This window comes from Pseudophryne corroboree, chromosome 12 (genome assembly GCF_028390025.1).
Source record: "Pseudophryne corroboree isolate aPseCor3 chromosome 12, aPseCor3.hap2, whole genome shotgun sequence".
Lineage (NCBI taxonomy): Eukaryota > Metazoa > Chordata > Amphibia > Anura > Myobatrachidae > Pseudophryne > Pseudophryne corroboree.
This window is the reverse complement of record NC_086455.1, coordinates 28,142,526-28,430,883: the sequence shown is the minus strand read 5'-3', so window position 1 is coordinate 28,430,883 and position 288,358 is coordinate 28,142,526. Positions and strand designations below refer to the sequence as shown.

At 45.4% G+C, this 288,358-nt stretch overlaps 1 protein-coding gene and 1 long non-coding RNA gene across 10 annotated transcripts in view; one reads left to right on the top strand and one right to left on the bottom strand.

Moving 5' to 3' along the window:
* The first annotated feature begins 100,207 nt into the window (after positions 1 to 100,207).
* LOC134981333 (uncharacterized) lies at positions 100,208 to 207,619 on the top strand. Of its 2 annotated transcripts, none has more exons than XR_010190539.1 (3): positions 100,208 to 100,296; positions 191,209 to 191,274; positions 207,260 to 207,619. It is a non-coding gene; the product is annotated as an uncharacterized LOC134981333 (long non-coding RNA). The 2 variants fall into 2 exon arrangements; XR_010190540.1 differs by lacking the exon at positions 207,260 to 207,619 and adding an exon at positions 192,120 to 192,533.
* A 15,578-nt stretch (positions 207,620 to 223,197) lies between these two features.
* KCNH5 (potassium voltage-gated channel subfamily H member 5) overlaps positions 223,198 to 288,358 on the bottom strand; it is a 544,426-nt gene continuing 479,265 nt past the window's right edge. For 4 of the 8 annotated variants that reach the window (XM_063947262.1, XM_063947264.1, XM_063947263.1 and 1 more), the window contains exons 11-12: positions 260,956 to 261,152; positions 223,198 to 231,360 (exon numbers count right to left, since the gene is read on the bottom strand). In XM_063947262.1, coding sequence (XP_063803332.1) covers positions 230,425 to 231,360; positions 260,956 to 261,152 — 1,133 coding nt within the window. In that variant the 3' untranslated portion in view covers positions 223,198 to 230,424. The remainder of the gene's footprint in view (positions 231,361 to 260,955; positions 261,153 to 288,358) is intronic. The other 4 variants (XM_063947258.1, XM_063947259.1, XM_063947260.1 and 1 more) reach the window with 1 other exon arrangement.

Genomic DNA, 288,358 nt, shown 5'->3' with positions numbered 1-288,358 from the left:
GGAAGCACACATCATCTCTGCATAGGTCTACTGCTTGCATACTCATAATCAAGGGATCATTCATTCTAAACAGCCACTCACCTGTGCGGGGAAATGTTACGTTATTATTCTTCAGCATTGCAACGTTATTATAATTTGTTTCAGTCAAAGTATGAAGCGAGTCAGAATCACTGCTGCAGAGCTGAAAGCGAAAGAAGCTATTATTGTGTTAGCAGTGAGGCATTATTTTAATAATGTATGGAAAGAGAGGTCTTGCCCAGACACATTTCTCATACTGTGCAAGTACTTTGGCGCCTCTAAATAACAATTTAAAGTTTAAAAATAACTGGAAACTTCCCAAATGAGTCCCAGCTGACGAATGACCGTGAAAACTGCCAGAAGGAATTTTGAGGGTTAGCTATCTCCCCCCAACAAATCTACTACCCTCGTTTTGTGCCTGTTGGGTTTGTGGACAATTGAGTTTAGGAGACAGATAAAAAGAATACAACAGAGTTAGGCAATTTTGGCATACAAGCTAAGCATGATAAATACACTGGTGGACCATACTTTCCTACCTGACCCTCTCCATGAGGGAGAAAATGCTCTGTTCCTGTACTTTCCTGGTAATGTATGATTGCCATCACCTGTGGTGAGCTAGTTAATTGATAAGAAAGGTGTTTCACCACAGGTGATGGCAATCATACATTACCAGAAAAGTCCAGAAACAGAGCATTTTATCCCTCATGGAGAGGGTCAGGTAGGCAAGTATGTGGTAGATTAACATTGCCATGGGCTCTGGGTGGTTATATGGGCTATACCTCTCTCAACTCAGTGTTAGTCATCCAATATACAGTAGTATAAAGCAGCTTTTTTTAGAAAGAAAAAAAAAAGCATGTGTCTTGTTATTCCGAAAGACTATAAGAACTATAATAGCATACCTCCCAACATGACCCATTACAGGAGGGACAAAATGCTCTTCTTTCTGGACTTTTCTCTTAATATATATAATTCATACCCTCCAACATGACCCGCCCCACTAGGTACAAAATGCTCTGTTTCTGGACTTCCCTCTTAATTTATTATTGCCATCACCTGTGTAGAAACCGCTTTCTTATCATTTAACTAGTTCAACACAGGTGATGGAAATCATAAATTAAGAGGGAAGTCCAGAAACAGAGCATTTTGTACCTAGTGGGGCGGGTCATGTTGGAGAGTCTGTATGATTGCCGGCACCTGTATTGAACAGGTTAATGGATAAGAAAGGTGTTTCAGAACAGGTGATTGCAATTATACCTTCAGAGGGACGTCCAGGAGCAGAGCATTCTGTCCCTCCTGGAGAGGGTCATGTTGGGTATTATGTAGTAGCTGGCCGAAGAAGGTGGCGGCCTTCTGAATAAAAATATATAAACCACTTGCATCAATCTCTCTGTACCTCAGGACAGTGCCGTAACTAGGCATTTTAGCGCTGTGTGCAATAAATGGCATTGATGTAAAATAAGGGCAGTGTGCACCATAGGCGCTTACAAAAAATATAGGGGCGTGGCTTCATGAGGAAGGGGTGTGGCCACAAAATAATACCAATTCATACTACGGTGCACAGTAGTCTCCATTATTCAAATTACACCGCACAGTAGCAGGTAGAGCCCCTTTTACACATTACGGCAGACAGTCCCCCTTTTTACACATTACGGCAGATAGAATAGATAAATAGATAGATAGATAGATAGATAGATAGATAGATAGATAGATAGATAGACAGACAGATAGATACTTACCATCTCTCCCCGTTGGCTCAGGCAGTCAGGCTCCTCGGTGCATGCAGCCAGACAGATCCCGGGCAGGGGAGAAGAAGGAGGAGGGAGGGGGACTCGGGAGCTGCAGCAGCGCAGTGTAATTGGTGGCGGCGCCGCTGCAGCAGTCCCTCTCCTTCCGCATTGGCTGGCCGCCGCCGCTATGAATGTTGGGATGAGGGAAGCACATCCCAGCATTCACAGCAGTGCCGGCCAGCCAATACGGAAAGGAGAGGGACAGCTGCAGCGGCGCCGCTACCAATTACATAGCGCTGCTGCGGCTCCGGGTCCTCCCCTGACACCGGAGCTGCTCCTCTCCTCTTCTCCTCCGGCGCACACCGCACAGGCAGCTTGTAATGAGTCAATTTAACTCATTACAAGCCGCTGGCATGGAATGCTGGCCGTTGCGCCCTCATGGTGACTGTGCTGTGTGCCAGGTGTAGTTACGGCTCTGATCGGACCTATCGGCATGGGGCAAACAGTTTATCTCGTGGTTCGGGCGCTCTGCAGCGGTCAAAATGAACGTTCTCCCACATTTATTGTACCTCTGGCAAATACTCTCTATTTGCAACGTGAGATTTCAAATTTTCTATGGGCGGGTAAGAAACCAAGAGTTAAAATGCGAATATTAAAGAAACACCAACACTCTGGATGTGTGGGCTTTCCTGATCTGCTTAAATATTTTTGGGCCATTCAATTATCCTCCTGTGTGCATTGGCATGCCCCTCCGAATCAGAAAGTTTGGATGTACATTGAAGCCCACACTCTCTCAGCTTATTCTCCCTCTGTCCTCTTATGGTGCTCCCCCTCTAACCGACTGATCTCTATCTCCCTCCTCCCTACAGTACAGTTCTCATTATCCATCTGGGATTTTTGTACACGTTTCCATAAACTTTGTTCGTTCCACCCACTCCTGGTCCCCCTCTGGAACAACACTGCCTTCATTCCAGGTATGGTCACCATCAGTTCCAGTTATGGACTAACCATAACCTCTTATTTCCTTTGAACATTGCCCCTCTACACACCTTCCCGGATTTTACTAGTCCACAATCCCGTTTTAATCTCCCCACAGGGTCTTTCACCAATTTTTACAAATTCGGCATTTCTATTACTCCCTCGAGCGTCCTACTTTGACTATGTCCACATCAACCATAGAATCTCTTTGTCATCACCACCAGTCATCTAAGGGGCTCATTTCATCTCCATATCAATTCCTATTATCCCACAATCAACCCCCCAAAGACCCTCATAAATTGGCCTGAGAAAAGGATGTAGGCGAGGAGCTAACTCCTGCAGAATGGTCCCAAATTAAACAGGCAATATCGAAATGCTCGATCTCCATGCGAATAAAAGAAAATTCATATAAGCACTATGCTCGCTGGCACCTAGTACATACCCGCCTCCACACTATTTATCCCACCTCGTCTGATCTTTGCTGGCATCACTGTGGCTAAAGAGGGACTTTTTTCCACATTTGGTGGACATGCCTTTCTATAAGTCAGTATTGGAAGGTAATACATAAGTTGATTAAAAATATTACTGATTTTATTATGCCTTCTTCACCCTTATTTACACTTTTGGCTCGACCGATTTCCCACCTCCCATAACCCACGCATAAATTGATCACCCACATTCTCAATACAGCTAAGTGCCAAATTGCAGCAAATTGGAAGTCGATTATCCCTCCCCCCTTACCTGCGACCATCAATGCAATCTGGTCGGCCTATAGACTGGAAGAATATCCTCAGTTATTCATGATACTCAAACTCAATTTGTTCGCGTTTGGTCTCCCTGGACCACTTACTATGTGGCCAAACCCCCTCTGGCAACCATTTAATTTAATTTCACCTAGCACTGAAGATGCGCGAACACTTCGGCTGGCTATCATTCTATCTTTCCACCCTCCTATTCTTCTATTCTTCCATTCTTCTCTTCTCCTGTTCCACTATTCCTCTTTTCCTCTTATCCCCTATTTCTTTATTTCTTTATTCCTCTCTCCCTTTCTTCCTATTTTCCTCTGCTCCTCTATTTATCTTTTCTTCTCGTCTCCTCCCTTTTTATACACTTTTCTGGTCATTGATTTGATTGCTCTCCCCCAATAAGAATAAAAAAAAATAATTGTTAAGTTCTATTTCAGTATTTCGGTATGTTACGCCTTTACTGATCTCTCTGATTGCCTTAAGAATTGAACTCCAACTTCTTGTTGTCTACACTGTTGTGTCTATTGTTTTGCTTGTGGAGATGTTAGATCTAATTGGTGTAACTTTTTCTTATTATGCTCAATAAAATGTATTTAAAAAAAAAAAAAAAATCTTGTGCCTCAAACCAAATTTTTTTTTTGCAATTGCGTATAAAATTGACAACAATCCACCTAGCCAACTTTTCTTACAGAACACCACAATCTGCTCATGTTCCTCCATACAGCGCCAACATTTACTCATCCAACAATTGTTTCCATCTTTCCATAGTGCACTTGTTTTTGACTCTAACATTTAGGGGGACATTTACTAAGCAGTGATAAGAACAGAGAAGTGAGCCAGTGGAGAAATTTCCCCATCAACCAATCAGCAGCTCTGTATCATTTTATAGTATGCAAATTATAGCTGTTACTTCAGTACTGATTGGTTGCCATGGGCAACTTCTCCACTGGCTCACTTCTCCGCTCTTATCACTGCTTAGTAAATGTACCCCTAAGCATCAGGAAAGGGGCATCACATAATAAATGAGAGAACTTTGGCTATTGTGCTGCCAGTCATCTTAACTTCTGTAAATGATCTCCAGTCTATTGCCCTTTACCATTTCCCTTCCTCCAGTTTGATGTATAAATAGCCAAGCAATGTACTTATCAACGCTGTACAATTAAATTACATTGCTAATCACATACAAAACACCAGATCATATAATACCATTGTGACTTAAAAGCAAAGCAGATTGGCAGTTTCGCAATTATCCACTAGGAAATAAATAAGATGTTGAAATTGTTGACCTAGAAAAATCTAGAACATAAAAATTAGATATTCAAAATGAACATATGTACGTTTTTTTTCCCTCAGGTTGACGTATTATGGTAATAACGAATGTTCTACTTTCTCTGCTCCTGAAGTTTATATTGCTGGTAGAACAAAGGACTTGTTGCTAGGCAACAATTAAAAAAAAAAGAATCCCGTACTTTTAAAAGAAGCTGTAATAATGCGTAATTTCATACAGATGCGCTTGCAACCGAATTGAAGTCAGCACAAAATTATTCTAAATTTTTCAGAGATTATGTAGAACAACGGCAGTAACGTAATGTAAAATTAAGTTAATATCGAGAACATCAATCACATCCAGAACACAACACACATCATAAAAGAACAAGCAGTAAGGTTTGTTTAATGCTGCCAAACTGTTTGGCAGAAACTTCTTTAAAAAGAATATTGTTGGTGTTTATGCCATTTCCCATATTGTTTCGCTTGGTCCTAAAATTTTCAGACCACTATGCCAAATTGGGTTTATTAAAGAAAAAAAGGGTTGTCTGCTTTAGGGCAGGATTGGCAGTGTTTACCCTGGGAGTTGGCATAGACCATTCATACTCATAAGGCAGGGTGAGGATTTCATCTCAGGTTACAGAAACAGAGTGGAGGTGAGCTGGTGGTTGCTAGTAAGAGGTACTGGGTGAAAAGTACATGCGGTTGATGTATGAAGCCAGGGGCAGATTGGGATAAAAAACCAGCCCGGGAAATTTATGGAAGTAGCCCTAATAGGGGTGGGGTCCGTTGAGGGGGTGGAGTCTGTCAAGTGGGCGGTATTACTGCTCAGAAGGCCTGATCCGGAGTTGTACGCAGTTTTATATAGCGAGTGCATAACAAGTACACATAAATGATATGCGTATATTATATATGTATTAAATATCAGTGATCGCGCTGAGCCGTAAAAAATAGTGGGTCCCATGGACCCCTCACCTTTGAAAATTGTGGTCCTACCTGTCCTTTTCTGGGTCCCATTAGAATGAAGGCTCTTATTAATCTTATTAATGTTTCAAATATAAAAACACAGACTTGATTTGGACATTACAAAAGTGTTGCAAGAGGGAGGAGGGGGGGGGGGGGGGGTAGGGTGACAGTGCTGCTGGCCTGTGTAGTATACAGGACACTGCACCAGAGCTGTCACTAGACATTTTGGCGCAGTTTGTCAGAAAGTGAATTGGTGCTTCCCCTCCCATAGTGCAAAGTACAGAAAGTGCGCGCCGTAGACGCGCTGCAATATTTTTAGGGCCGTGGCTTCGTGGGGAATGGGCGTGGCCACATAACAGTGCCAATTCACATTACACCACACAGTAGTGCCGCTTACACACACTGCACCAGGTAGAACCTCCTATACACACTGCGCCAGGTAGAGCACGTTATACACATTGCGCCAGATAGCGCACGTTCTACACTTTGCGCCAGGTAGAGTACTTATACACATTGCACCAGGCAGAGCACATTATACACTTTGTGCCAGGTAGAGCACGTTATATACTTTGCACCAGGTAGAGCACGTTATATACTTTGCACCAGGTAGAGCACGTTATACACATTGCGCAAGATAGCGCACGTTCTACACTTTGCGCCAGGTAAAGTACTTATACACATTGCACAAGGCAGAGCACATTATACACTTTGTGCCAGGTAGAGCACGTTATATACTTTGCACCAGGTAGAGCACGTTATACACTTTGCGCCAGGTAGAGCGGCTGGGGCTGGAGGAAGACAAGGCTGGAGGCAGTCCCGTCAGTGGTGACTGAGAGCCTGGCCCTACAAAGGCATGTGCAGCAGCTCCATCGGCGGCCATCTTTTATTTTGCTTTGAAGTTAATGCTGCCATGATCGGAGCAGCAGGCCAGCATGGGGGTTGAGGGCGGTCACTGAGGGGACAGCCAGACCAGCCAATTGGAATCTGGTCCGGCGTCCCAATCTGCCACTGCACCCCCCCCCCCCTTCCCCTTGAAGTGCCTGTTTACTCAGCTCCGGGACCCGCCGCACGGACGTAGCGCCCTCTTCTGTATGGACTCTGGCGCTCTACACATCCGCGGCTTCTGGCCAGCACAGCGTATGAGCTGGCCCAGCCAGAGTGTAAAACAGCCAAGCTGAGGGGGTTATGGGACCGGCGGCACTGGCCAACTGGAATGTGTCATGGTGCCCCGGTGGGCCAATCCGCCGCTGGCACACTCCCACCCGGTTTGGGAGCTTTGGTACTACCCCACGGTACTAAATGGATCCCCACTATCCACTAGGACGTAAGAGAAAATAGGATTTTGATTACCTACCGGTAAATCCTTTTCTCGTAGTCCGTAGAGGATACTGGGTGCTCGCCCGGTGCTTCGTTCTTCCTGCACTGTTACTTGGTTAAGTATTCTGGTTTGTTCAGCTGTTGCTGTTCCTGATTCAAGTTTGGTAAGCATCGCTTTCGTCTTGTTTGTGTGTGCTGGTTTGGAATCTCACCACTATCCTTTTATCCTTCTCTCAAAGTATGTCCGTCTCCTCGGGCACAGTTTCCTAGACTGAGTCTGGTAGGAGGGGCATAGAGGGAGGAGCCAGCCCACACTATCAAATTCTTAAAGTGCCCACCCGTCTATACCCCATGGTACTAAATGGATCCCCACTACCCTCTACGGACTACGAGAAAAGGATTTACCGTTAGGTAATTAAAACCCTATTTTTACGCATTCATCATTTTATATTTACATTAGGCAAATAATGGAAAAAGAAAAAAAATATAGGGACAACTTAGCAGTTGTTTATGCAGCACTGCCAACACTGTTTAGCTTTGCCATTAGTGTTATTTAAACAGATATTTCTAGAGAAAGCACAGGAAAGTCATTATCTGAGAACCTTTACAAATCTTATTTATACCATAAATAGCAATATATTCTGGGAGCTCGGTAGATACAGAGCTTTCTGCTGTGTTTGCACAGGAGCCATAGCATGCAAATTGACTCTGAGAAATTACTAAAAATAGGAGAACCTGAGAGAGATTGTGAAGAGTTACAGGAAGCAAAAGTCTTGTAAAAAATGTTGTAATTTTTTTAAAAGGAATTATACAAAATATATCATTCACATCGTCCAGTGTGTATTCACTATATCATTAATAACACACACTCCCGTGGGTCATTATCGATGTACAATGGGGGTCATTCCGAGTTGATCGCTCGCTAGCAGTTTTTAGCAGCCGTGCAAACGCTATGCCGCCACCCACTGGGGAGTGTATTTTAGCTTAGCAGAAGTGCGAACGCATGTGCAGCCGAGCTCTGCAAAAACAGTTTGTGCAGTTTCTGAGTAGCTCTGAACCTACTCAGCGCTTGCGATCACTTCAGCCTATTCGTGTCCGGATTTGACGTCATACAACCGCCCAGCGAACGCCCAGCCACGCCTGCGTTTTTGCAGACACTCCCTGAAAACGGTCAGTTGATACCCAGAAACGCCCCCTTCCTGTCAATCTTCTTGCGGCCGTCAGTGCGAAGAAAAACTTCGCTAGAACCTGAGCACAACCACAAAAAGCTTTGTACCCATACACGTCGCGCGTGCGCATTGCGGGCCATACGCATGTGCAGAAATGCCATTTTTTCACCTGATCGTTGCGCTGCGAAAATCGTCAGCGAGCGATCAAGTCGGAATGACCCCCAATATCTTAAGTTTTTACCTTGAAATCTAAAGATATTGTACAAGACGGCATGCACCTGGATGTGTATGAACGAAATCGTGTGTACCCAGCCTAAGAGGGTTATTCAGGTTGGATTTCAGATACTGCTAAAAACGAGAGTCTGCAATCCTTTCTTCTGCATGCTGGGGTCTGCCCATCGCAGTGCAAGGCCACCCAGGATGTTGCATGTCCTGCCCAGCGTCTGCGACCGGAATTTAATTGCGGTCGCAGCAACCTTGGACGACCCCCTGCAGGCAGGCACACCACCGCCATGTTTTTCTTCAGAGCAGCTGCGTGTGACATCACGCAGCCGCCCCGAAAACGGTACTGACTCACCCTCGTTCAAAGTGTCCCGCAATGCCACATCACTGCCCTGCGAATGCCTGTCAACCAGGCAGAGGCATTCACCGCCAATGTGGTCCAATCGCATTGGCCGAGTGCACACACAGGGGGTCATTCCGAGTTGTTCGCTCGCAAGCGGATTTTAGCAGATTTGCTCATGCTAAGCCGCCGCCTACTGGGAGTGAATCTTAGCTTCTTAAAATTGCGAACGATGTATTCGCAATATTGCGATTACACACCTCGTAGCAGTTTCTGAGTAGCTCCAGACTTACTCGGCATCTGCGATCAGTTCAGTGCTTGTCGTTCCTGGTTTGACGTCACAAACACACCCAGCGTTCGCCCAGACACTCCCCCGTTTCTCCGGCCACTCCTGCGTTTTTTCCGGAAACGGTAGCGTTTTTTCCCACACGCCCATAAAACGGCCTGTTTCCGCCCAGTAACACCCATTTCCTGTCAATCACATTACGATCGCCAGAACGATGAAAATGCCGTGAGTAAAATTCCAAAGTGCATAGCAAATTTACTTGGCGCAGTCGCAGTGCGGACATTGCGCATGCGCATTAAGCGGAAAATCGCTGCGATGCGAAGATTTTTACCGAGCGAACAACTCGGAATGACCCCCATAGAACGGGACCTGCGCGTGTGCATTAGTGCCGTGAAAGGGGAAATTGTCGTAGCATTGCAATGTGACCTGAATAATCCCCTAAATCTTTAACCTTGTGCACAAAGGCGGTTATTCAGGTTTCTTAGCAAATTAAAAAAGTTAGCAATTGGGAAAACCATGCTGCACTGCAGGGGAGGCAGATATAACATGTGCAGAGAGAGTTAGATTTGGGTGGGTTATTTTGTTTCTGTGCAGGGTAAATACTGACTGTTTAATTTCTACACTGCAATTTAGATTTCAGTTTGAATATACCCCACCCAAATCTAAATCTTTCTGCATATGTTACATTTGCCCCACCTGCAGTGCACATGGGGGGTCATTCCGAGTTGATCGCTCGCTAGCTACTTTTAGCAGCTGTGCAAACGCATAGTCGCCGCCCACGGGGGAGTGTATTGTCGCTTTGTAAGTGTGCGAACGCTTGTGCAGCCGAGCTGGACGAAAAAGTTTTTGCAGTTTCTGAGTAGCTCTGGAATTACTCAGCCCTTGCGATCACTTCAGTCTTTTTGATCCAGAAATTGACGTCAGACACCCTCCCTGCAAACGCCTGGACACACCTGCGTTTTTCCAAACACTCCCTGAAACCGGTCTGTTGACACCCACTGCAGTTTATATTTCAGATTGAACACATTCCACGCAAATCTAACTTTCTCTGCACGTTATATCTGCCACCCCTGCAGTGCACATGGTTTTGCCCAACTGCTAACAAATTTGCTGCTGCGATCAGATCTGAATTAGGCCCATGGTACCAATTCAGATTACTCTGCACAGTAGTGTCCCTTATTCCAATGACACCACAAAGTAAGAGGACCTTAGTACATGTTACGCCGCACAGTAAGAGCCCCTTATACACATTACACCACAGTAAGAGCCCCTTAGTACATGTTACACCGCACAATTAGAGCCCTTTATACACGTCACACAACAGTAAGAGCCCCTTATACACGTTACACCACATAGTAAGTGCCCCTTATACACGTTACACCACATAGTAAGTGCCCCTTAGTACGTTACACCACACAGTAAGAGCACCTTATACACATTACACCACAGTAAGAGCCCCATATACACATTACACTGCACAGTAAGAGCCCCCTTAGTACGTGTTACACTGCACAGTTAGAACCCCTTATACACATTAAACTGCACAGTAAGAGCCCCTTATACATGTTACACCGCACAGTAAGAGCCCCATAGTACATGTTACACCGCACAGTAAAAGACCCTTATACACATTACACTACAGTAAGAGCCCTTTATAGATGTTACACCACGCAGTAAGAGTCCCTAATACACGTTACACCACAGTAAGAGCCCCTTATACATGTTACACCTTAGTAACAGCCCCTTATACATGTTACACCATAGTAAGAGCCCCTTATACAAGTTACACTTCACAGTAAGAGCCCCTTAGTACATGTTACACTGCACAGCTATAGCCCCTTATACACGTTAAACCGCACAGTAAGAGCCCCTTCGTACATGTTGCACGCACAGTAAGAGCCCCTTATGCACATTACACCACAGTAAGAGCCCCTTATACACATTACACCACACAGTAAAGAGTCCCTTATACACATTACACCGCACAGTAAGAGACCCTTATACATGGTACACCGCACAATAAAAGCCCCTTATACACATTGCACCACAGTAAGAGCCCTTTATATATGTTACACCACACAGTAAGAGCCCCTTATAAACGTTACACCACAGTAAGAGCCTCTTATGCACGTTACGCCATAGTAAGGCTTCCTTATACATTATGTCAGGTAGAGCCCCCTACACAATGAGAGAGAGTATGAGTGAGTGAGTGTGTGTGTGTGTGTGTGTGTGTGTGTGTGTGTGTGTGTGAGCAAGGTATAGTTTATGTGAGCAAGGTGTAGTGTGTGTGTATGTGTGAGGAAGGTGTGGTGAGTGTGAGCAAGGTGTGTGTGTGTGTGTGTGTGTGTGTGTGAGTACCCCCCCCCCCCCCCAGATGCCATAATCAGCCAGCATTCATGGCTCCTAATGCCGACAATACTCACCCACTGGATCTCAGCTGCTACCAACTGCATCTCCCAGCAGTGTCCCGATTCCCGACTGACCCCGCAGACATGTGTCCCCACCCACCAGTGGAACAGTAACACTTCTCCTGCTCTCTACCACATTGCAGAGCAGCGCAGCAGGGGACTGGCCATCGTCAGCGCTGTCTGCTCTCATCTCCATAGCAGACAGCTATGGAACTGTTACACAGGGTGGCCAATCAAGGACACAGCACATGATGTGTTCCCATCACAAATGCGCTTTGTGCAAAGCACACTCTGCACACAACTAGTAACGGCCCTAAGACCGAGTTTCTCTGAAGGTGCTATGTTTCTGATGTTACAATGCCTTTAAAAGTGACCCTATTTTAAAGGTAGCTAATAATTTTTTTTTATTGGACCAAATATGAGACCATAATATTTTAAGTGGAAAGATAATATTACTCTAGATATTGTGCTGCATTTTACAGTAGAGTAAAGGGGGCAATTAGCCACATGTTACGCCTGGCGTACTCTTCTTGTGGATAAAATGCCCCAAGCTATTCTCTTACAGACCTGCATTATCATCCCGCCAGCAGTTCAACAGCAGAAGATATTGCTTATTTCTGCTTACACCTCTGGGGGGTCAGAGCAGCAGAACTACGAGGAAGTCTTAGCATTCCAGCCTTTCAAATGAAACTAGAGAAAGCTCATTTACAGATAGCTGAGTTTCTTGTTTGTCTCGCAAAAAGGGAAGCGCCATCTGATTGTGGTACAGACAGCAGAACATCTAAGATCGCCAGGACCCTCTCAATTTAGAAACAGAGGGTCTAATTCAGACCTGGACGCTGCAGCGACAGCGATCGCAGGCTGAAGCCCAGTGAGGTGTGTGGACTGGTGCGATCACCTCAGCCTGATTGACAGACGGGAGGGGGCATGCCGGTGGCGATCAGACAGCGTTGATGGGGGGGGGGGGGGCTCGGTCTGGACAATGCATGGGGTGTCCGGACCGTTTGTGGAGCAGGACATGGCAGCTGTGTGACATCACACGCAGCCGCTGTGACCAAAATTATGGCGGGAAGCCACCTGCTTTTGCACCTCTACAGGTGGGAAATGGGGGGGATGAGGGCCTGGCATGCGGGATGGACTAGCCCTGTCAGGTGTCCCACACGCATGTCAGAGATTTTGATCGTAGAGGTGTGTTTTTTCACACATTTACAATCAGCTCTGAATTAGCCCCCGAGTTTCCACAAGAAAGATCCTGTGAAGTAAAGAAGCCATTGCCCTGTTTAGCCTCTTTAGCTCATACAGTCTAGCCTTAAGCTCTTAATATTGGCCCTCATTCCGAGTTGATCGGTCGCAAGGCGAATTTAGCAGAGTTACACACGCTAAGCCGCCGCCTACTGGGAGTGAATCTTAGCTTCTTAAAATTGCGACCGATGTATTCGCAATATTGCGATTACTAACTACTTAGCAGTTTTAGAGTAGCTCCAGACTTACTCTGCCTGTGCGATCAGTTCAGTGCTTGTCGTTCCTGGTTGACGTCACAAACACACCCAGCGTTCGCCCAGGCACTCCCACCGTTTCCCCGGCCACTCCTGCGTTTTTTCCGGAAACGGTAGCGTTTTCAGCCACACGCCCCTGAAACGCCGTGTTTCCGCCCAGTAACACCCATTTCCTGTCAATCACATTACGATCGCCGGAGCGAAGAAAAAGCCGTGAGTAAAATTACTTTCTTCATAGTAAAGTTACTTGGCGCAGTCGCAGTGCGAACATTGCGCATGCGTACTAAGCGGATTTTCACTGCGATGCAATGAAAAATACAGAGCGAACAACTCGGAATGAGGGCCATTGTATTATAAAAGTAGGCTACAGCTAAGGCAATCTCTCTTGTGTATAATGTGTTTGGCCCACTGAATTGGATTAGATAAATTAGTATCCTGCAGCACGATACTGTCAGTCTACTCCCACTCAGATGCAATGCAGTTAGTATTGAAGTTATGGGAAAATATCACCTACTTGGCTACGGAAGATGAGGACCGTGAAAATATCTAAGTGTGGAGATAATGAGGAGGCCAGTGGGTACTTGTAAGATTAACTCCGCTTGTTCGGAACTTTGCTCTGGAATCTTAAGAGTAATATTTTTGAGATCCAGATTTTCGTTATATATAAAAAAAAAAAAAGAAGCATAGTCTGGTGTATAAGATTGTTATGACTCCATCCCGCAGGTGAGTTAAAATTAGCCTTCTGAGAGTCATGTATGATTATCTCCTTTTGTTATACAAGCTCCTGTTCAGCACACCAGCAAACAGGACTGTCAGGTAGCGACGGCTTTCCCAAAAATAGGCAGCGAAGTAGGCTTAGACTGTGCAGTCTGTGTCCCTGGTCTTCTCCAGTATGAGGGTCTCCAGCAGGGAAACAGTCCCATCTTAATTTGTCCGAACTGTGGGGAGACAAAAAGGTACATTCTTGTAACAAGTTGCACTAGTATATGTCCATTCCATTGTTGCTCCAAGATACAGTTTGCTCCCCAGAATGGAACAGTTGTATTAGAAAATCATTCAGAAGTTTGTCAATGTAGACTACTAAGGCTGGTACACATCAGGCGATATATTGGACGATATATCGTTTCAATGTATATCGATAAATGGGTGGAATTCAATTGTTTGAAAAGTCGGTTGGGTGTCTGTTTTTTCCTGTCTATTAGACAGACTTTTCAAACAATTGAATACCCCTTAAAGTGTTCCCACAATTGCATACTCCCAGGCATTGGGGGTCATTCCGAGTTGATCGCTAGCTGCCGATGTCCGCTGTGTAGCGATCATTTAAAAAAACGGCAAAACTACGCATGCATATGGGGCGCAATGTGCACGTGCGGCGTATGGGTTCAAAGAGCATTGTTGTTTTGCACTGCTTATAGTGACGATTCTATTCGCACAGCCGATCGCAAGGAGATTGACAGTAAGTGGGAGTTTATGGGTGTCAACTGACCGTTTTCAGGGAGTGTTTGGAAAAAAGCAGGCGTGTCCAGGCGTTTGCAGGGCGGGTGTCTGACGTAAATTCTGGGACCTTTGTCGCTGCAATCATCGCACAGAATAAGTAACTACAGGGCTGTCTAGTTCTGCACAAAATGTGTTTGTACCGCTCAGCTGCACAGGCGTTCGCACTCTTGCAAAGCGAAAATACACTCCCCCGTGGGCGGCGACTATGCATTTGCACAGCTGCTAAAAGTAGCTAGCGAGCGATCAACTCGGAATGAGGGCCATTGTCAGTTGAGTTGTCTCATCTGATGCCAACCCCGCTGATGAGGACATGTAGGTGAATGTGGCGGGTAACTGAATATTGTGCGACTGTACACTACATCTTGGAGTGTGAATAGCCACACAATGGGTGAGATTCAAATGATATATCACGCCCAATTTCCTTTCTAAAATGATCTCCGTTATCGCACATATAGTAATCAGGTTTAGCTGTGTAAAGGGTTGGGTGCATCGCTACTCCGGGGGTAGTGAGCTGAAATAATGATACAACGTCCCTGAGGGCAGAAAAAGAACAGGTGTGGAAAGGGGTGAAAAGAATTGAATCCCGCCCAATATATCATACCATCAATGGAAAACACATTGTCCTGATGTGTACCCAGGCTAAATATTCACACCAGCTTTCTACCAAGTCACTGACTTGGATCAATAAATATACAGCACAGTTCATTGGCCCTCATTCCGAGTTGATCGCTGGCTGCCGTTTTTCGCAGCGCAGTGATCAAGTGAAAAAGCGGCAATTGTGCGCATGCGCATGGTACGCAGCGCGCATGCACTAAGTACTTTCACACAAAACTTTGTAGTTTTACCCAAGCTCGAGCAACGTTTTTCAGTCGCTCGAGTGTTCGTAGTATGATTTACAGGAAGTGGGTGTTTCTGGGCGGCAACTCTGCGTTTTCAGGGAGTGTGCTAAAAAACGCAGGCGTGTCAGGCAAAAACGCAGGAGTGGCTGGAGAAACGGGGGAGTGGCTGGCCGAACGCAGGGCGTGTTTGTGACGTCAAACCAGGAACTAAACAGACTGCATTCATCGCAAGATAGGAGTAGGTCTGGAGCTACTCAGAAACGGCATAAAAAATTTTCACGCGCAGTTCTGCTAATCTTTCGTTTGCAATTCTGCTAACCTAAGATACACTCCCAGAGGGCAGCGGCATAGCGTGTTTACTGCTGCTAAAAGCTGCTGGCGAGCAATCAACTCGGAATGAGGGCCATTGTTTATTACACATGATCCATATGATAAATTAATTGAAGCACAATATCTGTAACCATGATTACTGTCACTGTTGTCCATGGTCATTAAAAAAACAGTGTTATTTATTCACACAATGTCTGCCAAATGTCAGGAACCATGTCCTCGTCTTCAGTTGCCCTTTTTATTAGTGTCAGAAGTCATTCCAGTAAATTGTATAATAGTAAGTGTGATGAAGCACTGGTAAGGTTGTATATGGAAGATATACAGTATTTGTCCCAGGTTTCTGACCTATATAATTTTAAATCCCAGAAACATGTCAGTGATTGCATAACAGACTGGACAGGTGTTTTGGACTTTAGTAAAATCCGAATAAGGGGTCCAGGGGGTATGGATGGAGAGAGAGGGTGGGCTCCATCCATTAGGCTCATTTCGGGGTTTCAGGTTTTCAGCCTGAAAACAGGCTTAATAGTAATTCCACCTGTAAGAGGCTAATAAAGGTATCTCTGAATTTTGACTTTAGTGTCTCACTACCTGAGGGAACAGGTAGCAGGCTTGTTATGAGACACTGTGATTTACTGACTGTGAGCACTGTGCTTATGCCTATGTTTGTGGTAGGGACATTAGATCCTACCATCATTTGAAAGAGGGAACCTGTTTGCTTAGTTAGTGCCTAGACAGGCTAGGATTTTTATTTTATTTATTTTTTTAGTTTTTTGTGTACTTCACAATAAAATTATCTATGGATAGTTTGGGCAAAAACCCTGGATTGGTGTGCTGTTTCCTGGCTGCTGTGTGTTTGGAAGTGCCCATCTACCCCAGGAGAGGGCACACCTACCTCGATCTCCTCACATTAGGCAAAAGCTTGTACTTTTTTCATCATGTTTGGTTAGGGTTAGCATGTAATATATTGTTATTACCAGTCACCAGACTCTCAATCGAATTGATTATTTCATGGATGAGATCTGATAAAATAACCCCCTCCATCTAATCATCACTTTGGAGCCAACATGATACAGTGTTCCTGTTCTGTCATTTTTTGATGCCTTGAGTCGGATTCGGTATGTGTGACTGGCGGATGGGATACCGATGCTAAAATCCCTACAGGAGTGAGGTAAGTATGCTATCCCCTCCCCCCTAACCCTCTGACCTGCATCTTAACCCTAACCTCCCCCTTAGTGCCTAATGCTAACCTCCCCCAGTGATGCCTAAACCCAAACCCCCCTCCTCGCAGCCTAACCCTAGCCCTCCCCCCTTAGTGCCTAAACCTAACCTCCCCCAGTGATGCCTAACCCTGACCCCCCCCCCACCTCACAGCCTAACCCTAACCCCCCAGGTGGCACCTAAGCCTAACCACCCCCCAACCCTATCCCGCCCTCTATACTTATGGTAAGGATTTTGGCTGTCGGGATTCCAGTGGTGGTCTCCTGACCCTGTTGGGATTCTGGCGTCGGCATTCTAGCGGGTGTCGGGATTACAGTGTCGTATTCCGACTGCCAGTATCCCGAAACCTGGAAACTTAACCGCATACCCTTGAGTCCACACCCTGATAAATTCAGGCCGATACGATGTATGAATCTACAGAACTGGCATATTTACAATGAGCTGAAGTTCAGCATTCTGCTTTCCAGAAAACAATTATGGTACACATGGGATCAAGCTTTCCACGCTGTGTGCCTTTGTATTTATTTAATGTAAGAACAATTCATTTATCACTGATGTCCTAGAAAACAGCAACTCGTAAAGTATGGAGTATTTATTATGCATCTCCTGGCTTGGGACAAAATATAAACACATTTCTTCCAGCCTTGAAATTAACTAATATCACTTGACATTTGTTGAGCTTTAGTCATCAAGCTTTTGAGAAATAAAGCATCAAAAATGTGGAGTCATCTGTAGCCAGAGGTTGTTTATCATGTTTTCCTGGAATGACACAATTAGTAGCTACAAAGTGATTCTCTTACAGTTTTCATAATGGAAAATCAATTACGTTGGCTAATATAACCCTTACCCTGCCCTAGTCATGTAACTTTGAAAGCAAAAATGTTTTATTGACATCCAAAGATTAATTAACACATAATCTTCTAGCAAGAGAGCCGCACAGCAAGTCTGATCTTTGACAATGAAAAGGTTAACTCAGCTCTAACAATAAAATGAAATTACATCCCAGCAGAGTGAGATTTGTAAACTGTGGCTGCAAACTAAATGTATATAATACTGTTTCATCTGAAGTATAGTAATATAACTAATGTTCTTTGACTATCAAATAATTAATAATAGAGTGTTTATTTTGAACACTGGTGTTTAGGTAACTTACAGTGGTCTCTTCTGTATCAGTGAAAGTTTGTTAGCCCTCTTTTCTTAGTTAGTTGTAATTTTCTCATTTTTAATGTCACAGCGGAGGTTGTTTGTGAATCCGGAGTTTGAGCTGCTGGATTTTGGCTTGAGATCTTAGGACGGAATCGAGCAGGTTTAATAAAGTGTCTACTCATTCATAGATGTGGTAATTTGGCTATTCAGGAACACCAGGATGGATGCTGTATCAGGTAAGTAGAGTTGGTGATATGGTACCAGCTATATGGGGAACTGGAGCACTGGGGTATTGGATTACCAGTGTAATAGGATAGCTGGAATGTTCATAACACCTAGAGTTCACTATCACTGGAATGAGATTAACCAGCGAATCAGGAGATGCTGCAATGAAGTTGCAGGAGCAGCTTTTCAGGAACGCTGGGATAGGCTGTAGCAGCGAATTAGGAGATGCTGCAATGGAGTTGCAAGAACAGCTTTTCAGTAACGCTGGGATAGGCTGTAATAGCGAATTAGGAGATGCTGCAAGGAAGTTGCAAGAACAGCTTTTCAGGAACGCAGGGATAGGCTGTACCGGTGAAGTAGGATATGCTTTGATTAGGATGGTTTGGATTTACCCGTATCTCAAAATGGCATCTTATTGTTGTCTCTTGTTCTACTTGGAGTGCTGATAGATACTGTTAGGTTGCCACTCCCAGGATCGGGATCAGCGGGATCCTGGGATTTTGGCCTAACATTAGCGGGATTTTAATCCTGGGATTGGCGCTTCCAATCCTGGTATTTCAGGATCAGAGCGTGCCGCGTTCTTTTTATGTCAGGCAGCCCTGAGCACCTGCAGCACTTGCTCAGATGCTGTCAGGCTGTCCTGGCTGTGCGCAGCGTGACGTCAGAGGTCATGCAGTGCAGCCCCACACAAGCCGGCCCTTCAACTGCAATTATGTCTAGCTGTGCCCGGCTGCTTAAGTGGAGGAGGACGCTGCTGCAGTACAGCGTCTCACCTCACAGCCCAGGCAGCCGCGGAGAGGAGCATAGAAGTGGAGGAGAGGGAGTCAGACTCCTGGCCTGTACTCGGGGCAGGGGAGTGTGAGAGAGATACAGTATAAGGGCTGAGAGACAGAGGGGGGAGAGAGATAAAGACTGAGGGATGGGGGGAGGGTGGATTGCAGCCACTGAGTCCTGCTGCTGCCTGCCAGTGCCACCACCAACTCAATCCCAGGATTGAGCATTTTTCAATTCCGAATCCTGGGATTGAAAAAACGACCTGGTATTGGCTTCCCTAGATACTGTTATAAGTGGGGGTCGAATCTTCATGAGACATGGACATGCATCTACCAACAAAGTAGGAGCTGGAGATACTAATGGAACTCTTGGCTGCTTTCTTGGCATGGTAAATAAACTTGCTTCATTGCTTTGACAAGACAGAAATAATTTACATAGCAGATCACCAGGTACATATACAGGTGCAGGTATCCCGGAATCTTGGCAAGGCAAAACCATGAAACATGAAGATAGGGAAACATCAGTGAACATCAATGACCCAGCAATGAGTACTGGGCTCAAGCAGAGTAAATAGGCAGGAGTCAGGTGTAGATCATGCTGGTAATTGAGTTATTACCTGACACCTGGGTGCAGAACAGAGTCCAGAGAGCAGCACCTCTGGGAAGGATCAGTACTGTCGCTTCACATAACAGGGGCCCTAGTGACCTCTGATGGCAGGGAAACATATTCCCAGAACCCACAGCAAAAAGGCAGAGTTCATTTGGATGCGATTCCTTCATACAGTACATCATTGCTTATAGTTTCTCCTGAAGTGGTCTCATACAGAAGGACACACTGCCTTCAAACCAATGTGAGCAAAGTGATACTGGGGTCACCTACCTCAGAGGGATCTATGAAAGCAAGTATACTGTAGCCAAAGTCATGCTCCTTTATGTGGACAAGTCTATTGTCTTGCACTGAGTCTCTCCAGACATCATGGAGACAAACGCTCCAGGGGAGGCTACTGCCTAGGTGAGAAACAAGGTGGGACAGTGCCAACCCCTCCAATAAATATGCACTATTCTGGCCCACACTTCAACAGAAACCACTGCAAGAAACTGTCCAACTATAAAAGGAGGCCTCTCCCTGGTCACTGAAGACTTTACTCCGCCAGTATTATCGTGGAGTTATAACTGCTAATGTGCTGGTCAGGATCAATAACAAGGAGAACTGAATTTGCATTTGTATTTGCGTTTAAAAACCTGGATAATATTGACATTGATCACTGCTTTGCTGGCTTATAGGCCCTACACACTGGCCGACATCAGCCAAAGATATGAACGATCTCGTTCATAAATGAACGAGATACCGTTCATATCTTTGAGTGTGGAGGCACCAGCGATGAACGATGCGCGGCCCCGCGCTTGTTCATCGCTGGTGCCCCGTCGGCTGTACATGCAGGCCAACATGGACGATCTCGTCCATATTTGCCTGCACTTCAATGCAGCCGGGTGACGGGGGGAGTGAAGAAACTTCACTCCCCCCGTCACTGCCCTCCCGCCGACGGGTCGCCCGTCGGCCGTATCCGCCGTCGGGCAGCTCGGCGGCGGACCAGCCAATGTGTTGGGCTCTTTAGAGAAAGACCATAAGAACAGCACTCCAATCTGGTTACTGTAGCTTTTACTAATATTAGGCTGTTGGTGTTGGGATAGTGCAATGACCGCCTTGGTACTAGGTGATTTGAAGGCATATTTACCACAATTCACATTTTTAATTATAAATATTTTTTGTGCAAATCTTCAAAATGAAAATTATTAATTTCACATGAATTTACTGAAAAGCTCTTGCCAGGAAACTACCCACTATAGGGGTATTGAGTGTGCTTAGCTAGTGTATGAGGATATCTTTGGGCACTGCTTACCAGTTGGCACGGCAAAACAGTTACACATACATTCCAAAAGCATACTGGTAGGTTAATTGGCTACTGATAAAAAATGACCCCCTATGTACATGTGATAGGAAGTATAGTTTCTAAGCTCCACTGGGGGCAGGGACTGATGTGAATGGACAAAATAGTCTCTGTAAAGCTCTGCGGAATATGCATACCTCCCAACTTTTGAATTCTTTAATGCGGGATCTGCCACAACGGAGGTGCGGCCAGAAGGGGGCGGGACTTCAGTAGAAGGGGCAGGCCTTGTCAGAAGGGGAATGGCCCCGCCACACGACCCCCGTTTTTGTCATTTTGGAGGCGTGCCCAGCACTCCCTGAGCAGCTAGGCAGTCCCTGCTTTACTCCCTGCACTGTTTATATAACGTGTGCATGCGCACAGCATCTAATTTAGTGATCACCGGAGCAGAGCTGAGGTGATCACTGGCTCTCCCAACCGCCCCTCCCGTGCCCGTGGAACACTGCGACCCGTAGGTGGGACAGTGGAACAGTGTCCAAACAGCGGGACCGTCCCACTAGAAGTGGGACAGTTGGGAGGTATGACAATATGTGTGTGCTATATGATTAACTTGTATTAAGTAAATAAATAATAAACCCGATGACCTTACACTCACTTCCTGGAAAAGCATTTGCCATTTAACAAATTGCCATGTATTCCTCAAATTACCCCCAACGTTAAATTAATGGATTCACATTTAATAAATCTGCCAATTTCTCTGTAATTATCACCAACATTAAATTAATTGTATTCACATTAAGGGGTACATTTACTAAGCAGTGATAAGAGCGGAGAAGTGAGCCAGTGGAGAAATTTCCCCATCAACCAATCAGCAGCTCTGTATCATTTTACAGTATGCAAATTATAGATGTTACTTCAGTGCTGATTGGTTGCCATGGGCAACTTCTCCACTGGCTCACTTCTCCGCTCTTATCACTGCTTAGTAAATGTACCCCAGTTTATCAAAGCTTGGGGAGAGATAAAGTGGAGAGAGACAAACTGCCAACCAATCAGCTCCTGTCATTTTTCTAACACAGCCTGTAAAATTAAAGTTAGGAGCTGATTGGCTGGTACTTTGGGGTCTATTTACTAAGCCTTGGATGGAGATAAAGTGGCCCTAGATAAAGTACCAGCCAACCAGCTCCTAACTGCCATGTCACAGGCTGGGTTTGAAAAATGACAGTTAGGAGATGGTTGGTTGGTACTTTATCTCCGGCCACTTTATCTCCACCTGAGGCTTAGTAAATAGACCCCTCAATCTCTAAACGCTTGATCTGTCTCCAACCTTTGCTAAATCGGGGCCTCAATACTTCTATTTGTTGAGAGCTGTGCTCGCTTCCCGCTGTTCTTTGTGCAGAGAGAGTTGCACAGCTGGCGTCATCAGCTGTCTCCTAGCCTGATATGCACAATCTTGCATGTGCAGCTGCTTCATGCCGTATGTGTCAGTAACAGTTACCACTAAGATGCTGTACCACTGGTGTATTTATAATGGGTGCAGTGTGTGAGTGTACACGGGCCCCTGGGGTCCAGGGGCAGGGCCGGCAACAGAAATCTTGGGGCCCCGTATAGTGATATCTCTGGGGCCCCCTCAATTTATATATATATATTAAAGCGCAATGAATTTGCTGCGCTATATAAGAAACTGTTAAAAAAAATTATATATATATTTATTTATTAGCTGCGCTGCACTCCCCAGTATCCAGACATGAACATCACACGGAAGGAGCCATGCGTCCCTCACATTCCACCAGAAGAGACTGGTGCAGGACACAGGAATCCTGGCCAACGAAGCTGCTACTGCCTGCAACAGAGCCGGACCCGGAAGAGCAGGTGCACACTGTGGGTGCCGCACAGTTACTGTGTGTGAGAGGCTACTGTCACTCTGTGGCTGCACCCAGGGCCGGTTCAAGCCCACTCGGCGCCCCGGGCAGGAAACGGGGCGTGGCCTAATACAGGGGGCGTGGTCAGTTACGCCCCCTGTACATTACTAGCGCCGCTTGACTGCTGAGCGGTGCGCGATGACGTCATCGCGCACCGCTCAGCAAAGGTACACTCCACGAAGGGAAACTAGACGCTACGCGTCTAGTTCCCTTCACAGGAGGCGGGGACGCAGCGGAGGCGGACAGGGGACACAGCGGGCAGCAGTGGCGGATCTTGCCACGGTGCGGCGCCCTCCGGATGGCGCCAGCGCCCTCCGGAAGGCGGCGCCCCGGGCAAAAGTCCTGCTTGCCCGTGGCAAGATCCGCTACTGGCTGCACCCACACTGCCTACAGCTCGCTGCCCTATTTGTATAAGACGGCTCACATCCCCGCCGGCTATTAAGTGGTATATCCTTGGGGCCCCCTGATCCTCGGGGCCCGGTACAGCTGTCCCCTTTGTACCCCCCCTGTCACCGGCCCTGACCAGGGGGGCCCACACCGCACACCCTGCACCCATTATTTTTAATACTTACCCTCCGGAGTACCGCGGTGCAGAAGCTTTGCTGCAGGAATCACTGGGGAAAATGGTCCGGCGCCATTTCCCCAATGTTTTGCACATGTGCAATAGGAAGATCACTGGGAAAATGGCCACCGCGCCATTTACCTGGAGATCTGCGGTTTAGGGTCTGGGACAGCGCTAGGGTTCCCTAGTGCCCAGAGTCACTGCTCCGCTGGCTTGAGAGGAGGGGGCCCAGTCGGAGCCTGCACACTGGCCTCCCCCTCTCTGTAGGTATCCTAATTTATACTACAATAAATTTATTTTTTTGTTTAATGAAGCCAATGCTTTGATGCTGTTGATGTTACAAGAAATGTGTGATGTAATTGATGTAGAATGTAATTGAGCACATATCACACTGACAGTTTTATTTTTCTATTTAATCCTGATAATAAAGAGTGATTGAGAATGTCAATGTGCAGAAACATGTCGCAGTAAAGCTCAGTACCCACGGGCCGATTTGGGAGAGATGTGTGCTGAGCAAACCGCTCAGCACACATCTCTCCTGCCGCTCAGCACAGCGCGATCTGTGCTGAGCGTGCGGGGGGAGACGGGAGGGGGGGGGGGGCGCTCACTTCACCCAGCGGGTGAAGTGAGCGACCCGCTAGATTGGCCTGCATGCAGGCCAATCTAGCAGCAGCAATAGCGATGTGCGGGGCCGCGCATCGCTATCGCTGAGGGGGGTACACACGGAGCAATCATGCTGATATTCTAAGCAATCTAGTCAGATTGCTTAGAATATCGCTCCGTGAGTACCCCCCTTTAGAGGTATACAGATAAAGCTGGAAAGTTAACCCCCAAAATTCCTGCACGTCTGGACGGGCTTGGTATGATGGGATGCCGGCTGTCAGTATACCAACAGCGGCATCCCATCTGCCGGAATCCTGGCAGCGAGCCCCACGTGGGCTTGCTGCACTTGCCATGGTCTGGGCCTGGTGTCTCGCTTAAATCGCCACAGGTTCTATTCCCACTCGGTTGGTGACGTGGATCCACCAACCAAGTGGATATACCCCGGGCTGCCATCAGAAATGATAGGGCCTGGGACTGGCAAAGTAGACAGGGCCCCTCCCACCCATGACAAAGTAGATAGGGGCCCTCCCACCCATGACAAAGTAGACAGGGCCCCTCCCACCCATGACAAAGTAGACAGGCCCCCTCCCACCCAAAAAAAAAGAGATTCTGCCGCACTGCTCCACCCCTATGTGATGTAATACATTGTAACGTTACATATACAGGTAGGTGGAGTGTTGCGGACCTACAGGAACGGTTTACAGAAAGCTGATGTGCAGATAATGCTTGTTTTAAGAAGTCCTCCTTGCGCACCAGACTGCTGTTAATTCACAGACTGGTGCAGCTCTGTAGATATTGGCGGTAGGAACCAGACGTGGGCCTCCCTCTCTGTAAGGGCCCGGAACGCCAGTCCCCACAGTCCCCCCCTAGTGGCTGCCCTGGATATACCAGGCGGCGGTCAGGATTTTGTTTTTCGGCATTTCCCCAGACGTCAGGATTCCGGTGTCGGTCTCCTGAACCCTGGGATCTCGACAGCCGGCATTTTAACTGCATCCCGTCTGGACTTAACACAAAAGAAAAACAGAAAACCATTTGTGAAAAAATATTCTGGGTCACATCCCAGAATACAAATGCATCATAAATATGAAAATACTTACGGCTACATCACAATATGAAGATACTTACAGTATAAAATACAGAATTGACCACGGATAGCTATAATAATAATATTTTTTGTTTGTTTTTTGCAGATTCACCAATGTTTTATTTTTTTATCATTTATTTTACGGCATCATAGAAGGTAATAGGTTTCCTGTGGTTACAACCTGTTTCTTCTACCATATCTTCTAATGGGCAGCACCTCTTGCTGATAACAAGACTAACTTACGACGCACAGCTTATAATATTTTAGTCACTGATTTCTTGCTATTTCTTACATCTACTTCAACAGCCAATTTCATGATACAGATTTCAACTGCGTTATAGCAAGTTATTGCCAGACACTTAACTAAATTGCAGAAATTTATGCTGACTTCAGAATAGGAAAGTACCTTATCTATGGTAAGAGAGAGCAGTTATAATTTATACTGGCAGGATAATTTAAGCGTGGAACACTTGTACAATGCAAAACGCTGGATTGTGTTTGTATTATTAATTGAAATATTTAGAAAGTTGTATGAAAATAATCATGAACTTGAGACACAGCAGCTTGTCGGACAATGTTGATATTAGCCCCTGGATAATGTATATAACTGTCAAAAGAAATGTAAAAAAATAATATACAGTATACAGGCAACTTTTCTTGGACTGCATCGACAGTGGCCCATATAAACCGGCTAGGGCTGATGATCAGGCAGGTAGTGGCTTCCCCACAGGAAGCATGGTCTTTGCTAATTGCAGCCCGGTCTGGCAGTCCCAAAGGAAAGAAACACCTCCCCTGGGGCTGCCTGCAGTGTCTGTGACTGACAGGTTGAACTTCCAATGGGAATTCACTACCATTCACAGTGAAGCCAGTGCAGTCAGAAGCAGCTACAGGTATATAAAATGTTTATTAGACAACAGCACACGTGAAGTTTTGCAGAGCCCTTCCAGGTTGGAGAATACAAAAACAATGGGAACTCTTTAGTAAGCAGACAGAATAATCCAGAAATTATATACAATCTTGAGTCTGCAGTAGGTGTTACGACTGGGGAATCATCTTGCTGAGGAGACTTCGGAGATCTTCTGGGCAGTGAGCCCTGTACACCCCAGGTTAAGACTCATAGAACTCATCAGCAGGTCTTCTAGCTTATAATAGTCACTTTTCCCTTAAGACGTGACGTGCGTACTGGTACTGGGATGCCACCAGGACTTACGCAACTGGTGGTAAACCCTGAGTGACCTGCGTCAATGCCGGAAGGAAGGAAGACCCAAAAGAAGAGAGGAGTAGCAAAAAGATAAAGATAAGAGATTGCAAACAACACTACAGTGCCAGGGAGAAATTGGAAGAGATGAAAGTATAAAGACAGGAGAGACCCAGACAGAGACAAGGCTGGGGAAATAAAGAGTGTTTGGGGAGAAAGAGAGCACATTAAACACTGAGGACTCTGAACCTACAGGAAGAGCTACATATAGTAGGGGTACGGAAGAAATGCAGGAGGGTTTGAGCACAGAGGAGACATGTAACAACATACAAACAGACAAGGTATAACCACGACAGAATTAACAGATAATACACATGACAGATTATGTTTTTTGCAAGCGTTTTGTGTAAGCCATAGGCAAATGCGGGGGGGGGGGGGGTGTTCTGGTTGCCCGGAAACCCCCTTCTCTTGGCAAGTGGCTCAAATTTTGACAATAACAATGGTATATAATACGATTACTAGAGCTGCTGCCACATCATGCAAGTTAATAGACAGGGCAGAGCTGCTACATATGCCCAGTTGTAGCAGCTTCTTCTGTCAAGTTTGTTGTGTGTGTGGATCTGAGCACTCAATCAGTGCACTGGACCAGAGAGTAGCTACCAGGAAGAAGAGACAGGAGCCTTATCATGAGGTGGAAGAATGTGTGCTTAGAAAGGGCAGTACTGGTTCCATTGTGTTTGCATATTTATTATAGTATGTTTAACCTTTTCATGACCACTTATCTTATTTATATTATTTAAATGTTTGATTCAGTCTATACTATAGACCGTCTATAGTGTTACATATTAATACTGTATTCTATGTTCTGCAGAGTGGTAGACTGTGGATTACATTTGGAAACCCCCCTCTAGAAATCCTGCGTTTGCCACTGTAAGCGGCACTACTAGGGGCATTTTGTGTAAGCAGCACTACTACAGGGGGGATTTTGTGTAAGCGGCACTACAACAGGGGGGATTTTGTGTAATCGGCACTACTACGGGGGGATTTTGTGTAAGCGGCACTACTACGGGGGGATTTTGTGTAAGCGGCACTACTACAGGGGGGATTTTGTGTAATCGGCTCTACTACAGGGGGGATTTTGTGGAAGCAGCACTACTACAAGGTGGCTTTTGTGGAAGCAGCACTACTACAAGGTGGATTTTGTGGAAGCGGCACTACTACAGGGGGCATTTTGTGTAAGCGGCTCTACTACAGGGGGGATTTTGTGGAAGCAGCACTACTACAAGGTGGATTTTGTGGAAGCGGCACTACTACGGGGGATTTTGTGGAAGCGGCACTACTACAAGGGGCATTTTGTGTAATCGGCTCTACTACAGGGTGGATTTTGTGAAAACAGCACTACTACAAGGTGGATTTTGTGGAAGCGGCACTACAACAGGGGGCATTTTGTGGAAGCGGCACTACTACAGGGGGGATTTTGTGGAAGCAGCACTACTACAAGGTGGATTTTGTGGAAGCGGCACTACTACAGGGGGCATTTTGTGTAAGCGGCACTACTACAGGGGGGATTTTGTGGAAGCAGCACTACTACAAGGTGGATTTTGTGGAAGCGGCACTACTACAGGGGGCATTTTGTGTAAGCGGCACTACTACAGGGGGGATTTTGTCTAAGTGGCACTACTATGGGGGGATTTTGTGTAAGCAGCACTACTACAGGGGGATTTTGTGTAAGTGGCACTACTATGGGGGGATTTTGTGTAGGCGGCACTACTACAGGGTGGGATTTTGTGTAAGCGGCACTACTATGGGAGGATTTTGTGTAAGTGGCACTACTAAGGGGGGATTTTGTGTAAGCGGCACTACGACAGGGTGGGATTTTGTATAAGCGGCACTACTACAGGGGGAATTTTGTGTATAAGAAGCACTACTAGGTGCGGTGTTCAGAGGCGTAACTAGGGTTTTTGGATCCCAGGGCAATATAATGGCTCCCCCCCTTGATTTCTAGTCATCTTTTTGCTGACACATGACACGCACAATCTCTCCCTTCACAACAAACTCTGTACTGATGCAAATGCTCTTCACCATCTCTTGGCTCTTTCATACAGTTACACATGCCTACAAATAATTGGAAACCACCTTAAATGTGATTGTTCTTAATAATGGTTGCAATGGGGAAATAGAAGTGATTGTATGGTAATACTCCTGCCACAAGTTGAGATTATGGGGCAGATTTATTAAGCTTGGTAAAGTGATAAAGTGGAAGGTGATAATAGACCAGCCAGTCAGCTCCTGTACTTTTTCAAACCCAGCCTGTGACATGGCAGTAAGGATCTGATTGGCTGGTCCTTTATCACCTTCCACTTTATCACTTCACTGAGCTTAATAAATCTGCCCCTAAGTCACTTAGTAAAAAAAAAAAATCTATTATTATTATTATCAATTATTTTTGAGTTGCTTAAATTGAAAAGGGAAATTGTTGGGGATAATGGGTATACGTGGTATAAACACGTAGATTCTCCAATAATTAGACTGTGTTACATGCTTCTCTGGTGGATATGAACTCAATACAGTCTAATCCCTCCTCACAAATGTCATATTTCTTATAAAATATACATTTTGATGTCTTAATATTGGCAGGTATATTTTACATAGGTAGAATTAAGACACTTTCTACATATCTTACACAATTTAAAGTTTGGACAGGAAAAAACCTTCTTATACATCAACTGCCATAAAATGTAGAAGATGTTTAGGACTAGGCTCAGCTGCACAATTGTGACATCACAGTCACTGCTGACATCATGCAGCTACTTCTACAGCTGCTGAAGCCCCTGAGTACCAATCTTCAGACGCTCTAGACTGAAGACACATCTTGCGTTATATTCTCTAAGGGCCCTGTTCCTGTCGGATGACAAAACATGGGAACGAATAGGAGAAAGAAAACACGAGAAAAAGCATGGAGATCCAGAGACAAGAGACAGAAAAGAAAGAAGTGCAGAGGAAAACAGAACTGCAGAGGAAAGCAGGCAGGCCGGACCAACTCAGCAGCCAGAAAGGTGAGGAGATTTGTTGCACGATTACAGAGAGGATGGAACACGTTGGCAGCATTTCTGGAAAAGAAACAGGATCAATTCATAAAAGCATGTAACCGATGTCTCAGATTTTGGCACGTGAGAGACAGGAGAAATGCTGACATTACTGAAGATCCAGGGGAAGGGTGCAGCCATTGGGCAGGCCCGAATACCCATTCAGCAAAAAAGATCACTAGGAAGGGATCACGAAGAAACTGGGACAGAATTGCAGCATTTCTAAAAATTAAAATAAATAAATTCATAACAGCATTTCGAAGAGGCCGACCAGGCGCTACGCCCACCAGCCATCAAAACACCGACACTGCCCCCTTAACAGTGGACAAATTCACTTTCCACTCAATACTTGGAGAGGGAGGCTACGGAAAAGTGCTGCTGGCAACAGACGCTCTTCTCAGGGAAAGAGTGGCAATTAAGATCTTAAAGAAGACAGCCCTAATAGAGAACGAGGGCAGCTTGGTGGAGTTTCGGGTCCTTCAGCTGGCACATCAGAGCAATTTCCTTACTCATGGATATGCAGCCTTCCAAACACATCGTTATCTATACTGTGTAATGGAACTGGCTAGTGGAGGAAATCTGTTCGATTATTTTGAGACATCAGAGATGGACCTTCCCACAATAACATTTATAGCGGCGGAATTGGTTTGTGGATTACAGTTCATGCATTCTAAAGGAATAATTCACAGAGACATCAAACTGGAAAATGTTCTGCTGACCGCAGACGGCCATTTGAAGATCACAGACTTTGGTCTAGCCCTTATGAATGTGTATGGAGTAACTGATAATGCAGGCTGTTGCGGGACACCTGGCTATACTGCTCCAGAAATGATAACCGGCCAGCCATACAGTGCAGCTGTGGACTGGTTCGCATTTGGGGTTTTATTATATATGCTCGCTACAGGATCGGAGCCTTTCCCTGGAGAATCCGTGTCAGAGATAGCAGCAATGATCATTACAGAGGAACCATCATACGAAGGCCTTACTGGTGTAACAAAGGACTTTTTATCCAACCTCCTGTGTAAGGACCAGTTCCTCCGGCTTGGGGTAAATGGCGACGTGCGAGAACACCCCTTCTTCTCTTCTATTAACTGGGAAGAGGTAGAGAGTGGAAAAACAGCATCCCCACTCACAGTGCTCAAGAACGCCATGGATCTAGATAAAAAGAAGATTCCTGTGCCCCACAGTGAAATTTTCAGACAACCAATTCCTGCCGTGGACCAGGGGCTATTTGACAACATTCAATTTGTATGCCCTGTATGGAGAGAAACATACCATAATGTGCCAATGCAATCAGATATTATACCCTAGACATGCACTAGTGTGAAATAGAAACATCTGCAATCCTTAAAACATCTTGTTCCTGTTGCATCAGCTGCCTGTTCCAACCTCCAGTGCATCCCTCACTATACACTGTCTGCCGCCTGCCCTGACCTCGGCTATGTCTCTGGAAATGCACGGTTTACCACCTGACCCACCCCGGCTACGTCCCCGGAGATCTGCCTACTGCAATATAGTGGTAGGCTGGACATATAAGCTAGGGTAGGGCCTTGCAGAAAATTGGGGTCCCTTGATGATGGGCTGCAAGCTTAAATGTTTTGATCAAAATCTAACAAAATACCCTCTGTTTTATTTGCTACATGCACCCAGATTTGCAGTATATTATTGTTAGCACCGACAGCAAAACTATTTTTGTATACAGATGTGCCCTGCTATCCTTGGGACAGCGCAGTATAGCGGGGCGCATGTGATCACATGCTTCCACTGTGCTACAGACTTGAATAGGAGCCGGCACGCGCCCGTCTCCCATTTACTTCAAAGGGACCCGGCTGCGATGCGAACACTTGCGTCATACGGCAATGCGTTTGCATCACGATTCAGCTACAGTGTGTTGCTATAGTCAGCAGCACCACAGCGGGACACATATATGGCATTAATACTGCCATGCAGCTGGTACCATGCACACAATTGGTATAACCAAACACAGGCCTTGTGCTATCATGGCAGCTTTCAGTCACGGCTATAAAAGGCCTAGTTGGGTGCGGCTCACTAGCCAGCCCTGTAAAGATGCTCCCCTCTGTATCTGGGAGGGGAGTACATGTGACTACAATGTAACGGTGTGCTGGGCATATATACGCTGGTGTAAAACAGAAACTTGCAGGACATTGGTCTCCCTTGATGATGGGCGCACCATGACAAGATCCGCTGCTGCTGTGCCCCCCGCTGCCCGCTCTGTCCCACTGCCGCTGCCCCCCGCTGAGAAGGGAACTAGACGCATAGCGTCTAGTTTCCCTTCGTGGAGAGTCCCTTTACTGTGCAGTGCGCGATGACGTCATCGCGTACCGCACATCATTTCAGCGGCGCTACTACTGTACAGGGGGCGTAACTGACCACGCCCCTTTATGAAGCCACGCCCGTATTGCCCGCCCGGGGCGCTGCAAACGCTAGAACCGGCCCTGCTAGCACCCTGTACATAACTCGTGCTGCTGACAGCAGTGGTACGGGCATCTATCAGGGTGGGAGGTTCTCTGCGTAGTAAGCAAAAAAAAGCCAATCTTAAGAGACTAAGCACCCCCAGAAACACCTCAAAAAGACTGCGTGCCTTATGTTACTGCTACAGCAATCCTTGCTAAAACAAATTATATTTGGATATACACAAACACACATACACACTATTGTTTGCCTGTGACTTTGGAAAAATGGATATCTGTTATTGCTCAGCGGAACTAATTCTACAAGGACATTAGTGCAATGTAATATTGTGATTATATGTACACACTGGGCATGGTTCAATTCGATGACAGTTGAATAGCGGCGGGAATTAGCTCCCGGGGCTATTCAATACAGCACAGTGGAAAGTCGGAGAATGTCCGTTCTCCCGGACTAAACACCAAACAGGGTGTTTTGTCGGGAGAATCGGCATTCTCCAACTTAAGTACCCTGTGCAACGCTGTTTCCAGAGGTGCGAGAAGAAATCCCTTTGTTGGGGCGCTGTATTGAATAGCCCCGGGAGCTAATTCCTGGAGCTATTCAACTGTCATCAAATTGAATCGTGCCCATTGATCACAAAATTTCTTTGTAAACAATATATGCAGGGTATGCCGTGGCCTGTATTCTGACCGCCGCCATCCCGGCCGCCGTAATATTCTACCCAACCCGTGTAGGGTCTGCACATTCCAGAGGGAAGGAGGGGGACAATGTCACAGTTGGCAAGTGTACCGCATATAAGTGGCAGTACATATCTGAAAGTGTACCGCATATAAGTGGCAGTACATATCTGAAAGTGTACCGCATATAAGTGGCAGTACATATCTGAAAGTGTACCGCATATAAGTGGCAGTACATATCTGAAAGTGTACCGCATATAAGTGGCAGTACATATCTGAAAGTGTACCGCATATAAGTGGCAGTACATATCTGAAAGTGTACCGCATATAGGTGGCAGTACATATCTGAAAGTGTACCGCATATAAGTGGCAGTACATATCTGAAAGTGTACCACATATAAGTGGCAGTACATATCTGAAAGTGTACCGCATATAAGTGGCAGTACATATCTGAGAGTGTACCGCATATAAGTGGCAGCACATATCTGAAAGTGTACCGCATATAGGTGGCAGTACATATCTGAAAGTGTACCGCATATAAGTGGCAGTACATATCTGAATAGCAGGAGGGTACAGACTCGCCTCTGTGGCTAAACATGCAGGGTTACCTATTTTATGGTGTGTAGATGCGGCATTTACAGATAACAGACAGCATATGTTCCAATAATATGCCTCAACAAGCTGGTATAAGCAGACGTCATGTAATAACAAATGAGAACCTCCGTTTATGGAACCTGTGTTGTATGATGTCATAGCTAACACTGGCACACAGTCCTGTGCTTAGATATAATGTTACACTAATGGAAATTGATACCCGAGTAATCTAGTGCTACATTTGTATCATATCACGCTGTTCCTGAGATTACATTTATATCTTACTCTCTATAATCAGTATTCTCATATAAGTTCTAAGAAATAAATGAGAAATATCTACTTGACACTGGATGTTTAATAAGAGAGATATAATAAATGTATCAATTATTCTAGTTGTGTTACATTATACTGCTCTTAAATCTATACCTGTACCCAACTGAAATTCCTTTTATAACCAGTACTACAACAACTAAATGGGGTTTCAGTATTAAGTTACCAGCTACTGCAGAGTAGGTCTGCATATGTTATATATTACTATTAGGAGACACATGAAATCATAAACCTATTGTGGCCACAGATGACTGGTTGGTACTATTTGGTCTAACATTATATTTTAGTGAGAGTGTAAAATTGGTGCAACAGGCCATTAGTGACCGGAATCACAATACCTATAACCTGTGCTGTCACCAGTTCTGCAATATACTACATATAGGGTGATTATTGCTAGTGGCAGAGATGGTTTCATTTCATTTTGACCATACATATGTGACATCAATCTGATATAACATGGCACAGAATGCCTCTGTTAGTAGGTGGATAATACCTTACTCAACTATTAACAGAACATATCAGGAAACTCAGAGTATTCCAAGCCACCGTCAGCAGACTTTTTCACAGGACTGTACCAATGGATACAAAGTGATATATACCATCTATACTCTATGGGGGGGATTCAGATCTGATCGCTGGGCTGCTCACTTTCCTGTCCTGCGTTCAGATAGTCGCCGCCTCAAGGGGGAGTGTAAATTCGCCGTGCAAGTGTGCGATCCCATGTGTACGCCGATCTGCAAAAATCCACTGTGTGCAGTCTCTGCGCAGCCCAGGACTTACTCCTCCAGTACGATGAGAAGAGGCTGATCGGGGCCGGAGCTGATGCCAGACACCCTCCCTGAAAACGCTTGGGCACGCCTGTGTTTTTCTGGACACTCCCAATAAACGCTCAGTTATCACCAACAAACGGCCTCTTCCTGTCAATCACCTTGTGAACTGCTGTGTGATCGGATTTTTCGCACCATCCTGACGCTGACCGGCGATGCCCTTTGTTGTTCTCCGATGCGCGTGCGCATTGTAGTGCATAGAATGCGCAGTTAAGACCTGATCGCCCGCCGTGCAAAAACACACAGCATGGATCAGGTATGACTTAGGCCCTTTAGCTAATCAGTCTGCAGAAAAGACGAGGCAAAGGGCAGCACAGTTACTAGATGTATTATGGCTATGTGGATACCAGAGAACTTTTTAACATAAGCAGTAATGGGCCCTACACACACCGCAATGTGCCGCCGGCTGATACGGCCAACGGGCGACTCGGCAGCGGGGGGTGAGTGATGGGGGGAGTGAAGTTTCTTCACTCCCCTGTCACCCGGCTCCATAGCCCTGCATACTAATATGGATAAAACTGTCCATATTGGCTTGCAGTTATAAGCGACCCAGCACCAACGAAGAATGAGCGCGGGGACGCACATCATTCATCTTGGTGCCTACACACTGAAAGATATGAACCAGTTCTTGTTCATTAATGAATTAGAACGTTCATATTGTTCAGTTAGATCTTTAAGTGTGTAGGCCCTTTACTCTTATTGAGTGTACGCTTACAGGTGCAATATACATATCACCTATCTCTGCTAAAAGCAGGTACGTCATTGCCCAATCTGACTGTCTAACACAAATGTATTTCTAAGTTGATGAGACTTACAATTACAAATGATTAGATTTGAGTATAATTAATTGACACACAAAATTGATATCAAGTAGATTGTAATAACACGATTGATAAACACGATATAAACCTCACAAATATCTCAGGATCACTTGGCATGTTAATTTATGAGCCAGTATAGATACTCCTCTATTCAACTTTATTTTTAAAATATTTGGATACAACGGGCCGTGTGTAATGACGCCCGAGATGCGGGATACCGGGCCGATCTCCAGAGGCATAACTAGGGTTTTTGGAGCCCAGGGCAAGATCAATAATGACTCCTCCTCCCCCCCAAAAAAACCCTACAAAGGGAAGTATGTCCATACGCCACTGGCGTGCACTGAAAATACTTGCCATGGTCACATATCAGAAGGGGCGTGGAGTCGTGGACACTGAAAATGGGATGTGCCAACATGACACGCCAGCTGTTTCATGTCTTACTGGGAACATTCTTTTCAATTTCACATGCACCTCACCATCATCATCTCCTGCACAAATAGGTGTGACTGTATATAAAGAGGTCAGGGTGTGTATGTATAGATGTAGGTGCAGTGGCCAAAGTGGAATTTTTGAAGTGGTGGTATGGAAAAGTGAAGGGTAGAAGTATGCGCGTGCTCTAGAAAAGGGGGTGTGGCCACTCAAAAGGGGGCGTATCCTTCAGTGTAGTAGGACCCCTTATACTATCTAGTAATGGTGCCCCTTTCACATTATAGCACACTGTATGAGACAAAATTCACATTATAGCACACGGTATGAGACAAAATTCACATTATAGCACACGGTATGAGACAAAATTCACATTATAGCACACGGTATGAGACAAAATTCACATTATGCCACATGGAATGATAAAAAATGCAGGGAAAGTGACAGCAGGGACATAGGGACAGGGAGAGTGACAGATGTACAGGGAAAGTGACAGCAGGGACATAGGGACAGGGAGAGTGACAGATGGACAGGGAGAGTGACAGCAGAGACATAGGGACAGGGAGAGTGACAGATGGACAGGGAAAGTGACAGCAGGGACATAGGGACAGGGAGAATGACAGATGGACAGGGAAAGTGACAGCAGGGTCATAGGGACAGGGAGAGTAACAGAGGGACAGGGAAAGTGACAGCAGGGACATAGGGACAGGGAGAGTGACAGATGGACAGGGAAAGTGACAGCAGGGACATAGGGACAGGGAGAGTGACAGATGGACAGGGAAAGTGACAGCAGGGACATATTAGGGACAGGGAGAGTGACAGATGGACAGGAAAAGTGACAGAAGGGACATAGGGACAGGGAGAATGACAGATGGACAGGGAAAGTGACAGCAGGGACATAGGGACAGGGAGAGTGACAGATGGACAGGGAAAGTGACAGCAGGGACATAGGGAAAGGGAGAGTGACAGATGGACAGGAATAGTGACAGCAGGGACATAGGGACAGGGAGAGTGACAGATGGACAGGAAAAGTGACAGCAGGGACATAGGGACAGGGAGAATGACAGATGGACAGGGAAAGTGACAGCAGGGACATAGGGACAGGGAGAGTGACAGATGGACAGGGAAAGTGACAGCAGGGACATAGGGACAGGGAGAATGACAGATGGACAGGGAAAGTGACAGCAGGGACATAGGGACAGGGAGAGTGACAGATGGACAGGGAAAGTGACAGCAGGGACATAGGGACAGGGAGAGTGACAGATGGACAGGGAAAGTGACAGCAGGGACATAGGGACAGGGAGAGTGACAGATGGACAGGGAAAGTGACAGCAGGGACATAGGGACAGGGAGAGTGACAGATGGACAGGAAAAGTGACAGCAGGGACATAGGGACAGGGAGAATGACAGATGGACAGGGAAAGTGACAGCAGGGACATAGGGACAGGGAGAGTGACAGATGGACAGGGAAAGTGACAGCAGGGACATAGGGACAGGGAGAGTGACAGATGGACAGGAAAAGTGACAGCAGGGACATAGGGACAGGGAGAATGACAGATGGACAGGGAAAGCGACAGCAGGGACATAGGGACAGGGAGAGTGACAGATGGACAGGGAAAGTGACAGCAGGGACATAGGGACAGGGAGAATGACAGATGGACAGGGAAAGTGACAGCAGGGACATAGGGACAGGGAGAGTGACAGATGGACAGGAAAAGTGACAGCAGGGACATAGGGACAGGGAGAATGACAGATGGACAGGGAAAGTGACAGCAGGGACATAGGGACAGGGAGAGTGACAGATGGACAGGGAAAGTGACAGCAGGGACATAGGGACAGGGAGAGTGACAGATGGACAGGAAAAGTGACAGCAGGGACATAGGGACAGGGAGAGTGACAGATGGACAGGAAAAGTGACAGCAGGGACATAGGGACAGGGAGAATGACAGATGGACAGGGAAAGTGACAGCAGGGACATAGGGACAGGGAGAGTGACAGATGGACAGGGAAAGTGACAGCAGGGACATAGGGACAGGGAGAATGACAGATGGACAGGGAAAGTGACAGCAGGGACATAGGGACAGGGAGAGTGACAGAAGGACAGGGAAAGTGACAGCAGGGACATAGGGACAGGGAGAGTGACAGATGGACAGGGAAAGTGACAGCAGGGACATAGGGACAGGGAGAATGACAGATGGACAGGGAAAGTGACAGCAGGGACATAGGGATAGGGAGAGTGACAGATGGACAGGGAAAGTGACAGCAGGGACATAGGGACAGGGAGAGTGACAGATGGACAGGGAAAGTGACAGCAGGGACATAGGGACAGGGAGAATGACAGATGGACAGGGAAAGTGACAGCAGGGACATAGGGACAGGGAGAGTGACAGATGGACAGGGAAAGTGACAGCAGGGACATAGGGACAGGGAGAGTGACAGAAGGACAGGGAAAGTGACAGCAGGGACATAGGGATAGGGAGAGTGACAGATGGACAGGGAAAGTGACAGCAGGGACATAGGGATAGGGAGAGTGACAGATGGACAGGGAAAGTGACAGCAGGGACATAGGGACAGGGAGAGTGACAGAAGGACAGGGAAAGTGACAGCAGGGACATAGGGATAGGGAGAGTGACAGATGGACAGGGAAAGTGACAGCAGGGACATAGGGACAGGGAGAGTGACAGATGGACAGGAAAAGTGACAGCAGGGACATAGGGACAGGGAGAATGACAGATGGACAGGGAAAGTGACAGCAGGGACATAGGGACAGGGAGAGTGACAGATGGACAGGGAAAGTGACAGCAGGGACATAGGGACAGGGAGAGTGACAGATGGACAGGAAAAGTGACAGCAGGGACATAGGGACAGGGAGAGTGACAGATGGACAGGAAAAGTGACAGCAGGGACATAGGGACAGGGAGAATGACAGATGGACAGGGAAAGTGACAGCAGGGACATAGGGACAGGGAGAGTGACAGATGGACAGGGAAAGTGACAGCAGGGACATAGGGACAGGGAGAATGACAGATGGACAGGGAAAGTGACAGCAGGGACATAGGGACAGGGAGAGTGACAGAAGGACAGGGAAAGTGACAGCAGGGACATAGGGACAGGGAGAGTGACAGATGGACAGGGAAAGTGACAGCAGGGACATAGGGACAGGGAGAATGACAGATGGACAGGGAAAGTGACAGCAGGGACATAGGGATAGGGAGAGTGACAGATGGACAGGGAAAGTGACAGCAGGGACATAGGGACAGGGAGAGTGACAGATGGACAGGGAAAGTGACAGCAGGGACATAGGGACAGGGAGAATGACAGATGGACAGGGAAAGTGACAGCAGGGACATAGGGACAGGGAGAGTGACAGATGGACAGGGAAAGTGACAGCAGGGACATAGGGACAGGGAGAGTGACAGAAGGACAGGGAAAGTGACAGCAGGGACATAGGGATAGGGAGAGTGACAGATGGACAGGGAAAGTGACAGCAGGGACATAGGGATAGGGAGAGTGACAGATGGACAGGGAAAGTGACAGCAGGGACATAGGGATAGGGAGAGTGACAGAGAGAAACAGCAAGTACATACTGTAGGGGCTAGGGAGAGAGAAAGGCAGCAGGGTAAGATTACCTATTTAGCAGCGGTGGTGCTGAGGATGCTGTGGTCTGTGGTGGATGAGGAGGCTGTGGTCTGTGGTGGATGAGGAGGCTGTGGTCTGTGGTGGATGAGGAGGCTGTGGTCTGTGGTGGATGAGGAGGCTGTGGTCTGAGGGCAGCAGTGGTGTAGCAGAGGAGGAGGTAGAGGGTGGTAGCGGTGCGAGGAGGAGGAGGCAGAGGTTGGCGGCATTGTGGCTCCTATGACCGTGGCACTACTATTTCAAATCTGCTGTGGACCGGCAGCCAATCAGAAGCAGCCACTCCTGATTGGCTGCCGGTCTGTGGCAGATTTGAAATAGTAGGGCTGCGATCATAGGAGCGAGATCTCAATGCGCCGACGGCAGTGTGTTTCTAATTTAACCTGATCACTGCACTGACGGCAGTGACAGTCAGTGTGCAGTGCCATCAGCGTCGCCATCCCTGCTTCCCGAATTGCACAGGGGACTGGGAGGTGAACGCAGACTCTGCCGGGTGAATGCCAGCGGAGTCCAAGGAGGCGGTAGTTAAAGCTGCTTAGCCAATAGCACTGGGATTGGGCGACGTTTCCTCCAAGGTAGCGTCATTGGGTGTGCGGGGTGTTGGGAGGCCATCATAGGTTACCTATAGGCTATAGGAAGCCTATGATGACCTCCCAACACCCCGTCCACCTAATGACGCTGCCTTGGAGGAAACGCCGCCCAATCCCTTGGAAGAAGCTGGCATTTCCCCGGCGGAGTCTGCGTTCCCCTCCCAGTCCCAGTCCCCTGTGCAGTTCAGGCAACAGGGATGGCATACCACGCCGCCGATACAGTTCTAGTATGTACAATGTAAAAAACACACTGCCACCGGCGCCTGGTAATACTGCGCATACACTACCTGGATGGGGTGGGGGCCTCTGACGGGTCTCCACAGCGCCCAGGGCACATGCCCCGCTCGCCCTGCCTTAGTTATGCCTCTGGCGGTGTTACGTGAATAAGATTGTGCTACTGTGGCGTAATTTGAAATGGGGGTACTATTGTGTGGCCATGCCCCTTCTGTGTAAGACCACACCCCTTTTCCGGTGTACACCAAAGACGTGTACTGTTCCTTTGCAAAGTATGGGAGGGCGCAAATTTATAGTTTGCAGGGGGGCGCCGAACACCTAGCACTGGCCCTGGCTACATAGTAAGATGTAATAAAATCACGTCGGCTTTTGGATCCCTTTCTTGAAATTTGGCAATTTGGATTAAATACATTTTTGTTGTGTTAAAAGTATAGGGCCCAATTCAGCATGGAACGCATCTATGAAGTCCCTCTGCAGTATGCGCACGCGCAGAAGCTGCACTACGCGTGCATGTACAGTGAGATGCGAAGGCATCTCACATATGTGAACGCCTCTGCCTGACTGACAGGCAGAGGCATTCGCGGGGTTGGAGGTACATCATTGCAAAGTCCTATTCTAACAAGGAGATAACGTCGTAATAATTGGTGTGAAGGTTTTTCAGCTTCTGGGGTATATTGCTTATGGTAAATATTTTTTATTATATATTATTACATTTATGAACCTTTTGTTAACTCATCAGTTGTCCATATAGCATATTATTCTACTGAATTGGATATTTTATATTATGTTACCAAGGTAAAAATTTGGCGCTTGAAGGAGTTGTTTACACACAGAGCAGCTGTGAAAGGGCTAGTTAGTCCCACACAAGGAATATATAAGTTGAAATAGAACTAACAGAGCTTGAAAGCCGGATACGGTATTAATAAAAATTGCATTTATTTTGATGCTATATAATTAAGAAAATTTACCATTGTAATGGAACAAACATGAAAAGACAATGGAGCATCTAACTATGGGGCATCTAGGCACTATGGATTACCACTTTGAAAAAGCTGTGTTGCACAGCGAAACGCGTCAGTGGATTTACTGGGTATGCTACATTTGGACATTAATAGGAGAGCAATCTACACCTTTGCAAACTGGGGACAACATTGCTACTGCTATCCTTAACAGAGAAAAGGACATTTGCTTCAATTAGGACCAGGATATTTGCTTCAATCAGGACCGTGCTGTGGGTCTTGTAACAAGGTACCAAAGGCATCCTTCTCTGGTCATTTGAGTGGCAGAAAATCTATGCAATGGACTGCGTTCCCTAATATGGTGGTAATTCTCTGTGAACTTTATATGCATCCTAGTTAAAGAACTTTTTTTATATACAGTTTATATTTTAAAAAAAAATATTGTTAATGTGCTCTTAAAATTTCTTCTGTATATATGCAGGCATATTGTCTTTTCATGTTCCGTTGAAATGGTATATTTTCTTAATTATATAGCATCAAAATAAATGCAATTTTTATTAATACCATATCCGGCTTTCAAGCTCTGTTAGTTCTATTTCAACTTGGATATTTTATATGTTTAGCAGCGATGCTATTTCATTAATTTGTGCTTTGTGGGCGAGATTCAATTGTTTTTCTCGCCGGCAGCCACTAGATGGGGGTGGTGAACTGAAATGCACAAAAAGTGACTTGTTTGAGCGCACAAATGGGAACTTTAGCGTCGCGCCCATTTAGTTTGGTTGGGTTTAGCCGCTTTACGCAGCTAAACCTGACCTCTATCAGCGAGATAAAAAAAGATCAATTGTATGTCTCCCTACAATCTCCCGTCACTTTCGACACTAGTACTGAGACATACTACATTTGTTATGCAACTGTAAGGTGTTCTACACTAGTAGGAGGTAAACAAGTTAGTAGCAGGCATTATAAAATACATTTGTAATGCTGAATAATGTATGTTAATAAATAATGTATACGTTTCTCTACTTTAATAGGTACTGCAAGATTGCATAACGGCCTGTACCAAAGTAACAACCTCTGCATTACCGGCAGTTAAAAGTTTTGTCTCTCAAATGGGTCGTGAACACTTTGTTACATGTGAATTGCATGAATCCACTTTGCTCTGCATGTTTTCCTTCACAGACTTCTAGGGTGACATACTGTATATGAAAAATATGTCAATGGATACATTCTGATAGTTTACAGGTCTCTCGAACTGAACTTAATGAAAATATAATTCTAGCTCAGGCCAATGGCCCTCATTCCGACCTGGTCGCACGCAGGCCGTTTTTTGCACTGCTGCGACCAGGCAGGGGCGTGGGGAGGGTGGAACAAGTGGAGCTTGAGCTCCAGGCGCCGCTGGGGACAGAAGGCGCCGGCCAGTGGTGCAAGTAGAAATATTTTCTTAGCGGCAAAAAATGGGCGTGGTCATGTGTTGTGAGGGGGCGTGGCACTGCTAGTGGGAGTGGCTAAATGATACTAGCGGCGTGGTCACACGAAAGCCCCCTTTTTTCTTTATTCTGGAGGCAAAGCTAAAATATACAGTAATGCCTCCAGTATAATAGAAATATATAGTGATACCTCCAGTATAATAGAAATATATAGTGATACCTCCAGTATAATAGAAATATATAGTGATACCACCAGTATAATAGAAATATATAGTGATACCTCCAGTATAATAGAAATATATAGTGATACCTCCAGTATAATAACAATATATAGTAATGCCTCCAATATAACAGGAAAGTACAGCCACTGTCGCACCCCCAGTAACCCTGACAATGTGGGAGGAGCCGTCATGCTGCCAAGCACCATGGTCTTGTTTCTTTGTGGCACATTATAATTGCGGTAATGGCAAAGTGTGTGACAGGTGATACTGAGTACCCGCTGCCAAATTCTTATGGATACTCCGTACCCGAGCGTACCCGCATACTTGCACCGCTGGCGCCGGCTCACTGCACAGCTGAGAGCCGGGATCTCGGGCAGGGGTAGGAGCAGCTGACTAGAAGAGAGGGAAGGGGTGGCCGCCACACTGCCTGCATGCTGCATATCACTGATTGCACAGTGCAGAGAGTCCAGTGCAGTGCAGTGCAGTGTGGTGTGTTGTTAGGGAAGAAGGGAGGTTTGGAGGCTTGTCAGCAGAACTTTCCTGGCTGTCAGGGATCTGCATTCAGTGATCTGGAACATGCAGGCAGTGTGGTGGCCACCCCTTCCCTTTCCTCAGTCCTTTCCTTCTACCCACGAGGCCCAGCCTGTCAATCACATAGAAGCTCCGCCCCTCCAGGCTGTAATGAGGAGGTGCTCTGCTGCTGCCCTCTTGGTGAGAATTACTGTGTGTATACTGTGTGTTATGTCTGTGTATACTGTGTGTGTGTGTGTGTGTGTGTGTGTGTGTGTGTGTGTGTGTGTGTACATGTATGTATGTGTTTATGTGTATATATATCTTTGTTTACAGTATGTGAGTATATGTGTGTGTTTATGTATGTCTGTGTGTATATGTGTGTGTGTATATATATATGTGTGTGTGTGTGTGTGTGTGTGTGTGTGTGTGTGTATAGCTGTGTATATTTGTGTGTTTATGTATGTCTGTGCCTAAATGTATGTGAATCTATGTATGTATGTATGTATGTATGTATGTATGTGTGGTGGTGGGTGGGGGTGCCATGACATGACCCTGCTCCGGGTGTCATGTCTCCACGCTACGCCTCTGCGACCAGGTAATCGCCGCCTACAGGGGAGGAGGTTAGGGCTGTGCAGGGGAGCGATCGCTTGTGCAAAGAGCTGCATAAACAAAAAGTTTGTGCAGTCTCTGCACAGCTCATGACTTACTCAGCAGCTGCGAAGAATCTTCTTAAAGCTGACGTCAGGATCCCTCCCTACAAACGGCCGGCCACGCCTGTGTTTTCTTCGTCACTCCCAGAAAACGGTGAATTGACCCCCCCGGCCGGCCTCTCCCTGTCAATCTTCTTACGTTCGCCACTGCAAACGCTTTCTTCATTCTTCTTGTCGCTGCTCGCCAGGCCTGCACATTGCGGTCCGCACGCATGTGCTGTTGTGACCCCATCGCACGGCTGCAAAAAAACTGCAGCGTGCGATCGGGTCGGAATGACCCCCAATGTGTGTAGGTGATGTGATCACATCTATGAGGGCATTATTAATCACATACCTTAGTAGTTGATATAGTTAAGAAATCTGAGGGAGTGGAGAGTCAGAATTCCAATGTGCCCTATAGCCGGAAGGTCTTCCCAGTAAGCAAACCTGCAAGCAGTATCTCCTATTCAGTCGGGATCCGGTCTGAAGATCGACAGTTTAGGTCGACCACTATAGGTCGACAGTCACTAGGTCGACATGGATGGAAGGTCGACAGGGTTTCTAGGTCGACATGTGCTAGGTCGACAGGTCTAAAGGTCGACATGAGTTTTTCAATTTTTTATTTTTTTTCATACTTAACGATCCACGTGGACTATGATTGGAACGGTAAAGTGTGCCGAGCAAAGCGGTAGCGGAGCGAAGGCACCATGCCCGAAGCATGGCGAGCGAAGCGAGCCATGCGAGGGGACGCGGTGCACTAATTTGGGATCCCGGTCACTTTACGAAGGAAACGACACAAAAAAAAATAAAAAATCCTCATGTCGACCTTTAGACCTGTCGACCTAGCACATGTCGACCTAGAAACCCTGTCGACCTTCCATCCATGTCGACCTAGTGACTGTCGACCTATAGTGGTCGACCTAAACATTGTCGACCTAGATACTGTCGATAAAACGAACCACACCCATTCAGTCTACTTAATTATTACAATACATGTTGCATCTGATGTCGGTGCAGGCTTATGCAGACCCTCATCCCAAGGATCCAGTGTTCTTCCTGTTTTTCATGGGTGCCCCATGCAAGTGAACATAGTTGTCTACATGGTATATTTGAAGGCACACATCATGTGGTCCCACTGGTTACCTTATTGCTGTGCCCCTGAGTAGGCACTGGACATAACGAAAGGGCAGTAGATACTGTAACGTCCGCCCTTACAGCACCTAAATATTTTGGGGCAGATGTATTAACCTGGAGGCGGCATAAGGAAGAGATAAACCAGTGATATGTGCAAGGTAATAAACGCACCAGCCAATCGGCTCCAATATGTAAATTGACAGTTAGGAGCTGATTGGCTGATGTGTTTATCACCTTGCACTTATCACTGCTTTAACACTTCCTTATGCCATCTCCAGGCTTAATACTGTACATCTGCCCCTTTATCCATTCTCCATTGGTTTGAGGTTATTTCGTTTTATCCATGCACCGCTGGACCCTTGCGGGCTCGCTTCACTCGCCACAGGTTACTACTCCAATAGTTTGTGACATAGACCCAGGTGCTTATGGGAAAGGTCCTCTCCACGAAGGCAAACTAGATGCTACCCATTTGCATTGTGTGATTGCCCACTTGCACTTTCATAATTGCGTATTAGTGAACGTGATATTACAGCAAGCACCACTTACCGTTCAATGCTTAACATCAGCTTTTTGCATAATATTCAAGGTCATTTGACATAGACTTTAAAATAGAGCGTGGTGGCACCATATTGGGGGTCTGGCTGCATCACTTCATGGGGATGTAGTGTTCTCCCCTGAAAAAATGTCCTGCCATGTGACATTAGGCACAGGGCCGGTTCTAGCCCTTGTGGTGCCCCGGGCGAAAATAGGGGCGTGGCTTCATAAAGGGGTGTGGTCAACGTGCCCCCAGTAGTATTGCCCCCATTTGTGCCCCCAATAGTATTGCCCCCGTTTGTGCCGCTTTTAAAAAAAGAAATAAAAAAAATTAATACTTACCATCCCCGCTCCTGATTCCCGACTGCTGCTGCCCTCCGTCTCCGGCCGCTGGCGCCGCTCCTCTGATCTATGGGAGAGACGTCATGACGTCTCTCCCATAGAACCGCATAGACACTAGAGGTTAATCATGACCCCAAGTGTCTAAGTGCCGCTCCCGCAATGCAGTGCGGTGCACGATGACTTCATCACGCACTGCAACACAGTACCGGCACCGGAGGGTGGGGGGGGGGGGGGCACCACCACACCACCAGTAGCTTATCTACTGCAAAGGTACCGTGTGCCCGTAGCAAGATCCGCTGATTAGGCAGTAGCCCGGTGGGTGCAGACTGAACACACTTACATTAATTACAAAGACTCTGGAGGTTATTGCCAGCAATGTGTAAGAGCACAATATTTGTATGCAGCTGCACATGGATTAGGTGCCATTTTATTCTCCCTGCTTGAACTCATTGTCAGCAAAACTTCAGGTTTGTCCCTAAATAATTTGAATAGTGAATCACAAAGTATATATTGGAAAAATATATACAGTAAAAGTTCATAGAGGACAGAGTAATAGCAGGGCGCTGCTGATCTAATCTGTGTTGAAGCATTAAAAAGTAAGTAACAATATAAGGTGTGGAGTGCCTGGAGAGTGTAGGGGGAGATGTACTAAGCAGTGAAAAGAGTGGAGAAGTGAGCCAGTGGAGAAGATGCCCATGACAGCCAATCAGCACTGAAGTAACATTTATAATTTGCATACTATGAAATTATACAGAGCAGCTGATTGGTTGCCATGGGCAACTTCTCCACTGGCTCATCGCCACTTTTTTCACTGCTTAGTACATCTCCTCCTACATCTGCATTCTCTGTTTGGACAGAAGTGCTACCGCCGCTCTACTGTTATGTTACACTGAGTGGAATGGATGGTTTGCGTGAGGGATTTAACGAGGAGTGGCATGGATGGTGAGTGGGAGGGATCTAATGAGAAGTGAGATGGACGGTGAATGGGAAGAATCAAATGAGGAGTGACCTACACAACATAGGCAGGTAGTTTTAGGGTGTGTACACACGGTGAGATATTTTCTTTCGATTTTGACTATAAAGTCAAAATCTCAAGAAAAGTTAGTGCAGATCGCAAGGTGAAAATCACCTTGCGATCCCAATTCGATACCGATGTGCGGTCCCGCCAGGTCGGCATCGCAAGAAAAGATAGACTGTGCAGGCAAGTCAATCCTTGCTAGATCGGTGTACTATCTAATTCATCTCACATGTCAATGACATCTCACATAAGCCAAAATCTCACATAAGCCAAAATCGTAAGCGCACATAGTCCATAGCTCAAGAAAAGTTAGTCAAAATCGGTGGTGCTGGGCTCCGGGGAGTTCAAGGGAAATCGCAAGTAAAAATCGGGCATAGCAAGGATCTCACCGTGTGTACACACTCTTTGTGGTATGGCTGATCTGTGTATATAGTATGTTACCACAGCTGCAAGGGAAAGTCAGGGTAAGACTGAGTGTATTTCACTTTCATAGTTTGGTATATCACGGCCAATCTCCTTTCTAAAGTGATCCCCGTTATTGCACATATCGCGCCCATAGTAATCAGGTTTAGCTGCATAAAGGGTTGGGAACCTCGCTAACCCGGGGGTAGCGAGCTCAAATGATGATACCACGCCTGTAAGCAGAAACAGAATGGCTGTGGAAGGGGGTAAAAGAATTGAATACAGCCCTTAATCTATGAAATTGTACTTTTTTGAATTTACCTGTAATTGAGCCATAATTAGAGAACTGTTCACTCTCTGACGTTATGTACTGCAAAATTAACTTAATATGTAACCTAGATTTCAAAATAAAACCAACAGGTAAATTATTGCTGACATTAGGAACGTATAAGATCAAATTGCCATTTACGACAAATGTAATTCATTGTTTCATAATGAAGCAGCACGCTGTTGATCCTGCTAAGTCCATTTTTTTTCTGTTTTTTTAATATAGACGTGAAATGTTATCACATCACGTACAGTGGCCATTATCCTGCCCATAAATTGCAGTAACTACATGTTTCGCAGATCTGATTTTACCTTGAAATCCCATAATGTACCATGGCTGCCTTGTTTCTAAACACTCTGCTAGTTGTAATTAAACTTTGGAAATAAAAGCAATTTATGTAGCAACAAACTCTACTGCCTTGCTGAGCACTATCAACTTTAATGTAATTGACTAAGGCCCTCATTCCGAGTTGTTCGCTCGGTATTTTTCATCGCATCGCAGTGAAAATCCGCTTAGTACGCATGCGCAATGTTCGCACTGCGACTGCGCCAAGTAACTTTACTATGAAGAAAGTATTTTTACTCACGGCTTTTTCTTCGCTCCGGCGAACGTAATGTGATTGACAGGAAATGGGTGTTACTGGGCGGAAACACGGCGTTTCAGGGGCGTGTGGCTGAAAACGCTACCGTTTCCGGAAAAAACGCAGGAGTGGCCGGAGAAACGGTGGGAGTGCCTGGACGAACGCTGGGTGTGTTTGTGACGTCAACCAGGAACGACAAGCACTGAACTGATCGCACAGGCAGAGTAAGTCTGGAGCTACTCTGAAACTGCTAAGTAGTTAGTAATCGCAATATTGCGAGTACATCGGTCGCAATTTTAAGAAGCTAAGATTCACTCCCAGTAGGCGGCGGCTTAGCGTGTGTAACTCTGCTAAATTCGCCTTGCGACCGATCAACTCGGAATGAGGGCCTAAGTACCACTAAAACATATTGATTGTTAGGCAGTGTTGTTACTATTTAATAAATACTTAATAAGATATATATTTTTTCTGTATACCACAATAATATACACAGTACATTGTGTTAATGAATTTCTGATTGTTTCGGGTGTCAATAAATTAAGCATCTAAAGATGGTCTCTAGTATAGGCTGTATCAAACATTTAAATAATATAAATAAGTGGTCAGGAAAAGTTTAAACATACCATAATACATTAATATAAAAACATAATAGAACCAGTACTGCACTATCTAAGCACACATTCTCCCACCTCATGATAAGGCTCCTGTCTCTTTTTCCTAGTAGCTACTCTTTGGTCCAGTGCACTGATTAAGGACTCAGATCCACACACACAGCAAACTTGGTAGAAGAAGCTGGTACTATTGGGCATGTGCAGCAGCTCTGCTCTGTCCCTTAAACCATACCTCCCAACTGTCCCAATTTCAGTGGGACAGTCCTGCTATTCGGACACTGTCCCGCTGACCCTCCCGCGGGTCGCAGTGTCCCGAGGGCGTGGGGGACAGTTGGGAGAACCGGTGATCACCGCTGCTCTGCTCTGCAAAGTAGCCGGTGATCACTGAATAGATGCCGTGCGCATGAGCACGGCATCTGAACAGTGCGGGGAGAGCTGGGCACGCCCCCAAAACAGCAAAAACTGGGGATCGGAGCACGAGGCCCCACCCCTTCTCCCAATGCCCTGCCCCTTTTCCAGGCGCTGCATGTCCGGCATTGTTAATTACAAAAGTTGGGAGGTATGCTTAAACTGCATAATGTGGCTGCAGCTTCTGTAACCGTATTAAATACTATTGCTATTTTTGTCATAATTTGAGGCACTTGCCAAAAGAAGGGGGGTTTCTGGGCAACCGGAAACCCCCCTGCGTTTGCCTATGCATGCGTAGTAGCAGTAAATCGCTCTACTGTGTCCAGCAGTGTGTCTATTTCTGATCAGCCCTTCAGTGTTAATAAAAACCCATATTCTGAAAAATCAAATCGATTTCCTGATAGGCCGTGACCTTTTTGTTATGAGAAGATAAGGTCAGTTAGGGGGCATGGGTGGGAGGTTTAGTACATTACAATTTGTTTATTTTCAGTCTGCATTAATGCTTAACACATATTAGGCTTCATACTGATAAATATGCCACATTTGCTACCAAGTTGTGAAAGATCCATAATAATTCTGAGCTGATTAATTTAGTCCATGATACATTTTCCACAAATTGAACAGACATAAATCTATGACTATGGCCCTAAGTGCATGTTGCACTGCAGGTGCAGCAGATGTAACAGGTGCAGAGAGAGTTAAGACCATGGTGCACTGCAGGTGGAGCAGATGTAACATGTGCAGAGAGAGTTATATTTGGGTGGGGCGTGTTCAAAATAAAATCTTAATTGCAGTGTGAAAATAAGGCCGTCTAACATTTGTGGGCTCCATGTAAAAGCAGCCAGTATTTCTCTGACGTCCTAGTGGATGCTGGGAACTCCGTAAGGACCATGGGGAATAGCGGCTCCACAGGAGACTGGGCACAAAAGTAAAGCTTTAGGACTACCTGGTGTGCACTGGCTCCTCCCCCTATGACCCTCCTCCAAGCCTCAGTTAGATTTTTGTGCCCGGCCGAGAAGGGTGCACACTAGGGGCTCTCCTGAGCTTCTTAGTGAAAGTTTAGTTTTAGGTTTTTTATTTTCAGTGAGACCTGCTGGCAACAGGCTCACTGCATCGAGGGACTAAGGGGAGAAGAAGCGAACTCACCTGCGTGCAGAGTGGATTGGGCTTCTTAGGCTACTGGACACCATTAGCTCCAGAGGGACCGAACACAGGCCCAGCCTCGGAGCTCGGTCCCAGAGCCGCGCCGCCGGCCCCCTTACAGAGCCAGAAGCAAGAAAAGGTCCGGAAAAAGCGGCGGCAGAAGACATCTGTCTTCAACAAGGTAGCGCACAGCACTGCAGCTGTGCGCCATTGTTACTCAGGCACACTTCACACTCCGGTCACTGAGGGTGCAGGGCGCTAGGGGGGGGCGCCCTGAGCAGCAATGTAAAACACCTTGGCTGGCGAAAATACATCACATATAGCCCCCAGGGCTATATGGATGAATTTTAACCCCTGCCAGATTCCACAGAAAAACGGGAGAAAAGGCCGCCGAGAAGGGGGCGGAGCCTATCTCCTCAGCACACTGGCGCCATTTTCTCTCACAGCTCCGTTGGAGGGAAGCTCCCTGGCTCTCCCCTGCAGTTACTACACTACAGAAAGGGGTTAAAAAAGAGAGGGGGGCACTAATTAGGCGCAGTATAACAATACAGCAGCTATAAGGGGAAAAACACTTATATAAGGTTATCCCTGTATATATATATAGCGCTCTGGTGTGTGCTGGCATACTCTCCCTCTGTCTCCCCAAAGGGCTAGTGGGGTCCTGTCCTCTATCAGAGCATTCCCTGTGTGTGTGCTGTGTGTCGGTACGTTGTGTCGACATGCATGAGGAGGAAAATGATGTGGAAGCGGAGAAATTGCCTGTAACAGAGATGTCACCCCATAGGGAGTCGACACCTGAGTGGATGAGCTTATGGAAGGAATATGTGACAGTGTCAGCTCTTTACAAAAGATTGATGACATGAGACAGCCGGTGACTCAGCCTGTGCCTGTCCAGGGGTCTCAAAAGCCATCAGGGGCTCTAAAACGCCCGTTACCGCAGATGGCAGATACAGACGCCGACACGGATACTGACTCCAGTGTCGACGATTAAGAGACGAATGTTACTTCCAGTAGGGCCACACGTTACATGATTGAGGCTATGGAAAATGTTTTTACACATTTCTGATAATACCAGTACCACTAAAAAGGGTATTATGTTGGGTGAGAAAAAACTGCCTGTAGTTTTTCCTGCATCTGAGGAATTAAATGAAGTGTGTGATGATGCGTGGGTTTCCCCCGATAAAAACTGTTAATTCCTAAAAAGTTATTAGCATCATACCCCTTCCCGCCAGAGGATAGGGCACGTTGGGAAACACCCCCTAGGGTGAATAAAGCGCTCATACGCTTGTCTAAACAGGTGGCACTACCGTCCCCGGCTACGGCCGCCCTTAAGGAACCTGCTGACAGAAAGCAGTAAAATGTATATACAGTCACACGGGTGTGATACTGCGACCAGCAATCGCCTCAGCCTGGATGTGCAGTGCTGGGGTGGCTTGGTCGGATTCCCTGACTGACAATATTGATACCCTAGATAGGGACAGTATATTACTGACTATAGAGCATTTAAAAGATGCATTTCTATATATGCGTGATGCACAGAGGGATATTTGCCGACTGGCATCAAGAGTAAGTGCGCTGTCCATTTCTGCCAGAAGAGGGTTATGGACAAGACAGTGGTCAGGTGATGCTGATTCCAAAAGGCATATGGAAGTATCGCCTTATAAAATGGAGGAGTTATTTGGGGTAGGTCTAACAGACCTGGTGGCCACGGCAACGGCTGGGAAATCCACATTTTTACCCCAGGTAGCCTCTCAACATAAGAAGACGCCGTATTATCAGGCGCAGTCCTTTGGGCCCCATAAGGGCAAGCGGGCAAAAGGCTCCTCATTTCTGCCCCGTGGCAGAGGGAGAGGAAAAAGGCTGCAGCAAACAGCCAGTTCCCAGGAACAGAAGCCCTCTCCCGTTTTCTGCCAAGTCCTCAGCATGACGCTGGGGCTTTACAAGCGAACTCAGGCACGGTGGGGGCCCGTCTCAAAAATTTCAGCGTGCAGTGGGCTCACTCACAGGTGGACCCCTGGATCCTTCACAAGCTGTATTCCCAGCAGGTGATAATCAAGGTACCCCTCCTACAACAGGGAAAGGGGTATTATTCCACGCTGTTTGTGGTACCGAAGCCGGACGGCTCGGTGAGACCTAATTTAAATCTGAAATCCTTGAACACTTACAAAGGTTCAAATTCAAGATGGAGTCACTCAGAGCGGTGATTGCAAACCTGGAAGAAGGGGATTATATGGTGTCTCTGGACATCAAGGATGCTTATCTCCATGTCCCAATTTACCCTTCTCACCAAGGGTACCTCAGGTTTGTGGTACAGAACTGTCACTATCAGTTTCAGACGCTGCCGTTTGGTTTGTCCACGGCACCCCGGGTCTTTACCAAAGTAATGGCCGAAATGATGATACTCCTTCGAAGGAAGGGAGTTTTAATTATCCCTTACTTGGACGATCTCCGGATAAGGGCAAGATCCAGGGAACAGTTGGTAGTCGGGGTAGCACTATCTCAAGTAGTGTGCGGCAGCACGGTTGGATTCTTAATATTCCAAAATCGCAGCTGATCCCGACGACACGTCTTCTATTCCTAAGGATGATCCTGGACACAGTCCAGAAAAAGGTGTTTCTCCAGGAGGAGAAAGCCAGGGAGTTATCCGAACTAGTCAGAAACCTCCTAAAACCAGGCCAAGTGTCAGTGCATCAGTGCACAAGGGTCCTGGGAAATAATGGTGGCTTCCTACGAAGCAATTCCATTCGGCAGATTCCACGCAAGAACTTTCCAGTGGGACCTGCTGAAAAAATGGTCCGGATCGCATCTTCAGATGCATCAGCGGATAACCCTGTCACCAAAGACAAGGGTGTCTCTTCTGTGGTGGTTGCAGAGTGCTCATCTTCTAGAGGGCGCAGATTCGGCATTCAGGACTGGGTCCTGGTGACCACGGATGCCAGCCTGCGAGGCTGGGGAGCAGTCACACAGGGAAGAAATTTCCAGGGCTTGTGGTCAAGCCTGGAGACATCACTTCACAGAAATATCTTGGAGCTAAGGGCCATTTACAATGCCCTAAGCCAAGCAAGACCTCTGCTTTAAGGTCAGCCGGTGCTGATCCAGTCGAACAACATCACGGCAGTCACCCACGTAGACAGACAGGGCGGCACAAGAAGCAGGAGGGCAATGGCAGAAGCTGCAAGGATTTTTCGCTGGGGGGAAAATCATGTGATAGCATTGTCAGCAGTGTTCATTCCGGGAGTGAACAACTGGGAAACAGACTTCCTCAGCAGAAGTCTTCCACATGATTGTAAACCGTTGGGAAAAACCAAAGGTGGACATGATGGCGTCCCGCCTAAACAAAAAATTGGACAGGTATTGCGCCAGGTCAAGGGACCCTCAGGCAATAGCTGTGGACGCTCTGGTAACACTGTGGGTGTACCAGTCAGTGTATGTGTCCCCTCCTCTTCCTCTCTTACCAAAAGTACTGAGAATTATAAGACGGAGGGGAGTAAGAACTATACTCGTGGCTCCGGATTGGCCAAGAAGGACTTGGTACCCGGAACTTCAAGAGATGCTCACGGAGGACCCGTGGCCTCTACCTCTAAGAAGGGACCTGCTCCATCAAGGACCCTGTCTATTCCAAGACTTACCGCGGCTGCGTTTGACGGCAGGGCGGTTGAACGCCGGATCCTGAAGGAAAAAGGCATTCCGGATGAAGTCATCCCTACCCTGATCAAAGCCAGGAAGGATGTAACCGCAAAGCATTATCACCGTATTTGGCGAAAATATGTTGCGTGGTGCGAGGCCAGTAAGGCCCCGATGGAGGAATTTCAACTAGGTCGATTCCTGCATTTCCTGCAAACAGGAGTGTCTATGGGCCTAAAATTGGGGTCCATTAAGGTTCAAATTTCGGCCCTGTCAATTTTCTTCCAGAAAGAACTAGCTTCAGTTCCTGAAGTTCAGACGTTTGTAAAAGGGGTACTGCATATACAGCCTCCTTTTTGTGCCTCCAGTGGCACCTTGGGATCTCAATGTAGTTTTGGGGTTCCTAAAGTCACAATGGTTTGAACCACTTGAATCTGTGGAGTTAAAATATCTCACATGGAAAGTGGTCATGCTGTTGGCCCTGGCCTCGGCCAGGCGCGTGTCAGAATGGGCGGCTTTATCCTGTAAAAGCCCTTATTTGATCTTCCATTCAGACAGGGCGGAATTGAGGACTCGTCCTCATTTTCTCCCTAAGGTGGTTTCAGCGTTTCATCTGAATCAACCTATTGTGGTACCTGCGGCTACTAGTGACTTGGAGGACTCCAAGTTGTTGGACATAGTCAGGGCCCTGAAAATATATGTTTCCAGGACGGCTGGAGTCAGAAAATCTGACTCGCTGTTTATCCTGTATGCACCCAACAAGTTGGGTGCTCCTGCTTTTAAGCAGACTATTGCTCGTTGGATTTGTAATACAATTCAGCTTGCACATTCTGTGGCAGGCCTGCCACAGCCAAAATCTGTAAAAGCCCATTCCACAAGGAAGGTGGGCTCATCTTGGGCGGCTGCCCGAGGGGTCTCGGCTTTACAACTTTGCCGAGCAGCTACTTGGTCAGGGGCAAACACGTTTGCAAAATTCTACAAATTTGATACCCTGGCTGAGGAGGACCTGGAGTTCTCTCATTCGGTGCTGCAGAGTCATCCGCACTCTCCCGCCCGTTTGGGAGCTTTGGTATAATCCCCATGGTCCTTACGGAGTTCCCAGCATCCACTAGGACATCAGAGAAAATAAGAATTTACTTACCGATAATTCTATTTCTCATAGTCCGTAGTGGATGCTGGGCGCCCATCCCAAGTGCGGATTGTCTGCAATACTTGTACATAGTTATTGTTAACTAAATCGGGTTATTGTTGTGAGCCATCTATCCAGAGGCTCCTCTGTTATCATGCTGTTAACTGGGTTCAGATCACAGGTTGTACGGTGTGATTGGTGTGGCTGGTATGAGTCTTACCCGGGATTCATAAATCCTTCCTTATTGTGTACGCTCGTCCGGGCACAGTATCCTAACTGAGGCTTGGAGGAGGGTCATAGGGGGAGGAGCCAGTGCACACCAGGTAGTCCTAAAGCTTTACTTTTGTGCCCAGTCTCCTGCGGAGCCGCTATTCCCCATGGTCCTTACGGAGTTCCCAGCATCCACTACGGACTACGAGAAATAGAATTATCGGTAAGTAAATTCTTATTTTGTTCCAGACGCAAATTTACTTGCTTTACTTACAAACATGAATCTGGCCTTTACAGCAGCCCGAACTTGCACAAAAGCAAGCCCCATTGGGCAAATTTTGAGCGAATTGAGCAAATTTGGGCAGAAATCATGCCATAAGGGGTTCGAGTTTGGGTGTCGTTGCTGGCGTGAGTTGTTGTTGCTGTGGCAACAACAACTCACGCCTTTTGCTGGAAACACGGCAACAACAACTCACACCTTTTGCTGGAAATTGGACTGACCCTTTGATGTGCCTAAGGGGGTGATTCAGACTTGATCGCTGGGCTGCTAACTTTGCTGTCCTGCGTTCAAATAGTCGCCACCCCCAGGGGGAGTGTAAATTCGCTGTGCAAGTGTGCAATGCTATGTGTATGCCGAGCTGCAAACATCCACTGGGTGCAGTCTCCGCACAGCCCAGAACTTACTCCTCCAGTGCGATGACATCACACACCCTACCTGAAAACGCTTGGGTACGCCTGCGTATTTCCGGACACTCCCAGTAAACGGTCAGTTACCAGCCACAAACGGCTTCCTCCTCTCAACAACCTTCCAAACGCCTGTGCGATTGGATTCTTCACACCATCCTGTCGCTTACCCACGATGCCCTCTGTTGTTGTCCGACACACGTGCGCATTGCGCTGCATACGCATGCGCAGTTATGACCTGATCGCCCGCTGTGCGAAAACACACAGCAGTGATCAGATCTGAAAACCCCCCTAAGCCCCACTGTGATAAGGTCATTAAACATAGTTATAATGTAATATTGAGTATTTTAAATATTCATTTCCACATAATTAAAGTTCAGGTATTAAACTATGATAATTGCTGCTTATTTATAGAAGACTGTAATTATAGAAGACTGTAATCCTGCCCAGTAGTACCAAATCTCAGTACACTTCCACCTGCCAGTGTATTGGAAGTGCAGAAGTAAGGGCAGGAATACAATAATTTCCTCCACTCTGCAACTACCAATTCTAAGAAAATATGTATGTGAACTTGTACTGCTCTAAGGTGGAAAATGTGAAGCAGTCTGCAAGTCACCCTTTGTAAAAAGGATCCACTGAAGCATGGGTCTTCAATCTGTGGCCCTCCAACTGCTGTGGAACTACACATCCCAGCATGCCCTGCCTCAGTTTTAGCGTGCCTTAATAGCAAAACTGTGGCAGGGCATGCTAGGATGCGTAGTTTCACAGCAGCTGGAGGGCCGCAGGTTGAAGACCCATGCACTAAAGCAAGCCTTGCCAACCTGTGACTCTCCAGCTGTTGTGAAACTACAAGTCCCAGCATGCATTGCTACAGTTTGGCTGTTAGGGAATGCTAAAACTCTGAGGGCATGCTGGGATGTGTAGTTTCACAACAGCTGGAGAGCCACAGGTTGGCCAGGCATGCACTAAATCCATTTTGATACCATATGGATCTTTTTCAAGGTCAAGACCTTGAAAAAGATCCATATAGGATTGAAACGGCATTGGTGCTGAGACCAGTGGGCTCTATGAATACTGGCACACCTGGTAACATTCTACTGGGACTTTGGACTCTCTTGTATGGATTCCCATAGGATCTGTAACTACTATTTTTTTTTATTTTATTTTTTTTGGAATAAATCTATTTGAACTACGTAAAATCTGTGTGGATTGGAAATTGAAAGAAACTGCTATATGAGGATCCCAACCTTTATACACGTGTATTGGGTGTGCCATATTTTACTGATTGGTTCCTGCTGTCTTGGTCTGATTGCTTGTTGAACTTTGGATAAAAAGAAACCTCTCTCTCTCTCTCTCTCTCTATATATATATACAGAGGCGGATTGGCCATAGGGCTTACAGGCAGGGCCGGCGCCACCATTAGGCAGCTTTAGGCAGCTGCCTATGGGCGCCGGCCACTAGAGGGCGGCGACTCCCGCTCGCGGAAAAAAAAATTATTACTTTATAATTAGTGTAGCAGTAGCTGAGCTCCTTAAGAGATGAGGAGCGAGCAGGGACGGCCGCCCAACTGTTTATCAGCCAGCCGCCAGCACAGCCACAGACAGTGTGTGTAACCAATCGGCTCTTATGTGCGCTGTCTGCAGCTGCTCCCTCCCTCCCTCCTCCGCAATCCTCGTCCTCACCTCCCCTTCTGCGCGCCCATAGCACCCGGCCGGCACACACCCTCGTATATGCAGAGTGCAGTGTCCCGCATGTTACCCCGCGCTGGCAGCCGCCGGCGCGCGCCCCCCCCCCCCCCCCCCGAGATTATGCCTCCCACCCCACGATCGCATACCTGCATATATTCTCCCCCCCCCCCACCTCCCTACCCTTCATGATCCATTCCAAACATGCTACGTGCCTATTTTGTTCAAGAGGCACATGGGGTCTGGGAGTCTAGCACAGGGATTAAAGAAAAGGGGGCAGCAGTGGCTCTGGGGGTATGTAACAGATAGGGTACCCCTTTCTGTTACCAATGAAATGTATGTATATTTTTGGCTATATACTGAATATATATATATATATATATATATATATAGGAAGTAGTTGGCGGCACTCTCAGGCAATAATGGAATCCAAAACTGTATGACTTGAAGTCATACTGTTTTGGATTCCATTATTGCCTGTGCGCCACAAACTACTTCCAATATATACAAACAGTGGTAGCTGCCACTTCGTACAGTTTTTGTGCTTCTTAGCTGGCTGGCTGTGGGAGGCAGGTAGAGAGGGATGTAGTTCGTATGCCGGCGCTCGGGATCCCGGGGGTCAGCATGCCGACACCGGAATCCTGAATGCTAAAAATGCCACCCCCTGTCGGCATTCTGTATGCCGGGATCTCGGTGTCGGTATACTGAGCGCCGGGAACCCAGCAGCCGGCATACCATACCCAACACCCCTAAGCTCCTCTGGCTGAGACTCAGGTGTAATGTGCACGCACGTCAGGCTGCTGTGCGGTGTGTGTGACACTGCTGGGGAGCTGAGCAAGCTGTCATTGGGCAGGAACAGCTGAGCAGCCACGGAAGAACAGGACGCTAGGCCAAAGTACAGCTGGTAAGTTTTCTTATGCTACTGTGGGAGGTGATGTGGTGTTATTATTGTAGGGGCTGTATCTGTCAGTGTGGTCAGTCCTGTATGTATACGTATCAGTGTGGCCAGTCCTCTCTGTATGTGTATCAGTGTTCCTGGTCTGGATGTATGTGTGTCAGTGTGGCCTTTCCTGTCTGTATATGTGTCAGTGTGGCTGGTCCTTTCTGTGTGCATTTCAGTGTGCCCGGTCCTGTGTGTGTATGTGGCCGGTCCTGTGTGTGTATGTGTCAGTGTGACTGGTCCTGTGTGTATATGTATTAGTGTGGCCATCCTGTCTCTGTATATCTGTCAGTGTAGCCATCCCACTTCTGTATATCTGTCAGTGTAGCCGTCCCACTTCTGTATATCTGTCAGTGTAGCCGTCCCACTTCTGTATATCTGTCTGTGTGGCCAGTTCCGTCTCTGTATATGTGTCAGTGTGGCCAGTACCATGTCTGTAAATCTTCGTGTGGCCAGTCCTGTGTCTGTGTGGCCGATCCTGTATTTAAATCTGAAAAGCCAGGGCCACTTATTTGCGTTTGCCCCGCTGGCTGAAAGTTGCCACCCTGCCCCTGGTAATCACCATGTTATATATTTTCACTAATGGCATATAGAGCATTACCCCTCCTGTCACAATCCACGGATGTTTTTCAGATTACATCTCACTCTGGGAATGGAAAAATGTGATAAAACCCTGTTTCCAGGGTTTTACAGCATTTACCGTATGTACTAAGACCTGGCCTCCAGGCTTCCGATAGCGAGGTTAAAGCCAGCTAAACCTGACATCACCCTATAGAAGCGTACGGGATTCTTTCCTCATTAGTGCTCTCAGAGGGATCCATCAAAGAAGTGCAGTCCCAATAGATATTGGTATTTTATATAGCTGGCTTATTGGCAGGAATAATACAAGTTGATGGTCCCATATCCAAATATTCCGAAATACAGAATTTTTTCCTTTGTTTTCTGATGGCTCATTGTACACAAATTTTGTTTAATACACAAAGTTATAAAAAATATTGTATTAAATGACCTTCAGGCTGTGTGTATAAGGAGTATATGAAACATAAATGTATTCTGTGCTTAGACTTAGGTCCCATCACCATGATATCTCATTATGGTATCTAATTATTCCAAAATACGGAAAAATCCCATATCCAAAATACTTCTGGTCCCAAGCATTTTGGATATGGGATACTCAACCTGTATTTGTTATATTTTTCTCCTAGTCTTCAAAGTGTTGGTGTAATCTTGATGTTATGAATTTATTTTTTTTACGGTAGTTGGTATCCAAATTAATATTTTATGAGCTGTCCTATAGTGGTTCTTGTTGTGCAGTGGTGTGAACATGTATGATACCAAAAAGCAGTGTTGCTATATTATGAATGTATATTGGACTTTTCTGGACCCTGAATGCTGTGTGGAGAGATTAGGAGCCATCCCGGTGCGCACTTTGGGAGCTGTTTACCCCGGTGCCACAAATCGTTGGTGCTCCACCCCTGATACGTCACACGTCGATGTGCCGATGTGCAGGGAAGACTTCCCTGCACATCGGCCGCGATTGAGGCAGGGGCAAGCCACCATCTCTGTCCAGGTCTCCACTCCCAGCAGTCCTAACCTGATGGCGGCCTTGTATATGTGTGTGTGTGTGTGTGTGTGTGTGTGTGTGTGTATATATGTGTGTGTGTATAGATATATATATATATATATATATATATAGATATATATATAGAGAGAGTGTTAATCGGCTAAGCAAATTTTTGGTGAGAGTAGCAACTCCTGCATGACAACCCTGATTTTGATGGTTTGTGTGTTGTTTGATAGTGTGTTATGTAGATTTGCAATAAATTCAGCGAATGTTAACAAATGGTCAGGTTGTTGAGAAATAATGCATGCTCAATTATGAGCAACTGTTGACTAGTGTGTCTATCTATCTATCTATCTATCTATCTGTCTGTGTGTATATATATATATATATATATACACACACACACACACACACACACACACACACACACACACACGGCCAAGTCACAGTATTATGACTAATAGCCAGAGTAACTGCTGTGCGCAGCATCATGGAGGGCAGCTAGATGGAGCTGAGCTGTTGTTTTAGCCCCAGATTCACTGTGTCGGTGAGCTGCTCCACTGTAGTGTGTCGGTCGGCCCTCGTGCATCTTCGCAGCCAACATTCACCTCTCACACCAGTGGCACGTAGTGCTCCGCAGTTTCCAGTTTCCACGTCAATTATTTGCAATGTTGCCATTTGTCCAGTCACAGTACACCTGCAGCAGCACATGGACAGTTCACACACTCCGCTGTTTCAGAAATACTGCCGCCCTTGGCCCAAAAGCTAATAATCATCCCTTTTTGCAACTCTGATGAACCGCCTCTTTTACCTTATATACCCACCAAGCCAGCGCACAACACGTGGCATACTTCATGGTCTACATGCTGCCAACATCACATGTAGGAGGGGGTCATAATAATGTGACTCCACCGTGTATAATTATTTCAAAGGTAAGTGCGCGCTTGCCTTTGGGGTAATTCAAGCTGTTTAACTGACATATGCTGAAGGGTTTTTTTACTTTAAAAAATGTATAAATTGTTCCAAGGTTATTGCTGTTACTGTTACAGTGTTATTTATTGTTGTTATAATTTATGTTGTAAATCTAAAAATAAATCTAATACTAATTTAAAAAGTCAAGTGTGTACAGTATGTGAGCAGCTGGGGGGAGGGTATAGGTGAAGGCAGGGGCACTATTGTGCAGCTTTGCCTAGGGCGCCTAGAAACCTTGCACCGGCCCTGCTTACAGGGAAGATCCCGGTGGGCCGACGCCCCCCGTGGGGCCTGTTTTGTTTGAGGACATGTGGTCCGTTTTATAGACATAATGATAAGATGAAAAATAATTAGCATATATGAAAATGACTTTGCCACTTAGCCTGTGATTGCAGATGATCTAGTGTATGCTCTGTCTGCCTGCTTGGCTGACATATAAGATTGAGTGAATAGTGATTGGGATACGGTTGGTGTAATAAGCAAGAAAATATATCTTTCTAAAGAATGATATAGTTTCCTAAATTCTGAAGGTGTATCATATAATGTGCTCATAATATTTAATTTTATTTCTTTTTAACTTCCCCCTTGTTGCTGGACATGCCCACTATCTGGAAAGTCTTGTGGGGAGGGTGCTGCTGCCATGGCCCATGGCTAGACCTTACACCTCTGGTGCTGCCCATGTGGTGCTACTAGCACAAATTTTTCCAGGGCCGCTTTTTGTTCCCAATCCGCCCCTGTATATATATATATATATATATATATATATATATATATATATACTGTATATATAATTTTTTTTTTTATTATTTTCGCCGCACACTCCAAGTGAGTTTTTGCTATGCTTATCTTTCCAAAGAGTGGTGGCAAGTTACTATCCTGCAGATAGACACCAAAAAACTATTATCATATCAGGTAAAGGAACTTTCATACATCATATCATCAAATAACGTGATCTACTTGTGATGTTTGATTCCCCTTTCACATTTTATATTCATACTATTTACCAAAATGATGGAACAACATAACAGTAATGTCAACGCCAGTGGCCGCATGTGCCCAAACGGAGCATCACTTGAATTGCTCCGTCAGGCAAACCACCCGAATTCCCCCCATAGAGGTGAGGAGCAGCGTTAGCCTTTTATTATATAGGATTTTATTTTTCTCATTATTACATGGCTTATCTTACCCTTAACACCCATTGGGGGTCATTCCGAGTTGATCGTAGCTGTGCTAAATTTAGCACAGCTACAATCATGAACTCAGACATGCGGGGGTACACCCAGCACAGGGCTATCCCGCCCCGCATGTCAGTGCCGCCGCCCCCTCCCCCCTCGCAGAAGTGCAAAGGCAGCTTTAGCATGCTGGCTGTGAGCTACTCATCGCTCCCCGGCCCGCAGCGGCTGCGTGTGACGTTATGCAGCCGCTGCGGGCCACTCCCTGCACGGTCCAGCCATGCCTGCATTAGCCGGACCATGCCCACAAAACGGCGGCCAAACGCTGCCGTTTCGCCCCCTCCCGCCCATCGACCACCATCGACCGGCGATCGTAGCGCAGCGACGGGTGGCCATGCGCCGGCGCACTGGGGCGCCGGCGCATGCACGGTTCTGACCCGATCGCTACACTGCGAAAAACTGCAGCGTGCAATCGGGTCAGAATGACCCCCATTGTCTGATCTGCTCCTCATTGGGAGGTCCTATTGGAATCTCTAATAATTCCTAAAGACCATACCTGTTTGAAAAGCAGAGTTTGGAAAAAAAACTATAAAAAAGTAAAACAACAAACATTTCCTATAGCTATACTTTGGAGAAGTATATAGAAACCGAAGAAACCTCCTCCACTGGGGAACACTGGTTTATGGGAGGCAGGGTTGTTGTTTTTTTTTTATATAACTAATGGATTTATAATATGAAATTATCTATTTTTAATATGTTAGCAAAATAAGCCCTATACTGTATATCCTGAAAGAAAGCATTGAAGAATTCTAAATTAAAAACTGTATTGCTGGCTGTAGTGATGCGGAGCTAAACTGCACAATGTGTCATGTCAGGGGTGGAAGCTGTTAATAATGCATCCTCATAAAAAATATTTCCCGGCTCTATTACAGACCCCAAGGGTCAACAGGAGAAGCTGAACTCTCTACACAGCAACTCCACCTTTATGTTCTTAGCTTTTGGTGGCTAATACTTCCTCTCTTTGTATTATAAGATCAACATTCAAAATTCCTCGGCAGTGTAAACAAGATTCACATTGCACAGCGCTAGTGTCATGAATGATATAAGGGCTCAATATCCAACTACAGTATTGAATCATATATATAATTAGCTGCTCCAAATCACTATATTATAGTAAATTATACCTTATATTATGTTCTACGGGATTCTATCAGGCTGAAGCCAAATGAGGCAACCCAATTACTTTCAGGCAGATGAGAAATACATTCTTTGTTCAGCTAATTATTCATAAACAATATTGCACTCTGGTGCATATTTACCAATGCTCAATTTTCTTTTTAGATTTAAAAGAGCAGTTAATAAATTACATATTACTAGGGCCTCTACTACTACTAGGGTAAGTAATTATGCAATCATTGATGTTATTATTTTCTTTTCTATTATAATTCCTATGCCTAGAATTTCTACGCATAGCATATAGGTAGTTGTGTTTCATATTCCTAGGATAACAAAAAAGGATACCACTGGCAAATTCTCTGCAAATTACAAAAATAAGGGGCAGAATGAGAGAGGGTAGGTGGGGACAGTAGCGGATCTTGCTACGGGCACACAGGATTTTTGCCCGGGGCGGCGCCATCTGGAGGGCGCCGCGCCATGGCAAGATCCGCTACTGTTGGTCAGTGCCCCCCGGTGCTGTGCGGCACTGTGAAGAAAACTAGACGGGTAGACGATACCCGTCTAGTTTCCCCTCGTGTAGAGGACTTTTGCTGTGCAGTGTGCGATGACGTCATCGTGCACCGCACAGCATTGTGGGACTGGCACATAGACGCTAGGGGTCATAATTGACCTCTAGTGTCCATGCTGTGCTATGGGAGAGACGTCATGACGTCTCTCCCATAGATCCGAGGAGCGGCGTGGCGGAGGTCAGCAGTAGATGGGAATCAGGAGCGGGGATAGTATTAATTTTTTTTTTTGTTTTTGTTTTTTAAGAGGCGCTACTCTACAGGGTGCACAAATGGGGACACAACTCTACAGGGGGCACAAAGGGGGGCACAACTCTACAGGGGGCATAACTGACCATGCCCCTGTATGAAGCCACGGCCCTATTTTTGCCAGTGGCACCACAAGGGCTAGAACCGGCCCTGGGTGGGGAGTGGGTGGGGTGGCAGAGATAGGCATCATGGCATTTGCTAATAAGGCTTGTGTGATGGGTTCTTACCATCCATGGCATTCCTGGCACAGATTTTTTTTTTTTTTAACACCACAGTAAAAATAAATGTTACCATATTTTAAATAAAAAAGAGCTTAAGAGACACAAGTCAACAATTTAACTATTTATGAAACATTAGGAGGCCTGACCTTTAGGCAACAGAGGAAATTCCATGGGCCAGTTCATTGGGATTGATCTAGATGTAGATAATAATAAAATAAAATAGATAATGACAAGAAGACTCAACATAAGGGGTCTAGAAAGAAGAAACATCTGCTTGCTTTTTGTATTTTCATTTGAAGAGTGGGGGATGGGAGTAATGTGAATGGATAAAAGAAAACACAGTCGGGGGGGTGAATAGAAAAGAGGAGGCAGGAGAAATGGTAAAAAGGGTGCGGCAGAATCTTTGGAGGAAGAATACTAGTCAGCGTCATTCTAAAGGCTGGATGACCACCACTGTGCCATCCCATACCTGTTTCCTGCGGTGCCACCTGCAAGCCAATGTCTTTGGAAAGATGGTGATTGCGCAGAAGCTAGCACTTGAAAGGAGGCGGTGCCAGCAGCAAGAATAGGGATGGGGGGGGGGGTTTCGATGTACTGGATGCAGAGTGTTCAGCTTGGACACCCATTAACCACGTGCAGCATGCCCACATCCTGCACCCCTTATAGATATACCATTGGCACTAGTATAGAAGGAGACATACATGAAAAGTTGTAGCTGGCAGTGTGAGGGTATTAAATGGAACCTGGAGTAGGTGATTTATAAAGAAAAAAAAGGTACCGTGGGACCCCCATTTCCTGTAATGTTGAAACTGTGTCATGCAGCAAACCGGAAATATAATCCATCAAAGTCACGTGGGTCTGCTTTAATAGTTTCAGACCACAGCTTGCTGTACTCCCTGCAATTGCTTCCACTACTTTATTGGGGTGGTCTTCAGTATGCCGGCTGTCGGGATCCCGGTGCACAGTATACCGGCGCCGGAATCCCGACAGCCGGCATACCGACACTTATTCTCCCTCATGGGGGTCCACGACCCCTCTGGAGGGAGAATAAAATAGCGTGGCCGCAGCGTGGCGAGCCCGCAAGGGGCTCATTTGCGCTCGCCACACTGTCGGTAAGCCGGCGGTCGGGCTCCCGGCGCCGGTATGCTGGTCGCCGGGAGCCCGACCCCCGGCAGACCGTACTACACCCCTTTATTGGATTGCTTTGGGTGCCAACCGATTGTCACAGTTGCATTAACTCCCAACATTGGAGGTTTCAAAAGCAGAACAAGGGGCAATGCTGCGACAATAGGATGGGAACTTTTTTTTAAAAATGCCTTCTTTTGTGCCACATGCTACAGAGAGTCATGCCTACACAACGCGTGCAGTACAACATATCCCATAACCCTCCAGTATGCACAAATCCGGACAATCATCCCTTGCCTTTTACTACCACACCAGCTCTGTTTAGAGGCAATTTACAGTCTACAGCTGTGTAGCACATACACTACTTGGTGCAGCTTCATCATGAAGCTAGCCTGTTGGATTTGAACTTGTATGCCACGAAACAGCATGGTTATGATATAATATAGTCAGAGCCGGCCCTAACCAATATGATGCCCTAAGCAAGATTTTGGCTGGTGCCCCCTAGCACAACCGCTGGTTCCGCCTCTGACCTTGCACCTCTTTCCCATCACCCCTCACCCATAGCAGTCCTTATTTTGGTGTTTGTACCCCTTTTATTTTAAATAGGAACAGTTCGCACATTTGGTGCTCAGCCCAAAAAGGGGTGTTTTTGCTGGCAAGGGGCATGGCCACACAATAGTAACCCCAATTCCAATTACACCACACAGTACTGCAACTTTATTCACATTTGATCATGCGATAGTGTCCCTTATTCATGTTAGATCACACAGTAGTACCACTTTACCTTATAAACGTTACTCCTCACAGTAGAGCCCCTTATTCACATTACATCACACTGAATTGCTCCTTATTCACATTACACCACACCCTATTGCTCTTTATTCACATTAGACGACACAGTAGTGCCCTTTCTATATGTAACACCACACAGTAGAGCACCTTATAAACATAATGCCACACATTATTAATGCATTTATACACATTATTCCACACAGTAATGCCCCTTACACATATGAGACAGATTATTAATGTCCTTATAAACATAATGTGCCTTACACATTATGACAACCTTTATTAATGCCCTTTTACACATAATGTCCCTTACACATATGCCACATATTATTAATACCCTTATACATGTAATGACACACACAGTGCCCTCTACACATTTGCTGCACATAATGACACATATACAGTAGTACCCTGTTACACATATGCCGCACATTATTAATGCCCTTATACACATAATGACACACATAGTGCCCCTTACACATATGTTGCACATTATTAATGCATTTTTACATGACACACATAATGCTCCTTACACATATTCCGAACACTACTATACAACCAACCCACTCACATGCACACAGCACTATCGCTGCCACTAACACTGTGACCTCTGCCTCTGCTTGGATACAGATGTGTCCTCATAAATCTTGCTTCAATGCTAACGTCGGGCATGTTTTTTATGAAAATGCATCTTATTTGCATTGCTATGTGGCTAGGATGCACATGCAGCTTCTGCTGATTAAAATGATATGTAGCATGCCTATATACTGTGTGAGACTGTGGCTGTATCTGCATATGAAATGCTACACACATAATATAGGCATGCTGCATATCATTTTAATCAGCAGAAGCTGCTGATGCCCCTTGGCATATCAAATGCCCTAGGCAATTGCCTAGTTTGCCTATGCCTATGGTCGGCTCTGAATATTGGCCCTCATTCCGAGTTGTTCGCTCGCAAGCTGCTTTTAGCAGCTTTGCACACGCTAAGCAGCCGCCTACTGGGAGTGAATCTTAGCTTATCAAAATTGCGAACGAAAGATTAGCAGAATTGCGAATAGACACTTCTTAGCAGTTTCTGAGTAGCTCCAGACTTACTCGGCATCTGCGATCAGTTCAGTGCTTGTCGTTCCTGGTTTGACGTCACAAACACACCCAGCGTTCGCCCAGACACTCTTCCGTTTCTTCAGCCACTCCCGCGTTTTTCCCAGAAACGGTTGCGTTTTTTCGCTCACACCCATAAAACGGCCTGTTTCCGCCCAGAAACACCCACTTCCTGTCAATCACATTACAATCACCAGAACGAAGAAAAAACCTCGTAATGCCGTGAGTAAAATACCTAACTGCATAGCAAATTTACTTGGCGCAGTCGCACTGCGGACATTGCGCATGCGCACTAGCGACTAATCGCTCCGTTGCGAGAAAAAAAATACAGAGCGATCAACTCGGAATGACCCCCATAGTTCAGTAAACCTACAGCAGTGGTGCGTATTGCTAAGGCATTGTGTGACTATAACCAGGCGGTGTAATGTAGAAGTGTATACTGTGTAATCTCATCATGGCAGGAATTATTTGACTAATCTTTTGCCACAGTTCACAAAAATGAAAGCCTGCTACATATGTTACTGTATATTTCTCTAAACGTCCTAGTGGATGCTGGGGACTCCGTCAGGACCATGGGGATTAGCGGCTCCGCAGGAGACAGGGCACAAAAATAAAGCTTTAGGATCAGGTGGTGTGCACTGGCTCCTCCCCCTATGACCCTCCTCCAAGCCTCAGTTAGGTTTTTGTGCCCGTCCGAGCAGGGTGCAATCTAGGTGGCTCTCTTAAGGAGCTGCTTAGAAAAAGTTTTAGGTTTTTTATTTTCAGTGAGTCCTGCTGGCAACAGGCTCACTGCATCGAGGGACTTAGGGGAGAGAAGTTCAACTCACCTGCGTGCAGGATGGATTGGCTTCTTAGGCTACTGGACACCATTAGCTCCAGAGGGAGTCGGAACACAGGTCTCACCCTGGGGTTCGTCCCGGAGCCGCGCCGCCGACCCCCCTTGCAGATGCTGAAGATTGAAGGTCCAGAAACCGGCGGCAGAAGGCTTTTCAGTCTTCATGAAGGTAGCGCACAGCACTGCAGCTGTGCGCCATTGTTGTCACACACTTCACACCATTAGGTCACGGAGGGTGCAGGGCGCTGCTGGGGGCGCCCTGGGCAGCAATGTATAATACTTTTTATGGCTAAAAAAATACATCACATATAGCCCTTGAGGCTATATGGATGTATTTAACCCCTGCCAGATATCTCAAAATCCGGGAGAAAAGCCCGCCGGAATAGGGGGCGGGGCTTATTCTCCTCAGCACACAGCGCCATTTTCCTGCTCAGCTCCGCTGTGAGGAAGGCTCCCAGGACTCTCCCCTGCACTGCACTACAGAAACAGGGTAAAACAGAGAGGGGGGGCACTTTTTTTGGCGATATTTTATATATTTAAGCTGCTATAAGGATACAACACTTATATAAGGTTGTTCCCATATATATTATAGCGCTTGGGTGTGTGCTGGCAAACTCTCCCTCTGTCTCCCCAAAGGGCTAGTGGGGTCCTGTCTTCAATAGAGCATTCCCTGTGTGTCTGCTGTGTGTCGGTACGTGTGTGTCGACATGTATGAGGACGATGTTGGTGTGGAGGCAGAGCAATTGCCGATAATGGTGATGTCACCCCCCAGGGAGTCGACACCGGAATGGATGGCTTTGTTTATGGAATTACGTGATAATGTCAGCACATTACAAAAATCAGTTGACGACATGAGACGGCCGGAAAACCAGTTGGTACCTGCCCAGGCGTCTCAGACACCGTCAGGGGCTGTAAAACGCCCTTTACCTCAGTCGGTCGACACAGACCCAGACACGGACACTGAATCTAGTGTCGACGGTGAAGAAACAAACGTATTTTCAAGTAGGGCCACACGTTATATGATCACGGCAATGAAGGAGGCTTTGCATATCTCTGATACTGCAAGTACCACAAAAAGGGGTATTATGTGGGGGGTGAAAAAACTACCTGTAGTTTTTCCTGAATCAGAGGAATTAAATGATGTATGTGATGAAGCGTGGGTTAACCCAGATAGAAAAGTGCTAATTTCAAAAAAGTTATTGGCATTATACCCTTTCCCGCCAGAGGTTAGGGCGCGCTGGGAAACACCCCCTAAGGTGGATAAGGCGCTCACACGCTTATCAAAACAAGTGGCGTTACCGTCTCCTGATACGGCCGCCCTCAAGGATCCAGCTGATAGGAGGCTGGAAACTACCCTAAAAAGTATATACACACATACTGGTGTTATACTGCGACCAGCCATCGCCTCAGCCTGGATGTGCAGTGCTGGGGTGATCTGGTCGGATTCCCTGACTGAAAATATTGATACCCTGGATAGGGACAGTATTTTACAGACTTTAGAGCAATTAAAGGATGCTTTTCTTTATATGCGAGATGCTCAGAGGGATATTTGCACTCTGGCATCGAGAGTAAGTGCGATGTCCATATCTGCCAGAAGAAGTTTATGGACACGACAGTGGTCAGGTGATGCGGATTCCAAACGGCATATGGAAGTATTGCCGTATAAAGGGGAGGAATTATTTGGCGTCGGTCTATCGGATCTGGTGGCCACGGCAACGGCCGGGAAATCCACCTTTTTACCTCAGACCCCCTCCCAACAGAAAAAGACACCGTCTTTTCAGCCGCAGTCCTTTCGGTCCTATAAGAACAAGCGGGCAAAAGGACAGTCATATCTGCCCCGAGGCAGAGGAAAGGGTAAGAGAGGGCAGCAAGCAGCTCCTTCCCAGGAACAGAAGCCCTCCGCGGGTTCTGCAAAGCCCTCAGCATGACGCTGGGGCTTTACAAGCGGACTCAGAAACGGTGGGGGGTCGACTCAAGAATTTCAGCGTGCAGTGGGCTTGCTCACAGGTGGACCCCTGGATCCTGCAGATAATATCTCAGGGTTACAGGTTGGAATTCGAGAAGTCTCCCCCTCGCTGGTTCCTAAAGTCTGCTCTGCCAACGTCTCCCTCAGACAGGGCGACGGTATTGGAAGCCATTCACAAGCTGTATTCTCAGCAGGTGATAGTCAAGGTACCCCTCCTACAACAGGGAAAGGGGTATTATTCCACACTATTTGTGGTACCGAAGCCGGACGGCTCGGTAAGACCTATTCTAAATCTGAAATCTTTGAACCTGTACATACAAAAATTCAAGTTCAAGATGGAGTCACTCAGAGCAGTGATAGCGAATCTGGAAGAAGGGGACTTTATGGTGTCCCTGGACATCAAGGATGCTTACCTGCATGTCCCAATTTGCCCTTCACATCAAGGGTACCTCAGGTTCGTGGTGCAAAACTGTCATTATCAGTTTCAGACGCTGCCGTTTGGATTGTCCACGGCACCTCGGGTCTTTACCAAGGTAATGGCCGAAATTATGTTTCTTCTACGAAGAAAAGGCGTATTAATTATCCCTTACTTGGACGATCTCCTGCTAAGGGCAAGGTCCAGAGAATAGGGTGTCTCTTCTGTGGTGGTTACAGAGTGCTCATCTGTTACAAGGCCGCAGATTCGGCATACAGGACTGGGTCCTGGTGACCACAGATGCCAGTCTGAGAGGCTGGGGAGCGGTCACACAGGGAAGAAACTTCCAGGGAGTATGGTCAAGCCTGGAGATGTCTCTTCACATAAATATACTGGAGCTAAGAGCGATTTACAATGCTCTAAGCCTGGCAAAACCCCTGCTTCAGGGTCGGCCGGTGTTGATCCAGTCGGACAACATCACGGCAGTCGCCCACGTAAACAGACAGGGCGGCACAAGAAGCAGGAGAGCAATGGCAGAAGCTGCAAGGATTCTTCGCTGGGCGGAAGATCATGTGATAGCACTGTCAGCAGTGTTCATTCCGGGACACGATCTACACCCGGGAGAGTGGGGACTTCATCCAGAAGTCTTCCACATGATTGTGAACCGTTGGGAAAAACCAAAGGTGGATATGATGGCGTCTCGCCTCAACAAAAAACTGGACAGGTATTGCGCCAGGTCAAGAGACCCTCAGGCAATAGCTGTGGACGCTCTGGTAACACCGTGGGTGTTCCAGTCAGTGTATGTGTTTCCTCCTCTGCCTCTCATACCCAAAGTACTGAGAATTATACGGCAAAGGGGAGTAAGAACGATACTCGTGGCTCCGGATTGGCCAAGAAGAACTTGGTACCCGGAACTTCAGGAGATGCTCACGGAAAATCCGTGGCCTCTACCTCTAAGACGGGACCTGATTCAGCAGGGACCGTGTCTATTCCAAGACTTACCGCGGCTGCGTTTGACGGCGTGGCGGTTGAACGCCGAATTCTAAGGGAAAAAGGCATTCCGGAAGAGGTCATCCCTACACTGGTTAAAGCCAGGAAGGAGGTGACTGCACAACATTATCACCGCATTTGGAGAAAATATGTTGCGTGGTGCGAGGCCAGGAAGGCCCCCACGGAGGAATTTCAATTGGGTCGATTCCTACATTTCCTGCAAACAGGATTGTCTATGGGCCTCAAGTTGGGGTCCATTAAGGTTCAAATTTCGGCCCTGTCGATTTTCTTCCAGAAAGAATTGGCTTCAGTTCCTGAAGTCCAGACTTTTGTAAAAGGAGTACTACATATACAGCCCCCGATTGTGCCCCCAGTGGCTCCGTGGGACCTTAATGTAGTTTTGGATTTTCTCAAATCCCATTGGTTTGAGCCACTCAAATCGGCGGATTTGAAATATCTTACATGGAAAGTAACCATGCTACTGGCCCTGGCTTCAGCCAGGAGAGTGTCAGAATTGGCGGCTTTATCGTATAAAAGCCCATATCTGATTTTCCATTCGGACAGGGCAGAACTGCGGACGCGTCCTCATTTTCTGCCTAAGGTGGTGTCAGCGTTTCACCTGAACCAGCCTATTGTGGTGCCTGCGGCTACTAGCGATTTGGAGGATTCCAAGTTGCTGGACGTTGTCAGGGCATTGAAAATATATATTTCAAGGACGGCTGGAGTCAGAAAATCTGACTCGCTGTTTATACTGTATGCACCCAACAAGCTGGGTGCTCCTGCTTCTAAGCAGACGATTGCTCGTTGGATTTGTAGCACAATTCAACTTGCACATTCTGTGGCAGGCCTGCCACAGCCTAAATCTGTCAAGGCCCATTCCACAAGGAAGGTGGGCTCATCCTGGGCGGCTGCCCGAGGGGTCTCGGCATTACAACTCTGCCGAGCAGCTACGTGGTCGGGGGAGAACACGTTTGTAAAATTCTACAAATTTGATACCCTGGCTAAAGAGGACCTGGAGTTCTCTCATTCGGTGCTGCAGAGTCATCCGCACTCTCCCGCCCGTTTGGGAGCTTTGGTATAATCCCCATGGTCCTGACGGAGTCCCCAGCATCCACTAGGACGTTTAGAGAAAATAAGATTTTACTTACCGATAAATCTATTTCTCGTAGTCCGTAGTGGATGCTGGGCGTCCATCCCAAGTGCGGATTGTCTGCATTACTTGTACATAGTTATTGTTACAAAAAAATCGGGTTGTTCTTGTTGTGAGCCGTCTGTTCAGAGGCTCCTACGTTGTCATACTGTTAACTGGGTTCAGATCACAAGTTGTACGGTGTGATTGGTGTGGCTGGTATGAGTCTTACCCGGGATTCAATATCCTTCCTTATTGTGTACGCTCGTCCGGGCACAGTATCCTAACTGAGGCTTGGAGGAGGGTCATAGGGGGAGGAGCCAGTGCACACCACCTGATCCTAAAGCTGTATTTTTGTGCCCTGTCTCCTGCGGAGCCGCTAATCCCCATGGTCCTGACGGAGTCCCCAGCATCCACTACGGACTACGAGAAATAGATTTATCGGTAAGTAAAATCTTATTTTATTTTTGTTGTGTTTTAGTTTGTTTTGACTTTTCTTCTGTGCATAGTCTGTGTCTGTCTGCTTATACTCTTCTGGAGCATTGGGGCAGATGTATTAACCTGGAGACTGCATAAGGAAGTGATAAACCAGTGATAAATGCAAGGTGATAAACGCCAATCATCTCTAATATGCAGCGGTGCAAGTATGCGGGTACGGGTGGGTACGGCGTACCCTTAAGAATTTTGCCGTGGGTACGCCATACCCACACCGATGGGCCGCCGCTCGCTACCGCTGATGTGAGGGGTGGAGAGCACAGCCTGCGCCTCTCCTGCCCCTCAATGTCTTCTTTCAAATCAGCGCCGCCCGTGAGCCAATCAGAGCTTGCGGAGCTTTGATTGGCTCACAAATCGGCGCTGAATTGAACTCACCCGCCGGAGACTGAGGGGAAGGAGAGGCGCTGGCTGCGCTCTCCTCCCCTCACACACGGGAGACAGAACAGCAGCAGAGGTGAGTAGGGGAAGGGGAGGGGGGGCTGCTGCTTCATGAATACCTGGCACTGTGGGGGGCAATGTATATCTGGCACTGTAGGGGGCAATGTATATCTGGCACTGTGGGGGGCAATGTATACCTGGCACTGTGGGGGGCAATGTATATCTGGCACTGTGGAGGGCAATGTATCATATATCTGGCACTGTGGGGGGCAATGTATATCTGGCACTGTGGGGGCAATGTATATCTGGCACTGTGAGGGCAATGTATATCTGGCACTGTGGGGCATTCGTGTATCTGGCACTGTGGGGCAATGTGTATCTGGCACTGTGGGGCATTCGTTTATCTGGCACTGTGGGGCAACGTGTATTTGGCACTGTGGGGCAACCTGTATCTGGCACTGTGGGGCATTCGTGTATCTGGCACTGTAGGGGGCAATGTATATCTGGCACTGTGGGGGGCAATGTATACCTGGCACTGTGGGGGGCAATGTATATCTGGCACTGTGGAGGGCAATGTACCGTATATCTGGCACTGTGGGGGGCAATGTATATCTGGCACTGTGGGGGCAATGTATATCTGGCACTGTGGGGGCAATGTATATCTGGCACTGTGGGGCATTCGTGTATCTGGCACTGTGGGGCAATGTGTATCTGGCACTGTGGGGCATTCGTTTATCTGGCACTGTGGGGCAACGTGTATTTGGCACTGTGGGGCAACCTGTATCTGGCACTGTGGGGCATTCGTGTATCTGGCACTGTGGGACAATGTGTATCTGGCACTGTGGGGCATTCGTGTGGGGGTCATATGTGTATCTGCCCCTCCCCCATATGTGTATCACGCCCACATTTTCATTGGCCACGCCCCATATGGCATTTGGCCAGACCCATTTTTTGGAGCGCGCACACAGTACCTGTAAGACATTTTTTCTACTTGTACCACTGCTAATATGTAAATTAACAGTTAGGAGCTGATTGGCTGGTACGTTTATCACCTTGCACTTATCACTGGTTTAGCACTTCCTTATGCCTTCTCCAGGTTAATACATCTGCCTCATTTTTAGGAGTTTATGTGTAGGTCTGGTGAAGTCTTCAGTTAGAATTTAATTAACAAAGCATGAACCAGTGCCCACTTACACAGCCAGCCAATCAAATTACATATGCCACAAACAGCATTACGTTTTTCTTTTGATAAATGCAATGTGTAAATGACACAGAAATATCATTCATCAAATTCCAGGCATGGCTACAAGCTATCCCTTTATCATCTATTTTTAATAACCAATGAGAAAATAACAGTTTAGATTATTTAGATTTTCTTTTCTTTTTTTGGGGGGGGGGGGGGGGGGGAATAAATGATTCTAAAGGCACTTTCAATGTCTCTGATGCACAGGCTCCATTACAAGAAAAACATTTGGTGGTTTATGGGTAATTGTTCATTTTGGTTCCTTTATAAACATAACCGCAAACAACTACAGCACCTACCAAGTTCCCAACACGTTTTACCGAGAGGAATTGCTGGGACAAAACATAAATATGCTTTTAATGTAGAAAGAAGCAACAAAGCTCAGAAATCAGTGACTTATAAGGGTAACTAGGGAGGCAGTGGAGTACTAGACTCAACTGGACTGAATTGAACCTTATATGAGTTCTGACATAATATGCATGGCACAACTTAGCTGTTTGGCAAGACCTGAGAATAGGTGTATGTAGGTATTTTAGTAGATGAGGGAAAAACAAATGCAGGTGCACTATCTCACACTAGCTCAACCTGTAATAACCAGAGGCATTTAGCATAATCCTGGCCAGGGCTATGATCTTACCCTCCGCACCAAGGTAGCCTTCGTGTCTGCCAAAGTGGGGGAGAAACCTGATCCCCGCCCGAGCACACATCGCATCTACTTAGGGCTGATGAGCACACAACGCTACTGTCATAAATGGGGTGGAGCACCGGTCTCAGCGCCTCCCCCATAACTCACTTTCATACATCTACCCTAGTGAGCCTAGTGTATGCCTAGAGACAGTGCTGTAACTAGACATTTTAGCGCTGTGTGCTAGAAACAGCATCGGCGCCCTTCCTTACATACAAATCAGGGCTAATGCATGCCTTAGGCACGCACAACAAAAATATAGGGGCATGGCTTCATGTGAAAGGGGCATGGCCACAGAGCTCCCTTTTACACAGTACGGCAGGTGGATTCTCCTTTTACACATTACGGCAGGCAGAGCTCCCTTTCTCACATTACGGCAGCAGAGTCCCCTTTTTACACATTACAGCAGCAGAGTCCCCTTTTTACACATTATGGCTGCAGAGTCTTCCTTTTCACACTTTACAGCAGGTAGAGTCCCCTTTTTTACACATTAGGCCGGCAGTCCCCCTTTTTTACACATTACGGAAGCAGAGTCCCCCTTTTTACACATTAGGCAGGCAGAGTCCCCCTTTTTACACATTTGACAGGGCTAGAGCAGGGGAGAGGAAAGTGGGGGGAAGAGCTAGGGTTAGAGCAGGTGAGGGCCACGCGGGGGAGGGCTAGGGTTAGAGCAGGTGAGAGGAATGCGGGGGGGGAGCAAGGGTTAGAGCAAGTGAGGGGCACACAGGGCAAGGACTAGGGTTAGAGCAGGTGAGAGGAACGCGGGGGGAGGCCTAGGGAGAGAGTAGGTGAGAGGAATGCGGGGGGAGGGCTAGGGTGAGAGCAGGTGAGGGGCACGCGGGGTGAAGGGCTAGAGAGAGAGCAGGTGAGTGGAACGCGGGGGGAAGAGCTAGGGTTAGAGCAGGTGAGTGCCACGCGGGGGAGGGCTAGGGTTAGAGCAGGTGAGAGGAATGCGGGGGGGGGGAGCAAGGGTTAGAGCAAGTGAGGGGCACACAGGGCAAGGACTAGGGTTAGAGCAGGTGAGAGGAACGCGGGGGGAGGCCTAGGGAGAGAGTAGGTGAGAGGAATGCGTGGGGAGGGCTGGGGAGAGAGTAGGTGAGAGGAATGCGGGGGGAGGGCTAGGGTGAGAGCAGGTGAGGGGCACGCGGGGTGAAGGGCTAGAGAGAGAGCAGGTGAGTGGAACGCGGGGGGAAGAGCTAGGGTTAGAGCAGGTGAGAGGAACGCGGGAGGGAGAGCTAGGGTTAGAGCAGGTGAGACGAATGTGGGGGAGGGCTGGGGAGAGAGCAGGTGAGAGGAATGCGGGGGGAGGGCTAGGGTGAGAGCAGGTGAGAGGAACGCGGGAGGGAGAGCTAGGGTTAGAGCAGGTGAGACGAATGTGGGGGAGGGCTGGGAAGAGAGTAGGTGAGAGGAATGCGGGGGGAGGGCTAGGGTGAGAGCAGGTGAGGGGCACGCGGGGTGAAGGGCTAGAGAGAGAGCAGGTGAGTGGAACGCGGGGGGAAGAGCTAGGGTTAGAGCAGGTGAGAGGAACGCGGGAGGGAGAGCTAGGGTTAGAGCAGGTGAGGGACATGCGGGGGGAGGACTAGGGTTAGAGCAGGTGAGACGAATGCGGGGGAGGGCTGGGGAGAGAGCAGGTGAGAGGAAGGTGGGGGGAAGGCTAGGGAGAAAGCAGGTGAGAGGAACACTGGGGTAGGGCTAGGGTGAGAGAAGATGAGAGAAACGCGGGGAGAGGGCTAAGGTAAGAGCAGGTGAGCGGAACGCAGGGGGAGGGCTAGGGAGAAAGCAGGTGAGAGGAACACGGGGGAGGTTTAGGGAGAGAATGGGTGAGAGGAACACGGGGGAAGGTTTAGATAGAGAGCAAGTGAGAGGAACACGGGGGGGTTAGGTAGAGAGCGAGTGTGAGGAACATAGGGGGGTTAGGTAGAGAGCGAGTGAGAGGAACACGGGGGGGTTAGGTAGAGCGTGGGTGAGAGGAACACGGGGGAGGATTAGGGAGAGAGCGAGTGAGAGGAACACGGGGGAAGGTTTAGATAGAGAGCAGGTGAGAGGAACACGGGGGAAGGTTTAGGAAGAAAGTGAGTGAGAAGAATGCAGGGGGAGGTTTAGGGAGAGACCAGGTGAGAGGAACGCGGGGGGAGGTTTAGGAAGAGAGCAGGTGAGAGGAACACGGGGGGGGGGCTAGGGAGAGAGCAGGTGAGAGTAAAGCAGGGGGGAGGGCTTGGGATAGAGGTGAGCGGCATATAGAGGGGAGAACTATGGAGAGAGCAGGTGAGAGGCCCACCAGGGGGGGGGGGGGGGAGGAGAGGGGTCAGTAATAAGTCCCTATCTGTCCCCAACATTACTCCTGTAAGTCCAACTCCTGGGTGGATGAGTGCAGCGCTGACAGGTGCTGGTGTACGGATCCCTGCTCCATCCTTGCTCAATGCCTTCGCCGGCTCTTCCGCAGCTGCAGCTCCCCATGTTAGGCGCTGAACGCTGGCTGGTTAAGAAGACATGCATCCCAATATGTACACATGCATCCCAACATGACTTTCTCCAGTAGGGACAGACTGCTCTGTTCCTGGGCTTCCCCCTTAATTTATGATTGCCATCGCATGTGCTGAAACACCTTTCTTATCCATTACCCTGTTCAACACAGATGGCAGTAATCATAAATTAAGAGAATAGTCCTGAAGCAGAGCATTGTGTCCCTCCTGGAGAGGGTCATGTTGGGAGGTATGTGTATATAAGATTGTGCATACCTCCCAACATGACCCATTCTAGGAGGGTCAAAATGCTCTTTACATGGACTTCCCTCTTAGTATATGATTGTAGTCACCTGTGTTGAACTATTTAATTGATAAGAAAGGAACACAGGCGATTGCAATCATAACTTAAGAAGGAAGTCTAGGTAGAGAGCATTTTGTCCCTCCTGGAATGGGTCATGCTGGGATGTATGGATTGTGTATATTAAATTTAGCCCAATGGTTTATATTAGATTTAAACTAAACACCTAATTGAAAGACAACTATTTTATAAAATGTTCTTGTAGTGGAGCAAAGACAACTTAAACAACCTTAAAATACACATAGAAAAATAAAATGTATAATTTATCTTGTCACATGCATTAATAGCAGTAGTCTCTGTACTACTTACACACTGGGACAGAGCTCAGGAGGACTGTGTGTGTGTGTGTGTGTGTGTGTGTGTGTGTGTGTGTGTGTGTGTGTGTGTGTTGCTCTCTAGACCCTCAGATAACAAGTTACACAGGATTCAGACACCCAGGTGTGGAGAGAGCTGTAAGTGACAGTGATCCCACCCTGTGTCACTTACAGCTCTCTCCACCCTCCTATCTCTCCTCTGGTTGGGAAGCTCCATAGATAGCTCATGAAATCTGATACTCTTGTGTCTCCGCCTGCACTGCATACTGTCCTGCTTGCATTCTGGATGTCTGGTTCTGCTGCTGCATAAGAAGGAAAGATAGTGATGTCAGTGTGCTCTGGCCGGGGGGGGCCCTAACAGAGGGGGGCCCCGGGGTACAGTATGGCCTGCATCCCCCCCTAAATCTGGCTATGGGTGGGGGGTGATGGATGGGAAGGATCCAGAGGAAAGGTCAGGAGGAGGAGCCATCAGAGCAGATGGTGGTGGAGCAGCTAGAAAGGGGGAGGGGCTGGACAGAGCGGGCAAAGGGGGGGGGGAATGAAAATAGAAGAAATAGGAATGACTCTTAAAATGCGCAATGACAGCTGCCATTGAGCTGAGTGGAAAAAGTGTGGTGCTTCCCACAACCCGTAGTTCACTAGTATTAAAAAATTCGGCATTAAGTGCAAATGGCGCCCACCTCTATTGATAGCTATTTATATAAAACGCTCAAAAAAGCACCAATAAAAGGGTATCATGCGTCCCTGTATTGAGTGATGTCCACTGTATGGGATCGACCAGTAGATATCAAGCTGTACATCTCCTCTTAAATCCACTCTGGTGTAAATTGTTCTCCCAATGCACATATGTAAAATACAAATAAAAAATATCTAGTGCAGTACACTTATTATAAAAACACAAAGTGCTCTGCAAAAATGCAGTGACATGGCATCATCTAAAAACAACATATAGCATTCACATAAAACAAATCACATACAAAAATCACATAAAAAAGCACAAGGGAGAAAAAAGGGGCTCTTTGGCATTAAGACCCGTATTGCAGTTGCAATATGCTAGCAGCACACATCCGACAGGTATTGTCCCACAAATGCCCGAAGTTGGTAATTACCGGCTCGCTTGAGAACTGACAATGGACAGTTCTCAGACAGATGTTAGTGAAGGGGTGCGGGATAGCCTCCTGGGAAAGCGTCCTGTATCCAGGGCCGGATTAAGCCTTGGGGGGCCTGGCGCACTAAGGACAGGAGGGGGGGGGGGCCCAGGTGGAGGTGTATATTAGGTTCTGCATACCTCTCAACATGACCCATTCCAGGAGGGATAAAATGCTCTCTACCTGGACTTCCCTGTTAATATATGATTGGCATCACATGTGTTGAACTATTTCATTGATAAAAAAGGAATTTCAACAAAAATTATTACAATTATAAGTTAAGAGGGTAGTTCAGGTAGAGAGCATTTCGGCCCTCTTGGAATGAGTCATGTTGGGAAGTATGGATTGTGTATATTAAATATAAACCAATGGTGTATATTAGATTTAAACTAATAGTTTAATAAGGCCTGGGTACTGTATATATCTCCACCTAATAGAGAGACTACTATTTTATAATGTTTTCCTGCAGTGAAACAAAAACAACTTAAGCTTAAAATACACATAGAAAAAAAAAATCTATAATTTATCTTGCAATAATGCAATAGCAGCAGCCTCTGTACTACTAACACACCGGGACAAGACTCAGGAGGATGCTCTGTGTGTGTCTCTCTCTAGACCCAAATGCTCTCATTAGATAACAGGTTACACAGGACCCTGACACCCAGGCGGGAGAACAAGCTGGAATCCCTGGGTCACTTACAGCTCTCTCTCCCCTGCTATCTCTCCTCTGGTCAGGAAGCTCCGTCGATATCTCTTGAAACCTGATACTACTGTGTCTATGCCTGCAAAGCATAGTGTCCTGCTCACATTCTGGCAGCCTGGTTCTGCTGCTGCTGCACAAGAGGGAGAGCTAGTAATGTCATTATGCTCTGGCTGGGGGGCCCCTTGACAGAGGGGGGCCTGGGGTACAGTATGCCCTGTTATCCCCCCCATAATCTGGCTATGCCTTTACCTCCTATTCAGCAAACGGTACTTCACCCTCAATGGCAAAGTGCGGACCTCCTGTCTCACGCCAATGAGAGACAATCGGAACCTTATTGGTCTTAAGCTATTTTACCCTACTTTCCTTCTTCATGACTTTCCCTCTACTTTCTCCTCTGTCATACTACTGTATCTCCCAGTTTCGTCCTTTGATTACACAGATACCTCTGTGGATGGATCGGCAACCCAGGCTGTCTGACAGGTAATATATATATTTTTTTAAATTTTTGTTTTTTTATTGTGTCTACATCTGGAGAGATTGGTGAAATATTTCAATGCAGGTGGAGAAATGATACTTGATTTTCTTAGTTTGTGTCCTTTGACCGGTCTATCACTATTCCACCTGCTAATGTTACACACGTTTGTTTACTGATATCTTCAGAAATATTGAAAATGCATCAGGGTCTCTCATACTTTTATCTCTGTCATTGGCTTTTCATACAGTGCCAATATAGGAATTTTCTTTATGTGATTTGCTATACCTAGCTGTCAGGGCCGGTTCTTAGTCTTCTGGCGCCCTGGGCAAAATATGGGGGCGTGGCTTCAAATGGGGGCGTGGTCACGACGCTGAAAGAAAAAATAAATAAATAAAAAGTATACTTACCATCCCCATTCCTGATCCAGACCGCTGCAGACTCCCATCCGCCGGCGGCGCCGCTCTTCTCCTCTCTTCGATCTATGGGAGAGACATTATTACGTCTCTCCCATAGAACAGCATAGACACTAGAGGTCAATTATGACCCCTAGTGTCTGTGCCACTATGCTGTGCGGTGCGCGATGACGTCATCGCGCATCGCACAGCAAAGGTCCTCTACATGAAGGGAAACTAGACCGTAGCGTCTAGTTTCCCTTCATGGAGAGGACATTTGCTATGCGGTGCGCGATGACGTCATCGCGCACCGCACAACTAAGGTCTTCTCAATGAAGGGAAACTAGACGCTACGCGTCTGGTTCCCTTCAAAGCAGGGGGGCACAGCAGGGCACTGCGGGGGGCACAGTGGCGGATCTTGCCCTGGTGCGGCGTCCTCCAGATGGCGCCGGCGCCCTCCGGAAGGCGGCGCCCCGGGCAAAAGTACCGCTTGCCCGTGGCAAGAACCGCCACTGCTAGCTGTATGTTACTTAACAGTATTGACGGATTCTTATCTCAACTATTTTAATTCTTTATTTTGTACTGTGAGAGATCTTAATAAGGAAATTTTGGAAATTTTTTTTTCAAAATGAGTAAAATAGTAATTTACTTACTTGGATGAAGCTGAAAATGTTGCTTTTTTTAATAGATTTTATATAAAAAAAAATTCCCAAGACAAAATGATAGTACTAGTTAAACATAGGCTAAGGACAACCAGTTACAGGCAAATGTTCTCAACCTCTCTGCTTCTTCCTTGTATGAGCCTTTTACTCACTGCAAATTCACCTGTAACTTTCTTAGGTTAAGGTTTAGCTAGGTTTAAATAGACTTGTGTTAGTGCTGCCTTGCACAGGATCTGTTCAGGATACCGGCATGCGGCATCTTAGCTGTCGGAATCCCGATGCCAGAATCCCGACATGGGACAAAATGCCGCCACCGGGATCTTGAAAGCCGGAATCCCAAATGACCTCCTCTGGTAGTCCACACTGGTAAGCCGTGGAGGGTAGGGGGTTAGGTTGAGGCTGTGGGGGGATGGGGGGGTTGGGTAGGCTGCAGGGAAGGGAGGGTTAGGCTACAGGATGGGGGTGTTAGGTTTACGTAACCCAGGGGAGGGTTAGGCTGCGGGGAAGGGACAGTTAGGTTTAGGCTGTGTGGAGGGGGTGGTTAGGTTTAGGCACCACCAGGGAGGATTAGAGTTAGGCTGGGAAGGGGGGGGGGGGGGGAGGAGGTTAGGGTTAGGCTGTGGAAAGGGAGGGCTGGGGTTAGAGGGTATGGGGGGAGGGTAAACATACTTACCTGAAGCGTGTTGTGATTCTCTGTTTCGGGATGCCGTTCATATGACTGCTGGCATCTCATTCGCTGGGATATCGTATGTATTCAACTTGGACAATTGACTGTTTATACTGTTTATTAACTGGCATGGTCAGATTTCATGCAACTGCGCCGTCCCCCCCCTGCCCCCCCCCCCCCCCGTTTTTGACGAGGAGATCCGTTCTGCAGATGTGCATAATATAATGTTTAAATATTTTAAAAAATACTTTTTCAACTTTATTAAATAAAATACATTTTAGAAAACAATGTTGTTAACGCTTTTGAAGGGAAAAAAGTGGTTAATAATACTAATATAAAAGTTTAAGTGTTGTAGTGTAGCCCCATGTGTTTTTATGCAGGGGCAAAGGGGAAAGAGCCCTGTAACTGGCAGTGTGGACTACAGCCTTTCCTGGAGGAACCTCATCGCAGGGATGTACGGTGAGGTAAATGGATCAGGAGGCACAGGCTAGCACCACAGCCAGATTTACACGCATTATATGAGCCAAAGTGTACATCTGGGCATTTTACACAGGTGTAGCAGTATATACATCTGGGCATTATACACAGGTGCAGCAGTATAGACATCTAGGCATTATACACAGGTGCAGCAGTATATACATCTGGGCATTATACACAGGTGCAGCAGTATAGACATGTAGGCATTATACACAGGTGCAGCAGTGTAGACATTTAGGCATTATACACAGGTGCAGCAGTATAGACTTCTAGGCATAATACACAGGTGCAGCAGAATATACATCTGGGCATTATACACAGGTGTAGCAGTATATACATCTGGGCATTATACACAGGTGCAGCCGTATAAACTCCCTGTAATTTGGTGAGTTTTGATCAGAGATGTGCGGAAAAGATAGGCGGGGGGCACTGTCTCACCTGTCATAGACTTTGTACTCCAAAGTTTTGGCTATACAAATGATTAGAATAATGTAAAGCAGATATTTCAAACATTTTCTTTGTATTTTTCATATATTTTATAAAGTCAAAACTCTGGCACAAACGTTAGCATGACAGGAAAGGCTCTGCCTCACCCCACCGCACGTCACTTACTGCTGCACTCTCTCTGAGAGCAAGGGAAGACTTTCCCAGAATGTCTGCGCACTCACTAGGGGGAGCTGCGGTGGAGGAGGAGCAGACGGGAAGCTGGAATAAGGCTATATATAGGTGTGAGTGAGCCCTGGCGCATGTAGGCAGTGTGTGACCAGCTTACCAGAGAGAAGGTCTGTGCTGGACGGGAAACAGTGTCATTCAGAGAGGCTGGGAGGGAATTCCACAGCACAGAGAGGAGAGGCTGGCTTGGTGTTGGCTCTTGTTAGCTGAGGAAGCTGCCAGACTTGCCCCTTGCAGGAAAGAAGAGGCTGATCTGGTGACTGCCACCTCCAGGGGAGAGCCCAGACCTGTCTCTACATCCCCAGCTTGAGTGAGGGTTTTCACAGAGGGAATACAGCCATGCAGACGCAGGTCAGGTTGTGAGGGTGCTGTCCACTACCCATAGTGCTGAACTGGCTGAAAGTTATTATGAAGCTCAGCAGAAAATACATTATATATTTAAATCATACTAATATGGATTAAAACATTCTGAGAGACCCAGTACCAACTGTTTAGCAGCCTGTCATAACTGTCCAACTATCAGCTCTGCTTAGACTTGACAGCTTGTCACAGTTACTCACCAGGAATCCAGCATACAGTACTGTGCATTAAGTGTACAGCCAGTCACATCCTCTCACACAATTAACAGACAGAAATTCTAGTGTTTGCCAGTGAGGGAAGCAGAAAGAAAATACTAACGGAAGAAGTTTTCTTCCTCCTGGAGGAGATATATGAAGCAGTGAAAAGAGTAGAGAGAGCCAGTGAAGAAGTTGCCCATGGCAACCAATCAACTTTGAAGTAACATTTATGAAGCACATTCTATAAAATGATACATAGCAACTGAATGGTCGCCCTGAACAACTTCTTCACTGGCTCACTTCACTCTTTTCACTGCTGCATACATCTCCCTCTGTGTCACCTGACATCTTACCGCAAGCTCTGTCAACACTAGTAGTAACTCACAAGTACCTAACTCTAGAGTTACATGAGTGAAGTCTACGGGTCATTAAGACTCTACTAGTTGCATAATTTGTCTGTCAGATATAGAATAAACAGGAGCCCTTAGTTAAAACTTCATTAGTATATCAGCAAACAATACAACAAAAAATCAAAGTGCGCCAATGACTGTGGCCAAGGACCATAGTGTTATATATAGATTTATATATATATATATATATATATATATATATATATATATGTTTGATGGTCATCACTTGAGATAAAACACCGGTACCACATATTCAGCCACGTCAGGCATGATAGAGATATACAAGTGAGTGTGTGAGATAGCGTAGGAGTGGTGGTGGTGGGGGGGGGGGTTATTTGCCCGACAGAATAAGATGAGAGTTATGGGATTGACACAAACCAAACTCTGGATGCTACAAAGAAAGCCCGTTAGAGGGGAATTTTGTCTTATGAACCTTATAATTGATTTTTTTAATGTATATTTTTCTGGATTTAACATTTTCATTGTTCCTGGATTTAGAGAAGACAAAATTAAGGTGCAATAATTTATTTTTTTGTCATGGTGTCAAATGATATCACTCGGAGTATAACCATTGTTTTATATCCTGTATAAGGGTTCCCCTTGATGTTTATTGTTATCAAAATAAAACTTGGGTTGACACGCAAATTGGCAGTAGAGCAAAAATGTGATTGGGATCAGGGAACAGAGGTTACACGTCTCTCTTCTTTGCACGTCTTTTCATTTATACATTGATCGGACAACTTTTTTATTCTTCTGTAGCTTCGCTGGGAGAACTGCAGCTTCCTCTTTGTTTTTCTGAACCTTATGTGGGATAGTTTATCTGTCTGGAGGTCTAGGGTACCCTTTGGTAAGTTGTGCTCTCAATTCAAAATATACAATGTACATATGTCACCCAATGTATATGCTAGAAAATATACAGTATATGATTATGGTTCTTTGTGCAAAATTATATTGATGTATAAAAATAATAATGTAATAAGGCTGTCTCCTTAGTGATATGCCTGTTACCAGGGCCGAATGTAGGATTTTCATCACCTGGGGCAAAACAGGTCTATCCCAGGTCCACGTCTCACAGCCGCATAGCTCCAAGTTCTGTCTACTGCAGCTGCTGCCCGGAGGTGCCTCCAATTCTCTTGCTTTCTCTGCACCCCCCAAAATCCTGGACCCAGGTCACAAAGTTCTAAAACAAGACTTCCAGTGGACTAGAACACAAAGAATATCATAGTCCAATTGCATCATTATAAGGTTATACTCCTCCCAGTGCCATTTTAATAACTCATCACTGATCCAAATCACCTTTAATACATTTCTGGACAGTATTAGACCTCTAAGCTTCACTTTCAGGTTACAAAATAAATGCAGAGGAAACTGGTGTACCAGACCTTTGCAACCCAAGGGACCTTGAAACCTCTTTAGAGCAAATCCAGGTGCATCATGTACGTTCCACATAGTCTTATTATTTGCCAATGGGAACCTAAACTGTTGGACTAAGGGAGCATTACCACATCAGGATCTGCGTACACTAAAGGATGATTTGGATAGCCACTTTTCACTTCTTATGTACCCTGTGATGGTAAGTACTGATGAAAGACAAAACAAAAAACCCCAAAGAAAAATACATGAATTCAAATACAGAGAAGAAAATGGATAGCATAGATAAAGTAGTACTGAAGTCAACTAGACTGGACTGACTTAGCAGACCATGACATTACTTGAAGAGGTACAGTATATTGGAAGCAAGATAATTTTATAATGTGGATATTTGTCCATACTTTAGGGTATCAACTGTGATTTATGGGTGAGATTATTACTATCCGACTCAGCAGCAGAATTATGGGCAAATTACATACATTACATAATTTGCATGATCTTTGTGCACCATGCTAACTGGTCTCCCTTGCAAATCACCACAGGACTCTGGGGAACTACGAAAGTGTGACTTTACTACCTGCAAGTCATACTGTACAATGGCTGCAGCAGCACTTCCTGTAATAACAGAAGCTTCCTGTGTAACAAAACACTTCCTGCGGGGCCAGACTGCCCATCTGGCACCTCTGGCATATGCCAGAAGGGCTGCTGGTCTGGTAGGCCAAAAGATTTGTCTGTAGAAAAATGGGGGGGGGGGTTCCGTGAGTCCACACCCTCCTGACTCATGGCACACCCCCATGCACTGTGTCTGTGTGCACCTGCCCCCATTCCCATTGTGCCCCTGCTCCCATGCCCGTAGTGTGTGTTTTACCAAAAATGGAGGTGTGCCGCGAGTGCAAGCCTCCTGGCTCGCAGCACACCCACTTGTGCCTTGACCATGCCCCCCCTCTGCAGTGCGTGCACCCCCTGTGCGGTGCCAGGGCCGAATAGTGGCCCCAGTCCATTCCTGACTTCCTGTATGACAAGTAGATAGCAGAGATGCAATCAGTGTCGGACTGGGGCATGTAGGGCCCACCGGGGGAATGCAGTGGTAGGGGCCCATACTTAGGGGTGTGGCCAGCCTCCACAGAGGCTTGAAATACTCAATAGTTTAGTGCAGTGTAATGCAACATATCTACCATGTACAATACAAGTGCACAGTCTGGAACCTGATCCCTAGAGGAAGGAGTGGGCCTTCAGGCAGTTGGGCCTACTGGTGGTTTCCCTGGTACCCCTGTGGACCAGGCCGACCCTGGATGCAATCCACATACAGTGTACACCTACACTAACACTTTTAAGAATCTATAAACTTTAGTCAGCAACAAAGGCATTTCTGGGAAATTGAGGCTGATTCACAGTTGGGATTAAAGCGAAAAAAGGAGCAAATTTGCACATTCCTAAAACCATGTTGCACTGCAGGTGAGGCAAATTTAACAAAAGCAGAGAGATTTAGAGTTGGGAGGTGTGTGTCCTAGCTGAATTCTAAATTGCAGTGTAAGAAAAAGTTGTCCAGTATTTGTGTGCTACATGCAAAAGCAGCCTGTATTTACCCTGCATGCAAAATAAATACAAATATTTGCACCCCTTGCTATGCAAGGTGTTTTTCTCATTTTTAGCCTCCATTCTCTGTTATTTTTATGACTTAGGGGGTCATTCCGACCTGATCGTAGCTGTGCTAAATTTAGCACAGCTACGATCATTCACACTGACATGCGGGGGGATGCCCAGCACAGGACTGTCCCGCACCGCAGGTCTGTGCCGCCACACTGCAGAAGTGCAAAGGCATCGCACAGTGGCGATGCCTCTGCACTTCAAGAGTAGCTCCCAGCCAGCGCAGCTTTAGCGTGCTGGCCCGGGAGCTACTCATCGCTCCCCGGCCCGCAGTGGCTGCGTGTGACTTCATGCAGCCGCTGCGGCCCGCCCCCCCGTTCGGTCCGGCCACGCCCATGAAACGGCGGCCAAATGCTGCCGTTCCGCCCGCCTCCACCCAGCAACTGCCTCTGCCTTCGGCCATCTGGCATGCACTGGCGAACTGCGGAGCCGGCGCATGCGCACTTCTGACCCGATCGCACCGCTGCGATAAACTGCAGCGTGCGATGGGGTCAGAATAACCCCCTTAATCAGCCCTTTTACCTAGTCTGGTAGCGATTTTCAGGTCAATGTTGCTTGTCAGGTTGCTATTTATACAGTGTGTTTTCAATGTTCAGTACATACAGGAAAGTATAAAGAACATGATATTTTATTTTGGATTGACGACTTAATTTGGAAATGTATAATGACTTGTTTGACAGTTATCTGTTGTCTGAGAAACAAGACTTTATAAATAGTTTCCTACCGACGATCTCATCATTCATTTGAACCACATGCTGCGAAACACAATTTATCTAGTCAAGAAAATTTCAATTGTTGAACAGAATACATTTAGCAATTAATAGGAACTATAAAGACGACAGGCGTTGCTTCCAGTATGGTTTTAAAATGGCCCACATTTCACAGGCAAAGTAACATAACCATGCGGGAAGTTAAAATAGCTTTCCATATTTGAAACGTTCACCATTTTTCTCCCCAGGGTTCAGATTTATCACTTTCTATATTAAAACGGTTATAAAATAAAGCGATTAATTAAAGAATACTTTATTTACAAAATAAATTAAACAATCACAGAAAACATAACTGTAAAAGATTCCGGTTGCTAGTTCCAACTTTCCTTACCCCTTGGGTAATGGTCTGTTCACCAGTGATTAGTACCAGGATTATATGAGTTTGAATGAATTCAAAGAGTGTAGAGCAAATACATTGTAAACACATTCTTAGTACATCTGTACTGCTTGCTGTTATCATTCAACGTTTTTCAGTACGACAGTCCCTAGAGAACTGACCATGAGTGCTGCCATGCCGCTACAGGGTCACGTGCCGCCTAATACATTTCAGCTATGTGGTCAACCAAGCAGAGAATAGAGGCTCTCCGAAAGGTAAGTGCTGCCGCTTACTACTAAACATTGGTGTTATGTAGCGAGACCTCTGATTACAGTAACCCATGATCTGAAATAACACTGACGCGTTTCGCTGCAGAACCTGCAGCTTTTTCAAAGGGCCTTTGAAAAAGCTGCAGGATCTGCAGCGAAACATGTCAGTTGTTATTTCAGATCACCCTCTTTTCATTGGATGCTGCTCTAGATGTGCCTGGACCTTTATTGGACTCTTACCACGACTGTGCAGAAAAAACAACTGGTGAACGGATTTGCCACTGGTGCCTTCTCACATCGGCCTTGCACCAAGGACACCGCACTCTAGTGTGGACTTAGGACCTCGCAACCTTCACCCTTTCTAGGGACCTAATTCAGGGTACCTTCACCTCCAGCGGACACTCCTGTGGTAATGTTACATCTGGACTGTGCTATCAGCCCTATAATATTTCTATTCCTTCACCCATCTGCAGTCCATGCTAATTAAGGAACGGACACTAGTGTTTAAACAGCCTCTATTGGTGATTCTGAATATTTTTATGTGCAATTTAAATACATTTTATGTGTTTTTTAAATAATTAAATGTTTTATCATTACCTTTCAATCCATCCATCTCTATGTGTCATAATTCTCTATTTTTAATCATATCGTGATTGGTTATATATGCTAAGCACTGCTATCTTGCATCTTTTGTTTGTTTTAATAAATACTTACTTGATTGATACTCTCACAGACAGCGCTTCCCCCTCTGTTCTTCTTTATATTATTTTATATGATTAAAGTTTTGATGTTCAGCTCCTCAAAGTGTGGAGCAGCAGTCTGTGATAAGTATCCCTTCCGTTTATGGTACTGAGGGGCAGATGTAATAAGCCTGGAGAAGTGATAAAGCAGTGATAAGTGCAAGGTGATAATGCACCAACCAATCAGCTCCAATATGTAAACTGACAGTTAGGAGTTGGTTGGTTAGGGGTAGGGAGGCCAATCCCGGGATCGGGATCGGCGGGATCCCGGGATTTGGGCCCAAAAATGCCGGGATTTGAATCCCGGGATTCGAGCATCCAATCCCGGGATTCACGGGATTACACTGCGCATGTGCGGGAGGGTGGGTGTGTAAGTATTACTACTTACAATTAGGCGGGCGGCAGCCATAGACAAACGCTGAACGCGGCGGCACTTCAAATGTGGCGCCGGCCGCCAGCCAATCAGAGCTGGCGCACCGGCAGCCAATCAGGGAAGCTGCTGCAGGAGCGGCAGCCAATCAGGAGCGACTGCTGCAGCCACTTCCCTGATTGGCTGCCTGTCCACCAGCTCTGATTGGCTGGCGGCCGGCAGCACTTCAAATGTGTTCAGCGTTTGTCTATGGCTGCCGCCCGCCTAATTGTAAGTAGTATTACTTACATCCACCCTCCCTCCGTGCAGTGCTAACAGTCTCCCTCCCGCACCACTACCAACCCTCCCCGCTACCTACATCCTCCCGCACTGCTAACTACACCCTCCCGCACCGTTACCTACACCCTCCCGCACCGTTACCTACACCCTCCCGCACCACTACCTACATCCTCCCGCACCGCTACCTACACCCTCCCGCACCGCTACCTACACCCTCCCGTACCGCTACCTACACCCTCCCGCCCAGCTACCTACACCCTCCTGCACCACTACCTACACCCTCCCTCCCTTCTGCACCGCTACCTACCCTCCAGCGCTGCTCCCTACACCCTTCTTCACTGATCCCTACTGCAATCCCGGGATCCTGGGAATCCCGGGATTGAGCGTTTTTCAATCCCGAATCCCGGGATTGAAAAAACGGCCCGGGATTGGCCTCCCTAGTTAGGGGTCTATTCATGAAGCAGTGAAAAGAGTGGAGAAGTGAGCCCGTGGAGAAGTTGCCCATGGCGACGAAAATGGGGACTGGTTATACAATAGGTTGCCTTGTGACGTAATATGTGGCCGCTGCGACCCAGAAAAGGCCCACCCTGCATCTGCGCTACCAGCCAGTCTGCGGAGGCAGGGGGGCTTCAACAAATCAGCAATGCGATCACAATACAATACAAGATTGCAAAACTGCTAATGAAGCTGAATGAGGGCCTATATTATTAGTACATAGGGGGGTATTTATCAAAGCTTGGATAGAGATAAAATTGTGATTTATTTAAGTACCATCCAATCAGCTCCTAACTGTCATTTTTCAAACTCAGCCTGTAAAATGTAAGTCAGAAGCTGATTGGCTGGTACTTTATCTTTCACAATTTTATCTCTTTCTGAGCTTTACTAAATCCCCAATAGCCACAAACCATAAAATGATACAGAAACTACAATTTCTGTGAAATCTCCTGAGTTAAGGGGGGTACTCACGGAGCGATCGCTGCTTAAAATCTAAGCAATCTGACTAGATTGCTTAGATTTTAAGCACGATCGCTCCGTGTGTACCCCCTCAGCGATAGCGATGCGCAGCCCCGCGCATCGCTATCGCTGCTGCTAGATTGGCCTGCATGCAGGCCAATCTAGCGGGTCGCTCACTTCACCCGCTGGGTGAAGTGAGCAGCCCCCCCGTCTCCCCCCGCACGCTCAGCACAGATCGCGCTGTGCTGAGCGCTGGGAGAGATGTGTGCTGAACGGTTCGCTCAGCACACATCTCTCTGACATCGGCTGGTGAGTACTGGCCTTTAGATTGTTAGCACATTGCAACAATCATAAAAGTATGTAGAAAATGTTTTTTCTATGTCATTTTCTGGAGAAAAAACAAACAAACAAACAAACAAACAAACAAACAAACAGGAAGACATTGTTTCAGAAATGAATTCAATAAGAGTCTGTAAACTATTATAAATAAATTCACCCATATATGTGATGAAGACGAACACCTATCAGACTCATGAGGATTAACAAATCCACTGCTGCAATAATCTGGGTTATTGCTGGGTCGTGGTTCAGTTTAAAAGGGTCCTTGAAAAATAATCCGGGTCGAGTGTCTGTTATGCTCAACAGCTGATGATTGGCTGTGTATGCTGAGGCCCACCTCAAGGCAGTGGCGTTACAAGGGAGGTGCAGGCCCCATGCGAGTGTCACACGCCAAGGGGTGACACCAAAATGCTGGCTCCTGCTCAGTGACAAGGGCCGTGTACTACGTTGTAACATTACGTGCAGCACCTGGCTCCTGTCACCGTGTAGGAGCTGGCACTGAAGACACCGCACTCCCCTGGGGCAGATCGCATCTCCTGGACCCCCAACGTGAAAAAGTGGTATCACATGACCCCTTCCACCAGATACATGAAATGCTCTGTTCCAGGGCCTCCGATTTTATTTAAGAGGGAAGTCCGAGAGCAGAGAATGTTGTAGCTTTTGGATGGGAGTCATGTTGGAAGATATGGATTTAGCACTTTTCTCACATATGCAACATCTTCACCCTGCCACACTGACCCAAAAACAGGTCGCCTTGAAGGTCAGTCCAAGTGCAGCCAACAGCATTGCCCTCTGATTTGGTCATACAAGTGTGTGGCCAAATTGGAATAGTTTATCTGTTTGGTGGTATTGCTGATTGGCTGTAGTACATTAAGCCAGAGATCAGATGACTGTAGGCACGGAGAAGCGCCCAGGAACACCAATCACCGAGGGGCTCGTAGGTAAAAACTTTTTCTTTTCATTTTGATTTCTTTTTTGAATGGTGATCAGCCTGTGATCTTAATAGACACACCTGGCTGATCACAGGTGCAGGCTCCCAACTCTGCTCTGCCTGTCAGAGCAGAAAATGGAGAAGGGAACCAGAGGGAACCTGTGGATGACGCTATCTGAAGATTGCATTATTATCACAGGGCTGCCCCAGTATTTTTTTCACATTTATGTTTTAGTAATTTTGGCCAGGTCACATTTATGGGAAATATTATTGCTAAAAAAAAGTGAATTAAAGGCTTTGGAGTACATCCCTTTCACATATTTGGTGATAAACTAATATTAATAAATATGCCCATATGGGATTAACAATGCTGCCATAGGATATCATCAAAACAGATCTAATTATTTTCCGAACTAATAAACAGCAGAAGGAATTGTATCCAGGTAACACTCTATCAACTCACAAAGCAAGTGGTCTGCAGAGAATTGTTCCATTTTCTCACAGCTGTCATCTTTTAACCTTATTTTTTTTATATCAGATCTGTGAAACCACCTGCTTTTTCAGCTGGCTCGTGCCAGTGAGCTGCAGCCTAAGCCAGTGAGTGCATCTGCCTGGGCACTGGCATTTAGTGCAATTTAACAACTGGTTGCATCGTGGGAAGTTACAGCTCTTGGGGGACCTTTTCTTCATAAACAGCTTTCATATCTAATTTCTGCTGAAAATTTATCAGAGAAAAAAAAATGTTGCTGGTACTGTAGACATGCAGAAAACAAGATTTATCTTGGATATGTTGGTCTTAAGGGTATATTTACTAAGCGATGGATTTTTAAAACCCCCGATTTTCGCAATTTTTCCTGCCATATATAAAAGGGTAATAACAGTAAATGCAAATCCAAGCTTCTTTTTCATCAAACATAATTGCCTTTTCCCATACATAAATATATATACAATATTATATATATATATATATATATATATATATATATATATATATAGACAGGACATAAAGCAAGCGGCACTCTAAGTCTGATGGAAAGTCAAATGTATTTCACACACATAGTGATCCGACGTTTCGGGGTCCAAGCGCCCCTTTGTCAAGGTTCACCTTGCCAAAGGGGCGCTTGGACCCCGAAACGTCGGATCACTATGTGTGTGAAATACATTTGACTTTCCATCAGACTTAGAGTGCCGCTTGCTTTATGTCCTATCTACTCATCTACTCCTGAGATGGCACCTAAGCAGTGAAGTGTGGAGGGGGAGTGCCGGTCCGCACAGATTCTATATATATATATATATATATATATATATAATCGTTCATTTGTAATATATGTGCAGTATAACTACTAAACCGATTTGGGGTTTTCACTGAAACGTTCCATAAGATCCAATGAGTAACATAGGCTATGAATTATCTCACTATCATGTTGATTGGCCACACACACACACACACACACACACACACACACACACACACACACACACACACACACACACACACACACACACCAATCCTTTCTCCTCATCATGAAGCCATTACAGAGATGATTTACTGGGTTTCTGCCAGCAGCAGCTCCTCGTGTGATCTTGGGGGCGGAGCTTGTACTATTAATATAATTGATCATTTGTATGTATGTTCACATTGAACTTGAGAACTACAGAACTGATTTTAATCAGGTTTTGCACATATAGTGGCAAGCTGCTCAATCAGATTGTGATGTCGCTCAGGTGCTAAAAGGGTGGGGTAATTCTGTGTAAGAAAAAACAATTTGTGTTCCCTAATGCACACTGAGTGAAAAATAATACTACATAATAATCAGATAATACGGAGATCTTAGTTGTGTGTATCTGCAGATATAGGGTTAAGCCCCCAGGCCAATCGGCAAAGCGTCTCCATCACTGGGGGTCCCTAATACTAAGTATGGGTCTGGGGTGCAGGACCCCATCACGTCTGCACAGGTCGGCCACCCCAGGTCAGCACACAGGTGAAAATTAGGGGTTCATAAGAAGCACATAAGTGCTATGTAAGTGAAGTGTGATTAAAATAATACAAACATATATACAAAGTGATAGGGAAAATAATAAGTGTTAATAAAGTGTTAGGGTGTGCCGACCTGAAGCCATCCAGCTATACCGACATAGGGGCCACCGCACCCCACACCCACCCAATAAATAATTACACATATGTCTGGGTCTGAATGCCCAGTGTAAGGCCACATGGTAATGGCTCCTACAGCATCTGAGAGCCAGCTTACCTGGAGACACCCCTAACTTCTCCAATGGCAGTCTGGAGTCAGCAATCCCTCCTAATGCTGACCCATCCATGCCTCTCTAAATACAATGCACATATATTGGTAAGCTGCTCAATCAGATTGTGATGTCACTCAGGTGCTAAAAGGGGAGGGGTAATTCTGTGTAAGAAAAAACAATTTGTGTTCCCTAATGCACACTGAGTGAAAAATAATACTACATAATAATAAGATACCCATACCTAGTATTAGGGACCCCCGGTGACTGAGACACCTTGCCGATCGGCCTGGGGGCTTAACCCCATATCTGCAGAAACACGCAACTAAGATCTCCGTATTATCTAATTATTATGTAGTATTATTTTTCACTCAGTGTGCATTAGCGGACACAAATTGTTTTTTCTTACATTTAATCAGGTTTTCACAAATAAATTCCTTGAGATCCTTTGAGTAACACAGGCTATGAATCATGAGTCAGCAGCACTGCAGCCAGGAACATACGGGTAATAGCCAAATGGTATTAGTTCCCACAATGCACTGCAACACACAGCCCTTACTGGCACCCTCCCCCTTCCCCTGTACTAGTGGCCCCTTGCACACTGTGTTTTAAACAAAATTAAAAAAATCCTAAATGAGAGGGGAGGCATGTGCCTTGGTGTTCCACCCCCTGAATCTGCCTACGCATGTGTACGTTGTTGCCGCGTCACTATCACCACACACCTGATAAAGATGAAACTTGTGCAAGTGAGACAAATTCAAGTCTGTGTCTATAGCGCTCCCGGTTCCACAGGCAGTGTGCGAGTGGGCTCCTTATGCATAGGACGGGTCCATGAAATCTTTAAGAATATTCATATTACAATTACAACATCATTGAATAAAATTAATATTAAGAAATCAAGATTCATCAGGCAACGTGAAATGTTTCCAATCATCAACTGCTCTGTTTCCTGCTCATTGCTGACCGCAGTGAAACTCACTATAGTATTCTGCTGCTGTAGCCCATGAAGTTCAGTGGGGCAGATGTATTAACCTGGAGAAGGCATAAGGAAGTGATAAACCAGTGATATGTGCAAGGTGATAAACACACCAGCCAATCAGATCCTAACTGTTAATTTACATATTGGAGCAGATTGGCTGGTGCCTTTATCACCTTGCACATATCACTGGTTTATCACTTCCTTATGCCTTCTCCAGGTTAATACATCTGCCCCTATGTTTGATGTGTTGTGCCTTCACTGCATACAGTATGTAGTAATACTGTCCAGTAAGGCCATTCTCCACTTGCTACTCTCATTAACAAAGCATTTTTGGCCACAGCACTGTTGCTCATTAGATGTTTTTGTTTTGCGCACGAATTCATGTAAATTCTGTCTACTGCTACGCGTGAAAACCCCAAGAGATCCGCAGTTGCAAAGATACTCAAACCAGTCCTTCTGGTACCAACAATCATTGCAAGGTCAGTCACTTAGGTTACATTTTCTACAAATTCTGATGTTTGGTCAGGACAACAACTGAACCTCTTAACAAAGGTGGTCATTCCGAGTTGTTCGCTCGTTGCCGTTTTTCGCAACGCAGTGATTAGGTAGAAAATGCGCATGCACATGGTACGCAGCGCACATGCGCTTAGTAATTTAACACATAACTTTGGAGATTTACACAAGCTCGAGCAACGTTTTTTCAACGCTCGAGTGTTCGTAGTGTGATTGACAGGAAGTGGGTGTTTCTGGGTGGCAACATGGCGTTTTCAGGGAGTGTGCTAAAAAACGTAGGCGTGCCAGGTAAAAATGCAGGAGTGGCTGGAGAAACGGGGGAGTGGCTGGCCGAACGCATGGCGTGTTTGTGACGTCAAACCAGGAACTAAACGTAGTGAGCTGATCGCAATCTAAGAGTAGGTCTGGAGCTACTCAGAAACTGCTAGGAATTATTTAGTAGCAGTTCTGCTAATCTTTCGTTCGCTATTCTGCTAAACTAGGATACACTCCCAGAGGGCAGCGGCCTAGCGTGTGCAATGCTGTTAAAAGCAGCTAGCGAGCGAACAACTCGGAATGAGGGCCAATGTCTGCATGAGTTGCTGTCACACAATGGCCTGATTAGATATTTGCATTAACCAGTTAGTGTACAGATTAACTAGAGATGTGTCCTCACACATCTTTGTCTAAAAATGCTGCATGGCGTGGTGTTTGCTGCTTGACAGGTAGAGGCATTCGGGAGGAGAGACGGGGACGGCCGGCGTTGCCAGAAATGGAGGCGTGCCATTTTCCAGGAGTGGCGAGACCAAGGACTGCGTCACAAGATGCAGTTTCCTTGGCCTCGCAAGCCGCCCTACAATGGCCACCCTGAGTAAGCTGAGGCTTAGTCATCTGCTGGCCTGCGGGGGCCATCGGTTTGCGTTGTTGGATCGTATACTTTTCTTCATTGTTTATTAAGTTGCAAGTGTAGCCTTCCAAATATATGGTGAATCACTGGTGAATTGGATTGATGCAAGGTGGGTTTAATAGGTTCTTTTCATTTACTTGAAATGTTCATAGAAATTTTCAGTTGACTTATTTAACCACTTCATGGCTTCCTACCTTATACTGTATGCAAACTCAGGCAAAGCATAGGAAGATGGTGCCACTAGAACGCTAGGCTGATCCAGCATTATGCTAGAGACCCTTTTAAATCTGCTTTGGTTTTGCAACAGAAACTTGACAATATCGTAATGACTTCATAAAAACTTTGACCTACTGTGCACATTAACTTGTGAAAGTGTACCTAGATTTCTGCCAAACAGAATGGGTCTATGGAGCAGGAAGGTGGCATTTGCAGAGGAGCAGATGCGGAGTGAAGGAATTTCTTGCAGAGTGCAGAATAAGTCCACCACTCACCTATCTTTATGGGGCACTGTAGAAATGAGATTTCCTTTTGTGACTGATGAATATTCGAGACTGGAGAGTGCACATTTGTGGAACCATAAGTCTCAGCTAGGCTGGGTAGCCATCAGGGGCGTAGCAAGAACTTTGTGGGCCCCATAGCAGCTGCTCTACCTTCACCTATGGTAGCTATGCCCTTGTATATAACACATGTAACTGACAGGGAAGGTGGCCCCTCTCAGCTCTGGGCCCCATAGCAGCTGCACTCCCTGCACCTATGGTAGCTACACCCTGTATATAACACATGTTACTGTGATAGGGAAGGTGGCCCCTCTCAGCTCTGGTCCCATAGCAGCTGCACTCCCTGCACCTATGGTAGCTACACCCTTGTATATAACACATGTAACTGTGACAGGGAAGGTGGCCTCTCTCAGCTCTGGGCCCCATAGCAGCTGCACTCCCTGCACCTATGGTAGCTACACCCTGTATATAACACGTGTAACTGTGACAGGGAAGGTGACTCCTCTCAGCTCTGGGCCCCATAGCAGCTGCACTCCCTGCACCTATGGTAGCTACACCCCTGTATATAATGGGTGTGGGTTGATAGACAGTGTCTAGTTAGACAGTCAATTGATAGACACCACATGTTAGACAAACAGGTCGACAGGGTCAAAAGGTTGACATGAAAAAAGGTAGACAGTACAAAAGGTCAACAGAGTCAAAAGGTCGACATGAAAATGGTCGACACAAAAAAAGGTAGACACCTTTTTTGTGCATTTTTGTGGTTTGTGTGGATAGGTTTGTCATCTGGGACTCCCAATTGTAGAAAGGCATACCCTCGTGGGGCTCGCCATGCTTCGGGCTCGGTGGCTCGCGCAAGGTTTATATCCTACTTTATGCTGACATGGATAGAGAAGGTACGAAATACTCCAAAAACATGTCACATTTTTTTTAAAACAACTGTGTCTACCTTTTTTATGTCGACCATTTTTTATGGCGATCTTTTGACCCTATCAACCTAATGTCTGTCTAACATATGGTGTCTATCTATTGACTGTCTAACTAGACACTGTCTATCTATCATCCGGATACCATATATAACACATGTAACTGTGACAGGGAAGGTGGCTGGAACATGTAGAACCACAATATTAGCTAACAGAGAAAATATACAGACATCACTGAAAAATAATTGTTTTAATTAAGATTAAAGTCATTTGGGTTCATTTATACTATCCTCATTATCAGTATGTATCTTTACATCTGCCTTCCATTGTCTCCTGTATTTACGTCCCTGTATCTTTATGTCAGCCCTTAACCACTTAACTTACATGGTCAGAGCACACCATGCTGCCCCATTGTGTCCCCCAGTGTTTGGCGAGGAGATCCGTTCTGCAGATGTGCATAATATAATATTTAAATATTATTATATTAAGTAAAAATACTTTATAAACTACATAAAAAAACTGTAAAAACTTTTTAGGAATGGTTTTGTAGGGAATATTGGTCAGTCAACTGGTTGAAAACAGCTGAAAGATAAGCCTACTGTACGGCATACTGTATATTGTGTTTCACTCAAATCTACGTACAAGCCCTATATCCAGGGTGGGTAGAGGGGGAGGGGGGCATGCTCATGATCTGCCTCTCTGGGCACAGACGGCTGCAAGTAGAAATTATTTTCCACTATATGGGGGTCATTCCGAGTTGATCTCTCGCTAGCTGTTTTTAGCAGCCATGCAAACGCTATGCCTCCTCCCACTGGGAGTGTATTTTAGCTCAGCAGAAGTACGAACGAAAGGATCGCAGAGCGGCGGCTAAAAATGTTTGTGCAGTTTTAGAGTAGCTCAAAACCTACTCAGCGCTTGCGATCACTTCAGACTGTTCAGTTCATGTTTTGACGCCACAAACACTCCCTGCGTTCGGCCAGCCACGCCTGCGTTTTTCCTGGCACGCCTGCGTTTTTTCGAACACGGTCAGTTGACAACCAGAAACACCCTCTTCCTGTCAATCACTCTGCGGCCACCAGTGCGACTCAAAAGCTTTGCTAGACCTTGTGTGAAACTACATAGTTCGTTGTAATAGTACGCCGCACGAGCGCATTGCGCCACATATGCATGCGCAGAAGTGCCATTTTTCCCTCATCGCTGCGCAGCGAACGAAAGCAGCTAGCCATCAACTCGAAATGACCCCCTAAATCCAGCAAGAACAATGTGTACATGTGAGGCAAAAGTAATTGGACTATTCACCTTTAAACCAGCCCCTCATTGTGTCTAGAGACTAATGTACAGGTGTATCACACCTGGCCACTAATACAGTGTAGAGGTCACCCAGCTTGGAAAGTGCTGCAGACCTGGTTCTGTCATCCGGAGACTAATCGTGCAGTGTGAAAGGTATAGTAAAAACATTTGTGTGACAGCAGCATTGCTATAAGGTACCTTTAGTAGGTGATACAGTATATACTACTATTTTAATTGTATTTATAAAGCAGCGTGGGCAAACTTTGATTCCCTTGTATAAGAAACTACAAGTCCTAGATTACTTGTAGTTTCACAACACATGAAAAGCCCACGGGTTATTTGTGCATGGTATAAAGTAATATTACAATGTATATCAGTTACATTATCAGTTTTCTTTCACTGTAGTGTTCTTAAATGATGCAACTTTCTTATTAGGAATCTTAAGTGAGAGTCTAAAGTATTGGTAAAATGAGTTCATAGAAATGACTTTAATGTGTTATATATGGATATGATATATGGTCATAAACGTGGATTGGTATATATTCCTGTTTGTGTTCAAATAAGCAAGGAGTGATTTTACTGAGTAGTAATATGGATCATACAATACTATATATTCTTCCAAATAGTTACCATGAATGACTTAATAATATTGTTTACATTTGTGCATTGTAACATTTGAACAAAACATTTTTTTTTTGTTATTTAATGCTGTTTTGTGAGAGTTGTGTTTTAGCAATGTAGCAAATTATCGTATAGTGATTTGTGGAACATTTTGCAAGATGTTGTTCGTAATATAGACTGCTTTTTATAAATCTTAATATTATGGCAAATATATATTGCTGTTCCTTTTGCAGATACAATCTCTGTGATATGTACATATAACAAGATAATGCATTAAATTAACACTGTGAAAGGGTTAATTGTTAATTAAGCTGACTTTGTAATGATGTGCATGGTATCACGTGTTAATAACTGGCACCTGAAGCAGCTTCTTGAATAGTTTTCACTTTGTGTGGTTGAGCCAACTTGTACAGTATAGTATACAGAGCCGGCCTTAGGCAAAATAGGCAAATGCCTAGGGCATTTGGTATGCTTAGGGGCGCCAGCAGCTTCTGCTGATTAAAATGATGGGGGGTAATTCCAAGTTGATCGCAGCAGGAATCCTGTTAGCAATTGGGCAAAACCATGGGGGTCATTCCGAGTTGTTCGCTCGCAAGTGAATTTTAGCAGATTTGCTCATGCTAAGCCGCCGCCTACTGGGAGTGAATCTTAGCATCTTAAAATTGCGAACGATGTATTCGCAATATTGCGATTACACACCTCGTAGCAGTTTCTGAGTTGCTTCAGACTTACTCGGCATCTGCGATCATTTCACTGCTTGTCGTTCCTGGTTTGACGTCACAAACACACCCAGCGTTCGCCCAGACACTCCCCCGTTTCTCCAGCCACTCCTGCGTTTTTTCCGGAAACGGTAGCGTTTTTTCCCACACGCCCATAAAACGGCCTGTTTCCGCCCAGTAACACCCATTTCCTGTCAATCACATTACGATCGCCAGAACGATGAAAATGCCGTGAGTAAAATTCCTAAGTGCATAGCAAATTTACTTGGCGCAGTCGCAGTGCGGACATTGCGCATGCGCATTAAGCGGAAAATCGCTGCGATGCGAAGATTTTTACCGAGCGAACAACTCGGAATGACCCCCCATGTGCACTGCAGGGGAGGCAGATATAACATGTGCAGAGAGAGTTAGATTTGGGTGTGGTGTGTTCAATCTGCAATCTAATTTGCAGTTTAAAAATAATGCCAGGCATCTCCTGCAGAACTAGCGGCGGTGCTAGGGGGCACCAGCCAAAATCTTGCCTAGGGCATCATATTGGTTAGGGCCGGCTCTGATAGTATATGTTCACATGAGCTAGTTTATATGTTGTTGTGTGGTATGTACAGTAGCTTTACACAGAAAAGAATGCGGGGCCTATTTAACAAGCATTTGGTTTTATCATAAAATGATGTAGAAACTGCAGTTTCTTAGTCTTAGGAATTGTTGCTATGTACCAACAGCCTAATGCAGGAAATCACCTGTAGAAGACTAGTTAGCACTCCTAGATCATAGTCCCTATTATCAGAGGCGTCATTCACCTCTGTAACACCCGGTGCGGCAGCAAGGTAAAAGGGGGCGGGGCTTAAATAGAGGGCGGGACTTTGTGGGCGGCACCCGTTTTTAGCCCATTGAAGGCTCAAAAAGGGGCAGGGTTTCGTGTCCAGACATCCGTTGTTTTTTTTTGTCACTGGGGGTGTGTGGGAGGGGAGGGCTGACTCCCAGGGGTGCTGTCCCTGCAGTGCTGGCTCCTACACAGTGACAGGAGCCGAGTGCTGCACATAAAATAGCAGTGCAGCACTCGGCTCCTGTCACTGTGCAGGAGCCGGCATTTTGGTGTCACCTGGGAGCGGGCCGCACCCCCCTTGTGACGCCACTGCCTATTATTATCAATGGGGACTAGGATCTGATCTCTATGTACTGAAGTTTTTCGGCGTTTGGCCCAGTTAGATTATGCTGTCTTCTGCTTGTGTAAATTGCTTTAAGCCTCCATCTGGCAGGGGTGTGGATCATTGGGTTGACGGTCATTATGTTGACCACTGTTGGTTGATAGTGACTAGGTCGACACCTGAAATAGGTTGACATAGAAAAGGGTCGACATAAGGTTGTTGTTGTTGTTGTTGTTGTTGTTTCGTTTTCTTCATAAGTGACCGTGAAACCCAGGACGCAGCAGGCAGGTGTCCCCATTTTACACAGTGCGGCAGGCAGGTGTCAAGTGGGGGGGGGGGAAGGGAGAGAGACTACTTACATAGAAGATCTTCCCGCTCTTCAGGTCGGGCCGCCTCACCTCCCTCGCGCCAGTCGCCTCCTCCTTCTACTGGCTTGTCTGCTCCTCCTCCCTCTTGAGTACTCCTGCTCGGGGGGCCGGGTTTCATGGAACGACGCGATTGCGTCGTGATGTCACGACGCAAACGCGTCATTCCACGAGTGCTCGGGAAGAGGGAGGAGGGGTAGCTAAACACGCAAAGTGCCGCGGCTCGCCCGCCATTAGAAAAGGCACTGGCTTCAGGCTTCAGTGAAGTACCCCCTAACCTGCAATTCCCATCACCAGCAACTCTCAGAGGGGAGATGCAGTTGACCACTAGGTGGGCTGGGGTGAATTGCATCATTATTCATATACAGAGAAATGGGACAACACTCAGGGACTTTTAAAGTAAAAAAGTATATTGTAAATAAAATCATACAATTTTGTGACTTTGCTCACAATATACTTTCTCCTTCAAATCCTTGCGTGATGACCATTCTCTCTGCCTATGGGGTCGATTCTATTCGGCAACTTAAGATTAGCGCCAGGAATTAGCTCCCGACGCTATTCAATTCAGCTGCTAGTGACCCGCAATTGTCGGGAATTCTTCTCTCATCCCCGGGGGATGAGAGAAGAAACCCGACAAAAGTGCTGCCTCGCGGCCGGCGCGAGGCTGATTCTGTCGGGAATCCGCATCGCCGCGGGTAGTTAAGTCGGAGAATGCCCGTTCTCCCGACAAAACTACCTGTTAAGTCGGCGAGAACGGGACATCGCCGACTTAACTGGAGCTGAATTGAATAGCGTCGGGAGCTAACTCCCGGCGCTATTCTTAAGTTGCCGAATAGAATCGACCCCTATGTACAGTATGCATGCTAGCTGGCATGTTAGGAATTGTATAGGATACTTAGGCTAATTTCACTGGACCTTGAGAGAGTCACACCAATTCTAGTGTCGCTGCTTCCATTGTCTGTTTCTATGCAGAAGGTTTTGTGTTATCTAGCAAAAAGTGCTCGGTGGCTGCAGCCCAGGGTGTGAGCTGACAGGTAATGGGAGTGAACGGGCAAGCGGCAGACCCGGACCCCTCCATCAGGCCGGGTAATTTGTACCCGCCCCTCCCCATCTCTTGGCGCCACTGAATGTGCTCCGTTATACAGTATCCTATCTGATCCAATAGTCTGGTGAAGAATTCAAATCCTTGAACCTACAGTTAACACAGAGCAGACCTGGCCAACCTGTGGCTCTCCAGCTTTTGTGAAACTACACATCCCAGCATGCCCTGCCACAGTTTTTGCATTCCCTAATGGCAAAACTGTGACAGGGCATGCTGGGACTTGTAGTTTCACAACAGCTGGAGAGCCACAGATTGGCCAGGCCTGCCCCAGAGAGTGGTTTCTCATAGGATGTCTGTTTGACCATGCGCTTGTTTAGCTACAGTCTAAACCAGGATTGGCCAACCTGTGGCTCATCATCTGTTGTGAAACTAGAAATCCCAGCATGACCTGCCTCAGTTTTAGCATGCCTTAATAGCAAAACTGTGGCAGAGCATGCTGGGATGTGTAGTTCCACAGCAGCTGGAGGGCCGCAGCTTGAAGACCCATGGACTACACACTAAGGGGCGTGCAAAGTGGCTGTACTTATGGTTTAAAGTTGTTGTTCTACAGTGCCCAATCGCTGCAATATAAAAAAAAATGTGACAAATAGCCTTTAACCTAGATACGTTTTTTTTTTTAGTACATACCCACCCACCATTAGTGCATACATACCCTCATTTGCTTAATTACCCCTTTACCGCAGCCAAACTTGATAATCGCTATATGCATCCGTTTTCTGTAGTTGTTAATAATCTCTGTTCACTCAACTTGGCCGAAGTAAAGTACTGCAGTTCTGCGGTGTGCCGCATAATAATTATGCCAAACAAATATGTCCGAATGCCAGCTGCGTGAGTGGGAGGTGGAGTGGAACATCCCTAGGGAACAAAGAGTAAACAAATAGAATATTGTTTAGATTAAATGTCAGCGGCGAATATAAAGCGAAAACTATGCATTAGATAGCTCAAAATAGCTAAATCTGCACAATGCTCATTCAAACGCTAGACATAAAGACAACTATTTTATACTCGTTGTGTGCAGAATTCAGCAGTCTGTTTTTTTCTAGAGTGGTTAGCAGTGCCTCCTTTTTCATTGTGTCTATAAATTGTTCCTTGTGCATGGTGGACACAATATAAAGCTGTAATTACTATAAGTGTTTTGGTCCCCTTTTAAAGTATAAATGCAGACATCGCTCCTTCTGGGTAAATATAGTTTATTCCCAAATAAAGTTTCAAGTTAATTGGAAAACACCACTACAGTATTTGTTTTGTTTAGGATTGCAATGCCTGTAGCTTTTCCCATACGGCAGCTCCTATACAGTGTGTTTTTCTGGGATTAAATTCCTAAAGATTTATTTATCGTGGAACTGAATGGTAAAAGCGAGTTTCTTTCCCTGTATTTGTGTAATATAAATAGGAGATACGTTTATTGTAATTTTTGCATAATTGTGTGGCTTTTTAAATTGTTACAGTAATACAGTCTATTCTGCGGTGTCATTGTTTGATTCTATTCACCATCTTCCTGTCTGCTCTGAAAGCCAGCATGTACATATTATTCATGCATGAAATGCCTTCATGATACACTGGGGTCGATTCAATTCACTGACAGTTGAATTCAGTTATTCAGCTATTCAATTCAGCTGCCGTTAAGTCGGCGAAGGCCCGTTCTCGCCGACTTAACAGGTTGAATTGACGGGAGAACGGGCATTCTCCGACTTAACTTCCTGGCGCGATGCTGATTCCCGACAGAATCAGCCTCGCGCCAGCCGCGCGGCAGCACCTTTTGTCAGGTTTCTTCTCTCGTCCCCTGGGGGTGAGAGAAGAATTCCCGACAATTGAGGGTCACTTGTCACTGTATTGGATAGCGGTGGCTGCTGTCAGTGAATTGAATCGACCCCAATGACTGTTTGTATGTGGTCTGATGGATACTGAACTAGGGGCCTAATTCAGATCTGACTGCAGTAGCAAATTTGTTAGCTAATGGGCAAAACCATGTGTGCTGCAGGAGCTAGTAGGGGCAGATATAACATGTGCAGAGAGCATTGGCGTTTCTATAGTGGGTGCAGTGTGCGCGGTGCACACGGGCCCCTGAATCCAGGGCGGGGGGGCCACACCACACACACTGCACCCATTTCTCCTATACTTACCTTTCCGGAGTCCATCGCTGACCGTGTGTAGGCCCCCTCCTCTCCCGTAGCCGTCGCGCCGCTGCAAGCGCACTGACCACTAGAGACTCTGGCACAGTGCCAGAGTATACAGCGCATGCACAGGTCTCCGAAAAAATGGTGCGGCGGCCATTTTTCGGAGTCCTGCGCATGCGTTGTAGACTCTGGCTCAGAGCGCTAGCAGCGGCTCGACGGCTACGGGAGAGGAGGGGGCCCACACACGGAGTCTGCACACGGGTCCACTCCTCTCTAGAGACGCCCCTGGCAGAGAAAGTTAGATTTGGGTGGGTTATATTGTTTCTGTGCAGGGTAAATACTGGCTGCTTTATTTTTACACTGCAGTTTAGATTTCAGTTTGAACACACTCCACCCAAATCTAAATCTCTCTGCACATGTTACATCTGCCCCTCTCCTGCAGTGCACATGGTTTTTCCCAGTAGCTAATAAAGTTGCTGCTGTGATCAGATCTGAATTAGGCCCTTGGACCAGCCCATCTAAGTTGAATATTTTGGGGGGTTTTGCTTCCGCAATCCATATCCCCCAGTCTGTGAAGCACTGGAGCAAATTTGTTGGGCCAATTCAGTGTTTGTTTTTTTTTGGGGGGGGGGTGCCCAAATTAAAGTGTGCACGTTGGAGCAATTCAGTTGTTGATCCGAAAAGCACTGGCAAAGCGTATGAACCCAACTAAAATAATGCCCGCAACATAAAATGTCCCATTTGGGAGCACACATGATACACATCTGGCACATTTCTGCTCGTAACCCATGGAGGCTGCGTGCAGAAATGTTGGCGCCGGTGGTGATTGCACCCAAACTGCGTAACAGGTGGCGCCCAAAGATGGCTACTGAATTGTAGCTCTGTTTGGGCGCGATGTCTGCCAGCGTCTGCATTTCATTTCGCATAACCCCACCCCCAGGGGGTGGCTAGTTGAAATCTGTGAAAAGCAACCCACTTGGGTGCCCAATCGGCACTTTTCACAATCGCACACAGTAGTTGGCTCGAGTTTAGCCGCTTTACATGGCTAAACTCAACCTCCTATAAGCGAGATAAAGGGAATCCATTGAATATCGTCCCCGCGATCTACCCTCTCTTTAGATGGGAGTTCGGGCGAGATGATCAATTAAATTCCACCCAAAAAGTGGTATTGCCTTCTGTGAGTAATTTCGTAGGACCAAATACATTTCTGCACATGAGATTGTTGTCCTGAGGCTCTGCTCTTTCTCGTGGCTTAAGCTTGTATGCAGAACTTGCACCTTATAATTACAGGGCAAACTCAGTGTAAGATTGTTTGTCAGATCCCGCACTACCAATACTTGTGTGCTCTCTGATTGTCTGTGCCACATATGAATGGGTCTGTGTGTGCGTAATCAAACCTGGGGGTAAAAGTGGCAGGTTTGAAGTGATTTCAAACCCGATGGAACCTGTATTTTCTAAATAGTATCTACCTTCAATCCCAGCAGTTTCTAAGCCTCTATCCCAACACAAGCCCACCACAAATCTTGTATAGTGTTAAAAAAAGAATAAAAAGCAAAAAAAAAACATTTGTATTCCCTCCCACACAAACATGTCAGTTTGGAGCTGAATGCATACTCCCCACTTTTTATTAGGATGATATGTGCAGGCTCCAATTTCACTTTCTAGAGCTTGGTCCATACTGTAATATCGCAGCCCCATAGCATTCCACAGCGGATATCGTCAATATTATTTAATTCATAATGGCATTGTGGCAGAAGTTTTCCAAGGTTTGACCACATTTTTGTGGTTGGTACATCCTGCCCACAGTAAGATAGTGGTCCAGGGAAGGGGAAGCTATGGGGGAAGTATAATGTGCCCTAGCCTGGCTCCACTATCACCCCATTCTCAGGCCAAATGGAGAGTTAACCTTAAGTATGTTTCTGTAACTAATGGATTACACTGTTCCTGATCTGATGCTTCTCCTGATTTTCATGTAAAGAAAATCACTTTCATTTTCCATCACATTCAACTGACAACAAATAGGTAGGAACATCTTGCATCTCAATATTCCCGACCCCCTCTACCATGAACGCCACTCCTAAGTGCGCTGTGGTATGATATCTTAATTGCTAGAAGGACCATAACTCCATAAATCCAATATAGCTAGCAACTCGTCTTAAAACATGCCAAGCAAACTCTTTTTTTTGACTGGAAAAAAAATGAAATTATTTCCTTTTTTAATTCAGTTGCCTACATAACCTTTCTAAAACTCCTGTCTAGTCTATATTGGCCTGGTACACTCGCGCGCACACATGTCACTTGACCTCTGGCCTACTGTAGTGACTTTAGGACTTAATTCAATTAGCCGCAGATTACTCGCAGTTGGGGCTATACTGTATTGCGTCACTTACGGTACTGCTGGATTTGCAGATTTTTCTTTACAGCCCCATATGGCAGTGTACAAAAGTCTGCAAATCTGGGACCGCAAAGGGGGCAAGTTCCATTGTTTGCGTTTAAATGCCATTGTGGTGGTGAGTTAATTTGCATGTCATACTCTTATCCCTCAGTGATATCCAGGGTCGGACTGGCCCACAGGGGTACAGGGAAAACCACCGGTGGGCCCCACTGCCTGGGGCCCCACCTCCTGCTCTAAGGATCAGGTTCCAGACTGTGTTCTTGAATTATACATTATACATATGTTACCTTATACTGCACAGGACTATGATGTATTCTCTACAGTGTATTGCCAATATTTATCTGGTACATTATCATGCATGCACTAGCAGTATTTATATATTTGTCAAGGGGCCCAGCCCATGCACTCACTAATGGTTAGGCAATCCAATGTAGCGGCTGGCCACACACCCCTCTGGAGACTGACCACACCCATAAACATGGGCCCCTCCCACTGCATTCCCCGGTGTGTCCATGCCCCAGTCCGACACTGGGGATATCCCTACTTATCAGTGAAATCATATATTGAATGTTGGTTCCTCACAGAATGTATGCTTTAACTATAAATAGTTGACGAGTCCTTTTTATGGAACATACTTTTTAAACTGCAGAAAAAGATAACTCTATTTTTGGATTCAGAAAATATCTGGTTAGACTTCCATATTCACAGTACCCAGAAATTGTTTTCATACAATTCTTAGATCAGCAGTTTACAGTACACTGTGTTCTAAGCCTCCGCGTAGTCTAATTACATTCTAGTAAATCCAGATTTATTTTTTATTTTTTTGTTTATAGCGCAACAAATGAAAAGCTTGATGATGAAACCTTGTGTGCTGGTGCACTACTACTGACCGCTATATTAAATTATCATAAGATTAAAAGCTGATTATGCAATATATTACATATGCTGGGAACAGTGTTATGACTGTGTATTATTTCACCACAAGTAGAAAAGAAAATCATTACTTAATTCCATGGCTCATAGAGAGCCGGTTGCTGCATAAATCTACTTGACCAATTTAAGTATAAGGTTTGGTGCACACTTGCAGTTCTTTAGTCATTCATTAACACTTTGCAAACAATTGGGTGTTTAATGTAATTATTGAATATCCTATTTCCCAGCCGAAATTAAATAGTTCTGCACATTCAATTTGTTTTAAAATATTTATCTTATTACATTTTCCTACAGCACGTAATTTTGTAACAGATCGTACATAGTAAAATATATTTGCATTGATAAAGGAAGCAATCTCAGTCCTATACAACACATTTACTATTCTACTGTATAGTATGCTATTCAACGTCTGACCCCCGACCACTGTTTCCCACAGTCCTTTTTTTCCCCTTCACACATCCCAGACCAATCACACACACACGTAGTGCAGCTATGTGTTGAACCCTTCCTGCAGGTAACAGCAGTATCCTTTTCATATGGAACAAGTCCTGATCTGGACATCAAAATGTGACAAAGTACCCCCTATGTCACATACTCTCCCCCTTAGCTTTGCCATACTTGTCGAAGTGGACTCTTGTTACGGAAAAGCTTCCACGTTTCTCAACTCCCCCTCTCTTACACCCCTTTTCCACTAGCTCAAAAAACACGGGTAAATGCACGGGGGCGCACATTTGCCCGTGTTTTTTGCTAGTGGAAAAGGGTCCCCCCGCAAAAACCCGGATCAAGCGACCCGTGAATCCTACCCGGGTAGCTACCTGGGTAGGACACGGGAATGATACGGGTAGGGTTGTAGTGTACACTGTATGTCATGTGATCTCCCAGTGCTGCCCCTGCCGCATCACTAGCAGCGTCACCAACACGGCAATATGCCGGGTTGGTGAGCGCAGTGGGAACAGGGGCTGAGCATGGGCCGCAGCTGGGTAGCACCCGTGTCAGGTTCCCGACTGCGACCCGTGCTTAGTAGGTGGAAAAGGGGTTTTAGTTTTGCCAACTAAACCAAATCGTCTCCCTGCAAGCGCAAACTACCGTGTCAAGGCATTGGCATTATTATGGAGAGACCAGGTCTGTGTTCCACTGCAAAGTTTAAAGATAAGAATGTCAGGAGCCAACGCGTGACCCTGACATTGACCTCCTTATTTGTGTGCATCCATTGTAGCAGAGCATGATGAGTGACCAGGGTGATTTCCCTACCAAGCCTCTACTGCCCTCTTAATGGCCAGACATTCCTGCTCCACTGAGGCATATTTCTTTTCTCTTGTGAGAAGCTTATGGCTGAGGAAAAGAACCAGTCACTCCTTGGCCTCTACCCTTTGACACACTGGCCCCAGACCCATCCTGGAGGTTTCCTTGAAATTAGGTGCCTGCAACACCGGTGCCATACATAAGGCTTCCGAGGCCTCCAAGGATTAGGACCAATTTAACCTGCCAGGGTTGTTCTTTTTAAGGAATTTTGTCAATAGAGCGGCGCGGATAGCGACATTTTGAATACACCCCCGGTAGCAACAACCAGGAAAGTCTGTAGTTGACACTTCCTTTATGGCTTATGCAAGTTCCTCACAGCCTGTACCTTTATCTACCTGGGGTTTTAAGTTTCCCTGGCTGATCACATAGCCTAAGTATAATACTTGGCCTCTGATATGGCTACCACACATTTGTCGGGGATTGCCAGAAGGAACAGCATCTACTTTGGGAAGATGGAATTCCCAGTCATGATTATGGATGACTATATCATCAAGGTAAGCATTGGCATATTCTTGGTACCTCTATAGCTGGAGCCCCATGCAGGTTGAGCGGCAGCACCTTGTACTGGAACAGCCCATCCTGTATAGAAAAGACTGGAGCTTAGCTGTGGTAGTTAGTGGTATCTGCCAGTACACTTTTGTTAAATCTAGGATTGCCAAATACTGACTACTGGCCAGATTATCTAATAGCTCATCCACATTCTGTATCGCATAGGTGTCACACCTTAACCTCCTAAAATCATTTCAGAAGCGAATGTCTCCCGAGGGTTTTGGTATGGGGACTTTGGGATTATTCCTCTCGCTAGGGGATTCCTCCACTAACCTGAATTGCAACATGTCCTCCTCTCGCTTATCTGCGGCCCTTGTTGCCTCAGGTATCCTATATGTCTGTTACTTCTCCACAACTCTTGGTGGAGTGATAATATCATGTTCAGTTATCTTGGTGCACCTGGGTATAGCCAAGAAAACAGCTTTATTCCGAGTTACCATTTCTAGCACTTGTTGTCTTTTAGCCAGTGTCAGAGCCTTGCCAATGCATGTACAATTTGCTCTCTTTGGTGGGCACCAGGACAAGTTCCTTGTCACCTGGACTAAAGGTGCAGATGGTGGCTTGGGTGTCGTAACACCTCTTTTGACGCCCTTTGTTTCCTTTAGATATTTTTGTACCATCGGACAGATCTGTTGTATTTGGTTCTTTGGGACCCTGTTGTTCCAATCCTTCTCTGAGCATATCCAGAATTCCACGGGGTTGTCTCCCAAGCAGAATCAAAGGTGCTGAACCCTGTTGATGGTTCGGGCACCTCCCGTACTGCAAACATAAGGTAAGGCAATAGGATAACCCAATCTCCCTTATCTTGAGACACTGCTCACCAAAGGGTCCTAATTAACTGCTCAATCAATCTGTTGGTTTGCGGGTGATAAACAGAGGTCTGTAGCCTCTGTATTATTAGCAATTTACACAACTCCTTCATTAAGCCTGACCTGAAGGGACTGCCCTGATCCATTAGGATTTCTTTCGGAATTCCTATTCTAGTGTACATCAATAATAACTCTTTTGCAAGTGTACTCAATCTATTAGTCCGCAGCTGTTTTGCCTCTGGATATCGGATATTGTGTATCATAATCAGAACCACTAGGGCATACTGATGTCCTCGGGCCAATATCTCTAAGGGTCTTGCCAATCCAAAACTGGAACTGGGATTATAGGGAGAGGAACCAGGGGAACTTGGTAATTTGGTTTAGGAGCAGTCCGCTGGCAGACTGTGCAGGCTTGGCAGTGTTCCTTAATTGCTATGCGGACTCCCGACCAGTAAAACCTTTGGAGCCCCTGCGTTTTCTCTACTCTCAAATGCGTACTGAAGGTGGGCATATGACGCAGCCAATACCAAAGAGACATGTACCTGTGGCACAAAGAGTTACTTCAGCAAAGAGACTGGCACCATCTATACCCCGGAAACTTTCTTATTTTTACATTTGCAATTAACTTGCATACATGTGCATTTATTTATTGCATTTATTTGTTGTATTCTGTTAGCCACTGCAAAGCAGCACAGCGCACATGTCGCTCTGTCCTTACTATAGTCACACAAATGATTACTCCTACTACTCTTAGGCTGGGTACACATTAGACAATATGTCGTCCAATATCACAGAGCAACATATCGGCCATATACTCTATATGCACTAACGCATACTCTCGCCCGCCATCATTGGGGCCGTCCCATCTGCTGTGCTGGATGGCACATGGGACAACCCGGCGCCTAACAGCATACAGCTGAATGCAACCTCCCCATATTGTTCAGTGTGTATGGCCGACCGACATTTCGCCCCATCGGGCATTGCTGAGTGTACCCAGCCCAACACTGACGTCCCAGCCCTTACCCTTAATCCAAACCCTGACCCTGATGCCCTAACAATAATACCCTATCCAAACGCCTAACCCAGCTCTAACCCCTAACCCTAATAACACCTTGAAAGGGCAGACTAGATGCGTCAAATGGTTCTTATCTGCCGTAAAATTCTATGTTTCTATGTCTCCCTGCACACTCGTGACGTGCAGTGAAAAGGAGCGCAGCAGCCATCATGCGGATGCTGAATTACCATTCTGTGACCGTGACAGCCCAGGTACCAGAGGTGGACACTCCGTGCCAAGGTACAATGCGCCGCTGGTCGAACTGAGACAACTGCAAGGCCTCACGCCAGGCCAACCACCCTGACCATGAGGACACTGGCGCGTAGTCCAGCAAGTCATGCCACGAGGAGAATGCCGCACCAGACCTGAATCAGGAGATGACTCCCCAGCTTTTTCCAATCTATGATCAGTGAGTACATGAGCGCTGCGTGGCTCATGAGTACGACATTCCCTGTGAGGCCACGCCCCTTGTTATGAGGCCAGACCCACTTTCCCAGGAGTGCGCAAACCTTCAGCTGATGCAAAAGACCGCCCCTTTCCTCAGCGTGCGCTGATCCGCCACTGCAGCTCGAGATGTCCTGTTTAATCTGCTTGCATCAGGTGTCTTTTTACGCCTAAATTCATCTTATTTACAATGCAATGTGACTAGGACATGCCAAGAGACTGCACTGATTAATTTGATATGTGACACTTGCATATCTGTGTGCAACTGAGCATGTATACAAAGCACAACAGAACTTGGGGCCTTATTCAGGTTTGCTAGGAAACCAAAAAAGTTAGCAGTTGGGCAAAACCATGAGGGTAATTCCAAGTTGATCGCAGCAGGAATTTTTTTAGCAGTTGGGCAAAACCATGTGCAGTGCAGGGGAGGCAGATATAATATTTGCAGAGAGAGTTAGATTTGGGTGTGGTGAGTTCAATCTGCAATCTAAATTGCAGTGTAAAAATAAAGCAGCCAGTATTTACCCTGCACAGAAACAAAATAACCCACCCAAATCTAACTCTCTCTGCACATGTTATATCTGCCTCCCCTGCAGTGCACATGGTTTTGCCCAACTGCTAAAAAATTTCCTGCTGCGATCAACTTGGAATTACCCCCATGTGCACTGCAGGTGGGGCAGATGTAACATGTGCAGAGAGCGTTAGATTTGGGTGGGGTGTGTTCAAACTGAAATCTAAATTGCAGTGTAAAAATAAAGCAGCCAGTATTTACCCTGCACAGAAACAATATAACCCACCCAAATCTTAATCTCTGAACATTACATCTACCCCACCTGCAGTGCACATGGTTTTGCCCAATTGCTAACTTTTTTTGTTTGCTAACTAACCTAAATAAGGCTCTTAGCATGGAAAAAAAAGCCGCTGCATTGTATTACCCCCATATACAGATTTAGATTCTCACACAGATCTACAAGTGTTGCATATCAAATTATAATCATTACAGCCGCTTGGTGCATTCTAGTCTCCTAGAAAACGACACTCCGTGAAGTGTGAAAAAGATACCAAGTGCTAGCAGAGTCGCACGGAACCTGGTTCTCCAAGACGGGCTGTTTGGACCAACTCCAACAATAGTGTATAATAAGAGTCTGTAATAAAAATGTTTGTTCACTGCATTATATTTTAATACTAAAAGTAAATCAAATTATTTGTGAGGAGGAGAAAGCTGCGGCTGTGAAAGTGCATAATCTCCTGCCTGTCATGAGGTAGTCAAGGAAGGAACAGAGGTGGAGTGGACTCTTCTCTCTCATCTGACTAGCAGGGATTGGAGAGAACTGTCCGGGAAGTGTGGTGCTGAACAGTGACCAGTCAGAGGAGCAGCTGATTACTGCTAGCTGTAAACCTGCCGAATTACATAATACATGGAAAACTGGTACAGCCATAGTAAATTAAACTTTGCTCCCAACACAGCAGTAACTCTGTACTACAGTATATCGCAATAGCTATCTGAAGGGACAAAGATTATAGCAGTTCTACAATCTAAGCTGAGCATCTAACCCTGCAAAGGGGGATGGCTGCACAGTTGTCAGATTTATCAAACTCTGGAATTCAAAGCATTCTGTAGTTTGGACTGGGCAGCTAACGCCATCAGAAGATTTCACAACATGGGGCATATCCATGAAGCAATTAAGTGTGGAGAAGTGAGCCAGTGAAGTAGTTGCCCATGGCAACCAATCAGTGTTGAGGTGACATTTATAAAATACATTCTATAAAATTATACGTAGCAGCTGATTGGTTGCCATGGGCAACTTCTCCACTGGCTCACTTCTCCACACTTTTCACTGCTTCATGAATAGACCCCTAAGTGAGGAGCTACATGTCACAAGGCTTATTACATTCTTTTACAGTGGATTATAGAGAAGGTCTGACATCATATGTAGCAATGTCAAAGGCAACCCAGTTTACTAAATTATTCTTACTACAATACTAGGAGAGGTGACATAAGGCCAGAATAAGGATTTACACCATACTAAAGTTAAAGTTTTGGAATTATGACATATTTCAACCTCCCAGATTCTCAATAGATACTGTATAAGTGAGTTTTGCTGTTTAGGAGGCTGACACAATTGTCAACATTAAATACTATAGTGATGTTACTCATTGTAAAAAATTTTTTTATATACAGTAGTGCTGTGTCCCAACGCTATCGCTGATTGTAAAGATTTTTTTTCTTATAGAGAGCTGCGTAGAACTGTTTGTTGGAGACGCCTAGCCAATCTGTTTCTGTGTTCACATTTCTAATTAATGTAGATATCATCTAAAAAAAGTAGTTCTTAAACTACAAACATCTTTTGACTTTACAATAGAGACTTCACACATGCACAATGGTGGTTTTCAAAAGCGACACCTGGTGGATGAACACCAGTATTGCTCCTGACGGAGACTTAATTCATTACACTGACTGAATACACAACGCTGCGGCAAGGCGCAGGCAACCATAATGCGACCAGTTTTTCACACTACACACCACACAGAGGATAGATGAGCATGGCTACATCTGTACTATACTTTTACATCACAATTCATCCTAACATCAATGTGCACCAATGATCAATTGGCCATTTAAGATTAAGGGTTCTATTTATTAACATTATTTTTACTAAAATAATGTGAAAAAGGGTGTTTTCTGTTTTCACCCCCTTTTCACATTATTTTAGTATCACCTGAATGTATTAAAGGGAATTTGGAGCAGTTTTTATGGAAAAACTGCTCCAAACCCTTTTTTCACTTTTTTTTTAGTAACCCACATCGCATTACCCATACTTATAATGGGAAATATGATGTGGCCAAATTTACTAAAAAAAGTGAAAAAATACCACAGTGTGCCCTGCTCAGGCTGGCGAGTTCACAGGGCAGCACTGCGATGTGCACCCTTTTGCCCAGCTTTCTCTGCCCCTGGCAGAGAAAGCTGGGCGGGGACCTGGCAGAGTGATCAGCTAAGTGTGTCCGATGGACTCACAAGCTGATAACAGTGTAAAAATATTTAAAAAAAAGTAAAAAAAAAAAAAAAACATACTCACCTATCCAGGGAGCCGGTGTCAGCTGCTCCGGTAAGCGTTGCCAGGAGCCGGGTCCCCCATATGCTGCGCTGTGACCCCGGTGCAGTAAAATGACGCTGCAAAGCTGCAGCGCACTTTACAGCACCCGGGGGTCACAGCGCAGGAGAAGGACCCGGTGCCCGGCAGCCTCCTGAAGCAGCGCGGACCGGCTCCCTGGACAGGCGAGTATATTGATCTTCTGGGGGGAGGGGTCCGCTGCGCGCGGGGGTAGTTACGATGGGGGGGTCGACCGGTCGCCGGAGAGGCATCGCAGGGACAGGACTCGACCGCAAGCTCTGTTCCTGCATGCGATAATTGATACATCCCTGCCATGTAATCAATTATCGCAGTGCGAGTTTGGGTGATTTTATCACCTGTCATCCGCATCCTGGACGCGGATGGTGATAAATAGGCCCCTTATTGTTTAGATTTAATTAGACTGATTCTATGTACCGCTTTGCTGTACTGATAACTCTTGTCCCATGGCTAATGTATATGCCTAATGCCTAAATTGTGGTTTGTATGAGGGGGTTGAGTGTGTGTGGGTGCTGAGGTTCATATTGGGGAGATTATTAACAGCTCTAGGGGGGTGTTCTAGCATGATAGGTGTATAATTTAAAGTGTAATTGTCTTGAGGGGTGGTCTTCAGTATGCTGGCGGTCGGGCTCCCGGCGACCAGCATACCGGCGCCGGGAGCCCGACAGCCGGCATACCGACACTTATTCTCCCTCGTGGGAGTCCACGACCCCCCTGGAGGGAGAATAAAATAGTTTGGCGCGCGTAGCGCGCCACCGTGCCCGTAGCGTGGCAAGCGCAGCGAGCCCGCAAGGGGCTCATTTGCGCTCGCCACACTGTCGGTAAGCCGGCGGTCGGGCTCCCGGCGCCGGTATGCTGGTCGCCGGGAGCCCGACCGCCGGCATATCATAGTGAACCCGTCTTGAGTATACAGGTAGTACAGATAAGCAGTGCTACGGTTTTGTATTCTGTATATACAGGATATCATGGCTGCAAACAAGGAGAAGTACTTGCACAATAAATAAATGTATCCTTTAGTAGATGGTAATCAGTGCCGTTCTAGCTGTGGGTGAGCCATGCAATTGCACGGGACACCCACCGTGGCACTTTGTGGATCTTTTCCTGCCAGTGGCATAAGTTTGTCCCAGTTGCCCGGAGGCAAGAAAAATATTGGTGCCCCCCCCCCCCCATATATCATCCAATAAGATGTCATTTTGAGATCCGAGTAAAACCGAACCCGCTCATCTTTAATTCTAACTATCAGTCACTCCCAATGCTGATTATTTCTCTGACAATTAATTTGCACGTGTCATATCCAGGATTAGACCCACAACCTTTTACACTGGAAGCATGCACCTTACTGATGGAGATATCTGCTCTTGCATAGGAAGTATGAGAATTCTAACTATATGAAGTTACGTGTAATTGTGAGAGAAATAACTTTATATAGTTAGAATTCTCATGTTTCCTTTATAGGAGCAAATAGCTTCATCAGTAAGGTGTCTGCTTCCAGTGTATCTATAATAAAGAGGGTGTGATTTGTAAGGTGCAGTGACTAGTGGGGAAGTCGGCTACGGAAGAGATAACGGCTGCTGTCAATTAACTTAATTGATGTCGCTGAACACACGGAACAGGAGGAAAGGTGCCCCCCTTCAAAGCAGGGGCCCGGCGGCAGCTGACTCCGTTGCCTCCCAGAGTTCTGCCTCTGTTTCCTGCTCTCCCTCCCATAGCACTCCACTCTGGGGGCGGAGTTTTGCTGAATGATGCAATTGCTTCGTGATATCACGATGCAACCATGTAATTCTGTGAAACTCCGCCCCCTGAGCAGAGTACTATATGGGCGGGGGGGGGGGGGAGGCAGCAAGAAAGCACTGCTCTTCCTTGGCAACGAGCTTTACCCTTGGCAACGAGCATGGATCCCAGAGCATGAAAACCCTGGCAACGAGCATGACACACAGCGCATGAAACCCCTGGCAACGAGCAGGTAATTTAAAATAAATTAGAAGATTTACTGTAGTGCATAATGTATCGCGGGCATGCGGTATATAGCATAATATGGTGCAAGAGCTATTACTGTGAGGGGCTTAATATAGTGGAATGTGTTGGTTGTTTTTTTCTTGTGGTGGCCGAGGTCTGTTGTTGCAGGGTCAAAAACAGGGTTGTAAGGTAGTCTTTTCCTGTGAGAATACGGCCATTTTAATGAGGTCTCGCCCATTTCACTGAGGCCATGCCCCCTTGCTGGGAGCGTGCGCAAAATAAGGTTTTTTATGTCTAGAGGGGGTTCATTTTTTGATGTCTATTGGAAGGGGGGGGGGGGGGTGCATTTTTGAATGCTCACACTGTGAGCCAAATTGTCTAGAAACAGCCCTGCTGGTAGTAATGTATAATTTTTCGGCACATTAAAAGCAATGAGTTCATAGTAATTCATTGTAAGCTAGAATACACAGCGGTGTTCCCAAGCCCTCTCAGTATTTTAACTGTACTCTGTATGCTTGGGCGAAGGCACTAAAGAGAATAAGGGTTAACATTAAAGATATTTGTTGTCCTGCTTAGGGCTACTGTATCAATAGTATACCAAATAAGCCTGTCTTGGGATCCATAGAAAAGAGAACACCGTGCCATTTATAATTGTGAGCAACTTGCAAATACTGTAGAAGGGACTTACACATATATCAAATTATTATGTTCATCTTAATTTTAAGACCCCACTAAAATCAATAGATCACCACATTAAAATATCTTAAATAGATGTAGACAGCTGTAATTTAAAACAATTTCCATATAAATAGTTCTTTATAATATATATATTAATATTATAATGGACAATTTCTAAGATTTACAGTGGTAATGTTTTGTTGTTGTTTGAGTATATACTGCTAACTCATAAACCTGTATGTGTGTCCCGTGGACCTATCATTTTAAAATACTTGGGGTCCTAATTCACTGTTTCTGGGTACCATCATAATATTTATACAAAAACATTTGATAATCCCACCAAAACAACTACAAATATTAAGAACCACCCAGATGTACGTATGGGGGAATTACACACAGAGGTCCCATACTCAGGCAGGGAAAATACACCTGCCATAGAACAGTTACAAGTTTTGATGGCGTGTCTAAAGACGCACAGAGAGAGAACTATGGGGACTGCTTTTGTGATTGTAAAAAGGGGTACGAAGCAGAGTTCTCTGCTATCTGCTGCATTAAATACCTCCAAAGCCTAAAAATGTGGCGATTCTCAGAGAACAACTGTTGTACAAGGATTGACTACATTTTTGGCCTTCATAAGTAGGATCCAGAATCTCATACATGCTTTGAAGAAGAGAAGCCTGAGATTGTAAATGTATGATCTCCATCCACTACCCCCCCCCCCAGTTCTCTTGAGCCTCCCCCTCCACCCCCCCCACCCCCCGTTCACTCCATTCCCAGCCCCCTTCTGTCCAACCAGCTCCCCCTCCCCCTTTCCCCCAGCAATTGCAGCTAGGTTTAGGATCTGTGGGCCACACCGGAGCCCTCTAGAACCTTGGGCCCAGTACAGCTGTGCACCTACTTCCCTCCTGTCACCCGGCCTGACTGTAGAGGATAAGTATACATGTACACCTGTTACAGATGCTATTTTGGAACTATATTCTTGTGACCCACCTTACTGAACATATGCATGTAAAATGTAAATACGTTCTTTTACTATACGTGTTCGTGGTACAAGTATGTTAACTCAAAATGAGCTCTAGTGCATCTGTACAATGATTTTTCCCTGTCCGCATGTCCATACACCAAGTTAACAGTATAGCATAGACAATAATGCAATCATTTTCTAGGTAATGCTTTGCAAATATGTTGACAATGGGGGTCATTCCGAGTTGTTCGCTCGCAAGCTGCTTTTAGCAGCATTGCACACGCTAAGCCGCCGCCTACTGGGAGTGAATCTTAGCTTATCAAAATTGCGAACGAAAGATTCGCAATATTGGGAAAAGACATCTCTGTGCAGTTTCTGAGTAGCTCGAGACTTACTCTGCCAGTGCGATCAGTTCAGTCAGTGTCGTTTCTGGTTTGACGTCACAAACACACCCAGCGTTCGCCCAGACACTCCTCCGTTTCTCCAGCCACTCCCGCGTTTTTCCCAGAAACGGCAGCGTTTTTTCAAACACTCCCATAAAACGGCCAGTTTCCGCCCAGAAACACCCACTTCCTGTCAATCACATTACGATCACCAGAACAAAGAAAAAACCTCGTAATGCCGTGAGTAAAATACCTAACTGCATAGCAAATTTACTTGGCGCAGTCGCACTGCGGACATTGCGCATGCGCATTAGCGACTGATCGCTCCGTTGCGATAAAAAAATAACGAACGAACAACTCGGAATGACCCCCAATACGAGTTTTACTCTTTGTTGTGCTAGAAATATTATGCTAGCACTTTGGTTTGACTTGCAGAGAAGATCTGTGGCAGATTGTTTCACAATTTATTTCATTTACTAATACAAATACTATCGAATATATGATGTTGTTGTTGTTGTTGTTGTTGTTATTAGCAAAGGAAAACCGGTTGGTTTTTCACAGTCAGGAAAGACTTCTCCAAACAGACTGTTAACCTTTTAGCTGAAAATAAACCCATAATATTTCCAGTCCATATATCGGGTCAGTAGTCCTCATTCCTTGAGGGAATTTTAAAGAGCTCACAATCGCTGAGCAATAGCGAAGGAGATGTCAACCGATAATACAGCAACGACTCCAATGAAGAAACATTGACAGTTGCTAATGTCATTATTGTGCACCTGTATAGGTTTCTTTGTTACTTTATTGAATCAGTTCAGATCTACTGCATGTTCCACATTCTGAAGTCTCTGCAGCCATAGCAGCTTGGATTGCATTCAGCAGCTCTGTAGTCACATAACAATGTGCTGACAGAGCAACGCTGGGAGACCTCCGACTAATCAGGCCGTATGGTTCAAGGCAGGTCAGACCCAAGGCTACATGACCATCTTAAGGAGGTGACGGAAGGAAGGAACTGGGCTTTCTGTAAATGTAAAATAATATAACCAGTGGCCCATAAGACATTTTATACCCTCAAATTATAGATACTGTATAAAAAAAAAAGTTACATTTATCTATTTAAATGTGTCGACTCCGTATCTTGCCATGTGGCCTCCTGGCAAGCGTGTGGATCGCAGAAAAATGGAACACTTGCTTCATTAGACACTATAAATATTGTGTTGCTTTTATTAATGCTAGGGCTGTGGCCAACCACGTCCCATATAATAAGTCAGCCCAAAGAGACAACCTACACAGTACCACCATATCAATGAATGCACACCCAGTGCTACAGGCAGCTATGCATGCATATTGTACTTGCTGTAAAATATGACTGACTAAATGCACCCCCCCAACCCACACACACACACACACACACACACACACTCACACACTCACAACAACACCACCACAATAGATGTGTACAAGGGGTGTGTCGGATGTTCATAGGCACCTGGTCCTACGTCGTCTTCTGCGATGCTTCTAGTTACAGTAATGGAGCCTCTGCATGCTGGACATTTACAACAATTCATTTTCACTTTCAGCAGTGTGACGTTGCAGCGCGGGAATTGGATTTGGCCTATGACGCCAGCACCGTCAGGGGGGATGCATGGGTGGTACGGGGTCGGAGAAGGGAGGAGTGAGCCAAAAGCTCCTCCCTGTGTGCCACTGCATGTGTCTTCCCTGTTCCCTTCACTACATAAGTGACTCACATGGGGAAACTATTCATCACTATGGGGAGAATTCAAATGTTATCACCCCCCCGATCTTTCATCTAAAGTGGTTGGAGATCGTGGGACGATATTCAAATGCCCCCCGTTATCTCTCTGATCGCAAACATTACACTCGGGTTTAGGCGTGCAAAGCACCTAAACCTGACTAAAGTAATGGACGCGAGCGTGAAAAGACCAGTTTGGTCACCAAAACAGGTCTCTCTACGTGCATTTCAACTTGCTTGCCCTGGGGGTAATGAGCTGAAATTAACTTGTCGCACCTGTCGGCAGCAACATTAGGATAGCCGTCGGTGATCACGGGAGTGGGGGGGGGTTATTTGAATCCGGCCCAATCTGGACAATGCCCAGCCAATTATGGCAGTGCAAGCATCGTAAGCTTTCCCTTGCACTTTTTTGGGGTGTGGGGGAAATCTTGCGATGCCGATAAGACGCATGGGGCTGGATTCAAATGTCGTCATCCCCCTCCATCCCCCAATTGCGCCCGTCGGCATCTATTCTAATGTTCGTGCAGACGGGTGTGACAAGTTACCCCCCCCGCCCCCCGAGGGAGGTGAGCTGAAATGCGCGTAAATAGATCCATTTGGGTGCCCATTACTGTAGTCTGGTATAGATGTTTTGCATACCTAAACCCGAGTGTAATGGCCGTGATACAGGGTTGGACTGGCCCACAGGGGTACAGGGGAAACCACTGGTGGGCCCTACTGCCTGGGGCCCCACCCCCTCCTCTAGATATCAGGTTCCAGACTGTGCTGTTACTAATCTAGTACATTATCTTGCATGCACTACAGTATTTACTGTATAAATTTATCTAGGGGACCAACCCATGCAAAATGGTTAGGCAAACCAATGTGGTGGCTGGGCACACCCCCTCGAGAGACTGGCCACATCCCTAAACATGGGCCTCTACCACTGTATTCCCCCGGTGGACCCTACATGCCCCAGTCTGACTCTGCTGTGATAAGTGGGGGCATTTGAATATCGCCCCACGATAAAGCATATGCCTTACATGATGAGTGAGGAGGCACCCACTTATGACCAACTCTTCTTTCAACACTGTCTCTGCTTTTAAAGGAGAAATCAATAATACCTCCGCACAGGACTAGAAAGGAATGAGATGATGGTGTAAAAGGTTCACTTATCCTGCAGATTTCTTTTGATAAGTATATCACCCAAAAACAACCATTTTGGGGGGATGTGCACAAATTTCAAGCATCCCCAGATTATATCTAAGGAGAGCATGCGACAAATATCAGATATATCTGCTGCAGCCCCCTGTTTTCTATTGCAAAAAAAGAACCCATAGGCAAGGGCAGATTGGGAACTGAAAGTGGCCCTGGAAACATTTGTAGAAGTGGCCTTACGTGGACCGCACCAGAGGTATACCGTGTAACCATGGCAGCAGCACCAGCCCTCAATAAGCAAAACAGGCCCCGCATACACATTGGCTAAAATATTTATTTTTGGTTTGTAGATTTGTCATTGTCACTTCAGAACCTCATTTACATTGTGAGATGTGATAAATATACCTCCTGGTGTTAAATGATAAGACATTCACAGGACTGCTCCTCTGGTTTTTATTTTCCATGCAGTCCTTCTCTGAGCCTCATCTGCATTTGCAAGTAGTAAATCTCCTTAGTTTAACGATGGGCTGAGTCGCTTTATTAAATGGTGTATGAATAAAACGGACTCTAAAGATAGAAACCGTTGAATCATCAACCACCCTATAGCCCTATGTTTAGGAGTGTCGTCTTTTTCTCTAACCACCTGTAAGTTGTTGTGTAAATCCACTGTACACTTTGTAAGACAAATGGTTTTCAGACAGGTGCGGTCTCCAGGGCCAAACAGAGGATTTCTAGAGTGAGGTCTCCAACTGCAATCCACAATCTCCCAGTCTACTGAACATTGGAGCCAGTGCTGGGGTCTCTGGGACCGGTAGAAAAACCTAGTACTGACCTTGAACATTAATGTACACATTTGTCTTTTTATACACTGGTTACTGTATGGAATACAGTATTAATATTTAACACTATAGGTGGTCTATAGTATAGGCTGTATGAAAACCTATTGTATGAAACATATTTAACTAATATAAATAACATAAGTGGTCAGGAAAAGGTTAAACATGACATAATAAATAGATTCACAAACATAATAGAACCTGTAGATGACAGAACTGTACTTTCTAAGAACACATTCTCCCACCTCATAGTAAGGTTCCTGTCTCTTCTTCCAGGCAGCTACTCTCTTGTCTAGTGCATTAACGGAGCGACCAGATCCACACACAGCAAACTTGGTAGAATAATCTGCTATGGGCATGTGCAGCAGCTGTGCTCTGTCCCTTAAACTGCCTGTTGTGGCGACAGCTCTAGTAATCATACTATTGCAATTGTCATAATTTCAGCCAAGAGGAGGGGGGTTTCTGGGCAACCGGAAACCCCTCCTGCGTTTGCCTCTGGTCTCTAGAAGAGGTATTATATGAATTTAGGTGTTCCTCTGCCAGTTTTGTACTTGAATTGCACTTTTTAGTCATTTTAAAAAATTTACTTTTGCACATTGTTACAAGACCTTCATAAACGAACTTTGAGAAGCTAGTGCCAGTAGTAAACCTAACCTAATGTAAGATAAATAACCATTACAAATAGCCCATGCTGATTTTAAAACTGCTATTTGGGCTCCAGTAACCCACTCAAATGTGTCCAATGTCTTAGAGACCATTTGTATACTGTAGATTCAAACTTCCAAAAACAAATCTCTGGCATATGAATAGAGAAGTGACTGTAGTATAACATTAACAATACATAATAAAACAAACCATCTAAGTAATGAATCCCATCCGGATTTGAGTAGCTAGGAGCCTGCAACTGGACTGCACAAATGTAAACACTTGTCTAAATGTATTATACAAACGTCTCATTTCTTTCCGGTTTTGTGCTGAGGGACGGCCATTTTCTCTCTCATATCCTATCTAAGGGAATCAGGGATTTCCATTCATCCCATTTGGCTACACAGAAGTAACAACAACCATTTAATGAACTAACTTTGCCAATCCAGGGACCTGTCAGTTTAATAGTGATTGGCACAAGTTTTAAACATTCATTTTACATAGCTCTGGCTTACTTTACATAGAGAGGATGTATAAAAATAGCTACATAAGATTTTTTGCTTCTACAAATTAAGCCTGAGTATCGTCTCACAAATCAAAACTGGATAACTTTCATTTAAAGAAGACAAAAAGTATGACTAGAGAACACCTTAACAGTGCAGGGGGAATTATTTACTATATCTTTATGCATTTATATCAGATTACATCAGACTTCTTCCAGTGACTTCAAGGTGAACGCAGCCACGTGAAAGTAAAAAGTCGAACTACTGTATGCAATTGTGAACTTAGGGTTGTATTTGACAAAAGGAGCTTAAGCAAGCCTGGGAAGTTTTTTGGTCATGGGAATATAACCTCTGTTAAGCGTGCAGGTTAATAGGGACCACATAGTCTATTTTACAAACGTGTATTCTTGCACAGTGTTCTAAAACTAAATTGGTGTCAAGATGAATGTTCTAAAACTGAATTGGTGTCAAGACTAGCATGGAATCCAAAGTTGCTCAGTCTATAGATAGTTAAAAGATATAGACACCATATGGTCAAAAGTCAGACAGGGTAAAATGTCAGACAGGCTCATAAGTCAGACACAAATTATTATTTTTTTACTGTGTTTTTTACAACATTTGCCTCATTTACTATCCATGTCACAAACTATTACCTTTTAGTAAAGTTGTGGTGAGTGGAGCAAAGCGGGACACTGAGCCCGAAGCGTGGCAAGCGTAGCGAACCCGCGAGGGGACGAATTTCACTAAATTTGGGTTAAAAAGGTTTAAAAGCACAAAAAATATAACTTTTTTTTTTATCTGACTTTTGACCCAGTCTGACTTTTGACTGTTGACAATATGGTGTCTACCTAATGACTGTCTATCTTTTAACTATCTATGTGCTATACCACACCCATTGCTAATATAGTGCACAGTGTTCTAAAACTAAATTGGTGTCAAGATGAATGGAGACTAGCATGGAATCCAAAGTTGCTAATATACTGTAGTTCAAGTGAACCAATGCCTTTGTTAGGGCCTGCTGGACCGCAGTAGTGTGCCATGTGGAGAAACGGAAAGATAGGCGCCCACCCAGAGATGCAGCTTTCAGCAGCCAATGTGTACTGTCAAGAATAGTACAAGAATGGAAGACGTGAACAAAAGTAGTCTCCACACTGTCATCACACTTTGGAGGCATGTGTACCAATAATCGCAATTTTGTCTCATAATAGCCTCTTAGACAGTAATCACATATCATGGTAATATGGAATAATAAATGTGGAATTTACCAAATTACTCTTGACAGAACAGAGGTTCCAAGCAAAAGTTAAGGTGCGTACACACTAGGCAATATAGTAAATGATATCGCTCATTTTTACCCTCCTGAGTGATATCGTTCCCTATATTGTCTGGTGTGTATACTGCTGACGTCAGCCGATGGGCGGGTCGTTAACAACCCTCAGGGTCGGCCGTGCATGCAGCTCAAATGGACTCATTGTCCAAAACTGCATGCACGACCTGGCCGCAGCATGACCTCACTGTGCGATATCACTAGCGTCGGGCTGCCCGGGCCGGGAGGGGGACACACTAGGCGATGTCGCTCGTGGAACACATCGCCTAGTGTGTACCCACTTTTAGAAGCAAAGTGATAGCTACCGCTAAGAGTTTACTTCCAAGTACAAACCAAGTGAGAGTAATGTCCATACCATTGGCCTGTGCATGTGTCAGTTTGGGCTTATTAGGAAGGGATCGGAAGATGGTGTCCACTACTGGGGCCAAGCTCCGAATTCCAGAGCTTGCCAAATTTTTTGCAAAATAATTTTGAGAAATATGCACCTTATTAATCATCGTGTGCTTATTCACTGATGATGAGGTTTGTCTCCCTGTGGTAACTGGAGTCTGATATAGTATTCAGGCGGCTGTTCTTGCTGTGAAAGTTATTGGCTATTCTGCCTGCCAGTCTTCAAAACTGTGACTGTTTACGGTCTTTCTGCCTGTCTAATCACATTGCACTCTATGGAAAAAATGGATGCTATAGGTGAAAACTGTAGCATACTTTCTACTCTCCCAAAATGGCCGGGAGGCTCCCGAAAATCGAGTGGCACTCCCAGTCCCCTGGAAGAGAAGACAAGTCTCCCGGAGATGGTCAGATGCCCGCACCCCCACCCCACCCCATCTCGTGGACCGAAAGGACTCGAGACTCTGTGAATCCTCAAAACAGATCACAATGTTGGCTGATAGAAGCTGTGGGGTAAATTAACTAAGATTTGTGTTTCAGACGATTTCAGTTGAGATTGAACTCGACTGATTTTGAAAAAAAACAACAACACTGTAAACTACCGTGTTTTTTTATTTAGAGTTTACCGATGGCAATGTCCTTCGTATTGTTGGGCAGTGTTTTTTTACGGGTGCGTTTAGTAAAACACTGCCGGACATAACACAATGTAGCCTAGCTGGATCAGTGAGATGGGCTTCATTGTGTACAGTACTTAAATAATTAAAAATGTAGTAAAATGTAATAAAAATATTGTTAAAATATTGGGGTAAAAATGCGTAGGGGTTCCCAGTATTGTAAGAACCAGCACCGGGCTCTTGGACCGGTCCTTGTACCAAAATTATGGCGTAAAAAGGACGTACAGTAGGTCCCCAGTATTTTTGAAACCAGCACTGGGCACCTCTAGTCAAGAAGATAATGCCACAGCCGGGGGATACATTTATATAGGTCCCTGCGGCCATGGCATTACCCCCGCAACTGATCAGCCCTTGCTGGGGTTCCATGGGGCTGTGGGGACCCCCCCAATAACAGGTCCCCCTTCCCCCTCCAGGCACCCGAGGGCCACGACTGATGCCCAACCATTAAGTATAAATATCAGAAATAATATTAGTTCCATCCCTTTCTGGCAGTGTTTGGCTATTGTCGGCAGTGACTTGAGAATACAAATCCTTAGATAATTCCCGTGTTCTATGAGTTGTATGTGAAAATCCAACCTTGTTTAGCCGATGGGCTATTGCAGTGATTTTCAACCTTTTTTAACTCGCAGCACACCAAACAATATTTTTTAATTGTCAAGGCACACCATCAGTCCCCTACAGGGAAAAAAACACACATTGGCTCCCACAGTAAAAAAAAAAAAAAAAGTTGCCTCCACAGAAAAACAATTACATTATTCCCCATCAAAAAAACAATCACTTTGCACAGCACATAAATCATTTTGCTCCCCACATAAATGACACATTGCTTGCTCCCTACATACAATATATTCCTCCCCACGTAAGTTTCATTGCTCCCCCCAGATACATTGCTCCCCACATAAGTTACATTGCCCCCCCCCCATATATATTATTCCCCACAAATATTAGCTCCTACCGGCATCTGTCCAACTCCCTGTCTGTCCCTTAGTGGCGGGGGTTGCTTCCAGTGCTGTGAGTACTGAGCAGCGAGCGGGCAGGTGCGGATGCATGCGGGCGGGGTGGCAGTTGTGGATGTGGGAGGGCGTCGGGCGGGAGGGAGAACAGGTGTGGGTACGGAAGAATGGGTGGGCTGCCTGGCTTGTGGGATGTGGTGTGCGTGACCTGTGATGTCACCGCCGTGTCTCCATGGCATAGGTCACGGCCCATGCACCATTGAACCTGAGCCTCCCAGAGGATCCCAGCGCTGCGGCTGCCTGGACTCAATTCTGTGCCAGCGGGCGTCTTGTTGCAGCACTTAACTCTTTACCTGGTTTCTTGATATTGAGAGCCAGATTTATCAAACCTTGGAGAGTGATAAATTGCACGGTGATAAAGTACCAACCAATCAGCTCCTAACTGTCATTTTTCAAACACAGCCTGTAACATGACAGTTAGGAGCTGGTTGGTTGGTACTTTATCACTGTGCTATTAGTCACTCTCCAAATTTGTGAAAACTTCAAAAATAATATAAACCTGTTACATCTACATTACACAAACAACCTACAAATAAGCATATTCTTTCAAAACTATATACTGTAGTACCCTCTAGACTTAACTTTTTTACAGACGTCCGTGTGAAGGTAGAAGGTGAAGAAGACTGCCAGCTTAAAATGTAGTTTTCAGTGTGATTAAGGCTATGCTACCCATGGGTGAGTTAATTCCAGGGGGATGAGGAAAAATAGAACATGTTCTACTTTCCGACATCACAGTGTTGTGAGAAAATAACCAGTCTGAGAGTGTTTCCATTACCGTATCTTTATATATGCAGTCTGCAGTATACGTAGAATTGCACAGGTGCAACCTATATAATCTCCAGTAAATATACAGTATATTTACAGACGTCAGGTAAGATTAAGGGGCCTATTTATCACCATCCGCATCTTAGTGTGATTAAAATTGCCCAAACTCGCACTGCGATAACTGATTACATCACAGGGATGTATGAATCGCATGCAGGGACGGTGCTTGCGGTCAAGCTCTGTCCCTGCGATGCCTCTTTGCAGCATCATTAGGGTTATTTTTCTTAAAAAAACTACCCCAATGTCCTGCTGCGCATGCGCCGCCCTCACCGACATTACTGCTACCGCCACCCGGTCAAACCCCCCCCCCCCATCGCGACTACCCATGCGCGCCGCGGCCCCCACCCAGCAGGATAATATACTCACTGGTCCATGGAGCCGGCCCGCGCTGCTCCTTCTTGGCTGCCGAGCGCCTGATCCTGTGTGACACCCAGTGCTGCAAAGTGCGCTGCCACTTTGCAGCATCACTTTACTGCACCGGGGTTACAGCGCAGCACATGGAGCAGCACGGACCGGCTCCCTGGACAGGTTAATATGTTTTTTTGGCAGGTTTTTTTTTAAAAAAAATTGTTTTTTGGTAACACTTTGACACAGCTGATGGCTCTGTCGGGTCCCCGCTCAGCTTTCTCTGAAAACTGGGCAAATGGCTCCCTATCGCAGTGCTGCCCTGTGATCTCGCCAGCCTGAGATGGTAAGATTATCACAGGGCACACTGCGGTATTTTTTCAAATTTTTGTTTTTTAGTTAATCTGGTCAGATCGCATTTCTCCTAAGTATGGGAAATGCGATGTGGGTTACTAAAAAAAAATACTGTTATGGTAAGAACTTAACGTTGATAACGGAATTTCTCCACAGGTATCCACAGGATAACATTGGGATATGCCGGAGCGACAGCGGAAATTGCACCAAATAGTCATGAGCTTTCTGGCCTCCCAGGATGCATCGGGCTCGTCCATATAATCCCGCCCACCGACTCAGTCAAATCAGTTGTTTTCACAGCAGTTAGGCAGGAGCATCATGTAGAACCCTATTCAGGCGATAAGAACACACATGCACACCCTTCCATACAAGAGGGAAGAGGTTTACTGATTGTAAAGATCCTCAAATCAGGTGCGTCAGGGTGGGATCCCTGTGGACATAGGAGAAATTCCGTTATCAACGGTAAGTTCTTACCATAATGGTATATTTCTCCGGCTGGGTCCACAGGATAACATTGGGCTTTCCAAAGCCATTATTAGTGGTGGGGACGCTCCTGATTAGACAGGAGAACCTTTCGCCCGAATTCCGTGTCATGAGAGGCAAAAGTATCCAAGGCATAATGTCTAATAAATGTGTTAATGGAAGACCATGTGGCTGCCTTACATATCTGTTCTGCTGAAGCACCCTGTTGTGCTGCCCATGAAGGACCTACCTTACGTGTAGAGTGCGCAGAGTCATTAGCTGAAGCAGGGAATTAAGCACGAGAATATGCTTCTGAAATCGTCATTCCAAGCCATCTTGCTAGCGTCTGTTTCAGTGGCGGAACTAGCGAGCGGTGGGCCCAGGTGCGACAAAATGCTTTGCCCCCCCCCCCCCATCCCATCCGAGTCCACCCCCCTCACCCCTGGAGAGGATCTGGTGAGGGTGAAGGGTCAGGGCCAGAGAAATGGATACCTAGCAACAGTGCCGTAACTATACATTTTAGCACTGTGTGCAAGAAACGGCATTGGAGCCCCACCCCTGCATGCAAAACAGGGGCAGTGCGCGCCTTAGGCGCGCGCAAAAATACATAGTGGCGTGGCTTCATGGGGAAGGGGTGTGGCCACAAAATAATACCAATTCATAAAACGGTGCACAGTAGTCTCCATTATTCAAATTACGCCGCACAGTAGCACCACTACACCAGGTAGAGACCCTTTTACACCTTACGGCGGACAGATTGCTCTTTTTACACATTACGGCAGACAGCGTCCCCTTTTTACACATTACGGCAGACAGCGTCCCCTTTTTACACATAATGGCAGACAGCGTCCCCCTTTTTACACATAATGGCAGACAGCGTCCCCCTTTTTACACATAATGGCAGACAGCGTGCCCTTTTTACACATAGCGGCAGACAGCGTGCCCTTTTTACACATAGCGGCAGACAGCGTCCCCTTTTTACACATAGCGGCAGACAGCGTCCCCTTTTTACACATAGCGGCAGACAGCGTGCCCTTGTTACACATAGCGGCAGACAGCGTCCCCTTTTTACACATAACGGCAGACAGCGTGCCCTTGTTACACATTACGGCAGACAGCGTCCCCTTTTTTACACATTACAGCAGACAGCGTCCCCCTTTTTACACATCACAGCAGGCAGATTCCCCCTTTTTACACATCACGTCAGGCAGATTCCCCCTTTTTACACATTGCGGCAGGCAGATTCCCCCTTTTTACACATTACGGCAGGCAGATTTCCCCTTTTTACAAATTGCGGCAGGCAGATTCCCCCTTTTTACACATCACGGCAGACAGTCGCCCTTTTTGCACATGAAGAAAGAGAATGAATTAATTATACTTACCCTCTCCGCTGGCTCAGGCTCCTCGGTGCAGCTTTTGGCAGAGATGGATCACGATTCCCGGGCAGGAGAGAAGGAGGAGGAGGGAGGTGGAGGAGGGAGCTGCATCAGCGCTGTGTTATTGGTGGAGGCACTGCTGCTGCTGTCCCTCTGCTTCACTATAGGCTGTTCTCCGCCGCTATGAATGGCTGGGATGCGCTTCACAGCGGCGGAAGACAGCCTATAGTGAAGCAGAGGGACAGCAGCAGCAGCGCCTCAACCAGTAACAAAGTACTGCTGCGGCTCCCTCCTCCACCTCCCTCCTTCTCCTTACCCCCGTGACCGCTGCGCTGCGCTCCTCTCCTGTGTCCTGCGGGCGGCTGTTGCCCGCAGCACTCAGCGGCATGTAATGAGTCAGTTTGACTCATTACATGCTTTGGGCCCCTGGACAGTGGCGGGCCCCAGTGCAACGCACTGGTTGCACTGGCGGTAGTTCCGCCTCTGGTCTGTTTAGTAGCAGGCCATCCTCTTTTGTGAAATCTGTAGAGAATGAAGAGAGAATCTGTCTTTTTCTGATGGCACTAGTACGATCTACGTAAATTCTTAACGCACGGACCACGTCCAGCGATGCTTCTCCCGCAGAAAGTCCCGATACCTGAAAAGCCGGGACTACAATTTCTTCGTTCAGGTGAAACTTTGAGACCACCTTCGGAAGATAACCAGATCTAGTTCTGAGAACTGCTTTATTTGGATAAAAGATCAGAAAAGGAGACTAACACGACAGCGCTCCTAAATCTGACACTCTTCTAGCTGATGCCATCGTCAGTAGAAAAAGAACTTTAGCCGTCAACCATTTAAGATCTGCTCTCTTAAGTGGTTCAAACGGAACCCCCTGAAGGATTTTGAGAACTAGATTTAAATCCCAGGGTACCATGGTCTGACTCCTGCCGCACCAAACAAAAAACTGATTTGACTGAGTCGGTGGGCGGGATTATATGGGCGAGCCCGATGCATCCTGGGAGGCCAGAAAGCTTGTGACTATTTGGTGCCATTTCCGCTGTCGCTCCGGCATATCCCAATGTTATGCTGTGGATAACCTGTGGACCCAGCCGGAGAAAGTGAATTAAAGGGTTTGGAGCAGTTTTTCATGAAAACTGCTCCAAATGCCCTTTAATACATTCAGGTGATACTAAAATAATGTGAAAAGGGTGTGTAAACAGAAAACACCCTTTTCACATTATTTTAATCATGGGCGTTTTATGAGAGGAGGGGGCCTGTGTGCAGACTTCGGGTGGGCCCCCTCCTCCCCACGGCGCCGTAGGCTCCGGCAATGTGCCGGAGTCTACTGCGCATGCGCAAGTCTCCGGAAACATGGCGCCCACCATGTTCCGGAGACTAATTTGCTACTGCACATGCACGGCGGCCATTTTGGGATGGATTTTTGCTGCGGCTTCAGCTCCCGTCACGGGACTCTGGAAGGTAAGTTTTAACACCACATGGGTGCGGTGTGGGCCCCCCTGGATTCACATTGCACCCATGCTGGAAACGCCAATGATTTTAGTAAAAAAAAATGTTAATAAATAGACCTCTAAGACTCTTGGAGAGATTTGTTGCTGTGTACTACTCTAAATACTATCACCAACCTAGCTAAGGAGAAATATCTGTGGGGTAAAGGAAAGTTAGCTTTTTTTTCCCTTAAACTTTAACTCTTTCCTCTACATTATAATCTCTCAATGCAGATCAATGATTTGCAAGTTTGTCTCCCCTCAGTTGTTTGTCAGAAACAGAAGGGTGTGGAGATGGAATCATTGTGCTGCCATGTTTGCAATTTCACACGCCACATGCATGGTTTGGAGAAATATTATAATAATACTGCCTAGCATCTCCTGTCTCCCAATACTGATTATATTAAAAATAATAATAATCATGTTTTGTCATACCTCCCATCGGGACTAGGTTAGCATACCGCCGGTCGGGATGCTGGCAGTTAGAATACGGACGCTGGAATCCCAACACTGGTCAGAAGACTGACGCTGGGATCCCGACATCGCTCACAATGCCGGCACCATAATCCAGACTGTTGGAATCCCGATCGTAAGTATGTCGGGGAGAGTTAGGCTGCGGGTGGAAGGGGTTAGGGCTAGGCACTAAGAAAGAGGGTTAGAGGTTATGCTGCGGGGGGGGGGGGGGGGCAGGGTTAGTGTCTTGTTGATATTCCGTCAGGACCATCCGGGAGGGGGCAGCCTGGTCAGCACAGCATGGGAGTGTGGCGCTGCCTGAAGGGGCGTGGAGGGGGTGACTTACTATGTGTAGGGGCGGAAGAGGGGGTCTGGCTGCGGGATTGCATCATCATAGCCCTGCAACCCAACCTGTGAGAAAGTCAGCGGGGTCAAGAAGAGGCAATTCAGCATGAATCGTGTCATTGGACAGCCCACTTCGGACAGCAGTGTGGGGGGGGGGGGGGGGGAGGGGGTTTGCTAGGCAGTGTGGGGGAATGCAGGTGGACAGCGCCTGGCTGGGAGACTTGGTCACTTTTTCAGGAGCCGTTTTGGGAAAGTTGCCAAGTATGGGTTTGAGTTAAGCTGCACACAGGGAAGGGGTAGGGGGGAAGGGAGGGGAGGGTTAGCATTCTTGCCTAACAGGGCCGAGATACTGACCATCAGGATGCTACTGTCAGTCTTTTGACCACTTGTACCCCAAGCCAGGTGAAGTATGTTTAGTAGCACATGTCAAAAGTTGTTCCTCAGCAGTCTGCTCTGGGTCCAAGTTCCTTGCAGCAGTACGTAGGCACAGCAGAGGCAATGCAGAGAGGAGGAACCAGGGACTCCGGAGAGACGATGGGAGGGAAGCGGAAGGCCCCTGTCTGTCTTTCTTCTCTGGCCGGACTGCATCCTCCCTCTTACAGACAATTTTTCAGCAGCAGGGTACTAACAGTCTCACTCATTATAATGCTGCCAGCTGTGGGCCCCTTCATTGTGGCAGGCTTTGTGCAGTGCACCGGCTGCACCACCAATAGTTCCGCCCCTACCGCTAATGTAAAAAAGTAGCTATCCCAAGACCATATTATAAGGTATTAAGGATGCATTGTGCATATATATTATACTATAACATTGCCCATGTCCCAAATAAATGTATTTAAAAAAACTATTTTGTCTATTTAAACAAGAGATGTAATGTGAAATCATGTCTTTCTTGTTCAGTCAATAGCTCAGACTATGATCACAAGCTAAAACATGTTCATTTTAAATTACATTTTCTTTTGAGAGCTTACAGTGCTTTACGCTACGATGCACTAATTATTCTTTTTTTTCCGCACTAATTGACTATACATTACCACGCATTTTAATACAGTTCTGAACAATAACTGGCTTCCAAAGCATTGTTCATTGTAATCTTACAATACATGTGTGTGCCTTGGAGGCCTCTGTAATAATACTGATAAATGAATGGAGATCAAAGGATATTACTAGTACTACTACTGGGAGCTCCGCCTTCCTCGTTCAAATCCTCATTTGCATTATTTTAGCTGAAGCCCCATTATCTCAGTTAATTCTCTATCTTGATTTATCTTTGGCTCTTCTTATCTTTTGATATTTCTGTAGAGGAAAAACAGGCATTATCAGTTTACCTACGTGGCTGTGTGGGATGGGCGAGCCGTGCAGGCATATTGAAGTTGATACATCAGTACTTTCCAAAGTAAATGGGAACAGCAAGCATTGATGGCAGAAGAGTGTTTGCTAGTAATCTGCCAGATGGTAGTGCTAAGGAGTTCAAATTACCAGGAATGTGTGACCAGTTTTTCTGAAACGGATACCAACACCTCCTAAGGATTTCCTTGTAATGTGGAACTGCTTTCAATATATCTGCAATGTGAAATCTGGCAGCTGTTATAAAATGAGGTCTCTGATAGTATCTCAATGTTAATTTATGGCTGCAGACTATAATTACAGCAATCAGTAGACATGACAGGTTTATCATAGCAGACTCCTACACATTGTGAATGAAGACACTGGCATGCTATAAGCTACAAACATTGTGGCTTTTACTGTGTGCAGCTACTCCATTCCAAAGTTCTGTGGTAAACAATAGCAGACTTATTTAACTGCTATGCAGCATGCAGAAGTGTAGCCATAGCACCCGGAGCAAGCTCATGCCACTGCGCCTCCCACATATATACAAAAACACCTCCCCATTTCTTTCTTCAGCCACAGCTCCCAGACCCATCACCATCCTCGGCTCCCAGACCCTCATCTTCCTCAGCCACAGCCCAATCTTCAGCCTCCATCACCTTCTTCAGCCCCTAGCTCCATCACCTTCCTCAGCTCCCAGCCCATCATCTCCCTCAGCTCCCAGTCCCCTAACCTTTTTCAGCCACAGCCCCCTCACCATTCCCAGCCCCATCACCATCCTCAGCCTTCACCTTCCTCAGACCCCAGCTCCATCACCTTCCCTGCAACGGCAACATGAATTATGCCATGGTGGAGCCCCTTACACACATTACACCTCTGTAGAGCCCCTTATACACATTAGACCAGGTAGCCCATTATACACATTTCACCATGTAGCCCCATATACACATTACGTCAAGTAGCGCCATATACTGTACACATTATGCCAAGAAGCGCCATATACACATTATGTAAGGTAGCCTCATATACACATTATGCCAGGTAGTCCTATATACACATTATGCCAGGTATCCCTTGCATACACATTATGCCAGGTAGCCCCATATACACATTATGCCAGGTAGTCCTATATACACATTATGCCAGGTAGTCCTTGCATACACATTATGCCAGGTAGCCCCATATACACATTATGCCAGGTAGCACCATATTCACATTACACCAGGTAGCCCCATATACACATTATGCCAGGTAGTCCTATATACACATTACACCAGGTAGCCCCATATACACATTACACTAGGCATCCCCATGTACACATTACACCAGGCAGCCCCATACACATTTTATGCCAGACAGCCCCATATACACTAGCCAGAAGAGTGAGGGTGTGTTTGTGTCTCACCCTTCCTGCAGCTCTGGGACCAGCTGCTCCAGTACTCACGGGACCCGCCGCTCTGCTCCTCACCCTCCCTGCAGCTCCGGGACCCGCTGCTCCACTGATCACGCTCCCTGCAGCTCAGGGACCCGCCAGCGCCCTCCGGCGGTTTTGGCGCCTGGAGCTTGCTCTCTGCTGGAACCGCCCTCCCTACGCCCCTGGCAGCATGTTGCCTGAAACCTGTGTATTTGTTATGTACATATTTTTACATGAGATTAGTATATCTCTGATGCTTTTACTTGACCTTATTATCTCTCTGATAAAAAATTAATTGCACTACAGATCTCCCTCATATGTGCTGTGTGGCGGGTTCCAAATCACATATGCACATTGGCGTTAGCTACTCCAGTACCTAAAAATGGGAATGTGGGTGGAAGCTATGGGGAAAAGCAGCCTATAGTCTACCCAAGCCTCTGAACTATTGTAATGCCATTTGACAAGTAAATAGATTCAAAGGTTTGCCCGTGATTGAGCAACAAAGATACTTGTCAGTTTTCTATATATTAGCAGGGATTATTTGCACGCAGCATATACCGGAACAGCCTATCACTTTCACTGCATCACACTTTGCTTTCAAAACTATTCTGAACTCAGGGAACCTCTACATTACTTAATGCTGCAGGTGTGGCACTATAACTACCAGCATGCATCACAGTAACTGTTCCTTTAATTGTCTTTGCAAAAGGTATCCTGCTCTGCCTCTGCGCCACTCCCAACTCTGAGGCAGAATAAAACACTTGTTTTCTACAGCAGAAATACACTTGATTTTTCTTTTTTATTAATCCCTTCTCTGACTGACTGATAGGAACAGGAGCGGTTCTTGGCGCGGCCACAGTCACCCCGCAGGCACCGCCGCCTACCCGCACCCCGATCCCCGGCTGCAGCGGACGCCGTGGGCTTTGTGGGCGTCCGCTGCAGCCGGCTCCAGTGACAGGCACTAGAGGTCATTATTGACTGCGGCGCTGCTATGGGAGAGATGTCATGACGTCTCTCCCATAGAGAGGAGCCACGGGAGGCCAGGGACGGAGCAGCAGCAGCAGCAGGGGCGGTCGGGAAGCAGGAGCGGGGCAGTGGTAAGTATTGTTGTTTTTTGTGTGTGTGTTTGACAGCGACAGGGGGCACAGCAACAGAGGGCACAACTACAGGGGACACAACTACTGGGGGAAAAGCAACAGGGGGCACAACTACTGGGGCAAATCTACTGGGGGCAAAGCAACAGGGGGCACAGCAACAGAGGGCACAACTACTGGGGGCAAAGCAACAAGTGACGGCGCACAACTAATGGGAGCCCAGCAACTGGGGGCACCGCTACAGGGGGCAAATCTACTGGGGGCAAATCAACTGGGGGGTACAACTGCTTGGGGCAAATCTGGTAACATAACTGGGGCCACGCCCCTCCCCTATGAATCCACGCCCCTAATTTTATGGGCGCGTGTCTCCGGCGCGCACTGTTTTTCGCCGCGGGGGTGGGGGTGCCAGTGGAATGTTTCGCACTGGGTGCCGCACGGTGTAGAACCGGCCCTGGATAGGAAGACCGTTTTCTGTTTAAAAAAACATTTCACAACAGTCTTTTTGTCATTTACCACCTCTGCGGGCTTCAATTACTGTAGGTGAGTTCTGTTGTGTCCATAATGCTGTGCAAAAGGGTGGCACTCGATATACAGACTCCTTTGCGCTCGCCCCGCTGCCAGTATTCCGACCGTTGGGATCCTGGCGGCTGTATGCTGGGCACTGGAATCCCGACTGCCGGTCAGTCGTACTACACCCGTGCAGAAAGCTTCCTTTTTTTCCCATTAAGCTGCTGCTGCAATCTGTGACATATGGTCAGTGACGCAGAGAGTGGGGGGGAGAGGGTACAAATTACCTGGGCCCAGGTCTGATGTGGGGGCCCAGGTCCATGCTTCCTGTGATTAGACCTTGCCCTCTGAAAAGTACGTGGGCCCAGCCAGGCTCTCTACTACCCTGGCTGGGAGGCGTGTCATGCTCCTGTGAGTGGGTGCTTCTCATGTGCTAGACATGCCCCCAAAGAGGTGTGGCTATACCACCAGCATGATGTGGTCACACCCCCTCCAGGGGGGTCAGGGTGGCCCAAGAAGTTGTTGTACCGGGGCCCAGGATTTCTCTTGGCAGCCCTGCATACGGTACGGTCTTATTTTGGTCGGTGGAATTGTCAGTGGTGAGGGTGCTCAAGATAATGGTCATCACCACATGTGAAATTATAAATTATTACATGCACCAGAATATAAAGGTTCAAAAGCTTATCTGGTGGATGTTTCTCAGGATATCTGCAAATTAATCTAGGCGTTGGTATCTTCCAGGATGCTGTAGTTCACTCCTTGTGCACCAATACACGGATGTCCAGAGATCCAGTTACCTCAGATCATGTAACTCCAGGAAAAAAATGCTTAAAGTTGATCTGTGATTTCAATGCAGACCCAGAGGTGTAGTTAGGTGGCATGGTGTCCGGAGCAAGGGTGTGTTTCGGCGCTCACTCTCCTGCACTAAATTGGGTGCATGTTACAATATATATATATATATATATATATATATATATATATATATATATATATATATATATATATATATTTGCACATACATGTGTATTATGTAAACACGGCCTGTGCAAGGTCTCTCTGCACCCTAGGCAAAGCTTCAGCATAGCGCCCCCTAACCTGCAAACTCCCCCACATCCTGGAGGGGAGATGCAGGTGGCCACTAGGTGGGCTGGGGTGAATTACGCTCATTATACATAGAGAAAAGGGACAACACTTTAAAAGTGACCAAGTATATTGTAAACGGGTGTGGTTCATAGGATCGACCACACTTAGGTCGACAGTGTCTAGGTTGACCACTATTGAACGACAGTAATAAAGTTGACACCAAAAATAGGTCGACACAAGCATTAGGTCGACATGAGTAAGAAAAAAAATTGGTGTCGATTTCTTTGTACAGTGACCGGGAACCTCAATTAGTTCACCGTGTCCCCTCGCATGGCGACCGAAGCAATTGCCTCGCTGCGCTCAGCACAGGTTACTATTCCCAATTGTAGTCCACGTGGATAGTAAAGTATAAAAAGTTAAAAAAATTGTGAAAAACTCATGTCGACCTAGAACATGTTGACCTAGTAACCATGTCAACCTAGAAACCATGTCGACAAATAGTGGTCAAACTAGTGCATTTTGACTTAGAGACCGGACACCATTGTAAACAAGTCACAAAATGTTGTGACTTTGTTCACAATATGCTTTCACTTTAAAAGTCCTTGAGTGCCGTCTATTCTTTATATACTGTATAATAGTGTATATGGGGTCTACGGGGGATATATAATTGGGGTTGGGTACAGGATGCTGCTGATTAGAATACAAAGAGCAGCATCACAGCCACCGTAATACCCACACTTTTCGAAAGAAATTCATCTTCCCCTTCCCCTAACTCTCTCTCCCCACAGCCTAACCCTAACCCTCCCCGGCATACGAGCATTTAGAATGCCGTCTATCAGAATTCCGGCTTCAGCATTCTGGCAGGTGTCGGGATTCCGGTGCCAGTATTCTGAACGCTAACACCCATCTGTCGAGGTTCCATCAACTTCCCTTTAATTGTATTTGTATACATACATATATACACACAGACATACATATATTTGTATGCTCCTTATTGTGTTCCATCCTCCCATCTGTAAGTTCATTACTAACTTACAGAGACATAGGGCCTAATTCCAAGTTGATCGCAGCAGGAAATTTTTTAGCAGTTGGGCAAAACCATGTGCACTGCAGGGGAGGCAGATTTAACATGTGCAGAGAGAGATAGATTTGGGTGTGGTGAGTTCAATCTGCAATCTAAATTGCAGTGCAAAAATAAAGCAGTCAGTATTTACCCTGCACAGAAAAAAAAATAACCCACCCAAATCTAACTCTCTCTGCAAATGTTATATCTGCCCCCCCTGCAGTGCACATGGCTTTGCCCAACTGCTAAAAAAATTCCTGCTGCAATCAACTTGGAATTACCCCCCTCCTTCCGTTTTTTGCTAGATGAACTCAGTGGAGCCCTCCAGTGGCCGGCACCCCTAGGCAGCCGCCTAAAGCTGCCTAATGGTAGAGCCGGCCCCTGTATATGAATGTGTGTGTGTGTGTGTGTGTGTGTGTGTGTGTATAAATAAATAACAGCTACCCACAGGGACTAGTACTGTAGATTGAGATCTCTAATACGTTCAGATATTTGGTGTAATGGGGCCAGATGTACTAAGCTTGAAAAGTGATAAATATCACTGTGATAAAGTACCAGCCAATCGGCTCCTAACTGTCATTTTTCAAACACAGCCTGTGACATGGCAGTTAGGAGCCGATTGGCTGATACTTTATCACAGTAATATTTATCAGTTTTCAGGCTTAGTACATCTCCCCCATTGATACACCCAAGGATACTCAAAGAGCTAAAAGATGTGCTGGTTACACCGTTAACAGAATTATTTAACCAGTCACTAAATACTTGAAAGCATGGGGGTGGATTATAAAACAGTTAAATGGATAAGAAACTGGTTGCAGGATAGGAAACAGACAGTTGTAGTTAATGGAGTGCAATCTATGGAGGGAAATGTTACCAGTGGAGTACCCCAGGGATCTGTACTTGGTCCAGTTCTCTTTAATATCTTTGTTGGTGACATTGCAGATGGTATTGAAGGGAAGGTATGCCTTTTTGCAGATGATACAAAGATATGCAACAGGGTAGACACACCGGGAGGGGTAAAACAAATGATTGATGACCTAGCTAGGCTTGAGAAATGGTCAAGAACGTGGCAACTACAGTTTAATGCTAAAAAATGCAAAATCATGCACTTGGGTCTCAAAAACCCAAAGGCTAAATATAGCATCAAGGGTACTATAATGGAAACTACTGAGGAGGTGTTATGAGCCATGGCTGTGGCTCATTCCTGTTTTGCATGTCAGTTAGGTATTTTATGTTATTCTTCTGTTCATGTTCCCCGTGGGTGTCATGGGGTGCTCGGAACTCACCCTTAAGGAGGGGATACTGTTATGAACCACAGGTAGTGGTTCATTCCTACTTTATGTTTATAAGTTGTTTCGCAGGCCAGGATTTCCCGTTGCTCTGTTTAAGAGTACTCTTGGTTGCTGCCGCTGGTGAGTCTGTGTAATTGCAGCTTGTTCCCGTGTGTTCAGCCTCACCTGGCTGCTAATTGCATCTTGTCAGTTTGGAGTCATGCAACAGGGCAGCTGCATGAGATTATTAATTAGGCCTCTCTGTTATATGCTGGCTCAGTGCTATTCACAGACACTGGTGATATTTCTTGGTTTCTAGTCTGCTTGAGTTCTGAGCTTGTTCCTGCCAATTCCTGAGCTCCTGTGTAGCAGTGTCTGTCGAACTGCTTCCTGTGTCGATTCCTGTGTCAGTCCCTGTGTCGATTCCTGTGTCTGATTCCGTGTCCTGCCGTGAAGTGTTCCTGTACAGAAGTCCAGTGGCTTTGCCTATGCCTGGTCGAGTTTCTGGCTTCTTGGTGTCCACCGGTCTGTCGTTTGGGATTCTGCCTGTCCTCCAGTTCTGAGAGTCTGTGTCAGCAGCACTGGGAGTTCCTGTCCGTTTGCCAGTATTCGTACCGGTTCCGTGAGTAGCGGCTCTGCCGCGTCCGTCGGCCTAGGCCGCTGTTTTCCGTTATTATTTCTGTCACTGGTGTTTTGCAGAGGGTTCTGCTTATGCTGTCACCGCCGGGACACAAGAGTATTGTGTCGGCGTATGGTCAGCATTTCCTTTGTTGTTCTTTTCCTTTGGCGGCAAGCCGCACATACATTTAGTTTTAGGCTAGTTAGTAGCCCCTGGCTTTGGTTGTTTCAGTTAGAGGGCCCCTTGTTATCACCCTGTCTCGGTACACTCTTTGTCTCTCATTAAGACCTGAGGGGGCATCGAAGTTGGGCAGACGTAATCCGCCCTTCAAACGCGGCTGCCATGGGCTCAAGCAACCATAGTCTCGCAAGAGTGTACTGACAGCACGGGCGAGACAACGGAGATAGGGCGCCAGGGGCTATTCCTTCCATTCCCCTTTCCCAGCATTACGTTCCAGTGCTCCGGTCCTTGCAATAAGATCTCCTCAGACCAGAGTGCTGAAATCATAACAGGAGGAAAGGGATTTAGGAGTCACTATTTCAAGTGACTTGAAGGCAGGAAAGCAATGCAACAAAGCAATGAGAAAGGCAAGTCAGATGCTTGGTTGCATAGGGAGAGGAATCAGTAGCAGGAAAAAAGAAGTAATAATGCACTGTATAGGTCATTGGTGCGGCCCAATCTGGAATACTGTGTCCAGTTCTGGAGACCATATCTCCAGAAGGATATAAATACATTAGAGAGTGTACAAAGAAGGGCAACTAAAATGGTGCATGGCCTACATCACAAAACGTACCCGGAAAGGCTAAAAGATCTTAACATGTATAGTTTGGAGGAGAGAAGGGAAAGGGGAGACATGATAGAAACTTTCAAATATATCAAGAGCCTTAACAAAGTTCAGGAGGGAACATTCTTCAAAGGAAGAGAAGTATTAGAACTCGAGGACATACACTGAGACTGGAGGGGGGGAGGTTCAGGGGAAATTTAAGGAAAAATTACTTCACAGAAAGGGTAGTGGATAAGTGGAATAGTCTCCCATCAGAGGTGGTAGAGGCTAAGACTGTAGAGCAATTTAAACATGCTTGGGATAGGCATATGAATATCCTTACAAAGAATTAAGGTTCAAAAAGGGTTGAGATTACCTAAAGGATTAAAAAAAGCGTCAGACTAGATGGGCCAAGTTGTTCTTATCTGCCGTCAAATTCTATGCTTCTATGTCTATTTCTCTTTGTAGCTGGTTGGTTATACCAACTAATCAGAAGCGAATCTAAAAGCCTATAGATAAATGTGATTCAGCATTGGAAGCCCCTGTGGATTAGTCAGTTGTTCACCAAGAGAATCAGTGTCCATTTGTTCTTTTCCTGTACTGCACTTGATAAGGAGGGGGTTCATTAAGATCTTTCTTTTTTAAAATGTATGTATTTTTACTTTTGCATTCTAAGGGGGTGGGGGGAATTAAATTGTTTGCGCGGGCAGCTGTCAGTGCCGGGCACCCGATAGAGCAATTCAGCCATTCAAGCTTGAACAGCATCCGTTCCGGTGTCGGCATTTCTTCTCTCATCCCCCCCCCCCCTTTCTGGCGAGCAGAAATGTAAGAAAAGTAACCCGTTTGGGCGTATTAGTCGGTTTTGCCGATTCTGCTAAACCCAGCACTCTAGGGTGCTATATTACTGAATAGCGCCCTTTTGATCTCCCTTCATTTTAGATGGGAGATTGGATGTGCATAAACAATTGAATTGCCCCCTAAATATGGTCTCATGGTAGGCGTGGTATTACGCGCCACTCAGTCCCATTTACTATTTATTGCAGTAAGTTTCCATGCCCTATATATGGTTAAGCAAATATCTCTGAAAGTTTATTCAATTTATGCATGTAATATTTCCTGCGGACTACCCCACTTTTTCCTCTTCTCTTCCTTTTTTGTTTTAGTTACATATTGCTTTGCTAATATTGTTCTCTTTAAATATTCTTAAATTGTAAAGTATAAGACCGCACGTTTTGTATATTATAATAGCCTCTTTTAAAAAGACCAGAACTATGTTAGCTTCTGTGGCAATGTTCTGTATTTCTTGCTTTTCATGATAATGCAAGGAATGGTGCAACATACTTAAAAAGGAAATCAGGTTAGCAAAGATGAAAGAGATGAACAAAGGCGTGCTAAAGATAGCAAATCTAATCCCAAAATGTTTTTCATATACAGAAGCAGCTAGGATAATGAAACTGCTTTTATATTAGACCACTAAATAATACAGTTGAAAAAATAATTGTAGAATATAAAGAGAGCTCCTCTTCAAAAAAAACTTTTTTTTTTTTTAGTTTGTTCTGTATTCATAAAGTAGGATAAATGCTAGGAAATACAATGTGCAGCATTAGTTTACTGACGACTGGTGCATCTATAATGGGTGCTGAGGGGGCCCACACCGCACACCCTGCACCCATTTCTTCTATACTCGCCTTTCCAGCGTCCATCGGCGACTGTGTGTGGGCCCCCTCCCAGAGCCGGCCATAGGCATAGGCAAACTAGGCAATTGCCTAGGGCATTTGATATGCCTAGGGGCATCAGCAGCTTCTGCTGATTAAAATGATATGCGGCATGCCTATATTCTGTTTGTAGCATTAAATATGCAGATACAGCCACAGTCTCACACAGTATATAGGCATACAGCATATCATTTTAAACAGAAGAAGCTGCTTGTGCATCCTAGTCACATAGCAATGCAAATAAGATGCATTTTCATTAAAAAATTTGCCCGACGTTAGCATTGAGGCAAGATTTATGAGGACACATCTGTATCCAATCAGAGGCAGAGGTCACAGTGTTAGTGGCAGTGTGAGTGCTGTGTGCATGTGAGTGGGTTGGTTGTGCAGTAGTGTTCGGAATATGTGTAAGGATCATTATGTGTGTTATGTAAAAATGCATTAATAATGTGCAACATATGTGTAAGGGGCACTATGTGTGTCATGTGTATAAGGGCATTAATAATGTGCGGCATATGTGTAACAGGGTACTACTGTATGTGTCATTATGTGTATAGGGGCACTAATAATGTGCAGCAAATGTGTAGGTGGCACTATGTGTATCATTATGTGTATAAGGGCATTAATAATGTGCGGCATATGTGTAAGGGACATTATGTGTAAAAGGGCATTAATAAAGGTTGTCATAATGTATAAGGCACATTATGTTTATAAGGACATTAATAATGTGTCTCATATGTGTTAGGGGCAATACTGTGTGGCATTATGTGTTTAAGGTGCTCTACTATGTGGCGTTGCGTATAGAAAGGGCACTACTGTCTCGTCTAATGTGAATCAAGAGCAATAGGGTGTGGTGTAATGTGAATAAGGAGCAATTCAGTGTGATGTAATGTGAATAAGGGGCTCTACTGGGGGGAGTAACGTTTATAAGTAAAGTGATACTACTGTGGGATGTAATATGAATTATGGAAACTATCGCATGATCAAATGTGAATAAAGTGCAGTACTGTGTGGCGTAATTGGAATTGGGGTTACTATTGTGTGGCCAAGCCCCTTGCCAGCAAAAACACACCCCTTTTTGGGTTGTGCGCCAAATGTGCGAACTGTTCATATTTAAAATATAGGGGGTACAAACACCAAAATAAGGACTGCTATGGATGAGAGGTGATGGTGCTGGGAAAGAAGTACAAGGTCAGAGGCGGAACCAGCGGTGGTGCTAGGGGGCACCAGCCAAAATCTTGCCTAGGGCATCATATTGGTTAGGGCCGGCTCTGCCCCCTCCTCTCCCGTAGCCGTCACCGCCGCTGCTAGTGCACTGAGTGCTAGAGACTCTGGCACAGTGCCAGAGTCTACAGCATATGCACAGGACTCCGGAAAAATGGCGCGTGGCCATTTTTTTTTAGTTCTGCGCATGCCAGAGTCTCTGCGCTGAGAGCGCTAGCAGCGGCGGTGACGGCTACAGGAGAGGAGGGGGCGGCCCACACACGGAGTCTGCTCACGGGTCCCCTCCTCTCTAGAAACGCCGCTGTTACTGACACACACCTGAAGAGGTACAGTTATGCCTAAACAAAATTAAGGGGGAAGTGTGGGTGTTGCCCATAGCAACTAATTCGATTTTAGCTGTATTATATATCTACCATATTCTGTAAAAAAATAATAATAATTCTGTAATAAATGTGCCCCTAATTTATTTCATAGCAAAAGATATGATCTCTAATCTTGTCACCAACAGAGATTAGGGTGGGAGGTGGGTGTATTTTATAAAACCACCAGAAATCTCAGGTCTGTATAGTAAAGCCTTCATAAATTTGGGGTCTGCTTTCTGCCGCAATCGAGATGCTTTTTCTCAGTGGTCATCCATATTAACCGAGCCCTATAGAGGTGTTATGTTGTGTTCATATGATATGGCTTTGTAATGTATGGCTTTTACTTGAATATTCTCTACATTCAAAACTAGTCACGTGGGGGCATATTCAATTTAGGTACAAGAATAGCAAAAATCTCACACCTACGGGGTTTTCCCACCTGGGCAAGATTTTTTGCCAGTCAATTGGGTACGGATTTTGTTTTTTTGAGCGGTGTTTGAATTTTTTTATTTTTTGGTTCCTCCGCTCCAGGGCACAACCAGTTTTTCAGAAACAAAATATGTTTAGGAAAAATGGTTGGGCATTGCTCTGGAACTGTTGCGGCTATTGACACCATCCCCCCCCTACCCATAGCGGAATGCTAGTGTGGGGGGGGGGGGGGTCAGAAGATGGAAAGATTCCTTTAGTAATAATGTAATTCTGTTACACTTGTCCTGCACAAGAGATGCACTTTGTACTTATCCACAATCATAGAAAATAATTGATATTCATCATATGCATTTAAATATCAGACCATGGAAGGTTGGCTTGTGGGTCCCACCCAGGGCCGGACTGGCAATCTGGCACTTCTGGCACATGCCAGAAGGGCCGATGGCCTGGTGGGCCGATTCGGTCCACAGAGAGCCAGGAAGGCTGTGCTCAGCGCAGCTCCCAGTTCTCTGGTTTGTCCCCAGCTGCTGCCGCTGCAAGGCGGGCCCCGTTGCTAAGCAATATGGGGGCTTGCCGTGAGTCCACGCCCCCTGACTTGTGACACGCCCCCATTTGCAGTGTCCGCGCGCCCTTTCTCGCGTGCGCACGAATGACAGTGCCGGACGCAGTCCCCAGTCCTTCCCTGGTCCCACCTAGCACTAAGGATAACCAGATATTTTACAATAGTTGCATATTGATGCATGAGATTTTTTTGACTAATGCTTCAATCTGAGTTTTGGCCTCCATTGCTGAGGAATGAATGAAATGGGAGAGAGAAATTCTACTGAAATGTATTAATTGATTGTAGGAAAGGTCAGCAGTTTGTACTATAATAAGTACTTAGAGAACAACACCAAATAAAAGAAAGATATATGGACATTACTATACATCAAAGGCTGTGTATTACTAACCTAAACAATACAAATGAACCCAGTGATTTTATACTTAATTAAAATGCAACCAGCACAACGATTGTGCAATTCACCACCACTTATATATTTTTGTACAGAATCCGGTAACTCCATAGGATCTGAACATTTTTATTTTTCATAACCGCGCCATCTACATTCAAAAACATTTTTTGCAGCGTTTCAACAACGATTTAAAGATGTGCAGTAAACTGATTTGTGACATCACTTTTAGGACAAGATTCAAAACTTATCCCGCCAGCGGCCACTTGATGGTGCTCAATCGGAGCTATTCAGTTGTAGCTCCGTTTGGACGCAATGGCTTCCAATGTGTGCATTTCAGCTCGCACCTCCCGGGGGTTGCTAGCCAGGGCAGTCGAGAGCCGGGCTGGGCCCAGGTTCTTTTCAAGGGGTGTGGCCTAATCACAGAAGGTGTGGTCATGTACCCTTAGAAAAAAATACTGTGAAAAAACAGTATTTAAGCACCTCCATGGCCACACTGCAGCCCAGTACACAGCAGCATATGCTGGGCTGAGGAGAAGAGCTGCAGCTGCTGCTGCCAGGTAAGGGGGATGGGGCCTGGGCCCCTACTGGCCCCGGGTAATTTGTACCCCCCCCCCCCCCCCCTCTCTCGGCACCACTGTTGCTATCTGAAATGCACAAAAAGTAACCCATTTGGGAGCCCAAACAGCACTTTTCACAATTGTGCCCAGCACTTTGGTTGGGTTTAGCCGCCGACCTCAATGGTGCAATAACGGGACTCAATTGAATATTGTCCCCAAGATCTCCTGTGACTGTAGATGGGAGATCGGGCGTGATCATCAATCGAATTCCACCCTTAGTGCTGCAGCTGTGGCATTTTTCACTTCATTACTTGTTGGGAACTTCTTTACATGCAGTATTTTTTTCAGGGTTGGGAATGCCCAGAAATCAGAGGGCGCCAAGTCTGGGTTCAGTGGCGTTTTAAAAGAGGAGGAGGCCCGGGTGCAGCCTCCTCCGTTCGGGCCCCCTTCTCTCTGCCGGCAGTGCTGAGAGACTGAGCACTAGAGCGCTCAGACACTACTGCGCATGCACAGATCTCCGGGAAAATGGCGCGGTGGCCATTTTCCCTGAGATTTCTCTACTGCGCATGCGCAGAACTCCTTGAAAATGGCCGCTGGGCCATTTTCACTGAGTTTTAACACCGCCGTGGACGTCGCCGCGGGACTCCGGAGTGCGTGCGTGTGTGTGTGTGTGTGTGTGTGTGTGTGTATATATACAGTATATCCCCCAGTTCTGTTTGGATCAAGACTCTAGCAAACTTCAGCCCAGATAAATTGACCCTGCCTGGTATGTAAACCATGAATCAACATTATTGAGTTGGAAGTATACCACTTTAAATCTACCTGATGGAGAAAAAAAAACATTTCTTTATAGTCGGCTCTAATGAGATTTGACAAACGAGAAACTGAAAGCCTGAAAGGAGAAAATCAGGTGGAATATTTATTCCTCTAATGGCATTCCTATTAAATTTGACCTAAAAAGAAATAGAAACACCCCTGAAGAATTCATATAGGATGAAACGTATTGGGTGATGCTCAGAGCCGGATTAAGGGGGGAGCCCAGGGGACACATTACCCTGGCCCCCCAAAATCTAAGGGCCCCCCGTGCCTGCCGTCAAGCACTGGCAGGTTGCATGTTTTTTTTTTTAAATAAAGTTCAGACGAATTTGTAACCGGCGGCTAGCGCACGCAGGGGGGGCTATGACTACCTACAAACCCCCATGCCGCGATCCATCGCAGGTGGTGACCGATTTTTTTGTTGTTTTTTTGGGGAGGGAGACGGAGGAGCTGTGATGGTGACGTGGCAGCTGTCTCCGTCGTCTGTCCTCATATTAACAGAGCCGGACGGCTGGGTTGGCAGGCTAGGGGGGGCTGTAGCAGTAGCGCACAGTTGCTCCCAGATAGTTTCAAGTTGAGACCTGGCCAGGTGACACAACTCTCTTCCTCTGTCCCGGCCGCCTTGACAGCCGCAGGTAAGGTGGCGACTGCATCAAGCTGCACATTCTTTGGTTTTTCATATTGAGTTGGAGTTTCCTCATGAAACATTAAAAAATTGTGATTTTTGTGCTGGATCGGTGAGTGTCCTGTTTTATGAATTGATTGCATATGGTCACAGTTGTTATGCTGTAACACTTCAGGCAGCACCCCTGTGGATGGATACCCCCATGGAGGAGTGCATACAGCTTAATATGATTTCAGATATATATATATTTCTAGTGTGTCTGTATGTATGTGTGTGCGTGTGTGTATATGTAAATGTGTATATATATATATATATATATATATATATATATATAAAGATACAGAGGGGGACGGCACTCAGAGGATTTTGAAGAAAAAGCTTGTATTTAAATAGAAATATCCATCAACGTTTCGGTGCTAGACAACACCGTCATCAGGATGTATAACAACAGTGAAATGACAATTTTACATTGAGTGCCGGAACAAACAATTTGTATGTGTGTATATATATATATATATATATATATATATATATATATATATATACACACACACACACACACACACACACACACACACACACACACACACACACACACACACACACACTGTGTGTGTATATAGATAGCTATATATACAGTATATGAGTATAGAAATGGTGGCACTCACGGACTCTTTAAATGAAGACTCGCAGATGCCCGCAGGCTACTCCAATGTTTTGCTTTATTATAACATTCAGGATACCATGACGTAGGTTATTATAAAACATTGGTGTATCCTGCGGGCGTCTGCGAGTCTTCATTTCTGGGTGATGAACAGTCCATCAGTGCCACCATTTCTACACTGCATGTTACATGACTGTTGGAAGGCACTGCGGCAGGTTACAGAGTGCATAATGCCTCAGTCTCCGCCTCCTATACTTGGCTCCACCCCCTCTAGAAGCCCCCCTTCACCCACAGGCACTAATGAACGGCCGTGAATGCTCCTCACAGAGCTCCGATCAGCAGAGCTCTCTGTACTGGACACATAACTCACAGTGGAAGGAGCTGCTGAGCATGTGTAGCAGCAGCTTCTGTGCTTAACTATATAATGGGCGGGATTCAAATCTTCCCTGCCCCCTCCCGCCCACATCGCGCCCGCCGGCAGTATTCAAATGTTACTGCCGATGGGCGCGATATCAGCGTTTCAGCTTTCCACCCCCTGGGGTGGTGAGCTAAAATGCACGAAAACTGACCCGTTTGGACGCTCAAACGAAACTTTTCGCGATCGCGCCCATGACTTTAGTCGGGTTTAGCTGCTTTACGCGGTTAAACCCGTCTCTTGTTGGCGGGGTCAGCGTGAAAATGGGGGTCATTAGAATATCGCCCCGCGATCTCCCGTCACTTTAGACAGGAGATCGGTGGCGATAAAAGATTTGAATCCCACCCAATGTATATGTGTGTGTGTGTATGCTATGTGTGTTGACTGATATTGTTTTTCTACAGTGTATACATACGCTAATTGTCTATTCAATAACAAGTGCTATATTCTGTTACTGCCTCCAACAGTTTTCTGCTTATACTTTTACCTATCTTATATATATATATATATATGTGTGTGTAAGGAACCTCCCCTTCCTAAATTCACTATATTTAGTCCTGAGGGGCCCCCCTAGTCTAAAGTACCCCGGGCCCCCTGGAGCCTTAATCTGGCCCTGGTGATGCTATATTCCTATTGGTGGATGGAACACTTGAAACCTTTGTTCTAACATGCAGCACAGTGAATGTAAGTACTTTCTGTCAAAAATGAATAGGACACAAATGGGATTTTTAAATATTTTACTGGATTTTTAATAAAACTCTATTAAAACATATATGGTAACTCAATATATTGAATCAGTCTCATCATTGTTTAAGATATAAAAATAGTCAGGAAAAGAATAATACCCCATTCACACTGCACAAAAAAACCCGGTATCAACCCAGTATTTTGCCGGGTCAACACGGATCGCTGTGCAGTGTGAACGGGTCACTGCAGAATTCCCGGGTCGCCTGACCCAGTAATTCAACCTGGGAATAAAGAAGGGTTATTCCAGGATTATTACCGGGTCAGGCGTAGTGTAGGGAGAGACAGCGCGGAGATTATGTCATCTCCAGCGTCGCCTCCGCACCCGATGCCGCCTCTGGCCCCGCCCCCAGGTGGCAACCCGTCCCGGCATATTTGCCGGGTTGGGAAGCCACTTCGTTCACACTGCACAGGTCAAATGCCGAGTCAGGTCGGGAAGGACCCATATCCAAATTCCGGGTGTGACCCGGCAATTGCAATGTGAATGGGGGTATACAAGGTTTTCTTGGTAGTATCAAGTTGAGTTCTGTGATTCACAAATATAACAACTGCCAATTGAAACAGGTGTGTGCAGAAGGTGCATAGCCCACAGCGCATTTGCACTGTGGGCACACTTTCCACATATACCCCGAGTGGCCGCATATTGCTCCTGCTGACAGTCGTTACTCCCGATCCCCCTTCCCTTGTGTGCTCTTGCAGCATCTGGCGCCCGCAGCCAAACTCTGACCAGCGAAAGCCTCTGTGGCATACAGTCAGTGGCAGCGCTTGCTATCAGGTAAATCCCCCATGTGCTGCGCTCCCGCGGCCCGCCCCAGTGTACTGCGCTCTCGCAGCCCACCCCCTCTCTTGGCCTGCAGTGCAGTGTACAGAGGGAGTGCTGGGTCGGGAGCCGGCAGCAGCACAGCCACAGGAAGGAGAAATCATGTAAGTAGCTGCCTACACAATACAGTACACTACAGTACGCTACACTACATTACATTACACCACACTATACTACACTACATTACATTACACTACACTACATTACACTACAGTACACTACACTACATTACATTACACTACATTACACTACACTACAGTACGCTACACTACATTACATTACACCACACTATACTACACTACACTACATTACATTACACTACACTACATTACAGTACACTACATTACACTACACTACATTACACTACACTACACTACACTACACTACAGTACGCTACACTACATTACATTACACCACACTATACTACATTACATTACACTACACTACAGTACAATACACTACACTATATTACACTACAGTACACTACACTACATTACATTACACTACACTACAGTACAGTACACTACATTACACTACACTACAGTACAGTACACTACATTACACTACACTACAGGACACTACATTACACTACACTACAGGACACTACACTACAGGACACTACATTACACTACACTACAGGACACTACATTACAACTGTTTTTACTGAAGTATTACTAGGTAAACAATATTGCAGACTATTCCAACTTACATTGCCTGGTTAAAACTTTAGAAAGCTGTTCTAAGTGGATTTATAACTGTACTATTAACGAACTTATAGTGATAGAGTGTGGTTTACTGACCATACATTTGTTAGATTTGATTAACACTTTTTGCTGAAGGTGGAGGGTTGCTGTGTGGGGGAGGGGGTTGTAATCAGGTTGAACATGCGTTTGTAGACTAAAGGCCAGTAGTGACGGGAGAGATGTGTGCTGAGTGATCTTAACACAGACCGCTCAGCACACATCTCTTCCCCTGCTCACCAAGGTGGAGGGATGACGGGGGGGGACGCTCACTTCACACATCGCTGAAGTGAGCGACACGTTAGATTGAGCCTGCATGCAGGCTCAATCTAGCACCGGCGAGAGCAATGCGCGGGGCCGCGCATCGCTATCACTTGGGGGCATACACGCGGCAGATCCGTGCTTAAAATCTAAGCTATAGTATCTAGTCAGATTGCTTAGATTATAAACACGGATCTCTCCGTGTGCACCCCCCTTTATTTATTCAGTATAGGTCAGGACACCAGTCCTTTAGGATGCTGCAGTGGCTAGTATATGAAGTGGCTAGTTATAAAGTGGCAGCTAAAATCAATAGCAGTGTTATACCTGTGTTACACCAAAGGAAAACAGAAGGAAAGAAAAACAACACGATAATAGAAGGACTGCGTTACAAACCTAAAACTCAAGATCATTGAATCAGGTTGAACATGTGGCCTCTCCTCACCTCTACCATGAGAACTCCAGGACCAGGCTTACCACCTCTCTGGCTGAGAACATCAAGTCTGCCCCTGGGCCTAACCATCAAGATGAGCAGGGAACTGTGGGGGCACAGCACCAGGACCAGGCTCAGCAGGGACATCCCCATTGCTCCTGAGTATGCCCCCCCACATTCTCATACCTACCCATACTATGGCCCTCATTCCGAGTTGTTCGCTCGCAAGCGGATTTTAGCAGATTTGCTCATGCTAAGCCGCCGCCTACTGGGAGTGAATCTTAGCATCTTAAAATTGCGACCGAAGTATTCGCAATATTGCGATTACACACCTCGTAGCAGTTTCTGAGTAGCTCCAGACTTACTCGGCATCTGCGATCATTTCACTGCTTGTCGTTCCTGGTTTGACGTCACAAACACACCCAGCGTTCGCCCAGACACTCCCCCGTTTCTCCGGCCACTCCTGCGTTTTTTCCGGAAACGGTAGCGTTTTTTCCCACACGCCCATAAAACGGCCAGTTTCCGCCCAGAAACACCCACTTCCTGTCAATCACATTACGATCGCCTGAACGATGAAAAAGCCGTGAGTAAAATTACTAAGTGCATAGCAAATTTACTTGGCGCAGTCGCAGTGCGGACATTGCGCATGCGCATTAAGCGGAAAACCGCTGCGATGCAAAGATTTTTACCGAGCGAACAACTCGGAATGAGGGCCAATGATCTTATTAAATAATGTTATCCCAATTTTCCTTCTGCCACTGGTTACCTGCAATTGTTTTTTTCCCCCCTGTTGTTGTGGGTTTTTTTTTTCTCTCTTCCACCCCACCATGTGTTTTTCCTGTAATGTTAACCTCCACTGATTGCCCACCCTGCCATTGCACCCTACATACAGGGTACATCATACTACTACATAAGTGTTAGTTTTCTCATATATGCACTGGGCCCTTGTATGGCTCACCTTCCACCGTGTAACCTTCGAAGTGTGCCCAACATGGCTGCCCCATATTGTACACTTGTGGATGGGATGAAAAATACATGGATCTGGTGGCTTTGTTGGAACCCGTCTCTGAACTTTAGGACTCTGAAATAACCTCCATTTTGTGTCATCTTTTCTAGGGGTAGACTATTTCAGACTCTGGGTAATCCTACGCTGTGCGCCCAAGATGGCTGCCGCACCTGGTACCTTGTGAGGGTGGAATACACAACCCTTGGAAGTTATTACCCAAAATGCCAAAACCAATCATGCATTATGCTTACTGTGTGCTTAAGGTTTTCTTTTATTATGTCTGTGCTGCTTATCTATTGCTGTAATCTTAGATCCTCTGTATTATGTTCATTGTTTTTGATGTCTGTTAAGTGCCATGAGTCCTGTGGGGAAAAAAAGGGCGCTATATAAATAAAATTATTATTGTTGTTAATATTACATTACACTACACTACAGTATACTACATTACGCTACACTACAGTACACTACATTACACTACAGTACACTATACTACAGTACACTACAGTGCATCCTAAGGTTAGGGGGGATGTAAGGTGCTCTACCTGCCGTAATGTGTAAAAGGGGATTCCACCTGCCGTGATGTGTAAAAGGGGATTCCACCTGCCGTAATGTGTAAAAGGAGACTCTGCCTGCCGTAATGTGTAAAAGGGAGCTCCGCCTGCCGTATTGTGTAAAAGGGAGCTCCACCTGCTGTAATGTGTAAAAGGAGACTCTGTCTGCCGTAATGTGTAAAAGGGAGCTCCGCCTGCCGTATTGTGTAAAAGGGAGCTCCGCCTGCCATAATGTGTAAAAGGGAGCTCCACCTGCAGTAATGTGTAAAAGGGAGCTCTGCCTGCCGTATTGTGTTAAAGGGAGCTCCACCTGCCGTAATGTGTAAAAGGAGAGACTGCCTGCCATAATGTGTAAAAGGGAGCTCCACCTGCAGTAATGTGTAAAAGGGAGTTCTACCTGCCATAATGTATAAACGGGGACTCTACCTGGCATAATGTGTGATAGGTGCTCTACCTGGCATAATGTATAAAAGGGGACTCTACCTGGCGTAATGTGTGATAGGTGCTCTACCTGGAGTAATGTGTAAAAGGGGCTCTACCTGGTGTAATGTGTGTAAGTGGTGCTACTGTGTGGTGTAATTTAAATAATGGAGACTACTGTGCAGCGTAATATGAATTGGTATTATTTTGTGGCTACGCCTCTTCCCCATGAAGCCACGCCCCTATGTTTTGGTTGCGTACCTTCGGTGCGCACTGGCCCTATTTTAAATATGTGGGGGCGCCAATGCTGTTTCTTGCACACAGTGCTAAAATGTCTAGTTACGGCACTGGTTAAGGCCATGTGCCACTAAACAGGCAGAAGTAGGGCTTTAAGTCTCCCTAAACATGCTCAGTCCAGACACTACTGGTAAAGTGTACAACTTGTATATGTCCTTATGACTTCAGTAGGCGCATGTGTGAAGTAAATGCACAACATGTGTATTTGTGGAATGCTGTAACAGACCTATTCCACAGCATCTTGTACCACTTTACTATTTTTCTACCACCTGGATACCGCAGTCCAAGCCCCCCTCCCTCCCCCATATTTCACACATCCTCAAGGAAATTGGTGGCTGGCATTAAGCGTGCCATATGAGAATTTGCATAACAGTAGTCAGTTATAAACTGTAAGCCAGGTATTTACAGCACCTGTCATAAAACATCTGTCCCCTCAAGCTAAGCAATTCCAGCATACATCTGGCTGCCCCCTTTGTCTCTAAACAGGTCATGAAAGAGAATCTACAAATGTGAAAACCAAGTCATCAAATAAATTCTCCTATGTACTTGTGTCATTCTCACACGTGATGATATGTTCCTGGTCGGCATAAAGGGGGTAAAAAGTTGTGTATATCTATAGATAGAGCTTAGGAAATAGAATCTTATAGTTTGTATACACAATATAAATTTCAGAAACTGTATTATGCAAATATTGATTCTCTGTATAGACAGTGAGGGTTCTTCCAGAATCGTCAGTCTGCCATCAAGCCGCAGCAAGTAATAAGACTTTTCTTTCTCTCATAGCATACGCTGCACTCGAGCGGTAAGAGATAATTAGTGGCAGGTTGCATTGGTCTCGGTGCAGATTTGTACCTTTGCAAGACACTATTAAACCCCTTTCACATCGCAAAAATAACACGGTATCGACCCGTCATATTTCCAGGTCGGCACTGGCCGGTGTGCAATGTGAAAGGGCCCCATGAGAATTCCCGGGTCGCCTGACCCGGTAATTCAACCCGGGTAATAAAAAGGGTTATTCCTGGGTTGAATATCGAGTCAGTGGCAGCGTGAACGGATTCCTGGGTCGATGCAACCTGGGACCCGTTTACTGCGCAGGGAGAGGCGGCGTGGAGATGAGCTAATCTCCCAGCGCCGCCCCCGCTGCCGGCTCCGCCTCCCGCCGCTATGGCAACCCGACACTGCATATTGCCGGGTCGGAAAACCAGCGCAGTGGCTCCAAATCTGGATCCCAACTGGGAAGGACCTGTTTCCAATTCCTGGGTAGGATCCTGCATTGGAGATCTGAAAAGGGGTATTAGATAATACTCTGTGTTTGTGCATTGTATATGAATATATACTGGTGTGTGTATTTGTATAATAAGTTTATTAGATTAAGCTACACTCTTGTATAAAGTAAAGTCTCAACAGTTCCTCATTTGTGGTTTAGTAGTGAATCAGTGATGCACAGGATCAGTGGAGGCAGCTCATGGACTTTACAATATAAAGGTGGGTACACACTAGGTGACGTGCTCTATGAGCGACATTGCCTAGTGTTTCCCCCTCCCAGGCCGGGCGGTCGCTGGCAGGGCATACACACTGAGCGATATGACGACTATATCGCTCAGTGACATCACTCCGCGCCCGGGACGTGCAGGCAGATCTTAGACGACAGCGTGGATCGTTAACGACCCGCAGGCCCGCACATAGGTGGTCATTCCGAGTTGATCGCTAGCTGCATTTGTTCGCTGTGCAGCGATGAGGCAAAAAAACGGCACTGCTGCGCATGCGATGCAATGCGCACGTGCAATGTACTATTACAACAAACGATGTAGTTTCACACAAGGTCTAGCGAAGCTTTTCAGTCGCACTGCTGGCCGCAGAGTGATTGACATGAAGTGGGCGTTTCTGGGTGTCAACTGACCGTTTTCAGGGAGTGTTCGGAAAAACGCAGGCGTGCCAGGGAAAACGCAGGCGTGGCTGTGTGAACGCAGGGCGTGTTCGTGACGTCAAAACAGGAACTGAACAGTCTGAAGTGATCGCAAGCATTGAGTAGGTCTGAAGTTACTCTGAAACTGCACAAAATTATTTTGTAGCCGGTGTGCGTTCGCACTTCTGCTAAGCTAAAATACACGCCCAGTGGGCGGCGGCATAGCGGTTGCACGGCTGCTAAAAACTGCTAGCGAGCGAACAACTCGGAATGACCACAATAGCCCGTTGTCGCCGGCATACACACTTGCCGAGAAAGTGAACGACGTCGCTCAGGAAGGGTGAAAATGAGCGATGTCATTCATTTTCTCGGCAAGTGTGTATGCACCGAATCTTCTTGAAAAGACATGATAGAAATTTGTACCTAGAATTAGCAGGGCTGCAGTCCTATATTCCTCTACTAGGTGTCTGTGTTCAGCTGAACCACATTTTAAATGAATCCTGTAATCATCTGGAAGAGGCTTCCTGGTACAGCAAGTCAGCCATGGTGTCAGGCTTGGGGTTGTCCAAGGGAAGGATCACTTGCCTGCAATATATTTCATGCATTACTATAGAAACTAGCAGTTCCCATTTTTATATTCCCTGGAGACTAATTACCTGTCAGCGCTGTGTAGCAGAGGCAGCACAACTGTCACCAATCTGATACTTTGGAAGAAAAGTGATGTGAATGAAGTATTTTGCACACCAGCATGGGTTAACACACAGCTTTCCACGCACTTTTCAAGAATAATGCTTACCCTGTCAGACTTAACTCTTGCAACACAGGCACAGAACACATCTGATCATACGGTTATATATATGCCGGGAATCTAACGTCTCATATTCCAGGTTGTCAACGTCAATGTGCTGTAAGAGAAATCAGGCTGTGGGAATCCTTACCCAGAAAGATTATCTATATTTAGAAAGAAATAGTTTGGAGGGGTTTTTTTTTTTTTTCATCTATACATATAATAAAACTGTAACGGTTGTGTCTGGTCGTAGCAATTTATCTATACTTCCAGGGACTGTTTATGAACTATGGAGACAAAAAAAAAAAATGTTTTGACATTTTTGTCTGTCTGTTCATTCCGGCATCACGCAAAAACTACTGGATGAATTTGGATGGCGTTTTCACTATTGCATAGCATAGTGACCTAGAAAGAAACTGAGGTATGTATGAGCGCAATGTGACATAAGGGAGAGGAGCAATAAAGGGAAAAAACCAGAACACTGAAAGTTGGTGTTCCGTTCATGCATCTGCGGAACTTGACTCCGCCCAAATTATGCAACAGAATCCGACATAAAGTGACTGCTCTGCAGAGGAACTTAATTGAGGCAGAGACCCTAATGGGATGTGGCGCAGGTGAAACTATGTTTATACCACGTATACCCCTTATTCCCAACAATTTTCATTTTCAATTCAAACGCCTCAGGACCAGCTGCTTCTCCCACGGGCAGCTTTACGTGACTTGCTCACAAGTTAGTAGCCCCAGGCATCTTTTAGTGCTAATCCCTGTAGGAAAAACTGGAAATATTGTTCACAAAGAAATTTTGTGATCAATGTGTACAATATAAAATATACATCACAATATTTCATGGCACTACAGTCTTTGTGTGTGTGTGTATGTATGTATGTATGTATGTATGTGTATGTGTGTATATATATATATATATATATATATAGATAGATCACACCATTTCGGTAGTGGAAGCAGGAATTCTGCCATTATGGAGTGGGGTGGGGGTGGGGGGGCTTTTTCTCTAGTCTTTATGGAATGGGGGGGGGGTTTCTCTAGTCTTTATGGGAGGGGGGCTTTTTCTCTAGTCTTTATGGAATGGGGGGCTTTTTCTCTAGTCTTTATGGAACGGGGGTTTCTCTAGTCTTTATGGAATAGGGGTGCTTTTTCTCTAGTCTTTATGGAACAGGGGGCATTTCTCTAGTCTTTATGGAACAGGGGCTGGGCTTTTTCTCTAGTCTTTGATGGTAAATTTGCAGCTTGTTCATTGGGCTTTTGTTTTGTCTTCGTTAACAGCGGATTTATGATTATTTGAATTGGTGGTATTTTTTTTAGCATAATAAGGATGTAAACAACATTAAGGGGCTTTATTAATTCACATGAATGGGACCCTGAAATATACAAAGACATTAGTTCCTGAATGTTTTCCACACATTCCCATTACAAACCCATGTGTTACAGCTGCAATTGCGGAGATTATCTCTGATCTCTCCTGAGCGCATTGAAGTCACAATGACCTTCACATCCACGTATGGGGAGCATTATTCATCAAGCTCCAAAAAATGTTGTTTTTGAAGCTTAATTGTGGGATCCAACTCCAGGTGGCATTAGTTCCCAGAGCCCCGCTTCTTCATATAGGAAGGTGATAGTTTGTGAAGAGGGATCCGTTAGGGTCCTTTTTAGTGGTAAAAGTGGGTGTGCTGGGGCGTCCGGAAGCATGCAGGTATTAGTAAATACTGTACACTGTAATCCTAGGCATGGCAAGTTCATACTGTAGATGAGTGGGTTCGATTCTCAGAGAACCAAGCCCACCCGAACTTCCGGGATACATCCGAAGCACAGCTCAGACCTCTCTGCCTTCCCCGGATCCCTACCCAAGGCAAAACAACGATATCCTGCTGTCAGACCTTGCTGTTTTGCCTTGGGCGCCAATTTGAATACAATGGGCTTACCGCTGAGTGGCTGAGCAGACTGTCTCTCACAGCTCTCAGCCAGTCAGCGGTAACCCATTGAATTCAATGGGACTTTGAAAAAGGAGAGAGTTGCTGCTGCCGCCCATCCTCCACACTGAGGATTCTGCCAGCACCCCTGCTCTGCCGACACAGCCAGCACCCCTGCACTGCCGGCACCCCCACACCGAGGACACCGCTGGCACCCCCGACTGCTGACACCACCGGCAACCCCGAATGAGGGACACTGATGGCACCACTGTACTGCTGCCCCCCTGCACTGAGGACACTGTCAGCAACCCCGCACTGCCGACACCGCTGGCATCCCTACACTGCCATCACCAATACACTCCCGCACCAAGGACACCAACAGCACCCCCAAACTGAGATCATCATCGGCACCCATACACCAACACCGCTGGCACCCCCACTCTGCTGATACTGTCAGGAACCCCCACTATGCCAACACCCAGAGTCGGTCCCAACCAATATGATGCCTTAGGCAAGTTTTTGCCTGGTGCTTCTAGCACTGCCGCAAGTTCCACCTATGACAATGCACAACTTTCCCAGCACCATCACCCCTCGCCCATAGCAGTCCTCATTTTGGTGCTCCTGCCCCCTATATTTTAAATAGGAACAGTGCGCACATTCAGCGCACAACCTAAAAAGGGGTGTGTTCTTACTGACCACACAATAGTACCCCCAATTCAAATTATGCCACACAGTAGGGCAACTTTATTCACATTTTATCGTGCGATAGTGTCCCTTATTCACGTTACATTACACAGTAGTACCACTTTACAGTATATACATTACTCCTCACAGTAGTGCCCCTTATATACACTTTACATTACACCGAAATGCTCCTTATTCACATTACACCACACCATATTGCTCTTTATGTACATTAGACACTTCTGGGTGCTGCTCGCCGGAAGCTGTAGAGGCAGCAGTGTAGCTCCTGTGGTTACTGGGATGCAGTCGTGGACTCAGCAGCGGGCGGGGCTACACGGGCTCAGCAGGGGGCGTGGCTACACAGGCCCTGGCTCTGCATTACTGCTGCTGTCAGAGGGAGGGGAGAAGTGCCTGAAGTGGCTGCAGAGCCGGGGGCAGGAACAGCCAGTGATACTGCTCCGTGTTTGTTATGTACTGTAAGACAGAATGTGTGGAAACGTGTGTCTATATGCTGTTTCTGTATCTAACCTTCATGTAAACGTGTGTGTGTGTGTGTGTGTGTGCGTGCGTGTGTGTGTGTGCGTGTTAGAGTGCGTTTGATGTGAGCTTGTGTGTGTGTGTTAGAGTGCCTTGCATGTGAGCTTATGTTTGTGTGTTTTAGCGTGCCTTGCATGTGAGCTTATATGTGTGTTAGTGCCTTGCATGTGAGCTTGTGTGTGTGCTTTAGCGTGCCTTGCATGTCAGCGTTTGTGTGTGTGTTGTAGTGTGCCTTGCATGTGAGCTTGTTTGTTTGTGTGTGCTTTAATGTGCCTTGTATGTGAGCTTGTGTGTGTGTGTGTGTGTGTGTTAGAGTGCGTTTGATGTGAGCTTGTGTGTGTGTTATAGAGTGTCTTGCATGTGAGCTTATGTTTGTGTGTTTTAGCGTGCTTTGCATGTGAGCTTGTGTGTGTGTGTTTTAATGTGCCTTGCATGTGGGCTTGTATGTATGTGTGTATGTGTTAGAGTGCCCTGCATGTGAGCTTGTTTGTGTGTGTGTGTGTGTGTGTGCTTTAGCGTGCCTTGCATGTAAGTTTGTGTGTGGTTTTTTTTTAGCGTGCCTTGCATGTGAGCTTGTGTGTGTGTGTGTGTGTGTGTGTGTGTGTGTGTGTAAGAGTGCCTTGCATGTGGGCTTGTATGTATGTATGTGTGTGTGTGTGTAAGAGTGCCTTTGCGTGTGAGCTTGTGTGTGTATGTTTGTGTTTGAGTGACTTGCATGTGAGTTTCTGTATGTGTGTTTGTGTATGTATTCGCTGGGATTTTCCAAAAGCATTTAAAAAAAAAAAAGGGATATAAAATCATCTGGGTAACTACAGACCAGTTAGTTTGACATCTATAGTGGGGAAAATATTGGAAGGAATTTTAAGGGATAGCATACAGGAGTATCTGCATACCACTAAGATTATTAGCAAGAACCAGCGTGGGTTTGTGAGAGATAGATCATGTCAAACTAACTTAGTTAGCTTCTATGAGGAAGTGAGCGACAATCTTGACCAGGTAAAAGCAGTGGATGTGGTCTACTTAGATTTTGCAAAAGCCTTCGACACAGTGCCTCACAGGAGACTAATCATCAAATTAAAGGAGCATGGCCTGGGAAAAACTATTTGTACATGGATAAGTAACTGGCTGGACAACAGGGTACAGTGAGTAGTGGTCAACGGAATGTCCTCCAGCTGGGCACCAGTAGTCAGCGGAATACCACAAGGGTCTGTACTTGGGCCACTACTGTTCAACATATTTATCAATGGCCTGGAAAGCACAGTGTCAATCTTTGCAGATGATACTAAACTGTGTAGGGTAATTAATTCGGAAATAGATGTGGAGTCTCTACAGAATGACTTATCTAAACTTGAAATCTGGGCATCTAAATGGAGAATGAGGTTCAATATAGAAAAATGCAAAGTTATGCATTTCGGGACTGAAAAACAAACTTGCAACCTATATATTAAATGGGGAAAATCTAGGGGTAACAGTATTGGAAAAACATTTGGGGGTACTCATTGATAATAGGCTAAACAACTGTATACAATGTCAAAGTGCAGTAAAGAAGACAAGTAAGGTGCTAGCGTGCATAACACAGGGAATTGAGACAAGTGACGAGGATGTAATCCTGCCGCTGTACAAATCATTGGTACGTCCGCACCTGGAATATTGTGTTCAGTATTGGGCACCACATTACAAAAAAGATATCTGTGAACTCGAAAGGGTTCAAAGGCGAGCTAATAAATTGATTAAAGGGCTAGAGGGACTGGAGTACGAGGAAAGGCTTACTAGGTTGAATATGTATACACTGGAAAAGAGGCGCCTAAGAGGAGACATTATTAATATCTTCAAATATGTAAAGGGACATTACAAAGAGTTATCAGAGGAATTGTTTATTAAAAGAACTCTATATAGGTCATGAGGTCACTCGCTGAGATTAGAGGAGAGAAAATTCCATACACAACGTAGGAAAGGGTTCTTCCCTGTTAGGGCAAAAAAGATTTGGAATTCCCTGCCAGAGAAGGTGGTAATGGCGGACTCTGTATATGCATTTAAAAACGGATTGGATAGATTTCTGACTGAAAAAGATATCCAAGGTTATAGCATTTAAAAATATTGCGCGTTGATAATCTGGAAGGTACATGATTTACAGTGGTTAACTAGACCGAAAACATTATTTCAACAGGGTAAATTATAATGAACTCGGCTTAATACAGAATACAGGTTGAACCTGATGGGCGTTTTGCCTCTTTTCAACCTCAATAACTATGTTACTATTTTAACGGGTATGAAGTAAATTTTTGCACACTTACAAGCTTAGTAAAGTGACCCAGGGCACACTAGCAGTGGTAATTCTTTTCACTTGGCCAGTCCCATGCCCCCCTCTGCTGAGTCGGTCGACACTGGCTTCTGCGAAGCGGAAGCACCTGGCTCATTGCATCTGTGTTCAGTATCACTTCCCTCCATGTCTTTATGGATCGGGTCCTGCCATTACTTAAAGCTGCTGAAGGAGGAAGGGGGGGAGGGGGGAGTGTGCTGCTGTGAGCCGGAGGAACGGGACATGGTCTTTCCCGACACACCCACTCCGTCCTTAAGGCCCCTTGCGTGCACCTGGCTGACATAAATGTACAGCCCACAGTGACCTCCCCTTCTCCAGCGCAAGTCACGTAACGCGCTGCACTCCTCTTCTATGCATTCACATGGCCAGGACCTGTGCAATGAATCCTTTCATTATTCTGTGTCACTGTCCCTTTGTCCCCATTATTCTGTAGAGGTCACTGTCCCTTTGTCCCCATTGTTCTGTGTCACTGTCCCTGTGTCCTCATTTTTCTGTAAATGTCACTGTTCCTTCGTCGCCTTTATTCTATAAGGCAGAGGCGGAACTACCGGCAGGGCAAGCAGTGCGTTGCACTGGGGCCCGCCTCTGTCCAGGGGCCCAAGCATGTAATGAGTCAAACTGACTCATTACATGCCGCTGTGCGCTGCGGGCAACCGCTGCCCACAGCGCACAGCCGCCCACAGAGGAGAAGAGCAGCGGCACGGACGGGGGAAGGAGGAGGACGGAGGTGAAGGAGGGAGCAGCAGCAGCGCTTTGTTATTGGTGGAGGCGCTGCTGCTGCTGCCCCTCTGCTTCACTATAGGCTGTCTTCCGAGAACAGCCTATAGTGAAGCAGGGGGCAGCAGCGCCTCCACCAATAACACAGTGCTGCTGCGGCTCCCTCCTCCACCTCGTCTACTGCCCGGGAATCGTCAAGCTGCACGAGGAGCCTGAGCCAGCGGAGAGGGTAAGTATGATTCTACTTTCTTTCTTTCTCTTTATTTATTTCTTTCTTTCTTTCTCTTTATTTCTTTCTTTCTTTCTTTCTTTCTTTCTTTCTTTCTTTCTTTCTGTCTCTTTCTTTCTTTCTGTCTCTTTCTTTATTTATTTCTTTCTTTCTTTCTGTCTCTTTCTTTCTTTCTTTCTTTCTTTCTTTCTGTCTCTTTCTTTCTTTATTTCTTTCTGTCTCTTTCTTTCTTTATTTGTTGGGACTGCCTGCCGCTATGTGTAAAAATGGTGGACTGCCTACCGCAATGTGTAAAAAGGGTGGACTGCCTGCCGCTATGTGTAAAAAGGGTGGACTGCCTGCCGCTATGTGTAAAAATGGGGGACTGCCTGCCGCAATGTGTAAAAAGGGGGGACTGCCTGCCGCAATGTGTAAAAATGGGGAATCTGCCTGCCGCAATGTGTAAAAATGGGGAATCTGCCTGCCGCAATGTGTAAAAATGGGGAATCTGCCTGCCGCTATGTGTAAAAAGGGAGAATCTGCCTGCCGTAATGTGTAAAAATGGGGAATCTGCCTGCCGCAATGTGTAAAAACGGGGGACTGCCTGCCGCAACGTGTAAAAAGGGGGAATCTGCCTGCCGTAATGTGTAACAAGGGCACGCTGTCTGCCGTAATGTGTAACAAGGGCACGCTGTCTGCCGTAATGTGTAACAAGGGCACGCTGTCTGCCGTAATGTGTAACAAGGGCACGCTGTCTGCCGTAATGTGTAACAAGGGCACGCTGTCTGCCGCTATGTGTAAAAAGTGTACGCTGTCTGCCGTAATGTTTTAAAAAGGGGACGCTGTCTGCCGTAATGTGTAAAAAGGGGCACGCTGTCTGCCGTTATGTGTAAAAAGTGTACGCTGTCTGCCGTAATGTGTAAAAAGTGCACACTGTCTGCCGCTATGTGTAACAAGGGCACGCTGTCTGCCGTTATGTGTAAAAAGGGGACGCTGTCTGCCGTAATGTATAAAAAGGGGGTCGCTGTCTGGCGTAATGTGTAAAAAGGGGACGCTGTCTGCCGTAATGTGTAAAAAGAGGAATCTGTTCGCTGTAAGGTGTAAAAGGGTCTCTACCTGGTGTAGTGGTGCTACTGTGCGGCGTAATTTGAAGAATGGAGACTACTGTGCACCGTTTTAGGAATTGGTATTATTTTGTGGCCACACCCCTTCCCCGTGAAGCCACGCCACTATGTATTTTTGCGAGCGCCTACGATGCGCACTGCCCCTGTTTTGCATGCAGGGGTGGGGCTCCGATGCCGTTTCTTGCACACAGTGCTAAAATGTCTTGTTACGGCACTGTTGCTAGGTATCCATTTCTCTGGCCCTGAGCAGGTCCCCCTCACCAGATCCTCTCAAGGGGTGAGGGGGTGGACTTGGATGGGATGGGGGGGGGGGGGGGCAAAGCATTTTGTCGCACCTGGGCCCACCGCTTGCTAGTTCCGCCACTGCTATAAGGGTCAGTGTCCCTGTTTCCCCATTCTTCTGTGTAACTGTCCCTTCGTCCCCATTTTTCTGTAAGTGTCACCATCCCTTCGTCCTGATTTTTCTGTAAGTGAACCTGTCCCTGTGTCCCCATTGTTCTGTGTCATTGTCCCTGTGTCCTCTTTGTTCTGTAAGGGTCACTGTCCCTCTTTCCCCATTTTTCTGTAAGTGTCACTGTCCCTGTGTCCCATTGTTCTCTTTTATCGGATGCTTTTATCTGTTTCACGTTTTCATAGCATACTTAACACACGTCTCCTGTTTCTATATATATGTCGCATTCCCTCTGTCATCTTGTCCTAAAAAGAGCCACTGCCCCCCGCCCCCATCCTATTACTGTCCCAGGGCCAGGCTGTCTTCCCCTGTCCTGTCCCCCTCCTGTACGTGTTCCTGTTCTGTCACTGTACCCATGTCCCCCTATTATATCTAGAGATGTGCACCGGAAATTTTTCGGGTTTTGTGTTTTGGTTTTGGATTCGGTTCCGCGGCCGTGTTTTGGATTCTGACGTGTTTTGCCAAAACCTCCCTGAAAATTTTTTGGCGGATTCGGGTGTGTTTTGGATTCGGGTGTTTTTTTTACAAAAAAACCCTCAAAAACAGCTTAAATCATAGAATTTGGGGGTCATTTTGATCCCATAGTATTATTAACCTCAATAACCATAATTTACACTCATTTTCAGTCTATTCTGAACACCTCACACCTCACAATATTATTTTTAGTCCTAAAATTTGCACCGAGGTCGCTGGATGGCTAAGCTAAGCGACACAAGTGGCCGACACAAACACCTGGCCCATCTAGGAGTGGCACTGCAGTGTCAGGCAGGATGGCACTTCAAAAAAATAGTCCCCAAACAGCACGATGCAAAGAAAAAAAGAGGTGCACCAAGGTCGCTGTGTGACTAAGCTAAGCGACACAAGTGGCCGACACAAACACCTGGCCCATCTAGGAGTGGCACTGCAGTGTCAGGCAGGATGGCACTTCACAAATATAGTCCCGAAACAGCACATGATGCAGAGAAAAAAAGAGGCGCAATGAGGTAGCTGTGTGACTAAGCTAAGCGACCCAAGTGGCCGACACAAACACCTGGCCCATCTAGGAGTGGCACTGCAGTTTTCTAGCGAGAGGATGAGTGCTTCCATCCTCATGTGAAGCTGAACCACTAGCCATGAACATAGGCCAGGGCCTCAGCCGTTCCTTGCCACTCCGTGTCGTAAATGGCATATTGGCAAGTTTACGCTTCTCATCAGACGCTTTCAATTTTGATTTTTGGGTCATTTTACTGAACTTTTGTTTTTTGGATTTTACATGCTCTCTACTATGACATTGGGCATCGGCCTTGGCAGACGATGTTGATGGCATTTCATCGTCTCGGCCATGACTAGTGGCAGCAGCTTCAGCACGAGGTGGAAGTGGATCTTGATCTTTCCCTATTTTAACCTCCACATTTTTGTTCTCCATTTTTTAATGTGTGGAATTATATGCCAGTATCAATAGCAATGGCCCACTACTATATATACTGCGCACAACTGAAATGCACCACCGGTATGGATGGATAGTATACTTGACGACACAGAGGTAGGTAGAGCAGTGGCGTACCGTACTGCTATATATACTGGTGGTCACTGTCAGCAAACTGCAAAACTAAAATGCACCACAGGTATAGAATCTAGATGGATAGTATACTTGACGACACAGAGGTAGGTAGAGCAGTGGCCTTCCGTACCGTACTGCTATATATACTGGTGGTCACTGTCAGCAAACTGCAAAACTAAAATGCACCACAGGTATAGAATCTAAATGGATAGTATACTTGACGACACAGAGGTAGGTAGAGCAGTGGCCTTCCGTACCGTACTGCTATATATACTGGTGGTCACTGGTCAGCAAAACTCTGCACTGTACTCCTCCTATATAATATATTGGTGGTCCCCAGTACCCACAATAAAGCAGTGTGAGCACAGATATATGCAGCACACTGAGCACAGATATGGAGCGTTTTTCAGGCAGACAACGTATACTGGTGGTCACTGGTCAGCAAACTCTGCACTGTACTCCTCCTATATAATAAACTGGTGGTCCCCAGTACCCACAGTGTGAGCACAGATATATGCAGCACACTGAGCACAGATATGGAGCGTTTTTCAGGCAGACAACGTATACTGATGGTCACTGGTCAGCAAAACTCTGCACTGTACTCCTCCTATATAATATACTGGTGGTCCCCAGTACCCATAATAAAGCAGTGTGAGCACAGATATATGCAGCACACTGAGCACAGATATGGAGCGTTTCTCAGGCAGACAACGTATACTGGTGGTCACTGGTCAGCAAAACTCTGCACTGTACTCCTCATATATAATATACTGGTGGTCCCCAGTACCCACAGTGCGAGCACAGATATATGCAGCACACTGAGCACAGATATGGAGTGTTTTTCAGGCAGACAACGTATACTGGTGGTCACTGGTCAGCAAAACTCTGCACTGTACTCCTCCTATATAATACAGCTGCTCCCCAGTCCCCACAATTAAGCAGTGTGAGCACAGATATATGCAGCACACTGAGCACAGATATGGAGCGTTTTTCAGGCAGAGAACGGATAAAACTGGTGGTCACTGATCAGCAAAACTCTGCACTGTACTCCTCCTATATAATACAGCTGCTCCCCAGTCCCCACAATTAAGCAATAAGCACAAACGGAGAGGACGCCAGCCATGTCCTCTCCCTAACATTTCCAATGCACGAGTGAAAATGGCGGCGACGCGCTGCTCCTTATATAGAATCCGAATCTCGTGAGAATCCGACAGCGGTGTGATGACGTTCGGGCGCGCTCGGATTAACCGAGCCATACGGGAGAATTCGAGTATGCCTCGGACCCGTGTAAAATGGGTGAAGTTCGGGGCCCTGTAAGGAGGAATCCCACCCCCTTAACAGACCACACCCCTATTAGGTCTGTTTCCATAAATTTCCTGGGCTGGTTTTTCATCCCTATCCGCCCCTGCTTGGGCCAGTGCATATACTAGTGATGAGCGGGTTCGGTTTCCGAGAAACCGAACCCACCCGAGCTTTACATTTTTTACACGGGTCCGAGCAGACTCGGATCCTCCCGCCTTGCTCGGCTAACCCGAGCGCGCCCGAACGTCATCATCCCGCTGTCGGATTCTCGCGATATTTGGATTCTATATAAGCAGCCGCGCGTCGCCGCCATTTTCACACGTGCATTGAGATTGATAGGGAGAGGACGTGGCTGGCGTCCTCTCCGTTTATATAGTTAATTATTAATAGTATACTACACAGTTGATCTGATTGCTTAGCTTATTGTGGGGAGGATTGGGGACTGGGGAGCAGCTGTTAGGAGGAGTACAGTGCAGAGTTTTGCTAGTTTTTTATCCGTTCTCTGCCTGAAAAAAACGCTCCATACCATATCTGTGCTCAGTGTGCTGCATGATATATATCTGTGCTGAGTGCTCACACTGCCTAATTGTGGGGACTGGGGAGCAGTTATAGCAGGAGTACAGTGCACAGTTTTGCTGACAGTGACCACCAGTATACGTTTGTCTGCCTGAAAAACACTCCTGTGGTGGCTTTTTTTTATACTAGTTTCGCAGTCTGCTGACAGTGTCCACCAGGTCCATTATACTGTATATAGCAGTACGGTAGGCCACTGCTGTACCTACCTCTGTGTCGTCACTCATCGTCCATAAGTATACTATAGTATCCATCCATCTACATTGTATACCTGTGGTGTCTTTTTTTTTTTTTATACTATAAACGCAGTCTGCTGACAATGTCCACCAGGTCCATTATACTGTATATAGCAGTACGGTAGGCCACTGCTGTACCTACCTCTGTGTCGTCACTCGTCGTCCATAAGTATACTATAGTATCCATCCATCTACATTGTATACCTGTGGTGTCTTTTTTTTATACTATAAACGCAGTCTGCTGACAGTGTCCACCAGGTCCATTATACTGTATATAGCAGTACGGTAGGCCACTGCTGTACCTACCTCTGTGTCGTCACTCATCGTCCATAAGTATACTATAGTATCCATCCATCTACATTGTATACCTGTGGTGTCTTTTTTTTTTTATATATAAATGCAGTCTGCTGACAGTGTCCACCAGGTCCATTATACTGTATATAGCAGTACGGTAGGCCACTGCTGTACCTACCTCTGTGTCGTCACTCGTCGTCCATAAGTATACTATAGTATCCATCTACATTGTATACCTGTGGTGCCTTTTAGTTGTGCGCATTAAAATATGGAGAACAAAAATGTGGAGGTTAAAAAAATAGGGAAAGATCAAGATCCACTTCCACCTCGTGCTGAAGCTGCTGCCACTAGTCATGGCCGAGATGATGAAATGCCATCAACGTCGTCTGCCAAGGCCGATGCCCAATGTCATAGTACAGAGCATGTAAAATCCAAAACACAAAAGATCAGTAAAATGACCCAAAAATCAAAATTAAAAGCGTCTGAGGAGAAGCGTAAACTTGCCAATATGCCATTTACGACACGGAGTGGCAAGGAACGGCTGAGGCCCTGGCCTATGTTCATGGCTAGTGGTTCAGCTTCACATGAGGATGGAAGCACTCATCCTCTCGCTAGAAAAAAGAAAAGACTTGCGGCAAAAGCACAGCAAAGAACTGTGCGTTCTTCGAAATCACAAATCCCCAAGGAGAGTCCAATTGTGTCGGTTGCGATGCCTGACCTTCCCAACACTGGACGGGAAGAGCTTGCGCCTTCCACCATTTGCACGCCCCCTGCAAGTGCTGGAAGGAGCACCCGCAGTCCAGTTCCTGATAGTCAAATTGAAGATGTCAGTGTTGAAGTACACCAGGATGAGGATATGGGTGTTGCTGGCTCTGGGGGAGGAAATTGACAAGGAGGATTCTGATGGTGAGGTGGATTGTTTAAGTCAGGCACCCGGGGAGATACCTGTTGTCCGTGGGAGGAATATGGCCATTGACATGCCTGGTCAATATTTCAACACAAATGCGGACAACAGGTGTCAAGCCGTGTGTTGCCTTTGTCAAGCTGTAATAAGTAGGGGTAAGGACGTTAACCACCTCGGAACATCCTCCCTTATACGTCACCTGCAGCGCATTCATCATAAGTCAGTGACAAGTTCAAAAACTTTGGGCGACAGCGGAAGCAGTCCACTGACCAGTAAATCCCTTCCTCTTTTAACCAAGCTCCCGCAAACCACACCACCAACTCCCTCAGTGTCAATTTCCTCCTTACCCAGGAATGCCAATAGTCCTGCAGGCCATGTCACTGGCAAGTCTGACGAGTCCTCTCCTGCCTGGGATTCCTCCGATGCATCCTTGAGTGTAACGCCTACTGCTGCTGGCGCTGCTGTTGTTGCTGCTGGCAGTCGATCGTCATCCCAGAGGGGAAGTTGGAAGACCACTTGTACTACTTCCAGTAAGCAATTGACTGTCCAACAGTCCTTTGCGAGGAAGATGAAATATCACAGCAGTCATCCTGCTGCAAAGCGGATAACTGAGGCCTTGGCAGCCTGGGCGGTGAGAAACGTGGTTCCGGTATCCATCGTTACTTCAGAGCCAACTATAGACTTGATTGAGGTACTGTGTCCCCGGTACCAAATACCATCTAGGTTCCATTTCTCTAGGCAGGCGATACCGAAAATGTACACAGACCTCAGAAAAAGAGTCACCAGTGTCCTAAAAAATGCAGTTGTACCCAATGTCCACTTAACCACGGACATGTGGACAAGTGGAGCAGGGCAGACTCAGGACTACATGACTGTGACAGCCCACTGGGTAGATGTATTGCCTCCCGCTGCAAGAACAGCAGCGGCGGCACCAGTAGCAGCATCTCGCAAACGCCAACTCGTTCCTAGGCAGGCTACGCTTTGTATCACCGCTTTCCAGAATACGCACACAGCTGAAAACCTCTTACGGCAACTGAGGAAGATCATCGCAGAATGGCTTACCCCAATTGGATTCTCCTGGGGATTTGTGGCATCGGACAACGCCAGCAATATTGTGCGTGCATTACATCTGGGCAAATTCCAGCACGTCCCATGTTTTGCACATACCTTGAATTTGGTGGTGCAGAATTATTTAAAAAAACGACAGGGGCGTGCAAGAGATGCTGTCGGTGGCCAGAAGAATTGCGGGCCACTTTCGGCATACAGGCACCGCGTACAGAAGACTGGAGCACCACCAAAAACACCTGACCCTGCCCTGCCATCATCTGAAGCAAGAGGTGGTAACGAGGTGGAATTCAACCCTCTATATGCTACAGAGGATGGAGGAGCAGCAAAAGGCCATTCAAGCCTATACATCTGGCTACGATATAGGCAAAGGAGGTGGAATGCACCCGACTTAAGCGCAGTGGAGAATGATTTCAACGTTGTGCAAGGTTCTGCAACCTTTTGAACTTGCCACACGTGAAGTCAGTTCAGACACTGCCAGCCTGAGTCAGGTCATTCCCCTCATCAGGCTTTTGCAGAAGAAGCTGGAGACATTGAAGGAGGAGCTAAAACAGAGCGATTCCGCTAGGCATGTGGGACTTGTGGATGGAGCCCTTCATTCGCTTAACCAGGATTCACGGGTGGTCAATCTGTTGAAATCAGAGCACTACATTTTGGCCACCGTGCTCGATCCTAGATTTAAAACCTACGTTGTATCTCTCTTTCCGGCAGACACAAGTCTGCAGGGGTTCAAAGACCTGCTGGTGAGAAAATTGTCAAGTCAAGCGGAACGTGACCCATCAACATCTCCTCCTTCACATTCTCCCGCAACTGGGGGTGCGAGGAAAAGGCTACGAATTCCGAGCCCACCCGCTGGCGGTGATGCAGGGCAGTCTGGAGTGAGTGCTGACATCTGATCCGGACTGAAGGACCTGCCAACGATTACTGACATGTCGTCTACTGTCACTGCATATGATTCTCTCACCATTGAAAGAATGGTGGAGGATTATATGAGTGACCGCATCCAAGTAGGCACGTCAGACAGTCCATACGTATACTGGCAGGAAAAAAAGGCAATTTGGAGGCCCTTGCAGAAACTGGCTTTATTCTACCTAAGTTGCCCTCCCTCCAGTGTGTACTCCGAAAGAGTGTTTAGTGCCGCCGCTCACCTTGTCAGCAATCGGCGTACGAGGTTACTTCCAGAAAATGTGGAGAAGATGATGTTCATTAAAATGAATTATAATCAATTCCTCCGTGGAGACATTCACCAGCAGCAATTGCCTCCAGAAAGTACACGGGGACCTGAGATGGTGGATTCCAGTGGGGACAAATTAATAATCTGTGAGGAGGGGGATGTACACAGTGAAAGGGGTGATGAATCGGACGATGATGATGAGGTGGACATCTTGCCTCTGTAGAGCCAGTTTGTGCAAGGAGAGATTGATTGCTTCTTTTTTGGTGGGGGCCCAAACCAACCAGTCATTTCAGTCACAGTCGTGTGGCAGACCCTGTCGCTGAAATGATGGGTTGGTTAAAGTGTGCATGTCCTGTTTATACAACATAAGGGTGGGTGGGAGGGCCCAAGGACAATTCCATCTTGCACCTCTTTTTTCTTTCATTTTTCTTTGCGTCATGTGCTGTTTGGGGAGTATTTTTTTGAAGGGCCATCCTGCGTGACACTGCAGTGCCACTCCTAGATGGGCCAGGTGTTTGTGTCGGCCACTTGGGTCGCTTATCTTAGTCACACAGCTACCTCATTGCGCCTCTTTTTTTTCTTTGCGTCATGTGCTGTTTGGGGAGTATTTTTTTTCAAGTGCCATCCTGTCTGACACTGCAGTGCCACTCCTAGATGGGCCAGGTGTTTGTGTCGGCCACTTGGGTCGCTTAGCTTAGTCACACAGCTACCTCATTGCGCCTCTTTTTTTCTTTGCGTCATGTGCTGTTTGGGGAGTATTTTTTTCAAGTGCCATCCTGTCTGACACTGCAGTGCCACTCCTAGATGGGCCAGGTGTTTGTGTCGGCCACTTGGGTCGCTTAGCTTAGTCACACAGCTACCTCATTGCGCCTCTTTTTTTCTTTGCGTCATGTGCTGTTTGGGGAGTATTTTTTTGAAGGGCCATCCTGCGTGACACTGCAGTGCCACTCCTAGATGGGCCAGGTGTTTGTGTCGGCCACTTGGGTCGCTTAGCTTAGTCACACAGCTACCTCATTGCGCCTCTTTTTTTCTTTGCGTCATGTGCTGTTTGGGGAGTATTTTTTTGAAGGGCCATCCTGCGTGACACTGCAGTGCCACTCCTAGATGGGCCAGGTGTTTGTGTCGGCCACTTGGGTCGCTTAGCTTAGTCACACAGCTACCTCGGTGCAAATTTTAGGACTAAAAATAATATTGTGAGGTGTTCAGAATAGACTGAAAATGAGTGGAAATTATGGTTATTGAGGTTAATAATACTTTGGGATCAAAATGACCCCCAAATTCTATGATTTAAGCTGTTTTTTAGGGTTTTTTGAAAAAAACACCCGAATCCGAAACACACCCGAATCCGACAAAAAATTTTCGGTGAGGTTTTTCCAAAACGCGTCTGAATCCAAAACACGGCCGCGGAACCGAACCCAAAACCAAAACACAAAACCCGAAAAATGTCCGGTGCACATCACTAGCATATACATAGTTCATACCCAACTAGCCTGGCAGTAATGCATTGGTTGATGAATAGATTCCTATGTTTTATGTTTAACCACTGTAGAAGGCAACTACAATACAAGATATGGGACTTATTTTGCAGTATCAAGGAGGTCCTAGTAAAAAAATGCGGAAATAGAGGTGTCAGGAAAAGAGAATGCAAGTTTTGGAAACACAAAATCCTCGTCTTGCTCTACTCTTACGCCCAAGGAAGAGGTGGTGAGGGGGTGTAATTACCATTTACTGAAGCTTGTCTGGGAGCTCAGATCAGCCATGGAGATATAGCCTCCTTAATGTTAATTATACTTTAAGTTTATAAGTAAGGCTAATAAAAAATGAAGGAAAGTAGAGCAATACAGTAGCTGAAGTGCAAAGGACAGCCTGGGGTCATGCAGTCTGGAACGATACTGAGGAAACAGCCCAGGGTTGTCTTATTTTGACACTCTGTACATCCTGACCAGCAGGCAAGTAGAACACATCTGACAAGCACAGTCAGCCAGGGAGTTACGGAGCTGATCGTCGTGCACAAGGAATACCTCTCACAGTCGCTCGGCAGATAAATGAAATGCAACCTTTTCTGTATCCCATATACAGACGCAGGATTTCTTTAAACAGATATTTGGAATTGATTAGTTTAATCTTATTTGCAATCAGAATGTCAACGTTGACTATGTCAACATCAGAATGTCGACACGCATGGTGTTGACAGGAATTCGAAATGAATAAATGATGGCACCTGGAAAATGTTGTCGTGGGCAAAATGCACTTTTCCCAACATGACCAATTCCAGGAGGGATAAAATTCTCTGCTCCTGGGCTTCCTTCTTAAGTTATGAATGTCATCACCTGCGTTGGCACCTTTCTTATCAATTAACTAGTTCAACACAGGTGATGGCAATCATAAATTAAGAGGGAAGGCCAGTAACAGAGCATTTTGTACCAGCTGGAAGGGGTCATGCAGTGGTGTAACTAGAGGGTGGCTAGACTCGCAAATGTTCAAGGGGTTCCCACAAGGTGAAGGTGGTCCACCAACCTTCAGAGTCCAAGCTTCAGCATCTGGTTAGGCTCGAGGAAGATGCTGCTGCCTGCTGAGCCCACCTGACTCCCTGCCATTTGGGCTGTGGAGGTTGGTTCCCTACTTCTAACCCCACGGTTGCCCGTTGGCGTGCCTCTGACCAGCATTCTGTACATCTCTCTCCTCGTCTGCTGGTTCCCTTTTTGGCTCCAGTAGTACCTACACAGCTGCACATGTAGGCCTTAGTGTTTATTGAAATCAAATAGGAGGCCCATCTTGAAAGTTTCCCAGTTGCCTCCAAGCTTCAAGTTGGGTATGAAAATTTTAACATAGTGAAAATATTGACATTACTGTTAGGGTTTTACAATTAGGGCTAGGCTAACCTCAAAAGAACTTGTCAACTTATTAATGTCGACATGGTGAACAAGTCAACAAGTTATCTACATTAGGAGTATGTCAATGTTCTCATGTTGATATTATGAATGCAAACATAATATACTGAACCTATAATGCTTTATAAAGGACACAATTATATTGCAGTTTTCAATGTTTCTGGTAGCTTACTGCTGAGCCAGTAGTATGCGTATGTGTTCACGTTGTAGTCTACTATACAGGATATTTCCAAGTCATTTCCCGATGGGATGGTTGCTTCCTCCTCCAAGCAAGATTGAATTAAGGCTGAATTTAGAGGGCCATCTCTAAAATACTACTGTAAGGAACATGCTTGTCCACGTTAACTTAATGTAAAGTAAAAGAAAAAAACAGCAAATTACAGACTTAGCCACTTGACAAGCGTGGTCGCATAAGATGCGACCACACCAGGCTGGGCTTCTCCTGATATGGTTGCATCTGATGGGACCAGTCCAAAACACTGGGCGGCTGCTGGAAGAGACTCTTACAGCAGCTGCTGGTCACAGAGGGACCTCCTGGTCCCTCTGCTTCTTGGTTCCATACCCCAGTGTTGCCGTGCAGCCAATCACTGATCAATGCTGATTGGGCAGGCCAGCGGCATTCCCTAACACCACGGCTGCAGAGATTAGCAGCTGCTGGGGAAACATGAAAAAGCAGCACTCACCTTCCCTGTGGACCTGAGCCACGATGATCGCATCATCGATGGTTTGATGTTTATTAACGTTTTTTGTTTGGTTGTTGTTGTTTTTTTTTTTTTTTTTTTACTAAAACCATGTTGTACACATTTTTAATAGAGATATGCAGGTTCAGATTTACTGGGATCTCAAAACAGCATCTTATTGGCTATCTGGCTGTCGTGTTTTGGACAGCTTGTAAGAAAAATCCGGATAAATCCAAACTTGCGCTGATTTGGCATTAGGAACCAAGTAACTCCCTTCCCCACACAGTGCGAGAGGCCCCAACTATAGAATCCTTCAAAAGTAGACTCAAGACTTTCCTGTTTTCTCAAGCATTTCCATAATGTCCCTTTTAGTATCTACATGCTTCTGTATTTTATGAAAAGCTTTTTTGTACTTCATTATTTTCTATACTATATTATGCTATGTATCTGTTAAGCGCCTTGAGTCCTACTGGAGAAAGAGCGCTACATAAATAAAATTATTATTATTATTATTATTATTATTAACTCTGACCCCGCACAACTTTAGTTTTGAATAAATGTTCTTCACCTAATTCAGTCATAAAAAATGTTCTAAATGGATTTTGGAAAAAATATTAGCCAGGTAAGTGGTTAAATAAATAGACCTATGAAACTGGTCTTTCTACCCTTGTCAGAACCCCCTAATACAGTGATATCCAGATGTGGTCCTCCAGGCACCTTAACAGTTCACACTGTAAGGATATCTATGCTTAAGCACAGGTGACTTAGGGTCTATTTCAGAGTTGATCGCAGCAGAAAATTTGTTAGCAGTTGGGCAAAACCATGTGCACTGCAGGTGGGGCAGATATAACATGTGCAGAGAGAGTTAGATTTGGGTGGGGTGTGTTCAAACTGAAATGTAAATTACAGTGTAAAAATAAAGCAGACAGTATTTACCCTGCACAGAAACAATATAACCCACCCAAATCTAACTCTCTCTGCACATGTTACATCTCCCCCCCCCCTGCAGTGCACATGGTTTTGCCCAACTGCTAACAAATTTGCTGCTGCGATCAACTCTGAATTACCCCCTTAATCAGTAGCTCATTCAATTTGATTTAGCTCCCTGTGCTCAAACATGGATATCCTTAAACCTGCACTGTTAGGGTGCCTTGAGGACTAAGTTTGGGAACCACTGCCCTAATTCTTAAGGGCCCTACACACTGGCAGATAACACTGCACGATATGAACATTCTCGTTCATACCGTGCAGTGTGTAGGCACCAACAATGAACGATGCGTGGCCCCGCGCTCGTTCATCGTTGGTGCCCCGTCGCTTATGCATGCAGGCCAATATGGATGAGATTGTCCATATTAGCATACATTGCTATGGAGCCAGGTGACGGGGGGAGTGAAGAAACTTCACTCTCCCCGTCACCTTTCCCCAGCCGCTGGGTCGCCCGTCTGCCGTATAGGCGGTCGGGCAGCTCGGCGGCGGGTCGCCCAGTCTGTAGGGCCCATTACAATGATATATCTGTGGTTGTGGGGGGGGGGGGGGGGGGGTTGTTAACCTTTTTTTTTAATTATATGTAAATGTATTATTTCAATTCAAATTCATTAGTGTCAAATTTTAGAAAATATCACAGGCATCTTCAAACACACAAAAATATGTATATTTTAAATCTATAAATCACAGGTTTGTCTAAGAAGCCATGAATACTTTGGTCATTTGAAAAAAAAAGAGGTAAGAATGGACTCAAATGCAGCAGTCATACGTTATCTCTAATCTGTCTATTCTGCCATGGTGATTTCTTGCAGGTAGTGACTTTCTTATTGATATATATATATATTCTTGGCTCCCGTAATTAAGTCACCTAATAACGCAGATCTTTTTATATACAGTTCTTGGAAATATGGTCTGTTTAAATGGTTGTCATAGTTGCAAATTCTTGTAGAATATGGTGGCGTGGTACAGTATTAGCTCCAGGGAACGTTTCAGATAAAATCTCATTGGGAAAATATATACTCACCACAAACTATATCTAGTTGTAAGTCTCCTAACTCATAATACTGTAAAAAAAAAAAAAAATAGCTTGATACGTATGTCGTACTCTTCTGTGTGTTACCCGTTACCCAATGCATCTTCATTTTTTATTGTTATTGGGTAATTGTGGAAATAGAGTAGGAGGAATATTGATAAGAATCACATTAAGGGGTATATTCAATTGAGCTCGGATGGATCCATTCCAACATGCATTTGTTGGAATGGATCCGACAAGGGCTATTCAATGCCCATCTCAATTCGTCTTTAAAAAAGTTGAATTGAGATGAGGTACCGGAGAGGGGGGAGAGGAGGAGATGGGGGAGAGAAGGGGGGGAGCCGCGGGCAGACGGCGGAGAGCAGCGCTACAGCAGCGGCTCCAGCAAGTGTAGCCGGAGGATGTGTCACCACCGCCGCTCACAGCAGCGTCCGCCCGGCTCCAGCAAGTGAGGTCTTGCTTGCTGGACGCTGCTGTGAGTGGCTGGGTGGACGCTGCTGTGAGTGGCGGCTGTGACACATCCACCGGCTACATAGCCACTGCTGTAGCGCTGCTCTCCCCCGTCTACCTGCGGCTCTCCCGTCTCCACCCCCCCCCATCTCCTCCTCGTTTCCCCCCTGTCTCCACCTCTCCCCTGTCTGTGCTCCTGCATCTCAATTTTACTTTTTTTAAAGTTGAATTGAGATGGTCAAAAACGTTTTCGACACAAGCACGCGGATCGGCAGCTATTCCTCCGATCCACGTGCTTTTTCGACAAGTCAAGTTACTAGACTTGTAGAATAATTTGGGGTTAGATTGAATAGGTCAGAACTCTTTTTGACCTAAAAAAGTAGAAAACTACCGTCTTTTCGACAGACGGAAGCGTTCAAATTCAATTGAATATACCCCTAAATGTATATAAAGACCTGTTATTTAATATTTCTCGCAATATTGCACATTTATTAGGATTTTTGCCTCAATTAAAAATTTACTATAGAGAATATAGAAACTTAGGGGGTAATTCAGAGTTGATTGCAGCAGCAAATTTGTTAGCAGTTGGGCAAAACCATGGGGGTAATTCCAAGTTGATCGCAGCAGGATTTTTTTTTAGCAATTGGGCAAAACCATGTGCACTGCAGGGGAAGCAGATATAACATGTGCAGAAAGAGTTAGATTTGGGTGGGTTATTTTGTTTCTGTGCAGGGTAAATACTGGCTGCTTTATATTTACACTGCAAATTAGATTGCAGATTGAACACGCCACACCCAAATCTAACTCTCTCTGCACATGTTATATCTGCCTCCCCTGCAGTGCACATGGTTTTGCCCAACTACTAAAAAAATTCCTGCAGCGATCAACTTGGAATTACCCCCCAAGTGCACTGCAGGGGGGGCAGATATAACATGTGCAGAGAGAGTTAGATTTGGGTGGGTTATTTTGTTTCCGTGCAGGGTAAATACTGGCTGCTTTATTTTTACACTGCAATTTAGATTTCAGTTTGAACACATCCCACCCAAATCTAACTCTCTTTGCACGTTATATCTGCCCCCCCCCCCCCCCCCTGCAGTGCACATGGTTTTGCCCAACTGCTAACAAATTTGCTGCTACGATCAACTCAGAATTAAGCCCTTAGTGTAAACTATTTCTTTGCTTGTCTTCTAAGCCAATGCAGCTGTCTTTGCAATACAGGACGAATGATGTTGCAGTAACTCCTATTGGTTCTACCACATCACCAGTCGCAGTACTGTGAACACTGTAAATACACAATTTAATATACAGTTATCCTTTTTGTTTTATTAAGAGCTGATTTATTACGCAGCACTGCACATTAAGGGTATAATTGCATCTGCGCTTAATAATAAAAAAAGTGCTTATAAAAAGCTATGTTTCTTCTTTAACCACATAACTGGAGAATTTTGATTTCTAAAAACTGAGTGAATTAGGTGAAGAACATGTATTCAAACTTCTCCAAAATTATAATTTAAAAAAGAAAAAGAAAAAAAGTTTATTTTTTTAGTACAGGTTGAGTATCCCATATCCAAATATTCCGAAATACGGAATATTCCGAAATACGGAATTTTTGGAGTGAGACTGAGATAGTGAAATCTTTGTTTTCTGATGGCTCAATGTACACAAACTTCGTTTAATACACAAAGTTATTAAAAATATTGTATTAAATGACCTTCAGGCTGTGTGTATAAGGTGTATATGTAACATAAATACATTCTGTGCTTAGACTTAGGTCCCATCACCATGATATCTCATTATGGTATCTAATTATTCCAAAATACGGAAAAATCCGATATCCAAAATACTTCTGGTCCCAAGCATTTTGGATAAGGGAGACTCAACCTGTATTTGTAAAATATCATATTTTTCCAAACATTGTATCATCCCACTCGGCAGACACTGGGGGAGGGTGCAAGGAGACAGAGGGTCTGGGTAGTCCCTCTGTGATTGGCGGCTGCTAGAAGATTATCTTCTGGCAGCCTTCCACTCTATGTATCTGAATGGTCGCATTGTTTGCCACCAGATCAGATAATTCATTGCCTGGTGTGGTCGCAAATGATACAACCATGCCAGGCAAGTGGTTAAACACTCAGTACTTCCCTGTGGGGCTGATTCTGAATTGCGCAAACCACTGCTCACGGACACAAATGGTGAGTTTTTGCTTACAACGTATGCAGAGATGTGATCTTATCTCTTTTTTTTTTTTGTCTATGTCCATCCTACTGTATTCTGAGTTGGACAGAACTTTCCATGAAATAGGTGACCGTGCAATCATACATAACCACCCTGACTTGTGGGACTGTCTTGTGCGTGTTATGAGTTGTGTATACTGGAAGGTGGAGCCTGTGTCTGACATATATCTTGCGGGTGTGGTATGGTATGCCGGCGGCCGGGCTCCCGGCGACCAGCATACCGGCGCCGGAAGCCCTACCGCCGGCATACCGACAGCGTGGCGAGCGCAAATGAGCCCCTTGCAGGCTCGCTGCACTCGCCACACTGTGGGCACGGTGGCGCGCTACGCTATTTATTCTCCCTCCAGGGGGGTCGTGGGCCCCCACGAGAGAAAAAAACTGTCGGTATGCCGGCTGTCGGGATTCCGGCGACGGTATACTGTGCGCTGGGATCCCGACAGTCGGCAACCTGAAGACCACCCCTATCTTGCACCTAGCACGGGGATAGTGCAAGTGCAGATCAATGGGCTGCACATCTTTCCGCTTGCACATGCATGGACCCCCATAATAGTTGAATGCATAAGGTAGCTAATTTGGCTCCCGCGGTTGCCCAGAACTGCAGTCAATTTGCCTGCGACAGTGTGTCTTTATTTTACATTTAAGTTATTAATGTTGGTCATTGTTCGGTATTATTGTGTGGGACTGGCGCAGAAGACACCCTTCAGCAGATAGGAGGTCTATAGATTGTAAGCTCCACAGGGCAGGGACTGATGTGAATGACTGAAATATTTTCTATAACGCTCTGCGGAATATGTATGTGCTATATTAATAACGGATAATAAATACTTCTGAATGTTCCCTTTCTATATTGGATCAACTTACATTTTAGGCTGAGCCACACTTAAAAAAAACAAAAAAACCCCGTCAAACTATGTATTTTCTGATCCAAGCGTCTGTTCTGCATCATGACACATTACATTGCCTTTGGCCAAACGCAGAACACACTATAAAAAGATCAGTCACAATAAGTTCTGCTGTGAGTAAATAGGGGATTTGGAGAGGGAGAATGAGAAAAGGGGAAAGCAACAAAAAGGTGTAGAGGGAAAAATAATGGAGAACACGTTGGACTAAACTCCACATCTGCACAGGTTGTGTGTTAAATGTCATTTTCATTTCGGTCCAATTTTGAGTTGGTTGTTGTGACAGGGAGGTTACCCTGTAGCTGTGTGGAGGTGGAGCCTACGGTGTGTCTTCTGGCTTATAGCGGGGAGTTGGCTTTTAACCTGCCTCTGTTTTTTCTGGATTTCTCTCCCTTCTTCCCCTTTTTGAGTGGTTTGCAGGAAAGAACGGCAGTCCACTAGCCATCATCCAGTAGCTGCACTGGTGGGGTGCACTTCCTTTTCACACACTGAGCACTGCAGGCTGATTTCATTCTCATGAGGTCAGCAGAAAGAGAGCTTTCCATGTGTCATTGGCAGGGGAGTCAGAGATCTCACACTCCTACACCGTTGTTGTTTAGGCAAGAAAAAAGATGTGCCTCTTACTGTTACCTCAATCCATATCTCCCAATAGCCATCTCATTACGCCTTTCATAGCTCTCTCCAGGTCCCTCAGATCTCATTGCCTCCGCGCCCCCTCCAGATCACACTGCTCTCCTCACACTTCACTGCCCCCCAGCTAACACTTTCCTCCTCACACCTTCCTGCTCCACAGCTCACTACCCCATCACCATCATACCTAACTGCCCACATAGCTGCTCCCCCACCCCTCACTGCCCCTACTGCTCACACTGCTCCCATCACAACTAACTGCCCCATCTCCCCACACCGCCCCCCTACTGCTCACATTGCTCTCACACTGCCCCATCACCCCCTCCCTCCACACACTGCCCCCCTACTGCTCACATTGCTATCACACTGCCCAATCACCGCCCTCCCCCCTACTGCTCACATTGCTCCCATTACCCCACACTGCTCCCCCTACTGCTCACATTGCTCTCACACTGCCCCATCACCCCCTCCCTCCACACACTGCCCCTACTGCTCACATTGCTCCCATCACAACTAACTGCCCCATCTCCTCACACTGCCTCCACTACTGCTCACATTGCTCTCACACTGCCCCATCACCCCCTCCCTCCCCACACTGCCCCCCCTACTGCTTACATTGCTTACATCACAGCTCACTGCCCCATTGTAAGGATGTGCCCTGTGGGCACATCCATGTTGTGTTCCCTAGCTGGGGACAGCGCTGGGGCAGCTTGTCTGTCCCCAGCGCTTGGTGCGTGGCGGCGGGTGTCCGGTGCAGGGATTACCCTTTTCCCTGCACCGGACAGGAGGCTGCAGGAGGATTCGAATGTTGGCGCCCTCCGGGAGCCAATCGCGGCTCCCGGAGCGGCGGCCAATCGGGAAGAGACGCGGCGAGCCAATCGGCGCTCGCCGCGTCATAGGCCCCGCCTCCGGCGTCTGACGTCAGACGCCGGGCGGGACCAAGAAGGAGAGGCCGCGCCGAAGAGCGCGAAGAAGAGAAGACACGGCCGGGAGCAGCGGAGGAGGTCGTCGGCGCGCCGGAGCGCAGAAGAGGATCCGGCGCCGAGGAGAAGACGACGACCGCGGGGAGAGGAGGTCCTGAGGCCGCGGAAGAGGCCAGAAGACGTCGGCCTGCAGAAAGAAGATGTCCAGCGGCGGCTGGACGCAGGGAAGAGACGGAGGCGCCGCTGGCCAGGACGGGTCAGCGGCAGAAGACGGTGGAGGCCCCCAGGTTAGGTAAGGCCTCAGTGAGGCTATCCTCCCCCTCCCCTTTTCCTCCCTCGACCACCAGGGACGGGCATTAGGCCCGAGGACACAATTCAGGCGCTAGGCCTGGGCGCAGTTAGGAGTTTGGGCCCCCACTATTTGATGAGGTGGTTTGGGCATTAGGCCCAAGCCACCCCACTCATGCGGCACCAGTTAGGCGGGCACTAGGCCCGGGGAACAAACTAGGCACTAGGCCTGTGGCTAATAGAGGGCGTTAGGCCCTAGGGTATTTGTGGCCAAATCAGGGATACGATAAGGTGACCCTGGGCACAAGGCCCAGGTCACCCAACGGGCGGCAAGTAGGCGGGCGCTAGGCCCGTGGGCAAAGTCAGGCCTCCGGCCTGTGGGCAGTTAGGGGGCGCTAGGCCCAGCGAAGCAGTGTTTCCCTGAGGTGAGTAAAGGTGGTACTGGGCGCTAGGCTCAGGCCACCCTGAGAGTACGGTAGGTGGGTGAGCTGTGCGGTCCCCACTACTGGGTGTTCTGGGTCGGGTAGATAAAGGGACAGCACCGTTTTATGTTGTAACTCCGATAGTGTGTTATATGTTGTTACCGTGCAGGGCAAAGTGTATGTGTTGTGTAAGTTGTGCATAGTTGTGTTGCACCACACCCACAGAGCTAGTTTGAGGGCTCCGCTGTTGTAGATAGTATAGGGTGTGACACTAGGTCAGAGTTAGGCCCTGCACGGCTGTTTCTCTTTGCCTCCTTACAGGGACCTGTAAGTGGAGAAGATCGGAGTGCAAGACTCGTGACGATGAGTAGCATCCGTGTACGTCTGTCCCTTGTTTGTCCCCGAGCGCCGGAGTTAGGATTGCTCACGGACGTGAGAATCCCTTTCATCACACTACGTGCGAAAGCGCGAGTGTGTGAAAGCTGGGTAGCTGAGGCTTTGTGCCGGTGATGACCATTCACCCAGCCGGTGAAGGTCGCAGCCACCCCTGGGGTATCCCCTGTTCCAGTGGAAGAAGGGTCGATACCCCCTTTAATGTAAACCATTCTCTCCTCAGCTCGGTCGACGGTCAGCTCCAAGAGGGAATCGCCGTGTCCGGATCCGACTGAAGAATTCCAGGTCCGTTGAGGGTTCCGGTACCTGAAGGTGAGAGAGAGCGGCGCCTGGTGAGTACAGAGTCTACACATGCACGGCAGCAGGCACCACCACACGCACCGCACCTCTCACACCATCACTCCCACACATTGTCCCCCTACTGCTCACACTCATACATACATACATGCATACATACACTCCACACATACACACACTAAACAGCAGTGGCATGCAGTGAGGTGAGGCAGAGCCTTTCCTGTCATACTGACGTAAATGCCAGAGTTTTGGCCAATTAAAGTATATGAAAAATACAAAAACTATATTAGAAATATCTTCTTTGCATTATTCTAATCATTTTACGGTCAAAACTCTGGAATAAAAAGTCTATGGCGTGTGAGGCAGTGCCCCCCCCCCCCCTGCCTATCTTTTCTGCACATACAGTATATGATCAAAGCTCATCAAATATCCAGCAGTACATACTGCTGCACCTGTGTATAATGCTCACATGTATATACTGCTGCACCTGTGTATAATTCCTACATGTCGATACTGCTGCACCCGTGTATAATGCCCACACGTATATACTGCTGCACCTGTGTATAATGCTCACATGTATATAATGCTGCACCTGTGTATAATGCCCACATGTATGTACTGCTGCACCTGTGCATAATGCCTGCACGTATATACTGCTGCACCTTGTGTATAATGCCTGCATGTATATACTGCTGCACCTTGTGTACAATGCCTACATGTATATACTGCTGCACCTGTGTATTATGCCTACATGTACTGTATATACTGCTGCACCTGTGTATAATGCCCACATGTATATACTGCCCACATGTATGTAATGCTGCACCTGTGTATAATGCCCACATGTATGTACTGCTGCACCTGTGTATAATGCCCACATGTATATACTGCTGCACCTGTGTATAATGCCCACATGTATATACTGCTGCACCTGTGTATAATGCCCACATGTATTTAATGCTGCACCTGTGTATAATGCCTACATGTATGTACTGCTGCACCTGTGTATAATGCCCACATGTATGTACTGCTGCACCTGTGTATAATGCCCACATGTATGTACTGCTGCACCTGTGTATAATGCCCACATGTATGTACTGCTGCACCTGTGTATAATGCCCACATGTATGTACTGCTGCACCTGTGTATAATGCCCACATGTATGTACTGCTGCACCTGTGTATAATGCCCACATGTATATACTGCTGCACCTGTGTATAATGCCTACATGTATATACTGCTGCACCTGTGTATAATGCCCACATGTATATACTGCTGCACCTGTGTATAATGCCCACATGTATATACTGCTGCACCTTGTGTATAATGCCTACATGTATATACTGCTGCACCTTGTGTATAATGCCTACATGTATATACTGCTGCACCTGTGTATAATGCCCACATGTATATACTGCTGCACCTGTGTATAATGCCCACATGTATATAATGCTGCACCTGTGTATAATGCCCATATGTATATACTGCTGCACCTGTGTATAATGCTCACATGTATATACTGCTGCACCTGTGTATAATGCCCACATGTATATAATGCTGCACCTGTGTATAATGCCCATATGTATATACTGCTGCACCTGTGCATAATGCCCACATGCATATACTGCTGCACCTGTGCATAATGCCCACATGCATATACTGCTGTACACACACACACACACACACACACACACTTACCTCACAAGCAGTTGGGGATCTGCAGCAGCTCCACCTCTCTCTTTGACAGCAGCCCTCTGGGTCTCATGTAGCTCCGCCTCCCTGCTCATTTCCCTCCCTCTTCTCTCCTGGTAAAATAAAAACGGGGTGGGGGGAAGGGGTGAGCTGCTGCTCAGATGCAGTGGGGAGATGGAGATGGGGGGACCAGCCTGATGTGCCGCCCTCAACAAGTGGTGCCCCATGTGCCTAGTGGGAAATATGCCGCTGCCATGCAGATGTTGTTCAAAGTGAACTTGCATTGTCAATAGCACTAATTAGCTCACTGTCCTGTCTTCCGACGCCATATAATTTTATTGAAATAATAAAGCTGACTGATTTCACGCCCCTTACTGTATGTCTTGTGTCTGCAGCCCTGTGTCAGGTTTCCACCACAAACTTTGCACCTGGCTTAAAGAGCCCATACTGTACATCAAGCAGGTATCTGGGCAGTTCCCCATTCTGCCAATGCCTGTGTCAGGGAATTAGGGAAATTCAGCTTGTTGGAAATCCTCGATTTGCTGATTCCGATCCAAAAATATTTGAGATTGGAGAGTCCAGGTTTTTAAAAAAAATATTTTTATTTATTAAAATAGTTGACAAGCAAATTGTACAAATGCAGGACTCGTGTGACTTGTACATAAAATAACATGTATAATGACAAATATTTTGTTGGTATTCACAATAAAAATGACGTCAAACTATTGTTTTTTTCTGTAGTTATTGAGACTTGAAATACAGCAACAACATAATTCTGCAAATACAATAAAATACAAAAAGGGAAAAGAAATCATTTAGGGGTCAATTAAATTTGGTGACAGTTGAAGAGCGCCAGGAATTAGCTCCCGTCGTTATTCAATTCTGCTCATGTTAACACGGCGAATGCATCCTCCGACTTAACTGCCCAGCGCGATGCTGATTCCCGACAGAATCATCCTCGCGCCGGCCACGCATCAGCATGGGATGGTGCAAGAGGAATTCCTGACAATTAAATGTCACAGGATGCTGTATTGAATAGCGCCGGGAGCTATTGTCCAGCGCTATTCAACTGTCGGCAAATTTAATTGACTCCATAGAAAGGGATGGTAAATAGGCAACCATTGACTCAGGACCAAACCGGAGAATAGTTGTACTGTATCTTGACACACCAGGGAGTTGTCTGTGAAGTGTAGAGTATCATGAGTCCCAGGTCACGTGACATTTAAGTGCATGAAGTAGGGCAGTGATATACTCCATAGACACTACCTACCAAATCTTATCTATTAAATCTTGCATAGGGGGGCATTGGTTTGCTTCCAATTCACGGCAATCAGAACTTTAGCCGGGTTGTAGATGTGGCCACAACATTTATTTTGGGGTTTAGTCACCTTGTGTGGCAAAGAGTAGACAATGCCAGTACTTAGAGAACTGCACCAAGTGTGCAAATAGATCCCAGTGTGGCCACAATCAGCAGCTTGAGCACCCTAACCAGAACTTTAGACTGGTTTAGCTGCTTTGTGCGGCTAAACCGAGTACTAATTGGTGTGCACATGCGGCATGCACACCCAAGGGGTGGGTGGGGGGGAATTAAACTGATTCAGTGCAGTCCACACGTCTGCAGCAGTCCGCTTTTCAATTATTGGTCCGATCAGCAGATTATTTAAGATACACAGCTGAGAAGCAAGAATACACAATAGACAATGTGAACCGCTCAAAAGCCAACTGATAGTGGCTGATCACTTACATACGGACATGGAATATTCTAGAATGATCTCGAGTGAACACCTAGAACATTCATGTGTCTCACCTTCTAGAATGTTCCAGTAGATTTATATATATATATATATATATATATATATATATATATATATATATATATATATATATATATATATATATACACACGTGTTATAGCTATATTCTCGATTATGAGTCTCGGTCAGAACTACAGTATTAGGGATAACATCATTGTAAGTCGGATGAGTCTTGCTTAATGAAATTACTTATTTAAATACAAAGATTCAAAAGTAGCTAATTGCTAATTGCAGAAGATATTGAATAGAGCAACGTCCTCCTATCTGAACATAGGGATTTACCGAGTGCATACAAATTTATTAACACAGTTTTTGAAAAACCATTAAAGGTCCACACCGAGTAATAACCAATAGTGAGCAGTTTAATCCACTCATTAAACTCATAATTTAGAACACAAAACAGAAGCGGACTGCAGTAAGGTGGTAAATCTGGTACAACTACAGCCACGGTGCGAGCAACTAAGAATCAGCCCCTTAATGTTTTATTAGGCGATAGGAAGCTAGTTTGTTTTTTTTGCTTTATGATTAAAAAAGTGTCTCAAATTTTACTTGCGTACTGGTATAATTTTAGCTCTATCTCATATTTATGTTCTACAGGGGGTATAGGCTAATCTTTACCTTTTATGCATCCATGTTTAATATTAAGTATACAAATTTTTAGTGCCTAACCCTAACCACCCTTCTCTGCTTATAGTTGCATATTGTCATATTCTCCCTTTTTCCTGCTAATTTTTGAAACCATTGCATTTCTGCAACCTATTTTTGTGTTATGAGGAGTTGTTCTTTTTGTTCACGAGTCTTAGTTTATTACTTTTGTTGTGATCCTCTATAGTTTACTTATGACATTTTTGTGTATTTTCACTGCTTATTTTTTAGGTATCATTTATTCTTCATTGGTCAGTGTCCTCTTAGTTACACATTTTTCTTTCCACATTTTAGACTGTCCTTCGCACCTTTAGAAATACCCAGAGAATTGATCTCCCCTAGCCAGTCGCCAAGATTATGGTAAATACTTCTTCTACATTCCACAACATTGTCTCAGGTAGCTTTATTTCAGTATATGTAAAATTCTACTTATGATCTTATGAGTAGGCACGTTCTAAAACCCCTTTAATTTGAGATACCTATGAATTGCACAGGTTCTGTAGATGGTTAAAACCAGGTGATATGCAGGCTTGAATTTAGCCAGCCACAGAACCTGTATAAATTAGAGGTGCCCTGGATTAAATTAGTATTATGGCAAGCCAAGCCTATTTATAAGTAAAGATGTATATGTAATGATGTAATGTATTTGGACATGTGATGGCAATGCTTCCTTCTACATGACGTCACATGTTCTTCCAATAGGGTCAGGATGTAGAGCTTGGTCCTTGTTGCAAACCCAAGCTTGGACCTGCTGGTTCAGTCTGGACAGCTTCTTGTTTGTTTCCTGAATCCTGTAAGGCCCCAGGCCAGGCCTGACCAACCTTTGGCTCTCCAGCTGTTGTAAAACTACAAATCCCAGCTTTACCAGCTGATTAGTGGGAAGGTATGCTGAGACTTGTAGTTTGAAGTTTCACAACAGCTGGAGAGCCACAGGCTGGAAACCTTACAGTTATGACATCATATGGGGACACCATACAGTGCGTAGACCTGAGTGCTTTAAATGCAGTTTGCTTCAGAATGAAGTTCTATTTGTAATGTAATAATTTGCCAAACTGGAACATTGTAGGCCTTCTAGATAAGAATGAAACATTTTCCAGACATACATACACACGTGGCTACACACCATATGGTGCAAGACACCTGACGCTCTGAGAAGAGTAATGAACCATATTTTTCTTGAAATTTGTGTCCTACAAACATTGCAGAATCAGCGAGAATCCGCTCGGAGTGTACTACCGACGCTGGACTGCGACATCACCAGCACAGGAATTGGTTTTACACGCGTACAAATGTGCTCAGTGGGCACAGGACCTGGCGCACCGAGAGGGGCTATTTGGGGCAACAGAAGCCATAGTGTAAAAGTACGCATCTGTATGTCCGCTCTTGTCCTGGTTTTTATATTCACAAAGCTAAATAGCGCAACAAAAACAGATTGATACTTCTATAAAGTCAGTGGCTTACTTATACATACATTCCAATGCAACTGTTGTTAAAAATGTAAAGCCATCACCCAGACGGGGAAACTGTTTGTTGGTTTAATCACTTCCTCCACATACTGTAAAGTTTTTAGCTTTATGTTGTGTATTCTTATACGCTTATTTCAGTAATTATCAATATGATGTGCTATATCCAAAGCAGTTTCTGTATAATCTGTTGGGAATGTGTGTGCAGTTTTGTGGGTGGTCTTCTGGTTGCCGGCGGCCGGGCTCCCGGCGACCACCATACCAGCGCCGGAATCCCCGACTGCCGGCATACCGACATCTTTTATCCCTCTTGGGGGTCCACGACCCCCATGGAGGGAGAATAGATAGCGTGGCGTGTGTAGCGTGCCACCGTACCCGGAGCATGGCGAGCGCAGCGAGCCCGCAAGGGGCTCATTTGCGCTCGCCCAGCTGTCGGTATGCCGATGGTCGGGATTCCGGCGCCGGTATGCTGGTCGCCGGGACCCCGACCACCGGCATACCCTACTACACCCCAGTTTTGTGAATAAACAGAGCACTGTACACACCAGTGGTTATATGTAGGCAATGACCAATCCAGTAACATAAACAGGCTTTGTGGTTTATTGGCTCAAGTGATTGTACAGCAGGGTATGGGTCATTAGGTCGACCGCACATAGGTCGACAGTCATTAGGTCGATCACTATTGGTTGACATGCAGTAGGTCAACATGGACTAGGTTGACATAGGAAAAGATCGACATGAGTTTTTTTACTTTTTTCGGTGTCGTTTTCTTCGTAAAGTGACGGGGAACCCAATTAGTGTCCCCTAGCAGTCAGGTTACCGGTCCCAATTGTAGTCCATGTGGATCGTAAAGTATGAAAAAGTTCCAAAAAATGGGGGGGGGGGGTAGTGAAAAACTCATGTCGACCCTTTTACCTGCTGACCTATTGACCATGTCGACATAGTGTCCACATTGACCTAATGCATGTCGACCTAAGTGCTGTCGACCTAATGACCGTATCTTGTACAGCAGCGGTACTCACTGTTACACTGCCTGGGTGTTACCTCTTCCTCACTCTATGATCTGGGTGATGCAACAATACACTCAAGAGAGGAGAAATCTGTTTCTAAGCTCCCATTCTGCCATATTAACTTTGTGCTACTGTTGCTGGCTAATAAAAGCTCAAGTGAATGTGTGAAGCCAGGGCTGGAATAAGCCTTTGGGTCACTTAAGACAGGGTGCCCCAGAGCCGGCCATAGGCATAGGCAAACTAGGCAATTGCCTAGGGCATCATATTGGCTAGGGCCGGCTCTTGGGTGCCCCAATCCTCTCTTGCCGGCAATGTCCCTCAGGCTGTTTCCACTGTGTGTGTACCTCCTCTCCCTGCACATCCATGAGGCAGCAGCAGCACGGATCTTACCTGTACTCCTGCAGTGGAGTAGGTGGGGGAGGGGGTGGTACAGACTCCGGATCCTCATCTTGAGCAGTGTGGTGACCGATTCTGCTTATTTCCAGCCTTCGCCACCACCAGCAGCAGAATCTGTTGCCTCCAGAGACTGGCTGGCAACTTTCAGCCTGGAGGACAGATACAAGTTAGAGATGAGCGGGTTCAGTTCGTCGAGATCCGAACCCCCCCGAACTATTTTACACAGTTCCGAGGCAGCCTCGGATCTTCCCGCCTTGCTCGGTTAACCCGAACGTCATCATCCCGCTGTCGGATTCTCGCGAGATTCGTATTCTATATAAAGAGCCGCGCGTTGCCGCCATTTTCACTCGTGCATTGGAGATTGAACGGAGAGGACGTGGCTACGTTCTCTCCCTGAAAAGCTCCATAATCTGTGCTCAGTGTGCTGCAAATATCTGTGCTCAGTGTGCTGCAAATATCTGTGCTCAGTGTGCTGCAAATATCTACGTTCTCTGCCTGAAAAGCTCCATATTTGTGCTCAGTGTGCTGCAAATATCTGTGCTCAGTGTGCTGGATTTTGACCAACAGTATATAGTTGTACAGTACAGTAAGCCATTGCTGTATCTTGCAGCTCTGTGTCACTACAAGTATCCATTCCATATCTGTGCTGCATTTTTGTGGGCAGTATATATAGTATTACAGTGTAGCATTTGGGTGACCAACAGTATATAGTTGTACAGTACAGTAGGCCATTGCTGTATCTTGCAGCTCCGTGTCACTGCAAGTATCCATTCCATATCTTTGCTGCATTGTTGTGAGCAGTATATAGTAGTACAGTGCAGCATTGTGGTGACCAGTATACTACAGTACAATAGTCCAGTGCTGTTCTCGCTGCTCAGTGTCAGTTCTCCGTAGTATCATCAGTGCTCAGTATAATCAGTGATTGATCAGTATAATCAGTTCTCGGTATAATCAGTGCGCTGTTAGACGTGCGCCCGTTTTCCGCCATTAGTGCATTGGGATTTAGACAATTGATGAAGTTATTGTGTCCCCTGTACAAAATCCCATCTAGATTCCACTTCACTAGGCAGGCGATAGCGAGATTTTACCAATTAATATATGTGATTTATAATTAATTATTAATTACAGTGATCTTGCCAAATGATTCCAGTGATTTTGTCATTTTCTTCCAGTGATTTGGACCAATAATACCATTGATTATAACGAATAATACTTGTGATTTTGTCATTTTCTTCCAGTGATTTTGACCAATAATACCATTGATTAGAACGAACAATTCCTGTGATATTGAGGTGTCTGTGTCACTTAGCTTAGCTGCCCAGCGACCACAGTGCACCTCTTTTTCTCTTTTCTATGCATCATGTGCTGTTTGGGGCCAATTTTTTTAAGTGCCATCCTGTCTGACACTGCAGTGCCACTCCTAGATCGGCCAGGTGTTTGTGCCGCCCTCTTGGGTCGCTCAGCTTAGTCATCCAGTGACCTTGGTGCAAATTTTAGGACTAAAAATAGTAGTGTGAGGTGTTCAGAATAGACTGGAAATTAGTGGAAATTATGGTTATTGAGGTTAATAATACTATAGGATCAAAATTACCCCTAAATTCTATGATTTAAGCTGTTTTTGAGGGTTTTTTGAAAAAAAACACCCGAATCTGACAAAAAAATTTCAGGGAGGTTTTGCCAAAACGCGTCCAAATCCAAAACATGGCCGTGGAACCGAATCCAGAACCAAAACACAAAACCCGAAAAAAATTCCGGTGCACATCTCTAATACAAGTACAGTATCAGCATGGGAAACCGGTCCTGTAAAAAAACAATACCAAAGGCTGAGACCTTTGGATTTCAGCACTTGGGACACCGTAGTCCTTTTAATCCCAATTAAGGCTCAATTGATGCACAGATGTGGCAAAGTGCTGAAAGTTATAGTTTAGTGTCCTGATTACTGCCAGTTGCTCGATTGTAACTTAAAGTTCATTACTTGCCACTAATGTAAATATTAGCAGATTACTGGTAAGTAATGTGGGGGGGGGGGGTGGGGGGGGGGGGGGTCATCATTTGGCTGAGAAGCAGAACCTACACAGGAGACTGCTGAAGTATTTGGATAGAGTGATTTTAAGAAGGAACTTCTCTATGAAGAGAGGAATTTTCTACTAATATTTCAGCATATGATACATCCCTGAGTAGAAGGACTGATAACACTTTTTGAAGTTCTAGTCTAAACACTGAACAACCCTGAGGAAGTCGATAATTCCACAAAACGCGTTGGGTGATTAATGCAATATAGTGAAAAGTAGGCACACTTGGTGTGTATGAGCTCGCACATCAAGTTTAACAACATCTGGCCCAGCTTAATCACTCTGCATTTACTATGCAAGATCCTTTTAAAACTTTTATGAATACAATTGTTTTAAAAGATATATACAGAAATCGGTCAGTCTTCAGGGTGAACTCTTGTGTGAGGGTCTCATTATAGAAATACAGTATAAAGAAGAAATCTCTCAAAGCTTCCATCTTCAGAAAACGTCTCAAAGGAACATATCCATACAGGGTACTGAAGTGTTATTTCAACATGTATAAGCTATAAAGTATATCTCTCTCTATATATAATATTATGTGTGTGTTATAGCACAGTATGTCGTTTCACATTGTTCAGAATTTAGGCATGTATGCCTAAGGTATGTGTATAGGTGTGAATATCTTTGTGTATATACAGTATATATGTACAGAAGTGTCAACATACACCTTTGTTCAAATCGTGCTAAACAGCCCCGTAGGTGCGCAAGAGACTTTGCAACACAAAGCGACCCACCAGTGACTTTCTCACAGAAGTGCACCGACTACTTGCGCTGGCGTTTCATGTGTCTTCTGTGGGTGAAATGTCCCAAACGAGCGACTGTGCCCCTAATCTTTATGCTTAGACTGTGACTAATACTAGTCTACTGTACCTGTGGGAAGGTCCCTGGGAAATGAGACTTGGAAAAGCAGGAGCATGATTTTTTTACTTTAAATTATTATTTTATTATAACTTAAAGTACTATATATATGAATATTGGGATATGTGCATGTACAGAAGGGGTGTATATTTTCAGATTATGGAGGCGTATGTGTATATATACTGTACAATGTTATATATATATATATATATATATATATATATGTAAATTAAGATGTATGTGTATATATGCATATGGGGAAATCAGTATACTTGCCTACCCTCACTGGCCGTGTAACCCCTAACCCTCCCCTCACAGACTTAACTTAACCTCCCCCCGCAGTTTACCCCTCCGGCGGTCCGGTGGATGCTTCTTCAGGATTCCGGCTCCGGGCTGGGGACCCTATTCTTTATGCCAGTGTCAACATTCCAAATAGTGTGGGGATTCAAACCGCTTGGATTTTTGACCCGTGGGATCCTGACTCTATTCTGTATATATGTCTATGGGTATATGTGCATGTACTGACAGGCTGTATTGTAGGGAGGCAGTCAACTGACCGCCAGGATCCCGACACCATCTGCAATACCGGTGGTCGGAGTCTCGACTTCTGGCTGGTTTCCTGAATTAGGTGGTAGTCCACACCACCACCCGAGGGGAAATAGAACCCTGCAGCGACTAAAGGTCGCCACCGGGCCCGAAGTGTGGCGAGTGCAGCGAGCCTGCAAGGGGACACACTGCGCTCGCCGTCAGGATCCCGGTGTCGGTCGTCTGACCGATGGGATCCCGACTGTTGGGATATCATACTGATCCCGTATTTTATGTGTGTGGGATGTGCATGTACAGGATGGTAAATTAGAATGATAGTTGTTTGTTAATTTACATTGGTTGGAGAGCTGTGGCAGTTCAATAGCAAATGCAATCAGACATTTGCTGTAAAGAGTTTGGCTTGCACTATACCAAAGACAATTGGTTGCTAGGAGTTACTGTATGGCAGTTCTGCACTTTACAGTGATTGGAGATAAGTTTTGAAGTGTAAAAAGTCCCTGCATTGTGAAAATAGATCTCTGGACACCACGGTTTACGCAAGTGTGTCTATACTTACACCAGGGTGTATGGGACAAGCTGGAGCAGATGATGGTACAGGCTAAGAAGAGGTGTTGGGGGGAGTATTTCAGGAGAAAAACTTTAAATATTATTTTGTGGAAAAAGTGTGATACTAAGTGGAGAGGGACCTTGATTTATACAGTGCAGCTCTGGAGATTTTACCACATTTCCACACTCTGTGAAGCCCACTTATAACTTGCAGAGAAGTCTTCCAAGCACTGAGTAGACTGGCACCAGGGTTGGACTGGCCCACAGGGGTACAGGGGAAACCACCGGTGGGCCCTACTGCCTGGGGGCCCACCCCCTCCTCTAGGGATCAGGTTGCAGACTGTGCTGTTACTAATCTAGTACATTATCTTGCATGCACTACAGTATTTACTGTATATATTTATCTAGGGGACCAACCCATGCAAAATGGTTAGGCAAACCAATGTGGCGGCTGGGCACACCCCCTCAAGAGACTGGCCACACCCCTAAATATGGAACTCTACCGCTGTATCCCCCCGGTGGGCCCTACATGCCCCAGTCTGACTCTGACTGGCACCATGCACTAGGTGGCCCTCCCAGATGCACTAGTGTAACATCTGATGCTAAACTCTAATGATCTCCACAGGTAAGAGATTCCCAGGGGTAGATTTACTAACAGCCGGTTCTTAAAGTAATTAATGCATCGATTACAGTTGCCACATTAAATCCATTGGTCATTGCCACCGATCATTGTTGGATTTGATAAACCAACAGTTAGTACAGTAAATCTACCCCCTCCATTCCCCTTGTCCTCTTCCCTCCAAGACAGCTCTTCTCCTTGTCCCAAGAAATATGAAAGTGGCACCCTTAACTGAATTTCTGTAAGAAATGAGCACATAGGAGTCGGATAGGACGAGGCTGGCTAGCAGACAAATCACATTGTGGCAGGGATGTCTGACAAGAAGAAATATGACACTTCAATCTTTACATACATTTAGACAAAAACTTTTGTCTATGGATTAAAACAACAAAACTCTTAGCCGTTTGCAATAAATCACCCACGTCCTGGTAAGAAATGAAGATGCAGTGTCTGACATGCACGGATTCTCCTGCCAACACACCGGTCTAGCCAAGACAGCTCCGCTCTCTGGATAAGGATCACAGAAGAATTATTACAGGGTTTTATTTTAAACATTTACAGAATAATTTAAGTGGGAATAGGCCCCAAAGATAGAGGGACACTCTGGAACTGGGGCATAGGTTCTCTCATTTTTCCACTGCAGGTTAAACAATGGCTAAGCAAATGTCTGCTTCCCCTTCTTCTGTGCAGCAGTTTTTGTGTGTGTTTCAGATGATCTCATATTTATTATTAGTCACCGAATCCAAGGGTTTACGGGCAGACATTTTTTATTTTATTTTAACCGAAAACCTCAGCATCTTACTATCAGGAGCGGTTCTTGGTGCGGGCAAGCAGTGCCTTCGCCCGAGGCGCTGTGGCCTGGGGGCGCGGCCGCAGTCACCCCGCAGGCACCGCCGCCTACCCGATACCCGCTCCACGGCTGCAGCAGACACCGTGGGCTGTGTGGGCGACCGCTGCAGCCGGCTCCAGGGACAGACACTAGATGTCAGTATTGGCCTCTAGTGTCTGTGCGCTGCTGCTATGGGAGAGACGTCATGACGTCTCTCCCATAGAGAGGAGCGGGCGGCCAGACGGAGCAGCAGCAGCAGCGGGGCAGTGGTAAGTATTGTTTTAATTTGTTATTTTTGTGTGTGTGTGTTTATAAGCAGCGACAGGGGGCAAAGCAACAGGGGGCACAACTACAGGGGGCAAAGAAAGAGGGGACACAACTACTGGGGCAAAGAAACAGGGCACAAGTACTGGGGAAAAGCAACAGGGGGCACAACTACTGGGGGCAAAGCAACGGGGGCACATCTACTGGGGGCAAATCTACTGGGGGCATAGCTACAGGGGGCACAGCTACAGGGGGCACAGCTACAGGGGGTACAGCTACAGGGGGCACAACTACAGGGGGGCACAACTACTTGGGGCAAATCTGGGGGCACAGCTACTGGGAGCATAACTGTGGCCACGCCCCTCCCCTATGAAGCCACGCCCCTGATTTTTTTTGCACGCACGAACTGTTTTGTCGGGGAGAGGGGGGGGGGGGGCGCCAGTGGAAACTTTCGCACTGGGCGCCACAAGGTGTAGAACCGGCCCTGCTTACTATTAATGTTAATACAGCAGATGGAGGGGTGTCAGCTACGTATCCTAGCAAGAACTTGTTTTTTTTATTCAGAGTTTAAATGCCGTAAAGTTCTGCTCGGTGCCCCTTCGCACATGCTGGTAGATGTCTAATGGACAAGGGGATGAACCGGCGCCCGACAACACACAGCTGAACGTGGCAATGAATGCTATACCGCTATATCGTTCAGTGTGTAAGCCCGACTGACTTCTCATCTATTGGAATGCCCTTGTGGCAAACAATATATTGTTGGACAAACAAAAAGGAAAATCAAAATGAGGATCTCAGGACACCTGCATAACCTCAGAAGAGGTTTAGAGACTCATAGCGTGTCAGCGCATTTCTTGAAATACCACAAGAACCCTGAAGGATTCAAATTCATTGGACTCCAAATAGTACATGCGAATTGGAGAAACAACAATATCGTAACAAGTTTGAAAAAAAAAAAAAAAAACAAGAAATGAAATGAAATGCATATACCATATGCACACATTAGAGCCATGTGGTCTGAATATACACATTGACCATGCAGTGTTCCTGTAAAATCATACACACATTGTAAAATTCATAATCTGACGACACACAATAAGCACATGTGCTATGTTGAGAGAACAATGCAAATAAATCAAATAAACCACTTTAAATTGAATGAAACTCAATTTTAATAATAAAAATTCATATTATTATTTTTAGACCACATGATAAAAAAAAAAACCATGCGCGCACCACCTCTTTATTAATTTCCGGGACCTCATTTCCAGTCACTAAGAAAGTTTTTAAACACACACACTCTCTCTCTCTCTCTCTCTCTATTGTAACAGTATTGTTGGGGGTCATAATAAAATAACAATACTGACACCAAGGTATACCACTAAGTTGTTTACACCACAACTTGGGGTAACAACAATCTCCCTGGCTGTTTAACATCACACAGCCGCCAGGTGATTATAGACACAGCATACAGTCTATACAACAATGAAATCAGCAGTATAAAGCTTTTTGCAAACAGCACTACAAATAAGCATTCATTACACAGTGTCCTGGGTTATAGTCACCAATGTGTGCAGCGTCCTGCTTCAGTGGAAATGCGTCCTGATAGGAACCACTGGTACCGAAGTCCCTGTTTAGTTCATATGTTTGTAAATCCAGTCATAAGGACACAGAGACATGTGAGTACACTGCTGTGCTGTTTTATTCCATCACCAACTCCAGGCACACTGTACACTGGACCACCAACTTCCCAGCATCCCCCTGGTCCTAGGGACCATCACTGAAGATTCAGGCTTACACGTATTAGTAAGGGAGTGTCTACAAATATTAAACATTCTAATACACTAACATCACATCCTCTTTTCTTTAAAGATAAGCCCTGTACGCTTCAACGAACAATTAACAACGTCATATTAAGAACATCATCTAACACATTTCAATGAGTCTCTCAGGTCTGCGTATTTCCCTTTTGGGTCTTTCATATACAGTCTGTGTTTCATTGACCATGTTGAACCTTTCTAGAATCGTGGTTTGTTCACCATTATCAGGATCATCATAGATGTCAGATGAAGGGTATTCTTCAGTCATGTTGTCTTCATTATGGTTAGGTGGAGATCTTAAATCCACCCGATTTCTTCTTACTTCCGTTCCATGCTCTGTACGCATAGTATAAGATCTTGGTGCAACTTGTGCTTGCACAATACCTTTCTGCACCCAAATACCTTTCTCGTGATCTCTGAGACGGACTTGGTCACCCGATTTTAGATCAGATAGGCTTTTTGTTCGCCTGTCATGGAACAGTTTGTTTCGCCTGTTGACGTTCCTTACTCAGTCTGACCAATGCTGAGTTATGTGTATTAAGCAGTTCATCATGTATTGGGAGATTTGCTCTAATCCTCCTTCCCATCAGCATTTGTGCAGGAGAAAGTCCATTCTGTAAAGGTGTACTGCGGTAGATTAAAAGACTTTTGTAGAAATCTTCTTGACCGTCTTGAGCTTTTTTCATGAGACTCTTTACAGTTTTTACTGAACTTTCCACCAACCCATTTGAGCGTGGATAGTGGGGACTTGAAGTAGTATGGACAAATTCCCACTCATCAGCAAATTGTCTAAATTCAGCACTGGAAATCTGAGGACCATTGTCAGTGAACACTTCCATAGGAACACCATGCCTTGCAAAGATTGACTTCATGCAATTGATTACGGCTTTAGTAGTTGTATGTAGTGTCTTCACCTCAGGGTAGTTAGAGTAATAATCAGTCACGACAATGTACGTTTTCCCATTACAATCAAATAAATCTGCGCCATCTTTCTGGTACGGTCTCTCTGGCACTGCATGAGGACTCAGTGGCTCGACTTGTTGTTTCGGTCTATATGTAAGACATAATTCACATGTAGCTGTAGTCTGTGCTATGTCTTGGTTCATTTTTGGCCAATACATAACTTCACGCGCTCTCCGCTTACATTTTTCTTCTCCTAAGTGGCCTTCATGTACCTTGCACAGCATAGTTTTTCTTAGTCGTGCATTTATGACAAACCTATTGCCTTTGTAAATAATACCATCGACAACTGTAAGGTCACTGCAGTACATCCAATAATCATGAAGAGACAGCGGGCACGCATTTTTTTCTGCTGGCCAACCTTTCAGAATGATAACTTTCAACACTTTCATTGTGTCATCTGTCTCAGTTTCATTCCTAATCTGTTCTGGTCTTGCAAGAGACACTGGTAGAGAAGCTATGATCAAATTAACATAGGCTTCTATCTCTTCATCCATCAGACTTTTGGAACCTTCACTTTTGTCCACAGCACGAGAAAGTGTATCAGCAATGTACATGTATTTACCGGGACAGTACAGCAAGTGTACATCATATTTCTGTAGTCTGATAAGCATTCGTTGAATTCTCATGGGACAGTCATGTAATGATTTAGTCATGATAGCTACCATTGGCTTGTGGTCATTTTCCACTGTAAATGTTTGACCATACACAAACTGATGAAATCGCTCACATGCATATGTGATCGCTAGAAGTTCTTTTTCTATCTGAGCATACCTTGTTTCAGCACTTGTCAGTGCTCTTGATGCATAGATTACTGGTTGCCATGTATCCTCATGTTCTTGTAACAACACTGAGCCCAAGCCAAATTGCGAAGCATCTGCTGAAATTCTTATTCTTTTCGCAGGATCAAAGAATTTTAGCACTGGTTGCTCTGTAATGATCTGTTTCAAGCTTTGCCAACTTTCATTTTGTTCATGTGACCACATCCACTCGTTATCTTTGTCCAACAACCATCTAAGAGAGGCTGTTCGTTCAGAGAGTTGAGAAATAAACTTTCCTAAGTAAGTAATCATTCCTAGGAATCTTCTGATGTCGTCTTTGTTGTTAGGACGTTCCATGTTCACTATGGCTGATATTTTCCTTGGGTCTGGTTTTACACCTTGATCCGAGACCACGTCGCCCATTAAACTAAGTGTATTCACGTCAAATTCACATTTGTCCTTGTTTAGCTTTAGATTCACTTTCTTGACAAGTTCCATTACTTGTCTCAACCTAGAATCATGTTCTTCCTTTGTAGATCCCCAGACAATAATGTCATCCATCATTGTTTCAACACCTGGAATATGTTCAAAAATCATGTGTATCTTTTTGTGATATACTTCTGGAGCAGACAATATTCCATATGGTAGTCGAAGAAATCTGTATCTACCTTCTGGGGTATTAAATGTACAAAGCTTTGAGCTGGCCTCATCTAGCTTCATTTGCCAAAATCCTGAAGATGCGTCCAATTTACTGAACCATTTTGCTCCCGCAAATTGCGACATGATATCATCTCTGGTTGGTAGTTTGAAATGTTCTCGTTTAGTAGCTTTGTTTAAATCTCTGGGGTCTAGACATATTCTGAGTTGTCCATTTTTCTTTTCAACAATTACTAAGGAGCTCACCCATTCAGTAGGCTCATCAACATTCTGTATCACACCCAAGGCTTCCATGCGATTTTAACTCTTGTTTCAGTTTTTCTCTCAGCACAAACAGTACTTTTCTACAGGGGTGTATCACTGAAGAAACTTGCGCGTCTATATTTATTTTATGCTCTCCAGGCAAACAACCTAGACCTTCAAACAAGTCTCTGTATTCTGTAAACATCGATTTGCAGTCATCTTCTACTTGTGATGTCACCATAAAAACTTTCTTTAGCAAGCTTAGTTTCTCACAGGAACTTAATCCTAGAATCGGTTGCACATTTTTATCCACAATCAGTAGAGATGTTTTAAACTGTTGTCCCTTATATTTCAGTGTAACTAAGCATGTACCTTTCACAGGAATTTCCTCCCCAGTGTACCCTGTAACTTTCACTTTGGCTGGATGAATTTTAGGTTTTACTCTAAAAGTCTTATAGTCTTAAAACGATATTAAATTCACCTGCGCGCCAGTATCAAGCTTAAAGGGAATGACAATCTCGTTCACAGTTAAAGGGACAATCCATTCTTTCTTATCTGCACTGCAATGTTCAATGCAATCCACAATGAATTCCTCTGTTTGTTTAACAGCATGCACTTTGGTTGTTTCACTTTTCATTTTACAGCATTTGGCAAAGTGATTTAGTCTACCACATTTCATGCAGGTTTTACCATAAGCAGGGCACATTTTAGGATTGTGAGCATTTCCACATCTACTACAAATTTCCTTATTAGACTGTGGCTTAGACTGCTTCATTCTTGAGAATGGAGGTTTGCTTGGCTCTGTTTTCTGCACTACATGTACAGCACCATCAACTTCCTTGTGTAACTTTTTGTCTTGAAATCTAGTTATTTCTGCAGATCTGCACATAGTCACTGCCTTTTCTAGTGTTAGGTCTTGCTCTCTCAGCAATCTCTCTCTGAGTCCATTATCAGGTATTCCACAGACAATACGATCTCTAATCAGTGAATCCTTTAAATCACCAAACTCATAGGTTTTACTGAGTGATTGCAACTCTGTAACATACTGATCAAATCCATCTCCAGACTTCTGATCACATGTGAAAAACTTATATCTTTCATATGTCACATTTTTCCTTGGCACAAAGTAATCTTTAAACTTTTGCATTATAGAAGATAGCACCATATTCTGCCCCTCATCAAACTGAAAACTATTATAAATGTGCAGCGCATCCTCTCCTATCACATGGAGGAAAATGGATGCCTTAGTTTTGTCAGCCTCTGTATCAGCTCCACATGCAGCAAGATATATATTAAACCATTGCTTAAATCTTTTCCAGTTTTCAGACAAGTTACCAGACATCAGCATGCCGGTTGGAGGAGCCAGTTTATCCATGGTTACTCACTGTTTGAAGAGAGGAGCACACGGCAGGCTTTGCAGACTGCAGACACTGAGTATCACAGCCTTACAGACTGCTGCAGGATTCTTTCACACTCTGAGAGCACTAGCAGTCCAAGTTAAACTTCTTCTGACACCATGTTTTGTTCATATGTTTGTAAATCCAGTCATAAGGACACAGAGACATGTGAGTTCACTGCTGTACTGTTTTATTCCATCACCAACTCCAGACACACTGTACACTGGACCACCCACTTCCCAGCATCCCCCTGGTCCTACGGACCATCACTGAAGATTCAGGCTTACACATATTAGTAAGGGAGTGTCTACAAATATTAAACATTCTAATACACTAACATCTCAGTTCCTTCAAGCATACACAGTCTTCCAGACCCCTGACACTAGCCCCCCTTACAGGCCCTAGCTTCCGGCCGCTAGTCAGCATCAGAAGTCCTGCACCTGTGAAACCTTCAGCCCTTTCTAGGTATCCTACAGGTGCACAATTACTCAGCCATCCTGGCTGCAGAACCCACAAGACCTGGACTGACCTTTGTGGATGGGGCCCACCCACTTCTCCCATCCACCCCCAGGTACCCTTACTGGTTTTCTATCAAAACCAAACTGCAGGAGCTAAAATAGTTCCTTCTGTCTCCCTGGGGTTTTTCTAAAGTCTGCTGTAGGCATTTTCCAGGTCGTTGCAAAATACGGAACGGATCCCATTTCCTTTTCGCGAGGTACCTTACGGCTGGTCTGGCACTCCACTTCAGACCGTCTGGTGTCTCTCTCAGCACAAAATATATATATATATATATATATATATATATATATGTATAGTGTGTGGCCACTAAGGAAAGAAACCCCCATGCTTGACAAAGCGCCCTCAGTGGCGTGAAACGCGTAGGACTGTTGAAGGCATTGGAAAGAGACTGTTTCCCCAGCGATTGGAGCTCTCCCATTTTCCTCCGTGCAGCTGGTGATGTCACAGACAATTGCTGCGGCTTGCAAACGCCGCTACATACAGCGCATGGACCCAGCCAGGAGAGGAAGGGAAGACCAGTTAGGGTAAGACAGGGACAGCACTACACAGCTCACACTGTGCCACCAACACATCCCCGGTACTGTGCCTCTGCAGGACAGTACTTTCCTTTTAACCAATCAATAAAAGAGCTTTAAACATGATTTGAATACATTATGATTTTATTGTTTGTTTTCTTTTTCTCTCAATGTATATAGCTGCCACTTTCTATTAACACAGCTTACTACATAACCTATAGTACCATTAGAATCATTTCTAACTAAGCTGCTCTTACATAAGCACTGTCGATATATACTGCATTGCGACTTCTCATCCCGTTGGTCGTGCTGACTGCCACAATCCCGGCTCGTTGTAGCGTGAACCCAACCTAACCCAGCAGCTCCTGGTTATGTGCGCATGTGCAGTAAAGATGTCCCCGGGAATGAGGCACAGGTGCCATGTTCCCAGAGACCTGTAAAAAGTCAGAGTCTGCTGCGAGGAGTGATCCCACATGGGGCCTGCAAACGGGCCTTCTACCCACTTAAACTGACCCTGCATATAATTGTACTGGTCATACTGTTCACCATTTAGGGCTCTAACTCAGTGGTTCCCAAACTTTTTTGAATAACAATGCCCTAGAGCGGTGATGGTGAACCTTCGTCCCTCCAACTGTTGCTGAACTAAACAGCCCAGCATGCCCTGCTACAGTTTTAACATGGCCAAATAGCAAAACTGTAGCAGGGCATGCTGGGATGTGTAGTTCAACAACAGCTGGCGTGCTAAAGGTTCCCCATCACTGCCCTAGAGTATCAGAATTTTTGTAATGGTACCCGTAGGCTAAATGTTTCTTATTGAGAAACGTAGAAAAAAATATTAAATTAAGTAAATTGTGTTTGTCCTTGAAAAAGCTGCATCAGGTGTTGCTGTACTACCACGGACTGTTCCCTGTTTTGTGCCCGAACCAACTGGACTACAAAAGCTGCTAATAACACCATGCTTGGTGAACGGACTTACAAACTTGGCACCTTCTTCCACGTATAACCCACTTACAAGGCTCCGCAATCTATTGAGGACCCAGGACTCCGGTTCACTTCCTTCATATGGAAATTCCTAAAGGGACTTTGCCTCTAGCGGTGAGTATGTGAACCTTACATCCGTGGATATGCCATTCGTCCCACTATAGAAATTATTTCTATTCTTAGTCCAGTAATTTCTAAAGGAACGGACACTCATCTACCTAACGGCACATGTTGGTGATATCCTTCAATGTTAACGTGTTTTATTAATTGTTTAAATTAAAAAAAAAAAAATTCCTATCCATCAATATCTCATTGTTCATACACGCGCTGCTCCTTTGTACATATACAGTTAAAAAAATACTTACATAGTGCTACTGCCGAAGACCAGCACATGGGGATCACAGTGCTTCAAAAGGTGAGTATTTAAGGACTAATTAAGCTAATTGGTAACTACTAATTGATTAACTAGTCAGTAAGGGAGTTTCCGCAGGTAGGGGAGGAAAGGGGGGGGGGGGGGGGTCCGCAGGTGTTCCAGAGCAATATTTTTTTTCTAAAAATAACAAATTTAGGTGAAATCAGACTTGCTCTGTAGCTGCGATTAAAAAGATGCGGAGATATCTATAGAAACCACCGCGGCTCAATTTCTCTCCTTCAATTGAATAGGAAAACCCCACAGCAGAGGGAAAAACACTGCAGGGCTTTTAAAAAATATGCACACAAATGAATTTGCTCCTTAAACTCAAAGAATCCCAATCCAAATGGGATACGGTCATTAGGTCAACATGGTCACTAGGTCGACCTGGTCACTCAGTCGACATGAACTAAGTCGACATGGAAAAAGGTCTTTCACATTTTCTTTTTCATTGTTTGAGCTTTTTCATACCTTACGATCCATGTGGAATACAATTGGGAATAGTAACCTGTCTGTAGCATGGCGGGTGAAGAGAGCCATGCGAGGGGACACGGTGCACTAATTGGGGTTCCCCGTCACTTTACGAAGAAAACGACACCAAAAAAAGTAAAAAAGACCTAATGTCAACCTTCTTCCATGTCGACCTTGTTCATGTCGACCTAGTGACCATGTCGACCTAATGATTGTTGACCTAAGTGTGGTCGACCTAATGAACCATTTTATATTTGTTATAGTCAAAGTACTTTACTGTTGAAGCTGTACAACTCTTGCTAGGTACAATATCTTACATCATTTACCATTATTATATAATTTGAATGTTTACTTCAGCAAATTAAATCTATAATTTATCCTGTCACATGCAAAAATAGCAGCAGCTTCTGTACTACTTACACACTGGGACAGGACTCAGGAGGACTCCGTGTGTGTCCCTAGATCCTCATTAGATAACAAGAACCACAGGACTCTGTCGGAGAGGATCCAACAGGAATTGAATAGACCCCTTATATGGTAAATGCCACTAATGAATGAATGAGAAATCTCGATTTCTTCCTCATATGCAGAAATGACCTATAAAATCCTACACAGGGCCTAGTTGCACCCCAGGACTGAAGTTCATTATAGGGCAATCTGACAGTTCTAATTGTTTTAAATGAAGTTCTCTGAATGCAGATGTTTATCATTGTCTATGGTCACTTTATTGTTGCCCAGGATACTTTATCTATCTGACATGGACTGGACCTCTACGTCTATTAATAGAGAAAAATATATCATCCAACTTTTCTCTATTTGCCTTTCCTCTGTGCATGCAGTAGTAGCTTAGTGGCCTAATAGGCTCAGTATACCGCTTGGGGTATATTCAGTTAATGTCGGATCCATTCCAACATGAATTTGTCGGAATGGATCCGACAGGACCTATTCACTGAATGGCCAAATCCAACAGGATTTGTCCGTTCCCGAACATCTGAATCCGACTTTAAAAAAAGTCGGATTGAGATGAGGGAGCTGAGAGGGGGAGACTGGGGGAAAGCAGGAACCAAGCGGCTACAGCACAGCGTAGCAGGAGAATGGGGCACCACCGCCAGACCTCACGGCAGCGCCCACCTGTCTCCAGCAAGCGAGACCTCGCTTGCTGGAGCTGGGCGGGACGCTGCCGTGAACAGCGGCTGTGCCCCATCCTCCTGCTACGCTGTGCTGTAGCCGCTTGGTTCCTGCTCTCCCCCGTCTCCTCCTCTCAGCTCCCTCATCTCAATCCGACTTTTTTTAAAATCGGATTGAGATGGTCGGAAATGGGGCCAAAACCTGTTCATTCCTATTTGTATTCTGTTGTGTATTTTATGTTATAGTTCTGTTTGCACACCAGGTTTTCTCACATACTTGTTTAGAGTACTGTTGCGGGCCGCCTTTGGTGAGTCTGTATAACTGCAGCCTGTCTCCTGTATGTGTGGCCTGTGCAGCCTCACCTGTCAGATAATAAGGCCATTATGTGGTGAGTCTGTGTAGCTTGCGCCTGTCTCCTCTATGTGTGGCCTGTGCTGTCTCACCTGTCAGTTAATTAGGCCATTACCTTGTGTCTGGCTTCCAGTCATCCTGATTGGGGCGTGCTTCCTTCATTACCCAGCCTGCCCTTCAACTGACGCCGGTGATAGATACATGTTCCTGTTTGTACCTGTGTCCAGGCCCTGTCCTATAGTGGAATCTTGAACCTGTCAGCTCGAGAGAGATCCTGTCTATCTGTGTTGTACCCATGACCTGGAGACCTTGCTCGATTGATAACTTGACCAGATCCAGCCAGCCTTGTATTCAGGTTTTTGCTAAGCAGTGTGTGGAGTTTCTGCTTACATTTCTGTATTATAACATCTTAGAGCATTCAGTGAGAACCTGTCAGCTTGTATTAGATCATGCCTGCCTGTGTTGAACCTGTGACCCAGAGACCTTATCAGATTGATTACCTGACCAGAACCAGCTAGCCTTGTACTCAGGTTTTTGTGGAGTTTCCACTCAGACACTGCTTGCCTGTATTTCTGTATTATAACATCTTATAGCATTGTTGCATTCACAATCGCTCATATATTCAGTGTCTTAGCTTTCAATACTCTGTGCCTTGGTTCCTATTTTGGGATTTCGGCGGCCGCGCCGCAAATAATCTGTTCATTGTCTTTTCTGTATTCTCTCCCATTGGTAGTCACGCTAGTCTTAGTTAGCTTCCCCCTTATTCACTCGCGGTCTCAGTTGGTGCCTTGTTACCTCGTAAGACCTGAGGGCATCGGAGTCTGGGCGGACCTAATTCGCCCATTCAAACGCGGCTGCTGTAGGAGAAGAATAGCTCTGCAGGCACCAACCGACCATTGGGGGGAGTAATGGAGTCAGGGGTTAGAGTAGGTGTTGCTGCAGTCATTTATAACTGGCCGCAGCTTCACTTAAGAGTACTGGAACTCCCCAGTTGCCACCCACTCCCCAGAGTTCCAGGTACTTAGGCCCTCTTCGCATCGCAGCGATTTTCTGCTTAATGCGCATGCGCAATGTCCGCACTGCGACTGCGCCAAGTAAATTTGCTATGCAGTTAGGTATTTTACTCACGGCTTTTTCATCGTTCTGGCGATCGTAATGTGATTGACAGGAAATGGGTGTTACTGGGCGGAAACAGGCCGTTTTATGGGCGTGTGGGAAAAAACGCTACAGTTTCCGGAAAAAACGCAGGAGTGGCTGGAGAAACGGGGGAGTGTGTGGGCGAACGCTGGGTGTGTTTGTGACGTCAAACCAGGAACGACAAGCAGTGAACTGATCGCAGATGCCGAGTAAGTCTGAAGCTACTCAGAAACTGCTACGAGGTGTGTAATCGCAATATTGCGAATACATCGTTCGCAATTTTAAGATGCTAAGATTCACTCCCAGTAGGCGGCGGCTTAGCATGAGCAAATCTGCTAAAATCCGCTTGCGAGCGAACAACTCGGAATGACCCCCTTAGTTCGTAACAATAACACTAAGAAACAGATTGCCTAGTTTAGTCTAGGCTGCGTAGCTTAGTGGACTAGTAGCTGCTGTCTGTACTGGCAATGGTGGTGGATTCCCTGGATCGAATACCATTAGAGGCTTTCCTTTAGCCAAGGCCTGGCCAACCAGTGGTTCCCTAGCTGCTGTGATACTACAAGTCCTAGCATGCGTTACCAGCTGACTGGTGGCAGGGAATGCCAAGACTTGTAGTTTCACAGTACCTGGAGAGACGCAGATTGGCCATGCCTGCTTTAGCACCTTGGATGTTGCACCCCGCTGGATGATGAAAATCTCCCTGCTTACAGGATGATGAAAGTCTGACTGCAAGCCCCGCTCTGACAGTGTTAGTGAATCCATGTAACTAGGTGCCGCATGTGGTGGCTGCTCCCCAGAGGCCCTGATTGTGTGTAAAACACAATGACAACATGCAAGGAGCATCCCCAAGCTGGAGATCTGAGCCAGGACATCCCCATCATTGCCAGTAGGGTAGTCCGCTACAGGGTGTCTGCACTGAGCAGTTTTTTTTACCAAGTACCTTCAAAATTAATTAAAATGATACACACCAGGAGCAGCATGAAGTATTGGGATTTGAACCAGTTACCCCATAACTCTAGAGTGGCCACTTACATGCTGAGCCATCTCAGCTTTCAATGTACTGGTAACATTTCTCTGAATGTTATCAATTATCCAGTGCAATGGCCAATAAACTGCAACATGAGAACACCTTGGGATTCCAACCACAGACTCCAACATTGTAATCATTAACCTAGACCACTGTGCCATCTTACACCTAGACTCCTACAGTGATGAGGAGACTTTTCTATTCATAAACCAGCCAGATTTGACCGATGATGATGAGAAAACATTCCATTCGACCAATACAGTAGTATAAACCTGCTCACTAGGCTAATGTCCTGCAAAGGATGGCTCAGTATACTGCTGGTCTACTATGTTATTTACAAGGCTGCTGTTTTTGCTGGTTCGACTTAATGGATGGCCAGCTTTTAGTGTATTTAATGTTTGAATCCCCTTCATCAGCTCCCCCAGGATCACTCTCCATCGGCCCGACTGATGGCCCAGCAAGTTATGTTTTTTTGTACTAAAGACCTGCCATTTTGGAGCTGCTCTGACCCATTTGTCTAGCCCTCACAATTTGTCCTTTGGCAAATTTGCGCAGATCCTTATGCTTGACCATTTTTCCTGCATTCAACGCATCAAATTCAAGAACTGAGTGTTCACTTGCTGCCTAATATACAGTATCCCACCCTTTGACAGGTGCCAGTGTAACAAGATAATCAATGTTATTCACATTACCTGTCAGTGGTTTTAATGTTATGGCTGATGCAGGACCAGCTTCAGGCATGTTCCAATAGAGCGGCCGAACAGGGCATCACACATAATGGGTTAATGGGTGCCGCTAGCTCTCACCGCCATATTGGAGCATGGAGCCATCCCTACAGCAGCAGCAGTGTCTGCCTCCTAGCAGCCACTGCATCACACAATCACAGCCCTCCATGTGTAATCCCCCTCCCCGCTAACTGGCTCACAGACTGGCGCCGATCAGAGCTCGCGGCCTGACAGCTGAGACTCCTGATTGGCTGCAGGACCGGGAGCTTTGATTGGCTCGTGAACCGGCGCCTAGTTGCAGCTAGACACCGCCGTGGCCGCTGGGGACTGAGGGGCAGGAGAGGCGCACGATGCACTCTCCTCCCTGCACTCAAGAACAGGCAGCAATGCGGTGAGCAGCACTTGGGGGGGGGGGCATATTATGTGTATCTGGCATTGGGGGTATATCTGGCACTGTGGGGACATGTGTATCTGGCACTGGGGGCATATCTAGCACTGTGGGGCATATATGTAACTGCCACTGTGGGGGCATGTGTATCTGGCACTGGGGGCATATATGTATCTGGTTTAACAATCAAGAATGCAGCACCGCATCTCTATCTCCTCTACTGTATGAGTGCAGTCCTACTTCTCTATACAATATGTGTATCTGGCACTGCTGGGGGGCATATCATGTGTATCTGGCACTGCTGGGGGGCATATCATGTGTATCTAGCACTGCTGGGGGGCATATCATGTGTATTTGGCACTGCTGGGGGGCATATCATGTGTATCTGGCACTGCTGAGGGGCATATCATGTCTACCTGACACTGCTGGAGGGCATATCATGTCCATCTGGCACTGCTGGGGGGCATGTCATGTGTATCAGGCACTGCTGGGGGGCATATCATGTGTATCAGGCACTGCTGGGGGGCATATCATGTGTATTTGGCACTGCTGTGGGGCATATCATGTGTATCTGGCACTGCTGGAGGGCATATCATGTGTATCTGACACTGCTGGGCGGCATATCATGTGTATCTGGCACTGCTGGGGGGCATATCATGTCTACCTGACACTGCTGGAGGGCATATCATGTCTATCTGGCACTGCTGGAGGACATATCATGTCTATCTGGCACTGCTGGGGGGCATATCATGTGTATCTGGCACTGCTGGGGGGCATATCATGTGTATCTGGCACTGCTGGGAGGCATATAATGTGTATCAGGCACTGCTGGGGGGCATATCATGTGTATCTGGCACTGCTGGGGGGCATATCATGTGTATCTGGCACTGCTGGGAGGCATATCATGTCTATCTGGCACTGCTGGGAGGCATATAATGTGTATCAGGCACTGCTGGGGGGCATATCATGTCTATCTGGCAATGCTGGGGGGCATATAATGTGTATCAGGCACTGCTTGGGGGCATATCATGTCTATCTGGCACTGCTGGGGGGCATATCATGTCTATCTGGCACTACTGGGAGGCATATAATGTGTATCTGGCACTGCTGGGGGGCATATCATATCTATCTGGCACTGCTGGCGAGCATGTTATGTCTATCTGGCACTGCTGGGGGGCATATCATGTCTATCTGGCACTGCACTACTGTAGACATTATGTGTATCTGGCACTATACTGGAGACATTATGTGTATCTGGCACTATACTGGAGACATTATGTGTATCTGGCACTATACTGGAGACATTATGTGTATCTGGCACTATACTGGAGACATTATGTGTATCTGGCACTATACTGGAGACATTGTGTATCTGGCACTATACTGGAGACATTATGTGTATCTGGCACTATACTGGAGACATTATGTGTATCTGGCACTATACTGGAGACATTATGTGTATCTGGCACTATACTGGAGACATTATGTGTAAGGAACACTACTGTGGCTGTTATGTATAAGGCTGCTAATTGTGTGCGTAGAGAGGGTGTGAAAATATATTTATATATAGTTCGATAATCTGAAGTTGCGAGGCCAAGGCCGCTCTTCCTGGGGAAAGGGGGGGGGGGTGCTTCAAAATTTTCTCGCTCAGGGTGCTAGTAGGCCTTGAGCCGGCCTTGGGCTGATGGGTATATATATTGTACAACTTCACCTAAAGCTGGGTACATAGGGCGTTCTATATACCGTTCAATCAAAGGAAAATACTTAAAACCATTTTCAAGAAAATGCAACTTTTATTTTGTATCAATGAAAAAAATATCCACACTTCGGTAAGGAGCTCTGTGGCAAAACAAGACACATTACCTGATGACTTTCATTTAATTGTGCTGATACCCAGAATCCTTTGGGTGGAGAATTTATTCTTATTTTGTAAATGGCTTCACATTTGCCCCATAAAACAAGTCATCTTGTTTGCATTTTCAGGGGACTTTTAAAAATAAAAAAAATAAAATATATATATATATATATATATATATATATATATTTAAAGTATACCTATTGCCAACAGTAAGTGGCGGCAGTCTTTTGTGGCTGAACTGATAGTTATAATAAAATAGACTGGTAATTCCATAGTTAGCTGTGACATTAATGAGGCATAGGTCGGTGCCTCATACCTCTTGACCTCCTAAAAAAATTGATATGCATTCTCAAATATTGGTTTAGCCCACAAAATGCCTTGCTTTGTGTTGGAAACAAGTACACTTAAACTTAATAAATTGCAATCCAAACCATAAAACATGACATTTCAAAGAAAAGTATAAAATACCTAAATGAAAATGATTGGTTTTCTAGTTTAGAAAAGCAACTTACGTATCATAAATGTGTGTATATATTTATAACAATTTTCTATTTGCTTATATAGTCAAAGTACTTTACTGATAAAGCTGTACAACTCTAGTTAGGTACAATATCTTACATCATTTACCATATGATACAATTTTAAAGTTTACTTAAGAAAATACCCCATCCACCCCCACAAAAAAATAAAAATAAAAAACAGGCTACTCATAACTGTAATGTGTGACAAAATGCAAATGGTGAAAAAGAGCAACAGAATTGAATTACTATAAAGGATGTAATATATAAATGTATCTGATATTAAGGTTCTCCCTCATGCAGAGATTTTAATTATTACTCTAAAGAACAAACTGGCCAATATCACTAAAGATGTTGTTGGCTGCTGATGGTGAGGACCGCTCCAAGCCTTACTGCCATTGTCTATTCACAAAGCCCGGCGCTGAATCTGTCTCTGTAGGTCACCTCTCTACATCTCGCCTATTAATCTTTATCCTGTCATTATTCCACTCCAAATCCTAATGACTGAACAGTGAGGTCTAGTCTAGGAATCCTTAGCAGTTCCCCTGCTCCCCACAATTAATTGCACCCAAAGACGCAGCTACACTCGGGCGTGATCAGAACTTTGTGAGTCCCATAGCAACATATTGAAAGGGCCTCTGTCCCAATGCTTCTTGGGCAGGGCTATTTTAACAAATAGGCATGGCTCCGTGATACCAGGGGCCCTCAAGAAAGGATGGGTGGAAGAGAGGGGGAGGCATCGGCTGGTGCCTCCGGAGCTTCTTGGAAAGCAGGTGGAGAATTATGTGACTGTGAATTGCACTCTATCAGAGTAGCATACTTCCCAACTGTCCCGATTTTCACGGGACAGTCCCGTTTTTTGGGGGACTGTCCCGCTGTCCCACCCAAGGGCAGCTGTGTCCCACAGTGGGAGGGGGTGGGCAGTTGTGAGGCTCTGCCACTCACTGCTCTGCTTAGCAGAGCAGCGGTGAATTGACGCTGTGCGCAGAGTCTATTCACGGAAACAGGAAGGACAGGGAGCATGCCAGCAGCTAGCCATGCCCCCATAGTGTAGTGAAATGGGGGCGTGGCTCGCGATTGCGGCTTTACTATGAGGCCATGCACACTTTTGAGGCCACACCCCTTTCTCTCGACGGGCACGGCTACGCTGTGCAGGGAGTCCTTCTTTCTACTTCCCAAAAGTTGGGAGGTATGGAGTAGCCTGGCAGCGTTTTCTACCTACCTGCCAGCCTGCAGCCAGACAGTGAATGGCAAGTCAGCATGCTGATTGGTGGATGTCTGGAGATTTCTACCAATCAAAGTGCTGACAGCCATTCACTGTATGGAAACGTGGAGAAACAGCACAGGGCTGCAGGAAATGTAATTTAGGATTTTCTTATTTCCATTTTTTTACTTTGAAAGGGTGGGTGCCCCAGTACATTGCTTTACCCAGGGCCCACAATGCTCTTAAGCCGGCCCTGTTGTTGAGAAACACCTCTGCGCAGAAGTTATTTTAAGGCCCATAATAGTGCCGTAGTACATGTTCTGGACCATAGTAGTGTGTTATACCCTATAATAGTGCCCAGCTTATTATATTAACTTTAGTGGTACTGGTTCCCTTGTTTACATGATGTTCCATTGTAGGGGTGTCAGTACACATTATGCCACCACAGGCTCCTCAATTCACATTATGACATACAGTGTCCCCAGTTCATATTATGCCACATTACAGTGCCCCGTTCATAATGTACCACATAGTGCCCTCAGTTCATATTATGCCACACTATAGTGCCTCTATTTCATATTGTGCCACATTACAGTGCCCCTGTTCTTTTAATGTTACATTATACTGCCCTCCATATTATAATGCGCATATCAAATGATGACACCTTAAAGTGCCCACCAGTTTATATCATGCCACATTACACCCTTCAGTCCAAATTATGCCACATTACAGTGCCCCCCGCCCCCCCCCTTTACCATTATATCATCCACTACACATTCCTCTCACTGAAAATGTAATATAAGGCAATTCAGGCTGGGCAATCGATCAGACCCATTTGCTTGGCAGGCAAATCTGGGAAATTGGTATGCAACTTTATAACCCAAGTCCAGGCCCCCTCTAAACTTCTGGCCCCCATAGCAATGGCACCCCCCACACCCACTTAGTTATGCCCACGGCTATATTCACATCATGTATTCAGTAGACAGACTACTGTATGAAGAAACAAAAAGGACTTTTGTCAATGGAAGATATATAATATAAATATAACAAAAATGATTGCAGTGCCTATTGCTTGACCGACAAAGGTTCTAAAGTATAATACCTGTGTACTGTGCATCACCCCACACCAGTGACAATTAAGATCCAGCGAGTAATCGGGAAAATGCCACTTTTATCCCAAATTATGTTCTGGTTAACTTGCATAACTTGCACACATACTGTAGGATTGTAACTAGATTTCTGTAGGGTCGTACTATCTGGGGCAGCCTATGTTCAATTGTTGTTGTTTTGGAATAGTACGTATACACCTACGGACTGAAATTCATGAATCTGCACTCTTACCAAATGTGTTGTCTATGGAGAGCTGGATTTTATTGCATGGCAAATACTCCCTTTGTGTTTTATACTATATAAATTTCAACTTAAAATATTTGTTATTTTTTTGGTCCAGGATTATCCAGAATTCATTTTTAATAATGTTTATAATGTAAACTCTGCTAAAAATTATTTGCATAGTTCGTTTATCACACTAAATAAGATTGAGGGGTATGCAATTAGCTAGATTGTTTCGCCTAGGCAAAAAAACTGAGCTTTTTCGCTATTTTTAGGGTGTATCTGGATTTGCCCAATGCAATAGAAGGGCTGGATTTTCACCTAGGCAAAAAATGCGGCAGGGGCGGAAAACACGTGGATTGGCAAATCCACGTGTTTTCCATCTAAAATGCGGGCCATTTTCGTCGATTTTGAGGCATTTTTCGCCAATGCCTTTTCACTTAAAAAAATGAGGTTAAAAGGCCTTGGCGAAAATGCCTTCAAAATGGATGAAAACGGTCCTAATTGAATACACAGTGGGGCGAATTTCATTAGCTCCGAAATGATCGGAGCTACTTGCATACCCCCCTATATCTGGCTGGTATGAAAGTCATTATGATGATGCAGCTGAACTCAAACAATATATTGTAGAGGCGGGTGAATTGTATGTTCTTACCTTTCCTTGAATACTAGTTGTTTACTGCACACTGCCTTATTCCTGTGACTGTGCCACCTCATCTGTAGTTACTTACGTTAATCAATAAGTAAACTGTTCTGGCAGCAATGTAAGTTATAGAACGTTTTTTATTGCCTCATCTACTGTACATATCATTTTAAATAAGTCAATTTCCTCCATTATACACTTTTCTGTTCTAACAGTCTGCACAGCACAATACCATACCGTTCACACTGCGAAAGACAATCTTCTGTACACTCATCCTCAGCCAGTGATGTCTGCATAGCCAGTGGTTTCCTAAATGCAGTCCTCAAGACATACCAACAGTCCAGGGTTTAGGGATATCCATTGTGCACGGATGGTATAATCAAACTGACTGAAGAGCTGATAAGTTATCTGTGCCTAAGAATGGATAGCCTTAAAACCTGGACTATTTGGGGTCACTTAAATGTTTGGGAACACTGCCCTTGGAGGGGAGGGGGGGCTGCATAGAGGTTCCCCAATGAGTGCCTCCTATGAGTATGTGACTGTGGCCCCCAACACCCCAGAGTACAGTAAAAGTGTACATTTTATTGTAATCAGATTTCAGATTGTAACTTTTGGGATAATATTTTTTCTAGCTGGGTTGGTACAGTATATCTTTGTAAGCCAGAATTATAATTCCATGGGTGGGATTCAAATCTTTTATTGCCCCCGTACAGCAATACAGTCTGTATTGTGTGTGTGTGTGTGTGTGTGTGTGCATGTCCTAATCCCTGAGCTGTGTTTTGTAGGCCTTGCCCTTACACAGGGCTTGGAAGAATTGTAAAGAAGTGTAACCAAACCTCTACAGTAACCATGGAATAACAAAGGCCAGTCTCGCTTCACACTGTGTGGGAGAATTTTAATTGATTTAGGGGCATATTATTTATCAAGCCCACTTTTCATAAATTGATGTAGAAACTATCGTTTTTGCATAATGTTATGTATCCGCGCTATGTAACAGCCATCTACTGCAGGAGGTTTCACAGGAGCTTTTCGGAGCTTGGACCCAAAGGCTACCACCATCCTCAAATAGTGATAGTCACTTTATGCCTATGGAGACTTTTTTGCAGGAGAGGGATCTCACGATCCCTCTCCTGCAGTCTCTGTCCAAAGATGAGGAATTTCACAAATTGACTTGTGCATGAGAAAAACAGGAGAGACTCATCCAATAGGCTGGGACAGTATGTCACAGGGACCCAACATTATTGAAGGCACTGCCCCTTTAGAAATTGTTAGTACATATCAAGGATAACCATGTAAAAATAATCATTACCGCTGCAGTATACACTGCAAATTGTGCAACTTGCAGGGCCGTTATTTATCTTATTATTCTAATTAATGCATTAGTTAGTTAGTTAGTTAGTTAGTTAAAATACACTGTCGGACAAATTGCTTTAGATTAAAAGCTGTAATTAATAACCTATCATTATCTACTGAATATATGTAAGATGTCTAGGAATTTGACATTAGGCTACAGTTAGGAGAGATGTATTTTCTTATGAACCCTGAAATCTTGGCTGTGATGGTAGATACAAATGGAAGATGTGTGATATATATTTAAATCATTTCTATTTATACTTCTGCATTTTACCAATAGGCCATTATCTAGAAAATGTGCACTGTTGCTTTTTTTTTTTTTACTAGTTTTCTAGTAGAATAAAGCCCAGTACCCGCTACACGATCCCCGCCGACGGCAATATTGGCAGTGGTGTGGTGCCAGCATTGGCAAGTGCGTACACACTGATGCTGGTGGGGGAGTGAGCGACAGTGGGGGGGCGGTGGGAACGACACCCATGCTCATGTACATATTCAGATGAGGGAGGGGGTCGTTAACTATGCGTGGGAGCGCGCATCGTTAACGACATTGAGTGTACACACTGGACGAGATTGTAAAAGATCTCGCACAGAACGGCCCATATGAGCGATCTATTTCACTTTCTCGTCTAGCGTATATGGGGCTTAAGGCAATATATAAAGGAAGGTGCCACCTTACAAAGATCACTGATAAAAATGAATGAATCATGTAGCTTTTAAATACATTTTGCTACATACAGTATGAATAAGAACGCCCATCACTTCAATTCAGTCTTCTGATAAACAAAAATAACCTTTTATATCAAACACGCAGTGTCCGGCGTCTGTCTGTGGTATCATGCTTGGAAGTTGATTTGGTTTGGGCTATTGAAACAGGAGGGAATATTGTAGCATCCCTAATAGTAAGGTTCATAGGGGCAGATGTATTAAGCCTGAGGAAGTGATAAACAAGGTGATAACGCACCAACCAATCAGCTCCAATATGTAAATTGACAGGAGCTGATTGGCTGGTGTGTTATCACCTTGCACTTATCACTGCTTTATCACTTCTCCAGGCTTAAAACATCTGCCCCATAATCCTAAAATCCAGACTTCTATTAATAATCTATGGAATTTAAGATGACAAACAAGAACAGAGACCTCACTAAAACATGCAGCACAGAGATGAGACTATGACCAGCGTTTCGGATGAATTCTGCCTGCACGTACAGTATAATTCAACACTGAAAATATAATGCTTTAATACGTATGACATTATTGACGGGTGTGGATCATCGGGTCAACCCTAACTAGGTTGAAAGTCATTAGGTCAACCACTATTGGTCGACAGTGACTAGGTCGACACGGTCATGAGGTTGACATGGAAAAAAGGTTGACGTGGGTGTATTTATGGGGGGGGGGGGGTCTTTTTCTTCGAAAAGTGACCGGGAACCCCAATTAGTGCACCGTGTCCGCTCGCCATGCTTCGGGCAAGGTTACTATTCCCAAGCGAAGACCACGTGGATAGTAAAGTAAGAAAATGTTGATTTAAAAAAAAAAAACTCACGTCGACCCTTTCATGTGTCGACCTTTGCCATGTCGACCTAATGCATGTCAACCAAGTGAGGTTGACCTAAAGACCGGATACCCTGTGGAGACACTTGAAACACGTTTTGGCTGTCTGATGTGTGACCCCTTATACTGTACTGTATCTGCACAATGTGGGTAATTCAGAGTTGATTGCAGCAGCAAATTTGTTAGCAGTTGGGCAAAACCATGTGCACTGCATCATATATAACATTTGCAGAGAGAGTTAGATTTGGGTGGGTTATTTTGTTTCTGTGCAGGGTAAATACTGGCTGCTTTATTTTTACACTGCAATTTAGATTTCAGTTTGAACACACCCCACCCAAATCTAACTCTCTGCACATGTTATATCTGAAGGACTCCCACCCAGGGATCAGGAAGATTCCATCCATCAAGGAAACATTGTGAGGATGAAGAGATTTGTTTAGACCAGGACAGACATCAGCGCGAAAGGAGGAGATAAGAGAAAAAGAAAAGAGAAGAAAAAGAAGGGTACAGGGATCCAATTCATATAGAGAACATCAGAAAAAATACCAAATGAAAAGAAAGAAAGAAAGAAAGAAAGAAAGAGAGAGAAAGAAAGAGAAAGGCAATAAGAACACACCATATGAGGATGAGAATGGGACAAACTCTGTTGAAGAAGAATCTACACATACCAGAATCTACAATCTTAGTAAACATATACTTACGGAGGATGAAACCAATGTGCTAAAGAAGGGACTCAAGTATGCACAATCAAGTTAGATGGACCACTTTGAAGCTTATGTGGATCTCCAGAGATTTATCAGAAAACTAACTGAAAAAATTATTTCATGATCAATCCATGACGAATGAACAGCAAGAGAAGCCCAACCAAGTTCAGACCAAAGTCGATATTCTTTCCAGCTCATAAAAGGGCTGTTTTATTGAAATTTTTAAAAAATTGTGAAGGAAGAGATTGAGAACAAACCTTTAAAACCATTACATAGACCTAACATGAGTAAGAAAGAAAAGGATGCTTTAAGATATCTAAAAGAAAATAAATCGATTATTATTAAACCTGCTGACAAAGGGGGGTCGATCGTTATACAAAATACAGAGGATTACAAAAAAGAAATTGAAAGACAACTCAGTGACCAGAGAATTTTAAAAATTAAGGGGTAACCCCATGGAAGGAGTAAAGAAGAAACTAAACGGCCTATTGGATAAATACAAACACATAAGGATCATCACGGAAAGTCAACGAAAATACATGGAGATTCTCCATCCATCTATTCCAGTGATGTACACCCTGGCCAAAATCCACAAAGTTAAAGAACATCCACTGGGGAGGCCCATCGTCGCAGGTACGGACTCTATTACATCCAATTTATCCCAATATGTCGATCACATATTGCAACTGCTGGCCCAGAAGACCAGATGATTAACAAACTCAACATGATACAATGGGAATCAGATTACTTCTTAGTCACCGCTGATGTAACATCGCTATACATGGCTATCGATCATCAACATGGGTTAGAAGCAACAACCTTCTTTTTGGCTCAAAAAGACTTCTGAGGGGACCTGAAGACTTTCGTCAAGGACAGCATTGAACTTATACTAGCCAACAACTTTTTTTTGTTTCGATGACTCCTTTTATTTGCAACTTCATGGCACAGCCATGGACACCAGGTTTGCCCCCAGCTATGTCAACCTGTTTATGGCTCAATGGGAGGAGCAATCTGTGTACAGGGGGCATGAGCTGGGGGCAAACCTGTTGCTATGGGTCAGATACATCGACAATGTTTTATTCATCTGGAGGGGAGATCCTACTTCACTGGAGACGTTCTGCGAATACCTTAACAAGAATGACAGTAGCCAAGAAAAAGTACATTTTTGGGATTTAACCATCTTTATAGAATCCGATAAGATAGGGACCAAAACATACGTGAAGTCTATAGATTGTAATTCCTTCATTCCCTTCACCAGCAATCACCACCCCAATTGGTTGGCATCGGTACCCAGGAGTCAATTGCACAGAATTAGAAAAAACTGCTCAAGGATAGATGATTACCGAACACAAGGATTGACACTTAAAGAACAGTTCCTTAATAAGGGCTATCATGAGAATAAGGTGGAAACATCATATGAAAAATATGGTAATGAGAAACAGGCAAGATATGCTGGCACCCGTAAGATTGGTAGACTCTTCAAAGAATAAAGATGAAAGACAGTTTAAAGAAAAATCAGGAATAACATTCATTACCAAATACAATAGCCAATATAAAGATCTGGAACAAACTGTAAAAAAAATTGGTATGTGTTATGAAAAGACCCCATCCTGAAGGAATATATCACAGAAAGACCAAGATTTGTATACCGAAAAGCGGACAATATATACGGAGACAGGTAGTAAACAGCGTGTTACAAATGGGTGTTGAAAGAACGCCATTAAATCAAAAGGATTCTACAGATGTGGCTCGTGCCAAATGTGTAGAAATTGCAAAGGATCAAACTCCGCCATAACCAAGTACACATCCACCTATAATCAAAAGGAGTTCCCAATTAGGGACTTCATAACTTGTGACAGCAAGAATGTGGTCTATCTGTTACAATGTGCGTGTAATAAACAATATGTGGGCAGGACCACACGAAAATGAAAAGAAAGAATGAACAAACAAGTGAGAAATATAAAACGGGCTCATGACACATGGAGTATCAGCCCATTTTCAAAAAGAACATGAGTGTAACTTGTCTGGTTTGGTGTCTTTTTGCGGCATTCATCTAATCCACAATAATTGAAGGAAAAATGATTCAGAAGAGAGGTTGGCCCGTAAGGAGATGCAAACCATCTTTAACCTTGGAACACTAGACCCAAAAGGACTGAACCTTGATTTTGAAACCAAAATGGTTTTTATAAGAAGATTGGTTTATCTCCTGTGTTCAGTTATGTCTTCATTTTTATACAACCATGAGTTACAGCCTAGATGGAATGGCTGTAGTAAACATTCCCTTTTTAATATTAAAATCATATTCCGACACTTTAGGGACATTTAACAAATACAGGATATTTTTCTATCCCGTATAACTTAAATGTTTCACTATATAGTACATATGTGTATGCCCTCATTTAATATAGGGTGAGCCTGTCTTTTGACATAAAAAAACTTCTGACATAAAATACTTCTCAGTTTCCCTTGTGTTTGCTTATATCCCAGTATCCCCGATATGAAGATCTCTTAGACCCCAGTATCCCCTATTATGAGGAATTCCGGAATTTTGAGTATTTAACTTATGATAACATCCACCCTCTTGAAAAGGTTACCCATTGTATAATACCATCTTATGTTTATTTATGCTTTAAATAATTTCATATTATGTGATTTTATGTATATTGAGTTATTCTCCCCCCCCCCCTCTTTGGGGTTTGGATTTTATGATCATGTTCTGGCACCCTAATGTAAGTGTTAACAGGCCTGTCAATATTATAGTCCCTCCTCTCATCCTCCCTTCGGGATTGCATTATACCGCCACTTCCGCCTCCTGGAACACAAGCGCTGTTGTGCGTGTCAGCGCTGAATGGGGATGATGCGCGGGACACACAGAGGTGCATCATCCTCAGAGTCTATGACTTCAGGCACCGGAAGACGGTGTAACCGGATGTCCACCGGATGTCATTTGCGTTCCAAGGGTGTTGTAAAGCAAACGACAATTAGAGCTTCTTTTAATGTTTTTAGCCACATATGAAAGATTCCTAATTACAGTATTTAATGTCCGGCTTATAGTGATTTAGGGGATGTCTCAAAACAGTCTCCTGAGCTTAGTTTTAAGCCATTTTTCACCACGGCCCAATTAATTACCCCCCACACAAGGGTGGACTTAAACTGGAGAGTTTACATATCAGTGACTGTAGAACACCAGACATACCTTGACAAAGACAACAAGTTGAAACGCGTTGGTTTTATTCGGGGGCGGGGGGGATTTCCACCATTGAGGATCTCAGCCCTAGGAGCATGGCAGGCCAGACTTCACCACACTCCAGGTCCTGTGTACTTAATATATCTTTTTCCTCAATTGAGTGGTTTTCCCTCCATTTATAAGGTTTTTTTAATCTATTGAGTTTTATTGAATACATTTCTTTGTTCTAACTACTCCTGATCAGTCCTCCTTTACGTTTCTTCCACCATCTGGTATCAATATAAGAGAAACCTTAATATGGACCACGGAAGTTGGCACTGAAAGAAGGGGTCTGAAAGAAACCATTACGGGCATATTGTCCTTCGTCCAAACGTGAGTTGGGGTACGCCCTACCATCTGATAATATTTTGGCTCTATTCCCTAAAGATACCTTTATAAGAGAATTGATATACGTACCCACGTAAGTTTGGTACGTTAAGAATTACTGAGTAGAGGATAAAGATCACACTCTACCCTTTCGCACAATTTACCATCATTATTGGGAAAGTACTACACTATTGGTCCTTTTTTTCTTCTCATGTCTTTCACATTCCACGAGAGAGAGAAAACATAGGAAGATCTACCCGATGACTTCCAGTCCGTATGAGAATCCCATGGAAATGATACCTTTAATGAGCAATAGACACACACACCCCTTATGTGAGTACGGTGCGTACCTTTGGAATTCTGCTGTCGATCCAGAAAAACATTTGATGATAAAAGCATCTTTGTATATGAACATTGGACTGTGAACAAACAAATTCATTGGACTATCTATGGACTTATAATACCATTTATTGTTGTTTATATTTAGAATACCATCCATTGTGTAGACTAGCGCAAAATAGGTCGTATTTCTTTTTTTTTTTTTTTTTTGGTTCCCCCATGGTTTTGCCCAACTGCTAAGAAATTTGCTGCTGCGATCAACTCTGAATTACCCCCAATGACTTTGGCTCTCAGTGCTGGAGACACCTATAGAGGCCGCTTGGTTAGAGCTGGAGCTTATTACGTATGATGCTTTGGAGCTGATCATTGGTTAATGCACCTGATCAGTTTGGTTTGGAACACTAGAAATTTGGTTTAGCTTTCAATTTTGAAATGTGCTGTGCTTGGTGAATTCACTATAGCGGACGCCAACATGGAGGAAAGTGCTTAGGTAAACAAATGTTGATAAATATAAACACACTATTTGGGATAGTTCAGGATTACCAATACATATGGATAAAGAGGACACCTGATCATCTATGTTCACTAATCAGTACATGGTGGTGATCATGCTTCTGAGTTTAATGAGCTGCATTGAGTGATGTCTTGTGACATTTTAACCAATCAGAAGTGCATAATGTCACTGCTGTAGATGTGGCCTTGGAATATAACAAAGAGCCACTTAATATAATGTACAGGGGATACAATGATTAAAAGCAAACTATTATTTTCCTGCATTCAATATAGTAGTTCACATAATCTTATGAGTAAGTACTTTAATAGAACACACTCAGTTTTTTTGTTTTTGTTTTTTACATTGCAATTTACAAGTACCCACTGGTATCATAAATATCAAATACCCGATTGTCATAAACTTTCAGCAATACTAGGTTATCAAATCATTATGCAAGCACTCCGCCGGCCCATCATTACATCATGGCTAGTGTCAGGGAGTATGTGTCTTTACTCGCACCAGCAATATGAACTGGCTGGCATTACATAGAGAGGAGAGTCTCAAAATGCCAACACGAATAGCAATTCACACTCCCAGTTCAGGGTCAATGATCAAAGAGGGTATTATTGCTAGGTACAGATGGGTTCACAGTTATCTTGACTAGTTTTCTGCGCCTAGGCACAACATGACTTATTAGCATAAACCATTCATCTATACAGAGAACAATACAGCAGGGGATGAAGTCATTACAGCACGGGATTAAGTCCGATTGGCCAGTCTCAGTTAATCCTAATAAAGGTCAAGATAAACGTGGACCCATCTGTATAGGGATTTTTGCTGGATGCCTATTACAGTTATCTTAAACTGGTATAGGTTGTACCCATGGGTTGGGGTTAAGTGGTCAGCATACCAATGCCAGGATCCCGGCCGCCAGAATGGTGAGCGGAATGAAGACACTCGCTGCGCTCGCCACAGGTTCTTTTCCCACTCTATGGGTGTTGTGGACACCCACGAGTGGGAATAGCCCCTGTTAGCCGGTAGTGTGGCTGGCAGCATTGTGAGTGTTCGGGATCCCGGCGTCGTTATGCTCACCGCCGGGATCCTGTGCGCCGGCCACGTAACCACTTCCCGTACCCATAGCTAGGTCTAATTTTGGTTGTACTGCTTTTTGGACAGAGAAAGGGGCATAGTTGAGCAAGAAGTGGCCATGAAATGTGGGTGCAGCTAGTGGGTGGGGTTTCAACAGATCCACGAATATCATGGATGCTGAGATTTTCTTTGCTTTTCAAGCGTTATTTGAAAAGCTCCTTAGATGGGTGGGGGGTTTCTATCAGAATATTGTTAGCGAGGTTATTCAGCTTACTACACTTTTTATAAATTAAGAAAAATAGAAGCATTAACTTTTTATATTCTTTACAACCACCATTCACATGTAAATAGGATTCGCCACTTGCATACTTGGAAGAACTTGATAAACTGTACACTTAATATTGGTTACAAAATTATACTTCAGGTTAGATATTAGGAAATGGTCTGCATTTTTAAATACTAATTTACAAGTTTTATCTATCTATCTATATATATCTATATATATATATATATATATATATATATATATAGTGCTTATAAATTGTTGTGGCAGAGTTTCTTCTTCCTTGTTATAAACACATTATTCAATTTATAAAAACAGACACCTTGTCACTGATAATATCAATATGTCACTGTTACATAAAGCTCTGTAGTACATGACGTGTATGGCGTTGCCAATATTTCATATTCATCCATCGTGGCGTTCTAGGCTGCTTATGTGATGCGTCACATGAGATACCGTCTCTGCAGACTCATGGCAACTACAATCCTCATCATCTCATTTGAATAGAATTTGTCCATAAATAAATGCACTTTTTTTTATACTCCTCTATAAGAAGTCTTTATAAGGCTTAGAGCAGTGTTTCACAGCCTCTGTTCTCAAGGTGCGCTAACGGTCTGGGTTTTAAAGATGGCCATACTTGAGCACAGGTGACTTAATTAGTGCATCAGATATTTTGATTTAACCATCTGTGCTCAAGCATGGTCATCCTGAAAACCTAGACTGTTAATGTGCCCTGAGGACCAGGGTTGGGAAATACTGGCCTACAGATTAAGGACAGATCAAAAAGTAAGTAAAATTTATTGTAGCGCACAGTTGGTCCAAATGCTCCCTGGCCCAGCCTGACCCTGCTTGACGGAGCCCCAGGCAGCTGCCCAGTTTTCCTTTTACATTAAGATGGCCCTGCTACTGGACAAAATGTATTTAGAACACGCCATAACAGGAGGAACTTTACATTCTGTGGATATGTCGGTCCGTACGTAACTGTAACTCAGTTTATCTGAAACAGTTCTTAATTCTGAGAGCGATCCAGTTGCATTTCCATGCAGCTATACACATATGAAATCAACAGGTAACATACCTGGAGGAGATCTATAAAAATATATATATATATATTGTTTTCAGGTGTAGCATATAATTAAAGTGTAGTGAATTTCGCTATTAACTTAATTTTCAAAAAATGCATAGCTTTTATTATATTTATTTAAATTGTATATTTATTGACTCATTTCATAGACCTCAATAGTAAGTGACTGCTACAGCATATATGAAGATATATGATTATATATATATATTAAACTATGTTTTGATTATAAAAATTTTTTAATATTATTCTTTGACTTTTAGTGGTCAGATATAGTACTTATACTAGCCTGCAGGTGGTATAGAGAGCAATATCCGTTTATGCATAGTTTTAGACTGCAGATAACCTCCTCATGAACGCATCATATGTAGGCTGTCCAAGAGAGCCATGTCTATGAATTTACAGCAAACAAGTGTGCACTATGGAAATAACCTCACTTTAAACAGTAGAAGTGCTAAAACACTTATTCCTATTCTCTGAGTCATCTTTAACCTGAATTTTCCATATACTCCATTGATATTTTTTGGTTGTTGTTGTTATGTGTTGGATTACGAAACATTATTTTGCTCTATGAATTATTTAAACACATTAAAGATGGAAGCTTTTTTTTTCTCCTCGCAATATTGGCAGGTTGGACCCTGATATTTAAATATAACAGTATGCCTCTTAATATACAAATAATTTGTGTACTGAAGATTATAAATTAATGTAAAGAACGCATGCAGTCAACTGCATATTTTACAAGCAATATCTATATTAAGGATCATTTCTTTGGCAGGCCAGAATCCAGCTGGACATGCAATAATTACACATCAAAAATTGATAAAATATTATATTCAAGTGACACTGCAGCCATGTTCCCTCCAAGCAGGGAGCTTGGGAAATCAGAGTTAAAATTTGAAGGGCCCTACACACCTATAGATAATTTATAGCGATATAGGCGATATAGTTGAAAAACGAACAATATACCGTTAATATCGTTCAGTGTGTAGTCATCAACGATGAACGATGCGCGTCCCCACAGTCGTTCATCTATGGTCTATCACCTTTTATTCATGGAAGCCAATTTGGACGATATTGATGTTTGCAATGTCAAATCGTTCATACAAATCATTCAGTGTGTATGCTAAAAATTGTTACTGAAAAATTGTTCATTGTTCATATCGTCCATCATTCAAATCGCCCGGTGTGTAGGTCTCTCTAGTCTAATGAGAGATTGACCCCAAAATTTGGTTTGAAAATATGCTGTTCAGTACAACCCTGCACCATGACATTTCCTAACAAGTTTTAGACTCTTCTTCCCAATGGCTCAGCTTAGAGGGAACAGTGCACAGAAGACATTAAGATTAAATATGACTGCATATATACATATATATGCATTCATACACCCACTCACACACATGTACAGTATATGCTATACATGAATCTCATCCTTTTCAGACTCCGGTGTCACTGGCCTTGAAACACTAAAAATATCCTGACATGGTATTTGGAGGGGGCTGGAAGGAGTTTTAGGGGGAGTTGGTGGGGCTTTATTTTCAGACAGTAGTTTTAGGATTTCTGACACCTGCTGCTCAAGAGCCGCCATGCGACAGCTTAGTGATTGGATGTCGTCCTTGAGTTCATGTTTCACCTCTTGCAGCGTGGTCTGTAAGGCTTGTTCAGGAATAGGGTAGAAAGGGTGCTTTGCATCTGCTTGAACTGGACTATGTTCAAGTGGACTGCGTGTCTCTCCTGCTTTGTCTAGACGAAGGTCACTTTTTGTAATACCACTGTCACAAGAGTCTGTTTTCCTCAAGGGGTTTTTAGAAACTCCACTTTCTGGATCTAAACATTTGGGGTCATCTGTAAGCAGGCCCATGGACTCTGCCTTTGTAACATTGTTCCAGTCCTCCTTCTTCTCCTCGTGGACTTGGATGTTGTTCTTCAGCTTCAGCCAACCCTTTGCATTAGCATTCTTGACCCGCATGGGACTGGTAACTTTAAGACATTTTGGGTCACCACTGCCGTTTGGCTTTAGTTCTATCGCATCTCTGTTGTTCTGTTTCAAAGACTCGCTCGTTCTAACATAAGAAAGAGATGTCTGAATAGGCGTTATCTGGGACACGGTTACAACGCTAGTGCCAGTAATGACTGCCCCATTGTGCAATGAACGCTTCTCCACTTGGAGCTGGTTCCGTTCCAGGTCACTGTGTGCCGAGCCTTGATTTCGCAACTCTTTCTGCTGTTTGAATTTTTGAAAGAGCTTCCGTACAGGGTGGTCTACTGGGATAGTAAGGGTCACTTCATTCTTCTGTCTCTGTCGCTCCTCTTCTTCTTTCTTTACATCACTGATTTTTCGGAACACGATCTAATAGAAAAAAAGATAGAATCATTATAAACTAATGTTACGTCTGAGGTTCTCTAAGAGAGAAACTTTTACATTGCAGTTTCTTTTTATTTATAAATCCACTGCCTAGAGGCAGAGGACAGAAATGCTGTAATAAGCAGTTGGGTGAAAATACAATCATATTTTATTATAGCTCTTAGTTTTCTGTGTGCAAGGACTAAGAACTGTGCCTGTTTCTAGAGACAACACATCTTAAAATGAACATTTCAGGGAATCTTAAAGGATCTATAGCTCAAACCATTGTAAACAAGCTCACAAATCCCCTTTTCCTGCTCAATATTTTATAGCAAGTTCTAGCATGAACATTCTGTAATCCTGACAATCACTGGTGTATCTATGCACGGGCCCCTGGGTCCAGAGGGGGCCCACACCGCACACACTGCACCCATTTCTTCTATACTTACCTTTCCGGCGTCCATCGGCAACTGTGTGTGTGGGCCCCCTCCTCTCCCGCAGCCATCACCGCCGCTGCTAGTGCACTGAGCACTAGTGACTCTGGCACACTGCCAGAGTCTACAGCGCATGCGTAGGACTCAGAAAAAATGGCGCAGCAGCCATTTTTTTCAGAGTCCAGCGCATGCGCTGTAGACTCTGGCACTGTGCCAGAGCCTCAGTGCTGAGAGCGTTAACAGCGGCGGTGACTGCTACGGGAGAGGAGGGGCCCACAAACGGAGTCTGCACACAGGTCCCTTCCGCTGACAATGCAATGTCAAGTAAGGGTTACAGTCTCTGGTAGTATCTGCCCAATTACCAGTAGCCCATGCAATCATTATATTATTACAGTGTGTGGTTTATCATACCATTAATGAGCTCAAGATATTGCATTTTCCTTTTTTAACCAGTATATATATTTCCGTACAATGCACTATAAAGCCGTTTGAGTGTCCAAAATCCAGACCACATTTCTAAATGTTCCTATATGTCTTATACATGATAACATGTTGGATTACACATACTTTCACTTTCTAGACAAGTACGCAACACAAAGTATCTGCGATTTTGTTGCACTGTGCATCCTTGCAAGGTGTACAAAGGGTGACATATTTGCAAATCACGCAAGGGAGCCCGATCTCCACTTGCAGGAGAAATAGATTTAACTTGGCGGCACTCAGGATAAGTGCAACAAGGTCATGGAGACAGACTTGTGGGCTACTCAGTGATGAGGGTAGGCAGATATCTTATTCTAATCTGGAGAAGATGGGCACTGATAGTGGTTGCTTTCAGTGCAGCAGCTTTTTGCGCAGCTCTGAATCACGCATACAATGCGTAAGACCGTCTTTTCATATCTGAAGGGTACTTGTACATTCAGTGCAACCTGGAATTTCTGCTACTAATCCAGTTGCACTTTATTGGATTGGTTTTGATCTAGGGGCTTAATTGACGATAACTGCCAAATGTTTTAGAGACAGACCCAAGTTGTAGAGATTCATTCCTGGAAATATCCTTATAATATAATTCATCTTTATTCTGTATATTTTATACACATTTCAAGGGCTATAGTATCCTTTTTGTAGGGTATATAAACACAATTACGCCACTATAGAGCTCCTTAAACAGTGTGCCACACAGTATGACTCGTTATACATGTTACACCACACGGTAGTACTCCTTATACACGTTACACCACAGTAGAGCCCCTTATTCACGTTATGCCACACAGTAGTGTTCCCTATTCAAACTGCACCACACAGTAGTGTCCCTTATTCACATTGCTCCACACAGTAGTGTCGCTTATTCACGTTACACCACACAGTAGTGTCCCTTATTCATATTACGCATGCAGTAGTGGCCCTTATTCACATTGCGCCACACAGTAGTGTCGCTTATTCACGTTACACCACACAGTAGTGTCCCTTATTCATATTACGCATGCAGTAGTGGCCCGTATTCACATTACGCCACAGCACAGCTCCTTATACACAGTAGAGCTCCTTATACACATTATGCCACACAGTCAAGCTCCTTATACACAATGCGCCGCACAGTAGTGTTCCCTATTCACATTGCTCCACACAGTAGCGTCCCTTACTCACGTTATACCACACAGTAGTGTCCCTTATTCATATTATGCACGCAGTAGTGGCCCTTATTCACATTGCGCCACAGTACAGCTTCGTATACACAGTAGAGCTCCTTATACACATTATGCCACACAGTCGAGCTCCTTTTACCAAATGTGCCACACGGTAGTAGTGCCCCTTACATATCACTCTACAAAGTAATGCAGGCACACATATGACGGAAGACTGTCTGACGCTGCTGTGCTCAGCATCAGACCAGTGGGCTAAAGAGAACCAGTAAGCTGGAGAGAGAGTCAGATGAAGCTACGGGGCTAATTCAGGTTGGATCGCAACGCTCCGTTTCCAGGGTGGAGATGGAGCATTGAAGAGGCCGGCAAACGAGGGGTGGTGCGAATGGGGCGAGGCGGGAGTGGGATCGCGGCGGCTGCGCATATAAGTGGCCTCCTGCGGGTGCATATAAGCTGCGCCGGCAGGAGGTATACTTAATTTCTGCTAACAAGTTATCGCAATTTCTGCTTTTTGAAGGGGGGAGGGCGGCAGTCAACATGCTGGGCGGCCTTGCCCTGAGATGGGCCCCCCCCCGCATGCTAACAACAGGATTGCATATTCTGCTAATCAGCCGAAATTTCAATCCTTACTGAATTAGGCCCTACATCTTCAACACAACCTCCTGCAGAGAGCCAACCCTTCATGATCACAACTACATCAGCGGTGAGTCAGAGCAGAGGACAGACTCGGGTACAGAGGAAACTGGGGTCTCGTAGAAACAAGGAGTAAAGAGGAAAAGCTGGGAAGAGATAAACCCCTCCTCCCCTCTAGCCGTGCCGGATTGTGCAGACCGCACCTTAGACAATGTTACTGGGGGACTGGCGGCCCACGGCACAGTGGAGGCATATAATGATTTTGACTGACTCATTGTAATGCCACCGGTGGTTGGCCACTTAACTGCACCGCCGGTAGTTCTGCGTCTATGTGTATGTATATCTATAGAGAGATACTGAAGTTATGTTATTGTAACACTTTTAGCCCTATTTGCAATTCCCCAAACTCTGAATATAAAGACTTTGCATACAGATTGCTCTTTACACAGCCTTATTAAATTTCCTGGATGATGTGAATGAGTGCGTCTAGTGATCAGATACACTTGAATTTGCAGCCAGGTACTTTCTATTTAAAGATCTGCGCTGCCTTGCAGATAGTGTTTGTCACCTGAGCAGTTATGGCAGATGATCAGTATCCATTTAATGAATGTCTCTGTTACCAATTACCACAGTTGTACAATAATCATGGTATACAGGTTCAATTAATTTCCTGACCTGTTTAGGTAGGAGAAATAACAAAAGAAAAAAAAAGAAAAAAAGCCTTAATGGCTTACTATAAACATTTAAACAATTTACTGCCAGAGAGGCTTCTATTGTATTCTGCAATACCCTGACACCCTTTTGAGTGGTGCAGCCTTGTCAAATTGGGGGATGCCTGAGAAAATCAGTGATGTGGTTCATTGAGAAGTTTATAAAGGTTTATTGTGTCTAGTTACTTGCTTCCCATCTTTTTTTAATCTGGGATTCTAGGGAGTGTCTTTTATATATGGCCAGGCTTGGACTGGCCCACAGGGGTACACGGGAAACCACCGGTGGGCCCCATAGCCTGGGGGCCCACCTCCTGCTCTAAGGATTAGGTTCCAGACTGTGCACTTGAATTATACATTATACATATGTTACCTTATACTGGACTATGGTGTATTTTATGCTGTTATTAATCTGGTACATTATCATGCATGCAGCAGCTGAATTTACTGTATATATTTATGAAGGGGCCCAGAGGTTGCACTTTCTAATGGTTAGTCAAACCAAATGACCACACCCCCTCAGCAGACTGACCACACCCCTAAACATGGGCTCCTACCGCCGCATTTCCCCAGTGGGCCCTACATGCCCCAGTCCGACACTGTATATGGCTGCCAGTCTTTATGTACCCAATTAATTAGTCAGTCCCACTTTCAGCAGAAGTGAAAGTGGCGCACAGTAAAACGCTTAAGGAACTTTCAAATATATCAATTCAATAATGATTTCAAAGACAAATAACACAATTTCCTTAGTTATGAAAATGCTGGAAGTTGCTGAAACTAAATCGGTTATTTCAGTATGTATTTTTTTGTAAATACTGGAGACCCGTTCTTAGATAAAACAACAAAATAATTGTCTTGTATTACTGGTAAGGAGTGCACTGCTGACGAACATGTTTCGGCTAATTAAGTAGAGCGTTAACGTCCCAGTTTATGAGTACTGCACAAATGCATAATTGATAAGCTGATAAATAATGTATTGTAACTGTATCTTGCGACAGCATAATTAATATGACATCAAATTAACGCAATCGTACAGTTATGTACGTAATGATAAATTAATTGCTTTTATTTAACTCTGTAACTTGTCTGCATTTAATATTTAGCCTTTGGTCCCGTATTTCTTGACGGCTATAAGATTTCCATTGTTCTTGTGCTCTTTCAATTTATACACTGCAATTTTGCTAAAGGTAATTGGACTTTAGACTTTTTATCCCCTTGAAAATAAATGTTATGACAAAGCTATACAGAATCACAGAAATATGTCTCTTTAAAGGGATTGGAATATCCAAGCATTTTCAGTGGCAGGTTTATATAGCAGAAAAATGTTCCGTACAGTTTGCATATGTATTAACCAAATGTGCTGTCCACTTTGCAGAACTGTAATGTGATTTGGTACATCTCATCAGTCTTTTAAATGTAGGTCTGGTACGCTATGAAATAGAAATACATAGGAACAAAATTATTAATTTAAGCAAGAATGCTACTACTTTTGTTGGCTGACATTATTTGGAGATAATTAATATCACTGAGAAAAATTCAGCAATTAAAGAAAAACTCTGCAACTTTTTTGGGTGCCTAAATTGCACATTTTGTGTTGCGTCCAGACCTTTAGTTGGGTTTAGCCAATTTATGCGGCTAAACCTGACAATGCAGGGCGTGATCAGCGTGTAAACAGAAAAAACCCAATTAAACAGTGCCCCCCATCTCCGTCACTTTAGATGGGCGCATAAACAACTGAATGGCCCCCTTAGGCTGAGCATTGCGAGATGTACTGTACTAGTCCCCTCATTACATTTTTTGAGACCTACAAGATCTCTATAGCACCTGCAACATTTTTGTTATGTTGAAAAATCTGTGTAATAGGCCCTTCTCTCCTCTCTGTTAGAAAGTTATACAGTATTTTGGCAGAATCTGCGACTCATTCTGAGAAATGTATTATTACAATGGCATTTGGTAGCTATACATGCCTTACAGGGGCGCTGTAAGAAAGGAGGAGGCCCGAGTGCTGCCTCCTCTCTGCCGGCAGCGCTGAGAGTCTGAGAACTAGAGCGCTCTACGGCGGCCATTTTTCCAGTGATTCTTGTACTGCGCATGCGCCCATTTTCACGGAGTTTTAACACCGCTGTGGACATCGGCACGGGACTCCGGAGGGGTGGTTATTTAGAAAATGGGTGCAGCGTATGCAGAGGTGGCCACCTCTGGACCCGAACCTGTGTGCACCGCACACACTGCACCCATTATAGAAACGGCAGCGGTGCCTTAGGAATCGAAGTGGTGCCATGAAAACCATGTCTACGGTATATAACCTGTATGTTTTAAACAGTCAGATGGATTGATATATACTGTATGAAAACTGCAGCTCAGTATGTTTTCCACGTCATATGACATTCTAAGATGCCTATAACTTCCCACGGGATCTGGTCATGTGACCGGTGCTCAGGATCCTGGCAGTGCTGCAGAACGGCTGCTCATGTGCTGTATCTTCCTGCAGGGCAACTAAGAAGTCTTTCACGGCAGCATTAATCTAGACGCAAAAGACTTCACAATGGGGAAACTGTTTCATCAAGACAGCACTGTCCTCAGGGGGATACCGTGTGTGGAGCTGGTGGAGTGTGAGCTCCAGGGGCAGACTGCTCATGAGTATATAATATATATATATATATATATATATATATATATATATATATATCACAATGCTAGTGCTTGGCTGCTGGGATCACCCACCTCTTTTCAGCATAGTTAACTACTTTTCAGCTCTCTTGACGCTGCTTGGCACTTCGGGGGGTGGGTCCGGGATGTTGGGATGGAGCCAGGTCTGTGGAAAGAGGTGGGGCTAAATGATGCAAAATCTAAATTTAGCCTCACCCCCTCCATTTAGCGCTGCTATTTCCTATGTAATCTCCTCAGGCTCATCCTGCCCGCCGCCCTAGGAAGCAGGTAGAACGCGGGAGATGCTGTCACTCTTATGTGGCTGCGGGGGACTAGCCGAAAAATTGGGAGTCTACCGCAACTTGCAGGAGAGTAGGTAAGTATTAGTAACCACTCATTGGGGCTAATTCAGACCTGATTGCTGCTGTGCATGCCAGAGATGCGATCAGCATCTCAGCCCAGCGATTGCTTCTGCCTGTTCGACACGGGCTCGGGCTCACTAGTGACGCGGGTGGCAGTCGGAGGCCCCGGTTACCATGGAGACGCGGCGCAGCGTTGCGACGCTGCGCCGGTCCAAGTGACACATCTATAAAAACAACGATATCAGAGTGACAAGACTGACAATTAAGAGCATAAATGTTAAGCAAACATGTGTGAAAAAAATGAAATACATATTTAAAAATAGGTGTTAAAGTGCATGTCAGTGCATTATATATAAAAGCACACATTGATAGTACGTGACAATTATACCTGAACCTTATACATATCAGTGCTGTGAACAATATCAGTATACAGGTATGCATCTTAACAATAAGACCATCCAAGTCCCCCTGGTGCTTTCCATCGGAGCTCGGACACTGCCCACCAGGTCTCTACCTACCCAAAAATAGTGGTAAAGGAGCTTCTTAGTAATTTAACTATGGAACTAGGGTACATTACATTAGAGCCATTTAATAAAATTAATGTCCACCCATCGGTTAGGAATATCGTGTATTCATGTCATCTAGAGAAAGCATTGTAGGTGAAGCTGTTCATTAAGACCTCTAGGGTGGATGGTATCTAATTTAAAGATCCACCGAGCTTCCAATCGGAGTAGTTGGGCTGCTCTGTCACCTCCACGGTGGGAAACCGGGATATGATCCACAATTTTATATCTGATCGCTGCCACATTTTATTTTCCACCCTCATACTGGCAAGAAAATTAACATCACGTGGCCCTTAACGTGCAGTTCATCTTATGTAATTTATGTACTGATATGTCCTTGCAGCCTATATTATGTGGGCAAGACCCAATGCCAGTTCAAGGAACGCATGGCCCAACATAGGTCGGCTATTAGGGCGGCCTTGAACTCTGGCAAAAGTGACCAACCGGTGGCTCGCCACTTCGCCTAGATGCGCCACAATGTGGCAGCGATCAGATATAAAATTGTGGATCATATCCCGGTTTCCCACCGTGGAGGTGACAGAGCAGCCCAACTACTCCAATTGGAAGCTCGGTGGATCTTTAAATTAGATACCATCCACCCTAGAGGTCTTAATGAACAGCTTCACCTACAATGCTTTCTCTAGATGACATGAATACACGATATTCCTAACCGATGGGTGGACATTAATTTTATTAAATGGCTCTAATGTAATGTACCCTAGTTCCATAGTTAAATTACTAAGAAGCTCCTTTACCACTATTTTTGGGTAGGTAGAGACCTGGTGGGCAGTGTCCGAGCTCCGATGGAAAGCACCAGGGGGACTTGGATGGTCTTATTGTTAAGATGCATACCTGTATACTGATATTGTTCACAGCACTGATATGTATAAGGTTCAGATATAATTGTCACGTACTATCAATGTGTGCTTTTATATATAATGCACTGACATGCACTTTAACACCTATTTTTAAATATGTATTTCATTTTTTTCACACATGTTTGCTTAACATTTATGCTCTTAATTGTCAGTCTTGTCACTCTGATATCGTTGTTTTTATAGATGTGTCACTTGGACCGGCGCAGCGTCGCAACGCTGCGCCGCGTCTCCATGGTAACCGGGGCCTCCGACTGCCACCCGCGTCACTAGTGAGCCCGTGCGGCTGGATGACGCGACTTCCGGGTGGTGCAGGAGACGCGTTGCCGGAAGCGCGGGTCCCGTTCTCTCGGCGGCGTGGGCGTGGGGACAGTCGGAGGTATCCTGGATAGGTAAGGTATTTAAGTTGTATTTTCTGTTTTTGTCACTAGTTTGCAGTGTCCTGAGGAAGGGGGTCCGTCCCCCGAAACGTTGACCGATTAAATGCACTTTATGTTTGACTAAACCTGGATGTGAAAGTCTCTGAGTGCCGCCGACCTCCGTCATTCTATATATATATATATATATATATATATATATAATGGGTGCGGGCCGGCACTCATTCCAAAGTCTTGAAATTGCCCTGGTGCCCTCTGAAAAAGCTTTTTCAGAATCTCAAAATAGAAGGCAGCGGCACTCAGGGAGTTTTAAATCAAATAGCTGTATTCAAAACATACAAGGAAGCCGACGTTTCGGGGCTCACCCGCCCCTTTGTCAAGGTGTGTAACAATACATGAAAGCAAACACATACCTTATATCTAGTAGAAGCCCGCCAGTGTTCGTGCGTGGACCGGAGACGCGGCTTCCCGCTGTGCTTCCGGTCCCTCTGTGATGACCTCACTTCGGCTGCGCCTTTCGGTTGCCCAGGCAACCCGGACGCTCCTCCGTGGACAGGTCTTTCTATGAATAAAAACATCAGTGACAGATTGTGCCCTCGCGCTACCAGAACCCACCACCTCACTGACTATTTTAAGCGCACCTCTCATAGCACCAATTGGATAGCCCGGTATAATGGTGTCGATTGAGCTCACATATGGATCCAAGTGTAAAAGCACTATGTGTAAAGCGCCCTGCCACAACAGGTCCTGTTACTGTAAGTCTGCGGGGGCCTCAGTGTAGAAACCGTATTATGCAGAGAGTTAACCTATAAGAGGAAAATAGAGGTCCCCTAAAGTCTGGCCTGCACTATCTAGGGACAAAAATAAAAAAACGTTAGATATAACGACTGCGTACTGTGCGTGAAGTAAATGTGTAAGACATAAATAAACTTATTAAACATATTGAACCTATACAATATATGTGAAAGTGTAGAACGTATCAAAAAAGATGCACAAAAAACGTGAAAAAAATCCTTTGGTGAGTGAAAAAACTAAGTTTGTGTATGCGAAAAAAATTCGTAAATGTTGATCCAGCTGTGTGAATAGCCAGAAACAAAATGTTAACGTGGAGAAAAATGAAGATTGAATGTGTCAATGTAGTGAACGGACTTGAATCCCGAGAAAGGGACCCTGCTATTAATGGGCAGACTATACCGTGGTGCCATGCTAAATTGTGTGGGGCCCTACGAGCTTGATTGGTTAACGATGGAGGTTACAAGCCTACCGACTCGCTTTGGGGCTCATGAGAGGTACGCCTGAACTGAACAGATTTTAGCTGTACTGTAGTCCAAACCGACATTAATCCTATTACCAAACTAGACAACATCCACTAAAACAATTAACGGGTATTAGATATTAGCACAAAGTCCTTGGTCACCGGCTCAAACGGCCGTGATATACTATGTGTCCCTGATGCCAGTTCCATGGTCTCCCTTCTTTCTGTTAAGGTAAGAAAACCGGTCACTGTCTTTAGGGTATTAGGGGCAGACCCCAGGTTATTTTACCAGGCGAACACACTTTACAAGAAGACATTCCACGAGAATTTCTCGTTCAGTCCACCCGGGCTGACCGTGCCTAACTCGTGGATCCACTTGGATTCTATTTGTAGAAGCTTGCGGTCACGGTCACCTCCTCTGGGATTCCTGGGAACGTGGTCAATGATCTGATGTTTCATGTCAATTAGGGAATGGCCCGCGGTCGCATAATGGCGTGCCACCGGCTGTTCTGATGATTTACCCAACAGGGCCTGCTTGATTGCCGTCCTATGCAGGGCCATTCTCTCTCGCATTGTCCTTATTGATTTACCTACATAAAGTAACCCACATGGGCATGTTAGTAGGTATACTATGTGGGTCGTTGTACACGTTAACACGTGTCTGATGTAATATCTTTTCTATCTATGTGGGTGTTTAAAGGAAGTCCCAACTATCATACTGGCACATGTTGTGCATCCAAGGCACTTATAGCACCCTGGTGCCTTAGTTAAAAAGGGAGAAGATTTCTTCTCTACCTCCCCTTGAAACCCTGTAATATCAGTATGGCCAATAGTGTCTTTGAAATTTTTACCCCTAGAGAAACACAACATGGGTCTTCTATCTTTCATTGACGGTAACGTCTTGTCTGTTGAGATGATCGACCACAGAGCCCTGGATTTGCGGTATTGAAGGTATTTACAAATGGAATCACTGCTTTGGTAGGCTTGGGGGTGGATTTCAGGAGTGTGTCTCTCGGAATCAGCATTACTTCTGCCTTTTGTTGTTGCAATTTATGTGGATCATAGCCCCTCTGTTCAAACTTCTTCACCAACAGTCCAGGAGAGAACGGTCACTGATAATCCTGGAGGCTCTTATCATTTGAGACCTTGGAAGGCCGTCCTTAAGCGGCTTAGGGTGGTGGCTGTTGGCCCGCAGTAGTACGTTTTTGTCAGTTGGCTTTGAATATAGACTGGTCGACAGTCTGCCTTCTGTTAGGGTCACTTTGACATCCAGATAATTTAACGTCTCACCATTTATTTGATGAGTATATTTAATTGTTGACTGTCTGTTGTTGGTGTCCACCATCAGTTGTTCAAAGGCCTCCCGGCCCCCAGTCCATAATAGGAACAGGTCGTCAATGTATCTGGTAAACATTAGTATGTGTTGTGCTATTGCCCTGCTGTCAAAGAAAACTGACTGTTCTTCCTGGAACATGAAGATATTTGCAAATGATGGGGAGACGTTGCTCCCCATCGCGCACCCGGTTTTTTGGCGATAAAATTTACCGTTAAAGAGAAAAAAGTTATTTTCCAGGGTCATGGTTAACAGCTCCATAAAAAGATCTTTATTGATAACTTCCATTTTTTCCGCAATTAAGAAGTTCCTCATGGCACGTAGACCTGCCTCGTGGGGGATGCTTGTGTACAGGCTATTAACGTCAATGACACAAAGCAAGGTCTCTGGCGGCACTAACCCCACCTTGTTGATCCGTTCTAAAAAACTGGTGGTGTCTTTGATGAAATTGCGGTGTTTCACGATGAGGGGTTGTAAAATGCTATAAAGGAAAATAGAGAGAGGCTGAAAAATAGAGTCTCTGGCCGCTATTATCGGCCTTCCCGGTGGTGCACTGGCGTTTTTATGTATCTTGGGTACTGAAAAGAGAATGGGGACTACTGGATGGTCCTGCTTGAGTGCTTCACATAGCTTGGCAGATAGCTGACCACTAGCTTTAGCTTGGTCTAGAAGCTGAAATAACTCCTGTTGGTATATGGCCGACGGGTCTTGCACCAATTCTTCATATGTTTCCGCCACTGCTAGTTGGTTATCGATTTCCTTGATGTAATCAGAAAGATTTAAAATTACAAGGCCACCCTCCTTGTCCGCAGGACGGAATACAACGTCACGGTATGCCTCGAGTTGTTTAAGTGCCACCCGTTCAGCCCTGGATAAATTCTGATGTGTAGTAGCCGTGGCTGCCATATATTTTAGGACTGAATCATTCAATAGTCTCGTGAACGACTGTATGGACGAATTAGTGGAGGGTGGATCAAAAGATGATTTGTGCCGTGTGTAATAAAATTTCTCGTGCGGGGAATCACCGGTAGTGCTCGTGTTCCCTTCACGATTAGTCCTCTGGAAAAATTCCTGTAGTCTCAGCTTACGTGAAAAACGGTGTAGCTCCACCTGCCACTTAAACTCGTTAAAAGGATTAGTGGGGACCAAAGAAAGACCCTTCTCTAGAACACTAAGTTCAATCTCTGAGAAGGATCTACTGGAAAGGTTGTACACTAGCGATTCTTGTTGGCCGACCGCCCTCTTAATTCGCATGCACTGCCCGCCCCGGCGGGTGGGCGTCCCCCTCTTTTTCCTTTTTCTCTTGGGGTCCCCGCTGGTGTCCCTAAAGGGACTGATGTATTAAGAGTGAAGTCCTCTGAATCCTGGAGGGCAATCTCACTGTCGCTATTGGAGGTGCCTGTGGCATGGAACCGCATCTCTCTCCTTTTCCGCCAGCTGTGCTTGTTTCTAGAGTTGTAGGTGGTACTCTGACCCCCTTCTCCTCCCATCAGCCACCTGTACACATTATTCAGATCATAGTCCTCTTTCACAATTTGGTGTTTATTACGTTTAAATTTGATGAGGTCTTTTCTATAATCCTCACACTGTTTCTGTAATTTGTGTAACCATTCTTGATTAGAGTCAGAATGTAACACAGTCTTATGCTCCGTTTCAAGTTTGGAAACTTTCACTCTAGTTAACTTCAGTTCTCGGCCTGCCTCCTCCACCACCAGCAAGATGAGATCTAGGATGCCCACCCATTTTCTACAGAACTCCGGATTGTATCGGCCGATGGTAGGGACGTTTTTCACTCTGAACCCCCTGGGTATCAGTTTCTCCCGGTGGTATTCGGATAGTGATATTCCATGTAATAGATAATCACTATTGAACGAGAAATTCTCGTGGAATGTCTTCTTGTAAAGTGTGTTCGCCTGGTAAAATAACCTGGGGTCTGCCCCTAATACCCTAAAGACAGTGACCGGTTTTCTTACCTTAACAGAAAGAAGGGAGACCATGGAACTGGCCATCAGGGACACATAGTATATCACGGCCGTTTGAGCCGGTGACCAAGGACTTTGTGCTAATATCTAATACCCGTTAATTGTTTTAGTGGATGTTGTCTAGTTTGGTAATAAGATTAATGTCGGTTTGGACTACAGTCCAGCTAAAATCTGTTCAGTTCAGGCGTACCTCTCATGAGCCCCAAAGCGAGTCGGTAGGCTTGTAACCTCCATCGTTAACCAATCAAGCTCGTAGGGCCCCACACAATTTAGCATGGCACCACGGTATAGTCTGCCCATTAATAGCAGGGTCCCTTTCTCGGGATTCAAGTCAGTTCACTACATTGACACATTCAATCTTCATTTTTCTCCACGTTAACATTTTGTTTCTGGCTATTCACACAGCTGGATCAACATTTACGAATTTTTTTCGCATACACAAACTTAGTTTTTTCACTCACCAAAGGATTTTTTTCACGTTTTTTGTGCATCTTTTTTGATACGTTCTACACTTTCACATATATTGTATAGGTTCAATATGTTTAATAAGTTTATTTATGTCTAACACATTTACATCACGCACAGTATGCAGTCGTTATAGCTAACGTTTTTTTATTTTTGTCCCTAGATAGTGCAGGCCAGACTTTAGGGGACCTCTATTTTCCTCTTATAGGTTAACTCTCTGCATAATACGGTTTCTACACTGAGGCCCCCGCAGACTTACAGTAACAGGACCTGTTGTGGCAGGGCGCTTTACACATAGTGCTTTTACACTTGGATCCATATGTGAGCTCAATCGACACCATTATACCGGGCTATCCAATTGGTGCTATGAGAGGTGCGCTTAAAATAGTCAGTGAGGTGGTGGGTTCTGGTAGCTGCGAGGGCACAATCTGTCACTGATGTTTTTAGTCATAGAAAGACCTGTCCACGGAGGAGCGTCCGGGTTGCCTGGGCAACCGAAAGGCGCAGCCGAAGTGAGGTCATCACAGAGGGACCGGAAGCACAGCGGGAAGCCGCGTCTCCGGTCCACGCACGAACACTGGCGGGCTTCTACTAGATATAAGGTATGTGTTTGCTTTCATGTATTGTTACACACCTTGACAAAGGGGCGGGTGAGCCCCAAAACGTCGGCTTCCTTGTATGTTTTGAATACAGCTATTTGATTTAAAACTCCCTGAGTGCCGCTGCCTTCTATTTTGAGATTATATATATATATATATATATATATATATATATATATATATATATAACTGAAAAATTAAATTTTTGGCGGAACAGAAATAAAATGTTAACACTTAGCACCTGGATGGCCGTCACGATGATGAGCCTATTTTTATTTTGGAGGCTGGAGCTGTTGTCTCATCCACCCCATTGTTAATCTGGGTCTATATGTGTTGTCATTACATTCAGTCTACGCGTGGCTGTTCCTCCCTTCCTGTCGGGTGTGGGGAGACTAAAACAACGGTCTGGAACAAAGTCTATACAGACATGCATTTGCATTTTTGGTTTGCATTCACAGTATAGAAAAAGAAAATCTTGTACATCCAACTCTCCATAAGCCTCATTACACTGTACACCCCAGATCCATTACAGACACACACTAATTAGTGATGTAATGGTGCGTGATAACACTTAACCTTTACGAATAAAAATAAAATAACTCATATGGAGACATTTTCTTTCTTCACTGCACATGAAAAGCGCCGCTCGTACCAAATCCACTTCGCCGGCAGATACTGAATTGTTTATACATCTCATTTTCTAACATTTCCCGAAAGTGTATGAAATTGCTCTGAAAATAATATTCAGTGTCAAGTATTTACAATAAAAAAGGGGGGTTAGGGTACTGCGCTCGGTGAAAAAAATAAGGCTTTTTAACCTAGGTTGCTGCTTGGAGTGGTGGAATCACTAGGTATTCCACGGTTAGTCAGGATACATAAAAGGGGGGTGTACTCCTAGCGCTACCCATACTTGCATACCCTCCCGGAATGGCCGGGAGGCTCCCGAAAATTGGGTGACCCTCCCGGCTCCCCGGAAAGGTGGGCAAGCCTCCCGCTTACCCCCTCGGCCGCCTGCAGCAGTGAACAAGTAGGCGGGCCGAGGGGGTCCGATGACGCGATTCATGCTGAATCGCGTCATCGTAGCTCCGCCCCCGCTATGCAGCGCCTCGTTTCTCGGCACAGCGGGGGGTGGAGTCACGATGATGCGACCCTGATGCAACGCCCCCGGACCGCCCATCCTGCTGCCGGCCACGCCCCCGAACCGCCCATCCTGCTCCCGGCCACGCCCCCCATTCACCTACAACGCTGCATCCTCCCGGAGGAGGAGGCAGCAAAGTAGGTAAGCCTGGCGCTACCGTGGATAAACACACTATTTGTTTTAAAAGAGGGTGTATTTATTGTACACAATCACAAAACAGCTTAAAATGACGTGGCATTGTGGAATTTCTAAGGTCTATTCTAAGGCAAGTAAATGATGTGAGCCTAGACCAGACTGTTGTTATTATTACAGGTCTTAAAAAATGAATTTCTTGGGTATAATTGCTATGTGCGGGGAGGGTTCCTAGTACCGCTAAACAACCTAATCCACAAACAAAAACAAAACACACATACAGTATATAGAAAGGTAAAGTAAATTGCAGTAAAAAAAGATACTCTGGAGGTCTGGATGGCTGTTATTGAAATCACAAAGTTTTCCTTACTCCAAAGCTTGACCTGTAGTGCACAGTAATTAAAGTCAATTAAGTGCGATCATTTGAGGTGGATGAGAATAAACATCAGTTCAAAGTCATTAAGGTACATATGTGAGGGTGATGCGCTGTTTGTGTAATGGTAATGTTATTTGTAAGTTTCCTGATTGTAGTTCATTGCCCCAAAGTCTAGTATGTTTTCGGTGTGCTTCTTTCGGGTTCACTACGGATTGCCGGCGCCGGGAGCCCGACCGCCGGCTTACCGACAGTGTGGCGAGCACAAAAGAGCCCCTTGTGGGCTCGCTGCGCTCACCAAGCTATGGGCACGGTGGCGCGCGTATTCTCCCTCCAGGGGGGGGTCATGGACCCCCACGAGGGAGAATAAGTGTCGGTATGCCGGCTGTCGGGATACTGTGCGCCGGGATCCCGACAGCCGGCATACTGAAGACCACCCCTTCTTTCTGCAATGTCAGACCCCCCTGCCGGAAAGTAGATGTTCATTGAAAACTAACACTGCCAGTGAATGAAGTTGGAGTGGCTTGTGTGGAGGTGGGTGTTGGTAAATACATCTTGCGGCAAGTTGTCACAGTACAAAAAATGGAGGTAATATGCACACCGCGTCAATCGTTATCTGCAGCTTATGCTACACCTGAAAGAGACTCCTCACCAGTCTCAAAACAATTAAACACACACTACACTTTGGTATAGCAAATAGCGCTGATAACAATATTCACATACAGAATTATCTTACATCAGTAACGATTTCCTATTGTGATTATGCCGAAGGAGACACTGTGGGTAGCAGGCCACTGACGGACAATACGTTCGTATCACAGATGCATTCACCTCATGAAGAGGAAGGAAGTCACCTTTAAATATTCCAAAAACAAATGGACATGGTGCAAGTACAGCCAAATAATTGGATAAAAGGTGATTTTTAATACAAAAAACTCACAAACAGAGAAAAGAAATAAGCATGTAACCACTATTGTGGGTTAGGACATATGGACCAGGCATCAACACCGTTACCCTCCCAGATCTTTCCGCTGATCCTCCCGCGGAAATTACGTTTGTTTTATTTTTGGGCATATACTGTTGTGGATATACTAAGTCTACCACTGTTATGGACGCTATAAGGAATTCATGAATGATTTGGACCACTAAGTTGTGTAGAAACGCTGCAAAAGGACATCTGGAAAGCAACAGCCTATCTTCCGGAGTCTCCGTAGGTGGAACGCACCGTGGAACGCACGTTGCGTACTTCTGGTTCCGGTAAAACCTCCGCGAACGTCATTTCCGCGGGAGGATCAGCGGTGAAGGATGGGATACGATCAGTAAGGACACCTGGAGCTGTTTTTACTTGATTAGATGGGGTATTTAGGAGGAACCTTGCCAGTCAGCCACCATGCCTCTGATGAAGGACTAAGGTCCGAAAAGCTTCAGGCGTGGTGACTGGCGTTTTTGGGGACTACGTTTGGACCAGTATTGCTTCCTGTTACCAGTGGGTTTGAGATTCCGGAACTCTGATCTGCTTCCTTGCCAAAGATCTGGGAGGGTAACGGTGTTGATGCCTGGTCCATATGTCCTAACCCACAATAGTGGTTACATGCTTATTTCTTTTCTCTGTTTGTGAGTTTTTTGTATTAAAAATCACCTTTTATCCAATTATTTGGCTGTACTTGCACCATGTCCATTTGTTTTTGGAATATTTAAAGGTGACTTCCTTCCTCTTCATGAGGTGAATGCATCTGTGATACGAACGTATTGTCCGTCAGTGGCCTGCTACCCACAGTGTCTCCTTCGGCATAATCACAATAGGAAATCGTTACTGATGTAAGATAATTCTGTATGTGAATATTGTTATCAGCGCTATTTGCTATACCAAAGTGTATTGTGTGGCAAGTTGTCACGGCTTATGGGGCCTCTCGGTCCTCTTGGCTGCAGAGATCGGACAGGTTTGCTGGGTGTCAGCTGTCGGAGCTTACCAAGCAGTCCGCTGAGTGCACTGGTTCGGCTCTGTTCTGGATCAGTAGCTCTGTAATCGGGATCGGTATGAAATCCCGACGGTCGAAATCCCGACAGCAATTGACCAATGCTCAAAATCCCGACAGCAATTGACCAATGCTCAAAATCCCGACATGGACAAAATACCGACATTTAAAATACCGACATGGTCAAAATACTGACGTAAAATGTCAACAGGTTAAAATGCTGACATGAGTTTTTCATTGGTTTTTGGTGTGTATGTCGACATGGTAAACATATAAGTGTACCGCGTCCCCTCGCATGGCTGGTGGGGCACAGTGCCTCGCTGCGCTCGGCACACTATTATATTCCCCCTCCAGGTCCACTGGGATGGTAAAGCATGAACAAGTCGGTTTCAATGATAAACTCATAAAAATCTTATGTCGGCATTTTGACCTGTCGACAATTTACACGTCGGTGTTTTGACCTTGTCTGTATTTTAAATGTCGGTATATTGACCATGTCGGTATGTCGACTTTGTCGGGATTTTGACCGTTGGTCAATTGCTGTCAGTATTTTGACTGTTTGGATTTTGATTGTCGGTAAATTGACTGCATCCTCTGTAATCAACTAGTTTCGCCTTGTGCAGGCTTCCTCAGGATTGCAGATTCTTCGCCGGCAGCGTGTGTTTTCAATGAACATCTAGTTTCCGGCATGAGGGTCTGACATTGCAGAAAAAAGCACACCGACCACTTAATAGGCTTTGGGGCAACGAACTACAACCAGGAAACTTAAAAATAACGTTGCCATTACACAAAGTGACGGAGTGGGTAAGACGCAAACAGCGCATCACCCTCACATATGTACCTTCATGACTTTGAACTGATGTTTATTCTGATCCACCTCAAGTGATCACACTTACAGTAATTGACTTTAATTACTGTGCACTACAGGTCAAGCTTTGGAGTAAGGAAAACTTTGTGATTTCAATAACAGCCATCCAGACGTCCAAAGTATCTTTTTTACTGCAATTTACTTTACCTTTCTATATATGTGTGTTTTGTTTTTGTTTGTGGATTAGTTTGTCTACCGGTACTAGGAACCCTCCCCGCACATAGCAATTATACCCAAGAAATTCATTTTTTAAGACCTGTAATAATAACAACAGTCTGGTCTAGGCTCACATCATTTACTTGCCTTAGAATAGACCTTAGAAATTCCACAATGCCACGTCATTTTAAGCTGTTTTGTGATTGTGTACAATAAATACACCTTCTTTTAAAACAAGTATTGTGTGTTTATCCACGGTAGTGCTAGGAGTACACCCCTCTTTTAAGTATTTACAATGACCTGTGTAGAACAGTTAAAGGGGATCGTTCCAACCTGATTGCACGCTGCCATTTTCCACAGTGCCGCGATCAGGTCACTACTGCGCATACGTATGCACCGCAATGCGCAGGCACGACGTACGGGTACAAAGCGGATCATTGCTGTGCGATGGATTTAACGAAGAATCCATTTGCACAGCCGATCGCAAGGAGATTGACAAGAACAGGGCGTTTGTGGGTGTCAACTGACCGTTTTCTGGGAGTGTTTGGAAAAACACAGGCGTGTCCAGGCGTTTGCAGGGCGGGTGTCTGACGTCAATTCCGGGAACGGACAGGCTGAAGTGATCGCAAGGGCTGAGTAAGTTCTGACCTACTCAGAAACTGCACAAACTATTTTTGTACCGCTCGGCTGCACATGCGATCGCACCCTTGCACAGCAAATAACTCCCTAGTAGGCGGTGAGTATGCGTTTCCACGGCTGCAAAAAGTAGCTAGCAAGCGATCAACTTGGAATGACCCCCAAAGTTCCCTGTTGATTTGAAACCTAGAAGTTAGATAACTAATGGTCAGTAGTGCCAATCGTAAGTCAAACTGGTTCAGCTGTTTCATACATTGGTTTTGTCATTTAGGACAATGTAGTAATTTCTCATCTGTAAATGTCTTGATTAATGGTGTCCGTATTGCTGCTAAACCTAGAGGGCATTTCTGACATCTTTAAGACGGGCACTCGCTAATTATATTGGGACAATTTGGCAAAGAGGATGAGCTGTGCAGGAAAACAACGTGTGGGTCATGATCCCACTAGAACGGGGAAGTAATCTGCTCCTGAACTGTACCTAGAAATTTAAGTGCCTGAGGTATGAAGGAAATTTGATACTCACCAATTGAATTGGTATTCTCTAAAGAGGACAGGTTGACGAGAGTAGAGCACAACATAAACTATAATAACGACTTGTTGTTAAGTAATTGGTTAAACGAGGAAGTAGTCCAGGAGAGACAAAGTAAAATTAAGATAAGTAAATCTCCTGAGCCGGACGGACTTCACCCTAGGCTTCTTATGGAACTTAACACAGAGATATCTAGACTCCTATATTTGATCTTCAGCGAGTTAATTGCATCAGGAATGATACTGAAGGACTGGCGTATAGCAGAGGTATTCCCAATATTTAAAAATGGTATTAAAACGCATTCCGGCAACCATAGACCGGTAAATTTGACATCTATAGTGGGGAAAATATTGGAAGGTATGTTAAGGGATAGCTTACTAGAGCACTTGGATATCCCCAAGGTTATTACCTAAGAATCAGCATGATTTTGTGAAGGACAGGTCATGTCAAACTAACTTAATAATCTTCCACGAGAAAGTGAGCGATAATATTGATCAGGGTAAAGCAGTGGATGTGGTCTTTTTGGACATCACTAAGGCCTTTGACAAGGTCCCACATAAGAGACTAAAATTCAGACAAAGATCTTGAGTCTCTACAGAATGACTTATCTAGACTTGAGGTCTGGGCGGAAAAATGGAGAATGAGGTTCAATATAGACCAATGTAAAGTTATGCACTTTGGGACGAAGAACAATCGGGCAGCATATAAACTAAATGGGGAAAATGTAGGGATAACGGTAGCTGAAAAATATTTTGGGGTGCTCATCGATAATAAACTTAGTAGCATTACGCAATGTCAAAATGCAGCAACTAAAGCAAATAAGGTGTTAGCATGCATAGAACGGGGAATGGAGACAAGGGATGAGAGTGTAATCCCGACACTTTATAAATCTTTGGTGCGACCACACCTGAAATATTGTGTACAGTTCTGGGCACCTCACTATAAAAAATATATCTTGGTACTCGAAAGGGTTTAGACTCGGAGGCGAGCCACTAAACTGGTTAAGGATTTAAAGGAACTGAATTATGAGGAAAGACTTATATGTTTACACTGGAAAATAGGCGATTGAGAGGGGACATTATTAATAATTAGAAATACATAGGGACAATACAAGGATTTATCAAATGATTTTGTTTATTAAAAAAAATGCTACATAGACACGAGGACACCCCTTGAAGTTAGAAGAAAAAAATTTTCATACACAACGGAGAAAAGGGTTCTTCACAGTAAGAGCAGTAAGGATTTGGAATTCTCTGCCAGAGAAGGTAGGACTGGTAGATTCAATCAATAAGTTTAAAAATGGATTAGATAAATTCCTAGCAGAAAGAAATATCTAAGGATACATCATTAAATTAATATAAAATTTATAATACAGGTTGAACTCGATGGACATTTGTCGTTTTTCAACCTCAACAACTATGTAACCAAGCCCCCAAGTGTACAAATTAAACATATCTTTCAGATTTGCACCATAGACGGCTGCCCCTCTCCTCACATAACCCTAGTTACAGCCCTCATCTGCTCTTCTTACCAAACTTTTCCTCTCAAATGCTGAGGACTGTAGTCAGGTGTCTATTGCTATTTATTTCAACCATGTCAAGCACCACACTCTCAGCGGAACACTTACATGGAGTAATAGCAGCCACTAGCATCATATGTAAAAAGCCGTTGGCTGTTTCTCGGTCATTGCCAGCAGCCAGTGCGCCATAAAGGGGCATTAAAACAACATGTGTGGATATTATGTCACTCATTCAGTGTTTTAGAAACTCCAGACCATCAATGCCCTAGGTAACCACGTGCTTGCCAAGCGGCCTTGAATGGCAGCAGATGCTGGAGAGAGGATGGGAGGGCGGAACAACCACTAGAGTTCTATTTGTAAGTGGCCCCCACATAACAAGTATTAAAAACTTTAATTGAATATAGTGTAAGTTCTATCATTGTTGCAGCAAACAATTTTTATGAATATCTGTAGGGCTCTCAACTTATATAGACTAGCCATCACTTAGTTTCTTACAGTGCAGATTAGACTACTAGAAATGTTTTTTGAGTATAGATGGAAAAGGCAGTAATTTCAGTTTCCGCCTCCGGCAGTAAAATGATTGGGCACATCCAAGCGTGCGGTGTGAGCTATTCTCAGACCACAGCCATCCTTCATCACCAAACTGCTTTCTTTGGAAGATAAATGCTATTGTAGTGTGAGTACATGACAATGTAAGAGGAAGCTGCTTATATTGGGAGAAAATATGCAACGGCCAGTGTGCTGGAGACAGGTGTACTGCAGAGGGGATGAGACGTACTGTGGTGTTACACTAGAGGTATCGCATATCTGCTGCAATGTTCTGCAGAGTCCAGCCACGCCTTTTCTGATATGTCACATGATGACGTTTCGTGTGCAGTAAACAGTAAAAAGCTGCTTTGTCGGTAAAACTAAATTGTTTTCAGAATAAATGTTCATTTGCTGTTTTTCACTTATTATTCTACGTCGTTATATTGTTAGGGTAATTAACACAGATCTGATCAACTCATTAGGCATCACCCTTTAATTATTTCCTTAAAATTAACATTTTTTTTAACTACAACTACAATTTTTACCAATTTTAATTAATCTACTTTGTTCCTAGTGCGCTATGATCACTCGTACATTTGTTCCTTCATAGGGGTCAGGCCAATTAGCCGTGATTATATCGTGGGTGCGAGTTATCGCGGTAGAGGCAGCATGTTACGGCGACCCAAATTTGCACCCCATAGATGTTCCTTACAAAGGGTGTCGTAAACCCTTTGCAGCTAATTGGATCGACCCCCTAGAGCTATAAGGAGTCCACAAGTGTAAACCATTCACTCGACTTTAGCAACGATCTCTCGCCTGGACAGGGGTTATGGTAAGAGCCCTTCCCGCTGAAGAGGTGGAAGCAGAATGATCTCGCTCTGAAATAAAAAATGGCGGTAATAGTAGGCCAAAGGTTACTAGGGGCTACCGCCATATAACGCCATGGCGGGATGCGTTCTGCGCGCGCGCGCAAACAGGTCCTGCGATGTAGGAAGCAGGACGGCAGCGGACTCTCACTGATTGCTGCCGTTTGAGGGGCAGGAAGGGGGTGCCGTCAGCGGTGATAGCGGCAGCAGTGTCGGGCAATGGTGCATGCGCAGCGCATAATTGAAAGATACCCCGATTTGGCTGCAGATCTCTGTCCCTGCATGCGATAATTGATACATCCGTGCGATGCAATCAATTATCGCATTGCGGATTGGGACGATATTATCACAGCACATCCTCAGATGCAGATGGTGATAAATCGGCACCCAATGTCAGCGAGCTATCGCATGTATCTCCAGAACTAAAGTAAAACATTCTTGTAATGACATTTAGCAACAAAGGGCGGATTATTTTAAAACTTTAACAAAATAATTTCTTTCTAGATACAGAGAATTAATTAAACCCACTTCCCAATGCCTCTTACCCTGCAGCAAGTATAATGATCCTATTCCCAAGCCAACGAAAATGCTGGTTTTAAGATTTTAATCAGTTTCATATACACAGTGAAATGAGGATAGAGTGTAAGATTGATTTACTGCATATAGGAGTTTTCAGCTTTAAACTAAAACTGTTGTGTCCCAGGGGATTTCAGTTAAATGAAATTGAAGTCTTGCGTCGCTAAGTTCAGGCACAATTCCAACCTACAAAAGCCTAAAGCATTAATGTCAAATATTCTAAGTATGAGAAAGGTGATAGATCTATTCAAATTAACCCGTCCAACCTTTATGCAGCAAAGGGTAAGATTAATTTCCGAGCCAATAGCACAGTACAAAAATCCTATATAAAGCAGCTTGTGTTCAATTTAAAAAATTCCAAAAACCCCCAGTATTTCCACCAAGAGCATTAGAAAAACATGGGTTTTTTTTTAGTTGCCCTGGGTTAAGGGGCAGAACATGATGGAGTTGAGGGTGACTTCCACATAGGTTTAAGAAGGTAATCCAGAAAATAAAGACCGTTTGTGAGTTCCCGGAGCTCAGGTCATTTACCCTCCCCAATTCATTGTCGGGCAGGTTACAAGAGTGTAGGTGTACCCTTCGTGTTGGTGCAGTTTGTGTATTTCGAGACAGAGCTAAACCATGGATAACGACAGTCCGGACTTTTCGTCAGCCTACATACCAGGTTAAGCGCTGTTTTCCAATTTGTTTCAAGCACTTTACTGGCTACATATACATAGATACCTTTTTATTAAAAATGTCTATTTTTTACATTTACTGATTAGGAAAATTTTTTTTTTACTCCTATGCACATTATTTTGTGAGTTACTTGGGGTAAAAGAAGTTAGGAAAGTCCTAGATAAAGAAACCTTTACGAGTTGGTCACTACAGTCATCACTGTGAGTAGGGTACGCCCATATACCTTAGCTATATTCAATTACAGGTGAATACGTTTTATTTATGTCTACACAAGAGAGGAGTAAAGATATCTTTATGTGTCTTCCACAGTCTATACCACTGTGAGAGGGTACGTCTTTCTTTTCATATTCATGGTTATACATCGAGAAGGTCTCCCTAACTTGTTTTCTAAGTGCTCTGTGAGTGGAGTGCTATTATGGTTGTTTTTGTTGATGTTGTGCGTTGTTAAAACAAAACCTATGCTACAAAATCCCTCCCGACTGTGAAGTGAGGAGAGTTGAATTCCTGAATGAGCAGAAAGTGAGACCTGCTGAAGTTCATCATCAATTAAAGCAGGTGTATGGTGATGTGAGAAAGTGGTGTGAGATGTTCAATAATGGACGATAAACGTTCATAATGAAGATAGACCAGGATGAGAGAGAGTTCCTGGGTGGAAAATATTTTAAAAAGTGATGATGAGTGGAAGGCTCAATGGACTGGAGGCAGCAGAGTACAATAAGGGAATTGTAAAGCTTGTGGACAGATATGATAAATGCTTACATGAAGAATGTAGTTGTGGAGAAATGGATAAAGATACTCTGTTTCCAAAAACAAAACAATAAATTGACACTTTTTTTTTTGCAGTCTTTATTTTCTGGATTACCCTCGTAAGTAGCCTAATTGATGGGTATGATTCATAGCGGGGGTGGCTAAAAATAATGTTTGCTTTGCGTTTGGATTATTGAGTGAAAAACAGGGGGGTTCCAAACTGTGGTGGAAATGTGGTGGCTGCAGTGGATGTGGCTACCACTTGACGTGGGGGTAAAGGAGACCTGCAATATTGGAGAGACCCTCCCATCTGCTCTGAAAAAGTAAAGAAGAGGCCTCTTGAGGCCTTTTTGTGGCTGTGCATGCTTTTTGTGATGGACATTTCCACCCCCTGCACCATAGCAGTGTCCAACTGGCAGTACACATGTCACACAGCACCCCCAATTCACACTAGAACAGATGTATTAAGCCTGAAGAAGTGATAAAGCAGTGATAGGAGTGCAAGGTGATAAAGCACCAGCCAATCAGCTCCTGTCAATTTACATGTTGAAGCTGATTGGCCGGTGCGCTATTGTGATACCCTGAAACTGCAGCCCAAATCAACTGTGGCACTACAGGTGCCAGCATGACTTTAATCAAAGTAAAATGTTTGCTGGAGTTGCATAAGCACTGTGCCAGCAGCCTACAGCTTGCAGCACAGAAGGAGTTAACAGCACAGCTCATAGCAATACAGATCAGTCTGCAAAATGCAAAGGGCATGACTCACTCATTTGCAGACTCAGAGCGGGAAACTGAGAGCGGGAAAGACAGAGCGGGAAATCCCAGATTTAGAATGTGACCCTGGGAATGCAGGGTTATATAAAGGTTGTCCTGCAGTGAGACACAACTCAGCTACAACAGAATGAGAGCAGCAGCAGCAGAGCAGAGAGCAGACAGACAGTGAGGAGAAGCACATGTTTTAGCTAGCTGAAGTGTGGTGGATTAACCAGAAAGATGTAGCCCCAGTGAGGGCTCCCCACATGTTTAGGTGGGGAGGGATGCCAGCCACAGCAAAGCATTTGACAGAGGGAGACATCGCAGTGTGAGAGCAGCAGTATGCAGAATCCAGTGAAAGGGTGATGCCAGGAGAAAGGTGTGCTCAAGGTGTGAGTCTCAAGAGGTATCTGGGTGAAGTGGTTGGAAGCCACGCGGCGTGAGTAAGTGCCCCCATGGAAAAGTATCTCGAGAGGTATCTGGGTGAAGTGGTCGGAAAGCCACGTGGCGTGATTAGAAGCCCCCCAAGGAAAAGAATCCTCGCTCAGTAAGAGAGAGAGAGACGGTAACCTGATGTGTAGCACTACTGGTCACAGAATGCACTGGTATGTACTGATGTTCGCTATATATATGCCGCTGCGACTAAGCAATGCGCTGAAGGAGGTGCCCTGATATGGGATCCACTGTAACTGATATGCTTTGTGCTGGAGGAGTGTTCACAAGTTATCCCTGAAATATCCGTTTGATGTTGAAATAAACTTTATGCTGTTTTTCTGAGATGGCCTGGCGCCCAATTTTTTATGCGCTGCACCGACACCTGAAGTCCACACCCACAATATACTTGTAGTTAAAGACCTGATTCTTCAGGGGACCCTCTGGTAACTGTACCTGAACCCATGACAAGCCGGGGCAAAGTAAGTGTGATGTACTATACACAGTGACTGCAGATTATGCATACTAGATACCCGTGGGGTATCACACTATCACCTGCACTTATCATTGCTTTATCACTTCTCCAATCTTAATACATCTGCCCCATTATGAGATACAGTGTCCACAGTTCATACTGGGCCACATTATAGTGCCCTAGTCCATGTTATATAGTATTATGGTGTCCTCCATCTTAGGTCAGATTATGCCACATTACAGTGCCCTCTCACTATTTTAACATCCACGACACACACCTTTCACTGAAAATGGAATGTCTCCCCATTCAGGCTGGGCAACAGGTCAGAAAGTAAAATGTTTAATAGGGAGGTCCACTAGGGACAGCTGGCAGTATTTTCAGATGACCGTTTACTTATGTTACGGTCATTGGCATCTCTAGTACATGAGAGGGCCAATTTTGTATTTATTTTTTTATTTTAATTGCATCACTGCAGGTTTTCTCACTCCTCTGCTGATCCCGTATTTTAGATGTTTGCACACGTCACATTCCTATATCAATCAATAAGTATTTTATGCAGTACCCACACAAATTTACCAACAAATACTTTAACAAAAATGGGCAAAAAGTGTCACATCTATTCAAATCTCAGGAAAGTGAACCAACACTAATTATGAACGCCACCACAAAGAAATACACAATAGTCTATGCTGAGGTTTCACAAGAAAATCTGCACCTGAAAAGCATAATGCATTTTTTTTTGTCTTAGCCAATTTCCCCCATCTTAATGTAAACACTATGGGGGAGATTCAATTGTTTGAAAAGTCAGTTGGGTGTCTGTTTTTTATTATCTAATAGACTGGAAAAAACAGACACCCAACCGACTTTTCAAACATTTGAATATCCCCCTATGTGTTGGAATGATATGGTAGCCCAACATGGACTTTACATTTTTAACTATAACACCTACCACATTAAGTGAAAGGGACCCTTTTTCATTTGAAATGAGATGTGGGGAGTTAAAACAACCCTACAGTACCTGTGTGTGTTTGTGGGATGGATGGATGGATATATAGAGAGAGAGAAGCTGCTGGATTGGCACTGAAAAAGGTCAATGTGCCTGCGTGGCCTCGTACAGTATTAGTGAGTGAGCAAGCGGTCTTTATGCTGTTTCCTGATGATGATGATGATGATGCTCTATCCCGAAACGTTGTAGTAAAATAATTAACCGCATTAGACCCCTTGCTCTCTCTCGCTATAAATAAATATATATATATATATATATATATATATATATACACATATACATATATATATATATATATATATATATATATATATATATACACTGTGTAAAAGTTTTAGGCAGTTGTGGAAAAGATGCTGCAAAGTAAGAATGCTTTTAAAAATAGAAGTATTAATAGTTTATTTTTATTAATTAACAAAATGCGAAGTGAATGGACAGAAGAGAAAATTAATCATATCAATATTTGTTGCGATCACCCTTTCCCTTCAAAACAGCATAAATTGTTATAGGTGCAGTTGCACAGTTTTTGAAGGAAGGTTGTTCCAAACATCTTGGGAAACGAATGACAGATCTTCTGTGGATGTAGACTTGCTCAAATCCTTCTGTCTCTTCATGTAATCCCAGATAGATTTGATGATGTTGATATCACTTTCTGGACTACTTGTTCTTCTTTACTCAGAAGATAGTTCTTACAACATTAGCTGTATGTTTGAGGTTGTTGTCCTGCTGCAGAATAAATTTGGAGCCAATCAGATGCCTCGCTGATACTACTGCATGATGGATAAGTACCTGCCCGTAATTCTAAGCATTCAAGCACAAAGAAACGGGCAACACTGAGGACCGTAGACGAAGTAGTCGGCCAAGGAAACTGAAAAGTGTATGAGATGAAAGACACATCCTACTTAATACCCTTCAAAATCAGGAAATGTCCAGCAGTGACATCAGCTCAGAATTGGCAGAAACCAGTGGATCACAGGTACACCCATCTACTGTTCGAAGAAGTCTTTCCAGAAGTGGTCTTCATGGAAGTATTGCAGCCAAAAAGCCATACATTCGATGTAAAAACAAGGCCAAATGACGCAACTATGCACTAAAACTTTATGAACTGGGTGCAGAAAAATGACAGCAGGTGCTATGGACTGATGAGTCAAAATGTACAAAATTTGGCTGTAACAGAAGGCAATTTCTTTGCCGAAGGGCTGGAGAGTGGTACATTAATGAGTGTCTGCAGGAAACAGTGAAGCATGGTGGAGGTTCCTTGCAAGTTTGGGGCTGCATTTCAGCAAATTGAGTTAGGGATTTGGTCAATGCTGAGAAATATAGGCAGGTTCTTAGCTGTCATGCAATACCATCATGGTAACGTCTAACTGGCTCCAAATTTATTCTGCAGCAATATAACGACCCCAAACATACAGCCAATGTCATTAAGAACTGTCTTCAGCATAAAGTAGAACAAGGAGTCGTGGAAGTGCTGATATGGCCCCCACAGAGCCCTGATTCCAACATCATCAAGTCTCTCTGGGATTACATGAAGAGACAGAAGGATTTGAGCAAACCTACAGCCACAGAAGATCTGTGGTTAGTTCTCTAAGATGACTGTATGGAACCAACCTCCCTGCCAAGTTCCTTTAAAAACTGTGTGCAAGTGTACCTAGAAGAACTGATACTATTTTGAAGGCAAAGCGTGGTCAAACCAAAAATGATTTGATTTAGATCTCTCTTCTGTTCGTCCACTTTGCATTTTGTTAATTGATAAAAAAATAAACTATTACAGGTTGAGTATCACTTATCCAAAATCCCACATTTTTGGGTCCCCTACTGATATAATGACATATATATTATATACTATGTGTATATATAGATATATATAAAATATATATATATATATATATATATATATATATATATATATATATAATGTGTGTGTGTGTCATTATCTTAGTAAGGTGTGATTTTGATATTCAACCTGTAATACTTCTATTTTTGCACAGTATATATACTGTATATAGAATTTTTTTGTACTGTTTCAGTCATGTTCTGGTGATTATAAATACGCAGGGGCATGTAATTTGTGTGCATCTCCATGTGTACATAGGCAACTATGAGTGTGATAGGGCAGGGCACATAGTGCCCTCCCACCCATATAAAGAAAACGTTTTCCGTAGCGCAAGGTATTAATGTCTAGCTTGCTCAGATCAGTAATAAAAGCTTATAGTTTGGTAATTACAGTACATTATACTGTCAGGGAAGTATTATTTTTTGCTGGAAAAATGAGCATTATATAGTGAATATAGTACAAGAGAGATCTGTAGACATTTATAGATCAAACACAGTCTTACCCGTTTCCTCAGGTTACAGGTTAATGTAAGGTTCCTGGAGAATGAATTTGCAAAGGCTGTGTAGAAGTCCAGGACTTTTAGCAAAGCTTCTCGTTTAATGATGTGTAAATCGCAGTATGTCAGCGCTCGGACATTGGCACAAGCATGAGCTAGAGTGGTCTCTTTCCAGAACACATCACCAAACACATCCCCTTTTCCTACAGAGACAGAAGAGCAAGATGTTACAGAAAGTATTGCAGTATATTCATTTATTATTTATTGACTACTATATAGTAGTCTTCATGCCACCACTAAGAAAAACTAAACAAGACATCAGAATGATTGCAGTTAAACTGTACAACGTTGTTAATGGTTAAAAGAGTTCACGCTAATCGATAGACCACCTTAATTAAAAAAAAAAAAAGGTCAAAAACATTAATTTACATAAATCAGTGGGGAAAAAACAAATGGTGGCACAGTAAGACAGGAGGATAGGTTGATGAAGACCCCACATAATCATTAGGTAACATAATTTCTCTGACATCCTAAGTGGATGCTGGGACTCCATAAGGACCATGGGGAATAGCGGCTCCGCAGGAGACTGGGCACAACTAAAGAAAGCTTTAGGACTACCTGGTGTGCACTGGCTCCTCCCACTATGACCCTCCTCCAGACCTCCGTTAGAATCGTGTGCCCGGCTGAGCTGGATGCACACTAGGGGCTCTCCTGAGCTCCTAGAAAAGAAAGTATATTTTAGGTTTTTTATTTTCAGTGAGATCTGCTGGCAACAGACTCACTGCTACGAGGGACTAAGGGGAGAAGAAGCGAACCTACCTGATTGGAGCTAGTTTGGGCTTCTTAGGCTACTGGACACCATTAGCTCCAGAGGGATCGAACGCAGGACCCGACCTCGATCGTTCGGTCCCGGAGCCGCGCCGCCGTCCCCCTTACAGAGCCAGAAACATGAAGATGGTCCTGAAAATCGGCGGCAGAAGACTTCGGTCTTCAACAAGGTAGCGCACAGCACTGCAGCTGTGCCCCATTGCTCCTCATGCACACCTCACACTCCGGTCACTGATGGGTGCAGGGCGCTGGGGGGGGGGCGCCCTGAGCAGCAATATTCATACCTTGGCTGGCAAAAAATCACAATATATAGTCCCAGAGGCTATATATGTGATAAATACCCCTGCCAGAATCCATAAAAAAGCGGGAGAAAAGTCTGCCGAAAAAGGGGCGGGGCTATCTCCCTCAGCACACTGGCGCCATTTTCTCTTCACAGTGCAGCTGGAAGACAGCTCCCCAGGCTCTCCCCTGTAGTTTTCAGGCTCAAAGGGTTAAAAAGAGAGGGGGGGCACTAAATTTAGGCAAAAAATTGTGTATTATAGCAGCTATAAGGGAAAAATCACTGTGGGAAGTGTGAATCCCTGTATTATATAGCGCTTTGGTGTGTGCTGGCATACTCTCTCTCTGTCTCCCCAAAGGACTTTGTGGGGTCCTGTCCTCAGTCAGAGCATTCCCTGTGTGTGTGCGGTGTGTCGGTACGGCTGTGTCGACATGTTTGATGAGGAAGGTTACGTGGAAGGCGGAGCAGATGCCGATAAATGTGATGTCACCCCCTGTGGGGCCGACACCAGAGTGGATAATAAGGTGGAAGGTATTAACCGACAGTGTCAACTCCTTACATAAAAGGCTGGATGACGTAACAGCTGTGGGACAGCCGGCTTCTCAGCCCGCACCTGCCCAGGCGTCTCAAAGGCCATCAGGGGCTCAAAAAACGCCGGAGTCTGACTCCTGTGTCGACGAGGTTGAGACATATACACAATCCACTAGGAACATCCGTTGCATGATCTCGGCAATGAAAAATGTTTTACACATTTCTGACATTAACCCAAGTACCACAAAAAAGGGGTTTTATATTTGGGGAGAAAAAGCAGCCAGTGTTTTGTTCCCCCATCAGATGAGTGAATGAAGTGTGTGAAGAGGCGTGGGTTCCCCCGATAAGAAACTGGTAATTTCTAAAAAGTTACTGATGGCGTACCCTTTCCCGCCAGAGGATAGGTCACGTTGGGAGATATCCCCTAGGGTGGATAAGGCGCTCACACGTTTGTAAAAAAAAAAAAGGTGGCACTGCCGTCTTAGGATACGGCCACTTTGAAGGAGCCTGCTGATAAAAAACAGGAGGCTATCCTGAAATCTGTATATACACACTCGGGTACTATACTGAGACCTGCAATTGCCTCAGCATGGATAGTGCTGCTGCAGCGGGGTCTGTTACCCTGTCAGGACAGGGATACTATTTTGCTAACCATAGAGCATATTAAAGACGTAGTCTTATATATGAGGGATGCATAGAGGGATATTGCCGGCTGGCATCCAGAATTAATGCAATGTCCATTCTGCCAGGAGGGTATTAGGGACCCGGCAGTGGACAGGTGATGCTGACTTTAAAAGGCACATCTGCCTTATAAGGGTGAGGAATTGTTGGGGATGGTCTCTGGGACCTCGTATCCACAGCAACAGCTGGGAAGAAATTTTTTTACCTCAGGTTTCCTCACAGCCTAAGAAAGCACTGTATTATCAGGTACAGCCCTTCCGGCTTCAGAAAAGCAAGCGGGTCAAAGGCGCTTCCTTTCTGCACAGAGTCAAGGGAAGAGGGAAAAAAGCTGCACCAGACAGCCAGTTCCCAGGATCAAAAATCTTCCCCCGCTTCCTGAGTCCACCGCATTACGCTGGGGCTCCACAGGTGGAGCCAGGTGCGGTGGGGGCGCGTTTCGGGAACTTCAGCGACCAGTGGGCTCGCTCACAGGTGGATCCCTGGGTTCTGCAAGTAGTATCACAGGGATACAAGCTGGAGTTCGAGGCGACTCCACCTCGCCGTTACCTCAAATCAGCCTTGCCTGCTGCCCTCGGAGAAAGGGGAGGTAGTACTGGCGGCAATTCACAAGCTGTACTTCCAGCTGGTGATAATCAAGGTACCCCTCCTTCAACAAAGCCGGGGTACTATTCCACAATGTTTGTGGAACCGAAACCAGACGGTTCGGTGAGACCCATTCTAAAATTGAAATCCTTGAACACTTATATACGAAGGTTCAAGTTCAAAATGGAATCGCTCAGGGCGGTTATTGCAAGCCTGGACGAAGGGGATTACATGGTATCACTGGACATCCAGGATGCTTACCTGCATGTCCCCATTTACCCTCCTCACCAGGAGTACCTCAGGATTGTGGTACAGGACTGTCATTACCAATTCCAGACGTTGCCGTTGGTCTGTCCCCGGCACCGAGGGTATTTTCCAAGGTAATGGCCGAAATGATGATACTCCTTCAAAAATAAAAAAAGGGAGTTATAATTATCCCTACTTGGACGATCTCCTTATAAAGGCGAGGTCCAGGGAGCAGTTGTTGGTCGGAGTAGCACTATCTCGGGAAGTGCTACAACAGCACGGCTGGATTCTGAATATTCCAAAGTCGCAGCTGGTTCCTATGACGCGTCTACTGTTCCTGGGTATGGTTCTGGACACAGAACAGGAAAAATGTGTTTCTCCCGGAGGAGAAGGCCAAGGAGTTGTCATCTCTAGTCAGAGACCTCCTAAAACAAATACAGGTGTCGGTGCATCAATGCACGCGAGTCCTGGGAAAGATGGTAGCTTCTTACGAAGAAATTCCATTCGGCAGGTTCCATGCAAGGATCTTCCAGTGGGATCTGTTGGACAAGTGGTCCGGGTCGCATCTTCAGATGCATCGGCTGATAACCCTGTCTCCAAGGGCCAGGGTGTCGCTGTTGTGGTGGCTGCAGAGTGCTCATCTTCTAGAGGGCCGCAGATTCGGCATACAGGACTGGGTCCTGGTGACCACGGATGCCAGCCTTCGAGGCTGGGGGGCAGTCACACAGGGAAGAAACTTCCAAGGACTATGGTCGAGTCAGGAGACTTCCCTACACATAAATATTCTGGAACTAAGGGCCATTTACAATGCCCTAAGTTAGGCTAGACCCCTGCTTCAACACCAGCCGGTGCTGATCCAGTCAGACAACATCACGGCGGTCGCCCATGTATACCAAAAGGGCGGCACAAGAAGCAGGATGGCGATGGCAGAAGCCACAAGGATTTTCCGATGGGCGGAAAATCATGTGTTAGCACTGTCAGCAGTGTTCATTTTCCGGAGTGGACAACTGGGAAGCAGACTTTCTCAGCTGGCACGACTTCTACCCGGGAGAGTGGGGATTTCATCCAGAAGTCTTCCAAATGATTGTACACCATTGGGAAAGGCCACAGGTGGACATGATGGCGTCCCGCCTCAACAAAAAGCTAAAAAGATACTGCGCCAGGTCAAGGGACCCTCAGGCGATAGCTGTGGACGCTCTGGTGACACCGTGGGTGTACCAGTCGATTATGTGTTCCCTCCTCTTCCTCTCATACCCAAGGTACTGAGGATAATAAGAAAAAGAGGAGTAAGAACTATACTCATTGCTCCGGATTGGCCAAGAAGAGCTTGGTACCCGGAACTTCAAGAAATGATCTCAGAGGACCCATGGCCTCTGCCGCTCAGACAGGACCTGCTGCATCAGGGGCCCTGTCTGTTCCAAGACTTACCGCGGCTGCGTTTGACGGCATGGCGGTTGAACGCCGGATCCTGAAGGAAAAGGGCATTCCGGAGGAAGTCATCCCTATGCTGATTAAAGCTAGGAAAGAAGTGACCGCAAACCATTATCACCGCATATGGCGAAAATATGTTGCGTGGTGTGAGGCCAGGAAGGCCCCAACAGAGGAATTTCAGCTGGGCCGTTTTCTGCACTTCCTACAGTCAGGGGTGACTATGGGCCTAAAATTGGGTTCCATTAAGATCCAGATTTCGGCTCTGTCGATTTTCTTCCAGAAAGAACTGGCTTCACTGCCTGAAGTTCAGACATTTGTTAAGGGAGTGCTGCATATTCAGCCCCCTTTTGTGCCTCCAGTGGCACCTTGGGATCTCAACGTGGTGTTGGATTTCCTAAAGTCGCATTGGTTTGAGCCACTTAAAACCGTGGATTGGAAATATCTCACGGGAAAGTGGTCATGCTGTTGGCCTTGGCTTCGGCCAGGCGTGTGTCAGAATTGGCGGCTTTGTCATGTAAAAGCCCTTATCTGATTTTCCATATGGATAGGGCAGAATTGAGGACTCGTCCCCAGTTTCTCCCTACGGTGGTATCAGCTTTTCATTTGAACCAACCTATGTAGTGCCTGCGGCTACTAAAGACTTGGAGGATTCCAAGTTGTTGGACGTAGTCGGGGCCCTGAAAATTTATGTTTCCAGGACAGCTAGTGTCAGGAAAACTGACTCGCTATTTATCCTGTAGGCACCCAACAAGCTGGGTGCTCCTGCTTCAAAGCAGACTATTGCTCGCTGGATCTGTAGTACGATTCAGCTTGCACATTCTGCGGCTGGACTGCCGCATCCTAGATCAGTGAAAGCCCATTCCACGAGGAAGGTGGGCTCTTCTTGGGCGGCTGCCCGAGGGGTCTCTGCTCTACAACTTTGCCGAGCAGCTACTTGGTCGGGGTCAAACACATTTGCTAAATTCTACAAGTTTGACACCCTGGCTGAGGAGGACCTAGAGTTTGCTCATTCGGTGCTGCAGAGTCATCCGCTCTCTCCCGCCCGTTTGGGAGCTTTGGTATAATCCCCATGGTCCTTACGGAGTCCCAGCATCCACTTAGGACGTCAGAGAAAATAAGATTTTACTCACCGGTAAATCTATTTCTCGTAGTCCGTAGTGGATGCTGGGCGCCCATCCCAAGTGCGGATTGTCTGCAATACTTGTATATAGTTATTGTTTAACTAAAGGGTTATTGTTGAGCCATCTGTTGAGAGGCTCAGTTATATTTCATACTGTTAACTGGGTATAGTATCACGAGTTATACGGTGTGATTGGTGTGAGTCTTACCCGGGATTCAAAATCCTTCCTTATTGTGTCAGCTCTTCCGGGCACAGTATCCTAACTGAGGTCTGGAGGAGGGTCATAGTGGGAGGAGCCAGTGCACACCAGGTAGTCCTAAAGCTTTCTTTAGTTGTGCCCAGTCTCCTGCGGAGCCGCTATTCCCCATGGTCCTTACGGAGTCCCAGCATCCACTACAGACTACGAGAAATAGATTTACCGGTGAGTAAAATCTTATTTTCTGAGTGGTGTTACTGTTTAAAGGTCTTATTGTATGTAGAGTGCTGAAAGAGAAAATGTTAATAACATGTAGGATGAGCAGCGTTCTAGTCACGTTTCATCCCACTGAACACTATTATTATGCTCTGTCAGGATATTCCTTGTACTTTACGGAGATTTTCTTTGTCAACATTTTACACTTTGGCGTTACGAACAGAACTAGGGCAATAGGTATTTTACAGGATTTGCAGGCATATGTGAAAATGAATAAGCGTTGACAGTGAATATTAAGTACAGGAACTCTGGTGTAGTATGTTATGTCGGCGGTCTGGCTCCTGGTGGCCAGCATACCGGCACCGGAATCCCGACAGCTGGGCGAGCACAAATGAGCCCCTTGCGGGCTCGCTGCGCTCTCCACACTGCAGGCACGGTGGCGCGTATCTATTCTCCCTCCAGGGGGGTCGTGGACCCCGAAGAGGGAGAAAAGCTGTCTGCTAATTAGAGCATTAAGTAATGGCCAAGTCTAAGAGCTAGTTGTTAAATCAGTGAAAGTGCAAAAGGGGCCTAATAATGTACAGATGTCTCTTCCCCGATCACCGAGTGGGTGCGACTATTCACACCTGCACGCAACTCAGGAGTGTGCACACCCATGCGATGGATGTGGGTGCGGGCACACTAGTTGCGCCAAATGCTAGCGGCAAAGATGAGCACTGATTTATCTGTAAGACCTGTTATGTTCTTGCCGCTATTTGTAGCGCTACAATATGAAGTAGTAGGCCAATTGATCATTACAGACATGTCAAGAGAATGCATGCAATAAGGATATATATGCTAACGATTTCTTCAGATAAAAGTAAACTTTTCAGAGCTTGATAAATGTCTGGAGAATGAAATCCCTGTTCAGAACAAGGGAACTCCAGTATTTGGAATTACAGTAGTTATAATAAAGTAGATGATATCTGCGATATTTCCTGCATTAGTCATTTGTTATTAGCCCAGAAAATGTTAATCCGACAGCCACGGACAGTGCTGTACATGCAGCAACGACAGCCGCAGCAGATGGAATCAATATCTGCACGGTCAGTGCCACTAACCGGTCATAACTTGCCACACCACTCCAGCACTCCAGACAGGGCTGTTTAATATCTGCACCAATAACGACAGGGGCACATAGCGCCTCAGTCATTCAGATCACTTCCCTGAATTAATGCATGCTGGGAACTGCAGTATAGAACATGCATACTGCATACCTCCCAATTGTCCCGATTTTCGTGGGAGAGTCCCATGTTGGTTCTCTTCCGCAGTGGGGCGGGGGGGGGGGGGGGTTGTAATTGGGAGGTCCCTGTCACTCCCTGCTCCACAGCATCTATTCACAGGAGACAGAGGGACTGGGGGCATGCCAACAGCTCACAGAGGGGCAGATTTATTAAGCCTGGTGAAGTGATAAATTGCACGGTGATAATGTACCAGCCAATCAGCTCCTAACTACCATGTCACAGGCTGGGTAAGTTAGGTGGGCAAAATGATGTACATATTGTAATGCTTGTTGTACCCATTTCCACACGCTAAAGCATGGACAGTGCGCGCCGAAGGCGCGCAGCAAAAATTTAGGGGAGTTACTTCGTGGGGAAGGTGCGTAGCCACATTATAGTGGCAATTCACATTACACCACACAGTAGTGCAGCTAATACACATTGCACCAGGTAGAACCTCCTATAAGAGCACGTTAGACACATTGCGCCAGGTAGAGCACTGAGACACACTGCCCAGCCACAGACGCCTAGCGGGAACACTACATGATATGCCCCCCAGCAGTGCCAGCTACACATGACATGCCCCCCAGCAGTGGCAGCTACACGTGACATGCCCCCCATCAGTGCCAGCTACATAAATGGCCACACAGTTCCAGATGGATAAATGCCCCCACAGCGCAGATATGCCCCCACAGTGCCAGATACATTAATGCCCTCACAGTGCAAGATATGCCCCCACAGTGCAAGAAATGCCCCCACAGTGCAAGAAATGCCCCCACAGTGCCAGATACATAAATGCCCCCACGGTGCCAGATACATAATTGCCCCCACGGTGCCAGATACATAATTGCCCCCACGGTGCCAGATACATAATTGCCCCCACGGTGCCAGATACATAAATGCCCCCACGGTGCCAGATACATAAATGCCCCCACGGTGCCAAATACATAAATGCCCCCACGGTGCCAGATACATAAATGCCCCCACAGTGCCTGATACATAAATGCCCCCACAGAGCCAGATATGCCCCCACAGTGCCAGATAAATGCCCCCACAGTGCCAGATAAATGCCCCCACAGTGCCAGATAAATGCCCCCACAGTGCCAGATAAATGCCCCCACAGTGCCAGATAAATGCCCCCACAGTGCCAGATAAATGCCCCCACAGTGCCAGATAAATACCCCCACAGTGCCAGATATGCCCCCACAGTGCCAGAAATGCCACCCACAGTGCCAGATATGCCACCCACAGTGCCAGATATGCCACCCACAGTGCCAGATATGCCACCCACAGTGCCAGATATGCCCCCACAGTGCCAGATATGCCCCCACAGTGCCAGATATGCCCCCACAGTGCCAGAAATGCCCCCCACAGTGCCAGATATGCCACCCACAGAGCCAGATATGCCCCCACAGTGCCAGAAATGCCCCCCACAGTGCCAGAAATGCCCCCCACAGTGCCAGATATGCCACCCACAGTGCCAGATATGCCACCCACAGTGCCAGATATGCCACCCACAGTGCCAGATATGCACCCACAGAGCCAGATATGCCCCCACAGTGCCAGATATGCCCCCAGTGCCAGAAATGCCCCCCACAGTGCCAGATATGCCCCCCACAGTGCCAGATATGCCACCCACAGAGCCAGATATGCCCCCACAGTGCCAGATATGCCCGCACAGTGCCAGAAATGCCCCCCACAGTGCCAGATATGCCACCCACAGTGCCAGATATGCCCCCACAGAACCAGATATGCCCCCACAGAGCCAGATATGCAATGCCCCCCACAGTGCCAGAAATGCCCCCCCCATAGCCAGAAATGCCCCCACAGTGCGGATCCCCCCAATACCTGCGGCGCTGCTGGGGAGGAGTACTGCTGCTGTCCGCCTGTCCGAGTGTGCTGGCGAGCGGGCGGGAGTGCTGGCGGGCGGGCGGGCGGCCAGCGAGTCAGAGTGAGCCTGGGTCCGGGTGGCCACTTGTGTGCACTATGGCGCCGGCGTCTGACGTCAGACACCGGCGCCGCGCAGCGCGCATAGCGCACAGTGCACACGGGCCAATGCTGCACACACAGGGCCGGCTCCAGCATCGAATATGGCGGCGCCAGCGCGCGGCGCCCATTAAGGGTGGCGCCCTGTGCGGCCGCTCTATTCGAACATGCCTAGAGCCGGCCCTGCTGTGCATGCTTCCTTGGTGATGAAAACAGGGGCGTGGCTTGCGATCGTGGTACTCCCACGATGCCACACCCATTTCCCATTGGCCACACCCTCTTTACCACGCAAGGGAGTCCCGCTTTTCCTGTTACAGATGTTGCTAGGGACAGAGCTGTGAGGGTTGTAGCAACGTCAGCTGTAGCTGCCAAAATTGATAGCTGCAATTCTCGAAACGAGAGTACTACCTTATGATAGCATATAATGGTTTAAATATTTTATCAGAGTGTCCCTCTGAATCACCACTGCCTCATTCAGTGACCATACAAGTCTTTGCTGTGTGGCTTACAGACGGCAGGAAGATTTGAAGACTCATTCAGCGGGAGGTAGATTGCAGTGAGAATAGCCAGCAGGGGACAGTGGTTAGTTAAGCGAAACATAAATAATCACAAAGTCTTCCCGGCTACATAACAGCTGAAAAGCTCTTTGTTTTAATGGCTGTATTCCAATGTAGAGGAAAAATTTAAAAATCTGATTATGTGCAGCATATGCTGCCCCAGAGCCAACATTTGTCAATGTCTTTGTAGGCGACACTCTCCTGGATGTAGTCTCACTGCACTAAGGGGCACACTCAGCATGACAAAAGTGTGCAGTGAGAATTTTTAGTTTTAAATTCTCATTGTTTTCAGTATTCATTATGCCTCCATCATAACATTCACACTTCCAAAAAAAATGGTCTTTTTGAGAAGAGCGCTTTCCAGAAAGGGATAATTTGACCCTCTGCTGCACATGCGCAACATGCGAACAAGGGAGTGAATATTTTATTGATCTTTGTCAAGACACCAGACGGTATTGCAGAAAGCAGGAGCAGCACATGCTGCTCCTGGTGTCCTGCTGTCTGCAATACCGTCTGGTGTCTTGACAAAGATCATTTGGATATGATCGAAACGTCGACCTGATGATTTGGTAATAAAACTACATTTACTTTTTAAGAAAAAATTGGTGAGTGCCCTCCTACACAAATGACTGTCTATTGGAATTAACCGTTCCTTGGAGTGGAGCACCATCTCATGTGGACTTTTGATGTGCAGCATAGTGCGGATATCCTCCTTACTATATATATATATATATATATATATATAATAAACAAAGAATGAGGGATGTGTAGCGACCACTGGTGTTAAATCAATGTAGCAGATATCAATGTAAATTAATAATAAATAACAATTTATTAGTAATAAAAACAATCTAATATCAGTAAAACATAAAACGTAAAAAATGGGACAACAATACAAAACACAGCTGGACTAAAGTACTTGAAATGTATAAAAACTACAATAGAATCAATAAAAAGGTAATTCCTTATCTGGATATGAGGTAGGTATAGGTCTGCCAACGCGTTTCGTCACACAGACTTCATCAAGGGGCCCCTTGATTCTATTGTAGTTTTTATACATTTTAAGTACTTTAGTCCAGCTGTGTTTTGTATTGTTGTCCCATTTTTTACGTTTTATGTTTTACTGATATTAGATTGTTTTTATTACTAATAAATTGTTATTTATTATTAATTTACATTGATATCTGCTACATTGATTTAACACCAGTGGTCACTACACATCCCTCATCCTTTGTTTATTATTACTGTATATTTCAGGGAAGTTACCACCCCTGTTTTTTATTGAGGGAATAAGCCGATGCCCCCTGAATACAATAGGGGAGTGTTTAAAAACGACTTACCATTATTACATACACAGCATATCTGAAACGTGTTCCCATCACATGTGGCGCATTAATAATCTATTTCTAGACATATATATATATATATATATATGTATATATATATATGTAGACGTATGGATTAGTATTGCGCCACATGTGCGATAAAACAGATATGTTATTTAAAAAGACTAGTCACTATGACACTCCCCTATGCTGCTAACGGGGCGTCTGCTGTTACCCTCAAAGAATATAGGGGTGGTAAAACCCTAAAGGCAATGTAGGAAAAAGGAGGGGATGAGGGTGAGTAGCGACCTCGGTGTCCGTAAAAGGTATAAAATTGCCAGTATGTTTAAAAATATATAAAAGCTATTTATTGACATAAAATTCAAACATAAAGGAGATAAATTAAAAATTGGGACAATAAAATACACAACTGATCTAAAAGCACCAAATAAAAGAGCAAATTAAAAGTATCCTTATCTTAGAATGAGGTAGGTACAGGTAAACCAACGCGTTTCGTCTGATGACCCTGTGAAGAAGTTGTGTATTTTATTGTCCCAATTTTTATGTATCTCCTTTATGTTTGAATTTTATGTCAATAAATAGCTTTTAGATATTTTTAAACATACTGGCAATTTTATACCTTTTACGGACACCGAGGTCGCTACTCACCCTCATCCCCTCCTTTTTCATATATATATATATATATATATATATATAATATAGTATATATTGTAAACAGCAGCTTGTGAAGAGATTCGGGGGCTGTTCATCATCTCAGATACTGAGCTTTGGTATGTAAAAGAAGTGTCTCATGGACGTTTTGTGGGTGTGCAGTAATAATTGTGCATAGGGAGTGTGCACGCTATTTTCAGTTGTGTCTTCAGCACCAAGCATACAGAAAATTAAATTCCCAGGTGAAGCAGTTCCACGGGTCCTTTTTCTGTGTGAAAGGGTCTACCCAGGTTGAAATTCCCGGGACTTCGACCCTGGAATTTACCAGAGTCTGAGACGCAGGAATTTCGACCCGTGTTGACCCTTTCACACAGACATAATACCCGTGTTAAACTGCAAATGACCAGGTCGAAATTCTCGACCCGGTAATTTGCTTGTCTGTGTGAAAGGGGGAAGGGGGTCAGGCAGGTCCCGGCAAAACAACCCGGCACTGAAATGCGGGGTAATTGCCGGGACTTTCAGACGTTTCTGTGTGAAAGTGGTATTAGTAGTGATGCTGGCTGTTCCCCCAGTTGGAGGGCTGGCGGAGGTGCTATAGCATAGCTGAGTAGGACTACCAACATGGGCGTATAATCACACCGGACTTGTGGTCTCCGTAGGCGTCCAGAGTTGTAACGCCATTACATGCTTTGTGCCTCTTGCATTTTTGTCGCTGCAACTCTCTTCTCAATAAGACCTTTCAAAGATTCTTAGTTTTACATTAAAACTAGTATTTCAAGAATGTACAAAAAAGAAATCAACAATTCTTATTGTATGTGTATCCAAAACTGAGGTCTATTTATCATAGAGAGAAGAGCCCTTAATTCCAGTGAAACTGGGTGTTTTACCCAGAGATGGGGCTTCTGCCGATTTAACGATGGGGAAAGCTCTCTCTACTTACTTAAATTATTTATTTCATATATGAATCCACAAGAAAATCCAGATCAATAGACCAAATAAAACAGATAATATATTGTATGTTCCCATGTGACAGAGGCAGATGCAGGCCCGGTGCTAGCCGCTCAGCGAGGAATGCAGTGCAGAGAGGCGCTCTCCCTGCTCTACATCCCTTTGCTGAGCTGAGGTCCCTGCTGCTGCCGCCGGCTGCTACGCCTGTCACTCTCTGACAGGCAGCGGCGCCGGCAGCATGAAGCCTCCTCTCCTCCTCCCTCCCTTGCCTGTGACAGTGAGTGCAGCAGTGTGCGGACCTAAAAAGGGGCGGAGAGATGTGGGGAAAATGGGCAGAGCTACATGGGACCAGGATGCAGCAGGAGGATAAGCTGCTACAGCTCCGGCCAGCCAGACTTCCTTAGGTAAGGGTCTGGAAAAAGAGTGAGTGAAAGTGTGTGTGTATACAGTATCCGTGTATATGTATGTGTGATCTGTGCATATGTGTGACTGTGCGGCATAATGTGTGTCAGCATCACTACTACAAGGGGTGTTATGTGTGTAAGCGTTGCTACTACAGGTGGCGTTACGTGTTTAGGCGTCACTGGTACAGGGGGAGTTATGTGTGTAAGTGTCACTACTACAAGGGCCGTTACGTGTTTAGGAGTCACTGGTACATGGGGCGTTATGTGTGTAAGTGTCACTACTACAAGGGCCGTTACGTGTTTAGGAGTCACTGGTAGAGGGGGCGTTATGTGTGTAAGCGTCGCTACTACAAGGGGCGTTACGTGTTTAGGCATCACTGGTACATGCGGCGTTATGTGTGTAAGTGTCACTACTACAAGGGCCGTTACGTGTTTAGGAGTCACTGGTAGAGGGGGCGTTATGTGTGTAAGCGTCGCTACTACAAGGGGCGTTACGTGTTTAGGCGTCACTGGTACAGGGGGCGTTACGTGTGTAAGCGTCACTGCTACGGTGGGCGTTGTGTGTAAGCACCACTGCTACAGGGGTCATTACATGTGTAAGCGTCACTGGTACAGTGGGCATTAGGTGTGCAAGCGTCACTACTACAGGGGGTATTATGTGTAAGCGGCACTGCTACAGGGGGTATTATGTGTAAGCGGCACTACTACAGGGGGTATTATGTGTAAGCGGCACTACTACAGGGGGTATTATGTGTAAGCGGCACTGCTACAGGGGGTATTATGTGTAAGCGGCACTGCTACAAGGGGCATTATGTGCGCTGTCCCTTATAGTTTGCAGGGGGGCGCTGAACACCCTAGCACCGGCCCTGGGCAGATGTACTTGTTAGGATGCAAATGATGCTTGAAAAACATTACTCTTGAAGAAAAAGAGTATATTGGCATTTCAAATTTTGTGGATTGACAGCAATAGGCAAGACTTATATAATGTTACTTACACCATGTGACAGAAGAGGATGTATGGTGGCTGAAATAGGTCTATTTGTGAAAGAAAAAAAATATTTATTTTATATTTAACTTACCCTTACTGACAATGTGTGCTGCACTAGATTACAACGTAGCGTAGGCAATCAGGGCTCACGTGTAGTTTCTATAAATAGCCTGGCTTGTTTAATATAACTTATTCTTAAAAGCCCAAGAATGTATGGCGTTCTGCAACATTTATCCAGAAAGGATACTTCATTGAACCCCCATAGCTTGTGTCATCAGTAACAAATTGTCTCCTATGGCACAGTCCATCAGTCATGTCCTCAAACCCACACTGTTTACCATTCCCATACATCAGCCGTTGACATAATTATGTTTATTAGATGGATGTGCACTGTTTACACAAATATCAAACACTTCATCTAGTGTTTGGGAATCTTATTCATTTAAGGGGTGAGCAAGCAAATAAAAAAAAGAGCTTTGTATTAAACAGCGAAGTGGAAAGCGTTGAGGTGCAGCGAGGCTTTACGGAACATCTACACATCACTCATCCAGACAACCTCATCCTCTGCTCCACAATTTGCTTCAACAACTTCCGAAATCTATGAAGAATAATGATCCGCGCTGTTTGCTCCTTACTGAACCGGGTTACCAGCTAGCCATAATCACATCTTCTGAAACGTAAACTGCTCTCTACACATGAGCCCAATAATTGGCTTTCACATTCCTTTAAAGTCAAAAAACGGGCCACCCCTTGGTGCTCCCGTACATTATATTATTCCCCTGTCCTATCAGATTATATAAATCAGTAGAAGAATTTTAACTTTCAGTTTTGAATGTGAAAGTAATGGAAATCACAGAGAATGTGTTAAAAGGGGTCGGGTACGCGTGATCCACCAAGATGGACTGCAGGGGGGGGGGGGTTTGGGCAAGCGGAACTAAGACCCTTGCGGGCTCAGTGGCAAGTGCACTCTATGGGTGTTGTGGACACCTACAAATTGGAATAGTCCCTGTTTCTCGGCCGTCGGGACTGTAAGAGGGCGGGATTCCGGCTTTGGTATTGTGACAGGCGGTCTCCTGACCGCCGGTCACGTAACTGCCTCCCATTAAAAGAAAGGGCTCTGTTTATCAATACTTATTGCCGGCTGCATATTTTGTTTAGTATTACAGTGATATAGATTTGGAAAACATCGCGCTATTAATAGAATAAAATATAATAATATTGATTTTTGTGATATTATTTATCAGGCTGTAAAAGTTGTCAGAAATGAGGTCGGGAGACTTTATATGAATAAAAAAATATATGTATACTTTTTATTTTATACCAAATACTACACCATAAACATAAAACATATATATAAAAAGATTCTATTCTATGCAAGCATCAGATATTTAATAGTCATAGCATAATTCGGGACCTATAAATGAATTAAACTATAATAACAACTCAAGTGAGTGTATTATAAAGTAGATACCACGTGTCCTTTATAGACAATATGTGTCAGATTGTATTTCTTTGCAAGATCCACACGGGTTTAATAGATGGTTCTATAAGCCGGCGTCCCGGCTGTGATGATTAGTTCAGCAGTCCTGAGGAAGTCCCAGTGCATTGTGGGACGAAACGAGTTGACGTATATTGGATATCCAGCAGTGTCTCGATCCACCGGGAGAAACGGACTTGGCTTCTGACAGCCTATACAGAGCTACTACAGCCGCTTAATACCAACAGCACCTTCCAGATTACCCTCCGCCCTGCTTGGTAATTTGTCCGGCAATTTGTTCACTGAACATCCCAGCTGTAACACACTGACAGCGGGAGACCTACGGGCTGCATTCGTGAGCACATTGGAGCAGCAACCCGGAGCGGTGACGGCCTCACCACCGGGAGAGGAAAGACGGCACGCAGCTTCGGCAGGAACCACCTGTGAGTAATCTGTCTCCTATTATATCACGGACACCCGATACAACACGCCCGGGGCGGTGATAGCCTCACCACCGGGAAAGGAAGGACGCTATAAGGTATAACTTTGACAGCCACAGGCGGTAACTATCTTACCTTCACTGTATTCTGAACTAATCATCACAGCCGGGACGCCGGCTTATAGAACCATCTATTAAACCCGTGTGGATCTTGCAAAGAAATACAATCTGACACATATTGTCTATAAAGGACACGTGGTATCTACTTTATAATACACTCACTTGAGTTGTTATTATAGTTTAATTCATTTATAGGTCCCGAATTATGCTATGACTATTAAATATCTGATGCTTGCATAGAATAGAATCTTTTTATATATATGTTTTATGTTTATGGTGTAGTATTTGGTATAAAATAAAAAGTATACATATATTTTTTTATTCATATAAAGTCTCCCGACCTCATTTCTGACAACTTTTACAGCCTGATAAATAATATCACAAAAATCAATATTATTATATTTTATTCTATTAATAGCGCGATGTTTTCCAAATCTATATCACTTTGTTTATGCTAGAGACCCTAACCAAGTCTCAAAACAGACGCTGCTGTTTGCTTACATGAAATAAATAACAAAAATATTTCTATACTAACAATATATTGAACAGCGCCGGGAGAGTGGGATCAGCATACCACTGGGGATTTCTTCTCCTTTATATCTTAGTATTACAGTGACACTAAGAAATATACCAGCGGCATATAACATTATATACCCCTCCGGGAGGTCTCGTGGCATCCCCCCCAGCGAAGTCCTCCTCTGTGCTGTAGGCAGCCTACTGCTGTCAGGGCCAGGCTAATGAGTAAGGCTGGGTACCCACCAGATAGACATGTCACGCAGACAGAGCACCGGATTCAGGTAAGTATACACACTTGCCTAACGGCGGCTCTATGTGTTGCTCAGTACACCCAGCTAAACATTTCAATTTGCCCGACCAGCTGTGATGTCAGCCCCTGCAGCAAGTGTACGGGCGGGTGGCAGACCACGCCTGTGCACACAGCCAGATGCGCTGATACAGTATATCTTTACATATATCATCCGTGGGCTGTGATGCAGAGCGACACGATAGGTGTGTGAACGTCGTCATTCAGAGACAAGTAGGGGGTACACACCCACCAACAAACTCATGATATATCGACCGTTCCCTGGAACGGCCGATATATCGCTTAGTGTGGACCCAGCTTAATGCACAAGAGCGACATCTGCATGCACATTGCACTTCCACCTGACGCAGACTAGGCAGAGCGTGGAGGGCTATTGCTGGATCCAGACCGTATAGCTAACACCATCTATAGATGATGTAAGCGGTACAGTGACAAACCGCTAAACACAGAACCTCATTCAGTAAGGATTGTAAAACTTGCTATTAGCAATCCGGCCAATTATCCAATGACTGCGCATGTGCAGCATTTGCATTGTGCATGCGCAATTGCATACACATCGTGATTGCAATGCTGCCACTGTTTGAGAGGAAACCGGCGTTTCTGGGCAGAAACATGTCGTTTTCAGGGTGTAACTGAAAAAACGCAGGAGTGGCAGTCATGTTTAAGGAGGGCCTCTGACATCAGCGATGACCATTTCCAGCCTCTTGTGTCCCAAGACTTGTGGATGACCTTGCCTGGCGCAGATAGGAAAAATCTTCGATGTTCTGAGAATTGCGTAGAGTTCTGCGATCAGCCCGCATATTGCGATGCATTCGCAGTTTCTGCAGTGGGCGTTTTTTTTCTCTGTTTCTGGGTGGCAACTATTTGATCGCACCAATCCTTACTGAATTAGGTCCATTATCCAGTTAGTGCTTTGTGCTTGCTCTTAATTGAAACTCAAAACAACTATTATATTGTTTTGTTCATATGTTTGTAAATCCAGTCATCAGGACACAGAGACATGTGAGTTCACTGCTGTGCTATTTTATTCCATCACCAACTCCAGACACACTGCACACTGGACCACCCACTTCCCAGCATCCCCCTGGTCCCAGGGACCATCACTGAAGATTCAGGCTTACACATATTACTAAGGGAGTGTCTACAAATATTAAGCATTCTAATACAGTAACATCACATATATAGATGTCACTGCAATATAATGGGGACAATGATATGAAACATAGCTGAGGTCTGTTGGCAGGTGGGGTGCATTTTTTGGGATGTAGTTGTGCCGGTCACAATACAGACGCCGAGATCCCGCCCCCTAACAATCCCGACAGTCGGCATGCCAACCAACAGGGACTATTCCCACTCGTGGGTGTCCACGACACCCATAGAGTGGGAACAGAACTTGTGGCATACGCTCGCGCCCCACCCTACCCCCTCTGCTGGGCTATCTCGAAGCCAGGATCCTGACGTTGGTATGGTGACCGGCGGTCTCCTAACTGCCGGTCACACATGCCCAACCCAAATTTCTCATATCCCTCAGAAGTATAGTTTCCAAGTTATGTACCATCTCAACAATCCCACAAGTTATGTCCAATTATGTGAATTTGAGTTCAAAGTTACTGTTTATAGGGGGATCTTAGGCAGTAGCGGATCTTGCTACGGGCACACAGGATTTTTGCCCGGGGTGCCGCCGCCGTGGCAAGATCCGCTACTGGTGGTGCCCCTCACCCTGTTGCCGGTACTGTGTTGCAGTGCGTGATGAAGGCACCGCGCACTGCATTGTGGGAGCGGTACTTAGACACTAGGGGTCATGATTGACCTCTAGTGTCTTTGCGGTTCTATGGGAGAGACGTCATGACGTCTCTCCCATAGATCAGAGGAGCGGCGCCAGTGGCCAAAGACGGAGGGCAGCAGCAGTCGGGAATCAGGAGCGGGGATGGTAAGTATTAATTTATTTTTATTTTATTTTTTTAAAGCGGCACAAATGGGGGCAATACGACTAGGGGCACATTGATTACACCCCTTTATGAAGCCACGCCCCTATTTTCACCCGGGGCGCCACAAGGGCTAGAACCGGCCCTGATCTTTGGCTTAATTGTCTAATCAGTCACTCAGCAGGGACTTACAGTATGTGACATCACCAAGGTGTGATACTCTGCTGATAAAAGGTACGAGTTTTGGGTTCAAAAAAAGGTTCTGTAGAATAAGTTCAGTAAAAGTTCTGGGTTCAGTCTCTGGAGAATGTATGCTTGCTATAGATGTTTGCCTCCTGCAGTCTCTGCAATTTCCTTCTGTTTCTCCCAGGACATATTAGCTGCGTGTTAACTCTGAAGGTCGGTCCTGGTTTTAGTTGAAAATGACTTGCCTGTAGGTACTTTGTAACCGTTTCTTCTTGTTAATTCTTTTCTAAAGAAGCATTGTACCTTTTTTTGAAAATAGTGTTTCTTTGTTGGTTAATTCATAAACAGATGTAGCCAGGCTCATCGTTGCCGCGATGTGCGGGCACAGCAAGCTGCAGGGTACTCGTGTGCGCGCTTACACAAGCGTGCATCATGCCATCCGTGCCACTATGTATACGTATCATAGGGTAGAGGAGCATTGAGACATCTGTATGCTCTCAAAGCCCAATCCTTTGAATAGATTGTAGACCGCTAGAATATGCTATAAACGGTTGTTAATTGCCGAAGCAGGTGACAAACAATATACGGCGTGGACGTTCGGGTTGTCGTGCCTGTGCAATTGGGGATATTAATAATGGGATTTTGGTACCTACCAGCAAATCCTTTTCTCTGATCCCACAGGGGACACTGGAGAGATTACACTGGGTATAGAGGCGTGGCTAGTGGGAGCTGGCACTTAGAATTTAGAAGTGTGAAGCTCCTCCCCCCTCTATTACCCATTATCCCCCAGTTAGAAAAATGTAGACTGAGAGGAGATGGAGAACAGGAGGAGAAGATAGGAGAATCCTACCCAACAACAACTTGGCAAAACCAAAAACTATATACAGACAGGCAGGTGACACAGCGCAGAGGGGGGCACCCAGTGTCCCCTGTGGAATCAGAGAAACGGATTTACCAGTAGGTACCAAAATCCCATTTTCGCTTTCATCCACTAGGGTCACTGGGGACGTCCCAAAGTTTTCCCCCCGGGCAGGAGAGATCTTAGGAACCTGCAAAACAAGTTTTCCAAATCTGTAGGCCGACGCCGCAAAAGTGTCAAGTTTGTAAAAACTTGATGAACGTGTTAACAGAGGACCAAGTGGGCGCATGACACAGCTGTGTTGTGGAAGCACCATGACATGCTGCCCAGGAGGCACCCACTGACCTGGTGGAGTGGGCTAAGATGCTCACGAGCGCACTCGGGATGGGGGAGGGGGTCTCGGTACCCAGAACCCCCCAATGGACTGAATTCCTTTTTTTATAAGACAACGGAATTCCTTTTTTTTTTTTTTTTAGAGACTGAGGGGTTAGACCTGATCGCTGCTGTGCATTTTTTGCACAGCAGCGATCAGGTCTGAACTGTGCATGCGCCGGCATTGCAGTGTGCCGTCGCATGCCAGACAGGGCGCCCGGTGTATGATTGAGCCAGCAGCGGCAGCAGTGTAGGGTGAGTGCAGCATAGTCTCAGCTGAGTCCCGGCCCCTGCATCTCCCCCCAGCCGACACTCTAGACCCCAGGTGCTCAGTTCTCCCCCTCCAAATAGGTGATGTGCCAGAGACGTGTCTCTTCTGCTCCCTGTTACTTGATGCCTCCTCCCGGGTTCCCAGGATCAGGAGATCTCGCTGACTTAAAGGTTACAAGTCCAGCAGCTGCTGATGTGGCTGGAGAGTTAGAAGCAACAATTTGGCGTCTGCTGGCCTGGCTCTGCCCCACCTAGGAGGCTGGAAGTAGGGCATCGGGACCATGTGTAGTGCGTTTCTTATTTACACAATGAGGGGAGAGCTGTTGGAGGGAGAGTCCTAGTTACATAGTGCTCAGTCTCTCAGCCTTTGGTTATAGTCACTGTATGCACTGGCTAACACTGTGTAATGTGCAGCTAGCATTACTCACCCCTGGCAACGAGCATTACCCCTGGCAACAAGCATGACACCCGTCCCAGAACATGAAACCCCTGGTAATTAGCATGAATCCCAGAGCATGAATCCCCTGGCAACGAGCAAGACACCCAGCCAATGAAACCCCTGGCAACGAGCAAGACACCCCGCACATGAAAACTCTGGCAACGAGCAAGACACCCAGCCAATGAAACCCCTGGCACCGAGCAAGACATCCAGCACATGAAACCCCTGGCAACAAGCAAGACGCCCAGTGAATGAAACCCCTGTCAACAAGCATGACACCCAGCGCATGAAACCATTGGCAACGAGCATGACACCCAGCACGTAAAACCCTTGGCAACGAGAAGATAATTTAAAAGTAATTAGAAGCGTTACTGTAGGGTACAATGTATCACGTCCATTGCTTTGTGTGGCATAATATTGTGGAATTTTTTTTTCCCCCTGTGGTGGCCGAGGTCTGTTTGTGCAGGGTCAAAAACTGAGGGTAAGGTAGGCTTTCCCTACGAGGTCACACCCATTTTAGCAGGGCCACTCCCCCTCATTGACGGGCATCACAGGCTTGAGCATCCACCAGCAAAATCATAAATCGGCACCTCTGTGTGTATATGTATGTATATATGTGTGTATATGTATGTATATATGTGTGTGTGTGTATATATATATATATATATATATATATATATATAGTAGGCAAGAAGGATGGGCGGCACTCTCCAGACTTCAAAGTATCAAAAAATGTCCTTGGATTAAAGGACATTTTTTGATACTTTGAAGTCTGGAGAGTGCCGCCCATCCTTCTTGCCTACTATTACAGGGTTGCTGACCCAGGGAGGGCACCAGAGCGAGCATACAAGGAGACCATAATATACTGAGTGCCGGATTGAACCGCATTTGTATATATATATATATATATATATATATAAACTATAGCAATATTTTGGAACTAACATTCCCTGAATTCAGAGGTTCCGGTATGAATGGTCGACCATGTTATGGTCGACAGTCATTAGGTCGACCACTATTGGTCGACATTGACATGGTCGACATGGACACATGATCGACACATGAAAATGGTCGACACATGAAAAGGTCGACATGAGTTTTTTAACTTTTTTTGGTGTCGTTTTTTGCGTAATGTGACTGGGAACCCCAATTAGTGCACCGAGTCCGCTCGCCATGCTTCGGGCATGGTGCCTTCGCTCCGCTACCGCTTCGCTCGGCACAGATTACCGTTCCAATCGTAGTCCATGTGGATCGTAAAGTATGGAAAAGTTCCCCAAAAGAAAAAAAAGTTAAAAAACTCATGTCAACCTTTTCATGTGTCGACCTTTCATGTGTCGACCATTTTCATGTGTCGACCATGTGTCCATGTCGACCATGTCAATGTCGACCAATAGTGGTCGACCTAATGACTGTCGACCATAACATGGTCGACCATGTGAACGGATACCGAATTCAGATGAATTACAGTTTGAAGTGTTAATATTAGGTGAGTGCTGAATTTGTATGATTTTTTATTTAAATGATGTGATCACAATACCACTGGCACCGCGGATGTATGAGTGCTGTGGGTTGTAGCCTATTGTTTATATAAAATTTTTGTGGTCGCACTTTTTCTTGCACCTCTATTATCCATATGGAAATTAAATGTTTAGAAATTCCCCAGGTGTTTATTAACTGATATGCTTGGGTGTGGTTCCTGTCTCTTTAACAGAGTGAGACCCATGATAAACCCATGATAGAAGCATACTGTGTATTTAAAATCCAAAAGATGCCGGAGAGCAATGCTCAGATTTTCGAAAGTCAGTGTAGGGACTGACCAAATGGGAATGGCCGTGAAGTGGCTGGTCAGCTTAACAAACGAATGCAATATTTTGGAACTAACATTCCCTGAATTCAGATGAAATACAGTTTGAAGTGTTTATATTCAGGGCCGGCGCCACCACTAGGCAGCTTTAGGCAGCTGCCTATGGGCGGTGACCACTGGAGGGCGGCACCGCACAGTGAATGAGAGACAGAATGCTTTTGTTATCATCCTGCCTCTGTCTCTGCAATACTGCCGCCCCCTCTCCTCCGCAACAGCACCCGGCAAAGCTATACCAGTCCAGCACTCCACTCCTTGATTGAGCTCCCGCATATCACCCGCCCCCCCCCCCCACCCCCCCAGCATCATGATGTTACTCGCTCTCTCCCCTCCCTCCCTCTCCTCCTCCTCCCCCCACCCCATGGCGATGTAATGTAACTGCACCGCCGAGCTAATTCCACAGTGCTCGGCGGCGTTACTAGTAGTCAGGCAGGGCGGCTGGGAGCGTGACGCTGACGCCGTGCAGTCACGCTTACTGTCCCTGCGCAAGAGGATCCAGGTCTCCTGCTATGTGCTCCACGCAGCTACCCGCCTGCAGTGCCAGTGCCACCTGTACTCCGCTACCCCCGGTCCATGTGATGTCTGGGACGGTTGGTTCTATGTCGGAGTGGGAGAAGGGACCTTCTGACGTACCTAGGGGAGGAGACCCGTCACCAGGGGGAGGAGCTACGGACGAACAAGGTACCCGAAAAGTACCCTCGCAGGCTCGCCACGCTTCGGGCACGGTGGCTCGCTTCGCTCGCCACCTAATTACTAAAGGTAATAGTTGGTGGCGTGGATACTAGAGCAACTGTACCGCTGGTGTAGCTCCTCCCCCTTGTGTCGTGGCTCCTCCCCCTGACGGGAAAGGTCCCTTAGGCCACTTGGATCTAGCCTCAACCGTCTGGGACGCGGCGGGGAGAGCTCAGCAGAGACTCCCCTGCTGTAAATACTGCGGGCCATCTGATGGTAAGCGGCTCAGCGTGCGGACTGGGGAGCTGTTTGGTTGCCATGGTGACCTTAGATCCTGGCAAAGCTTGCCATGTGAGCCCCGGACATGCAGCTTCCATACATATTTTATTTGCTTAGCAATGCATGTATGTTCCATGTACAATGTAACACATGTTCTGTATGGGTATGGGTTTAATGTAGCACATGTATTTTCACAGTGTGCAGTGGATATATGCTATGTATGGTCTATGTGGACCCATGTAACTGTTTGCTCTTGGTTACATGCATGTTCTATGTGTTCAGCTGGTGTGTTCTATGTATGTTCTGTTTGGGAACTATGTTACTGTGTCTCTTGGCTTACATGCATGCATACATACATACATACATACTGAGAGACACAAGTTGCGGTAGGCTGAGAGATGCAGGGGGGAGGGGTGCAGCTGAGGATGCAGGGGCGAGATGATGGTGTGGCTGAGAGATGTAGGGGGAGATGATGGTGGCTTAGAGATGCGGGGGGATGGTGTGGCTTAGAGATGCGGGGGGGATGGTGTGGCTTAGAGATGCGGGGGGGGATGGTGTGGCTGAGATGCAGAGGAGAGATGGTGTGGTAGAGAGACGCAGGGGAGAGATGGTGTGGTAGAGAGACGCAGGGGAGAGATAGTGTAGTAGAGAGACGCAGTGGGAAGATGATGTGGTAGAGAGACGCAGGGGAGAGATGGTGTGGTAGAGAGACGCAGGGGAGAGATGGTGTGGTAGAGAGACGCAGGGGAGAGATGGTGTGGTAGAGAGACGCAGGGGAGAGATAGTGTGGTAGAGAGACGCAGTGGGGAGATTATGTGGTAGAGAAGTGCAGGGGAGAGATGATGTGGTAGAGAGACGCAGGGGAGAGATGGTGTGGTAGAGAGACGCAGGGGAGAGATGGTGTGGTAGAGAGACGCAGGGGAGAGATGGTGTGGTAGAGAGACGCAGGGGAGAGATGGTGTGGTAGAGAGACGCAGTGGGGAGATTATGTGGTAGAGAAGTGCAGGGGAGAGATGATGTGGTAGAGAGACGCAGGGGAGAGATGGTGTGGTAGAGAGACGCAGGGGAGAGATGATGTGGTAAAGAGACGCAGTGGAGAGATGATGTGGTAGAGAGACGCAGGGGAGAGATGATGTGGTAGAGAGACGCAGGGGAGAGATGGTTTGGTAAAGAGACGCAGGGGAGAGATGATGTGATAGAGAGACGCAGGGGAGAGATGGTGTGGCTATTAATAAGTATAAGGGGTAAGCTATGTGGGTTTATTATAGTGTAATGGGTTAATGCTGTATGGTTGGCTTAATATTTTTATTAAGGTTAGGAATTGTTACTTTAGATTACATAGAGCAGATTGAGCGTTATGGAAAATAAATGTAATTAATAATGTAGGGGTATGGTGGGTATGAGGGAGATAATTATTATTGGCTAATTATGTTGAATGAGGTTGTTGCTGAAGCAGTTAATGAATTTTTAGGAAGGTTATTTAATGATGAGGTAAGATTTTCAATGATCACAAAATTGCTCTCCGTACTGTCTGGCGGTCATAAACATGCTCGCCGTACTGTCTGGCGGTTATAAAAATGCTCTCCGTACTGTCTGGTGGTCATAAAAATGCTCTCTGCACTGTCTGGCGGTCATAAAAATGCTCTCCGTACTGTCTGGCGGTCATAAAAATGCTCTCCGTACTGTCTGGCGGTCATAAAAATGCTCTCCGTACTGTCTGGCGGTCATAAAAATGCTCTCCGTACTGTCTGGCGGTCATGAAAATGCTCTCCGTACTGTCTGGCGGTCATGAAAATGCTCTCTGTATTGTCTGGCTGTCACAAAATGCTCTCCGTATTGCCTGGTGGTCAAAATAATGCTCTTAGTATTGAGGTACAGACAATTAAATGCTGTTAATATTGTATGGCTGTCACAGTAATGGTCTTAATATCTGATGGTGACTAAAATTCTCTTCATATTGCTTGGTGGTCCCAAAAATGATCTCCTTATTGTGCAGTGGTCACAAAAATGCTCTTAGTATTGTGGGGCAGCCACTAAAAGGCAGTCAGTGTTTTATGGCGGTCAAAGAAATGTTCTCAGTGATGTCTTGTGTTCACTTAAATTGACTCCTTATTGTCTGGCATTAACTTATATGCTCTTTGTGTTGTCTGGTGGTTACTAAACTGCTCTTAGCATTACAGTATATGGTGGTCCTGCATTGTAATACATATTATAGTGTTATTATATTTTTATGTTCATAAATCTAAAAATTAATATAATAATATTTTAAGTAGTCATTTGTGTATGTGAGTGACTGGGCGGGGGAGAGGGGGGTATTTTTGGGGGGAGCAGGGGCGGTATTTTGTAGCTTTGCCTAGGGTGTCTAGAAACCTAGCACCGGCCCTGTTTATATTAGGTGAGTGCTGAATTTGTATGTAAGTATATCTATCTATATCTATCTATATATATATATATATATATATATATATATATATAAACATGTGTATATAAATATGGTGCACTCACCAGAGACTCTGTTTTGCTGGTAGAGCAATAAGCAGACCCTTGTGAGTGCACCTTATATACAGTAGCGGATCTTGTCACGGGCAAGCAGGACTTTTGCCCAGGGCGCCGCCTTCCGGAGGGCGCTGGCGCCATCGGGAGGGTGCCGCACCATGGCAAGATCTGCTGCTGCTGTGCCCCCCCGCTGCCCGGTCTGTGCCGCTGCCCGTGGAGAGGACCTTAACTGTGCGGTGCGCGATGACGTCATCGCGCACCGCACAGCAAAGGTCCTCTCCACGAAGGGAACTAGCCGTGTAGCATCTAGTTTCCCTTCGTGGATAGGACCTTTGCTGTGCGGTGCGCAATGACGTCATCGCGCACCGTACATCATTTCAGCGGCGCTCATACTGTACAGGGGGCGTATCTGACCATGCCCCCTGTATGAAGCCACGCCCCCATTGCCTGCCCGGGGCGCTGCAAGCGCTCCAACCGGCCCAGCTTATATATATACACATTTAAGTTATATTGGATGTCCTTGGCAAAGGAGCATTAGATGACCACCCTGCCTATGGAATGAAAATATATATATATATATATATGTGGCATACTGGAATGTTAGGAGACAACAGAAGTTCCAAAAGCCTTTTGATTCTTATCAGTGAGTGGGGGGGGGTTTATGGCCCCAAAACCAGTTACTTGCAGACCATGTGACATGTAAGGAGTTAGGACAGGAAGTGTAGGGGGTTTTAGTAGAAGGAACAAAGCAGAGGCTAGAATTCAGTGTGAGCTGAGGACTGAGGATGGAGGGCACAGGCTAGTGTCCAGGAGAAATGCAGTCTGGGGACTGTGGAACAAGAATGGCACTCCACAGTTCCCTGGCATGATGGAGAGACGAGCAGCGTGTGGGTGTTGCTATGAAGAGAGGGAGAGCCCATATCTGCAGTGTAACAGGAGAG